Source organism: Cyprinus carpio, chromosome A20 (assembly GCF_018340385.1).
Source record: "Cyprinus carpio isolate SPL01 chromosome A20, ASM1834038v1, whole genome shotgun sequence".
In the NCBI taxonomy this organism is placed as follows: domain Eukaryota; kingdom Metazoa; phylum Chordata; class Actinopteri; order Cypriniformes; family Cyprinidae; genus Cyprinus; species Cyprinus carpio.
The window spans coordinates 12,764,136-13,034,669 of NC_056591.1; the positions used below are offsets into that span (position 1 = coordinate 12,764,136).

The window sequence follows — 270,534 nt, forward strand, 5'->3', positions numbered from 1 at the left end:
CTAAAGTGTACATATTAGTACCTAAAAGATACAAAAGTATACCTTTTGAAAGGTTACCGTCCCAGTGACAGCTTTTGTACCTTTTTTCTGAAAGTGTAGAAAACAACAGCCTAGACAGTCAGCTATAATAACTCCTTTTTTTTGTTCCACAGAATAAAGAAACTTTAGGTGTGTAAATGATGACAAAATGTAATTTTTTTAGGTGAATTATTCCTTGAATTGGAAGACTAACTCCTAAAGTTTTCAGTAGAAACTCACAAACGTGCGGCAGGGGCTTCCTGAGCGAGAGCAAACAGGACTGGAGCTTCGACTCCTGCTTCTCCACTAGAAGAAAACATCAATCCAAACATCATTTCAGTTTCTTTAACAATTTAAATTAAATTCAGTTTATTCCGTTTTATTCAGTTTTAAACTGAATTTTTTAAATTTTTACAATTTAAAATTATATAAATTTTTATATTACTTTATTTATTCAAATTTAAAAATGTAGTAGTTCTTTTACAATAACGCATAAAACATTAAGAAACATTAACAAAAATATCCACAAAAACTACTTTTTTTTTTTTAGATAAGTCTTTTCTTCTTTTCTGTGAGGTATGTCATGACTAGTCTGAATGCTATTTAGATTGATTGTCTCTGAATGGCCTCCACATACCAGAGCTCCACATAACAGTGCAGGCCACACGTGATATGCCACCAGCGGAGCAGTGAACTCAGAGTCAAAACTGTGCCTGTACCTGAGAGGAAGAGAAAGTGTGATAGGTAAGTCATTCATTTACATTTCCGTTTGTCTTTATTTTTTTTAATTTTTTTTTAATTAATAAAAATTTCAGTGTAATACATATCTTTAAAAAAAGGGGAGATAAAAGATGCATCTCAAGACCCTTGATAGGTCTTAATGTGTATATGTGTGTCTAATTTATGAGCTCCACTCACTTAACGTCACTGTAAAGTTCTCCATCTGAGCTGAAAGCCAGGTCCAGTGGTGGGTCCAGAGTTTGCATAGCAAACGCTATTCGACATGCTTCCCTAATGAAGCTGCTGATCAGAACAAAGTCCACCTCTGGAGGAAAAGAGATGTGTGGGTATAAATTCATCACGTTTATGACATCCTGTAGATGGAAATTGAACAATTACAGTGTTGTTATTGCTAACTTAAACTATTAAATAAATTTAAAAAATATGTGGAAAAACTCAGAAACAAAACAAAGTACTAAAATTACTGAAACTAAAACTAAAATAAAATAGATTATTGCTAGATAGAAATATAAAAAAAAATGAAAAAGCATATAACAAAATTACTAAAACTTAAACTAAAATTCAAATGAAAACAGAAAATATAAAAATAAAAGCTAATTCACAAATATTGAGAAATGTTTTAATAGTATATGAATAATACAAAAAATAACATTGGTGCACAGATGATTTCTAAGGAAAATAAAACTGTTAAGAAAATAAGTCCATTCTGATTTTTGAGAATAAGACATAAGAAAATTTATGTTGTGTGTGTTTATTTCAGATTTCAAATTGCACAGCTGCCATAGTTAATCACAGAAAGGTACTAGTGTTTGCAACTATGGTCAAACGTACATTAACGCTGATCAGCACAATATACAGATCCAGATTTCTCACAATGTAATCCACCAATGCATCCTCCAAACTCTCAGGACCAATGGGAGTGGAGGAAAGTGTGTTCCTCACACGTGTTTTAAACTGATGATAGGCAAGCTTAGCAGCCTGAAATGATTCCTGTTGGACAATACAAATTATTATAACACAACCTATAATACAGCATCTTTCCTGCTGTTATAATATAATATAATATAATATAATATAATATAATATAATATAATATAATATAATATAATTTTCTTTAATTTTGGAACAGATTAGGTAACTGTTCAAATTAAGTAACTGCTATATTCTTTAATATGTTCCGAAACTTTAGAAATTAAGCAGCATAACACTATTACTAGCCTACACTAGTGGTTATCATTGAATGGTAATGGATAACCAGAATTATTCTTACCACAACGGCGATGAAAAGGATCCTCTGGACTGTTTCTAGGTCATCAATGTATCTGTGCAGGAGACTCTGTGATTCCAGTCTCTCTGTGGTGTACAGATCTGAGAAACGGGAGATCAGCCGCGTGTGCCGAGAGGAACTGGTGAGCTGTCCGCGTGTAGGAGACTCCCCCTTCACAGGGCTAACGGAGCTACTCCGGTGGGGAAGAGGACTAGGTGAACGGCTCCTGACCAATCTGGAAATGAGTAAAGAGAGTAAGTTAGGCTTACTTAAGTCTCATTTGCACTGAGCAATGAAGTGTTTTCATGTCAAATGTACCTCTCCTGCAGAACAGTTTTTTCAGTGGTGAGAAACGAGATCTCATCTCTTAGAATTCTGACCTGTTTCTCATAGTCATCAAGTACATTCAGCTTTCTCTTATACAGATTAACCTGATCTTGAGCAACTCGCAACCTTACACAAATACACAAAAATGATATTAAATTCTCATACATTTTACTTTCTAGTACACAAATAGTTTCATCCACAAAGAGAAAAACAGACATTTAGACTAAAGTTCGTGATCTCCTACTCAGTCTGCCTTTAGACGTAGTATTTCATCTTCTGTGGCCAACTGGGTGGTTGCAGATTTATTCTTTGTGGAGTCCAGTTCAATATGGGTGTCAGCAAACCTGGAATCAAACAAACAATACAGCTGACTCTGATTTATTTGTATGGAGAATAAAATGTATTAAGAGAACACCTGTGAGAAAAATGATCAAAGATGTTATAAGATGAGGCATAGCAAGGTAGTATTCAACAGCAAAAGCTAAAGCAGTATTTGTGGAAAAAGCCCCCAAACTACAACAATGGGCTGAATAGAATATCATACTTCCCTTTTAGGCTATGTAGCACAAAAAACAATGCCTTTAATTTTTTGACATCGCAATAATGTTTTAATGCTTATAGTGAAAAATAAGTACAAAACAACTCTTTCTGATATTCCATATTTTTTCTATGCAAACTTTGTATTCATGGTTTTGAAATATATTTTTCAAGTGTGTTTTTTTAACAAATATCAGAAATCCATAGTTATAATATGGTGGCCAAGAGAGCTCAAAGCACTGCAAAAATAAATAAATAAATAAATAAATAAATAAATAAATAATAATACACATGCAAACATCTTCATCAATTTGATAACAGGCCCTGCAAATGTTCACAGCACAAGCAAATAAAGAAATGCACTGCAAAAACAGAAAAGTTCTGCAAATTACTCACAACACAAACAAAGAAAGCGTGCTGCAAAAACAGAAAGGCACTGCAAATGCTCACAACACAAACAAATAAAGGAACGCACTGCAAATAGAGGCACAGTGTACTTCGAAAATATTTAAGGGAACCGCAATGATGTACATGGCTGGGACATATTTATCAGTGTTTGCTCTGAAAAGATTTTTTTTTATTTTAACATCCTGATCATAAGATTCCTTAGTTTTTTTTTTTTTTTTTTTTAGATAGATATTATTAGCCTAAATAAGTTGTCAAATACACAATTAATGTAACTGTGAAAGGTTATGTAAGCTGGCTAACTTTTACAACTTACCGTACAAAAACTAACCATAGCGTATGGTTTTACTATTGAAATTAATTAATTGATAAGTACATTTATTATATAAAAAAAGAAAACAAAAAAATGGTTATGCACAAATTAACCAAAGATTTACTACTCTAACCATAGTTTAACCATGGAATATACAAATGGTAATCAATGCGTCAAAAAAAAAAAAAAAACCTTGGTCAATTTTCTTTTTGTTGGGGTAATTTTGTTTGTGTTGTGAGTATTTGCAGCACATTTTTCTATTTGTTTGTGTTGTGAGTATTTTGCGTTTCTGTTTTTACAGCGCGTTTCTTTATTTGCTTGTGTTGTGTACAGTATTTGGTTGTGTTGAGAGTATTTGCAGCACGTGTGCTGTCCAACTGATTAAGATATTTTCTTAATTTGCTGGTGCTTTTTCTATTTGCATGTGTTTTGTGAAGCTGCAGTGTGTTGAGCTCTCTGCCGGTCGCGATACATTTTTTTTTTATTAATTTATATTAAGTATATGTTATGTTTTTTTTTTTTTTTTTTTTAAATGAATGTATTTTTTTACTTAATATTTTAAAGTAATAGTAAAAGAGAAGAAATAGTAAAAGAGAAGAAATAGTAAAAGAGAATGTCAGTCTACTACTGTACATTTCTCTCTCTCTCTCTTTCTCTTTTTAAAGAATTTCAGCCTTTTTTTAGACATTTTTTACTCTAAAACCCACATATCCAAATTACTGAAAACATGCTTAAAAAACGAATTACTCTCTTCTCAAAACATTTTATTTAATTTTCATTTCTTTACGTGTTTTTGAATAAATTAATGATAAATAAAATAAACTACGCACCACTGAACCATATCAGTTAGGCTAGAATTCATGATTACTAATGATGAGAAGATTAGTGTAAATTTCACTACACAAGAAGAGAGTCTAAAGACTCCTTCCATTCAGAAAACACAAGTTTGGCAGGAGCGCACACGTTTGCTCTCAGCCTATCAGAAGTGCCAAATGGACTGACAACGAACGTCCATAGAAACCAAACTCTGCCGCAAAAGCAATGCAATAAAGCAAATATTCCAACTCAGATCTGTTGTTAGATCGAAGCACAATGCAGGGCACTCTTGCCTTGTGTATAATAATTCAGGATGCTTGGCAATTACTCCTGCATACTGTGACCATCAAACAACTGTGTTTTTTGTTTGTTTGGTTTTTTTGCATATTGAGACTCCAGCCACAAAACAGATGCATATAAATAGTACAAATAGGCCTACATGTGGTGGAAAAAGTCCACAGACAGAATCCTGAATCCCGAATTTGTGCACTTGATATAATATACATAACTGACTAAACATACTGTAAAGTCTGTATCTATAGTAAACTAATTGTGGTTGATCACAGCTTGTATTATTGAGGACTTACATGATAGTCTCTGTACCAAGCTTCCAGTTTGTCCTGCAAAACACCATACGGAGATGACTTCACCAGTTTTCGTAAAGTGTCAGCCATAGCTACAGATCTGCTGCTGTAATCCTGCTTTGTATTTATACTGCTAGTGAAGGCCCACCATTCAGCAAAAATATGGACGTGTTTTTAGTTGTAGCAACGGTTTGCTATACTTCTCAGTTTGAGGAAATATGGCTGTATAAGCTCAATGTGAACAGCTGAACCATGCGAGCTGTTTGTTTTAACACAGCCTCTTATTATGTTACTCAGTGTCTCCGTCTGATGTTGAAGCTCAGTTCTCGGTGATGAAATCTCACACTGTTAAGTGGGTGTCAGATGTCAAGTGCAGGAAGATCTTTATTTACATTCTCTGGAAAAACAGGTGTATTGCCTTAATTGACTTTCCATCATTTAACTTTATACCACGTGACTAAGTTAAAAGTCACTGCTATGATCACACTTTAAATGAAAATAAATGATTTTAAGTAATGCATTGTAGTTATTGCATGACTTAACCAGCAACTGTGACCTAGTAAGACAAAGTGGTAACCACTCGTAAACAATAATGCCATAAACGTTAAATAAATGGCATAACCGCAACACAAAACACCCAAATGTACACATAACTGATCACTTTATAAATAAATAAATAAAACAGAGTGTGTTTACGCAGGGAAATGTCACTTTGCTATCAATAATACTTACTTTTTACTCATTAAAAAAAAAAAAAATGCTTTTCATACTTTTCTTGACCTTGACTTTTATTTACTTGGCAGTCTATTGGACAGTCTCAAGCCTCCCTGTTTTCATCCAGAATTTCTTAAATTGTGTTCAAGAAGACGAACGAAGCTTTTACGGGTTTGAAAGGACATGGGGGTAAAGTGATTAATGACAAAATTTTCATTTTGTGGTGGAGTATCCCTTTAGAACCTAAATAACCAAGTCATTCCTTCTACAGCATCGGCCTGTATTTATGGAATATTTAATTTTTTTTTTTAGGATGTACGTGGTGTTGAGAGAGAGAGAGAGAGAGAGAGAGAGAGAGAGAGAGAGAGAGAGAGAGAGAGAGAGAGAGAGAGAGAGAGAGACTCAACATGGCGTCGGAGCAGGTCTGGTTTCAGCGTGAATTATAAATCTGTTTCTCTTTTGCATTGCTTTTCAAACGATTTTGAGCGTTAAAACGAGCGATGTATAATAACTTTAAAATTGAAAAAATGTCAATGGCGATGCCTGTGAATTAATATCGCAGGGTTTCAGTTTGCTGTTGTTATACTGAATATTGATACGTTGGAGCTCTAAAATAAAACCATTCGCTCGTGTTTAGAGGAAAGGGCTGCGTCTCATTTATTTTTAGGCATACAGACACACGAACTCATCTACTGCATTCCTGAAGACAGCAACACTGCTTTCTTTTTTAGACGTCACACTGTAATAGCATGAATGTGTTTATTATTAATTTATTACAAAAGAAGATGTATTTGCTGAAAAAAAAGTGAGAAATTGTGATAGGCTGAGATGTGGTTTTTTTTTTTTTTTTTTTTTTTTTTTTTTTTTGTAGATTCCCAAATTAGACAACTTTATTCTATACCTCCTTAATTTGAAAATCGTTTGTCACTATCTAGTGCTCTATCAAAATTATATATACTACCATACTCTAAAAGATAAGTTTAATTACTGATAATATAAAGTATTATTTGATCCCAAAAGTATTAAAGCATTAAAAACATGCTTAAAACTAACACTGAGTTACGTAATTAAATATAAAATATTAAAATGTAATGAAATATAAAACTTCACTGGTATTTATTTTAAGCATAAATAGCACAAATAGATTTGTTAGAATTTAAATTATAAAAAATGATAAAAAAAGGTATTAGATAAAAGAAATAGTTTAAAACAATGTGACCATTTGTGGTTGTCAATTATTAGTGAACATGTTAAAATGAACTAACAACCGTGGTTATGATGGCCGTTACAGCCTCTGGTGAACTAAGGGTAAGCAGTTCATGGAGCGACTAAATTTAATCCTTGGGAAACAGCTGGTTGCAAGTAATTGGTGAAAAAATACTCCTTTTAAGGTGTGGTTTTGGGGCTACTATAATAATACATTACTGGGGCATAACTGATTAGGTAAGCCCTTAAAATTCAAACTCAGTGCTCTGCAGCTTAGAAGATAGCTTAATATGCAAAGCATTTAATTAATAGCGGATTAATGCAATATTTTAAGGGGTTCTTTGTATGGTAAACCACTGGTGGCATAGATGGAGTGTCTAGTACAAACAGACCATATGTAAACCATCTTATTCACCCTCTTCTTGTCCTTACATCCACAGTAATCCCAAACCATGCCCCAGCTGAGAAATTCCATGAGAGAGAAGTCTATGTGGGTGTATTATCAGTTAATATAAAGAGCGCGAGACAGTAATGTTAAGGCTGGATATGTTCCGATTGAGGAGGAGAAGAACTCCAACAAAAACAGGACTGAGTGTGGTCGGGCAAGGGCATCATTGCCATTGCCATTATCATCCGACTTTTTTTCTGCTTGCAAAACCTCATCAACCTCGATTGTGGAGTTTAGACAACTCGGTGCTTTGTTGTGTCTGTGATACTTAATACGATAGGATATACTCAAAAACTAGCATCAAATAATTTTGGATGCACCTTAATGATCAAAGTGAAAACAAAAGCATAATATCACAAAAGATTTATATTTCAAATAAATGTTGTTTATTGAGCTTTCTATTCATCAGAAAATTCTGAAGAAAAAAAATCAGGTTTTCCACAAAAATATTAACCAGAACAACTGTTTTCAGTATTGATTATAATAAAGATAAAAATTAGAAATTTTCAGATCACTTGAGTTCCATCTCTACTGAATACAGAGACAGTTATTCATTATCTGTGTTTTATAGATAACTCTGGTGATATGGACAGTGATACAGATAGGTCCTGGAGGTTGTGAAAGTATGGAGTTTCATGAGAGTGGACTGCTACGCGTCAAACAGAAGCTGATATGGGCGTGGTCCACCCATTACACAAGAGGCACAGTGGGCGGCAGGAAGGACCAGGACCTTGTCATTACTGGCAACAGTAACCCAGTCAGTCAGCATAGTACCTGACTTTCTTTCAACAAGTCTGTGTGCTCTGAGTGATGAAATGAGAAAGTGTATTGATTCAGGTGTTCTTTGTGTGAGTTACAGGTGGTGTTTTCCAGCAGGGCAACACCAAGCTGAGCGTATAGAGGAAGATAAGACGTCTATCGTCAGCGACTTAGGCATCTCCTTTCCTGACCCTCGCACTCCAACGACTTTCTTCGCACTGACTTTGACCAACCATGAGTTCCACCTGACAAAGGAGGTCAAGGTTCTCTGTGATAAGAAAGCTCCGACGAGAGAGTAAGCAAAAAGTACCTAATTAGTTCCCTGACTCATGGACTTATGATCACTTGAACAACTGAGTACAAAATTGAAAAATTAGAGCGTGCCTAATCCCAGGTGCGAATACCACTTATGGGATGCAAGACAAAGTACTTACATATGAAAGTGTTGTTTGACTTAGTCATGTTATGGAATCATTAACTCTAAGTCTTGTTTGATTAGATCACACATGAGTTTGGGGTTAATGTCTACAGTGAATCCCCCCCCCCCCCAGTGCACAACTGCAATCTTGCAGATCACAAGCAATTCATCAGCTGACCCTCACTATCAAAGGAGATGGTAATGCTATTCTCCATGGCAACGAGGTCGTTTACAATCTTCGGATGGCACAACAGTGGAGTTCAGCATGGGTGCTGGACCTTGCAGATAAGAACGCGTAAGTGAGCTAAATAGTCATTTAAGAAACGTTTCCTCTGCATTGTTTTGTTAGCTTAGCATAGAATAACTTCTTTATCAACAAAATAAAATAAGTACATCTACTCCCAATAATCAATAAGATCCATGTAAGTTTTAGTCAGTTATTAACTTCCAGTCCTTCCAGTGTCACACGATGCTTTCAGAAATCATTATAATATCTGAATTAGTGCGCAGGACTATGGTTCAGCTGATTTACTATCAATGCTGAAAAACAAATTGCACTGCTTGCTGACCCCAAATTTGCCGGTAGCTCTTGTTAGCGTGTGTGTATATATAATGTAAAAGATATAATTACTATAGTGTAATATAAGTTTTTTTTTTTTTCATTTTCCTCGGTGCAGGAAAAGAACCGCATTATTCTAAATGGATCAGTGATGTTCAGAGCCCTACACGAATACCAAACTCCCCTTTATGTGGAAACCTGTACTTCAAGGTAGGGGCTGGAGAGGTAATAACGTGTGAATGTGTTAAGGCAGATGGCACACTGTTGGTTCAGAGTGCCACGGGCAAAATACTCAACATGGGCTGGCCAAAACACCGACCAATCCGTGTTGGTAAGCATCACACTAATGAAAGAGAAAGGAAATCCACTGCGGAAACACACGACACAGGCTTAGTACTGCTTGTGAATATTTTAGTGTGAAAATGCCAAAATTTACACAGAAGGGTAATATATATTTTATATTTTTTTGTTTTGTCTCAGAAAACTGTGACAATGAATTATGTAGTGGTATACACGCAAATACAAAAAAAATACACTACCCTGGCCTAACACTTTACTCATTTCTTTGCTCCCACCCAATAGGACCAGTTCATCTACACTCTCCCGCTGTGCGACGCTTTATTAAGAGGTCGAAGACCACACACACATACCTCTATTGATGATGATCTCGCTTCCCGATTAGAACCATTCTAATCCCGACCCAGCACCAACTAATAGACCATTTGCTGTTATTGGGATGATGAGCTCGTCTTGCATTGTCCTTCGGTTTTAACATCTAGTGATATCTCACGACCTTCTAAGCTACATCCTCGGCCGTCTTTCACTGCATGTTGTGCTGTAGATGATTTGTATCGTAGCAGAGTCTAATTCATGAGTTGCAGTTTTGCTTCACCTGCTTTACTACCCACGATTCCTGGCATTAATAACTAGCAAATGGGGACATAAAAAGACGGGTGTATTGGTTCGACTGATACGACAGTGTTAAACAAATAGTATGTGGTCAATCAACTGTTTGCCATTGTTTCTAACATGCGCAACGTGGGGCTTTAGAAGACCTTTTAAGAAGTGATTGACGTGGCGTGATTTGAATTAAACAGCTTTCCCCAATTCGAGCATTCTCCGAGCGCAAGTGGACTAGAAGTCTGTAAATTATGGTTGTGCAAAAGGATTTTATATACTGTTAAAAATAGCAGGCTATACAAATTAAACTTGACATTTGAATTAAACGTGAAATTACTATATGACCTGGTCAGAGGTGTTTAACTAGTACTATCTGTTGATACAGTAAAAAAGAAAGGAACACTTCTTCTGATACTGTGATATATTTGATTTTACATGAGTGTGCCTTATTGTTTGTGCAAATATAACCTTTGTGACCTGTTTTGTCTTGGTATATGTGTGGTATTTATTGTTGTTTCGGAAACAGTATTATTGTGATGTCCAAACTAATAACAATCTTTTCTTTTCTGAGACTGTCAGATGTGACTTTCTTTTTAACCCTATAATGGATTAATCTGTTTAACCGGAACCCTCTGATCATCTATGTTTTTAGATCTTTTATGGTTTAAGGTCTTTTCAATATTGTCAGAAGGGAAGTCACAAATATTTTGAATGAAGAGGAAAATAAATGGCTTCCATATTGCAGTGTTTTTGTTAATAAATGCAAATGCGGTTTTGATTGAAAACAAAAAAACTGTATTGTGATTGTTGGGACTATTAGATGCATAACATGATCCATCTCAAAAGTAACACATTAAATTAGAGTTGCTAACTATATCATGTGGCAACTGAGTTAAGATATTAATTTACTTGTCAATTATTAATTTTTGCTCAATGATAGTGTCAATTCATTAATGTATCACTGCATATGTATGTAAAAACAGTTTATTCTTATTTATTCAACATTAAATACGATTATTTATTTTATCCTTAAAATGCTTGGGAGGGAACAAACCTGAGTAAGACATTAACTCAGGCAAGTGAGTGATTGTAGAACGATTGTTTTGTGTGTGTGTGTGTGTGTGTGTGTGCGTGTGTGTGCGTGTGTCTGGTGTCATAATGCTTTTCAGACTTTGATCTTAGGGAAGTTGAAGTTAAAGTCAAAGAATTTCTCAGCTGATCTCAGTGTTTTGTTGGTAATTATCCAGAAGTAGACAGAAGTTTGCCTGAGCCGAGTGGAGAATTGCTACCCTAAAAGGTTAGTTTTAAACAAATCTACTATATTTTTTTTCATACAGCTGTGAATTGTATACGTTTTACTTGAATTTTCCCTTTAGCTTAGGCAAGTGAAGGACTAGTGTTTATTAATTTAGACTCTCTTCAGCTGTTTATATGTGTGTGTGTGTGTGTGTGTGTGTGTGTGTGTGTGTGTGTGTGTGTGTGTGTTTATTTTTTTTTTTGGTTTTGTGGTGCAGCGATGGATTTCATGAGAGAAAATTTCTCCGCTTTCATCCTAACAGCTCAGTAAAAAAATATAAAAATGCATGTTGTTTTATCTGTATTGTACCATACAAATGTGAGTATGCCATATTTTGTGTCATCATTACTTTTTCACTTCTCCAATCTGTTAATTTGTTGTTTATATCATTCAGGGCTGACAATAATGTTAGCGTCCAGCTCAGTGCTTGGTGTGGCAGTGTTGCTCCTCCACCTCTGGGGGACACATTCTTTCCCCACCTCTGCCTGTCCTGTTCCCTGCCTGTGCCAGCACGGTCCCCTCCTGAACTGCTCTTCTTTGGGTCTGACTGAGATTCCCACACACATCCCAGCAACTGCGGTTTCCTTGAACTTATCCAATAATGCCTTGCGTTCTCTGGGTTCTCTCAGCTTTGGTCATGTAAAATTGAAGGGGCTTCTGCACCTTTGGGTGGGAATTAATGCTCTGGAGAGCCTGTCTCTGATTTTGAAGAAGGACCGATCAGGCACTAGGACCCGGTCAAGTAGAGAACAGGAATGCACCTCTTGGGCACCTGACCTTCAGTTGCTGTCTGCTGAAAGAAACCATCTAAAACATCTACCAAAGGGTATGTGCCGCAGGAGTATGTATGTGATACACACTTTACCTTACAGCATTAGTAATTTATTCAATACTGTAAAAAAATCCAACTACTAAAAACAATTAAATAATAATTAATGTATATATCAATATTAACAAATGTAGTCAAATTACACTATTCAAAAGTTTGAGGTTGGTGATATTGGTTATATGTTTTGAAAGAAACAAAGAAATTAAATTGTTTTTATGTTTTTTTATTTATTTAAATATAATCTTTTTAATCTGATTTTATTATGTAACATCTGTCAAATTCATAAAAACCCACACACATTCTCCACCCTGTGGTAAATGGCTGTATGATTAGAGGAACTTTGCGTTTGTTTGCGATTGCACATTCTTCCTGTCCATTTAGTCACACGGATCCTCCCTCAGCATGAGGTGAAAAGAAAATCACCTGTTATCTAGCTACAGTACAAGTGTTGGGCGCTGGCATTCCTGTGCCTCATAATGGGCTGTAAAAGGGTAATAATGGTCTAAATACATTCCAGAGAGTGAATTTCATTATGGCCTTGTATTTTTGACCATCCTTCACATAAATGCTAACATTGAGTTCTAGTGTGTCCAAAGGTGTCTTTACAGATGGCTAATGTATAGTACACCATTTGGGACACAACTATAATGTGCTATAGCCTAACTGCTGTAATACAATTTAATCAATCTTCCTTGTCAGTTTGGATTGTAGAAACACCATTTAAATAGACACCAAAAAGCATTTTGATGAAATGTTTAGAGAAATTTAACTGGGGATCTTGTAGTAAGTTCATAGTAAGTTGAGGAAATGAAAGCCAATTCAAGCACTTATCATTCTCTTTTAGATTTTGAATATTGTCTTTTGAGGTCTGTCTTCATTGCTATTCTAACGGGATGGCTAATTATTTAATTTAATTCTGAAATCGTTTTTCAGTGTTGTTGTGAGTTTTGATAGGGGTTTTATTGGTTCTGTGTCTGTCTTGAAACTTATTTTTCCTTTGAAATCCAAAAGGACTTGTTAACAAATTGTTTTTTTAAATTGTGCTCTTAGCCTCAGCAGATCCCAGTCCGGCCAGCCTGTAAGCAATGAATTAGATGGCAGCGCCTCAATGTTTTTCAGCTCTTTGTGATTCAGAGCACAGCCTCAATGCTTCTCTGTGATAAACCCCTGTCCAGCAGACCCCCGTTTTGGCTCAGCAGTCAACACGGTTCTTAAAATAGGCAAGAGAGTTCTCCATCTCTTCTCTGACAGACATACCAGAACCTTTGCAAGCCTTCCACCCTGAATCAACTCAATTCTACATGTGTTCAAAAACCTTTGTGATGTATGGTTTGCATTCATTTAGATTTTTGTAAGTGCCATACTTTGGGTTTAAATATTTAGACAAAAAATATTAACCACTAAGACTAAGAATATTATTTGTTAATAGTGAGAATACTATTACCAACAACTTGACAGTAAAGTCTTGAAGATATTCAAGCAGTGTTGCTGCAAGAACCTCCCTGATCTGAACAAGTGGTGATTCACATGACTATTTAACTGCCCTACTATGCTAGGTTTTTTTCCAGCCACAGATATTGGCACAAACAGGTGTTTGTGTTTTATGGGACTAAGGCAGGCTGTGAAAGGTAAAGCTGAGATTTAAATCTGGGCACAGCCAAAACACTTGATTTGTATAGAACATCCATGAGCTATAATCACTTTTCAGCCATCCACTGTTTTTCTTTTTATTGCATTATATTGCTGTGGATTTTAACTATTACAACAATATTTTACTATTATAAGTCAAAACAACTACAAAATGTCTGACTTTGCTATTTAATGATAAAAATGCAATGCCTGTCAGGGACTCAAAGAATGCATTGATATTTATTAACTAGAAAGTTTGTCAGTGCATGGTTGTTATTCATTGCATTATGTTTACCTTTCCATATTATGAATATAAATTTTGCTTTCAGGGCTAGGCTGCATGAAGTCTCTGCAGATTCTTCAGCTGTCTTATAACCACATATCTAAGATAGGTCTTACCGACCTGGACAACTGCATTAATTTGAAAGAGCTACATCTCCAGCATAACAGCATCATAAGCATTCACCCACATGCTTTTATAGACCTAAAACTGCTGCAGGTAACATCTCATAACTATTTGACTTATTTGAGTTTCACGTTAATACCCAGTCATATAATATTATTCTCTTATCGTAAAGTGAAATAATATTAACATTGTTAAGAACAGTTTTACATGTTTGGGAGTGTGCTCCCCCTATAGTGGCATATAACAAATAGTTTTTTGTTTTTTTCTTTTGACAGACTCTAGTTATTGCATAAACCAACTTATCTAGCCCAGCATGCATTAAAATGTTGAAAACATTTTGATTGACTCACTAATTCCATCCAGGTCCTTGATCTGAGCTATAACATGCTGGTCACCATTCCTGTTCCTGCCTACCAGTCCCTTCGAAACACCTTGGTCGATGTCTCCTTCAACAGATGGAAGCGTGACTGCAACTTGCAGGCCTTGAGAAGATGGATTAGTTTTGATACTGAAATGGGTGATACTTCCTGGCAAGTGGTATGTGCCTCTCCACCACATCATGGTGGAAAAGATCTGCTTCACCTGAAGGATTCGGAGCTTACTTGTCCAACAAATGAATACAGCACATCTGGCCGCTATCATAACATGATTGTGGATGAGGGGATGCAAATATCAATTCCTTGCAGCAATGACAGTCAAGGTGCTACTTCTGCTTACTTGTCTGTATCTGAAGTTATAAAACCAGAGACCAATATACTGAAACAAGACATATTATTCAACATTTTTTATTAATTACTTTCTTTTTTTGCAGTTATGTCACTCTTAAAATCTATATTTAAACAATGTAAATGCTAATGCACATTTAGTGATGAAATTCCCTGTTATTTTTATTCTAGATATCATGCAAGTTCATTGGTGGACTCCACATGGACAAGTCACAGATAATCAACCAAAAATTCTAATTAAGGACATCACAGAGCAGCATGCAGGACTTTATATATGCATTTCAGGTCTTCAAGGGGGAGCACATATCAGTATTTGATCTACATGTCTATAAAAAAGGCAGGGCTCAAGACCACGTAGGGAAGCAGCAACCATGTTGGATAAGCAAGAAAATATGAACACACCAAGGAATGACCCTGTTGTACGGGAAAGGAGCCAGTCAGAATTCATCCTTGCTGTCTGCCTCTCTGTCATCATTACATTTATTGTAGCCTTTATCCTTGGTGTTCTTTTGAGACCACTCTTAGACAAATTATGGAGGAGAATACAATCCAAGAGACGATCTACACCACCACCACCACCACCAACAGCCTCATCCACTGGGCCCCAGCCATATGTGAATGAAGGGTACTGTGATGTAGAAGACCAAGAACGAGAAGTGAGAGTGGGTTCAACAGTTTCATTTGGTGAAATCACAGAAGTGGAAGATCAAGTGCCTTACTACGTTACTGGAGAGAATGATCAAGCAGATGGCTCCTCTGAGAGCAACACAGAAGGTGAGGGACTTTATGAGAATATTGAAAGAAAGAAATACTCAATAGCTGGTGGGAAACAGCAGTCGCTAGAGATGGAGGATCACAGAGGAAGAGCAGACAGCAGTAGTAGCAGCTCACTACAGGAAGGGGAAGTGAATGCTTTAGTTATAAATGGTAAGAAATTGCCACCCTGCTCAAACGAAGACATGGCAAAATCCATGGAATTTGAGCCAATTCCAGATGCAATAGATATCACCCAGTTAAAGAGAAGGGGCAGTTCTTCAACATCATCTCAGTCAAGTCAGGAAGGTAGCTTCTCAAGACAAACTGAAGAAAGTGTTGGCCCTCCTGCTGTCACTATACAGGCAAACAAAAACACAATGGATAGAATTCCAGGATTTAGTACAGAGCCGTTTTCAGAATGGTCAACCAGACTGACAGAACAGAATGTTAATAATTTGGACCCAGAGTTGTGGAATAACAGTGGAGAAAGCTTTTCTTTCACTGATGGCTCTGAAAGGTCAAGTATCCGGGATATCTCCAGCTCTGCTTTAGGACACCCACTGAAGGATGATGAGACATGGAGGCAAAACAAAGTAGAATCACCTTCAGACAAAATAAACCTTGATTCTGAGGTTCTTGTTTTTTGACAAACCTTTTGGTAAAGAACTTCCTGTTGATAATGAGCTCTCTGACATAGAAAGCTCCTCTAATTCAAGTGAAAGTGGTGAAAGTGTAGGTGGACCAAACAATTATGTTGTAAACCCAGAGTTAATGGATGAATCAGACAAAGGGAACTATGCAAACCTGGTCACTTTAAATAGATTTGGCACTCTTGAAGATGTCACTTTAAATGAAAGAATGCCTAGTGCTGATTCTTATAAGACAAGAGACTGTCACTCTGGAGCCTTCAGACATACATTTGACATTTCCTCATGGAGAGAGTGTTGATGAGAGTATGCATATTTATGACTCCCTGAGAAAGAGTGAAGATGTGAACATATCAGACAAATTTGGGATATGTGTAGATGTGGATCTTGATACAGTAGCAAAGGTTAAAAGATATGTTGAATTTAAACAGTTCGAACCTCATTCTGGACCTCAAACTCTGCCATCATTTTCTCTTTCCTCACCAAAAAAACAACAACACCTTATCAGATATGGAGGTGTGAAATCTGAAGCTAACACTGATGCATTCTCTGAACACAACAGATCCTTAACACAAATAGAGGTATCTCCTGATAGAATTCAAAAAGTGAAGAGATACATTCACTTCAAACACCCTGAACCTCATTCCCCAACTCTGCCATCATCACCCTCCTTCACCAAAAAAGATAAGCTAGAAGCAAAAAGTTATAGCTCATCTTCAGATGATGAGCTCAGTGGACAATCTAAACATGCCAATTTAGAAGTATCTCTTATGGAGTTCAAAAGTAAAAAGATAATTTCATTGAACAGCTGGAATCTCTTCCCCAACGTCTGTCCAGTATCAAGACCTTAACTAGCTGCGACCACACTGAGCGAAGCAATAAAAACTTTGCAGCCAAGCACAACACTTAAAGATTCAAGTTCAAAATTGTGAACGAAGACACATGTGTATTAAGCTAGCAATAAAACCACATTCCTCATCTCTGCCATGCCTCCTACCTTCTACCGGAAAGGAAAGTTTTCAGGGAAAAAAAGACCCTAAACGCAATAAAAACAACATTGAATCAATCTTAAAGATGGAAGAAGTTCTGATAAGCCTGCCACATACATGTCCCGCCGGCAGATTAGGTCAAGTATCACCAGACCTGAATAGGAGGATAGGATACTGATACATCCGAGTTCCAGTGAAGAAGACGATAAATTTTCGGAGTAACCAATCAAACTTAGAGATTACAATAGAACCTGGATAGACAAGCCAGATGGATCGCCATCAAACAGATGATAAAAACACAGAAAAAGTCCTAAACATTGACTTTTGATAACTCCTCCAGCAGCACAGATGTATTTGACAAGGAAACATTCCTAAAGGTCTAATGAGATTACGAGCATTAAGGTGCACGACTCGGTTCAACAAACAGGGAAAAATGAAAAAAGGATGAGGGGAATTCCTTCAATCCACAAATTAACACGAAGTAACCAACGGGTTCGGATGTTTAGGAAGAAACCGGAGGTGGTCTCTATTAATAGGCAGCAAAAGGTAACTACGGTTGACCACTAATGAAGACAGTTCTCTTTAGAAACGGTTTATCCATGGGGTTGTATAATTTACCAAAGGTGAACGGATACCTTCAGTTTTCACACTCTGAGTCCAATCATCAAGTCCTATTACCATCCCCTCCACCCCCAACCACTGGCGTCAGTCACGTCTGAATTTATAAGGACAAAATGAGTTCCAAGAGTCCACAGTTCTTCATCTCAGGCTGATGTCAAACAAACACTAAAGATAAAAAAATTTTGTTGGACAAGTGGATGCATCTTATGACAGAATTCCAAAAGTAAAAAAGATATATGAAATTCTCTAAGCACTGAACCTTGTTTCGACAAACAGCTGCCCTTGAAAAAACAAAGTATATCACATGAACTAGTGCCACAACATGAATCAAGAAGATCAAGTACGTCATTGAGCTGATAACAAACTTACAAACCAATGAAAACAATTTCTTCAGGAAGATAGGTGTATCTCCTGAAATATATTCAAAAAGTGAAAAAAGATACATTCACTTCAAGCAGTCCCCACCAGATTCTACCAACTCTGCCATCATCACCGTCCATAACTATGGAAGATGCTATACAGGAAATGAGAATTAGCTCATCATCAGATGATGATCAATTGAATACTGAAGAAGTTGGAGTATCAAAAAGTAAAAAGATTCATCACATTGGAAAACACGTTTGAACCTTCTTCCACAACACTATCAGTATCAGTCCTTTAACTAAAATTGAGGCACAACTGAGGAGTAAAGTAAAGTCTATGCCCCTCACCAGCCACCTCTAACATGTGATGTCAGATCTCTGACGAATGACAGTGATAAGTCTTTGCTAAAACAGATGGTTTGCCAAGGTAAAGCAATATCTTAAGTTTAAGGAAACTGAACACATTCATCACAAAACACATTTCAGTCAACATCTTCACTTTCAACCTTCAGGAGTAGTTTAAACAGGCAAGGTGGAAACTGAATGCTCTGGAGGAAATCGGTTTTCTCTCTTGATAGAGTACCCAAATGTAAAGAGATATATTCAATTTAACAGCTGTATCTCACCTTCAAGTTGTGTGTCACCCACCAATTCAGATACCACTGCAAGTCACAACTAAGGTGAAACTAAAATCTGAATCAAAGAGATCGAGAACTTCTTCTGAGGATGATGTCAAACAAAAATGCCAAAGTAGACAATGTCTTCGGACAAATAGAAACATCTCTTGATAGAATCCCACGAGTTAAGAGATTACATTCAATTCAACACATCCTGAAATTCCAATCTCCAGCTCAGACAAAAACTGGTCTTCATCTGAAGGATCAAATGTATCTACTGGTAGCTAAAAGAAACACGGAGATGGGAGCACTTCATCTGAGGAAGATGTTAGACCCGAAAGAGAATATCACTGAAGAACAGTTGAATATCTTGCCAAAATCCCAAAAGTAAAGAGGTACACTAAGTTCACACAATCTGAACCATATTCCTTGAATCTGTTCATCCTTACTTCCTTAAACAACAGAAAAATCCATGAAGGTGACAGAAAAATGAAATGCAAACAACCAGCCATAGGGAGAGCACTTCATCGGAGGATGATGTTCAGGAAGACGACGGCTCTGGACAAAATAGAAGTGTCTCTTAATTAGAGTGCCAAGAGTTAGAAAAGATACATTCAATTCACACATCCTGAAAAGTAAATCCCCTGTTCAGTCAAAATTTCTGCTGTCTCAGCTCAAAAGACTTGGAAGATTGGAGGGTAGTTCAAGACACAAGGAATCAAGCAACTTCATCTGAGGAAGATGTAACACTAATGCTAAGGAAGACAATGTCTTTGGACAAACTGGGAGCATCTCTTGACAAAAATTCCACAAGGTAAGAGATATATTCAATTCACCAAAGCCTGAACGTGAACCTTTTGTCAGGCAACAACTGCATCTCTCTGCTAAAAGACTTGGACCATCTGGAGTTTTTCAAGAAACCAAGGAAATCAAGGTACTTCATCTGCTGATGCTGTTGAGTCATCTACTCATGATGATGAGATGTGTTTTAAACCCAAAGGTGCATCGTTTGACAAAATCCCAAAAGTTGAAGAGGTTACATTAAGTTCACACAATCTGAACCATATCCTTTGAATCGGTCACCATTTCTTCCTTTAACCCACAGAAAATCCATGAAGGTGACAGAAACCGAACTGAAACAACCAGCCACTAGGGAGAGCACTTCATCAGAGGAGATGTTCAGGAAGATGATGGCTCTGGACAAATAGAATTGTCTCTTAATAGTCGTGCCAAGAGTTAAAAGATACAATTCATTCACCCATCTGATGAAAGTAAATTCCATGTTCAGTCAACATCTGCTGTCTGCAAGCTCAAAGAATTGGAATATTGGGGGTAGTTCAAGGACACAAGGAAATCAAGCACTTCATCTGAAGAAGATGTCACACTAACTGCTAAGGAAGACAAGTGTCTTTGGACCAAACTGGAGCATCTCTTGACAAAATTCCAAAGGTTAAGAGATATATTCAATTCAAAAGCCTGAAAGTGAACCTTTTGTTCAGGCAACAACTGCTCTCTCTGCTAAAAGACTTGGAATATCTGGAGTTTTTCAAGAAACAAGGAAATCAGGTACTCCATCTGATGATGGTGTTGAGTCATCTACTCATGATGATGATGTGTTTAAACAAAAAGCTGCATCTTTTGACAAAATCCCAAAAGTGAAGAGGTACATTAAGTTTACACAATCTGAACCTTCCCAGGGTCTTGCACCATTTCCTCTTCCAAGCACTGTAAAATCTGTAAAGGTGACAGAAACAGGATGCTATTATCGTAGCTGAAAATGAAGCACAACCATTTCCTAAGAAGAATGTTAAGGAAGACAATGTTGTTGGGCAAACAGAAAGCACATCTTGAAAGAATACCAAGAGTAAGAGATATATTCGATTCACACATCAGTCCCCTGAGCAGTCAACAACTTCTCTATCAGCTGAAAGAAGTTGGAATATCTGAGGTCATTTTAGAAGAACGCGAAGATCAAGCACGTCATCTGAGGATGAAGTCAAAACTGACTTGCTAATGAAGACAAATTATGGTAGACATATTGGAGCACCTCTTGACAAAATCCCAAAAGTAAAGAGGTACATTGAATTCAGACAATATGAACCTTGTTCCTCAGCAGAGTCAAAACTTCAGTCATCAAGTGTTGTTAAATCCATAAAGGGGACAGCAACAGAATTAAGGAGATCCAGTACTTCAGTTGAAGATTATGTACAACCAGCTACTTAATGGAAACAAAACAGAATCAATGGCACAGATCACTTCATCTGAAACTCTTGACAGAGTACCAAGAGTTAAGAGATACATTCAATTAACAACTATTAAAAGTCAATATCCTGCTCGGGCACCAACTGCTGTCTTAGATGGGGTATCTGGGGTAGCTCAAGAAACAAAGTATTGAGCATGATTCATCTAAATATGTTAAACCATCTGCTACTAATTATAATATCATTAGAAAAACAGACACAAATTTCTCTCAAGAAACTGGTGTCTCTCTTGATAAAATCCCAAATGTAAAGAGGTACATTGCATTTACAAAGAGTGAACCACCATCTTCAACCAATTTAATAAAAAGAAGATTTAACGCCAACAACAAATACAGACCTAGGAACCACATGGTCCAGTTTATCAACTGAAGTGTCACCTCCTGCCGCAATGAAAAAAAAAAAACGGGGTCTGCATTAATAATGAAGGAGGCAGAATGGACATCTGAGTTAACTTACAAGGATGACATTATTAAAGGAGAGCTTAGGGACAGTTCAGTGGAGCTGACTGGCCTAAAGTCAAAGTTAAGAAAAGTCAAGTTCCTCATCCAGTGACGAACAATCTGTAGGACATGAGGTTGTGGATGTCCAAGATGAGCCACCAGCAGTTTCCACAGAACATCCCCACCTCCCCTAGAACAAGAGGATGCCAGAGAGTATCAATTATTGCAACACAGACAATTATTGCAGCAAAGGAGAAGGGAAATGGATGAGTTCAAAATTGCATCCCTATCCTCCATGCAACAAGGCGGCGACAAGCAAGACAGATCATCAGCAGATTATGGAGGAGTGACACCATTCCAAACAGAACATACTTACAGCATGTCTCTACAAGGACCACATTAACTTCCAGAGGCACAGAAGGAGACAAAGCTCCAGTTTTACGCGGCCTTAAAACCCAGAGTACATCAACACTCAGCTCCAAGTCACCGGTAAACTCAACTCCAAAGTAAGGGAATTTTTTATTTAGCTAAAGAGTTCATTTGGACTCACCAGACACACAATCTTGTACAAATCTGAACTGATACTTTCAAAATCACAACTTTGGAGGTGGGGATTTGCTTTTTACTGAGTATTGTAAATATTGTAATATAATTATGAACATAACCTAAACTTCTTTCAGTATTTCCATAAATAGAAGTTCTGTTCTTTTTGCATTGAAAACAATGTCATGAATGTACTAAGAATGTGTATCGTCAAAGATTATAAAAAACACTGAGTTGATTTTATCAGTCATGATGTGCAGTACTAAGAAAAATCCAAAGGGTATTAACTGCACTCAAAACGCATTATGATCCATTAATGGGACTATAATTTTCTTCCAAAGCTGTCGAATCACTGTTTTTCAGGTAGTCCCTTTCACTAAATCTTGATGGTTTTTTATTGAATACTAGCTTTCCAAGCAAATAGGGAAAAGAGTCTCAGCATGACTCCAGAATAGCTGTTAGTCCTAAGTTTTCCCTGCTTTAAAACATGACATCTAAAACAGATGAAATGACTCCACATTTCGTTAATAAACCCCTTTTATATTGAATGTAGAGAGGTTACAGTGAAAACAAACACATAGACACACACATCCATACATATATACAGTCAGATGAGAATGCTCAGCCCTCTGCATTACATACTCCCCCAACAAAAGCAACAGTCAACCACAGGGAACCTGTCTATCTGTTGAAATAATTATTTTTAAACCACTATTTCCCTCAGGCACAAACGGGTGCAGATTAATGGGATTATGACAAATATCTGTAGACGTTTTTTTAAAAGGATTCTGGCCAGCATGCACAGCATACATAGACTGTTGGCTTCTTAGACGCTGTGTGAGTAACTTGATAAATAATTTATGGTAAGCAACCTTCATCTTTCAGAAAAAGTAGAAAAGAAAAACCTAAAACCGATCAAAAATGTCTTGAAACCAGTAAAAAAAAAAAAGCTTTAATAAAGTTAATAATAATTTTGTCTCTGTATTGTAATTCCTTATAAGATGAACATAACAAAATTAGCAAGTCTGCATGAAATTGCAGATATACTGAAATGCTAATGCTAATGTACAGGGTAGTTTAGCACTTGGTGGAGATGGCGGAGAAGGCAATGCAGAGAAGAACATCTCAACAGATGAGGTTACAAGTGTGTTTAAGCTCTAAATACCATCACACAATCATGTTTTTCATAAAGCGTTAAGACTGCATGACCGCAGATACCCAAATTAAGCACAAAAAGGTCCACTTCTACAAATACCTGTACAAAAAAAAAAAAAAAAAAACAAACGAGCAAAAAACAGTACAAAAAGCAAAAAACTCATTCATTCACGAAGACGGCTCTAATTGCAGAATGCATGCATGCATTTTTTTTTTTTCTTGTTCAGATGACAAGTTAGCTTCACTCCACAGCCATAGACAAAACTCATCAGTTTTACAAACATAACTAGAACGTTAAATAGTTGCTAGGCATTGGTCACTATGGGTTTAAGGTGATCACATTTGACCACAAGATCTGCGTAAGAGGATGTGGGCAAAAGGAGTGTCAGCGTTTAGGGCAGGATACCTGTGTTTATATTTTTGTGGCAATTCATCACAGAAATCAAAAGTGCACTTTAACAGCTTTCTCTCATCCATCACATAGATCCATGTCCTGTCATTTTAACCATGACATGCACAGTATAGTAGTTGCATTGCTAAGGAATCAAATCATATAATCAATGCATTCCACAGTCACTTTAACCTGCTCACACTTTTTAATAAGATGGCCTTATCTAGTCATTGCCTGTGCGAATGCACAATGGTCATGCGAGCCAGGAAAAAAAGATATACGTATAACCCACTGTCTGCTGAGCAGACAACATTCTTGAAGATCTCATAATCAATATCAAGAATGCAAGTGTGATAAGGATACTGATGCAACACCACAGGAAGTACTTAAAGCTCTTGCATGAGGTGTGCTTTATTAAATGGCAACCAAGTGCAGTGAGACTGGTAAAAATAAAAACTTATGGCAAAGGTTGCTATGCATCTGTGGTAACATGCTCTGACTGTCATCATCCTTTAACATAAAAACCATAGTAAACAGTGTTTGGACCACATCAGCAGAGCGACACTGTAAGGTATTTTGATTTTTGACCCATAAAGTCTTAGTAATTAAGTCACTGACCTTCAGTTAAAAAAGTCAAGCAGGTTCTTCCTTTTCCTTTCCTTCCATGCCCTAATTACCTAAACTTCATACAGAATGGGAGATTTTACCTACCCTGCCTAATGGAGAATCCAAATTCATCCTCCTTATAAGAGCCTATCGAAACATTCACAGCAATATGAAACATCACAGTGGGGTGGGAAGGCGGCACCAACACTGGCCGTGTGCTTACCCACAATGCATTGGACGCTATGGGGGGCATTAGGTGGAGTCGGTGAGGTGCTGTTTCTCCAACACACAACCACCAGTGACCCTATGGCCCCGGCTAAAAGGGCGACATACAAACATGTGCAATAATAATTACATTCTATGCAAACACTCACACACTCAAGCCCTCATCGCCAGGGGCCACCATCATCTGTCGCAAACACTTCAGTTTTGAATTGTACTTTGTTTCCTAGATGTTTGTTTCAAAGCCGTTTCTGTCGTCACTGTCATTGTCATTGTCATTGTGATAGTTGGCGATTAGTTTCTAGTTGGTGATGGTGGTAGGCATGGAGAAGCTGTCGCTACGACATCTCTCTGTCTTTATACCACTCCACAAACTCATCCAACAGCACTGGCCCTGAGGAAAAGAGAAAAATTAGTCAAAAGACAAATCTGATGTACTTCCAGCTGGATTGTACAAAGGAATTATGGTTTGTTAAATTGTGGGGTGTTTTTACTCACAGGCCCCGTCCTCATCATAGTTTACTGAGATCAAGATTGATAGTCCTACTGAATTCTAGAACATTGCACCACTGATCTTTATTTATAACCTTATACTTAGATTGCTGTGGAGGGGAAAAAGAGAGGAATAATTTTCAAAAATTTCCCAGACATGAAGTATAAGGCAATATGTACTGATGTGCAAATATCTGAATAAACTACCAGTCAAATATCTGTACTCACTAAATTTGCTTCTTAAAACTTTTTTATTTAAAATGTATGGTGAATTTGATTCTTCAGACAAACACAAAATGGTAGCTATAAAATTGTAGAACTCTCTCAATGCTGCTTAAAAAGCATTCCATGATGCATGAATTTGGCTGAATGTCAAATATATGAGATTTTTTATTAGTTTTACTTTTTTTGTTGTTGCTTTTGTGTTGTTCTAAAACTGTATGACTTTTTTTTTGGTGAACATAAAATAAACATTTTTTTTTGCCCATACAAAGGAAATCATTGGTAACCAAAACAGGTTGGTTCCCAACATTCTTCAAGATATCTTCTTTTATGTTTCACAGAATTAAAAGTTTTGGAAAGAGTGGGGTGAGTAAATTATCACAGAATTTTCATTTTTGAGTCAACTATCCCTTTAGTAATAATGAGTAGTAATAATTAATGTGACGGTGTGTTCAAACATTTGACTGGTCATGTAAAATAATTAAAGTGACACTGGTAGACTGTAATGTTTCAAATATTTACTTCTAGAAACTGGTTAAACACTGGAAACAATGGCCAGATCTTCCCAAGCAGAAGTCCCAGCATGCACTTGGCAGTATTCAAGTCTAAACTCCTCTGATCCTTCTCCTGCAAAGGGGTGGAAACATATTAAAGTTTAAAGAGTTTGAATACAAGTTCACACATCACAATAAAAATACTTAGATGGCAATTATGGTGGTGAAGTTACAATCTGTAAATGACCAATTATTGCCAAGGTACATAAAACCAGGTTGCATCCGCTTCAGAAACTGGTGTACTGCGTTTACTCTAAGCCAGTGGTTCTGAAACTTTTTACGCCAAGTACCACCTCGTGGTTCTGAAACTTTTTACGCCAAGTACCACCCATAATGACCAACATTAAAATACAGTAGTTGTATGCACAGTTAAAAAAATCCTAATAATTATTCCTAATAAGAATATTTGTTATTGTCAACCACTTTAAACACTGTAAATACACAGTTTAAACATTACCACTGCACTGTGCTTACATTCAGGTAAATAAAATTTTTTAATAATTGTCAAATTAAAATATATTGTACCGAAAAGTTAAATAAAAACTGTACTGTACTTAAGTTTAAAAACTGCACTTAAAAAAAAGATTGATGAAATTGAAATTGATGAAATTGTATTGTACTTAACATTTAAGTACAGTAGCCTACAGTTTTTATTTAACTTTTAAGCATGTCCACCAAACCCAGCAAAAAAAATGCCCAGCTGTGAGCACTTGAGAGTGCAGCGGGGGTTTTTTTCTTTTCAGCTGAGATGCTTTGGTTGTTATGTAATGGAATATCTGCTGAAGTAATATGGCAGACGCATCCCGAATTAAATGTTTCTCCAAGCATTATTTTTCATAACAATATTAAGTTAGTCTGGAAATTCCCTCTGGTATAGACATAAATACTCGGACACAAGTCATATTGACTTCTTCATTGTTGTTCAGTCGTAGTACAAGCAGAGTGTGACAGCTGGTCGGTATTAGTAATAACTATAGAATACCCAAGATATGTCACTCATATAAGTTTTGAATGGGGAAAAATTCAACACTCAATATGGCCACTAGGGCTGCACAAATGTGCATGTTAAATCGAATGTGATTGCCATGCGCATCTTGTCAGTAAAGCCAGTTCTGTAATCAGTAGTAAATCTCCAGCACGTGCTTTCAGATGGAGCAGCATTTACTACACAGAGCCGTAGTTGACTGACAAGCTACGCAAAATCGCATTTATAATCGCAGACTATTTAACTGTCACATGTTAAGACATGCAACATATTTCAAATTATTCTAAGCAGTGACAAAGGCTATGTCGATTAGCACTGCATTATTATATGCTTTATTATAATAAAAAATTATAATAAGACAAACTCAGATGAATCATATAATGTCGTAGTTGTGTGTTTATTAGTCACGTTGAATTATTGAAAGTAGATAAATCTTCTGTTTATTCAGTTACCGCTACAGGGACTTCCTGGATTTCTATTGCAAGGCGTATTTGGAGTTTCAGCGCGAGAGCGCCCTCTGGCCTCTCGGATGGAGATTTACTGCTGAGCACAGAACTGTGCTTAACTGAAAGATATGCATGAAAATCGCAGCTTTTGCCTAATCACGATTTATCGCCTTTGCGATTTAATTAGGATTAATTGTGCAGCCCTAATGGCCGCTCTATCGAAGGAAGCCCTGCATTCTGAATACAAGATCCAATCACTAATCGGTAAAGTCAGCACATCACTGCACCTGCCGTTAGAAGTCCTGGTTGTTATAGAAACAGTCAGCGTTCAGAGATGCGCACTTAGGACTGTGCGTGCACACTGGCTGATCTAGCCTGAATAATACGCTTTTTTTAACATGATTTGAGCACAAGAAACAACATTTATGAATCAATTGTTGTCAGATTTCATGGGTGATTACAAATATGAAATTTAATCATAAACTTGTCGTACAGTTTTGGAGAATTTGATGTTTCCCCATTCAAAGAGAAGGAGCATTTCAAAAATGGCCGCTGAGGGAAATAGCTTGCCTTAAAGAGACTTTGGTATTAGTCCCGCCCCTCCTCCACTGTGATTGGTTAGCTGACTAAAAAGTGACAGTGATGAGGACTGTGTTGAACGTTCTTCAACCCTCGGCCCCGAGCGGCGCTAAGTGCTCGGCACATTCATGGCATTTAAAAAAAAAAATGCTCCCCTTTAAAACAACTGAAAAAATTTGCTAGCCTCAGGAAAAAAACACTTTGGTAATGTACAAGATGAGTTCAGACATTAACAATTCTGTTTGATCTAGACAGGATGAATGTCATGTTATCCATTCAAGGTTGCCACAAGCTATTTTATTTGTACTGCTCCTCTTTATCAGCCCTATCGAATGGCTTGAGTAAGAGCTTCACTCAGCAAAGCTCCAGTCGCTTTACAATTCATACCAAGGGAGTGAAAAAAAAAAAAAAACAACTATCTGGACAAGAGATACTTCTGCTGAGCAGACAAAGAGGTGAAACAACCCAAAATAGCACCATCTCTCAGCAGTCTCAAACCCTTGTCTGCTGTAACTGAAAGACTGTGATGTGCCCAGCATGCAGGGAAGAAAAAAAAACACAGAAAGGTTCCAGATGCACAGCCACTGGCCAAACCAAATATAGTGTTGAAGTATTAAAAGAAGACCAGAGCTTGTAAAGTGGATGATGATTAATGTTCATCAATCATCTGTCCTAATGCATATACACACTTACCCTGGCAAAGTCGAAGGCATATCGGTAAATGAGCTTGAAACTGGTGGCATCATTGAGGACAGACCTCAGGTAGTCTAGAGAGTTCCTGAGTTTTTTCAGTAGAGTCACATCTGTGTATGACAGAAAAGGAAAAGTGAAGATTGGGATGAGAATACATGTAGTAGCATGGTAGTAGATGCATTTAAGGTCCATGTTTTGCCAGACATACTGCAATGAGCCCATTCCCTTGAGCCACTCCTGTAAAGTGAAGTAACCCATACTCTGGGCATCAAGCTTCCAGGCCAGTACCAGCATCACTACCTGCGTACAAACATACATTAAAATGTAAAGCTACTAGCAAGATATTTTTAGAGTAAACTATGAAATCATATTAGATCAGTTTATTTTTCGTACATTCTCTGGCTCCACGCCAATGTCTTCACAGAATTTCTCCATCCCTTCCGGTCCAAAAACGTCATCGCACCCTATATACACGACACATTCGAACACAATTTACTATTACATACAGTAGCCCCAAAAAGTAATTAGACACTTAAGCCACAATTAAAAATTGATAAATGTCTTTGCATTACATTAAAAACATGGCATTTATTTTAAAGACATACAGAACAAACTAAATTCAATCAAAACATTTCGCAAAAATGCAAATTTGTTAACTTAGGTTTCAAAATACAGTATGAAGCAATAGGTATACCATTTAAAATAAAAACAAAAAGTCTTGGACACTTTCTAGTTGTCAAACTTTGTGGAACATGTTCATATGTTAATGTGCCAGAGCACTTTGAACTTAATAGGAACTGACTTTACTGTATATATTCACAAAAAAGAATCACTGTGAGACCAATTTGTTAAAAATAACTGAAAAAGTGAAGTTAGTTCTCAGAAAAGCATATTTTTTGCAGATGCCACTTGGTTTGATATTTTATCTCTTTACTTGATATTTTTGTATGCAAAGAAATTCAGATATTTTTAAGTGTGACTTAAGTTTCCAAATAAATGTTAGTATATACTTATAGTCATTCTATTTGCATCTTAACTTCATTTGGAAAGTGTCTGAAGCCACAAGGAATTCTGAATCCAAAAAAAAAATAAAAATCTAGCCTAAAAATAGGTGACATTATTCACTGCCTTCTAGACATTATGACTTACAATTTTGTCCACATACCTGCATATTCATAGAACCATTCTAGACATCTCTTGCTTGAAAAAGTTTCAGCTTCCTGGATTTGCAATGTCTCCTGTTTTCTGTAAACACTGAAATGAATAGACAATGACTAAGTGGAGGCTATTTAAATACACATTAACACACATTTGTATACACATTTAAGCACGAACATGCTACAGCTGATACAAACAAGAAGAGAGACATGCTCTGAGGGCAGAAATCCACCCACATAAAGAGATCTGATGGTGCAATTAACAGATATGTTACAGAATTAACAGAATTAACTTTCTATTGACATTAATATATTATAAAAACATTCCATTCCTTCTGTGCATAAATATAATTTCTTAATTGACATGAATTGACAGACACCTAGTTTATTTGTTAATCAGAGAGTTAGCTAGATGGATGAGTGTGTATGTTTGAGTGAATTAGAGGAAAGTAAACGGACAGATGGAATGGACAGAGATGAAAGGCTGGAGAGATGGATGGATGAATGGAAAGGTGAATGTTTTGAGCATACTTATCCTGCCGGCTCTTCTTAGCAGACAGGTCATCTCCAGCAGTGGGTCTCCTCTTTTTCCTGGGGGGCATGGCTCTGGAGCAGCAGGCTAGAAAAGAGAGGCAGACCCAACACAAACATGATAACCTGATTATCTGATAAAACTAAAGTCTCTTCGAAAATATGAAGGACTCAATACCACTACATAAGTACTCAAGATAAACATGAGATTGGCCAAAACTGTGTGGGTTATGTCCCCTTTAAGATGGCCTGCAAACTCAAAAGATCTCTTATCAAGCTTTAATATTAAAACCTGGAGGAATGTTACTTCTATAATGAAAAAAATATAAGGATTATAGTAAAAATACACAAGCTTCTTAAAAGTCTGCAACCTGTAAGATGTTCACCAATAAGAGGGAAACTGATACATTTTTTCAGGACTGTTTGATGAATAATGCTCAAAAGAACATAATTATTTCATACAGACATCTTTTGTAACGTTATACATGTCTTTATTGTTAATTATGATCAATTTAAGGCATCCTTGCTGAATAAAAGGATTAAAATCTTAAGACTCCAAATTTTAAATGGTTGTGTAAAAGAAAAAAATTATACATCGTGATGCAAGTTTCCAGTATCAAGTACCTTTTAAGTTCTAACTAAAATGTAAAATCAGCAGTAAAAAAAAAAAAAAAAAAAAAAAAAAGAAAATCTCAACAAACATTACATTTTTTTTTTTTTTTTTTATTATGTTTGATATTAGTTGATAAGGTTATGAAGGGATGTAGAAGCATGCAAGGTGAGGTCACTACCTGTACCGTGAGTCTCTGGGCCGACGTCTTCTGTCAGGTTCTATGGTGAAAAAGAAACCGCATTTAACACCCACAATCCCTCTCTCTCACTCTCTCTCTTACTCAAACAACATTCTGCAGCAGAGTAGCAGATATTAGCACCGCACCATAAAAAGAAGAAAGTAAGCACATGTATGTGTGTGATGTAGGTGGCTGATCAGCTTATATTCCTTTAACCTTTACAGATGCTGCCTGTGCTCTTCTCGGGGAGGAAAGTTCTGGAAATAAGTTAATGTAAAGCAAAATTCTGTGTGAATCAGGGTTATCAGGGTAGTTATTTAAATAAATGACTTTGGTCAAAGGTTAATCTATAGTATGTAATAATGCCTTTGAGTGTCCTAATCTCACATATAGCCAAACACTGCTATCCCACAATGCTAATCTACCAAGACAAGCAACACTGGCCAGTACAGCAGCGTCAGCTTTTGCATTAATCTCAATAGAGATTAGAAGGTTTTTATTGTCAAAAGTATTTTACGTCATGATTATGCTATTTTAACACATACAGGGCAGATTTGTCTAAAAATTTGCATAACCCACTTAATCATGGTTGTAAATGATCTATTCTAATGCCTCCTAAAATGTTTTCTCTTTTAAAAGTCATGTTTGAAGAGAGGTTGAATCAAATCAAACAAATGTCCAAGTGCTTTCAAATGAAGTTAGATATAGATGTACTATACATGAAAATGTGCATAAATCCCACCTGTAAAAATGCTCTTGGTTTAAACTATTTAAAGGAGTTCATGTTAAATCTGGAATAAAGCTGATGAATATTTAAGTGCATGCAGACGGAGTACATATTTACCAGCCTGTGCAGGGTGTGGTAGATCTTGTGGATACTGGCCAGTGTGGGACAAATGAGAGTTCAGCTGGAAATCTGTGAGGGACATACAAACATCTGTTACTCCTGGCAGTTATATACGCATCTGGGCTGTACATGGGTTTCTGCGTGTTACTTGTTGTGGTGTGTGTGTGTGTGTATATATATATATATATATATATGTGTGTGTGTGTGTGTGTGTGTTCATACAGTGTCTTCAGTCTACATGTTGAAATTATTGAGGATATGGGAAAGAATCCTCTGCCCCAGTCAGCCTGTAGAGCGACAGAAATATGAGAGGCCATGTGAGATGCTGAAGTGTTTCTAAGGCATAGAGTATGCATTTAACTGCTCTATGTGTCTTCATTATGAATATAGCCGCCTACCAACACTGTCATCCATAATCTTTATATTATCAAGTATGGTTTGGTTTCATCAAGAAAGTAAATGCCAGTGTGGAGGTCATATTTCTCTAGCATGTAAATATCAGGTCATAGTTTATCTTCTGCATCTAGAAAAATGTATGAACGCAAGATTTGGGATTAGATATATTTGAGAATAAATATACACAGAGACCCAAATATAGATTGAAACAGGCTTGCAATGGTATACTTAACTCCAGCTGCACAAAAAGCAATATTCCAGAAACTTGTAACCTAACACTTCAAAAGACGCATTGATTCACTGTATGTGATAATGTGATGAATTTAATTGTTTTCAAAGAAAGTCAGTTATGCCATTTCCTTTTCAGTCGTTAATTTACTTTTAGATCCCCAGATTTTTTTTTTTATTCAGCATATACTTCAAGATAAAACAGTCTAAATATCAAAAAACGATATTCAGATATGAATAGATGTGCATTGTTAAAGGTCAATGGCATCTTTTTAAATGTCCACTAGACCTCAGTGTCTAAGAACTGTGCTTATGCAATGGACATATAAAAATGTATATATTCTAAAGCATAAAAAAACCTATTTGAAGTGTATGGTTCTTATTATCATTCGTTTTAATGAAATTAATAACGTGACGAAGGTGGATCAGGCACCAATGTAAATGTAAATGCTTACTGGTTAAATTTAATATAACTTTTCTTTTATTAAATTAACTCTTTGTATGTTTTGTTTATTTGGTTGTTTTCAAATAATAGAAATAAAACATGCGTTGGTGCATGAAAACTAGGTTAGTATTACGCATTTTTAGAGAAATTAAAGACCGACGTAGCGATGTGAAAAATCACATGCGCGTATGATTTATTTCGCAAACATTATAAACTTCCACGTTCACGCTATTCGGATCTAAAAAAAAAGAACGTATCGGTGCAGGCCTTTCTAAACAAGCGATGGGCGAGCAGACAAGCACCCGAGACAATATTAAATTCAGAGTTGATGAAAGAAATTCAGTTTAAACAGAGTCCGGTATCTAATCCATGACATTATTAAAGCAAACTCGGCATAAAACGAGACTTTGTGACCGTGTGACGCTGTTGTCAGGAATGTCATCGGATATGAAATACCCCAAACATTTAAGAAACAGTATTACTAGCATTCACACCAACACATTTGAAACATTCACATCTTTATACTGACTGCAGTTGGAAATAAGATGTTCTGCCACATAACGTTAGCTCACATATGAGAGCATACGTGCACAACTTGCAACGACTTTTCAAAGTATTTGAAGAGACTGTGGACTTCTGGGAAATGTAGTCCAACGACAATCAACGCCTGCGTTTGCCAATGAAATGGTTCGGCTGAATAAACCACATTTCCCAGAATCCCTCAAATCATAATTTCAATCGGTACTCTCCCCGACTGATGAATGCGACCCAAATGCTGCAAAAAAAGATTTTCTATCTTTGCTCAAAGATATTTTTTCACAACGATATGCAGTTGATCTTTCAGAGGGACGTACAGTAATGCGCCAGATCATACTCGACGTGTTTGCAAGCACTATTTTTTACACAACTGCGTCACAATTTTCACCCCCTGTCATTTTTCCGCAGTTTTGTCGAAAAAAAACTGACCCGTTTAGCTCTAAAACAACAATCTTCCACTTGCTCTTCTGTTGATTTGCATCGCTAGCTCGAGCTGTAATGAGATGTATCCCTTAAGGTTATTTGGGTATTAAAGGTAATTAGTGTATTGTGTAAATAGGATCAGATACCTTGCTCGGATTGCTGTATACACTCAAGCAAAGAAGCTTAAAATGCAGCGTTATTCCTTGCAAGGTTGTTGTCGCTTGCAAGCGCCCAAGACGCCGGAGTAAAAACACAAAGAGAGCAGCTAGCAAGCTCAGAGTCAATCTGATGATTTGTATGCTCGGGTAACGGCTAACGTTACTTCACTCACAAAACGCGTCAATACAGCGAATCATACATCTTAAAAGAAGTCACGGCGACTTGTCAGGGTGCAGGAAGTTCGCAATTGCCATCACAGGTCGACAGAATACGAATAGCAGTGAAAACGCACTATTGTACTTACTTGACGCATCTGAGTGCATCTTTATGACACACAACTGTATTTGTGTGAGTCTGCAGACCGGCCAGTGGGCGGGACATGTCAATATTATACATGCCCACAAATGATTTAGATGGACGAAATGTTCAGTCACCACGCCCACTAGTTTCAATGATTGGTCGAGAGGAGTGTCACGAGTAGCACTGTGTACATCCCGCCTCTAAACCAACGTGATTGGTTGAAACACTTCCATAGCGCTCGCTCTCGACGCACGTGATTGGCCGAGATGTATGACTCCACCCATCAGCTACGATAGTTTCCTCGTGCATAGCAGAAATCCAGCCCACGATGACACGCTATTGGCTCAGCTGTGCACCAACACAGAACCCACTTGGGTTAACAAAACAATGGAGAGAGAATACAGTGAAAAACATTACAGAACGAGGCTGCCTTTGCTTGTCTCTGTGCTACTTTCATCCAAACATTTCTATGAAAAGTTGCAAAAGTAAACTGAAAACATCACAAGTCGCAGGGACCACAATTATGTTAGCCATTGTGTTTAAAAGGGTTGTTCACACCCAAAGAGCATCATCATTTTCTGAACCTAATGTTTGTTTATAATCAGTATTTATCTATTGACAGTAAAAGAAGATGTTGGGCAAACTGGCAGCTTCAGTCACCATTCACTTTCAATGTACTCAGTGGCAATGAATACTATAAAGACAAATGGTGAATCATTCTGCCTAGCATCTCCATTTGTGTGTTATATGCAGTGTATTTCAGTAAAACATACCATGTGCTTCGTGTTACACAAAAGCTCAATACTGACATTGCTGTTATAATACTTAATATTCTACACTGAATTTTGTGTGGGATGCTTCTCAAGTCAGTTCTGTCTTCAAACCATTATCCTACATTTACCAGTGTTTAACATGAATCATTTATGCTGTTTTCTCCTTTTTACCGTTTTTCCTTTCACATGGTTCAAATCAGCTGTGGGTCTAATAAGTTGAGCATGAATTAATACATTGTATGTTCGAATATTTTTTGAGAACAATTTAATTTTACTGAGTCATCCCCAGATATCCTAATTATTAGGTGCCTTCATAAACAATATAGCCATTCAGCATATATTTGTTAGGCTATATATATTGGTTCAGTACGGTACACAGAAAATGTAGGATTTCAGAAAAAAAAAAAACTTTTGAATAAAAAATTTCAGCAAGTGGAAAAAATAATACTTTCCTCTTTAATAGTTTTGAAGAGAATGATTTCAGTAACACAAGTTCAAGTAAGCTATCGAAGTTGTTCCATTTTTTTTTTTGTCACAGAAAGTAAATCATCTGTTGATTTTGACTTTTACTAGAGACCTGAAGGACAGTCTCTGACCTACGCACATGTGCGTCATGTTCTTGGCAGCTGTGAAGTTAACCACTGGCAAATAAGCTTCTGAGCAAATATGGCATATAATCTTGTGGCCTACTTTAATAGAGTTTATACTATTACATAGGCTACATTATGGGTTCCTAATGAAAAGTATAAAATGTAAATTCCCCAAACAGGGTTATGTGTTTATCTCATGCAAATTTTTCAGAGATGATGTATTTGTAAACAGTTTGATGTATAAATAGCTTTAATATACCATAAAAGAAAGAAAATGTTCAGTTGGGCTTTAACTAATATCATGGTGGCCCTTTTCTGACTGAAGTCATTTATAATGGCAGTCTCCTTTATTACCCTACTGATGTTGTGCAAAAGACAACTCTAGTATCTTGCATCTGTACTACACAGAGCTAGTTGTCCATTTTAGTAGGTCTATATCATATGACCACTAGGTATCGCCAGATAGGACTTGCGTGTATGAGCACGTTTGATTTGTGCGATTTTGTATTTATTTAAAATTATATATTTTAAAGCTCTTATCGTTTTTTATTAATAAAATTATAAGACCACTAACTAACCACAGTTCAAGTATGTCGCATTTATTGGAAAATAGTGGAATGTGTGAAATATCCCCATGTAAATACCACATGAATACGTATAGCCTACACGTAAAGCAGGGGGCACAAGTTATTTTATTAGTAGGTGTCGTTATTACAGCTCTATGAAAATGAAAAAAAAAATATGCTTAAGCATAGTTTATTTGGGTTATTTGCAGAAGCCGAGTGAGATAATTTAGTTGTGTATAGCTACAGTTTATAATTCAATAATAGCAATGATCATGTGTGGGGTTTTTTTGTTTGTTTGTTTTAATGTTCCGATCTTGTGAACAAGGGCAGTTGCCATACCCTATAGTCAGCAGGCAGGTGTGCCATAAAATTATCCAAACTTCATATCTCTATTATAATTCGTTATTATTATTTTAAATCAGAGGGTTTTACAAATATTTAACCAATGATAAGTATTAAAAAGAGCTCGTCAGTAAAACCTTGTTTTGCCCTCCACGTGGGCGTCCTGCAAGGGTGTGACGTCACGTGAAAACTATCAATAGATTCATAAGAGAGATCAATGTTTCATCTATGTATTCTTATTTATTTTCATAATTTTTTATAATATATCTATATTATTTCTGTATCCACAATGTCATCCAATGTTGTATTTAATTGTTGAAGTTAATTGTTTTATGCTTGCAATAAAAAATAAAATAAAAAAGAGATAGATCAGTAGGAGGGGCGTTTAAAGTCACGTGTCTAACGCCTGAACGCAGTTTGAGCTCCCAAGATGCATTGCACGCGCAACTTTAAATTGTTATTATCAATTAAGTGCTTATATGCATCTTAAATATTAAGTATGGTAAATGTATTTGTTTATTATAATGATTTGATTCGGTTGATTGTATTTGTAATGGTCACTATGTGTCACCGTCATGGATGTTTGTGTCTCCACTACTCTCATACTGAACCCGAAATACGTTATATCTTATACACTCATGTTTCACCTCAGATCGTATAAATCTTTCGCCTTTTACTAAAGATTTCCGTGGGGAGGAACACAATGAGTATAAACTAATTTTTTGTTGCCCTGCTTATTGTAGGGCTTCTTAAGTGGTAAAAAACAGAATCAACAATTAATTTATGTTGCTTAGTTCTACAAGTTGAGATTTAGATCGCGTCTAATGTGATTTGTAGCATTATCAGAGATTCTTGTTTCCGGTAGCCGGTAACTTGTTAATGTTGGTTACTTAATTATAACACTCTTATTTCTTTATAGATCGTATGCATTTTTATTTTTTTTTTAAGTTTTTCCGTGGAGAGAACCACAAATAATTTTTTTCTATGCTATTTTTCAAAGCGCAGTTTTTTGAAAGACGTATATTTTTTATAAGTAAATGCCTACACTGTCGTGGGTATTTAATAACCCACATGTGAATAGAAGCATTCGAAGAAACAGTCGAGCGACAGAGAAGGACAGCAGTTTGTAAGTGTTTTTGCCTCGTTTTGTCATTAGACTACTGCGTGATCATCGTTGCTAGGGAAACTTTGCTCTAATTACTGTGTGTCTTACCCTGGTAAATACGTGTGAATTGTGGCGTTTGGTTTTGCGTTTGCCTATCGCGGGACTGGACAGTTTCGGTCTGCTAAATAGGGAGGCGTGACAAAAGCCAGTAAGCCGGTAAAAAGTACATAAAGAGCTGTTCTGTAAGCGCTTGTCAGAAGAAACAGTCGAGCGACAGAGAAGGACAGCAGTTTGTAAGTGTTTTTGCCTCGTTTTGTCATTAGACTACTGCGTGATCATCGTTGCTAGGGAAACTTTGCTCTAATTACCTGTGTGTCTTACCCTGGTAAATACGTGTGAATTGTGGCGTTTGGTTTTGCGTTTGCCTATCGCGGGACTGGACAGTTTCGGTCTGCTAAATAGGGAGGCGTGACAAGCTGACTTCAATCACAGGTAATCAGGCAAATATATAAGTGGTAGTTGACACCGCGGCAGCCCTCGTGTGAAGCCTCCTCGTGTGAAGACCGACGAGTGTAAAGGCCATCGACTCTACCTGCGCGACTCCACCGAGCAAGGACACCGACAGGGCGCTTGAGTATTGCTTTTCTCCCCTTCAATTTCTGCACAGCTTGTCCTCACATACTTATTTTGCTCACTTGTAGTCACTATGTGCTTTCAGATCTCTACTGTCACTACTAACACTCGGAGAGGCACGCTATGTACGTCAAAGGAAGGCCTGCCTGACAAATCTAAGGTCTGTCCCTCTGACCTCTACTCCAACGCTCTCTATTCCACTTGGTCTCTGGAACTGCCCAGTCTGCTGTTAACAAAGCAGACTTCATTTCTTCTATTGCTACTCATTCCGCTCTCAGCCTCATGGCACTGACTGAGACCTGGATCAAACCTGAGGACACTGCCACTCCCGCAGCCCTCTCCTCTCATTTCACTTGTTCTCACACCCCTCGTACGACTGGGAGGGGTGGAGGTACTGGTCTCCTTATATCGAAAGATTGGAAATTTGATCTTCTACCACCACCTACAGGAAATGTTTCATTTGAATCACATGCTGTTACTGTAACCCACCCTTTTAAAATCCACTTTGTGGTCATTTATCGTCCCCCAGGTCAATTGGGAAACTTCTTGGAGGAGTTGGACGTGCTGCTATCAAACTATCCTGAAGATGGTACTCCTCTGGTACTGCTTGGCGACTTCAACATCCACCTAGGATAAACCCCAGGCTGCTGACTTCAACACTCTGCTCGCCTCATTTGATCTCAAGCGAGTCTCTACTACAGCGACTCACAAATCGGGCAACCAACTGGACCTCATCTACACGCGCTGTTGCTCAGTGGACAACACTTTAGTTACTCCACTGCACACCTCAGACCACTTCCTCATTACTGCTAATCTAGCACTTACACCTGAAGCGGCACACGCTCCAACGCGGGTCACCTTTCGACGGAACCTACGCTCACTCTCTCCATCTCGCCTATCCTCTGTGGTTGCATCCTCACTTCCTTCACTCTCGCACTTTTCAGCTCTGGACACGAACAGTGCTACGGACACTTTTTGTTCCACTCTGACCTCTTGCTTGGACAACTTTTGCCCACTGTCGTCTAGACCAGCACGCACCACCCCATCTGCCCCTTGGCTGTCCGATGTACTCCGTGAACATCGCTCTAAACTCAGGGCTGCAGAGAGGAAATGGGTTAAATCAAGAAACTCTACCGACCTCAGGGTGTATCAGTCTCTCCTCTCTTCCTTCTCTGCAAACGTCTTCACTGCTAAAGCATCATATTACCACGACAAGATTAACAACTGTTGTGACGCTCGGACACTCTTCAAAACCTTCTCTTCTCTTCTTAATCCGCCTCCACCTCCTCCTCAATCGACTCTTACAGCTGATGACTTTGCAGTTTTCTTCACGAATAAGACAAGAACCATCAGTGACCAATTCTCCACACCGCAGACTGAGGATAACTTCACAACGACTAATGCTCACTCGTTCTCCTCCTTCTCTCCACTCTCAGAGACGGACGTTTCCAAACTTATCCTGTCTAGTCATCCTACTACTTGCCCACTGGATCCGATCCCCACTCACCTCCTTCAAGCGATTTCTTCTTCAGTCATACCTTCACTTACTCACATTATCAACTCCTCTCTTCACTCTGGAACATTTCCCTCAGCATTTAAGCAGGCTCGGGTAAGCCCACTGCTGAAGAAACCATCTCTAAATCCAGCACTTCTAGAAAACTACAGACCGGTATCCCTTCTTCCATTCATTGCAAAGACACTCGAACGAGCTGTGTTCAACCAGCTCTCTATGTTTCTTGTACAGAACAACCTCCTGGACAGCAACCAATCTGGCTTCAAAAGTGGCCACTCAACTGAGACTGCCCTGCTCTCGGTTACTGAAGCCCTGCGACTGGCAAGAGCAGCTTCAAAATCCTCAGTTCTCATTTTGCTGGACTTGTCTGCTGCTTTTGACACTGTTAATCACCAGATTCTCCTGTCCACCCTCAGAAAGATGGGCATCTCTGGAACCGCTCTCCAGTGGCTTAACTCCTACCTTTCTGATAGATCCTTCATGGTGTCTTGGAGGGGTGAAGTTTCTAAGTCACAACAACTTGCTACTGGGGTTCCTCAAGGCTCAGTACTTGGACCGCTTCTCTTCTGCATCTACATGACGTCATTAGGATCTGTCATTCAGAAGCATGGCTTTTCCTATCACTGCTATGCTGATGACACTCAACTCTACTTCTCATTCCATCCAGATGACCCGACGGTAGTTGCTCGCATTTCAGCCTGTCTGAGTGACATTTCTAGCTGGATGAATGACCATCACCTTCAGCTCAACCTTACTAAGACTGAACTGCTGGTGGTTCCAGCTAACCCATCGTTTCATCACAACTTCTCTATACAGCTGGGTTCGTCAACCATAACTCCTTCCAGGACAGCCAGAAACCTAGGAGTTGTGATGGAACATCAGTTAAGCTTCACAGACCATATTGCTACAACGACGCGGTCCTGCAGATTTGCCTTATACAACATTAGGAAGATTAGACCCTTCCTGTCAGAGCAAGCCACCCAACTTCTTGTCCAAGCTCTTGTTCTCTCCAGACTGGACTATTGTAATGCTCTTCTGGCGGGCCTTCCTGCATGTACTATCAAGCCTCTACAACTGATCCAGAATGCAGCAGCGAGGGTTGTCTTCAATGAGCCAAAAACAGCTCATGTGACTCCTCTCCTCATCAGGTTACACTGGCTACCAGTAGCCGCTCGCATCAAATTCAAGGTACTGATGCTTGCCTACAAGACGACCACTGGCACGGCGCCAACATACCTAAACTCACTAGTTCAGTCTTATGCGCCCTCCAGAAGTTTGCGCTCTGAAAGTGAACGACGTCTTGTGGTGCCATCCCAAAGAGGTTCAAAATCACTCTCACGGACTTTTTCCTGGACTGCGCCCAGCTGGTGGAATGACCTGCCGATCTCAATTCGAACAGCTGAGTCTTTACTCATTTTTAAAAAACATCTAAAGACTCATCTTTTTTGCCTGCACTTAACCAACTAATACTAGTACTTATCTTTTCTTTTTCTTGTCTATCATATTCAAAAAAAAAAAAAAAAAAAAAAAAAAACCCTGGCTACGTGTTCTGTACTAGACTAACTGAGACTTGTCATAGCACTTGTATACCGTTGTTGTTCTCTCGTTGATCTGATTGTTTCTACTGTTCTCATTTGTAAGTCGCTTTGGATAAAAGCGGCTGCTAAATGATTAAATGTAAATGTAAATGTATCCCTGGCTGCAGCCTGCAGGTCGCATCGGTGCGGGGCGACATGTTTGTTTCTGTTTGCAGGTCTTTGGAACTGTCATCTTTCATTAGACTCACTGTTTCAAATCCTGCTTTGGTTATTACGGAAATGGGAAGTGTGGTTGCCTCAGAGGATTTTATGATAGCACAGAGGACCATGCTGTTTCGTGTCAGTACTAGAGTATCAGGGCAGAGGGGTGCGTGAGAGGATTTGTGTTTGAACGAAGAGATATAGAGGTTTATTTATTGATGGAAGATTTATAGTGTTTTATTTGTATTATGTGAGGTGTTTGGTGGGAAGATTAATGATTGTGAAGTACTTGTGTCTTTGCATGTTATTCATTTACTAACAATTCTGATGTTGTTAACATAACCCTTTTCATTGTCAATTACATGCATTATGTGCCAGTGTTAGATTGTCAGAGTTATTAATTAATGCTTGACCAAAGAGATGTATAAAAATGCCAACTTGTTCCTCTATCAAAAATAACTGAACAGTTTCAACCAAATAAATAAGTGAAATAATTGTTTCCTGGCGTATTTCTCATTATTCAAACTATTCTGAAGCTATTACAAATCTGAGTTGATGCACCCTTATTTATCTGGAAGTCTATTAATGTTTCCTGTCTTCTCTTCTTCCTCAAGAGGGTCTGGCTGCAGATTGCACTTGCACTCTCAGACTTGCATTCTCAGATGCAGCATTATTTGTATGGAGTTCTATTTATGTTTCTTGTCGTCTTCCTCCCGTAGAAAAAACAAACACTTAATATGCTATTAAGATGCTATTAAAATATCAAATTCAATACAATTTATTAATATAATGAATAATTTATAAAACATGGCAAAACATGCGCAAAACATGGCATAATGTGCCATAATAATAGACTAAGATGATAAAGACCAAACTCAATATGCTCCTCTTCATTATTCTAAAATATGCATAACTAATAGGTATGTACAGGCAAGCAGGTGAGCCCAGAATAAATGCAACACGCAAAGTTTCGCGTGCCATGTAGAATAACTGTCTACAACTCTTTTATATCATTGTCTTTGTCCATTAAGCTAACGTTACATTACGTGTTTTATTTATAATGATTGGAAAATGTTTAACGTTAACGCATAATGCATTGATGCTTTTAATATCACTTAATGCATTTCATAATGCATATATACAGACATATATTTGTTGGTCTGTATATACTTTAAGTCAACAGAAAGACATATAGGCTCCTGAACTGTCTTTATAGTCCATTATTATGCCACATTAAGCGTTTTGCTGTATTGGAGGACAAGTGAAAGTTTGCACATTGTGTTTATGGCCATCTGCTTGCCTTGTAGTAAATTAAATAATAACTATATATTGAATTTGATCTTTTAATTTCACTTTATGTAGGCCTATCTTAATACATTAAGGCATATTAAGTGTTTGTTTTTTTCTACGGGAGGAAATTAAACACTTAACGAGAGACTTTGTGCATCGCATTCATATTCTGCTGTTCTGTGGCCGCGGATTTGCGGGTCTTGTCTTTTTCTTGCAGGACGCTGTACGTTATGGTACTAAATTAGTTTTAATCGTTTAATCACCACAGCATCTTGTCTCCATTGGCAACACGCATGATTTGTGTCGACTGCAAGTGACGTCGCAGGTAGCTGAGAGTGCAAGTTTCTTTTTTCTTGTCTTCAACACCTGGCTACTGTTGTAAAATGTTGAGAGATTCAAACAAAAAGTAATCAATAAATAGAACAAAATGAAAAATAAATAAAGACTGTTAGTGACGTCACTAGCGGAAGCGCAAGTGTCTGAGAATGCAAGTCTGAGAGTGCAAGTCTGAGAATGCAAGTGCAAGTCTGCAGCCAGACCCTTCTGTTCTTCCTGCTGCTTTATAACAAATGTCTTCAAAAAGGCTGTCTTGGATTGGTCAGGCCCTCAACTGCTAAACTTTAAAAGATTCTCTTGGAGTAGTGTTTATAACTTTTAACCTAATCTTCCATGTTTATGATAATGGGAGATCCAGAGTGCTTTAAAGCAGTATGAATGTGGCCAAGGGTGTGTCTAATGGTAGTATTGTCTGATAAAGATCTATCAGAGCAGGCAGTGAATGTTGGACAGAGGTGAGCTCCCTGACATGAGTATGTGTCAAAACAGGAAATCAGCACACTTCAAAACACACAGATCACACTGAAAGGAAATTTTGACATTGGTAAAACATAAGCAATTGAAAGTTAAATCAAATCACATCATTTGAAGACATCTTTTCAGTGTTCATCTTCAGGCTTCGACAGATTATTTTAAGTGTCTTTTAAGTGTGATGAAGTATTATGTCTTTGAAGTGACTGCTACTAAGAACAGAAATAGGTGAAGGGTTCAAATCATTACGTCCACATATTTTTTTAAAACTATTCACATCTTATGAACACAATTCAAACTAAAACACGTAATCCAGTGATTGTTATATAAATTCAAATAGCACAGTGTTCATGTGTTTGTAATTTGCAAGGCAACCATGACATTGGATTTGGGTTGAGGCTACAGGACATTACACTTCCCCCAATGGGAGGTGCATGACACAGCTATTGACGGAGAGGTGGAGCTCTGAGGTAAAAAAAAAAAAAAAAAAACACAAAAAGGGTGTGTATATATTGTTGTAGGAGGAGGAGTATAGGAGAAATATAGAAGAGAGGGGCGCATGTGTGTAAAAGACATGAGTACAGAAGGAAATCAGAGTAAGGGAGGAGAAGGAGTGGTGGACACAAAACCTGGCCAGTCTGGGTGGAAGGTAAGAGTGTTGATAGGTTTGTTTATCTTTCAAAAAGACTGCAGCTAAATATTCATGTAGATGCTTATAATAATGAATTAAAAGATCTTTAACATTAATGTAGGCCTTCACTGAGAGCAGTGTTCTTTGTGTCAAAGCTCAAGTAGTAGCTAAAACTCACGTTTAGTATTTGAATGTTTGTTCAGACCAACGTTTGTGTGCTTGATAGCATGTAGACTGATAGTAACCAGATGTTCACCTCACTTCCTGTGATATCGGGCCTGCATTTGCTGTATGGTCACTAGGTTTACACAGAGCCAGAAAGCTGTAAATTAAGATTTGTAGATTTTAGACACTTAAAGAAATGTGGTCAAAAGTATAGAATATCCTTTGAAACCAGCCAGCGGGTTTCAAAGTATCATGCAATGATTGTTTAACATAGGCAAATAGCTTGATGAATGGGGGCTTCCTGTAACCCAAGCATCTCCATTAAGAGGGGATTTTCCTTTTCTCTGATCTTTTTGTTGTTACAGCAATTCCAGTGCCCCATAGCTGATCCGCACTTTCCTAGGGAAGATATAAAGAAGATATGGAAGGAGTGTCAGTACGAGAGCTTCGTGTATCGAGGTAAAGAAACATAGACTTATTTGCACTTATTTAGGTTCCCTTAGGTTACCCAAAAATGAAAATCCCATAATCATTCTTTCACCCTCATGTTATTCCAAACCTGTATGACTTTCTTTCTTCTGCAGAACACAAAAGAAGATATTTTGAAGAATTTTGGTAGCCAAACTGTTCCACAAAAGTAAAAAAGGGTGAATAAATAATGACATATTTAATTTTTGGGTGAACTACCCCTTTAATGGGGATAGACCATATGTATTACAAAGATTACAAGGAGTAAATTTAACAAGAAAATACCGTTTCAGTCTTTTTACTTAAAAATTTTATGTTTAGGCTAATTAAGTCTATTACTAGCTGTTTCTTAGAAATTGCTAGTAAATTTCACAAAAAAAAAAACAACAAAAAAAAAACCTTTAATCTGATCAGCCCCTCTGGAGTATAGCAGGAATAATTTCTTCTTCCGAATCATTTCTAGAGCCCCAGTAAGTCATATGTGAAACACTGAAGTGTCATCAGAATGCTTCTTGTGTTCTCTGATTGAGAACTGATGTGTTTACATTAGTGGTGACTTCTGGATCTGAATTTACCAAAGCAACCATTTGGTATTCAGATGTTGAATGTTTAGATCTAGATTTGTTGCTTTTTAACCTCTGACCTGTTAATGTCTCCACAGCTCTTCCACTCTCTGCCGGCAGCATGGCTGTGTCTGCTGGCCTCATTTACAGCGGTAAGATTCAGCCTACAAATAATGTAAACAAGCATTCATTCCACAAAGATGTTGGGTTTGAATCATGAGTTCAGGAGTAGTTTGGGTAGCTTTGTTTAAATGTTAACTGAAATGAAGGGTTAGGGTTATATATATGAAAAACAAACTTATTTCAGCTAGTTGACAAGGCAGCATTTTTCATTATTTAGTTTATCTCAGTGTACTAAAATAGCAAAAACTGAAATGAAAATGAATAAAGACTACACAAACATATATAAAGACAAACAAATGTACTAAAACTTTAACAAATTAAGATTTGTTAACAAATTAATAAAAACTAGTTTAAAAAAATTATACTAAAATAACTTTTATTGTAAATTATGCTTTCTGAATGAAACACTTTGTTATAAAAACAGAATGTGTGAGAAACACCATGGAAAAGCAGTGCAGTGGATTGCAAAAATGCGTTCTGTGTGAAAGGCTTCTTTTTTTGATTGACTGTATTGAAAACGTATAATCCAGTTTGCATTTTTTTTAACAGGCGTCTGGAAAAAGTCCAAGCGATTTGGGTATTTCCCTAAACTGCTTTGTAAGTCTCTACTGAATAACAATTTCCCACCTCATATTATTATGCATGTTTTGTGTCATTACTGTACATGGCAACATACAGTTGGAATACAAACCCATCAATCCACTTTCCTTTGCAGTGGCGGGTATTGTGGGTTATGCAGTAGGTAAAGCTTCCTATGTCGGGACCTGCAGAGAGAAGTTCAACAATAAACTGGGACCAGAGTTCGCCAGAGGGTTTAGTCCTCCTGGATTTGGAGCTGGTGGCTCTAAACCTGGACATAAGTAAGTATCATGAGGATTCGTCATAGAGCTTTTTGCAGTAATTTTGTTGTTTGAAATATCTGTTCATTGTTTACTTTATACAGACACTGCATCCATGTGTGTGAAAAGTGCAAGCAAGAAGAAGCACAAGCCACAGCAACAGCGCCTGACGCACCCACTCAGAGCTGAGGTGAAGAAACACAACACACCCAATCACACCCTTATACCTACACACAAGAGATCCAACTCAGTCAACACCTTCACACAAAACCACACCCACCAGCTGCTATTCATTTTACATTCTTCTAAACCACATGCCCGCCAAACACCCTTTACAGGGGCCCGTTCTTCATAATACATCTGAGATTACTTGAAAGATGCAAGATCTTTTTACCGTGATAAATGATCTCTGGTTAATTTGGTTATTCAAACTAATTTGCGGATTTGATTAAAATATCTGGATTAAATTGAGATTACTGCATGTTCTCGTGTTCCTCTTAAAGGGCACATACCACGCTCAGCAATGCAGCGATTGACTGGCAGCAAGACAGACGTTTATAAGGAAACAGCCAAGTGAACAAACTACATAAATCTGTTATAATAGATAAATGAAACTTGCACTTTTTTATTTTATTTATTTATTATTATTTTTGCATGATTCCCAATTATTTATATTCATGATTTCTAGTATTTGTACAGGCATTAATTACATTTTCTTAAGGGTCAAGATCAACTTATCTGCATACTCCCATATATAATATAAACACATATTAATAATAATAAATTATTATTATTTTACAAAATATTGTCTCCGGATTAGTAGGGTACTTTTGTAATAAAGTAGCAGTGGCTGAGACAGATTTTAAATTTCAATTTCACTTAAAAATATGCAATCTAACTAATCATGTTTACATGGAATAAGATGCTCCCGAGCAGGCTTAAGTTTACTGACCTTTTGCTATGACAGCAAGTCCAGGATGAGCTTCGAAGAACCAAATAATCCAAGATCATGCCAAATTGTCAACAAATAAATCAAACTGAGTTTGTGACGTATGAAAAACGGGCCCCAGGTGTTGTTTAGGATAATACAATACTATGTAATCAATGCTAAAGTTAAATCTATTTTTTTTTCTCTGTTGCAGAGTCTTTAGAATCCGCAGGACACCACTCATTACCCCATGTCATTTTTTAAAATAAAAAAATAAATTAATTACAACAGAAGTGTTTAGCTTTTTTTTAAATAATGCAAAACAAAGCCGCTATGGACCTTAAGCCGTACTAACCAGCAGGGGGCGCCAAGACACTACGAGACAAATTAGACAAACTGTACAAGTTATTGAAATGAACTATAGGTGTGTCATATAGACGTAATATTTTAGCACTAAGAGATGTAGTGTTTATATATGAGGTGGATTTGAAGTTCTTATAATGTTACATTCCAATGATATTTGCTCAGCTTTTCTGTTGTTTATAATGTAGAGAAGGGAGTCAAGGTTTCTGTTTAATTTTATGACAGTAAGCAGCTGCCGTTTATCAGAGTAGAATCATAATATTGTACTGCAGAACAAACTCATGCAAATCTGACACTATTTAAAAAAAAATATATATAATTACCTTTACATCAAGAATCAATAAGCAGTGAATGAATTACAGATGTCACAGGCTTTATTTGAAATGTTTAAACATTTAAATGTGTATTTTCATTAAAATAATTTAAAGAGCAAGCATATCTTTGTCTCTTATCTCCAGCTCCGAGAACTGTAATAACTGTAACATCAGTGAATAAAGTCATTATTATAATCATGTGTCCAAGTCTAAACACATTTAACTGTCACTTGTGCACAGCTTTAACATTGTGATGCACTAAACTGTCAGTGGAGATTCACCCTTGATGCTGTTATTACATTTTCTGGGTTTATGTGGAACAGTATCATATCTATTGGTTATTATATAATTTAACAAATCTCAAGCACATCTGACCAGAATTTCATAATTAATAAAAACACTGATAGTTTGTTAAAATTATTTCTTACATCTGCTTAATGCAAGAAATGAAGAGGAGAAACATTTTTTTTAAACCACAAATGTCCCATCAAGAAAAAGGATTTTTGCATTCATTTCGAAAACGGAGTTGTACTCCTTAAAAGTACATTCAGCATTTAATCGCAGCTTTTGGTCTAATCTGGCAGAATGAGTCATGACATCTCTACAGAAGTCACTGCGTTCAGATCTTGAGCTCCTGAAACAGCTGATTCTTCAGGTCAGTCTTACTCTTCCCAGGCATCTCCATACTTGTTCTTTTTAACTGGAGGGGGAAGGAAGAAACTGGTTTACAGATTAAAACATAAAAGGACATTGAAATGATAGAATTCTTATCAACTAGACCAATATTCATACAAATGCAAAATTAAGTCAAGTTTATCAACACTCATGTCAGTTGAAGTGGGAGTATCTACTAGTGGATTTGCCATCATCTACAACAGTGGTTCAAAACTGGACTTGCTTCAGGACCTTGATGTTACATTGGACATCAGCTGGCAACCCAACACAGTACTGTTTCTGAATTGATTCATGGATACTTTGATATTTACAAGTTTAATATTCAAGAAAGATAAACACAACATCTACATTACTTGGCTTTTATAATCATTATAGATCATTACTTATACAGACCTATTAAAATTTTAGGGAAATCAGTTAGTGAAGCTCACCTTCCTTTTTAGCTACTGGCACCACCCTTTGTGGTTTCAGCAGTGTTTCCGCTTTCTGTGTGAGAGTGACCTCATAGTTCTCTCTATTCTTGCTACGCAGGTCCTCATACAACACTGGCTTCTTTTTGGGCACATCCTCATCTGGATAGAGTGGAGCTTTGGGACAAACTACTGGTTAAACATCTACCAACTAAATGACAAATCCTTATTCAATGACAAATGTCCTTTCTCTTCGTCAAACTGTACACATACAATTATACATGTTGTTCTGTGCAAGGGTTGCAGTACCTTGAGAAATATCATCCCTGATGTTAACGGGACCTGAATCACTGAATCCAGAACTAAAAGGAGTGGTGTCGTATGATTGGGAGGGTCTGCTGTAGGTATAGTCACTGGTGTAACTGCTGTAGCTCTCAGGCATAGAACTGCCTTCTGCCGTACGTTGGGATGCAGACTCAGAACCAGACTGTTGAGATTCTGATGGGTTTGAATCCTCAAACTCTGACTGGTTTAGCCTAAAAAAAAAAAAAATAAAAATTAATCACGTGTGTAAGATATTTGTCAAAGTGGATTACTTTAAATGCATGAATGTACTGTATATTTATGTGAAAAGAAACAAATAAAAACAAGAAACACATATATACTATTAGCAATTTTATATTAATAACTATAAAACAAAATATAGAAATTAACATATTTAAAAAAAATTCTGTGAGCACTTGTTCTTACACTGAGGGCGTGTGATGCAGACGTCCCTGTCGTAGTGCCTCTCCTAGTGGGGAGTTCTCCAGTTTCCTAAACTTTTCTTCACAGACTCTCATGTAAGACATTTTCCCACTAATGTATCCAAGCATGCCAGCAACTGCATAAAAAAAAAATCACAAACATTCCAAGATACTTTGAATAGCCCTTAGCATATATCCTTGGTTTTAGTTGTCTTTTATAAAATTAGAGCCATCTGTTGTTCTTGATACTTACATGCAACTTTGGGAAGAGAGCCAAACCGGGGTGATGGTGTAAGGATTCCTAGGGATAAACAATAACATCATAAGATTTCGCATTTTTGAAAAATTAATTTATTCTCCTTTTATGTTTAAACTGTTCTACCTCCAAAATCCAAACCCATAAAACTTGTTCATATTCAGAACTCAAATGAAGAGCATGTACAGTTGAGTTTTGGTTTACCATATTTGATGTGCTCCATGCATGTGCACTGATAAATGTTCATATGTGAACAAGTATCTAAATTATATCTCTTCATCATACAAAATGATTGTGTCCCCTTAGAATATTTAGGTTAAACATCTCTATTCATATAGATTTCAAATTAGGAGTTTGTTGAGGCAAAGGTTGTAGTTAATGGTTTGTTCTGTCAACACTGCACTGGCTCCCTATCAAACATTGTATAGATTTTAAAATCTTGCTTATTACTTATAAAGCCCTGAATGGTTTAGCACCTCAGTATCTGAACGAGCTCTTGTTACATTATAATCCTCCACATCCGCTGCGTTCTCAAAACTCAATTTGACAATACCTAGAATATCAAAGTCAACAGCGGGCGGCAGAGCTTTTCCTATTTAGCGCCTAAACTCTGGAATACCCTACCTAACATTGTTCGGGAGGCAGACACACTCTTGCAGTTTAAATCTAGATTAAAGAACTATCTCTTTAACCTGGCTTACATATAGCACACTAATTCAATTTTTAGGCTGCATTAATTAGGTAAACCGGAACCGGGAACACTTCCCATAACACCCGATGTACTTGCTACATCATTAGAAGAATGGCATCTACGCTAATATTAGTCTGTTTCTCTCTTATTCCGAGGTCACCGTAGCCATCAGATCTAGTACGTATCCAGACCAGATAGTGGATCAGCATCTATAGAGGACCACTACAGCCCTGAAAGACAGCGGAGACCAGGACAACTAGATGAGCCCCAGATACAGATCCCCTGTAAAAACCTTGTCTCAGACGACCACCGGGACAAGACCACAGGAACCAGATGAGTCCTCTGCACAATCTGACTTTGCTGCAGCCTGCAATTGAACTGCTGGTTTCGTCTGGTCAGAGGAGAACTGGCCCCCCGACTGAGCCTGGTTTCTCCAAAGGTTTTTTCTCCATTCTGTCACCGATGTAGTTTTGGTTCCTTGCCGCTGTCGCCTCTGGCTTGCTTAGTTGGGGACACTTAATTTACAGCGATATCGTTGACTTGATTGCAAATGATTGCACAGATATTATTTAAACTGTACTGAGCTGCATGATGACATCACTGAATTCAATGATGAACTGCCTTTAACTGTCAATTTTGCATTATTGACACACTGTTTTCCTAATTAATGTTGTTCAGTTGCTTTGACACAATCTGTTTTGTTTAAAGCGCTATATAAATAAAGGAGACTTGACTTGACTTGTTAATGGTGAGAATTGGACCTTAAAGTAAAGCGCGACCGAACTTTCATTTGTGGTTGAACTACCCTTCTCCATGACTTCTCTACAAATGTTATATTCATTTGTAATTACTGGGTATTGATTTCTAAAATCATTTTACTTTCCAGAGCTCTGAGTAGGCTATATCTAGAAAACATGTGTTCACTATATCCTTAAGATTTTATTATTTTTCCAGTTCTTAAAATTCCCTGATCATTCTAGGTTTTCCATCACAATGGGAAACATGAGTAAACACTTGAAATACAGGACATGAACGTACCTCTTAATACCATTACCTGAGTGGCTGCGATTGCAATGGCAGAAAAAGGCAAGGCTGCAAATAACAAGAGAGCAAACATGTTCACAAGTCTCTTTCTCTTCAGAATCCAGCAAAGACAAAGCATCCTGAGACTGTACCTTGCAAAGTAAATTTAGGGAGAAAAGATGTAGGGCAGAATGACAGCCAAGTGCCAATAAATCATGACAGGTTTCATCATTAATGTAGAGCACTACTCACATCTGTACCAGAAGCTCTCTGAATTGCACTCTCTGAAGACACGCCTCTCTTCTTCATTGGGAATATACGAGGCATTAAAAGGACCCTGAGAAGACAAAACTATACGTGAGTAAACTTTCTAAAAGTTCTCTGTCAGCTAACTATTTGTCCTGTAAACAGAAAACCGCACACACACTTTACTTTTGAAGCACTTGTGCATGAGACAGAGCAGTAAGCGACAGAACCTGTGGTTTATAAACACTGTCAGGTGAATTTATTGCGTACCTTACTGGATCCATGAGCAGCTGGAGTCAATCCAGACGAAGCTTGCGACATGACTCAAGAAGCACAGCGCGGTTACACAGACAATAATGTTTTTGCAGTAGCCATGGGATTACGCGCATTACTGGTCAATAAATCCAGGGACACACTTTATTACACACACACTCTAGTCGACTCTTATTAGCAAACATCACTACCCGGAAGTTTAGGAGTTAAGCCGGAAACACCAATGAAAAGTCTCAAAATATGTGGAAAAATGTCTTATAAGCAGGGGTGCACAAAAGTTTTTCAGTCTGGTTCTCATGAGAGCACCTGGAGATTTGGTTTGGTACTCACATGGCACATAGTGTGACTCAATAAATATAACTATAAAAATAAAATAATTATTAATAGTTATAATAGTTGAATTGCATTTATTTATTTTGTACTTTAATAAAATAATCAGTGTGAATAAACTGAGTATTAAATAAACACTTAAAAATACAATGCTAATATTAACCTTTTTTTTATGAATTTTCATCATTTTCAAACCTAAAATCAGCAAGCTTTTATTTTGGCGGGTTGCCGGCAAGAGTGAAGCGCGTCAGTTAATGAAATGTCAGTTTTGCATTTTGCTCTGAAACCGGTAACGTTAGCCTCGATTTAGATTTTCAGTTTGACAGTTGATCGAAAGTCGATCTAAAACTGTGATTGTACATTAACAGCTGTCAACAGTGAAGGTACGCAAATGAGCGGTCGGAACGCAATTTTTTATGCGCATTACTGCTTATAAGTATTTTAGTTGCTCAATGATCATTTGATGGAGTTTTTTTTTTTTTTTTTTTTTTTTTTTTTGTAAATTCAACACGGAAAATACAAAATATACCAATTGTAATTTCCGTACACATTTGGAATCATGGAATAAATGAAACATTTTATAATCAAAAAAACAAAACCGAAAATGTCAAAATTTAAACGTACGATTTCCTGACTGTTTAATTTGTAACGCATACAAAGTAAGTGATAATAAAACATAAGTTCATACGTCTATTATTCTTATGAATAAAAAAGAGGAAAAAACAGAAGAAAGACTCAATTTTAAAGTGTTCAGACAAACATGGAAACGTACATGTAAATGTATAAGATACTTGATGGATTAACCCATTTACAGCACTTATTAAGATGTCTAAGCTTGTCTAATACCTAGAATAAATGCTAATCGTGTAGTCTAAACTGAGAGCGCAACTAGATTAGATTAGAATTGAGACGATGTTTGTGAAATGATTTGGAGAAGTTTAGAGAAACCATAACTTCGTGTCAATATAAGTATTAATCACTTTTAGTGTATTGTCAATAGCCATTTAATTGCCTCATCTATCGACCGACCTCACAACGAAAAACTAAACCTCATATACAACGAACAGTTAAAGGGATCTGATAAAAAAAAAAAAAAAAAAGTATTGATTTTTCTAGTCAATGTACTTATGCAGGGTACGAACGTGTATTTTGACAAACCGAAGAGATTATCACGGAATCAGAGGCTCTGCACGACATCATGTCCTTTCAGCCAATCCAGTAGCAATGTGTGTCGATTGATGGCTCAATCAGCCAATAGAATGACCCGTTTGTTAAGCGTGTGAATACAGTGCATTCATCGCTGCGAGCGCAGGGCGGGGCTTAGCTCCGCAATCTTGACACCGCGACTCTCCTATCAGGAGAGCGGATCGTCAAAGCCGTTAGCCAGCGCTGCTCCAATCTGATGGACAGGGAGGTGGGAACGTAGTCATTCGTCGAGTTTTTAGGTGTTTTGCGAAAAAAGACCGAGAAGATTAGCTATAGGAGCGTACGTTAGGGGTCAACGGATGTGAAATGTTGTTTTTGTAAAGCTCGAGTCGTTCTTGTCATCTTCTGGAGAGAAGAACCATCGGGTTTTCAGCGCTAGCGCGAGCAGGCTAACTGACGAGGAAAAGCGCAGCTGCTCTAAAAAAAGGTAAGAAGGGCCGAATTCTGTTTGACTAAGCTCACATACCCGACGTGTAATGTAAGACCGAGAGAGCCAGCTCTCACTTTTTACGCTCATCGGTTGTCTTCGCATGATATTATCAGTTGGTAGACAAGTTATGTTATGTTGACCCGCATTTGAAGCGAAGATGAGTAACTTACAGTCAGTGGCTGTGTCACAAAATCTAGTGAGCTGGCTACCTAGACAGCGTTTTTGGACATCATTGCTGAGGGACATGAGTTAAGCAGGCCACATGACACTAAAATCTTAATGCACATGGGACTTTTTATGGAGTTTTGTGAACTAACACGAGACCAATCAGATTTAACCAATCAGAAAAATGGGAGAAATTGTTTTTGGGCAACGTATGAAAGCTGGACTGAAGGGAGAGACTGCTACAAAACTGTATAAAATATCGAAATATCAGTCATAATAAAAAAAATAAAGATTTGCGGTATTAGTATTAGTAACAGGATGCTGCTAGTCTGAGTGTAAAACCCACCAAGTTCATTAACAACTCTTATCTTGATTGAAACCACCAGATTAAGTAAAACAATCTTTTAAATTGCTTTCTCTTTCATTTCCTTTAGTGAAAAAGTGAGAAATTGTACTAAAACACTTTTTAGGTTTTTAGGTGTTGATCTTAAAACATGGTTTTGTTTCAAATCCAGGCCACCTCTTTCCCCTTTATCTTATTCAGCTAATAAAATCTGTCACTTGAAAGGCTCATTGATGTTTATTGCTTGTCCTACGCAAACATGTGCATGAGTCATAAATGATGTTAACGACTCTAGTGTCCCAGCCAGCCTCTCAGCATTTGGTGACAGAGCAGCCTGTTCAGCATTGAGCAGATTAGAGTTCGCACCCCTGGTCTGAGCTCTGAGAAGAGTGTGAACTCATCCTGCTTACCGGCGAGCATGCTTGTCTGTAAACAGTAGTAGGGTTTGGTGAGAGACCGATGCATGGGATTGTTGCACTGGAGTTAAATGCTTGGATCTTTTTCTTTCAGTTAATGCTCCTAAATGTATAGATATAGTAGCATGATATTTTAATGTGAAATCTCTGCATGCTTCAAGTGAAAATAGATGTTTTTTTAAAAGAAAAAACTTTTGCACATAACGTAATTACGTTTTCAATAACAGTAGTAGTGAAATGTCATGATTTTTGATGTCAGTTTTAGAGATCGACCGATATGGGTTTTTCTATAGCCGATGCCGATGCCGATGTTTAGAGGTCAGGGTCAGCCGATGGCCGATTTTTAGGGCCGATATCTTGAAGTTTTCCCCCTCATTTGCATACTAAAATGTCACACTTATAATAAGTGGATGCACAACATTTCTAAACTTATCATCATTTATTGAGCACTGACTTGAACCATCTCTCGAATCTTAATTTTGTGCACTGCACGGTATTACAAATAAAAAAAAAAATATCTAAAGTTAACCAAAAAAATCAATAAACTGACCAAGTATTAAATATATAAAACTGGTAATATATAAAAAAAGTCAATCATTAACATAAAAGTTTTAGAGAATTTATCAGGCAGAATTTTTCAAGTTTGTTGGAACATAAATGTAAACTTAAATATACATTTAAATAAAAGAAATAAAATTTTATAAATAAAAATCAATTAAACTGAAAAATATAAAAGAATAATATATATAAAAAAATAAATAATAGTAGTGCTGCAAACACACTAGAAACCAGCAACATTTGTGTCTGGTATAAATGACACAGAACATCTAAAGTGCATTCTAACTTCAAACTTACATCGCAGTCTGTTGATTATTAAGATTAAGTACAGTCAACCAAACATATAAAAGGTTACACTGGTCAGTTTAAATAGACCGCAGTATACCGGTCCACTCTGCTGTTATGCCAAGGACGTTTTTGCTCATGCGAAGAGGATGATCTTTTCCGTCTAGTTTACATTAGAAAAATTTAAAATATTATAGTTTAACATTCAGATACATTGCGAATATGGAAACATTTGGATATGTGCAGAACGAGACGTGAGCAACAACCTCCAAATACATCTAGCCAAACCCACGCGCGCTCGTCCTCGTCTGACTCTGCACGCACACACCCACTGTCACGATCTAATGCACTGTAAATGCAGGATTTTTTAAAACAAATAGGCCTACCGGAATGCAAAAATTCAAAATCGAACATTTTGCAGAACAGGATCAAATAAAGTACTGGTCATTAATACTCGCATAAAAAGTTTAATGTGAAAAAAGCGGTTCACTGACTTCGCAGCACAGCCACAAGCGCCACAGTTACGTTTGGGATAATTTTATTTTTAATACTATAGTGTCATTTGAAAACATTGCAATTGTGTTTTAAAATACAAAAACGAGCACCACGAAACCATTTAAAGAGGCGCATTCAGCGGTCTCCTTGACGGAAAACAGTCAACAAAGTAAAATGATCTCAAATGTACAGCGCGCTCCCTTCATTTTATGAAATGATCATAATCACATATTAATTTTACAGTCTTGCTACTAGCATTTTATTCAGACTAAAACCCCTTTAATTCGGGTGAGAAAGCTTTTTTTCCGAGTGGCTTTTGCACATAATAATACCTCTGCAGACGCATTTTGCAGTATTAAGCTTATTCATTGATTGTTAATTTAAACGACGATCGATCATGAAAATGATCAAATATTGACATCCCTAAATGCAAATGAGTTCGATGGAAACCTGGCTATTGTCTGCATTAAACCATGCTTCCGAACAAATGTCATTCACCGTTCTGTGCTGTAGTGATGGGATTTATGGGTCTTTGAGGGGATCCGGATCTTCGCGATCCGTTCCTTTCAAAGAGCCGTTCAAAAGAACGGCTCTTTTTAAATATTTAGTCAGTTTTTAAGAAGCCAGCTTGGGGGCATCTCAGTTTATCCTGGAAATAATCACTGGGAGGAATGATGAGGTGAGATTTGTAGTCAAATAACTAAAACTCAGATATCACACACCAATATCTGAGTTTGAATTATTCTGAAATATTGATTATTACCTCATTTGTCATGTGTGGACTATATTCCATAGGGTTGCACAAATTCCTCTGCTTAGACAGTGACATCACTATTTTGGATTTACCTTTAGTACAAAGTGTGTGTGTGTGTGTGTGTGTGTGTGTAAAGCTACGTTGACTTATGTTATTCATACAATACCTACTCACAAATAAACATAAAAAACAAAGCCGGCTGCAATGAATTTTTGTGCAAAAAAGTATATAAAATTAGAATAAATAAAATGGAAATGTCTACATACTACATACTATTACTACTTTAAACTTTCGCAAATAGGACTTTGCGTGCACAACTAATAACTAATATCATCACGCTATAAAGGGTTGGCCTGCGCTGGGTGCGCCCCTCCCCCTATAACTGTTCTGTCTCGCGGAGGAGCTCATTTGTGTGCATCTGTGTGAAACACGCATAGGAAAAAAGAACGACAGAAAGAACGGCTCCCCTCCAGCCGCGACTCAGCTCCCATCGTTCATGTTTATGAGCCGTTCAAAAGAATCGGTTCGTTCGCGAACGTCACAACTCTACTGTGCTGCTCCAGGACAGCTGTCTCTCCGAGCACGGTGCTGTCTGTGAGCGGGGCGGAGTAACGGAGCCCTCAATCACGCTGCAGTGTTTGTGAGAACTGCCACCTACTTCACCTCATTTACAGAGTGAAATTCTGTGACTACCTTTATCTCCCAGGACTGTTGTTGAATCTTCCAAAAGTTTTGGCTTGGGGTCCTTCACATGCGGCAGCAGCACTTTCCACCGCACCAATAACACGGGGCTGCCCGCCGACGTGCCTAAATTTAAATCGGCGCTACTAAACACGGATATCGGCCGATGCCGATATATTAAAAAATGACAAATATCGGCCCGATATATCGGCCGACCGATATATCGGTCGACCTCTAGTCAGTTTGGATACCTCAACTACTAAAATGCTGTAGAAAAAGCTAAGTATATTATATTACAGCATATTACAATGATTTCTGAAGGGTCATGTGACACTGAACACTGGAGTAATGACTGCTGAAAATTGAAAACATTTATTTACGATTATATATAATTGCAATGAAAAAGCTAAGTATATTATAATTTCTAATCGCGATTACAATTACGGATGCCACAATTATGTAATCGTTCGAAGCGGCAATTAATCGTTTAAAAGTCCACTTATGTTATTTTGCATGCTTAAGATACATTTTTTTTCTTTCTACATGTTATCTTAAGGGTTTTCCCCATTATTTTAATTTTAGTTTTAGTATAACATTTGAGGCTTAATACTAAAGAAAAGCACTAAAAGTGTTTTTAGCTTTTTTATTTTTATATAAAAATACGGCATGCAGTTGCATCAAACAATGGTATAAACTTCATTCAATGTAAATTGTGATAATCGTAATTAATAATCGCAATTACAATTTCAAGGGAATAATCGACAATTATGATTTATGTCATAATCGTGCAGCCCTAATTGCAATAATATTTCACAGTATTACTGTTTTTACTATGTTTTTGATCGAATAAATGCAGCCTTGGTGACCATAAGAGAAGTAATATACATAAATAAACAGTCAGAAATTAAAACGAAATTCAGAACAATGAGTGGTTGTTTTTCTTTTCAGTATTGTGCAACCCTACAAGACCAAAAGCACAGATCTGATATAACTGATATATTACCTTCCTTAACATCATATGATTGTCCCCTTTAGCACACATTGAACTGCTTATTTCAGGAACTCTTTCTTATTAATAATTTTTTGCAAGCATCCTAGTGACAATATACTGTGCTATTTGCATTGATAACCTAAGTAAATTACCTTGTTTAAGATGTGTTCTCAGTAATTGCTTCTTTGCTGGAACTAATGCTCCTTGTTAATTAGTCCCTCATAAATGAAAGAGATATACAGTGCAATATAGTCGTAATCCTGTGGGATCATTTTGTGATTTAGGAGGGAGGGGAAAGGAATTAATTGGTTTTCTCCTCCGTCCTAATTTTAATCTAAGTGTGCCTGAGGTTGCAGTGTTTTTACACCCTCTTGAACACCCTCTTCTTGTTTAATACATTATTAAAGGGATAGTTCACGCCAAAATGAAAATTACACCATGATTTACTCGCCCTCAAGCCGTCCTAGGTGTATATCATCCGCCAGAACTGCGTTCTATTGTGAACGCACGTACAGCATTTAGCAGAATCTAGAGATTACTGCTTATAAAGAAAATATGGATATTTAAATATGGATATAATGCATCAATTTGCTTCAGGAGGCCTTTGTTGGGACACGCATCACAGTATGACAAGGGGCGTAACATTTCTGTCACACACTTGAGGGATTCAGCCAATCATAACGCACTGGATAGCTGGCCAATCAGAGCACACTTCGCTTTTCAGACCGATGAGCTTTGTAAAAATCGATGCATTTCAGAGAGCGGGGCATAGACGAGAAACAATAATGTACAGTATGTGGAAAATAATGTTTTTTGTACTTTAAACTGCATAAACACATTTCATTGCACCAAATACACAAAATAATGTTCTTTTTAGCAACATCATATGACTCCTTTATCTGATTTATCCACTGGCCTAGAGCATTGGGACACTAGGTCTGGGTGATATGTAAAAATATTTTATCAATAATATAGTGAGATCTGATTATATCACACCAAGCTGACTCACAGTGACTGTGTTTCCACTGTGTTCATATTACATTTATGTTTGAAATGAATTTCATTTTATGAGGAGAACTGTTGAATAAAATCCAGCAGAACCAGTCAAATTTTAGGTTCATTGTGAAGGTGGACATTCTAATGGTGATTAAGAATAAGTACGTTGATGAATGATGAATGCACATAGGCATGTCTTCTCTTTCTCTTTTTCTTTTGGGTGTTATCGTCTGAATTTTCAACAAGTTTAACGTTTAATTAACCTGCTGTCAAACTATAATGTATTTACTTGTGATGCATGTCCAAAACTAGGGATTTAAATCTAATTTGTTTGTTTTGACCAAAAAAGCGGGAAGCTTTTTTTTTTTTCCTAGATGTCCCCTAGAACAGAATGAAATTTATTTATTTATTTATTCAGAAACAGAATATTAAAAAAAATAATTTATGTATTTTAATTGTGATTTTATTATTGTAGAACAACGCACCCAATAGGCTATTTAACGGAGTTGCCAACACTGGAAACTCTGATAGAACTTAAATCAATAAATATTCAGAAACCAGTGCATTTATACATAGTCTACAATTTAATTTTTTCTATACTGTAGAATTTTTACTAAACTACAGATCGAAATAAAAGAATAGTTAATTTTTTGAAATGAGAGAAATCACTGCGTATTTCGAATTTATACAGAATGCAGTGAATTTTTTTCATCTGCAGAACAAAACAAATAGCCAAAACATTTAATTTGCAATGTTAACTTACAAAAATGAAGATTAATGATATTGGATAGAGAATTTATGTCTTACCACAGCATAAACAGACACATTGCAATCAGCTGTTACAGCAATCAGCAATCCATTTGTCTTATTATTATTATTTTTTTTGTAATATTGTTTATAATTGTGTGCTTACTAACTTTGCTATTGTCACTGGGGCACTTGTGAGATATTGTGGATATATACGATAATATTGTTATATTGCCCAGGTCTATGGGCCACTTTATTGCTGAGCCCTGCTGTATATAAGCTAAAGTTTGCATTGGTTGCTGGTTGAAGTACTGCAGTAGGGGAAACTCTATCAGTGCACACAAGGAAAAGAGTGCATTATTATTGCCCAAGCTGTGGGTTCTGTCTGACCCTGACCAGTCTTCCTGTCTGCCCAACAAAGTGGCATTTTCCCCTATTATTCATCCCAGTGGCTCATGTTCTGATCTCATGCATGCTTGCATGATCTCTGCCGTCTGGTTCTCTGTCCATAGTTAAGACAAGGACAAGGGATTACTTTTACTAATATCAGCATATGAGAGAAAAAACAGATAAAAGCAGACAGAACTGTTTCTCTCCCTAATGCAGTCAGCAGCTGCTGCCAACCTATAATCTGTCTGTCACTCTACATGATTTTTGTTTTTGTGTTGATAATCATAAAAGATCTTGCATAACTCCTTGTGTAAAAGCAAAGTCGCTGTAGTCTAACTGAAAGAAACTAAAAGTTTAATCTTAGTATAGTTTCGGGGTCAAAGGTCAGAGCAATGACCTAGTTGGCTGGTTTATTTCTTCTACCAGCTTTGCCTTAGTGACATGGCATTTTGTTTGTGTATGTGTGCCTGAACATTGGTCTATAAAGGTTTCTTATCAGGTCTTACGGGAAGCAGGAGTTCAGTTTTTTATGTTCTGTGGAGTTCATTTGCATTATCATGCTGTATGGATGACTGTTAACTGATGTTGTAATGTTTGAGCTCAATTCTATCTCCTATAGATATCTATTGATGAATCAAGTGCAATTAAATTTTTTTCCCCCTGAAATTCTGTGATAGGGTGTATTGGTGTATTGGTATTGGGTGTAATGGCTCTGTCTGAGCAGAATATGCCTGTGCTGACAGAGCTGTGACGCAGCAGTTAATGCACAACTCATGCCTAACACTGTCAGATGAGAAGTTGATTTATCTGTTTTTAATATGCCTCTGGTTATATAGCTTTTTAGTTGGATGCCGGGGCCTTTTAGATCAGGTAGAATGTGCGATCTAAGACCCAGTTCGTTTGCTGGCTTCCATGGCTATATTACTCTGTGTTTTCCACCAACTTGCAACCTGGACTGTCATAATAATATTATTGGGTAAACTGTCTTGGACGCAATCACACAGACCAAAACAAAAACAGACATTCCGACACGGGAATGCACATTTTCAACGTAGAAGAACTGGCTGTAACATAGGGGCTGGACAATAATTCAATATCAATATGTATCGCGATATAATTTTTTTTAAATAACGGTGATATGATTTTTAAACATTTCCAATATTTCAATATACATTAGTAGTATTTCCCATACATTAATTTATTTGTTGTGTTTGACTTCGTTGAATAAACATGAGCACTGCACATTTCAAAATCAAAACACGTCGCGGGAGTTTTATAAGAATGTATATCCTAGGGGAACCGACTGTCTTCAGAAAAGTTTCGATGACATTTTCATTTTATCTGATAAAGAAGCGTCATAAGCAGAGCTGCTTTGATTTAAGCCGTTACTAGAGAAACCGCTGGTTCTACCGCTCTCACAGCGCCTCCTGCTGGCAGACAAACAGTTTGCATTGAAGTCCGTCTCCAGCCACATGCTTTTTTTTCTCTGCAGCAACTCGGAGCACTTTTCATACTCTTTATACTGCAAAAGCACATTTGTTTCAATCTATAAGAATAATCGGCTTACAATACCAGTCAAACGTTTTTGAACAGTAATATCTTTAATGTTTTTAAATGTTTTTTTTTTATTTTTGTATAATGTTTTTCTTTTAAAGAATTCTTCTGCTCACCAAGCCTGCTTTTATTTGATCCAAAGTACAGCAAAAAATGTGAAATATTTTTACTATTTAAAATAACTGCTTTATTTTAAAATGTAGTTTATTCCTGAGATCAAAGCTGAATTATCAGCATCATTACTTCAGTCTTCAGTGTCATATGATCCAGAAATCATTATAATATGCCGATTTGCTGATTATCAATATTTAAAACAGTTGAGTACATTTGTTTTTTTTTTTCAGGATTCTTTGATGAAAAGAAAGATACAAAGATCAGCATTTATCTGAAATAAGAAGAAAGATTTTGTTACATTATACACTATTCCATACAAAAGCTTTGAGTCAGTATGATTTCTTTCTTTCCTTTTTTGGAAAGAAATTATGGAAATGTTTATTTAGCAAGGATGCTTTAAATTGATCAAAAGTGATGATAAAGACATTTATAATGTTACAATTTCTATTTCAGATAAATGTTGTTCTTCTGAACTTTCTATTCATCAAATAAACCTGAAAAATTCTACTGAGCTGTTTTCAACAATAATAATAAATTATTTTTGAGCAGCAAATCAGAATATAAGAATGATTTCTGAAGAATCGTGTCTGGAGTAATGATGTTAAAAATATAGCTTTGAAAACACAGGAATAAATTACATTCTAAAATATTTCCAAATATAAAATGGTTATTTTAAATAGTAAAAATATTTCAAAATGTTCTTGCTGTATTTTGGATCAAATAAATGCAGGCTTGGTGAGCAGAAGATAATTTTTTAAAAACATAAAAAATCTTACTGTTTAAAAGCTTTTGACAGGTAGTGTAGGCTATAGTTTGAAGTTAAAGATATTAATATTAGTTAGGTGAGTCTGAGATGATTATTTGACAGTGATTTCAAATGTATTGTTTAAATGAAGGCTAAATACAACAACAACAACAACAACAACAAAAGTTACACATTAACTTATTTGTGCTGTTTTTTTTTTTTCAAAAATATATGGTTTTAAATGAGGTGTCATAGACTTGGCAAATTCATTTTTCATATGTTTGTATGCACAGAGATCTGTTGTGGGCGGCTTTGGTAGTTTTTATGAGGCTTTTTTAATTGTCTTCATGTCGATATCGGAATTATATCGTATCGACCGAAATTATAAAATATATCGTGATAAATTTTGGCCATATCGTCCAGCCCTACTGTAGCATTGTTTACTAGTATGTTTCCTAAACAACTGAAAATGTATTAAAATGCACTTTTAATAAAAATAGTAGTATTGTTTAATAATAATAATAATAATAATAATAAAATGTAAAATAAAAATGTGCCTTCCACTGTTTCCTGCATTCTGAAACAAAGGAAATGCCTATACTTTAGCTGTCTGATCTCACACTGATGTCACACCTCTTGTCAGCTTGTCTTACTCGACACTTTCTGGTCTGTCACCTTTTTGAAACCTGTTTTCATTTGACAGACCCTGCTCTTCTCCATTCTTGTGTGTGTGGACAGGAGTTTGACAGAGAGATTTCCCCTCTAGGCAGTGACCTGCTGTCCAGATCAGTCAGCGGAACTCTTGTCATTATTGCACCACACGCCGTCATCATAGGAATTTGCATGGCCCTATCTCACCTGCTCTCAGACCCTTACAATTAACCACACTGTTTTTGCTACTTTCCTTTTTGTATGAGTATAAAATCTATTGATAAGCTAACCTATATGCCGTTCATGAGTGTCCTGTCCCAAATTATGTACTTGCAGTACTTGTACTTTCAGTGGCTGCCACATGTGTGTCCACAAAGTTTTAGGTTTCAGTTTTAAGTTTGGTGCTTATAAGCAATTGTGGCTTCATGGCAGACTACTGCCCAACAGCCTATGCATCACTGCGTCACCAAAGTGTAGACTTGGAAGAGAACCGCAAAATCTTAGAGTGGCATTTAGCACAAGGAAACATAATGACCATAGCATTACCAAAATGTGAAGTGTAAACTCTGATCACTGATTGGCCAGACAGAATCGTCACTAACTGTGTCATCGAACTTGAGACACAAACACAAAAGAACCGCTAGATTTAAATCAGCACAGCCAGCAAAGGATCGAACGCAGCTGTTTTGAACGAGCGCACCTTTTTTTAACAATCAAAAAGTTTTGTTGTCTGTTTGCGGAAGTACAGACATTACTCTCGCTGATAGCAGAGAAGCGAATGGGGCGACGCAGAATGAATAAGTTTTTTTTTTTTTTTTTAAGGAGTCATGGCAGTAGAGGCGGCAAAACTATAATGACGTGAATAATCCCGCCCACTCTAAAGAGATACTAAACTACAGTGGAAACGCAAACCGTGCCAAGCCGAGCCATACCGTACCGTACTGAGCCATGCCGAGTCGTACCACGCAGTGGGAAAGCGCCATAAGCTCCAACTTCCAAACTGATATATTGTGATTGCGTGTATGTCTGCCTAGTCTAGCTCTCAAATCAATATTTTAAGTGCCCAAAGTAGTCAAAAAGTGTGGATGAGTACAAATCTTTTTTTAGGTGTTCCAACACTGTTGTTGTGTGTGTGTGTGTGTCTGTGTGTTTCTTTTCTTCAGTTTAACTTAACTCTGGACAGTCTGTCTTTCCTTTGTTACTGCTTGGTTTCAGGCTCTGTCCCATGGCCTTTCCAAAGAAAACAAGACCCTCGTTGTCCCATTAAAGTAGCTCTTTATGTCTGTTTGTTCCGTTGGGTTTGTTATCATTCGTAAAGACTGGTGGTCTCACTGACTTAAAAGAAAAGTGTAAGTGTAAATGTAAGTGAAATACATAAATGCTTATGTGTGACAATATTTGGAGGTCTCAGACGTGAAGGGTTTTGTAAAAGTGTGTGTGTGTGTGTGTGTGTATTTAGGGTGTGAGGAGGGTGTGAAAAATTGTTTTGAAGGTGAAGCTTGGTGAGTGTCTAGCTCTTTTTTGTGGCTGTTTTGGTGTAACAGGAAGTTAGATGAACTATTCGTATCTCGCATGTGGCCTAAGAAGAGGAAGATTGGTTGTGAATGTGTGTTGTTGTACTCAGCTGACAGTTGCTACTGCAGGCCGCCTTCTCTGATCATTTGTTTTAGGAAGTATATAAAAGAGTAATAATTTATTCTGATTAAACTTAGGGCGGGGCGATATATAAAAAAAAACAAGAACACAAGTCTGTCTACTGTCTCTGGTTCAAGAGAAGCTCTGTGGCATAAAACTATGTTCCCACTGGCACTAAAAACCCTCTCAGATGGGGAGCTATTTGCTGAAGCACATAGGTATTTCTTTATATACACAGTGGTGTGAAAAATTGTTGGCCCCCTTCCTGATTTCTTACTTTTTTGCTTGTTTGTCACACTTTAATGTTTCAGATCATCAAACAAATTTAAATATTAGTAAAATATAACACAAGTGAACACATCATGCAGTTTTTAATTGAAGGTTTTTATTATTAAGGGAAAGCAAAATCCAAAACTACATGGCCCTGTGTGAAAAAGTGTTTGCCCCCTAAACCTAATAACTGGTTGGGCCACCCTTAGCAGCAAAAACTGCAATCAAGCATTTGTTATAACTTGTAATGAGACGGTTACAGAGCTGTGGAGGAATTTTGGTCCACTCATCTATGCAGAATTGTTGTAATTCACACACATTTTCGAGCATGAACCGCCTTTTTAAGGTCATGCCACAGCATCTCAATAGTATTCAGCTTTGACTAGGCCACTACAAAGTCTTCATTTTGTTTTTCTTCAGCCATTCAGAGGTGGACTTGCTGGTGTGTTTTGGATCACTGTCCTGCTACAGAAACCAAGTTCGCTTCAGCTTGAGGTCATGAACAGATGGCCGGACATTCTCCTTCTGGATTTTTTGGTTATTAACAGAATTCATGGTTCCATTTATCACAGCAAGTCTTCCAGGTCCTGAAGCAGCAAAACAGCCCCAGACCATCACACTACCACCACCATATTTTACTGTTGGTATGATGTTCTTTTTTTGAAATGCGGTGTTACTTTTATGCCAGACGTAAAGGGACACACACCTTCCAAAAAGCTCAACTTTTGTCTCGTCAGTCCACAGAGTATTATCCCAAAAGTCTTGGGGATCATCAAGATGTTTTCTGGCAAAACTGAGATGAGCCTTTGTTCTTTTTGCTCAGCAGAGGTTTTCGTCTTGGAACTCTGCCATGCAGACCGTTTTTGCCCAGTCTCTTTCTTTTTTCAGTGTTTTTGCCCAGTCTCCATGAACGCTGACCTTAACTGAGGCAAGTGAGGCCTGCAGTTCTTTGGATGTTGTTGAGGGGTCTTTTGTGACCTCTTGGATGAGTTGTCGCTGTGCTCTTGGGGTAATTTTGGTCAGCCGGCCACTCCTGGGAAGGTTCTCCACTGTTCCATGTTTTTTCCATTTGTGAATAAAAAAATAAAGCTTTAGAAATGGCTTTATAACCTTTTCCAGACTGATAGATCTCAATTACTTTCTTTCTCATTTGTTTCTGAATTTCTTTGGATTTCGGCATGATGTCTAGCTTTTGAGGATCTTTTGGTCTACTTCACTTTGTCAGGCAGGTCCTATTTAAGAGATTTCTTGATTGCGAACAGGTGTGGCAGTAATCAGGCCTGGGTGTGGCTAGAGGAATTGAACTCAGGTGTGATAAACCACAGTTTTAACAGGGGGGCAAACACTTCTTCACACAGGGCCATGTAGTTTTGGATTTTGTTTTCCCTTAATAATAAAAACCTTCATTTAAAAACTGCATGTTGTGTTTACTTGTGTTATCTTTGACTAATATTTAAATTAGTTTGATGATCTGAAACATTAAACTGTGAAAAACATAATAAGTGGCAAAAAAATAAGAAATCAGGAAGGGGGCCAACACTCTTTCACACCATTGTGTGTGTATATATAGTGCCCTCCATAAGTATTGGAACAGTAAAGACAAAATTGCTTTCTCTGCCGTGGAGTCAAGACATTTGCAAATATGATTAAAAGATGAATATGCAACAAAACTACAGAATGTCACATTTTATTATTAGGTCTTTTGACACATACATGTTTTACCAAATAAAAAGGACAGCACTTTTAGAGTGCATCACACTATTTGATGTGAGCATAAGTATTGGAATGGTTGAATTTATGGCAGATGTAAAAGATTAAAAGCTAATATTTAGTTGCAGATCCCTTGCATGCAATCAGAGCATCGAGTCTGCAACCCATAGACATCACCAGACTCTTGGTCTTATGCTTTGACATGCTTTTCTCCAGCCTTTAATGCAGCCCATTCCAACTGTTGCTTGTTTTGGGGAGTTTCTGTCTTAAGTCTCCTCTTCAGCTGGTGAAATTAATGTTTAATCGGATTTAAATCTGGAGATTGATTTGGGCAATCTAAGACTTTACATTTCTTTGCCCTGATAAAGTCCTTGACTGAACTGGCAGGGTGTTTTGGGTCATTGTCCTGATCGAATATGAAGTGCTTTCTAATGAGTTTGGTGGCATTTTCTTGAATATTGGTAGCCAAGATGATTTTGTACCCTTCCAAATTCATTCTGCTACTGCCATGATACATTAAGTCATCATTAAAATGAAGAGGTCCTGTTCTAGAGACAGCCATGCATGCCCATGCCATGTCACCACCTCCACTAAGCTTTACAGATGAGGTTGTATGATTAGGATCATTTGCAGTTCCCTTTTTTCTCCACACTTTTGCTTTCCAATCACTTAGATAAAGGTAATTCTGCTGCAAATTCTCCTGCGGACTGTAGATTGTCAGAGCATCACCCCAGCTTTCTGGAGGTTGTTGGTGATTTTACTGATGTGTATTTTAGGGTTCATTTTCACAGCTTTTATGATTTGTCTGTCATGAACTACTGTTGTTTTTCTCAGCCAATCAGGTCGTCATTGGTTGCTGATGTCGCCGGTAGTTTCCAAACTCTTGATTTCTCCATGCCCTTTGTTTTTCCTATAGTTCTAATTGACTTCCTCTTCCTCTTTTCTTTTAGCATCCAAATTGCTTGCTTTTCTTTCGGAGCCGGCTTCCTCGTCTTCATCCTGGTTTGTGTGTGTCATCATCGAAAGCAAGACTTAGAATGCAGAAGCAATGGATATAACTGATAAGACACATTCCTTGCTTTTAATATCTGAAGAATTAATGCAACAGGACACAGCTGAACACTTAGAAAGACCTGTGAGGCAACTATTCCAATATTTATGCTCATATCAGATAGGGAGATGAAACTCTAAAAGTGCTGATCTTCTTAGCTGGTAAAACATCTTTGTGTTGTATCACCCAATAATAAAATGTGACAATCTGTAGTTTTCTCTCATATTCATCTTTTAATCATATTAACAGATTTCTTCACTCCACAGCAAACAGAATTTTTTTTCCTTTACTGTTCCAATACTTATGGAGGGCACTGTATGTATGTATGTATATATATGTATATATGTATATATATATATAATATAAATTAATAATAGGCAGTGTCTACAAAATTGGCACTGGATGATGTCTACAGTGAAACATTGCTATGGACGATGACATCGAGGAGAGATAACTGAGGATGATGGCGAATGTTTTGCATATCCTCAGCATCATTGACAAACATCTTGTTTTGTAAAATGTGTGGTAAGTACTGCTGCTCCATAGTATAAACAGAGTATGTGCATTTGCAAATCTCGAAAGTGAAACTAAAAAGCGACCGTGCATTCAAAAGCAGTTTCAATGCCAGGCATAATAGCGGCTCCCTGATGCCCGCAATTATATACAGAATAATTACCCAATGATGTAACTGCGAGTGAAAGTATTGAAATATATATTTTCCTCTCATCTTGTGTTTATTACATTTAGGGGTTCCGTAGTACATGTCATTTTGTTTCCAAACACTGTATTAGGATGTGACAGAATGCAGGGGGGTATGGTGGGGGATTTGGGGCGAGGGATTACGATGTCGGCTCAACATTGCAATGTCTGTCAGCCATTGGCGATGGACTATGGCATCGTCTATTGTAGTGTTGGGCGATATGGTAATTTTTCAAATTGTCATATCGCCAGCCTGTGAGATCGTGAATTCACAATATTATTGTGTGTGTTTGGCGGCAAGAGAGAGACTCTCTGTACTTATCATAGGCTATTTCATAACTATGTGGTGTTTTAAACCATGCGGGCGCGTGAGAGAGAGTCTATGAAAGCACCAATAATCTAAATAATATGCTTTCAAACTTGCTACTGATAAACTAAAGTTAAATATAAAAAACAGCTATTTCATATATATTCGGATACAACAGTCATATATGGCTATTAGGACCGCACGTCCTGTGACGAGTTTGCCGCATCAGAGCAGAGTTATCAGTATGCAGTCAACGGTGAAAATCAAAAGTAGATTTATTTTAAAGTCCAACAGTTTAACACTAAATATTGGACATAAACAAACACGTTAAATATAAAAGTATTTAAAACAGGTAAGTTCATATATTTGCAGTAAAGTTAAATTGAACGGATGCATCAGTCATACAGCGCTGTGGACCGCGCGACACATGATGAGCCCCACGCACCGACACAGAAACAAGAATGAAATGCATTCTAACAAAACTTTGTAGTTTTTGTAGTTTTTGTAGACAATTTTGTAGACACTGCCTATTATCAGTTAGTGAGGGCTCGGTTAAAATATTGCACATATATAGGACAAGTAGTCGACTGCTCAATTACTGCAGGTTTGAGTATCTTTGTGTGGACATTCTCCACAAACTAGATTCGGTAGACAGAGAAAGAGAAAAGCACAACTTGTTCCTTTTGGGTTTGCTGTGTGGTCTGTGTTTGGCTCTTTAGATGTGCTGTGTAAATACGAGCTTTTATCTGCCCCTGTGATTGAGCCGCAGTGTCATTGAGCGCCGCAGGAGTCCTGAGTAGTAATTATAGCTAATGAGACACAGGTAGTCTGCCTAACACTTAACACTACTATAAATAAGACTTTGGCAGCCTGTGTGGTTTTTGTTTTATCTCTGGCGTACCTTTCTGAGCTTGTGTGTAGGGGACAGTGTGCAACTGAGTTTATATAAGCACCGTTTGGACGAATGGATGAATGACTGTGTGGAGGAAAGGATGGCGGGAGGTAATCTGTCCTGCAGTCCTGGCTCAAATTGAGTCAGATTCCACCAGACCTGGTTTACACCCTCAAGCATACATTTTATATGTTCAAGAAGAAAAGGCGTGGATACATAACTTCCATTTTCACATGTCTAGGATTTCTGTACTGTACTTGTCATGTAGTAATGTAAATGTTCATGTTGACATTTGGTCGAGTGAGTTTGTTTCTGATCCCTTGACGCTGATTGAATTATTTTCCTGCTGATTTGCTGCCTAATGAACACTTGCTTCTTTGTTCTTCGTTTTTTTTCTTTCTCAGATTGACGTGACCTGACCCCGCTGGCCTGCCGCTCAGTTTGACACAACCCCCACTCCCCCCAAGCTCTATGGCCCTCGGGTATGTCTGCCTCACCTCTTCTTCTGCTTTTGTCTACTGGCAGTATATTTTGTGTTCTTGGCCCACTATTAACCTTGTCTTTCACATTAAAGGGATATTTCATGCAAAAATAAGAATTGTCATAATTTACTTAGCCTCTTGTCGTTCCAAACCAATAAAACTTTTGACAAAAATTAAGATATTTTTAAATGAAACCATAGAGGTTTCTGTTCCTCCATTCAAAGTCCAGGTAACCAAAACTTAAAGGATCCAAAAAGGTTATAAAGGTGTTTGAAAAGAAATTCATGTGATTTGAGCCAAGCCTTGTGAAGAGATACAATTGCATTAAATGATGAAAACTGTCATTTAGGTTTTTATTACATCCAAACAGTCATCAACATCATGCATCACATGCTAGAGCAAACCTCATTGGTTTATGTGGAGCATGAAAATGGAATGACATGAGGGCAAATGATGGCAATTTTAATTTTTGGGTTAACTATCCCTTTAATTCTACAACTATAAATAACACTAGACGTGAATCCCTATCAATATTTCAAAACTCATGCCAATGTACATGATTCAACAGCAGTATTTGAAACAGGATATGGGGATGGTTCCATGCTGGGAGTTTTTGCGGACAGTGGCTTAAGCAGAATCATGTTGAGTAAAGTCAGATTGCTGGATAATAGTTACATCATATTGCTTTACGGATTGCTTCATCAAAAACACAATCATCTACAGTAAGTCTGTGCAGATGGTCTCGCTGTTGTATTGAAAACAGGAAGAAAATTCCTTTGGGAAGTCTGAATAATAAAAGGACGGTAGCCACAATGCAGTGGTTCTGCGGTCATCATTAGTCAGATGTAGGGCTGGGTGATATGGGCAAAAAAAATATCAAAATAAAAATTTGTGTATTTGTTGTTTTTATATTTGTTTTTCATAATACAGGTTTGTGTTGCTTGACTTTGATGACGTGTATCTTCAGCACAGTTTGCAGTGCAGACTGCAGTATTAATAATATTACATATTTTTGTCTCTTAGAAATGCACATAATCACACATTTAGACTGAAACAACCAGTCTAAAGGCCTGTTCATAGCAAAACGATTGTTAAGTGCAGCCCTCTACATTGTGAGTAAATCACTCGCATATGCGACTAAATCTTCACTCTGTGCGACTAAATGATGTCTAATATTAGCCAATGGCTAATACATTCTCAGATTTTACTTGCCAGTGTGTGAGTCAGAGGCTGTGTAAGTATATTATAATGCTTTACTGACTGATGTAAAGAGTGTACTTTGAGATATTTAAAAATCAAACATATACAGTATTTTATCCCACGAGACGAGACACAAGACTGGGTTCACGAGAACGAGACGAGACAAGATTTTTAGACGTTTTTGAAGAAATCCTCAATGTATATTTACAGTTATCTTTGCATATTGAATCTTTGCATTCCAGATCCAATTCCAGTACAATTAAAATCACTTTGTTGCAAGCGTAAATGGTGTTGGATACCCCTGTAAGACAGATCTACAGAAACTAGAGAGAGTTCTTGTCATCACTGTCGAAACTGTGTGGGATGTTTCTCCATCAGATTAGCCCTGAGTCAGCCAGTGAGGTGAATGAGGTGAGTTTGTTTAGTGTTGAATAAAGACCCTGTGAGAGAACAGTTAGTAACAGCTTCCTGTCAGTTGGCCCGTTATCTGTTGAACGTGTGAAAACCATGTTAGACTAATGATTGACAGTTGTCCTGCATGTGGTTTAACGATGATTGTATTGTATATTGATGTATGTGTGTAATATACATTTCCTAGCTTGAGTAGTTCACTTAATCTGTCGTACATCACTTTCGGGTTAAGGGGATGTACCGGTCTAACAAGTTTGATCCTTGACCTCTTATATGTGTTTCTCACATTCCTGCCTGATGACACCTCAGGCCCCATGGAAAAACAAACTGTGTCAATCAACCCCAAAACCAATAAGACCATGAACAGAGCAGCAGGTGAACAAGAAGAGATGGAGGGGTGTAAATATAAAAAAAAAGGATGGTATGATAATAAGATGACATTTTGTGGCCACTGAAAAAAAACAGCATCCTGTGCAAGACAGGAAACATGAATCAGGAACAATCTGCAATGGCACCGTTTTGAGCAAAAGCCTGTTTCCTAAGAAAAGAGATGGCAAGCAGAGATGCGTGTTTATACAATAGCAGGACTTTATGTGGTGCCTCGCTGGTGTAGATCATAGATCACTGCATCATTCACATTGCCATGCTGCTCTGGCAACTGATCCTGAACCAATCGGTGTCCAGAGAGTCGACACTCTGCAACCTTAAAGCACTGATTCAGGAGCAGTTTTGTCTTCAGCTTACTGTGCAAGCTGGTTTTCCTGTTTTGTCTTTGTGTTTCTGTAAGAGAGCTGTGTTGAGCATTGTTCCTGCTGCTTCCCCTCTGACATTCCTGCACTGATTTGAATCTGGGGGCCTACCACTCTATTGTTTTCCCTCTCCATCATGCTCAGCTGGACTGCAGCCACCCTTAGGGCCGGGTACATGCACATGGGTGCACTGAGACGGCCATCAGTCCTGATGTGAGCCACCATAGGACTTCGCTTTGGATTCTTATTTAAAAGGATTCTCCAGTCAAAAATGTAAATTCTTACATCATTTACTCACCCTCATGCGATCCCAGATCTATGTGACTTTTTTTTTTTTCTGTGGAACACAATGGAGCACTTTAGAAAAATAGTCCATCTCTGGGCAATGCTTCAAAAACCATGCAAAAAGAATATGACAGTAATGAATTAGTGGATGAATCAATGTCTTCTGAAGCGAAATAGTAGGTGTGTTTGAGGAAAAATGCTAATATTTTAAACTGGAAGCCATTGCTTCTGGCTAATTACCATAACATTATGAATATTGGCTATAGACTGTAAAAAAGATGGATGATGCATCTTCACTACACGTTGCACTGTAGAAAAGTTAAGCCAAAATGTCCCAGGTATGGCCTTTGTCAGCTTGCGCTGATGATGTCATTTGGAGCCCAAGTCTACGCGGTAATGATCATGAGCTGAAGTCGTGGTATCTCGCCCAAACTTCCGCAGACCCAACAGCAAGCAAGATGCCACACCCCATTTTTATAGCTTCAAATAACTAACTAAAAGAAAACGAATTAGAAAAACGAACTTTTGAAAATACTTGTTGTAAGTGATGTTAAGCTAAAGTGCTAAAGTAGTTAAAATGACGGAAACCATCTTTGGGAAAATTTTGTTTAAAATGTAATTTTTGTTGTTTCTTTTTTTTTGGCTCACGTCCCATTCGTCTACATGGAGAGAGCGAGATATGTGACCTACTGCAGCCAGCCACCAAGGAGCAATCATAATGTTATGGCTTTACTTCTCAGGCGCCACACTTGATGTCACCATGCTGTGATGTGTGATGTAAGAGCTTTGTGAAACACAGAGGGCCGTCACTTCTCATGCGAGTTTCGAAACGGGCTTACATCATGCTTTATACTTTCTGGCTTAAAAAGTTTAATATATTGGTGTTTTGCTCACACATATCTATTGTTTCACTTCAGAAGACATTTGATTCATCAACTAGTGTCGAACAGATTACAGCCATGCTTGATTTGCTTGGTTTTTTGAGGGTAAAATCTATTTGCAACTCACATAGATGGAATATTTTTCTTAAAAGCTCTGTTTGTGTTCCACAGGAGAAAGAAAGTCACACATCTGGGACAGTGTGAGGATGAGTAATTGATAGGTGAATTCTCATTTTTGATGTGACCTAACTTTACCATGAAGCCCTCCCTTCTATTTTCAGCTTTGTTGTTTCTTTAGTGCACTTCAGTGTACTGAAATTGTGTGTTATCTTGATATCAGATAGACTGGGGTTACCAGCACATGGTGGCTTCAGATCATCTATTGATAGGTGGACCCACATTCATCAGTGTATCTTTTGACTACTCCCTCTGACTTTCTGTCCTCTGTTGTCTTCTCTGCCTCTGTCCCAAATGGTACCATCAGCCATCACAGTCTTCCTGTGCCATTTGGGACTGGGTCGCCATGACTATATCATCACTGCAGATGTATTCCACTCTTTTTTTTATTCAACTTTTTAATTTACACACAGACCTTTGACATGGTCTCTCTTGCAAACAGGAACTTGAGTGTAGTTCAGTGTCACTGTCAAAGGTCCTGCTTTGCATTGTTTCATCATCAAGGTTGCCAGTGTTTTACTGTCATCATCATATATGAGAAGTTTTGTGTTTATGTGTCTGTAGCAGAGGGCGTTATGAATTGAGTTAGAGTTAGTAACTTTTCTTCCACGTCACTTTCTAGGCGTAGATATTTTATCACCTGTTTGGTTTATCACCTGTATATGTATATTACTGTATATGGACATTTTTAACACATTATTTAACACATTTTCAAATTTTTTTGTTGATATCATGTTTAAAAGCATGCTTTGGTGGAAAATACAATTTAAACATATTTGGAATACAATGGCCGAATACAATATTTCAACCTTGGTAGAAGTTCTTTTAATTATTCAATAATATTGAAATGGTTTAGATTATTGTCAATGGTTTGTGATTAATGAGAATAATCATTGTTTTTGTAAAATGTATATATATTAATATTAAAATTCATATTAAAGATTGATATTTTAAAAATCTGCCCCGGAAGATAAAAGTACCCATAGCTGAAGAAACATTGAATTGTGAAAATCTATCCACAGCATTTGATTTTTATTTTGTGCTTTGGAGAGACTTTGTGCAGTAGTACCAGTACCAGTTTCTACTCTTTATCACAAATTATATTCATGCTTATACATAGCATTTGTTAATAAATAAATAAAATAAAATAAGAGCATATTTGTTTCACCTTGTCCTGAGGGTTGTTGGCATTGCCTTTGTCCACCCCTAGAGGGCAGACTTGTAAAGAGATTTGAGCGATGGACGGACACACACACACACACACACACACACACACACACACACACACAGTTGACTCACTCTGAACTTATTCTTGTTCTCATACTACTTAAAGCTTATGTAACACTATTTATTTGTTGGTCACTAGATATCAAAGAGCCTTTTTTGCCATAAATGGGTAACACGATGATAAAAAGACACTAATAGATTATTTTGGGCCATTAATAACAATCTATATGCATATGTTTTGTCTGCTCCCACATTAAAGAACTGAAATGTTACATGGCTTGCCTGACATGTTCACACTGAGCTCAAGGGTGTGAGCATTTCCTGTGAATCATTTGCACACACATTTTCTGTTAGTCACTCTATGTGAGATATGAGTCTTGTGAACGAATAAGGTTATATCAGGCTACAGTAGGAACAGAGAACTTTCTGTATGGTGTTGAGGTCATTTCCTTCTTCTGGACTTTCTGTCTGCCCTCCTGGTGGCGCTGTGGAAGTTTTCTATTTTGACTTGTCCTTCACTCATAACACTGACTCTTCAGAAGAGCTTTTAAAAATACTTATACAGTTTGAACTAATTACAAAATACATGTATTCTACTGTTCAAAAGTATGGGGTTGCTTAAATATAGTAAGTGTGTGTATATGTATGTACGTGTATGTGAATATAACAGTATTATCAGGGTCACTTTTTAAAAAGTTGTAATTGTAAATGTTATTCAAATTATTTTCCATATTAAGTTAGTTTCATTATAACAATGTCCTTTGTTATCAGAAGCAGCCTGCTCATTTGAATATGTTTAGAGTGAGTCAGCAGAAAGGCCTGCCTTATGAAAACTGCTTCCCAATGCAAACATTTCCATTGATTTACCTCAGGAAAACTTATGTTTGTCCAGCCAACTAGAAAGCTCAAATATTTATCTTGTATCACTGTATAAATTTGCCATTGCCAATATGCTTTTTATTTCTCCAGATAGTCTTTAGATGAGTGTGTTTGTGTTTTTACCAGAGTAAAGTTTGATTCATGTGTATGGGTGTGCAGTTATGCAGATCAAACATGCCACATAAACTTGTTCATCCACTGCCCTGCTGTAAACTGGAAGTGAAACCATCAGAGTGTGTGTGTGTGGGCGTGGGACACTTTAACTGTTTGACAGCATGCCTTCTGAGCTATATTTTATTAATTTTTTCCCTCAGTGGACGGGAAATATGTAAGGGAAGTTATAGATAGAATTGTGTAAGAGGGGAATTCGAAGAGCAGCTTTAGTTTTAAACCTGATAAAACTTATCAGAAGGCAACAGCACGCTGAAGACACCATGCCTTCTCACTTTTTGTTATGCCCTCTCCAGCCATCACAGACAGATGAGTCTTCCTCCCTCTCTCCCTCCCTCCCTTCCTTTAGAAAGGAGAAACCTCTGGGCGTGGTTGGTAGCTGCTGTGTTTTGATTGGATGCTCTCCCAGGCATACATTATCACCCGTTGGACACGTCCTTGCTCCGCCCAGATAACGCACTTGAGCTGAAAGGCTCCGCCTACTGTTGTCAAATCATCACATCAAAGTGTTCAGTGCATCCTGCATGAACAGACAGGTAGTGAGGTTGGCCTCTCGCTGTGTGAAAGCTCAAGTGAACTTTAGGTTACGTTTTGCAAAGTGCTCACAGCTGCCCTGTGGCATGTGGAATACAGGCAGGTGGAAGAAAGCAGTGACTGGATCTACAGGTGCTCACTTTTACCTAATTCCAGCATTTGTCATCTTGGATTTACTGCCAACAGCTTCTGCACTACGATAAAAGATCATATCCACTTCGTCTGGGTGCTTGTGTATATAGAGACTTCGAGTTTTAACTGACACGACAAAGAGGAACCTGTGGTGAAGTCCAAGTTTGACAAGCTGTGGTTTTGCTTGGGCGGAGGAGCTGTTCTGCGGTCGTCTGTTCTGTCCAGGCGGCCTGATTCCTCAGAGGTGATGGTGGGTGGCAGGGCTGTAACCGTGCGCCCGCACAGGCGCCTGGAGTGAAAGTGTCTCAGTGCAAACATGGAATTCCTCAAGAGCCTCGTTCCCACGGTCATCTCCGGGGACGGCGGGCTGCCGGCAACAGACGCGGGGGGAGTGTGCCCACGGGAGACCGGCCCTCGCTTGCTGAGGGTGAAGAGGCTGGTTTCACAGGCCAATGAAGAGGAGCAAGATGGATCCAGCCTGACTAACCGGCCGGCTGTCCGTCTTCAACGACATCGTGCCAAAGGTACCGTCAGGAAAGAGGAAGGGATGGGTATTCAAACATTAATTTAACTGTCGCAGAGAGGAATGTTTGATTATGAGGTGTGTGTGCAAGGTGTCGTGTTTGTACCGTTTTTCTTTATAGTTCAGCTGTGATATAAGATGAATCGCAGACAAGAGGGAACAAGTAAATACTTTATGTAAACGAACTGTTTGCAAAGTCTTAAGTTGGTCAACAGTGAAAATTATTCAAATATTTAGAGTAATTATAAAACCAGGAACTTTTGAAGTATTTTATGCAATACAAATGCAATTTATTATTTTTTTATTTTTTTGTGTGTGTCCAGGGAGCAGTATTATCATGAGTGAAATAATATCATCACTCTGACTTTATTGACACTGAATCAGGTTGATATTGTTTTGAAACATGACTACAATGATGTATTTGTCAAAGTGAGTTATAGTTATATCACTATTTCCAACCTTGAGCTATGACAGCAAGACTCAAAATAATGTATTACATATGAAAACACCATATCTCAGAGGTTTTAACATTTATGCTACCATTCAAAGTCAAAGGGGTCATTGAACATTATTACTAGTATTAATAATATTATTTTTACCATCATTAACAAAAAAAGTTTATTTTTTGGCTAGAACACATTAATTTGGTCATAAGTGACAATATTTGTAATAATATGAAAGATTTTTATCAATATGTCACAATATCAAGCACAATTGTTTTCAACATTGATAATAATGTTTCTTGTGCTTCAGCATATAAGAATGATTTCTGAAGGATCATGTGACACTGAAGACTGGAGTAATGGGTGCTTAAATTTCAGCCATTACAGGAATAAATTACATTTGAAAATATATTCAAATATAGACAGAGCTATTTTTAATTGTAGTAATATATCACAACATTACTGTTTTTACTGTATTTTTGATCAAATAAATGCAGCTTTGGTTAGGATTATTGGGATGTTTTCTTATAATTTAATAAGAATATTGGGATGATTTTTTATTTTTTGGTGGTAGTGTGTTTATTCTTTGGATAATTTAAAGGCATTGCTAACTGGAGAAATACAATGCTCTTCTGATCAAAATGTACTCTTAAAGGTTTAGTTCACCCAAAAATGAAAATTAGCCTGCGTTTTACTCACCCTTGAAGCATCCTAGGTGTATATGACTTTCTTCTTTCAGACGAATCCAGTCAGAGTTATATAAAAAAATTTCCTGGCTATTCCAAGCTCTATCATTGCAGTCAGTGGGTGTTTCTGTTGAACAGTCCACAAGACGTCAAATAAAGCATGTGGATCCATAATAAAACGTGCCTCACGCGGCTCCGGGGGGTGAATTAAGGCCTCCTGTAGTGAATCCATACATTTTCATTAGAAAAATATCCATATTTCAAACGTAATAAACACTTTTCTCTCACTTCCGGTGTCTGTCGTACACGGAAGCAGTTCTGGTGGATGACATCGGCGTTGCGAAAAGAAAGTCATATACTAATTTAAATTTTTGGGTGAACTAACCCTTTAAAGTGCCCAGTTTTGTTACAAATGATTTATTGGTGCATATTATTTCAAAGCAATAAGGATTAATCTTTCATCAAATGCTTCCCATGAACCACCTTGCGTCACACATGGACTGCTTTAAATTTTTATCTAATCAATTCCCGATGGATAAAGTCACATCCTAATTTTTCCCATCACATATCCAGTTTGATTTGGAAATCTGTCAGATTATGAAGTGAATTTGTGAATGTTGTTTCATTTGGACTTCGGTATTATGTAGGCCGATGTACTAAAAAAAAGAAAAGAAAAGGTTGACCCCGGGTGCCTGTGTGAAAGTTAAGGAAGTCTTTGTTTTGTGAAGAGAGACTGATTGTTAAGTTGTCCTACGGCTCTGCATTTAATCAGGGAATACAGTGTTTGTTGACACGCTCATAACTGGGCTGCTGGAAGCACATGAATGCATTTGTGACCATAAATGTATTGAAGCTTCAGCAGCGCTTCTCCCTGACAGGGTCATATGGGGATAAATGAGGATCTTTGTGTGTCATTCATGGCTGATCCAACTACGACCACTCTTCTTGGTATGTCAGCTCCTTGGTTACAGGAAAACAGTGTGGGGAGTGTGATGTTGCATAACTGCATGTGACTCTGCATTCAAAATGCAAATTGACCACAATGCATTCAAATATGATGGAAAACACCAGTTCAAACTGGACCAAGAGAGGTTTTTTTCCTGTATCCTTTGAAGGTTGAAGCCTGAGTTTCTCTCAGTATGTGCTGATAAAATTATTGCATGGGTAGTAGTCAGTGTGTGTGTGTGTGTGTGTGTGTGTGTGTGTGTGTTTTTGTAGGTGTTTACATTGCAACCAAACCACACCTCGCTCTTCCCAAATTGATGAGTCTTGAGTGTTCGGGTGAGGATTTGGGTTATAAATGTATCTGCCAGGACACGCTCATTTTCCCAAGTGTGTTTAAATGCTCCATACCAGTCACTCTTATTCCAGTAACTATATTTTTAAGGTACTGCAACTCAGTACCACTTAATCTGTTGAACTGATCAAAATGCAGTAAAAATGTTAAATATTACAACTTTTTTCTGTTTTTGATTATTATTCCTATGATGGTAGAGCTGAATTCTCATCAGCCATGTTTTTGTGGAAACTGAGAATTAGAAAGTTCAAAGGACCAGTATTTATTTAAAATATAAATATTTTATAACATTTTAACTTTATAAATGTTTTACTGTCACTTTTGATCTATTTAATGCATTCTTAATAAATAAAATATTAATTTCTTTAAAATATAAAAATAAAATCAATGACCCTAAAAGTGTATAATATGATATGCACTGTCTGCAAAAGTGGTTTAACATCTACAAAATACAAATAAAGCGATTTAAAATTTAAAGAATTCACAAGTTAAAGGTGCTGTATGTAGGATTGACACAGAGTGGTTGAACTAGGTATTGCTGTCCAAATTCAAAATATTGGGAGGGTTTTTTTTCAACCGGCCCCTCCTCCTCTGACTTGACGCACACGCAGGTTGCCAGATTGAAGACACCAACAGGAACGACCGCACTTGAGATGAATGAAATGAAATAGGCTGTGTTTTCCGCCAACTGGCAGCCTGGGGTGCCAAAATACCATTGGGGTAAACTGGTAGTGGGCGGGTTAAACAAACCAAACCGGAGTGACAATCCGGCCCGGAACGCACATTTTCAAAGGGGGATAACTGACTGTAGCATTGTTTTTCAGATAAACAAGTATGTTAACTTAGCATGTTTCTTAAATATCTGCAAACATATTATAGTATTTTTATGCTGTAGTAGAGTCAAAAACTTACATACAGCACCTTTAAAATGAGTAGTGCACATAAGTTTACATACCCCTCGAAGAAAATGCAAAATGTTCATAATTAAAAAAAAATAAAATAAGAGGGATCATGAAAATTGCATGTTATTTGTTATATATCTTGAATAAGCTATTTCACATAACAGATGTTTTTATATGCTCCACAAGACAAAATAATAACTGAATTTGTAAAGATTACCCTGTTCAAAAGTTTACATATCCTTGAATATTAATACTGTGTGTCATTTCCTGGATGATCCATGACTGATTTTATGTTTTGTAATAGTTCTACCAAATAAAAAATAACGTGATTTTCATGATGCCTCTTATTTTGTGAAAATTATGACCATTTTGCATAATCTTCAAGGGGTATGTAAACTTATGTGCACAACTGTAACTGGTTATTTTTCAGCAAGTTAAAATTTTATTTTGTTATTTTCTTTTTTCTTGATAATCACCGGCACCCCGTCCTAAATCGCCGCCCTTCACCAGGCTCCCGATAGGAGTGGGCGTGGGAGAGAGGAGGGGCGCTGGACGAGTCAGGGCTGGCGGTGTGTGATGGGGCACACCTGAAGGAAATGGAGCCTCATCACTGCCGCTCTTTAAAAGCCCAACGCGCCTCTCCTCGAGAGACCGGTCTCTTTCCCCGTGCATGCACACTGGTGTCCTCGTGGGTCCAGGAAGGGTGCGTTGAGGGACTCCCGCGCCACCAGAGACGTGAGCTGCCGGACCCGCGGGTCCGGTCGAGAACCGCACCCGTCTATACGGCCGTCGTGGGGGCCAGGATGCCAGGCCGTCCATCCCCTGCAAGCGCCGCGGCTAGCGAGGAGGATGAAGCCGCTAGAAGAAGCCGCCGCCCCTCGCGCCCCGGACCGAAGAGGGGAGCGCGTGCGGCCGCCGGACTCCGCCCCTTACCTGGACCCTTCCCTCCGTGAACACTGCCAGACCCCCCCACGAACCCCGCAGCACGACGAGGACACCAGATTCCCTGTTGTTTTGGACACTGTTCCCCTTTTGGGCACTTTATTCCCCCTTGTTTTGGTTTTTTCTGTTAAATAAAAACCTCTCCGAGGCCTGACGCCACGCCCACTGTGTCTGTCGTTTGGCTCGTCCCGTCACAAAATATATAATTGAGTTGCATATAAAATTGAAAGTTTCATTTTGGTTTTTTAAAAAGCTTAAATTTGATGTTTAACAGTGCTTATTGTTTTAATTATGATGCACTCTTTCTGTGGCGCTGCATCAACTGACAAGGCATGTACACGCACAAGTATTTGCAGTTTAATAATGACAACAATATTTAATCAGTCTCTGTCAGGATGAGCTGTTTTGATAATTGGGAATGCTTACAAGTTCTCTGCACAACACAAAGTCTCAATAATTTATAATGAAATCGTTGTTGATTACTTTCATTAACAATTTTATTAAATTAGTTACACAAACAGCTCTCATTTACCGTCACCTATTTAGACAGGGTAAACCTTTCAAAAGTCTTTCAAATTTATCTTATTGTGTTAAGTGTTGGACAATTTTCCTTTGCAGTAACTAGTAATAGATTTGCAAATAATCAACCACCTCTTTGATATTAGACTGTAGTTGAACCTTGAAGCTTTAGAGGCATATTCTCATTAATCGCTTTGATTTGTTTCTAAATGGATATTGAATGAGTCAGCGTTGCAATTTATTTTTCTTTGGTTTGACAGGAACATTTTTCTATTTGGTTGGGTAGTGCCTGTTCCCAGCTCAACCTGTTTTTTCAGCTGGAAGGCAGCTTTACAGACACAATCACATAGACCTGCCTTCTTCAGTGCGTTACATAACTGATGTTCTCTGCTGCTGTTGCTGATATCATTGGTGTTTTGATGGTGCTTCTGTTTATCGTGTTTCTGCTTTAGATGTTGCTGCATGCACATGAGCTGTATGCAGGAGGAGGAAGGATATGGCGTCTCTGCAGTATGTTATGTGTCTAATATTGGTCCCCTCAAAGGTTGCCAGGGCTGCTGATCTGGAATCAGTGATCATAGAGTCAAACAGACACAGTAGCACTCCAGCCACACCCTCTGTCTCTCTCTCTGTTACTGCAGTCATGTGATCAGACTTCACTTCATTAAACTGCAATGGGAGTTTATCTTGGAAAAATGAGTGCTTGTGCATGTGGGGTTTTCTTTCAGGCAGCATGTGATTCATAATCAGGACTAGATGAGCAGAAATGCAAGTTAAGTGAACAGGCCACACATGCAAACGGTTCATAAAGTTGAACACTGTGGTTGACAAAGCTGACAAAAAATAAAATACAGTTCATCAGCAATGAATTGTATTTATCGTCATTTCTTTTTTTTCTTTCACTCTTGCACTCCCTTTTATCACTTTGCTTTTGTTTGTTAGTTCATTGCTGCTTTCTTTCTTTCTTTCATTTTCTCATTCTTTTTCATTTTTTACTTTCCTTTTTGTAAAGACAAGACTTTTCAAATTGGATTAACTTGGTATTACCATGAATATAGCAATCGATGCTGGATTGGCGTTAAGAAAGAAAGAAACAAACAAACAAACTTTCCATTTTTTTATTACTTTGTAATCCCCCCCATTTTTTCATCACATTTTGTTTGCTTTCTCTTTTGTTCGTTCACCCTCTTTTAATTTGGTTGTGCTTTAGTTCCCATTTCTCATTTCTCTCGATTGTTTGTACACTTTACCACTCCGTTCATTCAATTGTTTGTACACTTTACCACTCCGTTCTTGGTTTCATTTGTTTGATCATTGTTTTTTTTTTCTTGTTTCTCTTGTTCTTTGTCTCACATTTTCACATTTCACTTTCCTTTTTTTGATTAGGCTATTTGTTTATTTATTTATTTATTATGTTCAATTTCTTTTTTGTTTTTCATTTTCACATTTTTCTTTGCTTTCTGTTTTGATTTCTTTCGTTCATTTGCCCTCTTCTATTCGGTTTTCATTTTGTTTCTGTTCATTCCTTTTTGCTTCTATTTGTTTGTTTGCTTTTCCCTTCGCTTATTTGCCCACCGTTCACACATTTGTTCTTTTGCCTGCTTTCGTTTGTTCGTTTATTGCTTTTTTCCATTTTCTAGTTTTACTTTTGCTCATTCATACTTTAATTCTTTCGTTCTTTCCTTCAATCCATTCCTTTTGGTCTCACTTGTTGTGTTTGTTTCTCTTTTACTCTTTCACTTGTTCTTTCATTTGTTCATTCTTTTTTCTTTCATTCAGTTTCTCTCTTGTCCTCTTTTACTTCATTTGTTACTTTGTTTGCTCTTTTCTTCTCTCTCATGACTCAGCGTACTGTATTTAGCCGTGTTTTGTCAGTTTTTGGGATGGAGGGTGTTATAGAGAGTTGGTGCTGATGTGTGTGAGTGTCTCTGCTGACTCACAGGTGCGATCAGTGGAAATTTTAGGCTAGCATGCCCACTGTCTCTCTCTCTCTCTCTCTTCAGCACACTAGGTTTCACCGCTTTGCAATAATGTCTCTCTCTGCAGAGTGTGTGTTTGTTGCTTTGGTGCTGACAGGTGCGCTTGTTCCTGGCAAGGTGTGCAGTGTCCTGCAGTCTCTAGCTTGCACTGCTGCTGATACGGTGATTCAGCTGAAATGTCTCAGTGCGGTACAGACTCTTGAACACCAAGCGGTTCATGCTTTGGTAACATAACTGCTAAAATTTCTCACAACTTGTTTTACAGTACTTTGATCACAGGTTTGATTGGATTGGTTTGACCAGAGAGAACAATTTACATCAAGAATACAGCCCATTGATACCATTGACTGTGTGTCAGTACCACACAGCCTCATTTTCATTTGTGTAAAATTAAATTTGGTGTCTGCTGTCTAGGTACTGTACATTGCTCAAATGGACACCATACAATTCATAAACATTTAATTACACAATGTATATTCATAGGCAGGATTACACATAATATGAGATTTGATTTAAACATCCCAACCTTGAATGGTTTATTAAAGGAATTGTACTGTTTGAATTTTTTTTTTTTTTACAGGGAATTGTTTTACCTCTAGTAACCCAAAATAAACTTGTTAAGATCCTTAGCGAAGAAAATGTCTCAGATGTTTATTAGAAGGCAGTAAGTTCAAGTTTGTGCTATAGCTTCTCTGCACAGCAGTTGTCTGGACTTTGCATCATGGTATATGCAGGTTCACACAATAAAACCTCTGTCTGCTAAAAAGCAAATAGTACAACCTCAGATAGAATTACTGTCCGTATTGATCAGCCTCTCTTTCTCTCTATCACTCTCCTTTTTCTTTCCCTCTCCATCATTCACCCTCTATTTGCCTTATTCCTTTTTTGGCTCTCCTTTTCCCAGTCCTGGGTGCTATAATGCACAGAACAGGAAATGCACTCTCACTGTGGCCTCATGGGACTAAAAAGGTCTTCACAGACCGTCTGTCTGTCAGTGTATACCCTGCTCACCAAAAGCACTTACAGTCTGTCTTCTTCTGAAACATCAGCAGTTGATCTCTGAACAGAGTGCTTGTTTCATCTTCCCATCCGGTTTCTGCATTAGATTTGATTGAGGATGAATGTGCTGATCTGGATCAGAATCTGGTTTAGATACGGTCTAGGCTTGGGTTTGATGAGTTGATGTGTTTTTGATCTGGATCAGAATATGTTGTGGTTATTGTACTACCGGAATGGGGTTTGAGTATATTTCTGATTTGTATGAAAATCTGGTTTAACTGACTGTGAAACTGGGATGAGGTTTGAGTGTACTTCCAATCAGAATCTTATTTAGTGATTGTAAACCTGGGATGGGGTTTGAGATGGATCAAAATCTGATGTGTATTAATATCTGGTTTAGATATGGTAAGTCTGGGATGACTTGAGGTGTTTCTGATCTGAATGAGAATATGGTTTAATTACTGAAAACCTGGAATGGTGTTTGATCTGTATCAGAATCTGATCGGGATTAGAATTTATTTTTAGATACTATAATACTAGATATTCGTTTTAGATACTATAAATCTGGGATAGAGTTTGAGTTGATAATGTTTCAATCAAAACATTAATCAAATCTGGTTTAGTTACTATAAGCCTGGAATTTGAGTTGTCTTTCTGATCTGGATCAGAATCAGCTTTAGTTACTGTAAATCTGGGGTATGAATAGTGTGCTTCTGATTTGGATTAGAATCTGATTTATTTATTGTAAAGCTTGAATGGAATTTGTTTCAGTTAAGAATCTGGTTTATCTTAGTTACTGTAAACCATCTTGAATTGTTGTTTTTATGATCTTGTGTTTATGTCCTGTAAGCCTAGAGTTGGATTTGTGTCTGCATGCTTTTGCTGTATATTAAAGTGCTTGGTGACAGTCGCACCCTGTTGACAATAGAGCAGCATTCCTGCAGTGTTGAGCAGGATTCTACTGTTTACCCAAAACTGTGTGTTTGAGAGAGAGAGATGGCAGTCTTTGGCCATCATGTGATTCTGGACTGACTTATTTTACTGGGTGTGGTGCATACACGAACAGCCAGTTTAAAAACCTAACTTACACAAAAGTGACGAGATATACTGCTTTGTTAGTGTAGAGGGATAAAAACAGATAGTATTAGTTGGAAAGAGTTATTACTTAAATGTCATGCAACATTCTTTTTGCATTGCCATGTTATGTCATCATACACCTGTTCTCAGATCAGTGCATGAGAGATAAACAGTGAGCTCACTGTCACAGGAAGTGTTTAAAACTAACATTCCAATCAGTTCAGCACCACAGATTGAAGTTCTAGAAGATTGCGCGGAAACAGAAAACTGAGAACTGACCTTCCAGAATTCTTAAGACTTTGTTGTCTTTTGCTTTCTTACTAATTATAAGGGACCTTTACTCACTTGGCCAGCATATTGGAGTGGCTCAGTTCAGTGTATCCATGAGTGTAACTATAATGTGTTTGTCAGTGCATGTGCATTTGTTTATGTTTGTGTGGGAGTGGAAACTCTGTGCTGTAGTCTCCACAATACGGGCTTTTGTACCGAGTGTTTGTTTACGATGCTGCCTTCTCGCTTTGCATAACTCCAGCAGGGAGGGACAGTCAAGTGATGGAGAGAGAGGTTGAAGGAGACTGATATAAAGAGAGAGGTGGGGGGGGGGGAGAAAGAGAGATTGTGAGTGGTATCAGTGTAATCTGTTTGTGTGCACTCTTTTATCTTGTCTCAAGCCTCTGGTCAGATGATGTCATGGACTGATGTCTTTGTGATCAGAGGTGACAGGGCTTTGGAGACAGAGGACGGTTATTTTTTTAACTGAGTATCGCCAACCACCTTACATTACCCTTACACAATTTGATAGCACAGTTCAGTATAGCTGTATCATAATTGGATCATGACTGAAACTGTGCCGATTGCTGAAAGCACAAGATGTCTTTTTCCATACCTGTGGGATCAGTTTCAGTCTCTCTGCGTGCTGTTTTTTCACCGTTGTCCCATATGGCACGTCATATGAGTGGCTCTGGGAAATGCTGGTTGCAGAGTTTCTGCTTATAGATGACCTGATATGTTGTTGTTGTTGTTGTTATTATTATTATTATTATTATTATTATTATTATTAAATTTGAAGTAGCCCGTTAATGTTTTATAGTTATTATTTTAGTATTAGTATATATTTCTATAAAGGTCTTCACTAATATTTTAAATAAACTTTCTTTTTTATTTCATTTAAATTTGAAAGTATTAGTAATTTAATGTGCTTGTGTTTTTAAAGTGCCCACAATATGCCATTTGAATATTGGCTTTCATGCAGTGTGTGTAGCTGTATGTGAATGTGAACGAACTGCAAAGTTGTAAAGCCAAAAGTGCGCAATTAAATAAAGTTATTGTCTGCCAAAGGAAAGAATTGACTCTGAACAGTGTAAACGAGTCATTAGTATTTCGAATCCCACTTCTGTGACTAGTGCTCGGCCGATAAGTCTTTCAGTGTTGCCGATGTTTTTTAAAATGGATTGACACCATATTGTGCAGTTTTGCTTCCTCTTTAAGACAAGCCACTCAGCACCTGAGACAGTAAAACGTCCAATCGTCATTCACTTTCTAACGTGACGCCACATTGTATTACATACAATAATACTCTGGTGTGCAGCAAAGTCTTGTTCAAACGTACCGTGATACATCAGATCCGCAGCCCAGCGGCAGCTCCAGTGGGGAGATACAGATGTGATGTTATTCTCATACTGTATCTGATTACACATACTATTTTCAACATTAATTTATGTATATTAATTTGCTCATTAATTATGAATGTTAGAAAGGCTGCACTAAACCTTGTTCATTTAAGTGTTACCTCTGTTGTTTACATTTAAATTTTTTAGGTTTTATACTTTTTTGGGGGAGATGTTTCAGCAAGAGAAAAGGAAAGTCTGCACTAAATGTTACCTCAATTGTTTAATTTTTTTAAATTGAGGTTTTAATAAATATTTATGCATAATAAATGTTTTAGTTTCACCATTTTTCTGCATGTCTCTCATTTACTGTAATTACATGTATTATATCGGCCTCATAATGGCCAATCAGCCAGACTGATTTCTTGATATTTCTCAATATCGTCATCGGCCATAAAAAAAAATCTCTTCCATTATATGACTAAGCAGATAAACATCAAATTTTAATTTTTGGGTGAACTATCCCTTTAAAAATGGCATAATAGGGTCGATTTGATATTATTTATTTAATATTATTTACTTTTAGTATACTTTAGTACTTAATAGTAACAACACTTGTTTAATGTAACCAAAACACAGTTAAAGTCTAGTTACATGAATGATAATCAAGGCATAATTTCCATGCTGTTTTCCTAAGGAAGATATATATTCAATTTATCATTTATCATTTTCATTTACATCCACCAATATAACGATAAACAGGAGTATTTCCGTGTGTTTATTTTACACCAGAGCATTTGAATAATAGTATAAAATATAGAAAATGAAACATTTGACATGAAACATGGAGACATTTTATGTAGTGATGCAAAGGAATTGTTGAATGTGTTGAGTTTTGAATTGATTCTTTGAAAAATGTGTCAATCAACTCTTGGTAATTTTTTTAAAGTTAAAATCAGACTATTAAATCATCTCTGTCTTAACACGTGCAAGAGATATAGTCTAATTTAAATTAAACTAAAATGGCCCTATAAAAAGGTAATTAACAGCATTATGATATTCATAGTGCTGCATCATTTTTACTGGCACTAAAATCGTTGCGAGTATATTGTGAAAATCCAGCATATTGCACAGCTTGGGAAGCAGTGTAAAAACAAAGCAGTCAGAAGTATTTGTGAATGAATGATTAGCTGAAGCTATTTGTTTTACATGTTATGTCAGATCAGGGTGTGAGTCAGCTCTGTCTGTCTGATCTCACAATGCTGCTCTCTCGTTCTTCAATTAATAGACCGGGACTGCCGCACCCTCTTCTGCAAGCAGGGCATCGGTTACATCATAGGTCAAGCATCACTCACTCCAGCTGTGTGTATGGATGTCAGTGCGTCAATGTAAATTGCAGGGGCATGACTATTCCAAACAGTCACCCTGCCTGCGTAATTTAAAGGCTTTGAAACTTGGGGAAAATTTCAGTATTTTTTGACAAACTGTTTCCACTTTGGAATGGAACATACGTAGATATGTAGTCTGGATCTGAAACATTCGGCAGCTGCCCAGTCTTTTTGTGATTGAAGGAATTTCCTAAAGCAGGGTTCCCAAATGAGGGTTTGTGAGGGAACTGCAGGGGGGTTCATGAGTTGATGAAAAGTTAATAATTATTTCAGTCAAAAGTAACATTAAAATAAATGAACGGGCCTTGCAATTCACCAAAATAAAACTAAAATAGCAATATATTTCATTAAATCATGATTTAACATGCATTTGGGAACACAATGTGAGCTAGGTGCACTTTATTTAAATTAACATTTGCATAATTTCAAACATTTTCCTGGGCAGATGTTCACAGCATTTAACCTATATTTCACCAAAATAAAAGCTTGAGGATTTGACATGTTAAAAGCTTAAAGGGATACTAAACCCCAAAATGATAATTTTGTCATTAATCACTTACCCCCATGTCATTCCAAACCCGTAAATGCTTCGTTCGTCTTTGGAACACAATTTAAGATATTTTGGATGAAAACTGGCAGGCTTGTGACTGTCCCATAGACTGCCAAGTAAGTTACACTGTCAAGGTCCAGAAAAGTATGAAAGACATCGTCAGAATACTTCATCTGCCATCAGTGGTTCAACCGTAACGTTATGAAGTAACAAGAATACTTTTTGTAAGCGAAGAAAACAAAAATAACGACTTTATTCAATAATTCCTTTGTCAACAGTCTCCTCTGTGTCTGTCCATATCACTGTATGCTGCATATGTTCTTCTGTTCTTCTGCGCATCCTTGTGGCGCGGCTGATACAGAAGAGCATATGCAGCATACGGTGATATAGAGATTGTTGCGTCCGTATATGCTTTTCAGCCAAAGTGTTTGAGTCAGTGATACTTGCATCACCACTGTCTCACACACCTCCTCTAGATTCCAGTCTCTCTCTCTCTCTTTGTCCCTCCCTCTCTGACTTTACAGCAGTTCCTGATGACACATAAGTGTTGGTACAGGAAGTGTGTGTTTTTACAAGCCTCCAAAGAAAAGGATGGAGAAAGAGAGTAGGGAGTGGGAAAGAGCAAGGCGGGAGTCGTAATGACATGTATTTGAAGCGCTGGAGTGGAGCCAGAGCAGGCTAGCAGCGTGCTGATGACATCACCCTCCCCTCCTTCTATTCTGCCATTGAAACAAATGCTCTCTTCACAGAGTGAGAGAGAGAGAAAGGGAGGGAGACAGAGAGAGAGAGTCAGCGCTGTTAAACCATATGGAGTAAATGAGAGCGGCCGTTTATCCACTGCGCTCTAGGACCCATTCTGGACAGGAAGAGTTACGCGAGCGAGGGACCGTTGCTACTCTCTGCTGGGAGTCCATCCTCACCATTCCCTCGTTCACTCAGACGCTCACACTTTCCCAGATCAAAGTTTCCCCCGTGTGGCATTCCGGGCTGGATGGAACGGATGATACTCCCACAAGGAGTCTGAGGAAACAACATAGTCTTGTTTTTATTTATTTTCTTGTCACAGTTCGTCTTGCTTGAGGTGCTTCTACTCTGTTGGATTCTAATGGGCCTTTCAGATCCCTGCAGCTGATCTGAGCGTGTGTGTGGATGAGCACACGTGTATGTCAGTGCGCGTTTAGCAGCATGTGCTTCTTCATAAGCCCAGACAGAGGCTGAAACTTTGCCTGCCTGAGGCAAGACGGGATGTGCGGGTGAGTGCGACGGACGTTTGGAGCACAGAGCCAGCGGGACTGGCTGGAGAAACCAGTGCCTTATTTTTACCCACAGTCCTCTGGTGGCGTCATGCTGAGTCTGCAGGATTCTGTGTTCTTTGAGATCAGCATAAAGTCTCTGCTCAAGTCCTGGAGTGGGAACTGTGAGTAACACGCTGATGAATGCACCATGTGTTTTATTAAGACGAAATGTTTAGCTTTTGCTTATATAGTCCAGGATAGTGCATGTGGTTCCTAAAAAGTGTTGGCTGCAATAGGCCCATGCATACACCCTCTCCTCTGCATAGATGCAGATTAGTGCGACACGATGTTGGTGAATGTTGATGGAATTAGCTTTGGTTATGAGTTGCGTTGTGTGAGCAGAGCACACACTTGACCTAAAGGACGGGTCAACAAACATTTCACAGTGTCAGTGACAAGTTTTGACCCTTTTCAACTCATAACTTGCGCAGTACCACTTGATATGCTCAAGACACCATTCACAGTCTCTCTCTCTGGTCTAAAGGCACTTCTCAGCAGTACAGGTGTGTGTACGACTGCTGACTCTGTGTTCTGCAGTGTGGCTCGGTCATCGTCTCCTGCTCCTCGCCAGGTTCTCCACCTTGTTCTCTGTCCTCTCTTCATCTGATGTCCCTTTTTGAAGGTCTAGGGTTTCACGTGATGATGGTGTGACGGCAAAGGAAGTGGTGTGTAGGATAATGGTGGTATAGAGCCAGTGAAGATTCCGATCAATGAAAGGAAACATTAGAAATCCCAGTGGAGAAAAGAGCAATAGGATCGTAATCATACACGCATACATAGTGATATAGATGCACACACAGGCGTGTAATGTATTTCTTAGGAAAATACTTTGTTTTTGTACCTGTTTTTTATTCTTTTTATTTTTTTTTAAGGATTGGCTGCAGATTTATGGACTTTTTGAGTTTTGATTTGAGATTGTGAGTCTGTGAATATGTGTATTTGGATTATTTTTACACATTAGTTATAGACTAGCCTATTTGAATTATTTTATTTGACTTTATTTTTAAGGTTAGACTTAATTTTTTTCACTTTGAATGTATTACAGTCATTTTCGTTTTATTTATTTTTATCAGAAATTAGACAATTTTTCCACTTATCTGTTATGGAAATGCAGTTCTCAGTGTTGTGTGATTTATATTATTTAATCCTTAAAGACAGTTTTTCATTTAGCATCTCACACAGATGCTTGAGCAATCCATCCTCTTAGTGAGCTTGTGCTTTTTTAAAATGCAGCTGATTCATTTCTGGATGTAGAAGGAGTTTTTGTGGATTATTTTGCTGTGTCAGTGAGCAGGTGTCATGTGCTGAAGGTTCAGCTGCAGTCAAAGACCAATTCTGCATTTCATAGCCAAAAAAATGCCAACATTTTAGCACTTTCGAAACTCACTGCTATGGTTGTCCATTAGCTTTAACATCCATTGTTTTTTGGGGAATTTATCATGTTCGGAGAGATGATTTCACTTGATTGTAGTAGCTCATAGTCACCGTTGACTTGGGTTAAGTGCATCAACAGCTAGTGACGTCCAGCACCGTTGGAGAAATGTCACTTGGAGTTGGCATGCAACAGTAATCTCTTTTGCTTTCGCTCCCTCCAGTCTTGTGTGTTGGTGCCAGTTCCCGTGCATTGGGCCTCTCTGTCCAAACAATGAGGTGCGAGGTCTAGTTTCAAGAGCTGGTGACATCCAACTGAACCAGTGGACTCTTCCACTATTCCCATTGCTCATCTCTGGTTAGAAGTCAGGCCAAAGACATAACTTTATGTCTCCAAATAAGAGCTACATAACCGAGAAAACTGCAGGTAAATTCTGTTGAAAGTGTGGTGTCTGTAGGTCTGCAGAGAGACTTGATCAGAGAGATCGTTGGAATCTGGGCATGTTGAGACACTGCAGAAATAATGTTGACACTTTATTAGAACCATAGCAGATTAATCTCTCCCTTTTTCAAACACACAAACACAGTCCTTTTACACTCCATCATGCATGAAGCAGGTGCAAGCCCACCACAGAGAATTCTGAGAAAGTTTGGTTGAAACTGCTGCATTTTTTTGCAAAATGAATGTGTATGAACAAATTCTTATGGTGCATTTTCAGCAGTTCCACAAGGAGTGCTACTGTAGCTCCAATACCGTACTGGAAGTCATTAATTTCCAATGTAGAGTAGTAATAATTATTTTGTAATTATTACATTATTGTTTAGGGTGATTAATCCTAGAAAACATACTATGTTGTTCTTTCAGATATTTTGAAGGTCATTTGTATTGTGTGGATATATTAGTGAATTCATTATTTATTAATTTTACTATGGTTAATAAGTAGAGGTTGACCGATATATCGGTTTTGCAGATTAATCGCATCGATAGTTGATTGCTGGAACTATTGGCTATCAGCAAAAATCCACGCAGATAGTTTTTCTGGGTTGCGTCTGTTGCTGGAGCGGCTGAAGCTCCGCTGTCATTATACAGTACGAGAGCAAGAGCGGCCTCTAAAGGCGAATCACTGACAACACGTGCTGTTTGTTGTGACACGACACTACGCGCTGAACAGACTGGATACTTAAGATGCACATTTAAAACAAACAACTAAACAATGTGTATACAGTACATTATAGACCATGTTTTCATATCATTACTAAGTGATTGATTTGTTGATTAGATGCTGCATCAGTGGAGAAAGGACAGCAGTATGTTTGCTATCAATGCTGAGAGGACGCGAACATTAGCAGCACCTCAAATGTTTAAAACAATGTGACCAAAACACACACAAGTCTGACGCAAATGCTTAAATTTACGATTGTTACCAACTATTTGCTTTAGTATATATCCAGCTGGTCACATTATTGCATTTAGGGCTGGTCCGGATACCATTTTTTGAGCTTCAAGCTTCGGTAGTAATCAACACCGAATATTCAGGGGGAGGGGGCTGAACATATTCTTCTCTCAACACCGTGTCTACACCGGACGGCGCGCCGTGACAAAATGCAATAGAACCTATTATGCTGTCTACACTGGATGCGGCGTGGCATTGTGGGATAAATTCCCAACAGTAAACTGCTGCTGTGTTCTATTTATGACATACTGACACAAATTTCAAATGATTTTCAATGTTCGCTTTGTCGCGTCCAGTGTAGACCAGTCTATGGTGTAGACAGACTTTGCTGTGATTTAGAGCAGTGATCACCTCCGTTTGTGTTAGGCTTAAACTTTCTGAGTATAATGGAGATGAAGATGTCATTGAGGTTATTTGATCTCCGTGTGTGATCGGCGCTCTTGGTTGGATAGACCGCTTCCACATGACTCTGTCCTGGAAACCATAGCATTTGTGTGTGTGACTCTGCTTGCATCTCACTTACCTAATCAAAGCCCTATTTGGATGGGACTAGTTTCCCTGAGGAGTTTAAGGAAAATTTGAGTTCTGCAGACATTCGACTCCCAGAGACATACTAAATTAGTTTTGAACTGTCTGTTTTTCTTTTGTAATTATTTGGAGTAAGCTACCTACTATTTTATGGTTAATGAAATCACCACATCTTAAATTATTTGTGAAATTATTTGAATTTTGAAAACAAACAAAAAAAAACAATATTGAGTAATGTAAATGGACATTTTCAAGTTTTGCTTTGATCAAAAATGTTTAGTTGGCTACATATTGATCTTGAGCGAACTGCTCTTATGAGTCCATTTATTTTGGCAAAGAATCAGTTGAACCAACAATCTGAAAAATAATAATACATTTGGTCAGAAATAATAAATTGTTTTAAAAAAAATCCTAAAAAAATGTTTATTCATTGATCTGAAATTACTTAGGAGACTTTTTTTTTTTTGGAAGAATGTTTAACCCAAAATCTATCATAATGATTTATTAATAAAATTGGTCTGAAATAATAAATCCTAATCTAGTAATCACTAATGACTCTAAAAGGCATGTAATAAATAAATTGATGAAAGATTGAATCAATTGAATCAATCGATTGAACTGATTCACATTTGCATCCTAATTATTTATGATTGAATTGATTTGAAATGCTAAAAAGAGTTTTGATAAAAAAAAGACTAGATATGTCATAAAGCATGACTCGAAAGTTCTTTAGACACTAATGTTGTCCAAATGGCATTTCTGACATTTTTTGCAGGAAGTGGGAGTGCTAAAGCACACAGTGCTCAGCTGTGTGAGTTCACATGCATTCAAGAAATCATGTCTTGTATAGCTCAGAGTATCAGAATGTCCTAGTGAACAACAAACAGTCTCTGCATTATTGGCCCTGTGTGTGACTCCATTCCATGCACAAATGTGTGCTGTGCTGTCAGTAATGCAGCCCAGTGTGTCAAAAATGATCCAACACATCCACCAGAGGAATGAAGAGAAAGATGAACTTCTTTTTGCTCATCCTTTCTGCATCACTGAGTGGAAAAGTACAAACAATGTTAGAATGCCCGTCAGCAGGCCCGCCAGCCAATCACATGTGGGCCTGGGAACCCTGTTACGTTACCGGCCAATGAAAGCTGGCAGTGTGACGTCATAGGGATGGGGAGGTGTTTGCTAAACAAGAAACAAAGAGTGAGTGTTTGTACATAGACAAACAAACACACAAAAACAGCTCTGGGGGACAGAGTCTCGCGTGTGTCCTTCTCGCTCATCCTCCGAGTGTGTGAATGTTTTGTTTTATTATTGAGATGTGGGAGTTGCTAGGTGTGACCCTCCTTTCTCCTCTGAAAACATTTCACAGGGAATTTTTTATTCATCCTCCTATTATTGTTTGAACTTCTCTCGCCTCATCGTGGTTTCTCCAGCAACCTGTGGGGATGAGGGCAGGGATTTCCTGAGTGGAGTTGACATGTGACACACACACACACACACACACACACACACACACACACACACACACACACAGTTTTTCCAGTCTTTCTGCATTGATGGCTAGATTGAAAAATCTGTTTTGTACATTAATCAATGCAATCTCTATCTGTGCTCAAGAAAAACAGTGTGTCAGTGCACCTATCAGTGCATCTGAATGCTTTAGAATGTCACTATTATGATATAATAGTGATGATGATTTTTGATGTTTCTGTACGGGTTAGGTTTTCCAGAAAAACATCATTGTCTATGGACGGTCCTCATAAAATGCAAAAAAAAAAAAAAACAACATGAGTGTTTGTGTGTTGTTTTTTGGCCTTACTGAAGCCATCAGTCAAATTAAGGAAATGTGTTCACAAAATAAATAGTCCATTTTGATTGCATGTTGACTTTCAAATGTGCTGAGACAACTATAAGCAACCCATTCATAGATGAGTCCAAAGTCTAAAGCCGTGGCTCTGCGGCACTATCAAAAGAGTTTAATTTCTCTGAGTGGTCCAACATAGCAATGTCCAACGGTAATTGTAATAAGATGTTTAGCTGGACGCTGACAAGTTTGTCCCAAATAATGGCAGACAGGAAGTGAGGCTGCATATATTATACCAGGGATGTGGTTTAGTTGGGGAAAGTCAGTTCTGAGTTGCTATTAATTTCTATGAGGAAGTTTGTATGCTTTTTCTTTTGAGAAAGCTCTTGAAAAAGTAATTATCAGCAACTGGATCAATATTGTCTGAGCACTCTGTTAATACATATATTAGCCTCGAATTTGGTAAACCATGACTTTTAACCCTTTAATGAATAACTCTTTGGTGTTTTAATGCCAATAGATTTACATTTTTTTCTTCAGACTTTTCAGAGCAAATGTCAGCTTGAGCACTTACTAAAGTTTATAACCTTTTCATTGTGCATTCAAAATGCTTTGTAAAGCTACATAACTTTCTTTTTTTCTTGACAGCCTCTGTCCCTGTCAGCAACAGCAGTGTGAGTAGGCGAGGAACATCCCCCTCAGCCCCGGGCAGCTGGGAGAAGCGTAGCATCCACCCCGCCACCATGTCCAGTATCACCATCGACCCCGAGCTCAAGCCCGGGGAGTTTGTCATCAAGAGCCTCTTCGCAGAGTTCGCTGTGCTCGCCGAGAAGAAGATTGAGGTGGTCATGGCTGAACCACTGGTGAGTATTGCCCAGAAATTAATAAAGAAAACAGAGCATTTAATGTTAAATATTTTTTTTCTAGCAAATATAAAAATACAGTAATAAAATTTTTTGTGTTGGGTCCAGTGAAATATTAGCAGGTAGGTTAAAATACATTCGAGCAGAAATTCAGCATCTGTCTTCTCACGAAATGAGACATAAATACACAAATAACATCTCCAGAACTGCTCTGAGAGTCACTTCATGAGCATTTTTACCATTTCATTTGAGTAAAACTAGCGTCATAAGATAAACACACAGAAACTTTCACTTTCAAGTACAAAGGTATTCACGGCAACCCGTCAAAATAAAAATCTGTTTTAACTTGAATGCATTGCAGCAGAAATACAGTATATTACTTTTGTTCAGCAGAATGTACATTGTACTACTACTGAAATTATTAAAACTTTATTTTTTTAAGGAATGAACACACAACATTTCTTCCATGTTTTAATTTTAATAGTAAATCCCCTTTGTTTGCAAAAAAAAGTTTCATTTTCAATCATTTAAAGATAAATTAAATTAATGTTTTATATCTTCATTTGATAACCAGATACACAACACATAAATTCTGAGGAAAAAGAAAACATTTCATAAGGCTATTTTAAGAATAAATGTGAATAAATGAAGTTGTTTTTATGCATTCAAATAATTAGACATGCTACAACACAGAATTTGATAACAATAAAACATTTGTTGAAAGAAAATAAAAGATTTCATAGGGCCCTAAACACGTAATTTTTGTCAAACAAACAAATCAATAAACTGATGTGACATTGTATAAATTCTAGGGATGGAACGGTTCGCGGAAATAAATAGAACAGTACGGTACTCCACACACGGTTCGGCACACGCTGGGAATGCAGATTAACTTAACGTATCTGTAATATGGTTTGCTATAAATAACTAGTAAAATAAACAGTGTTCGGCTAATATACTGTATGTTTCTGTTGATGGATGCGCATTCTGGCTTCCCAATACATTACAACAACAGCAATGGAAAAAAAACACAAACCATTCACCAGTCATTTATTCCGTCATCGTGTTTAAAGCGCGCGTGCACAAGTGAGACCTGCAGCACACATTGATATCTGTGTTTAAACTAAACTTGTTTACGCTTTGGCAGTTTAAACATTTAAGAGCCAAAAGACACGAGCTTGCGCGCGCAGTAAGAAGATCTGTGCGTGCGCTCATTCGAAGCGTGTGAACCCGCGCCTTAGAGCGCGCGCAAATATTAAGCTCCCTTTGAAGTATCGTGTTTAAATGGACAAATTCACACAGATGAAAATCACTGTTTATTTTATTTGTATCTTTACTCTGTTGTATTTATTTGTGCTGTTGCTTGTAGTTAGATCATTCTTATTTTCTTTATTTTTATTTGACAATATAGTTTTTGCCTACACATAGCACATACCGTGATACAAACCGAACCGTAAGTTGAACAGTTCCACCGCTAATATGTTCTATAATTTTAATTAATCAGACATGCTTTTTGATTAATAAAATGTAATTGAACCATTAAAAAGGATTCTAGAAAAATTAGAACGGAATTTGGGAAAAAAAAAAAAAACAGATTTTCATCTAAGGTTGTAAGAAAATATTTTGTTTTCTAGAAAGAAAATACGTTGTGTGTAAAAAGTGTTTGTTTCAGCCAGTTAAAGGGTGGGTACATGGTGTGCACATGATCAGGATGGTACCACCTCCGCCTCATTTTGGAAAAACCCTGGATTGTATTATATTTTATATAATGATTTTTTAAAATATTATTTCATTCAAGAAGGATGCATTAGATTGATTAAAATTGACAGTAAAGACATTTCAAATGTAAAAAGATTTCTATATCAAATAAAAGATTAAGATTGGTTTTGTGTTACCTGTTACCTCAGGGATTGAGTTGTAAGGTCAGTTGTGCTTTGAGACCGACCATGTTGATTTATTTCGAGAAAAAGAGAGGCTGTTGTGTGTGTTTTCAAAGTTTGTGGCTGAACAGAACACACACACACACTTCCCCGTGTATTCCCAGAAACAGAAGCAGAGGTTCGGATTCTTGGAATGCTGTTCTGTTGGATTCTTCTCCGAGCCCCTCGTGCTGAAATACACACACTCTCTCTCTCCAGACTTGTCCTTAGACACTTCCTCTCTGTGTTCCCTTCTCTGTCTCCTTGTGTGTTTACTCAGTGGTAGATTGAGCTCTCTCTCAGTTTACTCAGCAAGAGTTTAAACTGGTAATGACTGTATTAAGAGGCTGCAGATAGGAGCTGCTTTATAAAACACTGATCTTCAGCTTTCTGATTTTAAATTTTTCCCTCATAGTAAAGTGTTTGTTCAAATGTAAACCAGATATTAGAGCATTTAAAGTGTCTTTATGCCATTAACCAGGAGTCCTTAAGTCATTTTACAGTCTGTGTTAACCACAAACTTACTGTAAAAATGGACTGAAGAGATTCAGTTCTTCAGGGCCCGAATTTCATGATTCTGAAATCTGGGGTAATTCTTCACTTAAATGACTCGCATTGGGTTATTAATTCACATTATTAATCCAAAGTCATTCACGGTGGTATAACCAGTTCACTTTACAGTTATGCTGATCTGCTTTTTATTCAGATTCATTTTATTTGGATTAAAATTAATTTATAACTGAATATATATTGAATAGTTTTCACTGGTGTATAAATGTACTGGATACGTTTACATTTATGATATATATTTATAAATGAAAGAACGCATTGAAAGTCACTGTCAAACTTATATGATATATATTGAAATATTTTATGAATGCATATAGTAGAAGCATTTATGATGTTACAGAAGATTTCCATTTTTAAATAATTGCTGTTCTTTTGAACTCACTATGCATCAAAGAATACTGAAAAAAGTACGTTTTCACGAAACTGTTTGCTTTAAGTTCATTCTTAAATTTAAATAAAATATGAAAATAAGTATCGTAATTTCAATATCAGTACATCTCTACTTTTTCCTTTTAAACAGTTTTTGATGATCCATATATCATTTATTAATTTACACTGTATGTATCTTTGTTCTTTCAGGAGAAGCCCCTTTCCCGCTCACTGCAAAGAGGAGAAGATGCACAATTTGATCAGGTTAGTATATATGTGTCTTATTTCATAATTTAATAATTAGAAATGCGTGTAGTATATCTCTTTCCCATCCTGCTTTTCGGTCCTCTTCTCTCTTTCTCTCACTCTACATCACTCATTTCTGATTAGCGCAGAACTTTTAACAGCAGAGCTGCAGCAAAATGCTTTGTTTAGCAAAACGCAAAGCAAATGAGACCTCATCCTGCAATGGATCCAGTCAGTGCCATCAGGCTTGTGTGTGAGAAAGAATGAGACAGTGAGAATGTGCTCTGTATGCAGAAAATCACTGCAATTTGTGTCTGTGTGTCTCTACACTTTAGACTGAACAGAGTTTTGGTGTATATTTGTGTGTGTGTGTGTGTGTGTGTGTGTGTGTGTGTGTGTGTGTGTGTGTGTGTGAATATATCAGTTCAGGGTGTTGGAGTGTGTCTGCCAAGTGCCATGACAGTTACATAACTCTCCTTAACCACATACATCATCCTGTCCCAAACACACTTACCTGATTCAGGTCTCGTATACAGTGAGGTCTAAAAGTCTGGGAATCAAAATCAAATTTAAACATGGTTATAAGCAGTTTTGAAATAAACTAAACTTCTTTTTTTTTTTTTTTGTCAAAGTTCTGGGACTTTGAAGCTTTTTTTAAACAAAGAAACATCCTGACTTAAATTGAATAATGTATTCCAGATTTGAAATCACTAATGAAATGAGTGAATTTGTGAGCTTGTGACTCTTTGTACAGAGGGTCAGATGTTCTTTCTTCCATTGAAGCTCAAGATGCTCTGATCATGTTGGAGAACATGATGATCAGGTTTGATGATTTGCTTGTGATGTTCCTTGTTAGCAAGTTCTTTCACATCTGCTAAACAGTGTTGTTTTAGTATTTATATACTATTATAGTATTCAGTTTTCCTTTTTAAATTTTAGTAATTTTATTTAAGCTTGTCATTTTTATTATTAGTTTTTTATTTCTATTTAGCTTTATTTTATTTTAGTTTTAGTTTTAATAATAGTCCAACTTATTTTCAGTTAATTGCCAAGACAACATTTAGATTAAGTTGTTGGAGTATAAGATTTTCATGTAATGTCAATAGTTTATTTAGCTTTATTGCAGTTATTGGAAACCCATTTTTAATTGTTTTAGTTAGTGATAACAACACTGCTGCTAAATGAATAAATGTAAATGTTTGTCACAATGTGAGGAATTTATGCAGCTTGTGTGCAAAAAAAAAAAAAAAAGCAATCCAATATAACAACATTATGAAATTCATCATTATTTTTTTTCATTTTCAACCGTTTCACTCAAATTGTTATGATATAAGATGCAATGAAAAATGTATTAAATTAGAAAATGTAAAATAGAAGAATTTGCATGAATGGTTTCAAGACTTTTGTGTACCCAGTGTACTTCTGAACATCTCACTTTATAACAAGCACACAATCACTCTGTGCGTTAGTCTTTTTTTTTTTTTTTTTTTTTTTTGAACGCTAGCACGCACACACTGATTTGGCTGTTGGATTTGCCTGTTGCCGAGTCTCAAAAATGCATGTTCAGTCAGTGATGTGTTGTGACTGCAAAGAGATCAGCTCTGCTGAATTGCACCACAGTGAACTATACTATCCCTCACACATCTACTCTGCTGCCATAACTGTGTGTGTGTGTGTGTGTTTTTTTTTTTGTTGTGTGGAGGTGTGTATGGATGTTTGGTGCTGGGTTACTGCAGTAAAAGGTTGAGTAACCACTGGAAGTATCATCCTACACCCATCCTGCCCTCACTATAGGACAGATCAATACCTGACTGCACTCAAAATTGCTGCCATCTTTCTTGCTTCCCTTCCGTTGTCTCTCTATTTTCATGCATTTGTGTATTGTTCTCTGTTTAGTTATTTCTCTTCAATTAACTTGACAGTGGTTTTTTACTCATTAGGGTTTACAGACAAAACAAAATGACTTTCAAAATTAGAGGCTGTGCTACAAATAGCCAATATTACAGAGGTGGAGAAAGTTTGTACATTTTAATGAAAGGTTTTTTTTCTCCTTGAAATAACATGAATCATGCACAACAACCCCATCGCCATGTAGTATTTATTATTTCAGTTTATTTATTTATTATTTATTATCGTTCCATGTAATCTGAGTTGAAACAGATTCAGATCTAAAAACATTTCAATTAAATATGACAAGATCAAAAAAAAGTAACATGCATGGATGATTCATTCATTATAAGATCAAAAACATGCATTTTATTCCTTTAATAGATCAATTAATTTATTAATATTTAGTAAATATTTGATTTCACATTGTGTTTAACCCACATGAAGAGTGTGTCACTGAGCTGTATTATTGTGTTTGTGTGTTACAGTTAATAAGCTCTATGAGCTCCATAGCAGAACACTGTTTGCCTTCGCTGTTGCGGACGTTGTTTGACTGGTACAGAAGACAGAGCGGGACAGAAGACGAGTCGTACGAGTACAGACCTCGCTCCAGCACCAAGTCCAAAGGGTGGGCAGACATGCAAATACACATCATCATATGTTGCTCTTTATCTTTTCTTTAGCAAGAGATTCAGCAGATGCATATGCTGTGCCTCTGTCTTGTGACGTTTTATCTGGAGTTTAATAAAATGTGCTTTTATACTAACTTGTGAATCCTGTACTTTTGATCTCTTTCTTTAGAGATGAACAGCATCGGGATAAAGACTACCTACTGGAGCGAAGGGACTTAGCCATAGACTTCATTTTTTGTTTAGTTTCAGTGGAAGTTTTGAAACAGGTGAGGTTTGTGTTTCATTGCTTAGGTGTGGTGTCTCTGAAGTCAGAGTTAGGTGTGTTGTGGCATTAACATGCATAGACTTGCTAACAGTATATCAAGGATCCTGAAGTAAAACAGTGACCCTTACATCAGAGTTGATGTTGATGAAATGGTTTCTGTAGATCCCCCTTCATCCTGTGCCAGACGCCTTGGTACAAGAAGTCCTTAACCTGGCATTCAAGCACTTTAAACACAAAGAGGGGTGAGTATGCATACGCAAACACATTCTTTTCTATGCAAATTCTACAGACGTACCCTGGACAAATGCAAACCTAATGTCAGACACACAAGTGTGTGATTTCTGAAACTACTTAGAATTAAATTGCATCATGTGCATTACATCATTTTCTATGTATATACACTGTTGTTCAAAAGTTTGGGGTAGGTTACCAAGGCTGCATTTATTTAATTAAAAAATACAATAAAACTATTTTGAAATATTATTACAATTTGAAATAGCTGTTTTCTGTTCTAATATTTTGAAATTTAATGTGTTCCTGTGTTCATAAAGCTGAATTTTCAGCTGCAATTACTCCAGTCTTCAGTGTCACATGATCCTTCAGAAATCGCTCTAATAAGATGATTTGCTAATCGAGAAACATTTATAATTATCATCAAAATGCCATTGTGTGGAAACTAGGTTACATTTTTTTTTCAGATTTTTTTTTAATGACTACAAGGTCCAATGGAACAGAATTTATTTGAAATAGGAATCTTTTGTAACATTGTAATTGTTTTTTAATGTCACTGTTGATTGATTTTATGCATTCTTGCTGAATAAAGTATTAATTTCTTTAAAAAATTAAAAAGTTACTGACCCCATACTTATCAGCTGAAATGTAATTTTGTAGTGAATGGACTACAAACCAATATTTTCTTGATTCTGTGTAGAATGGCCTGGCTTACGGATTGTCATGGTGTGTTTGACAGGTACTCAGGCCCCAACACTGGTAATGTGCACATCATCGCTGACCTCTACGCTGAGGTCATTGGAGTACTTGCCCAGTCCAAGTGAGTTCAAATTCATCCCAAAACCACAATGAGCTTACAGTGTACCTTTTGTGGTCTGTTGCACATTTTAAATATTCACTTGACAATGTTAAAAATTATGTACACTCAAAGAATAAGTTCAGTCATATTCAGGTGCATCTTAATAAATTAGAATGTCGTTGAAAAGTTAATTTCAGTAATTCAACTCAAATTGTGAAACTCATGTATTAAATAAATTCAGTGCACACAGACTGAAGTAGTTTAAGTCTTTGGTTCTTTTAATTGTGATGATTTTGGTTCACATAAAAAAAACACCAATTCACTATCTCAACAAATTAGAATATGGTGACATGCCAATCAGCTAATCAACTCAAAACTTTTTGCAAAAACGCAAAATGTTGCCCAGTGGTCCAAAGTCCTCTTTTCAGATGAGAGCAAGTTTTGTATTTCATTTGGAAACCAAGGTCCTAGAGTCTGGAGGAAGGGTGGAGAAGCTCATAGCTCAAGTTGCTTGAAGTCCAGTGTTAAGTTTCCACAGTCTGTGATGATTTGGGGTGCAGTGTGATCTGCTGGTGTTGGTCCATTGTGTTTTTTTGAAAACCAAAGTCACTGCACCCGTTTACCAAGAAATTTTTGAGCCCTTCATGTTTCCTTTTGCTGACCAGCTTTTTGAAGAATCTGATTTGGCACCTGCCCACACTGCCAAAAGCACCAAAAGTTGGTTAAATGACCACGGTGTTGGTATGCTTGACTGGCCAGCAAACTCACCAGATCTTGTCAAGAGGAAAATGAGAAACAAGAGACCAAAAAATGCAGATGAGCTAAAGGTCACTGTCAAAGAAACCTGGGTTTCCATACCACCTCAGCAGTGCCACAAACTGATCACCTCCATGCCACGCCGAATTGAGGCAGGAATTAAAGCAAAAGGAGCCCCTACCAAGTATTGAGTACATGTACAGTAAATGAACATACTTTCCAGAAGGCCAACAATTTTCTAAAATTTTATTTTTTTTGTCTTAGTATTATGTGTTCTAATTTGTTGAGATTATTTGGTGGGTTTTTGTTAAATGTGAGCCAAAATCATTACAATTAAAAGAACCAAAGAGAAACTACTTCAGTCTGTGTGCATTGAATTTATTTAATACACAAGTTTCACAATTTGAGTTTTTCCACGACAATCTAATCTATTGAGATGCACCTGTATGTGGTCTAAAATGTTTTTTTATGGTCTTAGTATTCTATGAAGTATTCTAGCAGAAGTATGAAGTTGATGCTAGCACATCATTTCAGATCAGAGTTAACAAAGCCCTCAAACCCCTCATATTCTGTCAAACTAACTTGCCTAGAGTTAAATACAGATGTTTTGTACAGTCTTCCGACGCTTTTAGTGTCACCTAATTCTCTGCTCACCACACTCTAAGACTCACAGCTACATGAAACTAAGCTATAATGTAATTTAGCCCAGTGCTGTAATAGTCAGGGCCTGAAATTGATTTACCACAGTGCTCAACCTCCCCTCCAGTTCATGATTTCCTGTGCAAAGCCACTTTTGTCCCGAGGCCAGTGTTTAAAGAGGCCGTTTTACATAATATGAAAAAGGCATGATGCGCTGACTCTGTGGTCCCTTGCTTGTTTGGATCAGATGTTTTAACTTTTTACAAAAAATTGTAAATATGGCCCACAGACAGTAACAAGCCAGTCTTTATTCAACCTGTTATGTGACATGTTAAGTTTTGGTTGAAGGCTCCTGCACACATTTGTTGAGCACTTGATAGAAACTTGTTGTGCGAATAGACTAGACACCTAATTCCAAAATTTGAATGAATTTCTCTTTAATTATGTGTTTGTGTGCAGGTTCCAGGCAGTGCGTAAGAAGTTCATCACAGAGCTGAAGGAACTGAGGCTGAAGGAGCAAAGTCCTCATGTGGTGCAGAGCATCATCAGCCTCATCATGGGCATGAAGTTCTTCAGAGTCAAAATGTACCCCGTTGAGGACTTTGAAGCTTCTTTCCAGTTCATGCAGGTCGAGATACATGCAAACACAGACATGTACTGTACATGTAAAGGTTTCTGTCATCATTTACTCAACTGCATGCTGTTCCAAACCTGTAAGACTTTCATTCATCTTCATAGTACAAATGAAGATATTTAAATTGTTGACGCATTAAAAAGTTCATGAAGACATTGTAAAAGATATCCATATGAATTGGGCAGTTTAATCCAAGTCTTCTGATGAGACATGCTAAATTTATGATGAGCAGATAAGGTAAAAATACTGATCAGCATACTTACATATAGCTTATCAAATATGGTCAGCAATAGCTCAAACATGCTTGACTTTCAATGAAGGGTCAGAAAATTTAGTTTGATTATTCTGAGTTAAGCAAAGTTATCCACCTTTTTGAAAGGACAATTTGTTGAAAAAATATAAAGATATATAAATGATAAATAAATGCAGTTAATAATGTTTGCAACATTTTAGGCCCTATTTTGTTCCGTGTTGGTTGAATGTGCCACATCATCACTGTCAATACATTTTGAGTCTCGTCTACTATATTGTCGTTCAGACAGTACTTCTTTTGTTTTATTTGCGAGCTCTCTGTAGTCATGCCTCATAAAACCTCTTGAGTAACAGTCTCAATGTGTTAGCCCTACCTTTGCCAGCAGGACTGTGTGGAGCAATTCCTTTACATTAGCCAGTTATAGGCAGTGAAGTCCTGCACTCAATATGTGCTTCACTTAGCAAGCACTGTAATCCAGAGATTTTTATTGAGCCAATAGCTGCAAAGCAATGCTGTATTTTATTGCAGACCTCATATTTCTAAAACTACCATGTGGGAGTGTGCACTCCTTAAAAAAGGTTTAATACTGGTGCATCCTTTTCAGTTACTAAAACTACATTTATGAGTTTCTCTGAAATGTTTATTGCGCAGATTTGCATGAATTAATTAAATGTTTTGTTTTGTGTGTCTCTGTCGGTGAAGCAGGAATGTGCTCAGTATTTCCTGGAGGTGAAGGACAAAGATATCAAACATGCACTGGCTGGCCTGTTTGTTGAGATCCTCATCCCTGTAGCTGCTGTAAGTACTGCAGAGCTCTCCATTTATTTAAATTAGATAACATCATTCTTATGAGCCAAATTTCACATGCATACTCCAGAAATTTAATGCATTCTGACTAAATTGTCACATTGCTTCATCAACTCTGATTTAAATTAGCGGTATTTCACAATATGGCAACACAGAACATTACACAACTTTCCATTAATTCAAATCAGAATATGTGCTATCTGTAAACACTCTCCAGTCCCTTTGTTTTTCCTTTTGCACCCATAACTGATTTTTAATGTCACAGACATTAAAGCATAATCAGTACTTCGAGAAGTTCATGCTGTGTTTAAACCCTAAAATCGAGCTGGGTTGTGTGTCTGATGGAGTTGAATCAGAGCGACGATAGATCAAAAAAAAACTGCACCTGGTCTTTAAGCAAAATCATCCAACTCTACTCTCTTTTTGTTTTACACCAATCACACACCGATCGCTCTTTGAAACAGTGTGTTTGTATCCAGATCATTTGACAGAGGCTCAGTGACTCTTCTGGAGAGTTCATGATGGTACATGTCTTGTCAAGTGGTTTGAGGTGGAGCTTGTGGAATGAGTTGCTACAGAAACACAATTGAAATGTATTTCATTTTGGCATTGTCAAGATGAATAGATCTGAGTGATTTGTGTGCTGTTGTCGTGATCTCCGAGCGGGTGTAGCTCAGCATGAGGATTCATATGTTTGTGCTTGTGTGCTTTTGGAAGGCGGTGAAGAATGAAGTGAATGTGCCCTGCCTGAGAACTTCGTAGAGATGCTCTACCAGACAACCTTTGACCTCAGCTCAAGAAAGAAGCACTCACTGGTACAGTCCTTTTCTGCTTTGATACATACTTTCCCACAATCTCTGTAGCCTAGATCATTCTGCCACCCAGAAGGCTGACATTTTTTTTGTGGAACACTAAAAGTTTAGCTGATTCTATCTGTGGCCCCTTTTCTATGCAGTTGCAAAGCATTGAAGTTTTAAAAAGTACCATAAACTATCATGAAAGTGGGCCATAAGATTTTTGCATTTGTATTTCAAATCTTTTATTGTCTGCTTTGTCAGTAGTATTGAGTGGTAAATAGTTGTTATTCGCTGTAAATCTGTCCTAGCTCTCCTTGTCATGTGCATGAGAGAAGTTGCAATGTCCGATTTTTGAATCACCATGTTCATTTTTTTCTTGTTTGATATATTTTCAGAGTTTTCTGTGTCTGTCTCTCTCCCCCAGGCATTGTATCCATTGGTCACATGTCTGCTGTGTGTTAGTCAAAAGCAGTTCTTTCTCAATAACTGGCACATCTTCCTTCAGAACTGCCTTTCCCACCTAAAGGTAACGTTTTCTAACAGTGGAATGAATACAGATTGTTTACTTTAGCTTGGTGATATTCTTTGGGAGGGGGGGGACACTAGAGCTGACAGTTTCACAGAGGTTGCACCATAGAAAATGCAGCTTACAAGTAGCTATAAAAAGTAGCTACAAATCCTACATTTCTGTCAAATGTGGTTTGGGCACTGCAAAAACCAAAAAGAATAAAATGTGCTGTTGATGCATACAGATTCTGAAGCCTGGAGCCAGGTTTGGTGATTCAATAAAAATTCATTCTGTTTGTGGGTTGGTTCACATACATAATATTGGAGAAAGGTGTGGTGTTATAGACAACTTCTGAAAAATGCTTCTTGCTTTTGTTGTTCAGTTAATTATACCTGTGTCATCCACTCTTTCTCAGTCATATCTCAAAACCGTGTGTGTCTTGTCCACGTCTCTTTTTCATTGTCGCTGGTTCAAATACAAGGAAGTGATCATTTTTTTGGTTTCCCTTTCCACAATGATTGAGTTTTCCTTCCAATCTATGCAACTTCATCATGTGAATCTTCAGGATTGATCCGTGATGATTTGATTCAGTGGTGGGGATTTTTTTATAAATGAGTAATCAAACTCTATGTAACTCTCTGCAGTACCGATTAAATCCTTTACTCACTTTCCGTTAATCTAGATCAGGAATGGATCAGAATTGGACTGTAGTGTGTGAATGTTATTCCAAATCCACTTTAGGCCACGTCTTACATTTCAGGATCAGAAAAGTTTTCCTCAGTGGTCTGTTAGCCAGTTGAGCCCAGGATTATGGGATTTGTAGTCTCAGTGGTGGATAATTCCTCTCCTAATTGATCCTGGGTCCCATTTACAGTTCTGCTCGTCTGTCTGCTCCCCGTCTGTTCTAACCCTGCTGTAGTTTTGTCTTCCCTGGCCCAACAGACTTTAGTCAGAGTGGAATCCTTGTTATATGTGGCGTCTAATCTGACTACATTCTTCACAATCCATCTCGCTTGTAATCAGCCATTTGCATGCACTAATCCCGCCTCCCATTTTTGTTTTTAATTTTACTTCGTTTTATTTTATTTCAGTCCTGCTGTTTGTCTTCTCACTCATCAGAAACTCTTCATCTTCATCAGCACATCACCTATATGAAGTCAATTAACAAAAATGAGCTTCCTAGAAGTTTTGGTCTAATGGGACATTTTCATTCCTTAAGGAAGTATAGATAAATGTTTGAAATGTGTTGATTCTGTATGGAATCTAACACTGAAATATTAAATCCCATGCCACCTGCTCTTTTGTTTTGCATGTTGTTGTAGCACAAAGCTCTTTTGTTTTGTTTGTAAGTTTGTCTCTTGTTCTTTTTCTAACCTGCATGTCTTCCCCATCACCGTCACCCCCTGTCCTTTGTCATCTTTTTTTGTTTCCCCTGCACGTTTATTGGCTCCAGATGCCGTCAAACACAGCATCCGTAAGCAGATTGAAACCCTGCAGGTGAGTTACCATGGTTACCCACAAGGGAGCTCAGAGGTCATGTAATTGACATGTTCCACATGGGCTTTTTGAGACTCCTGACTCTTTTGGCTGTCCATAGAGGAAACAATGCTAAATAGCTTTATTACTTTCCTGCTGTCCTCAAGAATTCACACCCAGTTCAAGGAGTCATTGATGAAGATAGACTTTATCATTTCTGTGGTCACCATTTAGGGCATCAGGAATCTTTTATCTGAGGCAGTATTAAATCATGCAAAAACTAGCATGCTAAAAAAGTATTTTTATTACTATACATTTCCAAAAATATGTAGGTGAAAATATAGAATAAATTATTATTATTATTATTATTATTATTATTATTATTATTATTTCGTAAAATGTTAATTATTAAAGTGACTTTCTAGCCTAGTGATTTGATTTTATCCCGTAAGGGGACCAGATTCAACTCTTGGCCTAAATATAAATGTTGCAAGCAAATTTGTAGCAAAGTTTGACAGCAATGCACTTCTGGAAAGTTATGGAAATTATGGCTTTATAATTTGACCATCAGTTTGAATGTCCATGATGCTGCAGATCACAGTCTTTCTCTGTAGAAGTTGAAATGTACCTGCAGACTCATTAGGCCAGAGTGGAAAAATATATTGCTTATAATTTAATAAAGAAATGGCATCCTTGCTGATGGAAGAAACTAAGGAGCTCACACTGCACTAGTGCTCCCATACTTACTCTATGTAGTTGATGTTCACAGCAAACCATGCGATCATATCGCCCCCTATGGTGAGTGTTGATCATTACACCCTGCTTAATGCTCTTTACTGTAGTCTGATTAACATTGTGTGAGAGAGAGAAAGAGTTGCAGAAACAGTGAGAGAGACAACTGCTTAGTCTGTGACTCGATTTGAACGAGCCATGATGTGTTAATCACAGATTCATTAGCAGGGTTTTTATGAATCCCTCTTTCATCATCCATTGCTTCTGCTGAACAGCTGATTTATGAGTCATCTCTTTGCATCAATGCAGTTAAAGCAGAAATTACAGCTCTTATTGGCTTGTAAATGGAGCCCAGTGCGTCATATTCCTCCTTAGCTCGTCACGAGCAGCAGGTGAGCTATTGATCACCCATCATGATACAGATGAAGCAGCAGCTCTTTATGAATGAATCTAGCATATTTTCTGGGTTGTTTTTGGAGGTCATTTCGACTCACTTGGGGGTTTTTTAAGACCCTGTTTCTGTAAAGCCACTTTAAAGCAATGGGTTTGTAAAAATCCACAAAAAATTTTTTTTTTTTTTTAACAAAGATTTTTCACTGCCACTTGCCCTTTCACTGGCCCCACTGGTCTCACATAAATCAGCAATAAATACATCACCAGAGTTGCTTTGTTGTTATTAAAGTCCACTACACCCTATAAAAATTACAGTTCCAAAGTTTCTAGTACAGTTTCTAGAGCTCATGTCATGAGTTCTTGTTGTCTGAGTGTTTTTTGTTTCTTTCTTTTTAGAACAAAGATCCCAAAATGTCTCGTGTAGCACTGGAGCTTTACCGGCTGCTCTGGGTTTATATCATCAGGATCAAGTGTGAGAGCAACACAACCACACAGAGGTGGGACATAATCATACAGATTTACAAAAATATGCATACACTAGGAATACATTCACTCAATACTAACCCTATCCACAAACATACCATTATTTGAGAAGGTAAACCTCTCTAAGATGCATACAAATATATGCAAATTGTCAGATTCTTCTTGTTTATATGGGTATATAACATTTCACATTATCTCTTTTCCCTCACAGTCGTCTCCTCAGTATTGTAACAGCACTTTTCCCAAAGGGCTCTCGCAGCGTGGTGCCCAGGGACACACCCCTCAACATCTTTGTTAAGATCATTCAGTTTATTGCTCAGGTAAAAAAAAAACAAACAAACAAACAAACTAAACTCAAAACATATTTAAGAATAGCTCAGGTTCACGTCCAGCCTTCATTTTTTGTCCCAATCCCTATCCACTTTACCACCTACTCTCTATTATTTTATAATAAAGGTAAAATTATCAAAATGAACATTTGGGAGAGTGGTTTTGATTTATTCGCATTGGTTTTCATTGGTTTGTGGCATATTTGTTTTTCCCTCTCTAAAGGAACGGCTGGACTTTGCCATGAAAGAGATCATCTATGACCTGCTGTGTGTTGGCAAGTCCCAAAAGACTTTCACCATTAATCCAGAGGTGTGTGAAGACATTCACATAATCTACCAGCCATTCAAATATTTGAAAGAAACTTATTGTGAAAGAAACTTAAAAAATATTGTGCATAGAAACTAATTATCTGTCTCTGATCTGTCTCTCTGTAAGAGGATGAATATTGGTCTGCGGGCCTTCCTGGTAATAGCTGACAGCTTACAACAGAAGGACGGCGAGCCGCCCATGCCCACTACAGGTGTCATCTTACCCTCAGGCAACACACTGCGAGTCAAAAAGATCTTCCTCAACACCACTCTCACAGACGAGGAAGCCAAGGTCATCGGTATGGACCCTTGCAGTTCCCACACATCTCTCCAAAAAGAACATATTCCTGAGTTCAGCCTTTCCCGACCCTAAAGCATTTGGTTCAAAAAGATTTAATTTTTAACATAATTGTGATTCCTGGAGCATGTGCTGTCCTCATTGAGCTTTCAACATAAACAAAGCTGGGACTTTTCTGCCAAGTACTTTTTTGTGTTTTTAAGTAAGAAAATTGTGTAATTGTGGTCCCTTCCTTTTTAATTTTTATCTGTGTGGACAGTATACTTGAATTTGACTTTATATTTTTAATGGTTTGTTTTGCCTTTCCAGTGAAACACATTACATGCCCATTAGTTCAAATAGTGGTGTATTTATCTGGCCTCATTGTTTAGAGATCGAGGAAATGCCTCTGTATGTAGTCTATTGTAACATTTTTCCATTCTTGTACTAGATTTTGCGTGTGAGCTAAGCTGTTCTTTTTGTTTGTGTGTGTTTGTCTGTGTAGGTATGTCTCTGTATTACCCTCAGGTTAGGAAGGCCCTAGACAACATCCTGAGGCATCTGGATAAAGAGGTGGGACGATCCATGAGCATGACCAACGTTCAGATGTCCAACAAAGAGCCAGAGGACATGATCACGTTAGTTTCTTGAGATTTTATTTTCATAAATATGATATAAGACTTTTGAACTTTTAAAATGGTATGAAAATGGTGTTTATTTGGCTTTAGTTGTGTTTAATATATGTTTGTGTTCTGCTGTAGTGGGGAGCGTAAACCGAAGATTGATCTGTTCCGGACATGTGTAGCTGCTATTCCCAGACTAATCCCAGACGGCATGAGCAGACAGGATCTCATTGAGCTACTGGCCAAGTAATGACCTGTGACCCTCATGTCAACCCTCATTCCTCGCCTCAAGAAAACTCCAGCCATTCTCCAATTCACTAGTTCTGTTGTTAGAGAACAGTTACATTTATTCCCTACTGACCATTCACTTCACTGGATTCGAATTTCATGATTTGATTCTGATTCAGAACCTGTCAAGTTGATTCAGTATTGATTGTTTTTTTTTAATTTTTCAGTTTAAATCAACAGGCCAGTTATCACATTTTAGTTATTACATATTTTCCTGCTACAGTGCATGATTGCTCTTGATTGCTACAGTGCATTGTGAGTTCAACATGGTCCGGGTTCACTTTTTCATGTTTGCATATTTCCAAAATGTTTAGTCTTTATAGTTTTTTTTATATAAAGCTAATTGCCTGTAAAACCACAATTAGGAATGAGGATTTTCAACACAGAGTAACTCAAAGGTCTTCTCATACCAAGTGTTTACTTTAGGGGTATGAGTCAAACACATATATCACACTTATTCAGAAAAGTACCCATAGACTAATATGACTTGCTAATTTCCATGTATTCATGACTTCCTGTACATCAACCACAATCGGAGTCAGACTTCCTGTGAAGTCGTAATCACATGCAGTCAGAACTCGTATGTCACCTTTACCCACATGACCTCTCTGTGGTTCTGGTGACGCATGATGCTGTTATGAAGATGATGATGCATGGTATTTATTTATTGCATTCTGTAAACAATGACTCTTTCTTTTTCCCACCCGTCCAGACTGACCATCAATATGGATGAGGAGCTGCGTGGTCTGGCGTTCACCAGTCTGCAGGCTCTGATGGTGGACTTCCCAGACTGGAGAGAGGATGTGTTGTCTGGTTTTGTGTATTTCATTGCGAGGGAGGTGACTGACATTCACCCCACGCTACTGGACAACGCTGTCAAGATGCTGCTGCAGCTCATCATACAGTGGAGACAGGCAGTACAGAGCAGCAGCCGCAGCCATGATTCACAGGTGCACACACGCAACATAACGTTTTTCTAGAATATAATACAGTGGTTCTTAATCCTGGTCCTGGGAGCCCCCTTATCTGACACACTCAGTCAGGTGTGCTAAATAAGGGAGACATGCAAAATGTGCAGAGGGGGGTCCCCAAGAGCAGGATTAAAAAACACTGTTATGATATGATGTAATATAATATTAATATAATATATCATAACATAACACAACAAAATATTTTGTTTTGTTATTAAATAATTTTTTTTTTTTTTTATATTTTTTTTTTTTTAGCATGCATTATATTGATCAAAAGTGCCAGTAGTAAAGACTTTTATATATTAATAAATGCTGTACTTTTGAACTGATGATTTTAAAAAAAAAAAAAAAAAAAAAACTTGAAAAAAATATATTGCGGTTTTCACAGAATATTAAGCTGCACAACTGTTTTCAACATTGATAATAAGAAATGTTTCTTATTCACCAAATCGGCATGTTCGAATGATTTCTGAATAATGACTGCTGAAAATTCAGTTTTGCCATCACAGCAATATGTTACATTTTAAAATCTATTTAAATAGAATAGTTATCAAATAATTTTATTTATATATTTATTAAAATTGTAATAATATTTCACAATATTAGCGTTTTTACTATATATATTAAAGAAGTCTTACCAACCCCAAACTTTTGAACGGTAGTGTATGTGTTTGATATTTTATATTGTAGTTTATCATACATTTTTAACTTGTATTTTAAAATGATTTTTTAGAGCCCATCTCTCCCTCTGGAGCGATCTCCTCTCTGGACGGTTCTGCATGTGGTGGAGGGTCTGGCTCTGGTCGTGCTGTGCAGCTGTCGACCAGCAACACGCAGACTCGCTGTCAATGTCCTCAAAGAAGTCCGATCACTGCACACGGCCCTCGGCATCGCTAAGGTAACCATCTGCTCTAAATGACTTCCTGTTATTCACCTACATGTGGTGACATTTTGTTTGCACTTCAAATTCATTGCTGTGCCTTGTTTCTCTCTCTCAGGGAGATGAGGAGTTGGCTATAGACGTGATGGACAGATTGAGTGCTTCAGTCCTTGAGAGCTTTATTCACCTTACTGGGGCCGATCAGGTGAGGGAATGCAGAACATTATGTGTTTTTGGATGTTGCTATCCCCTCCAGACTGAAATGGTTAGAAATCTTCTGCCCAAAACCAAAAAGTAAAAATCAAACTATATCAGGGTTATCTTTTTTTTTTGTCCCTTTTCACTGTAGACGAATCTACTGTACTGTCCCAGTGGAATAGACCTTCAGACTCTGGCAGAGTGGAGCTCATCTCCCATCAGCCATCAGTTTGATGTGGTAAGCCCCTCCCACATCTGGGTGTTTGCCCACGTGACTCAAGGTCAGGACCCCTGGGTCATCAGTCTGTCTAGTTACCTGCGGCAAGAACACCTGCCCAAGCACTGCCCCACTGCGCTGAGCTACGCCTGGGTCTTTGCCTCCACACGCCTTCAGCTGCTCTCGCCACAAGTCGACATCAAGTATGTGTTTACATTCAAATGTGTCTCTAGTAGTGTAAAAAAATGTTCTTAGTCTATATTTGCCATTGTTGTCAGATTATGTGACTTTCCTGTGTGACCTTTGACCTTGCAGCAGCCCGATCAATGCTAAGAAGGTGAACAGCATGAGCAGCAGCAGTGACTCATATGTGGGCCTTTGGAGGAACTACCTAATCCTCTGCTGCAGCTCTGCCACCTCTTCCACATCTTCATCCTCATCGGCCCCCGGCTCTGTCCGCTGCTCCCCACCTGAGACGCTGGCATCCACCCCAGACAGCGGATATAGTTACGACTCAAAGGTCGAGGTCATAGCACCCTACCAGCTCTAGTGTCAGATGCAATAATTAGTATAGTTAAATGTGAAATATTTGCACATTGCTTGATTTGGGACACCATATTTGAAATGATTGAAAAGTTTGTGTACATGTGTGTGTCTTTGCAGATCATTAGCATTCCGTCCCCTTCCTCCTTGTTCAAGCATGTGGTTCCCATGATGCGCTCTGAGAGCATGGACATCACTGAGTCTCTCGTTCTGGGGCTTGGCCGGACCAACCCTATTGCCTTCAGGTACGTCTTAAGATCACCTGACAAAGCTCAGAAAAAAAAGTAGAAACAAATCGACAAAATATGCTTTACATGTATAATAAAAATGTTATTGTATTGTGTGTAATTGCATTTTAACCCAGTGGTGTGTCTTACAGAGAGCTATTGGAGGAATTAAACCCCATCATTAAAGAGGCACTTGAGAGAAGGCCAGAGGTGAGTTGACCACAGTTTGACATTTGACCCTGTCAAGGAATCCATGCCTGTGAGGACTCATGGATAAATGTTCCACTAGACCATTCAAATGCAAGCTTTTTGTCCATCTATTCATAATACAGATGCCGGTCTAAACAAATTATTGATCCTTGTGTTTTTTTTTTCTCTGCAGAACATGAAGCGACGCCGGCGTCGTGACATTCTCAGAGTCCAGCTGGTCCGGATTTTTGAGCTGCTGGCCGATTCTGGAGTCATCAGTCAGATGTAAGTCTCACACACTCACAACATGTACACTACTGTTCAAAAGTTTGGGGTCAGTAAATATTAGTGATGGTGAAGTGAAGCGTTCTGAACCCGTTTTCAACACAATTTTATCAGAATTTTTTTTTTTTTTTTTCAAAAAAAGTTCATTACTCAAGCTTTCAACACAGTTTGTTGTGGCCATCTAGTGGTCATAAAAATGAATAACACCTTCCAGAGTTCTGTTCCATTACAGCTGTTAGTTTCACATCTGGTTCTACAACAGATTTTTTGTTTTATTTTATTGTATATAAAAAACGGTCATTGTCAAAGTCATTCATTTGTGTTGTTGTACTGGCACTAAAATAAATGAAACATAAATTCATAAATTAAATCTGCGATCTGTTTATTTTAACTCTGCCTTAGTCCTGTTATTTCATAGGCAAAGTTCATTTGAGCTAAATATTTAATTGCGATATTAAAAAAAAAAAACAATGCTAACACATAAAGTGATATAACGTAAAGGAAACGGTGAAGCAGTTGCGTGGTTTTCAGACGAACGAAGCTTCAAACATCATAAATCACGTGCTTTTGGCAAAACGAATCAAGCTCCGATACAGTGCTTTGATGTGAAATCGGAGCTTCAGTGTCATAACATCACTAGTAAAAATGTATCTCAGTTTCAAAAATATATCAAGCAGCACAAATGTCTTCAACACTGATTGTAATAAGAAATGTTGAGCAGCAAATCAGCATATTAGAATGATTTCTGAAGGATCATGCGACACTGAAGACTGGAATAATCGCTGCTGAAAATTCAGCTTTCCATTACAGGAATAAATTACAATTTAAAATATATTAAAATATAAAACGTTTATTTTAAACTGTGAAAATATTTCACAAATGACAAATTTATTTTGGTCAAATAAATGTAGCCTTGGTGAGCATAAGAGAAGTACTCCACACTCTGATTTGTTTATTTGATTTAAATTTTGTCCAACATGCATCACAGAAGAACTGTTTTGTTTTGTTTTTCTTGAAAGTCATGAACACTTCCATTGCATTTCAGATGTAGTATTATGTTTAACAGTATTCTATTATGATATTAAGATTTTAAGTATATTTGGAAAAAAAAATATCTAACTCCTGTTGCCAAGGCTAATTTCATAGCTAGCAACTTAGGTATCCTAAACAGTAACATGTTTATGTATTGTCTTTGCAGTGCAAGTGGTGGTCTGGACGGGGAGTCTCACTCTCTGAACAGCACTCTGCTGGAATACGTGGATCTCACCCGACAGCTTCTGGAGGCTGAGAACGACAAAGATTCAGACACACTGAGAGACATCCGCTCTCACTTCAGTGCCCTAGTGGCCAACATCATACAGAATGTACCAGGTACACATGCACAGGGCCTTTTCCCAGAAACTCATAGTGTTAAAGTGCCCCTATTATGCCATTTTTAAGGTTCCTAATATTGTTTGGGGAGTCTCCTACAATAAGTTTACACGCATGCAAAGGGATTTGAATTACTGACAACTTGTTTACGCTGTTCAGAGTCGATTCGTTCTTTTTGGAGACAATAACTATTTATCGTGCACTTGAGGCTTTACAGCTTTGCAGATCATTCACATACAGCTACATTAGACAATGTATGAAAGCCAATATTTGAAATGGCATAATAGGGACACTTTAATAGCCGTTAATTCACTAATCTGTAAATTCATTAATCTGTTATTTAACTTCAACTGATCTCATGATTGTCTTTCTGCAGTGCATCAGAGGAGGAGTATATTCCCTCAGCAGTCACTGCGACATAGTTTGTTCATGCTCTTCAGTCATTGGGCTGGACCCTTCAGCATCATGTTCACACCACTGGACCGATACAGCGACCGCAACATGCAGATCAACAGACACCAGTACTGTGCACTGAAGGTACCGTCTCACAAAACACACATTTGCATCTGCCACAGAATTCAGTATCACTATCATAGAGTGAATGTGGAATATGATTCGTGTCTGCACAGGCCATGTCTGCGGTGCTGTGTTGTGGTCCGGTGGCTGATAATGTTGGCCTGTCCTCTGATGGGTATCTGTATAAGTGGCTGGACAATATTCTAGACTCTCAAGACCGCAAGGTAAATGCATTTTACTCATGTGCCCATGTTAGCATTACTAATCAATGAACTTTTATGAACTGTCACATGCATGCATGTTTGTGCTCAGGTGCATCAGTTGGGTTGTGAGGCAGTGATGTTGTTATTGGAGCTGAACCCAGACCAGAGCAATCTGATGTTCTGGGCGGTGGATCGCTGCTACACTGGCTCACGCAGAGTCGCTGCAGGCTGCTTCAGAGCCATCGCCAATGTCTTTCACAACAGGTATGTACTACAACTTTCTTGTGGTAAATGTGACTGAATTTGTGTCGATAATTCAGGTAAAATGAATATTGTGTGTTTGTTGTCTTTTGCAGGGATTACCATTTTGACACCGTGGTTCTGCTGAATCTAATCCTGTTTAAAGCTGCAGACTCTTCCAGAGACATCTATGAGGTCGCCATGCAGCTACTGCAGGTCAGTAGAGATTCTTAAGCTTTTTCTGTCAGAGGACACCAAGAGTGGACAGTTGAGTAAATAAAATCGTATTGGGATCATTTTACGATATGATAACCTCCATAAATATATCATAATGTATGTTTACAGTAAGATAGTATTACTACTAAAGTAGTATATTGATCTCATTTGTATAATTTTATAATTATTATTAAGTCTAGTCACCTTTATTATTTTTATAGCACTTTATACAATACAGATTGTGCAGATTGTTCTGTACAATACAGAAAGCAGCTTTGCCAACAAAAATCAATTCTGCTGCATAGTGGCTCTAAAAAGAGGACAATAGTAAACAGTCAATTTTCAGTTAAAGTCAGTTCATCGTTGATTCAGTGATGTCATCATCAAGCTCAGTTCAGTCTTGTTGATATTATTGCCAAATATTAAGTGTCCCCAACTAAGTCAAAAAGCGACAATGGCAAGAAACCCTAACTCCATTGGTGAAAGAAAGGAGAAAAAAACTTGGGAGAAACCAAGCATTTCTCCTCTGGCCAGGCGAACCAACGTTATTATTATTATTGTTGTATGGAGTCATATTGAATGGTTTCCATAAAACAACTGTGTGAATGTAGCCTGAGATAAATTAAATGAGACTTTTTTTTTTTTTTCTAACTTTAAAAAAAAAAAAAAAAATATATATATATATATTTCTTTATGATTTTCGGTTTAAATCATGTTACCCTGCGCACAAGCATAGCAAACGTGGAGGTCTTAAAAAAAAAAAATTATGAGAAAAATTGCGGAAAAATAAGATTTGTTTCCCAAAATCATTCAGCCTTAAGTAGTAGTATGTTTTATTTTGCAACCTGTCAAATTAACAGAAAATATTTAATTTGGTTGTCATGCATATATCTCCGAATTCCATCATAACTGATAAGCCCAGTTTCCTCACACCTACCTGTGCTTCAGAAAACGTCAGAGTTTAAATTGAAATTAAGTGTGATGAGCACCGTAACCAACAGTTGTACCAAATCATAATGTTTATGCATGTGTTTATATATTAGATCCTGGAGCCCAAACTGTTCCGTTACGCCCATAAACTGGAGATCCAGCGTACTGACGGGGTCTTGACTCCAGCCTCTCCCCTCCCTCACCTGTACTCAGTGTCCTACTACCAGCTCAGTGAAGAACTGGCACGGACCTACCCTGAACTCACCCTTCCTATCTTCTCAGGTACATACACAAACCTGCATAAATATAATGCTTAGTAAATCTAACATTTGGTAATAACTTTTCCCTCCTGCATAAACACTGTTTTTGTAATGAGATTGTGTGTTGTTTTACTCAGAGGTGAGTCAGAGAATCCAGACAGCGCACCCTGGTGGCCGGCAGGTGATGCTGCATTATCTCCTACCCTGGATGAACAATGTGGAGCTGGTGGACTTCAAGCCTTCAACTCAACGTCAAGAGGAACCTTCGTCGATGGAGGAAGAGGAGGACGCCCATGAGAGAGAGATGATGATGGTGAACAGCCGTCGCTGGCTAAGAGGAGAGGGATGGGGTTCACCACATGCCACTACCATGATCCTCAACAACCTCATGTTCATGACTGCAAAGGTAAACACACCAATGCTACATGTCGACTATGTGCAGACTATGGTACAGGTCTGAATATATATATTTAATATATGTGTCTATAGCAGACAATTTTTCTTTAATTTTTCATCTTAGTTTTATTTTATTTTATATAAATATATTGTTTTAACACATTCACCAATAATTATACCCTATTTTCAAGGTGATCATTGCATGAATGTTCATATGGTCTGATTTTACAGTATGGTGATGAATTTGCATGGTCAGAGATTGAGAACGTCTGGACCACTTTAGCTGACAGCTGGCCAAAAAACCTAAAGATCATCCTGCACTTCCTTATCGGCATGTCTGGAGTCAACAGTGAACCAAGTCTCCTGCCTTATGTGAGTGAAACCTGTCCTGGCCAGATACTCAATCCTTGAGCAGAGGGGCTGAACTTGAGACTTCGGCCATGTTACTTAGGGTGTGTTCACACTTGTCATGTTTGGTTTTGATTAAAACGAACTCAGGTGCGATTGCTCTGTTAATGCGGTTCGTTTGAGTAAGTGTGAACTCTGCCATCCGAACCCTGGTGCACACCAACAAGCGGACCGAGGCCACTAAAAAGATGTCTCGGTCTGGTTCCAAACAAACTCTGGTGCGGTTCGAATTAAATATGAACGCAACATGGACCAAATACTTGTAAACAAACCAAAAACAGAAAGTAATGACAAGATGCGACGCTATGCAACCTGATTTGACGATGCGGAGCGAGCGGTGTATCCAAAACAAAGTGAGCAGAGGGCAAACGTGGAGCAACAAGGAGATAGGGTGTATTTTATGAGCTCTTGATGCGACTGTATGTGGTGTGATTTGAATCAAAAGTACACGCAGCAATGAGCGCGCTTAGTCCAGCAGATGGCATTAGGTGTGTTCAACTTGAAGCGGCGCTGAGCAGACCGATCGGTGAATGGGTACTGTGATGTCATACACCAATCTGTCTGCACAGTGCCGCTTTAAGTCGAACACAGCTTTTGTTTGTGGAGTTCGGTGAGTTCCGTCACGAAATCTACGTCATTTAACCTGACCAGTCAGGTTGTGAACGTATCACTATGCCTTTAGCTATCTTTAGGTTCGCTGTCAAAAATGCCACTATGAATGATCAGCAGAACAGGACCAAATATATTGTTTTCTTTTTTGGTCCGAACCTTGAGAACGTACTACAAGTGTGAACACACACTTATTAACTTAGTTTGTTCCATGCTGTTGTTTCTGAATGTGTTTCCTAATATTTTGCAGGTCAAGCGTGTTGTGGTATATCTGGGCAGAGATAAGACGATGCAGCTGCTGGAGGAGTTAATGTATGAGCTGGAGCTAACAGACCCTGTATCCTCAGCTGTCACTCATATGGATAACCCACCTTACTACCGCATTACTTCTTCTTACAAGATCCCTTCTGTTACATCGGGTATATATAAAATTAAACCACTCTGACCACTTGTATTTCTCAATATGACCTTTATACATCATAAGATGAGTAGAAACAATTCAAAAAGCCCCAAAGATTGTAGAAACGTTTCTGATAAATGTGATCCAAGGAAGCAATTACATTTTCACTGTCATTTCTTTGAAATGATTGGCTTTTTCAGGAACAGCGTCTAGTAGTAACACCATGGTACCTGGACATGATGGACAGCATGAGAGCAAAAAAGATTCCAACAGAGGATTGGTAAATTGATTATAGGTTTAGTGATTGTGTTCCATTTAAAAAAAAAAAAAAAAGTTATAACTGAAAATAATTATTTCTGAAAATAAACCAAGAATCATTTATCAGCCATTGCTGACTTGGTTGTTAATTATTTGTTGCTTCCTCAAAAGTACTAGACAAAGTTGTAAAGTATAACCTGAGTGTAATTTTCTGTATCTCTGCACAGTTACACACATTTGGACATCTACACTGGTCTGAACAGTAATCTGAACAGACAGCACCATCGACTGGAGTCCCGTTACAGCAGCAGCTCAGGAGGATCTTATGAGGAGGAGAAGAGTGAGTACATTAACTTCACTGTAATACTGATGATCAGTGCTCCCTTTAACTTCTGACGGTGCTCCAGCTCTGACCAAAAAATACTTAGTCTGAAGGCAGACTCAAAAATGTGTGGATTTAAAAGTAGAATCAGTGCAAAATTCAGTGGGCAGCATTTGCCTTCAAAGGAATAAATTACATTTTAAAATAGAAAATTTTCCTGTATTTTGATCAAATAAACATTTAAAAATATTACAAGTCTCAAACTTTTGAATGGTATTGCATGAACATGTGGTTTCTCTCTGTAGGTGACTCTATGCCTGTCTATGCTAACTGGCGTCTAAAGGTGATGGACCATAACCGGCCAGAGCCCCTCCCATTTCCTCCCACTGGCGGCTGCTGGTCACCACTGGTCGATTACCTGCCTGAGACCACTACTCCTGGAGTCTCCCTGCACAGGTGAAGGACATACTCAGTGTGTCCTAAATTAGAGTCGGTGTTGTTCTCCTTGACCTTTGAGCGCTGACGACACATTGCCATTTCTTTACAGATGTAACATTGCTGTGATCTTGCTGACCGACCTCATTGTAGACCACGGGGTCAAAGTGGAATGGAGCTCATACCTTCACCTGCTACTGCATGCCATCTTTATAGGTAACACATACACAACTGTAGTTTATTAACACATTATCACTGGAATGTTCCACATTGTATGTCCTGCAATGCATATTTGTGCTTGTAGGTTTTGACCACCAGCACCCTGAGGTCTATGAGCACTGCAAGCATTTACTGCTCCACCTGCTGGTCGTCCAGGGCACCAACAGCAGTGTCCAGTCACTAGCATCTGTACTTCTCCGCAACCGTGAGCTGAACGAGCCAAGAGTTCTGACAGTCAAGCCCACTCTTCAGGAGTTCAACCTCACAGGTACTTAAAAGCAAAGATGTTTTGCATGATCTCTCGGTCACAGTGCTTAATTATTATAATAATAATAAGTAATATATTAGAATAATAAATAATTGTGCATTGGTTTGTCTTCCAGGTGTAATAGAGCTGATGCCAGACTACCAGTCTTCTCCAATGACAGACTCTGGCCTGAGCTCCATCTCCACATCCTCTAGCATCAGTCTGGGCAGCTCGGCACTGCCTCACCTCCCCCCTACTCTCCTTAATGAAGTGGACCTGTCTGCAGAGCAGGATGAGAAGGTCAAAAACCTCATTGAGTTCATCAGCTCAAGGTGAGGGGTCTCAGGCCAGTCTGTCAGATTCTCCCTCTGAGTTACTTACTTAGCACTTATCAGAGTGCTGAATATTCCAAACACTTCAAGCAATAACATGCAATCCTGCTTGATAGTTTGGTATGTTCAGGAGTGGTTCTAGCAAAGAAAGAATTGGGTTGCATAGCCTGATGGAAATTCAAAGTTCTCCATGACAATCCGGTAAAATAAATGTTTGCTTTAAGAAATGTATTACTATTGTCTATTGTAAAATGTACCTCTCAAAAGTAATAATAATAATGAATTTATACAAGTATTAAATATAATTACAAGTATTAAAACATTACATTTTATTTATTGTTTTAAGAAAATTTGTAGAGTATACAAGTGCTCCTTATTTGACAAAAAATCCAATTTTTTTTCTTGTAATTTAATATTGACATTTTAACAGATGATTAAATTGTTAAAGTTGAATTAATTCTTTTTATTAGACACCATTTTTGAGGATAAATTGTATTAAACCATAAAACACAGAATCCAGAAAGAAAGAAAAAAACGCATTTAAATGCACAAGTTATGTATATATTGTAATATTTCTGGCCGTGTTACCAAATTACTTTTTGGAGCAATCGACTCCAAGTTGCTTTGGATATAAGTGAATAACACATTTATGAATAAAACATTTAGTTCTTAGACAATATCATGTCCAACTGGAGTCCATGATAGGACATGATTGTTTATCATGTGACTTTCTCATAGTTGTATCTGCATATTAAGATGGGAAGGTAAAAGTATTTTAACATCAAAACACTGACTTTAGATTTAAATCATTTGTTTCTGCAGTTTCGTTACCAAACAATAATGTTGTTCCTTACAAGTTTCCCTGGATACATATTGAATGTACATTTATTTTTGTTAAGTTACTGTATTTTTTCCTCTGCCTGCAGCCATGTCTAACAGGAGAGGGTATTGTTGCTTTGCATGTGTGTGTGTGCTCTCATCTGTGTGAATGTTTGATTCAGAGTGTTTACATACAAAATGGTTGTTCACTGAGAGTTGTGTGAGCCTGCTTTGCCTTTGTTCTATGTTAGACATTTCCTGTTGTGCTACTTGCTCTAATTCTTTCTGATTGGTTGGCTCATAGGAAGCGTGGTCCGCTGTGGAACCACGAAGACGTCTCTCCCAAAAACCCCAACATCAAGAGTGCTGATCAGCTTAGTGTATTCCTCCGTCATGTTGTCAACGTCTTCAAACAGACACCGTCCGGTAAGACACAACATGTGCTAATTTCACTGCACTGTAGTGTGGCCCATACTCTGCATTTGTGCTCTGCATTTAACCCATCCAAGTGCACACACACAGTAGTGAACACACACATACACCCATATTAGTAGACATATTGCTGCGGCACCCGGGGAGCAGTTGGGGGTCCGGTGCCTTGCTAAAGGGTCTCACCTCAGTCGTTGTATTGAGGGTGGAAGAGAGTGCTTGTAATTCACTCCCCCCACCATCAATTTCTGCTGGACCTGAGACTCGAACTTACAACCTTTAGGTTACAAGTCCAACCCTCTAACCATTAGGCCACGACTGCCCCCAACTTCCATATGAAGGAAGAGAATTGAGATGTTTCGGCTATGGTGGTAATGGTTTCTTGTGCTGCATGTTTGATTAGGTTACCAGTTGGAGCAGGAGCTGAGTGAAGTTGCTCTGCAGACAGCTCTGTCTTGCTCATCACGGCATTACGCTGGTCGCTCTTTCCAGATCTTCAGAGCACTGAAGCAGCCACTCACAGCCTCCACACTGTCAGACGTGCTTTCTCGTCTGGTAGAGACTGTGGGAGATCCAGGGGAAGAGGCTCAGGTATGTAGAAATGTCCAACTCTTCCAGAAGTACTGATAAGAAAGCAACAGCAGGGCTCGGCAATAAGGATTTTTTTTTTTTTCCTGATCTGATCGGGCCAGTACTTCTGATTTTTTACTTGCCCTGCCAACATACTTGACCCTAAGTAGTGATATTAGGCAATGTCTCAGGGAAAAAAAACAACAAATATATATATATATATATATATATATATATATATATATATATATATATATATATATATAATATAATAAACATTCTCTTTGTTTTTATTTATATATTTATTTTTCCATATTAATATATTGTTTTTTTAAGTAAGCTTTCTCTCTATTAAATAAATATAATTTTTAATAATTAATTAATTTTTATTTAAATTTAAATATAATGTATTTTTCTAATGAAAAGTTTATTTAAAAAAAAAAATCTTTTCTGACATATTTTTGTGTCATATAAACAAATTAAATAAATATAAAATCCTTGGGTCCTTCCAAGATTCATTCTTACAGTTTTAACAAAACATCATCTACTTTAGTCATTAAGATTTGACTTTATTTTAGTTTTCAATCAGTTCATGTTGGCCCAATCAGACATGTGACATTGCTTTAACCTGGACCAAAACTCCCCCACACTGTTCTTAGGCCTTGCTAAGTGTGGATCTCTAAACAGTTCTAATCAAACATTTGATCCGTCTCTTGCAGGGTTTTGTTATTGAGTTGCTGTTGACGCTAGAGGCTGGGATAGACACTCTGGCTGAAACCATGAAGAACTACGACCTGCTCACTGCACTCTCACAGTAAGATTTGCTCTGCTACAGAAAAAAAATAAAACATTATTTCCCCCTCATATACAGCACATTGTTTTAAACCCATATAACCTTGAGACGCTGTCACCATTTCCTTCATAGGGCCTCCCATGATCCTCTGCAGGGCACCAAGTTTGCTAATAACAGGAAAAGTACCGGTCAGCTGAACCTTGGCAGTGGAAGTTTCTTGCAGGTCCATTACAGCCACGCTCGCAGCAACTCCCTCCGTGCCAGTCTGATGGGTGAACGCTTGGGAGACCGTCGCCGCAGCAACACCCTTGATGTAGCCGACCGGTTGGGTGGCAGCCACGGAAATCTAGCCCGCACACGGAGCTTATCATCATTACGAGAGGATGGTGTCCGTGGCGATGGAGGAAGTGCAGCGGGAGGAGGTGGAACTGGAGGAGGATCTGGTGAGGTGGTGCCACCAACTGACCCCACCAACCTGATGGCAACGGTCTTCTGGATTGCAACGTCACTACTGGAGTCCGATTATGAGTTTGAGTACTTGCTTGCGCTCAGGCTGCTGAACCGACTCCTGGCCCAGATGCCCCTGGAGAAGGCGGACAGTAGGGAGAAGCTGGAAAGAGTGCAGGCCAAACTGAAGTGGTACAACTTCCCCGGCCTCCTGACGCTCTTCCTGAAGGGTTTCACTTCTGCTGCAACGCAGGAGCTCACGATTCACCTCCTCAGTAAACTCATCACTGTGTCCCGTCACACACTCATAGAGACCCCTCACAGCTAGCAGGTGTGCCCATGTACAATATCAGTATCTGTTTCAGTATTGGAGATTTTGATGAGAATTGAGGGTGTTTCCATATATTTATTTTAAATTATCTTCAATTATTTCCTGTCAGGTTTTCCTCTGAATGTCCTGTGCCTGCTGCCGCACCTGGTCCAGCACTTTGACAACCCCACAGGGTTCTGTAAGGAGACTGCTGATCGGATCGCTAAAGTGTGCGCTGAAGAAAAGTCAGCCACACTGGCCAACCTGGCACACATGATGAGCTTGTACTCAACGCACAGTTACTCGCGAGACAGCACCAACTGGATCAACGTGGTGTGTCGCTACTTGCACGACTCCTTCTCTGAAATCACCTTTAACCTGGTCACATACCTAGCTGAGGTGAGATGAATTTGATTGACGAACATCGAGTCATACAGTTGGAAATAAACTATTGAGATATTGTTTAGATGTTAATTAGATTAAAAGTATTTTAGAGTTTTTCAGACAGCAATAAATTTGCCACCCTGATTTGTTTACAAATAATTTCAATGTATTTAGTTGAATCGATCTTGGTGTGAATTTTTGTAATTTTTGGTTTTGATTTTTGTGTATTTTTATATATGTTTTTTAAATGTATAAATATAATGTATGAATGTTTTTAGATATGATCAATTCTTTATTCATTACACTACCGTTCAAAATGCGGTTGGATTTATTTATTTAAGAAGTCTCTTGAGCTCTTCAAGGCTGCATTTATTTGATCAAAATACAGTAAAAACAGTCATATTATATGAAATATTATTACAGGTTAAAATAACTTTTCTATTTTAATATATTTTAAAATGTATTTTATTCCTGTTATGGCAAAGTGGAATTTTCAGCAGCCATTACTCCAGTCTTTATTATCGATGTTGAAAACTGTTGTGCTGCTTAATATTTTTTCAAGATTCTTTGATAATTAGAAAGTTTAAAAGAACACTATTTATTTGAAATTTTGTAAATAAATAAATAAAAATGTCAGTGTCCCTTTTGATCAATTTAATGTTTCCTTGGTGAATAAGTATTAATTTCTGAAAAAAAGAAAAATCTTTCCGAATTTTTTTAATTCCATTGATTATGTATATAAAATGCTTTCATATGTAACTATGTATTATATATTATTATTTGTTATATATTTATCTATTTACACACTTATCATCTGCAACACAATGATGGGGTCTCAAGCTAAACTGTGCTGTCATATAACGTGGTGCTGAAGTATATATACTGTATATGTAATCTCTTCCCCTTTGACCTCCTCTCTTTTAGTTATTGTTGGAGGGGTTGTTGAAGAGTGTGGAGGTGTTTTTTATAGATATTATATAGTGTATTGTGTGTTATTGACCTGTCTGCTGCTCCTGTCAAACAGTTCAACTTGGAAATCATGAAGATCATTGGCAAATATGTACAGGTCTGTGTACAGCTTACTCTTTCTGTAGTCAACAGTCGGAACATCAGTCCCTCCAATTATTTATTTTAGTATGCCTGTCCCATTTTAACAGAATATGAATACAGAGCATTCCATGTGAATTTCTTTACCTGGCTTTTATTGAAGCTTTTCGTCTCGTGGGTCACTCGAGGTTAAATCAAGGGGAGGTATGGTGAAAAATGGCTCAAGTCTTTTGGCGTTTGTTGTGTCTGCATTGCTACAGAGCCTGTACTGGAAGGAGGCCCAGAACATTCTGAAGTTGGTGGTGTCCCGCTCTGCAAGTCTGGTGGTTCCCGATGAGGTGCAGCGCTCCTACAGCACAGAGTCGACCGGCTCCCCGGAGATCGCTTTCACACGCATATTCAACAACTCATCTAAAGAACTGCCAGGAAAAACATTGGACTTCCACTTTGACATCTCAGAGGTACTTGGCCTGCCATCTTCTCTGTCTTCAGCCACTTTTATTTTGTTTATATGTACACTGCTGTTCAAAGGGTTGGGGTCAGTAAGTGTTTTTTTTTTTTTTTTAATGAAATTTTTATCTTTTATTCACCAATGACACATTTGAATTTTCACAATGACTTTTATAATGTTACAAAAGATTTCTGTTTCAAATAAATGCTGTCTTTTTGAACTTTGTTCATAAATGATTGGGGGCAGCTGTGGCCTAACGGTGAGAGATTTGGACTTGTAACCAGAAGGTCGCAGGTTCGAGTCTCGGTGCTGGCAGGAGTTGTAGGTGGGAGGGAGTGAATGAACAGCGCTCTCTTCCACCCTCATTACCCATGGCTGAAGTGCCCTTGAGCAAGGCACTGAACCCCCAGTTGCTCCCCGGGCGCTGGATCTATAGCTGCCCACTGCTCCGGGTGTGTGTTCACGGTGTGTTCACATTCTCACTGCTGTGTGTGTACACTTGGATGGGTTAAATGCAGAGCACCAATTTCGAGTATGGGTCACCATACTTGACAAATGTCACGACTTTCACTTTCACTTTCAAATATGTATCACGTTTCCACTAAACCTTGAAAACATTTATACAAATGTTTCTTTAGCAGCAAATCAGTATATTAGAATGATTTCTGAAGGATCATGTGACTGAAGACTGGAGTAATGATGCTGAAGATTTAGCTTTGTGTCACAGGAATACATTTTATAATATATCAAAATAGAAAACAGCTATTTAAAATTGTAAAAATATTTCACAGTATTACTGTTTTGCTGTAGCCCCAAATTTTTGAAGGCTAATGTAAATCTATTGTAGTTTCAAACCTTTTTTAACTTTGACACTGTTTTTTAACATTTGACCTACAGACACCTATTATAGGTCATAAGTATGGAGACCAGCGAAGTGCAGCAGGGCGTAATGGAAAACCGCAGGTAATTGCCGTGACGAGAAGCACCTCGTCTACTTCCTCTGGCTCCAATTCAAATGGGCTGGTGCCAGTCAGCTGGAAGAGGCCACAGCTCTCACAGGTATTGTCACCTATTTTGAAAATCTTTCAATTCTTAATGAACCAACTGCAGCTTTGATTGCTTTTTTATTGCAACTCTTATTTTAATGGTGATATTGTTATCTGCTTCCAGAGAAGAACCCGGGAGAAACTGATGAATGTCCTATCTCTGTGTGGCCCAGAGTCCGGCCTGCCTAAAAACCCCTCTGTACGTTTTCCTTCTGTATTCATTAAATTATCAGGTTACGTTTTAGCAGTGGCTAATTACACCTCTTTTCTGTAGGTGGTGTTCTCTTCAAATGAGGATTTGGATGCAGGTGACCAACAGACCAGTCTGATCCCTACTGTAGAGGAAGTGACACGGGAGGAGGAAGTGCAAGCAGAGGATGCAGGAAGTGAACAGCAGTTTGGTGTCTTCAAGGACTTTGACTTCCTGGATGTTGAGTTGGAGGATGGAGAGGTGAGCACTAATGCTCTTGGCATGTTGCCTCATCTTTTGATAATTAACAAACAATCCTCAATTTTTTTTTCTTGCAAGCATCTCAGATAGGGATGCAACGATGCCATTTTTTTCACAACCGATCCGATACCAGCACAGTTTATTGTTTTTGTTTTTAAATCAGTGTAGAATTTTATACCTCAATGCATGTTGACCTGATCATCCCTGTTTGTGTTAAACACAATCTACTAAATATAGACAAATTCATTATACATAAAAATATATAATCATATTCTATGACAAAAATACTATTAGAAACAAGGTTAGTGGATAATTCAGCAGCAAAAGTTACTCTAGAAAATCATGAGTGCTCAATCATTTAAAAACATTATTTAGTGGGGACCAAATAAAAGTGAATAAGTGCAGGACTAAATCTGGTAAACTGTTACACATTGCTCTTTGTATTGTTGTAAAATACATTCATGAAAAGCAATTAAATATATTTATGTATAAACATATACTATACAATTAAAAGACGTTTCTTTTAAATGTGTAGCACAGTAATGAGGCAGCAACATATGATAGATAGGACAGAACAAGAAAAGCTATTAATAATCTTTCATTGCGCAAAAGTATTATAATATGAAAGGCTCAAAGATGACTGACAGCCGCAGTGGAGAGAAGAGTTTACAGGAACTTAAATTTAACAACTTGTATATTCATCTGAATCGCACATTAAACTATGGAACGGCTTCAGAACACTTAGAATATAGTGCACGAAAACTTTATGGTGCTTTCATAATTTTTTTGTTTCTTTCGTTGGGCTTAATAATAACAGAATAGTATACGTACAATATCTGATTTGGATTGGTCTTGTCTAACTGATACCCGATCCGGCAGAAAATGGCAGTATTGGAGCCAATACTGATACTGAGTATCAGATCAGAGCATCCCTAATCTCAGAACTGTTTCATGTTTCATCCTTAACAAAGAGAGAGTCTATATGTGTTTGTATTTCTCTGACATCACCTGTGTCCGTTTGTGTGCCTCCACATTATCTCTGTGTTTTAACTCTCCCTAATACTCTTGTTATCTTTTTTCCTCTTTTGCGTCCAGGAGCTTCAGGTAAGTTTTAAGCAGTGTTCAGGGAAACATTTGTGTTTTAATCTATAATTGATTGGCTTCATCATTCAGTTAAAGATATGCCCCTTCAGAAGTTTCACAATATGTAATGTGATTCCTGCTAGCCAATCAAGTGGGTTTGTTTTGATACTTGTGGCTAATGAGTGTCACAAGTACATGGATGGCGCAAATGAGCAATTTAAATGGTCATTGTTGTGGTGTTCTCCGTGTTCACCGACCCCACTGTGCTCTGTGGTTATGCGTATTGTATCGTGTTTTGTATAGTGAATTCATTTAATTTCTTGTCCTTTATTTTTTCTGTAGTTCGCATTGCTTGCAGTTAAAAGTTGATCTGCTTTGCTCTCGTTGACTTTGTCCTGTTTCACCTGCAGGGGGAGAGCATGGACAACTTCAACTGGGGTGTGAGACGCCGCTCTCTGGAAAGCATTGACAAAGGTGACACGCCGTCTCTGCAGGACTGCCAGTATTCCGGCAGCACACCCAGTCTCATCCAGCCGGAGGACACCGATGAGTCATCTGAGGAGGAGGTACTGAGCGCTAGCCAGATTCTCACCCGCTCCAACCTCGTAAGTCCCCTCTCCTCTGGGCCCCCTCGTCACAGGGGGCACCGGCATGGTGTGTCTGTGCGCCAAATTGGGCTTAGACGCTGCCACAGCCTACGTAGACGGGGTTAGACGCTTGCTTTCTGCATAACCCACACTTCCAGTATCTTTAGACAGGTGTCCTCTGTACTTCTCCCTGCCACCCAACCAAGCCAATTATTCATTTTTAGTACTCCAAAACCCTTCTTTGACTCTTAATTCCATTTTGATTCCCTTTTTTTATTTGTTTTGAGTAAGTATGGTGATGGGGACCCATTTTTTCTGTCTTTTTATTAGCCAGAGTAACTTTAATACATTATAGCTGTTTTGCATTCTTCTACTAACTTTGACATAGGTTTTTAGACCCTTGACAGCATGATCTCATTTCGAGGCCCACACAGAATCTGCACATACACACTGCTCAGCAGAGTTCCACAAAATTGAAACATCCATCATTAATACAGTTATCACTGTTCTTGAGTGTTTTGTTGATTTTTTGTATATTTTTGTTTTTTTTTTTTTTGTTTTGTGTAATTTGATAGTACTTTCCACTTAAGGCTGGAATACTCTACACAGCTTCTTAAATCTGAACACATTTTAAAACACTAGGCATTATAAACTTTCCGACATTGTAAATGGTTGAAGATTATGGCTAAAGATTACACACTAACAGACTTTTAAGTTTTTCCGAACACAACAAACTCACACAGAAACGTAACCAAAAAATCTGTATGTCATACAGTGATTTTCTGTGAAATCTGTCAACTCTGACTGACCCAAATCTGCAGACTGCCTCAACAAGCATTGGTTCATCCAGACTGCAAAATGTATATTTTATACCAGACTTTAATTTAACACATTTTAAAATGTTTTTTGCCTTAAAAATCAGAAAATGCCCAGTATTCAGTATATTACTTGTGAGCCTACTTTTTACTTTAACAGCTTCAAATAGTTTTTCTGCATGAATGTTAACTATGCACTATGAACTTAATTTTTCTTTTTCTTTTTTTTTCTCTAACCTCTAATAATTTTTTTTCACCCTTTCGCTTGCTATGGGGCATGAGCTACTAAGCAGAGCTTAAGAAAACTGATCATTTAAACGCTTCTGTGTGAAAGTCATCATCTTTTCCTGTTTTTGTGTCTTTCCTCCTACACTGTTTGAATAAGTCTGAAAGATGTAATGTAATTGGTCTTGCCAGGCTTACGTCATTTATTGGCATGTCGCATGTTGTCATGATACAAGATGATTATGAAATATTATGAAGTGCAGAACTCAGGAACTATTTTCCATTGAACAGCTATAGGTGCATGCAGCATAACACTTAGTTTAGGCAGAGACTTCTACATGCTTCATTATGCTTCATTTTTTTACTAACTATTGATTCACTTTTCCTTTTCATGCAGCTTAATAGTGATTCAGCGACTGATGACGCCATATCCAATCATATGGACTCCCTCCAGCAGTCGCAAGAATCCTCCAGTAGTGTCTTGACTGAAGAGGCCATGCCTACCCCACCGCTGCCCCGCCCAGAAAGCCCCACCCATGAGACCGCCCACTCTGACAGCAATAGCAGCCAGCTGCCTGAGGTGGGATCAATCAGGAGTCTCAATAAATTGTGGTGCACGGGTGCTTTTTAGCCATTTGCTTTTTGCTTTCTTATGGAGTCAACTAGTGCTGTTTTCTAACCTATCAAATTCCCTGTATCATGCAAAAGTGTCAATTTCAAGCTTTTAATGCAGACCTTGCTGCTAAAGTGTTTCCGGAAAGTGTTTTATTTTGAACACTGGGCACTATCTGTTTCCTTTGCCAAAATACTGGCACATGCTCTCTTTTCCTCGCACTGGGTGTTGCTTTATGGGATGCTTGCCATCATTGACAGTAGATAATGATTGACTCCTATGTGGTTGGGGCTTGCTTGCCTGCTTGATGTTTGATTCGGGAAGAGATTATCAAAGACAAACATACACCTCAGGCCTGCTGTGCTAGAACTACCTCAAATTTGGTCCCAGAAAGGTTGAAAAACACAGACGTTAACACACTTTAGGCTCTGACGAAGACCACTCACTTCTATCCATGGACCTGCCATCTCATTGTGAGTATTAGTGAAAACCCACCATTCTACGAGGTTTGGAAGGCTGAATCCCCAAACATGAGTTTCATGTGCATTTTCTTTATTTTGTCCATTTGTGTTACATCATCCCTGACTGTTTTACACTGACTGAGATTATATCTGTAGATATCAATTGATCAGTTTAGACAAGCATATTTATTTGCCAATCATCCAGATAGCATCTGTAACAACTTCCAGAAGCAAGGGGATGAGGTTAAACACACAATGTGGAAAATGAGCAGAAACTCATGTATGTTGAGTTTGTCCTTTTACAACCCTGTTAAAGCAATCATTCACCCAGACATTGGCATTGTTTACTCACCCTCATTTTGGAACACAAATTAAGAAATTTTGAAGAATGTTCATGCTGATTTTTTTCCATAGAATGAAAGCTGTCACCACGTGCTGTCAAGCTCCACAACTACAAAAAAAATATATATATATAATCAAAAGAGTCCATATCATTAATGCATTATATTTCATGTCTTCTGAATCAATATTATAAACAGACTGAAATGTAATCTTAACCAATGGCATTCTGTGTTTTTGACATCAAGTTTGAATATGTGAGAGCTACAGTGGAGGGGAAGCTTTCAATGAGTTAAGACTACATTACTGTTCCTTGCAAAAAGCTGGTGTATGAGAAGACTTTGAATATAGTAAATAAGTGGTTTGTTCCACTTTTATGGAGCTCTTTTGTCTCCTCTTGATCACGTTATGCTTTCATTGAATGGAAAGTGCAGTGTGAAGACTCTTCAAAGTATATTTTGTGTTTCAGTGTCATGCATTTTGAAACAGCATAAGGGTGAATAAGTAGCGACTCATTTTTTGGTGAACTATCCCTTTAAATCGAAGAGCATGCAATGCAGTAGTAATCAAGTAAACAAAAGGCACAGCCCGACTGAGAGGACATTAAAGACTGCTAACAAGCTTTAGCCAGCCATGTTACTAACACTGTAACTTAACTAACTGCGGCTATCTGAATATTTTATTTTTTATTTGGTTGATTTTAAATGATGCAGTTCTATTCTAGAAAAAAAATATTTTTAGGATGTTCCCCCAGGTCAACCTTCATACACACAACCATCCTTTTTCATTTTTTTTCCAGTCACAATGAATCTGTGTGAATGTCCTCTGGTCACAATTCATAGCAGAATACCTCTCCTGTTGATGTTGATGTTAATGAATGAACTTTTGATCAGTACCTGCTCAGTCCAGCCAAGACCAGTTGAGTCCAGTCAAGTCATACCTCAATATCAGCTCAAGGGCATCTCGCCTGTCATTCCTCCAGCTCTTAGCGTAATGAGTCCAGATAAAACCATCGATAGTCTTACTCATCTGCTTGGCCACCACAGCCAAGAACGCCTAAAAGCTTTCTCTAATACCACCTCTATGGCTCCACGCCACCCACCCTTCTTCTCTTAATGCATTAGACTCATAAATAGAACAAAGCAGGAGAAGAAGAAAAAAAGAAACTCAAGTTCGTTCAGTTAGATGTTGTTTTTTTTTTTGTCTCCTTTAAACTATGTTTGAATAATACATGAGTCTGAGATGGAACAGTTTGTTCCTAGAGATGTTTTTACCATCATTTATGCTGTGTGCTGGAATTTAACAAAATGATAACATCCATTATACATCTCAAAGGTCTTGAGATTTAAAGACTTTGTGACACTGAGGTCATGTGACATTGTCAACCATTGCATGGTTGTGTGTGATCTCCAAAAGTTTGAACGTTAAACCACTCATTTGTAAGTAGTGGCCGACTATATAATAGTGGTCGATAATATTGCTAATATTTGGCATTTTTATTTAATCGGCATCATTTTTGTCTAATAAGTGTCGAAAGCCAGACTATTTTTTTTATTCTATATATATATATATATATATATATATATATATATATATATATATATATTTTTTTTTTTTTTTTTATAACAGTGTCAGGAACACAGGATCTCCCGTTTCCCATCTTAATTAGTTTACTGGGGTTTATTTTCAAAATTATTATTAATATAGTACATATAGTACATTTTATGTAAAATAAATTTAATTGCAACATGTTATTTACTATTTTTAAAATTAAATGCAAACGAGAATAAATGGATGGATAACTTACATATCTTGTCTTTATAATGGCAATTGGCCACCTTACTCTAAGATATTAGATATCAGCTATCAAAAAAAAAATCATTGGCTGAACACTAGTTTTAAGCAACTGTTGCTGAAAAGACTTTCATGCTCTCTGTTTTTTTTTTTTTTTTTTTTTTTTTTTTTGTGGTTACATGAAGTAGAAGATAGTAGAACAAGTCATACACTATATATTGAATTACGTGAATATTGGCTTATGCAAGTATCCATTGAGTCTTGATTGTCAGATATGTTATGAGGCTCAGGGTAAAGTGGTTTCCCCATGAGTTTGATTGATTTTTATAGTTAGCTGTTATTTAGCTCAGTGCTTTTATGTGATTTATGAATGGAAATACAGTGGTCCATTTAATTTAGATCCTCTGATGTCACAGGTTTGTTCCTCAGCTGGTCTCATTTGCATTATAAGTCAGTGGTGAAAGATTAGCCCTGTAGCATTATTGATTTTTCCTCTCATAATAGAAGCACAGAATGCGTATAGTAAGGCCGTTGTTAGTGGCTGTGCTTAAGGGTCCCTTGGTGATGTTCACTCTAAGTGTAATGTTCACCACTTAGCCTGAATGTGGTCCAAAAGAAATAGTCCTTTTTATTTCAGTGAAAATAAATACAGTTTCTACAGCAACAGATCTGGAGTTTTGTGCTTACTGCACTCAAAAAGATTCAAAGATTTGTTGTGTATTATTAGAGTATAAAGTATAAAGGTATTTATTGTCCCCCAAAATACATGTTGCCCTCTTTGCCCCAGTCCTGACTGCGCTTTACTGTCATTTTTGCAACTGCAGGATGCGAGTGTAACTGCAACAGATGAATTAAGCAGCAGTGTCAGTGAGGATACAGGGTTTGGAAGTGCCCCTCTTTTACCCTCAGACCACCCTGAGCTTTGTGACTTACCTGACTCCCAGGACCCCACCTACGACCTGGACCCAGCACCCCCTCCGCCACCAGCTGTGGACAGCCCGCCTGGATCCCTTTTTGATGACGAGCCGGTGCTGCCTCCCCCTGTCATAGACTCCACCTTGGACTTCATGTGCGAGGAGGAGACAGTTCTGCCCCTGGCTCTGGACTCGGCCCCTGATTCAGTATGTGAGGAGGACGTGACCCTGGCTCTGAAAGAGCTAGATGATAGATGTGAGGAAGAAGAGGCAGATTTTTTCGGCATGTCCAGGTTGGTCTGTGATTTCTGTAGTAATCATTCAAGGGGTTGAAAGTTGAGTCAGTCATGGCTCTGTTCCTAAACCCTACCTTATTGTCGACTAACAACATAGACAGCTACCTTCAAGGCAGCATCCTAACCAAAGTGCAAAGTGTATTACTTGAATGCCAGGTTACACAACTAGCTCCTCTCACATGAAGCACAACATATGAAATTATCAGTTATGAAATATACAGTCAGTTAAAGGTTGCCCAGATGCCTTTTTATTCCCTATTATGTGTAACAACTTTGGTCAGGAGGGCACATAAGATGCTCTCTAGTTAGGCCGCTCACAATGTTTTGAGTGTGTAGTATAATTAAAATAGTGGAAAAGTTTTTTTTTTTTTTTTTTTTTTTTTAATCTTCCTGACCTAAAACTTTTGAAAGGTAGTGTAAATACCCAAAATATGTATTGTTGTTTTCAAATATACTTCCAAAGTTTAATATCACATGCTTCACATAACCATGATTTTTCAAGTGGACTGCAGATTTATTTTACTTTTGATGTCATAACATAGTACATGGTGTGAGGCAAACCTGTGTGAAGTTATCTTTATTTATATGTAAATAATATAGGGCTTTTCCAAATTTTATTATGTACACATTATTGTCTTTGACTGATCATTGCAGATTAGCATTCACACTGCAAATACGTTGTGGTCATATGCATTTCTGACTTCCTCCAAATGTGATTCGAGTGATCACATCACAAAACATTTTGGACCCCATTTACAGCTGTACATATAGCCGTTCACTTTGGATCTTTAGACTTTTTTTGCTCTGTACTGTACCATTTAATACCATTCAACATTGCTTATCTTCTGCCGTGAATAATAAGGATGAGTTTTATTAATGCTTTGAATGGTGATCTCATACTTGGCAACATCATTGCTCTTGAAGGTCAGCCATCTATACGAGAGCACATCACAAAGTGCCCCCACAAACTCACTTAATTCATTCTTATACACACACTTCCTCTGCAGTGCTATATATCATCCTCTAAGCCCTGATGTGTCCGGCTCTATCATGATCGATTAATAAAAATTATAGGCAGCGATTCAACAAAGGGCTCTAATTCGATTTTTGCACAATGAGGGCCTTTCTGTGCTCTTCCTGGCAACTTTCTATGCCTGAGATCCATTTAGCAGAAAGAGAGCCTGAGTGTGAGAACCGCTCTTGTGCGGCGCAGCAGCAGCAGCGAGTGGGGGAGGGAGTGAGAGGGAAAAACAGAGAACGTCACAAACGCAGCGGGAGAATTTAGGCTAACACGTGAGGTGAAAAGCTCGGAGAGGGAACGGCGAAAAAGAGCACAAAGACAGTGAAGAGAGCAATAAAAGCTTTTAGTGAAGATGAAGGAAATGTCTTCCACGCCTTTCAGCAGCACTGGTCTCAGATTCTTCTATTCGGTCTGCTTCATCAAGCTCTTCGGCCCTACAGGCCTGTAAGTGTGTGTTTGTCTCTGTGTGCTTATGTTGTGTTTCTGTGCATCTGCAGAAGATTTGGACTGTAACAACACTGCAGCACAGGACATCTGCAGAGAGAGAGAGAGAGAGGAGGGAGATCTTGATAGAAAGAACAGCATGTCTCTGTTTACGTTTTTCCTCCTGAATGATGTAATGCTTTGTGTACTCATGTCTCTATGTGTGTTTGAGTCTAGCTCTTTTCTTCTCTGTTCACAGTCAAGATGAGGGTGATGCAGACGGCTTTCCTGAACTCCAGGCCTCACCACCTCCGTCGCCCTTTCTTTCGGCTATTTTGGCAGCATTCCAGCCCGTAGCCTATGACGACGAAGAGGACGCCTGGCGTTGCCATGTCAACCAGATGTTGTCAGACTCAGATGGGTCTTGTGCTGTTTACACCTTCCATGTGTTCTCAAAACTCTTCCAGGTAAAAACGAGATTGTTTGTGAGTGTGTACCTGCATGTTACATGAATATGAATATACAGTTTTTTGCAGATACACTACAGTTCAAAAATCTGTTGTTAGTAAGGTTTTGTTATTACTTTTATTCAGCAAGTATTAATTAAATTGATCAAAAGACATTTATAATGTTACAAAAGATTTCTGATAAATGCTTTTCCTTATCAAAGAATCGTGAAATATTTTTATCATGGTTTCCACAAAAATATTAAGCAGCACAACTGTTTTCATCATTGATAATATAAAAAAAAATATTTCTTAAGCAGCAAATTAGCATATTAGAATGATTTCTAAAGACTGGAGTAATGACTGCTGAAAATTCAGCTCTTCCATCACAAGAATAAATTACATTTTAAATTATATTTGTATAGAAAAGTTTTAATTTTTTAATAAGAGACTTCAACTTTTCAAAAACAATTAATACAAATCTTACCACCCAGAACATTTTTGAAAAGAGGTCTACTTACATTTATAAAAATGGGTTCTTAAACTATGGCCAATTTTGTCTGTATGGACTCTTAAACTTTTAACTGTCATTAGTTTATTTGTCTACTTATAATTTCCAGCAGTGTGTTGACATGCATCACAAGAAAGTACTAGCATGTTTTTTCTTGAACCATCATCAACAAATGTCTTTTCCAACATCTCAAATCCCCATTTTAAGCATTTTTGGAATGAATTGTCAGACTTCACTTTCTAGACATACAACTAATTTAATTGATAGCATTTTATGTATCCTAAACACACTATTTTTTATTTCATAATCAAATTTGTGTAAGTGATATTTACCATAGCTTGTTATTTGACTGATTCATAGCTTGGTGTTTTTCTGCAGTACTGAGTTGATTCTCTCCTGTCTCTTTAGCACATTCAGAGGAAATTTGACTTGATTACCCATTCCTCAGTACGATTCCTCGGTGAGGGGCTGCAACGAATGGGAAACCAGTTCCTCAGCTCTCTAGAGGTCATGACCTCCTGCTCCCAGTGTCCTACAGTCCTACTGGATGCTGAAACTGTGAGTGTACACTTACTTTGCACCTCACATCTGAAAATGAGCTTATTGATAGTTGTGTAGTTACACTTCAGCCCAATCATTTATCTATATGTGTGATAGTGTGCAATAATACAACATGTTGGTATATTTAGTAAACTGTGTGTGTTTTAGCTGGTCTCCTGTGGGCTCTTGGAGACTCTGAAGTTCAGTGTGTTGGAGTTACAAGAGCATCTGGACACTTACAACAGCAAGAGAGAAGCAGCCAAACAGGTGAGATGCTAACTTCAGTTATGTATCCGTGTATAATATTGTGGTGTTGTGTGTTTTTATTTTTTCCAAGTATTTCAAAGCCATATGATGTCTTTGAGTAAGGAACAAATGCAAAATTTAAGTTACTCACTGTAAATCTTTCTTTAAATCTGATGCAATAATGAAAGAATGTCTTTGGTTTCATTAAGGCAGAAGCAGTACACTGATTTTCAGCTATATCCAATTCCTGTGTAGTTTGTTAGTTAAAGTTTAGTCTTTAAACCCATCTTTAAAGGGTGATGTTGAGGATGCAATGGAGGAGAGACAGCAGAGGAGAGTAAGCTGACAGTGCAGGATCATAAAACGTCTCTTTGCAGTTATTGTTAGCTGGTAAATCATATAAGGATGTTGATTTAGCCAGCGTTAGCTTCCGTTAGCACCCATCTAGAATCTACAGCAGCCAATTTCTCTCCATGCACGGTCACTAAGAATAGCCTCACGGAGGCCCTAAATCATTTAGCTGGGCGGACAGGCTCAGGAAGGGGAGTAGAGGGGGCAGATGGGATTGTGGATGACTAGAGGACAGTAATTGGATGAGACACAGGCACTGCCTCTAGAGCATTATGTGCCGACCCCTCTGTGCTTAAACAGACCCTCTTTAATTTGCTAAGTAGCAGACTCTTATTAAATTTACCTCACACACACTCCTATATGCACTATTAGTCTCTCCCTCTATTTCTGTTTCGCATTCTCAGGAACGTCATCTGTCTTTGCTCACGTTCACAACATCAGAAATTTCACTTCACTTCTCTGCCTTTTGGTTAATAGGGTATCTCATTTCTGTTTCTCCTTGCAGTGGTTGGATAACTGCAGAAAGACCTTCGGTGATAAAGACCAGCGACCCAACTCTCAAGCTCAGGTATAAAAAAAAATAAATGCTTCCACACACTCACCTCACTGCATGCTTGTGAACGTTTGTGCTCTAAACAATTCTATTCATCTGAGAAATAAAACCGAATGTAAGAACATCTCTAAGAATGGAAGCAGAGTTGATTCGAGGGCAGCTGATCTTTCTATTACCCATAACCAGGCCCACACAGAATCGGTGCTCCTGAACTCACCACAGATTTCTGCAGAATTCAAATGTCTGTTATTCATTTCGAGTTTTGCACATCCTTTTCATCCACACAACTGAGTAGATTTTCTCCAAAAATGAAAATAGTTTGTCTCTTATGGTAGAGGGTTTACCTTTAATGCTCTCTGTGTCTAACTCTTCTATTCATCTTAGTCTCTGCTGTCCCAGCGAACAGCATCTTTATTTTCTGTGATGTTAAGTGTTTTTGCAATTTTGTGATGCCACAGTTGATATTTCTCTGTCTTACTGAAACTTGCATCTGTCTCGCTCTCTTTTATTTCCCTTTTTTATCTATTTGCATATATTTAGAAATGTAACAAATGTTTGAGTGTACATAATACTGGGGAAAACATATTAAGTCATTTCTCCTCCTAGAAAGCATTGCATGTGACTGCATTTTTTTCTGTCATTGTTAATTATCAACAGACTGCAATATTTCTATCTCTGTTTCTCCTGTGTTTGGTCTTAAGGTGTTATCAGCACACTAATTTTTGGTCTTTCTCTCATTTCCTGTGTTTCCTCTTTTTGTGACCTGCTGTCCTTTTTGCTTAGCAAATGGAAATGCTAGCAGTAAGTGGTTTATCATATTTAAGAGCCTGTCACAATCCTTTCTATTTAGACATGCATACTGAACATTCATCTATACTTCACTGATACATCTGCACAGTCGTTCTCAACCAATCAGAATTCAGAACTACGCCTACATCTGATCTCTTAACACTGCTACAAAAGTGTCTAATTCATGATTATTCATAAATCATCACTACATGCTTCATCATGATGATTATTTAATTGGGATCTGCATACTTACAGTTTTGACCTTGCTTGCTAAATGCTAATTTTCTAATGGGTTACTAGTGTTTTTAATGCTTTTAGAAAGTTTGACACATTATGCATACATTGTGTGATTGGACATCTGAGCGGAGGACGCGAGAGAAAAGTAGCTTTGATTATTTTTGTACTTTTCATTTTTGCATGCTCACCCCTTCATCCATCTGTCCCCTCTGCTCACTCCTGACATATTTTGGATCATGCAATTCAGATCGGACATTTTCCTGAAACATCACTCTTTCAGGGTTTAGTTCTGATAAGGGAATCATAAATGATCCACGTTTTACAAAATGATTCAACCGGGATATAACCTTGCTAACCCTTCTCTCCCTCTCAAAGCCAGGATGTTCATCCATCTGTCTTTCCCTCCATTTGTTCATTCATCTTGCCATCCGTTTATCCGATCATGCTGCTTTGCTGCTGACTGTGCGGATGATTAAAACTAAAGATGTTAAGGTGATGGTGTCATGTCTGTCTGTTTCTGTAGGAGCTGGAGTTGTGTCGACGGCTGTATAAGCTGCATTTCCAGCTCCTGCTGCTCTTTCAGGCCTACTGCAAACTCATCAGCAGAGTGGACACCATCAAGAGAGAGGCAGAGGTTTGTTTCTGCTTGTGTGTTTTGTGCTTTGTTGTCGTTCACACAGGAACCATTTTAAAGGGTTAGTTCACCCATAAATGAAAATAGTCATCATTTACTCACCTTCAAGTTGTTCCAAACCCGTACAACTTCTGTTCTTCTTCAAAACACAAATGAAGATATTTTGAATGAAACCTGAGTTCAACACACATACATAGAAAACATCAAATATGGTAAATGGAAGGATACTTGCTTGTTGTGTAAGAACAAAACTCATTGGTTGTCGTGTCAACCACATACATTTGAGCATCTGGTTAATATATATGATGTGCTGTGTGAATGTGTATATTGATCAATGTTTTTATGTGAATAAAAGCCTCAATTAAATCTCTTCATCGTATAAAGCCATCACGTGTCTTCAGAAGACTTTCGCTGTTGTTTAAGTGTCATTGTCACAACAGATTGTCAGAACTTTAACATGCAGTGTCAAGATATAAATGTATTGATAGAAGATGAAAGATTCAGTTTCATTTTGCAAGAATTTGTGTGAAAAGGCCTGTAAATTAAGCATATGCATAGATTTATGTCATATTAACAAGAAATACAAATCGTATTTGTACTGTTGTGGCTTTTTTTAAGTGCCACAAACAAAAGCTGCATGATAGAATGCACGTATGTACAGAAGACAGTTTGTTTTCTCTCTGGATTTGTGGTAGTTTGTGCTAATGTGTGCCAGTATGGACACACACAAATGTCTGACTGCACATAATGATCTTAGTGCAGTTTAACTTCCTTATGCTCACTGAGAGAGACTGATATGCTTAACACAGACCAGAGCAAAGCCATTCAGCCCAGTGCTCATCAATACTAACTCACTTACACTCTGTAGACTGCACACATACACACACAGAGCTCAGCGATATCTTTTATTTAGAAATCATTTAACAGTCCACATATATTTAGCTTTGGAGAATCCAGTTTTGAGTTAATATGCATTGCCTTAGGAATATCAGTTTCAATTTTCAATCATGTTTATTCTTAATATGATATGACTATGGTGTGCCTTAATGATTTTGTCAACTGATTGCTTGTGTACTGGCACAATGAGTGGTTTAGAGTTGTGAGAATATAGACTGAATGTTGATGCTTGTGTGTTTCTCAGGTGACTAACATGTCAGAGGAGCTGGCCATATTAGAGAGCTGTCTGAAGGAGGCAGAGTCAGTAGGTGATGGACAGGAGGGACTGGGCGAGTTTGAAGTGGACCAGTCAAGCACAGAGACGGCTATCCACTCACTCATCGAGAGCCTTAGAGCACGGGACTTCAGCACAGCCATTGCTCAAGTTAAAGCCTTCAGGTAAGATAACTAGGCGTTGAAGTTGCATTGAAACCGTATCCCAATTAAACGGCTTATCGGACAAAAAAAGTGTAGGTTGGGACTTGGATCATTTGTCAATAATATTGCACAGATAGATTATTTATAATAAACGCTGCAATATTTCATGAAAAAATCAGAGTTGACAGTTTTGATTTCATGGTGTCTTCAATGTCGCAATGAAGCTGAAATATTGTAATGCACATCCGAGTGTAACGGATTATCAAAACACAAAAAAATGTGGGTCTGGACTTGGTTCAGTCCATCAGTTGTTGATTGGAAAGAGGCAAATCTGAATGTGAGCTTTCAGGTGATTCTGAGGAAAGAGGGCGGAGTTTAAGCGACTAAATGAATGGTGAAGTCCAACATACATCACCAGTCAAAGTCTGTTGTTTAACCAGAAGATCGAATTGACATTTGACAACTTTAATAATAAATATAAACATTTATATGTTCTCTCATAACTAGAACTAAGCAAAACTCTTTGAAACTCTTTTTAATAGTTTTTCATCCTAACCAGATGTACACGAAATGTCCAAGATCTCATTCTTCATGGTTTGTATGTTAAACATTAAATATATTCTGATTGGCCAATTTCATGATAGACAGACAAATAGTTAGGATCCATAATGGAATTAAGCATCTTGTTGAACTCCTGTAGATCTCTTCCTGTATCTGTTTACCTCTATAAACCCACCTTCTGTATCTCTTACTTCTCTTCCTTCCCTCAGGTGCCTGTGGCCTAATGACATATTTGGCAGTGAGAGGGATGATGCAGTACAGACGCTGCTGCACATTTACTTCAGGCACCAGACTCTGGGTCAGACAGGCTGTTTGGCTGTGGTGGGCCCCAGCAGGGATCTTTCTCAGGCCAGCACACGCCTCATGGAGCTCAACCTTCAGATCCGTGAAGCTCTCTGCCAGACTCAGATGCACCCCCACACCCACAGACGCACATCTTGTCCCCGACCCCCACGGCCCACATCCAGACCCAAATCGACACGCAAAACACAGTCCTCAGCACTGGACTGTGAGAGCTTCACGATCTCGACTCTCTTCCTCTGGGCCGGCGAGTTTGGAGATTTTCACGTAGACTTCACCTCAAAGGGCTAAAGAATGTGTGGCTGTTAGATACTCAAAACTATTACGCACGTACCATGTTTTCCCGTCCCCCTTTCTCCAGTAGTTTAACTTCTTCAGATGTCAGAAAAAGTACGAAGAACAGGACTGGTCAAGAACCATTAGGAGGGACACTGGGCGATAATGATGCTAAATTTGAAGCTTTTTGGCGGAATGACCTATGACCTCTAGGCGGTGTCTTTTTAGAGTGATCCGCATCCTTCTGCTCCACTATGCACTGGGGCAGAGATGGGATTTGGAGTGTTATTGTGAGAATCAGAGTATCACGATGGATCAGCAAGACTGTCGCATCGCTGATCGCAAAAAGCATGCTTGAAAGAGAAGCCTGCAACAAATATTTTTTTGAGAAATGTATTTTTTAACAGTCTTAGGTTGTAAATGTTAGGATATTTAACATGTAAGCTGGGGGGGCTGCACCCTCAGTATAAAGAGTTTTATCTGTTTAACTTTATTGACCTGCATCGGGGGAGAACTTTCAGCTTTCACTGGGCCGCTCTTAAAAAGCCCTTAATCTATAACCAAAATAAGTAGCTGCCTGTAGGAAACCATAGACTCTTGTGTGTGCGTGTGTGTGAGGACGAGTGCGAGCGTGTGCTTGCGAGTGCGTTTGACATGAACTGATATTTGCACACCCGTTCTCTCTCATACATGCACGTTAACAAACCGAAAGGCACAAGTGAAGTGCAAACTGGCTGCAACTCATGGAAATATCAATAACTTATTTTACTCTGTATATATTTTAGAAAATGTATAGTGTAAAAGCAGTATTTTTCCTTGTACATTTGTGTAATGCACTGTTCAATCAGAGAGAGCTCAGTAGAGGGTAATGACTAATGCAAAAAATAGTGAGTTGAATAGCTTTTGGGATGCAAGTAAGTCACGGGCTGCCCTCCCCTTTATGATAATATGGCACCTTAATCTTCAATATTTTTGCCATATGCATTCCTTGATATCCACTGAGATCTCCATGTTGGCTCAAAGTCCCTCTCTGAGGCCCCGCTGGAGCCACTGCTGAGGGGAAACTGGGGCTAGTGTTTGTCCATGTTGGCTCTGTCTTAACCCTAGACTCAGGGCTGCACTGAGGGTTTTGTGGGCTCTGTGACGTAAGGCACTGCGCTTCGCTTGCCGAACTCCAAGAGACAAACCGCTGTCCTGAAAGCATTAACCGCAAACATGGGGGGAGGACGTTAAATCTGTCGTGGCACATTGAGAAATAAAACATTCACTGTATTCATTCCTCTGGGAGGTCTCTTCTGTTGCTTGTTTGATACATTTTGAATGCTGTTCTTAATTATTTAATGGATATATTATTTACATGGAATAATATAGTTTTTATCTAGAGGTGCATATCCCTTTTTTTTTTTTTTTTCTTCCCATCTCACATTTCTCTCTGGTTTGTCTGTCATCTGATTTATCTGCTTTTCTCTGTACTGTTAAATAAAAACCTGGTTATAAGCAACACTGATTTTTTTTTTTTTTTGTCTGGTTTTTAACAGTCCTCAGTGTTTTATTTTAGATATCCAGTTATTAACCCTATCAGCAGTACATGTTGATTTAATGTGGTGTTCTCTAGCATCACTGGTCTTTTCTATTAAGACCTGTTCACATCAAGTGAAGTAACTAGAACCACACCAATAGATAACTTTTGTTTTTTATAAAGCGTGTGCTACAGTTGTGCCATCTGCCACTTTAAATGCTAGAGCTCTTTAAATTTGTATGGCTTTGTATTGGCTATCATTGAATTCATACAACTGGGGAAAAAAGGTTCTGAAGGTAATTCCAACTCCATAATTCCTCTGCATTATAATTAAAGCTGTGGTGCAGGTATACATGTAAAACTTTGGCACAAATCATTTCTTCTATAGGTTACAACCCCATTTAGTGCATAAACACAAATGACTGGTTTTGTGTTATTTAGAAGCTACAGTGATGCTTAAACTATTGTGGTTAATCACAACCATTTGTCCATTTAAGGCATCCTATAATGTAACCACTGTACATAAACCAAACAACCTGAATCTGACATTGACAATACAAGTTGGAAAAAAATGACTAAATGTTTAATTGATTATAGAATTACATAAATGATCTTTACTAGTTCCAGCAAGAGCAAACCTTAAGTGAACAGACAAAACGAGTCATAGTATGAAGAAAACAGCGTAAACCGTGCAATAATAGTAAAAGTTGCAAGTCAAGGACACCTATAGGGTTAAGACACCCCCCAAATCAAGTTTAACTCATCTTGGTCACATTTACAGACTTGTTTTGCTCTTAATCGGAACAAACATTTGTGATTTGCATTCATAAAGTTAAAACAGATGTCCAATCCTGCTGCTCAACCCCTATTAAACACACCTGAACCAGGTAATCAAGGTCTTACTAGGCATACTAGAAAACTCTATGCAGGAGTGTTGAGGCAAGTTGGAGCTACTGTAGACTGCAGGACAGAGCTTGGACACCCCTGGGTTAAAATAATCAAATCCAGTTTGCTGGATTTATAGGCACAAATGCTTGTAGTCGTGTACAAATCAAGTCAACCATTCAGGTCACCCTGCTGCAGATTAGTTCACAGAAAACAAGATGTGCTTTTAATTGCCATTTTTATTTCAGAATTGGCACCTACAGTTAGTTCAAGTACAAATTAAAGCAAAACAAAAAGAAATAAGACTGTAGTGATCGATGGATTCCCACTGCAGTCTTTGAGCAGCGAGGATGCGGAGACTGAAGCGGACAATCCAGCTGGGCAACCACCAAGCTTGACTGCAACGGACAGGGGTGCTAGATGATGTATTTGAAGCTGAATGTGCTTTCACAGGAGAGACGCTTTCCTTTGCAGCGGCCGCACAGATCCTGTCTGTGAGGTCTTTTGGGGTCCACGTGACGTGATGTTACAGAACACGTACAGCGAGACTTCTTACAAGTCTGAAAATGAAACGTTCTAGTTGTAGTTAATGCAAAAAGGACAGTGAATAAATGGATCTGCAAGTGATCTATTAAAAGACAGCTGCTTGTAAACCATTGACACACCTAGTTTAGTTTATGTTTTGAGACCAAATGTTGTGGCAAATTGAAATTGCACCAGTTTAAATTTGTTTTGTTTTTTTACAGTCAAGTTTGCAGAGGTCCTATAGCCTCAGGGCCTCTGGTTGTGAACTTGTAGGTTTACCTGACAGGTTATGTCCTCAACACGGTATGGGTTGAATGATTTCTGACATGTTCTGCAAAACTGCTTGAAATACACCTTCAAAAGACAAAGTTTGAATCAGTAATAGTTGTGCCAACACTGGAAAGATTTTTATTGGGGGTGGGGGGTTACCTTGTTTGTGCCTTGGACACACCACACATAAGCGCTTTCCCAGCGTAGGTTGCAGTCTTTGCAGTGATAGTAGCCATACTTCTGCTCCAAAAACTGCATTAAAACAAAGTTAATACAATAATAACTTCTGAATAGTTCAAAATGGATTATGAATATTTCAGGAACCCATTTCTCCAACCTGGAACCTCACGCGAGCCTTGAATCTAGCTTCATCTTGTCCGGTTTTCACTGTCTCGTTTCTCTTCTGCTCATCTGTTTCCGTCTGTTTGTTTTCATCTTTCTCGGGACTAAGCGGTTCTTTCGCGCTCTCCTCGCCCTCTTTGCGCTCGTCTTTCTCAGCACTCACCACCTCCCCTGCGCTGTCCACCGTCGCAGGGACCTCGGGCTCCGTGTCCTCCTCCTCTCTGAAGAGGGACACTAGTCTCCTGGACTCGACCGGAGAGTAAACGGCGTGAGTGCGCGGGAACCGGACGCCGCCCCTGATGGGGCTCCCCGGGGTCTGGACCTCCTGTCGCCGCTGGCGAAGGGCATCACGCTTCCGGGCCAGAAGGGTCCGCGGGCCCAGAGAGCACTGGATGGACGCGTCGGTCTTCGGGTTGACCTGGATCCCTACGTCTTTGGTGTTGGCTTTCCTCAGCCGCGGGGTGAGGTTCGGGTTGATCTGAGACAAGATGGATTTAAGCTGCGCCCTGTGGTAATTATCGTAGTAGGTCTCGCCTTCACCGTAGTTGGCGAAGTAAGCTTTCTGTCTCCAGCTCTTGAACTTGGGGTATTTGTAGGAATAAGGGTTGTAAGAAGAGTAAAGATAGTTGTCGACTGTCTCGTTACCAAATGTAGCCATTTTTTCGCTTAGCCGGTTGGGAAAATGCACTGTAAGAGTTTAAGTAGACGAGCGGGACACAAATTGAGGTCAGGTGCCTAATTAACTGCAATTAACAGGATCCCCAAAAACCCGAAAATGTTAGGGGATTTTCAAAAAGGTGATTTCCAGGCTTGGAAAAAAAATCATGGAAATGTAAAGCTTTTTGTGGTTTAAACTGTTTGGGAACGTATGTTACATAGCTGGTTTCTGCTTGGTTGACCTGCCACCGTCAAAAAAACAGTTTAACTAGCTGCTGATCCAAGAAGGTCCATAAGTTTTGACGGTAATCTTAAGTCATGGACCTTTTTATGTTGGGTAATCATTTTTCTGGAAATATTTGTTAGTAGGCGTATTTTAAAAATACTAGGTTACTACTAAATAACTTATTTTACATGACTATAAAATAACTTTTATACCAGTCTGGCAGTGATATTGTATAAAGAAATTATAATATTAAATGCTTGTCATAAACATTTATTTATCTTGCAGGCATGTACAATATTTTCATTTCACTTACAGAGATGGATTGCATATTTGGATATTATCAGATGGAAACTATCACATGATCACTTCTTGTCCAGAATGAACCTTATTTTACATAAAGCCTGTTTTTAATGCCATAGGCTTTTATTCAGTTTTTCAAGATCTGACACTGCCATGCTGTAGCCTTTGGTATTTGTCATATCAAGCAGTGGTAATCCTGTAAAGTCCACTCTTCTTGAAGTAATGAACTCAGAAAACATATTTTCTCCCATGTTTGGAATCAGAAGCATACTGACAGTGGGTGATGGCATCGCCACGGTGTGATGTCATGATATTAGTTTCCATTTTCACAGTCACTTTTGGCACATATTAGTTATAATGCTGTGGATGATTAGTAAGAAATTCAACAGTGAGTGATGGCATGAATAAATCCTAATGTAAATATGCAGGTCCAGTGTCTGTAATAAGTCTTAGTTAGTTGTTTTTGTTCCCTTATACAGGTGTGGGGCTTCCAGCACCATCTTGTGACTCCAACACGATGACATTGGGGTCGCTCACTGTTACCGCACCATACGAAGAATCAAACGGCACGTCTTCTTCCTTCATTCTCTTGTAGGATATGTTTGTATCATCTTCAGCATCCTCCATGAGGTCCTGTTTATGCAATACCTCTTTCCTGTACATGCGGTAAGTCAGAATGAAGATGCCAGCCTCTGCTGCCTGGAAGAGCGCGTACAGCAGAGGAAACATGTACATGCCTCCCATCAGCTGTGGAGGGAACACCAGCTTCAGGATGGCCGTGCAGAGCTGTACGTTCTGACAGCCCGTCTCTAAAGACACAGTCCTCCGACTGTTGGGGGGGAGATCAAAGAGTGTTGCAAGGCCGTATCCTGCAGCAAAGCCAGCCATGGGCATGAGTACGGCCACCAGGTATACGGAGGCAGGGATGGTGGCCAGTAGCTCCGGGCCCAGCATAGTTCCAGTCATGATGAAGAGCATCAGCAGAGTGACCAGGATAGACCACAGAGACACCTGGAGCAGAAACACTGGTAAGTCTTCTAGACAGCCATTACACTGGAGTTTCTCAGCAGATTTTATATACAGTAGGCTATTTTTCTGTTTAGTTACATTACATATATATGTTCTTATATATTCTCAGAAATTCTTATTTTATTTTATGGGTCAAATGGACTTATTCTCACAATATTCTAATTTTATTTTATGAGTCAAATTGACATTATCACAATATTTCTATTTTAATAATAATAATAATAATAATAATAATACATTTTATTTAGTATAGCACCTTTAAAAGGGTATTTTCTCGAAGTTCTTTTCTCAAGCACAGGCAAACAGAACAATCCAAATTAAAACACAACAATACAGAATGACAATCAGTTAAATGCAAGACGGAAATAAAACGTTTTAAGACAAGATTTAAAAATACTTAACGAACATTTATATTTTATTTCATGGCCGTAATGAACATTTTCTCCTAGTATTTTGCTTGTTTTGTTTCGTTTTATGGGTCTGATGTACAAATTCCTCCAATATTTTATGTTATTTTCTGTGTCTAATGCACATTTTTACAACAAATTTATTTTATATTCTGGGTCTTAGGAAAATATTCTCAATTATTAGACACTTTAATTTATGGGTTTAATTGACATTCTAAAAACACTTTTATATTCAGTGTCTTGAAAATATTCTCACTATATTTGTTTATATACTTGATCTAATGGAAATATTCTCACAATATTATGATTTAATTTTCTTTTAAAATTAGCAGTAATTAGCTATGAAGGGTTTTCATTCATGTATGACCTGGGGAGTGAATTCTGAAAGGAGGGAATAGCACAGAGAGGCACATGATGATATACTACTAGAGGAGAAAAGTGCAAGCCATGAGTGACAAATCAGCCCACTTTTATCCACTCCACTTAATGTGCTGCACCCCCATTCCTTTATCACACTCTCCGTCAGCCCTGCCCTCCCCTCCCTTCCCGCATCTCTCTATCTCACAGTCGCACTGTGCCCTTACCAGGCTGTTCTTAGATAAGCTCAACTGAAAGGAGGAACCCATGCGCGCATGTGACGCCACCTCGCCCTGGGCACTTCAGTCTCCTTTTAATGGCCAGAGATGTTGGACATGAAGGCGACAGAAGCAACCCATCACAACCAGTGATATTTCAGAGATGACAGCAGAAATCTAAATCATTTTTTCTTTGTGATGAATCTCCACTTAATGACTCCTCTAAATCAAATCAACTTATTCTGATATTTTAGGTTCCTTTTCCTAGTAGTAAACATGCACTGCTTTGAATGAGGTTTAGACAGATAAGGTTTTTGCATTGTCACCTTGATGATGATTTCAGCCACTCGTGGATAGCGGTATCTAAGCCAGACCCCGAACCCGATGGGAATGAGAGTGCTGCAGAGTGTGAGAATAATCGCACCGAAGGGCAGAAGGTTCACCACGGGCGTGTTGATCCACGCGCGACTGTACATCCACAGACACAGCGGCATGAGAACAAGAGCCAGAATAGTGGATGAGATGGTCATGATGATGCTGGAAAACAAACCCCATCAAAAGAAATGTATTAACAAAGACAGCCAAAAAAGCGACATGTTATTCTGACCTTTCTTTGCTCTATTTCAGTATAATACATTAATGCATATCTTCATGAATGTTGACATTAAGTCAGAATTATATATTTTTATATTTAATTAATATATCTATTGTGTCCATACAATTAGTATTTTTATTATATTTTCAAATCTATGTAATGAGCACAGCATGACAATGTTTTATTTTATATATATATATATATTATATATAAAATATACAGTCAAACCAAAATTTTTTATGTAAATTTTAAAATATCAAAATTTATTAAGGTTTATTCGATATTTTTTATATTATGTTTATTATTTGTTATAGTTTATAAGATTTTAACTGTGTCAGAAAAAATTCATCTTGATAATGTCAGATAACACTTTAAGCAAATCATGGACAGGTCGAAGTGTCTGAATAATTTTTGGTCGCTTTAATAAATTTTTATCAGCTTTACTGGTAGTCCAATGTATGAAGAATGTTTGGGTATAATATGTCACAGTTTGCTTTATTTTGCTATCCACACTTACATAAATGAACTGTAGTCCTGCACCCACTAGTAAAAAATAAAAATAAATTATATCTGGTGTCTGAATAATTTTTGGTTTGACTGTACTTATATATTTATATTATATTATTTTATATATATTTATATTATATTTTATATATATATATATATATATATATATATATATATATATATATATATATATATATTGACTGTATTCAGATGGACGCATCATCACAATATTTTATTCAAATAATTTTTCTAAACAAACAGTAGGATGTAGACATCATCTGACAGCTACCTGAGGTTCATCTCTCCGTTGACCAGCAGTGACAAGATGTTGGAGAGGTTTCCTCCAGGGCAGCAGCCGCACAGCAGCACGGCCATAGCGGCCACATCGTTGAGGGAGAAGGCCAGAGCCAGGAGGAAGGCGATGAGGGGCATGAGGACAAACTGGAACACCACCGCCAGCAGGACTCCTATGGGCTTTCGGATGTGCTCGCCCAGCTGACTGAGCTCCACCGTGCAGCCCAGCCCCAGCATGGTGAAGCACAGGACAAAGCCAACAAACACGTTAATCCCGTGACTCAAGGGTGAATCCCAGAAAGCCACAATCAGGTGCGTGGGCTCTTCGGAGGGCGAGAACGGACCCGCCAGGAGCCCCGCTGGAGCCCCATCAGTCCTGAAGCTGCTGGGCACAAGTGAAAGCGGCTCTTCTGTGGCCCGCAACCCTGCCATGGAAGGACTCTCCGAGAAGCTGACTGGATCCTCTGTGAAGTTCAAAAGTTGCATGAGCGCGGCGGTGGACGCGTCGGTGCTCGGCACGCTATTGGTGGTCTCCATCGCGTCTCCAGGGTACTGGAGCTCTCCAAAGGATCCTTCGGTCTCCTCTGACCGCTGGTGTCCCCTCCCTGAACTGTGGAGGAAGGCGCGCGGTCCCCTAGCGGCGCAGTATCATTGTATGACTCTCAGCAGGGTCTGTGGGACACAAGGCTGTCCGGCGTGGAGCGCTGCGCGCGGTGCCACTGGGAGGGGTTTGGCGCGGAGCGCGCGTCACCAATAGCTATTACAGGCGCCATATGATCCAATTAACTGATCACTAAGACCCATTTCTGGAAGAAAAAAAACTTTGGAATTGTATTGTCCGCGTGAGAGAAATCGTTTTCTGATATATTTAACTAACAACATGCGACGTATCAATTAACTTTTTTTATTCCAACAACCAACACTAATATTTTAGGTTCCTCTGTTAAAAATCAATGAAAAATGGACATGCAGTGTGATAAATTAATTGTTAAAAGTATGCGACAACAGGCTAACTTATGAAAAAGAAAATAACATTAAAAATAGTTTTAAGTTTTAAGCCTTTACCAACCCAGTTTCACCACATACTCAGCCATTTTCTCAATAACACCTTATAGTAACTTCACCAAAATTATTTTTTAACTAATTATTGTTAGCTTGAATAATGCTTAACGTTATCATTATATCCGATTTTGAAATAGATTTCAGATTTGTTATAAAAAATTTTTTTTAAGGAAAATCTCTCCAAGTACAAACACTGCCTAATAATATTTAATAGTGCCTTATAATAGTATCCTATAATAATGCCTATGTCAACTACTCATAAACACTTTTGCCTTATACACACATATATATGCTATTTAAGATTTCATTAAATTATGCTCTGAAATCTCTATTTCAAACAGGATCAAAAACGTTACTACTTTTAAAGAAGGAAAATAAGTTGATCCCTGATGTGCCATGGCTGGCCATTAAAAGCACAATAAACAAATCACTGGGATAACTGTTATATACGGAACCCACTTCCGTAGTTATATGTATTTAACATGATTTTAATTGAAAACTTGTGTCCATTTGGTTAGAACAGTTGTTGTGCAACCTCAACCCCTTTTTGTTCCGAGTACATCTAAAAAAACACACACACACAAAGAAACTCTATGCTAGAAATGAGTCAACAGTTTATGTGAGAAAATCCTTTAAGCTTTACATCTTTTAAAGTCGTGAGGATGAATTCCTGGCTCATGCACGCGCTCGCGATGACGGGGGTCTTCTGTTGCCGTGACGCCCTCTCGTGTCCAACGCGATGCACGTGCCACTTCAGCGCCAAAACAACTGAGGCCGACGCTCGCCTCTCTCTTTTCCCTGGAGACGGTCTCCCAGGCAACACCACCTCCTTAACCATCCAGTTCAGCAACTTGAGCGTACTGACCGCTCAGCACCTGACAGCCGTCCCACTGCTGGAGGAGTTACACCTGCCCCCCAACAAACTGAGCAGTTACCAGCAGATCTTCTGAAGGGCCTTCATTACCTGCACACTATAGACCTCACAGGTGAGTGTGTGTGTATAAAGCACCGTGTCAAAACGTTAAGATTCTCTACATGTATTTTGTAGCTGTATGTGTCCATTTGTGCGGAACCGCTATTGTAAGATAATACCATGAAAATTTACTGTTTTGTGTTTATCTTATTATACTTAAAAAAGAAAAAGAAAAAAGGTCTAAGCTTTCACATAATGTAATTTTTATTACAATATTCAAACAACGAATGTCTTTTGACGCTTTTTAGTGGCGTGACATATCGCTTCAGTTCAAATTGCGCGAAAATCGAAAATAACTTCCTCTTTACAGAACAAAAAAACATTAATGGATATCAGATGGTATGTTGGTAAACAGTACAACTTACAAACATATATTGTTTTTCATATAATGTTTAAACCGCGGTAAAAGACAAAAACAGCTTGTGAACTTTACATTTACCTCAGAAGTCATTCAGTGTCCATCGCTTGTTCTAAATTTAGACAGGAGCATATCGTTAAAATAGTATATTGTTAAATATCTGAAAATTGTTTGGAAGCCATTTTCTCAAAAACAAAAAGCCAAAACTACACCGATGTGATGCAGCAGGTCACATATGTTTGTACTGTTTTTTTCTAACTCTCATCATCCAAATTGTGCTCAGACAATGAACTGCAAGAGATACCTGCACATGTTTTCCATCATGCTCCACTTCTCAACCTGGTATTGAAAGACAACCGCATCTTCAGCATCCACCCTGACTGCTTGCCCAACAACAGCAATATCACTTGGTTGGACTTGTCCGGAAACCATCTTATAAAATTCCCAATGGCCCAACTCCAAAGTCTGAGTCACCTAAAGGTTCTGCACCTCTCGCAGAACAAACTCGAAGAGCTTCCAGTTGGGTGTTTAATTGCTCACCCTGCTCTAGAGAGACTTCATGTAGACCAGAACAAAATCCAGTCCCTGGATGTAAAAGGCTTTTGCTGCTCTGGTAACCTGACTCACATCTTGCTGCAGAAAAATAGATTAGATAGTCTCCCGCCGACTGTATTCCAGGGGCTCAAACGCTTGGAGTACATGGACCTCAGTGACAATAGGCTGCAGTTTCTGCTCTCTGGTACGTTAGATATTAATACCAGTTGGGTGGAGTTGACCTTTAACCCGTGGCATTGTGATGCTAAAAAAGAGTACCTGTGGAGAAAACTGACCATGGAGTCCTTACAATCAGAGCCCAAATGTACTACACCAGAGAATCTGAAAGATTGTGTCATCGCAACACTCACCCGCAAAGAAATGGGCCTGCCAGAGTAAGAGAACTACATGATCTGAAAGATAAGTAGATGAAAGTAAGTGAAAGTTTTTTTATATATATATATATATATATATATATATATATATATATATATATATATATATATATATATATATATAAAAAGGAGGGAATGGAGACTATTAACACTTACTACATTGGATCTTAGAATAATGGATTGCAAATAAAGATTGATTTAATTTTCTTTTTTTTACATTAATTAAAAATTGTAAAGGAACAATTTTGACACAATACAAAATTTTTTTAAACCACATTTTAAAATCTGGAGCTTCCAGCACACATTATAAATCAATAGAAAACTAAAAATTAAATAATGAAACTGACAAACTATAGATAATTCTATGGTAATGATAAATATCTGAACACATCCAGTTTTGAATTTTGACCTAAGAGCTCTTAATACATTAGATTATAAAGACAGACAACTGCAGCCTAAAATCAGTTGCATTCTCACAATTTTCCACAATATGTCTATGATCAATAGTCAAATAGTATAAAATGTTTAAAGTTTACTTTAGCTTTGGCACGTCAATAAATTACAGACAAATAAGTGACAGACCACAAAGCTTTTTTCAACTTTTATTTGAAATGATTCAACGCAGGGGAAACCGAGCATCATGTTTGTGGAGATATAAAAGTCTTTACCAAAAAACAATCCACAAAATATTTATGTCATGTATTCATGACCATTCTAAGCTCAAGCATCCCACTAACTCTATATCTCAGCACACAGAGGCATCTCACCGTTTAATAAATAAGCCTCTTATAAGCGCATAGTATTTGTCATAAATAGCAAGGGGCTTTTATAACATACCTTTGTTACAAAAAAGCAAATATAAATGTTATCAAAGCAATTACAAAAATCAAAACTTGAGCAAGAAATGCAGAGAACCCTGAAGTAAATAATATTGGCAAAAGAAAGCAATTGGCACAAACCATAAAAAAAAAAAAATTGTAGCAATCACATAATTTCATAAATTATAGGCACTCATTTTTAAACAAACTTGTGCAGTCTTAATCGTTTGCTAGTGTGCAGAAAGAGGTCTTCTCCATATGTTCAGGTGGCACTCCCATTCAGTTACCAGTAAGCGCCATTTTAATTCTTGGCCTTTTATCAATTTTTTCACTCTGAGAATAATGACAAATCTTTTTATGACCCTTGCCACCGAGACATTATCACTGGGACATCGATCGATGAACAACATTTGACGATACAACAGTTCACCTTATGAAGTTAGTCTTAGGCATTTATATTCAATGATTTTCCCAATTTCCAATTAGGACATACAAACACAATTCATGAAATTTGACTTTAACTTGTCACTGATCCGAGTCTCTCATGATTGTTTCCTTTTGAAATGAGCAAAAGCATCAATCCTGCTGTGTATCTGAGGGCTCAATCTAAATATGTTTGTTCAAAGACTCTGAAATACGTTCATTATTCAGACACTTAAAATGCTTTGGAAACATAGCTTTGCAATTGAGGTTTAAAGGGATACTCCACCCCAAAATGAAAATTTTGTCATTAATCACTTGCCCTCATGTCGTTCCAAACCCATAAAAGCTCCGTTTGTCCTCGTTGTCCCAGTTTTTCACTTACAAAAAGTGTTCCCGTCGCTTCATATAACCCAGATTGCATGTCTGATCGCAGATGGAGTATTCCGATAACGACTTTCATACCTTTTATGGACCTTGACACTGTTATTTACTTGGCAGTCTATGGGACAGTCACAGGCCTCCTGGTTTTCATCTAAAATATCTTAAATTGTGTTCCAAGGACAAACTGAGCTTTTACGGGTTTGGAACGACATGGGGGTATGTGAGGGTAGTGATTAATGACAAAATTTTCATTTTGGAATGGAGTATCCCTTTAACAATGGCATTCAGAAATAAAAAGCCCAAAAATAAAGATTAGTAAACATACACATATATATTTATAAAGACCAAATACTGTATGAATACTCTTTGAAAGAAATTTTAAATAATGATTTCAAATAAATAGAGGTCACACAGATATGAAAGACATTCTGACAGAATGCAATTGCCATGTGGACACTGTGTCGCCATACAAACCTTTCCTACTTGAGGCAAAAGTTAAGGTCAATTTGTATGTGCTCACAAGGGATCCTCACTAATGTTCTTACAGAGAAAACAAGTTATTCAATGTTCTTCTATAGTGGACTTAGTGGGGATTTGCAAGCAGTATTGTGGATTTGGCGCAATTTGCAGTACAGGTGCTATTTGGTAGTTGAGGGCGAATCCCAGTCAGTTTTTTTTTTTTTTTTTTTTTGTCGTTGTTCTTTGGCATTCTGTGGCGTCCAGTCTGCCTTGCACATTTATCCTGCTGGGATGAGAGTTCTGCAATGTCACCTGAAAGAGGACAGAATCATTTGTTTGGAAGAATGTGTCTCTTTATTTGTGGGGGTTAAAGACGTGTCTCTATAAAGTGCCAGTTTGAACTGAAAGCCCATTTGTGCTGCTGGTTCTGGGTGCGCTCAGTAGCAGCCCTCTCTCCAGCTCTCGTCTCTGATACCGCTGTATGTCCTTGGAGCTGGCAGAGACCTGTTGAGCAAATAATGCACTCAGTATGTACTTCACCAGGTTACGATATGTTTACATTGAGTTGTGAAAATCTGAGAGTACCTGCGCACAGGCTGGACCAGTTTGCTGCGAGGCACTGGCAAACCTCCTCCAGCATTGGCGGCGGGGCGGGGCAGGCCGCTGCGGGGCGGTGCCATAGAGCGTGTGGGCGTGGCTGTGCCTGAACCATGGTTAGACATAACCTTCATGGGCTGACGAAGAGCCAAGGGAGACGGGGCAGCTGGAGTCCGCAATTTACTGGAGGAGGGCACTAAAATAAATGAAAAAAAGAGGGAAGATAGGTGGGAAAGACAGAATTAGGGAAAAGAATAAAAGCAACAGATGGAATGTAAAGGAACTGAAATACTGGATATTTCATAAAAGGTAAAACATAAACTGACTAAAAGACAGAGCTTCTATTCTGTAGTTTATCTTCTATTTAATACATGATACAAGCCAATCATGGGACCACAGTTATGAGTTAATGGTAAATGGATTATAATGACAAACAACAATGAATTAAGATGGATGCAACCTTAAAAACCAAAAGAATGTAATTAGACAACTCTAATTCATTAAGCTACACATTAAACATCACCACAGTTGAATAAACACGCTCCTATGTAACACGCAGAGCACAACACTAGCATTAATGACATTCAACACAAAGCTGATAGAAAATAAAGCACAATAAGAATGGATGGATGGATGGATTTAAAAAGCCTTGATCAACTAGTGTTAACAAACATTTTCAAAAATAAGTTATACAAATGTCCCCTTGTTGCAAAACGGGTAACAGCACAACCACAGTACAAACACAATCTACCATTCACGCACGCTTGCACAACTTAAAATATCACAGCACTGAAAATCTGCATCATCAGTGTATATACTCACTGAAATCTGTTTCCTCTCCAAAGCAACACGAGAGAGGGACTGGGTAAAAGATGGAAAAGAGAGGGTTGGGTTTGTATCCGCTCCAAAAGCTGGCAAATTTCTCAGGACTGTATTTCTTTTTGAAGTTTATGACTGACAAACTTTATTTAATGCAACCAAAGTGCATTAAATAAATAGTTGAGATTAGACAGATGGCTTCACAGACTACTGGAACATTTGGTTAGGTGACAACATTTAAGCAGTTCCATTTAATAAAAAAAAAGTACAAGACGACATGGCACATTTGTACCAGAACTACAGCAACCTACAGCATTACTCACCCTAGAACACTGCAAAGAAACAGCAGCATTCACAATCAGAGGTGAACAAACTATTCTCAAAAGCCACTTCAGATCAATATACAACACAAAAATCAATCCTTTTTTGGGGGGGGGGGAACTCAATGCTTTGACATAACATTTACAATTGAAGATCGACATTCATTGCCTTTTTAAGGCCAATAAATATTAGTGACCAATAACCAATGGACCTGTTTTTAATTAGTTTGACAATAACTAAATTACCATTAGACTACAAACAATAGAAACAATTCGACACTATATAAATATAAATGTTTATCATTAATATTATTTTTTTATCTGTGGGGAAATTATACAATCTCAACTTTCTGCTTGACTGGTTTCACACCAAAGGAGAGCAGAAAAAGTATTTCAGAATTAAAAATCCCATTCACATAACCTTTCCCAAACCTACCAGGTTGGTATGCAATTATATATATATATATATATATATATATATATATATATATATATATATATATATATATATATATATATATATATATATATATATATTTATTTTTAAGATTATAAATAATAAATAAATAAATAAAATAATAATAAAAATTGGGCAATCACTCGAGCTACTTTTTGAACCATAACCCAGACCTCTCTTTTCAAGAAGACCTGGGTGTGATTTGTTATCTGAGGTCAGTAAACAGCTTCCACACAAACCAAACAGTACTCTAACAATGGGTTTATAAAAGTGTCAAAATGCCATAAAATACTTCCAGGACAATCTACTATCCTGACTGAGTCTGGGTGACCTGCTCAGTGCATTACCTCGTAGAGACGTAGGGCTCTGAAGTCTCTCTTTTGGTTTTGGGGAGGAGCGAGCAGGTGTGGAGAGCCTTTGGTGTGACACTGAGATAAGAGACAAGCAGACATTACGTTTTGATTCAGGCTCATCTGAGCTCAGCAGTCCACCTCCACCTGCAGGCACTTAACCTCCAACCAGAGCTGATTCAAAATCAGCTTTAACCAAAAAGTTTAGGTGATGCCAAGGGAAAGACTAGCCAGCTAGGGTCAGGTTTAATTCAAGGCAGAGCCATTCCATGCATGGGTAAGACAGAAGACCACTTCTAAACAGCCACCAGAGGGCACCACAGCCAAGAGAAAAATGAAACCCAGGGTGAGGAACAGGCAGGAGGCAGCACTACGCCAAGAGTGAATCCAACTACATCCAGACAACCAGCACATCAGCCAAAAACAAAGGGTGTGAGGAAGAAACAAAGGCAGAGAGAGAAAGGAAGAGGCAGAGCATGCTGGGCAGGAAGGACAGAAATAAAACCAGACTGTCCATATTACCAAATGAGGGAAAGAAGCCTGAAATACTCACTACATTCAAGTATGTATCACTTAAGCATGCTAATGTCTTTGTGCTGTTTAAGAGATGGCTGTTTATCTATGGTCACTAAAATACAGAATATTATTAACTTTTTAAATAATTGTATACAAGGATTACAGAGTGCCTCCACTCCTGTTTGAGAGTTTCATCAGATTAACTGTTCATTGACAGAGAGACTTCTGGGCCTTACTCGTTGACCTCGCATGGATAAAATGATTCAGTATGCGGTCATGAAATGGCATGATGAGCTGGACATTTTCACTTTTTTGCTGGCTGTCATGTCATGAAATGGTAAATGGGTCAGTTCGTGAATATTTGGTTTACATACCAAAAAAAAAAAAATCAGTTTTAATAAATAATTAGTAATAATTAATACTAATTATTTGGAAAAAATTTTACATACCAAAAAAAAAAAAAATCAGTTTTAATCTTATATATATATATATATATATATATATATATATATATATATATATATATATATATATATATATATATATATATATAACAATACCAGTAATACAAAAAACCTGCCAGTAACTACAAAGATTGAAGTCTTAGAGGCACCTGAAGTCCAACATAAAGTTACGGTCATATTGAATGTTGTTCAGTGAATTTTCAGTTAAAACTGAGTTATCTCAATAAGATTTCACACGTATGCAAATTTCAACTGAGGGTGAAAATTTCCGCATAACGATTTTGCATTGGGTTCAAGTTCACGCAAATTCACTGCAGTGACCAATAGAACGTCTCTTGTTTTGAAAGTGACTTCTGTGTTTTCCATACATCACTACACTATAGACAATAGACTACAGAATCTTTTGTCTGCAACATTTGATGAAAGTTCATGTGACTGCACCTTAATAGTATACTGTTGTATGTGTGGATTTAAAAGAGTCATTCATTTTGGGAATCATTTATACTACACTGGTCATGCTCTATGATTTTTATTTCCTAAAAAAGAACTAACTCATAAGAGACATTCGTTTGGGAATCAGATTTTATTCCTCAGTGTTGGTAACTTTGTGAAGTCAGCATTAGCAACAGAATGCTCATGTTAAAATCAGAGCGGGTTCTGAAAAAGACTCTTAATATATGTGTGCTGGAACATTGTTGTTGTTGCTTATTGCTACTAATGACAACCATTGTGGTAATGACCACTCAAAATTAAATAAACATTTTTAGCACTGGATCATTATGCTTGATAACTGTTATACTATGTTATATACTATGACAGATCAAAACTCCTGCTCAAGAATTGGAGATGCTTCCTTCTGTATGTACATCCCTGCTGAACACTATTTCATAAAGGTACAGTGACTAAATCAGCCATGGCAAAAATAACACCTATATTTTTTCAGTAAGGCTATTAAATGTGATTGCTCACATGGGGGTCATGGCATATGACTACTATAACCTGAAATGTTTTATCCTACAAATAAAATTACAATCTTTAGTGTTCTTGTGCCACATTAAACACTCTTTCAAGATCCATCATCTGAAGATTTCCCGAAAAAATAAAAAAATCACCCCGAATAATAATTTAAACTTTGTTTGAAAGTCAGTCAGGCTTTTAAGAGATAATGTGAGAAGATCAAAGAGCCTCATCCAGCAAGCCAAGACACCGGCAATGCAGTTAAGGGCACAGCATGAATGTGTGTCAGAAGCACAGAATCCAAAACCAAGAAGTGCATAGTCATAAAAAGTCAAATGTTACCATACATCAAGATTTACGAACAGAATAACATTCATGATCAATTTTATATCATAAAATGCAATGAAGTCTTTTTGTGTGGTGAATTTGAGTCAGAGATTGTGTGTTTGCTGGCTGTTAAAAGCTTTACACGTGTGACTTGATGTATGGGTGCATGCATGCTCACTGATGATGTGTCCGGACACTCACTGGCAGACTGACTCTGGTGTCTGGGTGATCCTCCGTTTGGCACTTGCAAGTTTGACTCACAGCTCCTGCTGTTTTTAACTGGCTCTGCAGTCGGTCCAGAGCTGGATCGTGTGAGGTTAGGTAGACTCCGTCTCAGCTTTTCTGCACACACAAACAGAAAGGATGAAGAAAGCCACATTTTAACTGACATTGTTATAAAGAGAAATAGCCCAAGTGAAATGTGACTGGAAGAAGATCTACCTTCATTCTTAATGGTGTTGGTCTGCGTATCGTGGCCTTGCAGAGAGTGGCGGGGCTGCTGAAGGCGGCTGATGATTGGTTGGGGAGATCCGCGGCTGTACTCTAAAGAGCGGGTGGGTGAGCGGGATCGAGGCGAGTTCCTGGGGGAGACGCGGGGTGAGTGCCGAGGGGAGGGGCTGAAGCGGTTGATGGGTGTGTGGTAAGAATGGTGGACTGCCTCCTCATCATCGTCAAGGCTCTGTGCATCCAGCTCCTGGTCACTCAGAGTTCCTCGTCGCAACGACTGACACGATGAACCAGAGCTACGACGTGATGCTGTTGCAGCATATTCTTGCCTTAAACCTAAAAGAGGGAAACAGATATAGATTTGAATTTAAATCTCAATGCCTTTTAGGCATTTTTTATTCACATTTAAGACAATTTATGGTCCGTTTCAGCAGCATGATAACCAAATGTATAACAATAACTTTTCTTAGAGAGATAGAACAGACTAAAAGACAATATCCAACACTTGTTAGAGAAAAGACCACTCACTTTCCTCTTGCATGCGGGCGAGTATCTGCACGTCTGTGACATCATTGAGTTTATAAGTGGTCGATGAACCGACAGAATCTTCGTCCATCTCTGATGTGCTCAACTCACTGTCTACTGATGACTGTGGGCTCACTGCCTGTGTGTTTCTGTCAGCTGATCCACGCTGGTGACCTACACACACACACAACAAAACAAATTAATTACATTAATATATGCCAAAATAAAAATGACATTGTTTCTATATAGTTACTCATAGGAAGTTCTATAAAAAAAAAAAAAAACACTAGACAGGTGTGTGTTTTCTGCTTAAGTCATATTAGTTATGTTAGGAATTAAATACTGGCCTACTACTTACTGCGTACTGAACAGCATATTCAGTGGTAACTTTAACAGAAAATATCCTATCATTCACGATATTTTAAGAGCTGTTAGCCAAACAACGGTGAGAAAAGTGCAGTTTTTAACACAAATATGTTACTTTTCATACCACGTAATGATGTAACATGGTTACTTTCATGATTAGTAACTTGCTACCTATAGAAATAACATTCCCAAACTGCAAATTAATAAACAACTTCAACAGTCTCACACGTTTCCGTCATCTGTGAGTGACATAATGGGGCAGCTGTGGCACTGAACCCCCAGTTGCTCCCCGGGCGCTGGATATAGCTGCCCATTGCTCCAGGTGTGTGTGTGTCTCACTGCTGTGTGTGTGCACTTGGATGGATTAAATGCAGAGCACCAATTCTGAGTATGGGTTACCATACTTGGCAAATGTCACGACTTTCAGTTTTTCACTAATGATTGTTTGAAGTATGTTATATATTCCTCAACTTCTTCTTACTCCATGTTTGGAGTAAAGAGGCCTTTACCTGCACTGCCAGGCAGAACGAGCTGCTTGACGATAGGCACTTTAGATGGAGTGGAGGACGGGGAGTTGAAGCCACTGCTGTAGGGACTGTTTGCCGTGTTTGTGCTGTACGGGCTTCCGTAGCCCACTTGAGGACTATAGGAACTGTTATATAGACTCCTCCGCTTGTTTGCTGCAAAACAAAACAAAACAAAACATAATAAGGGCACTAAAGAACTTCTTGTTGAATGTGAAGTGAAAGCATTTTATGGTCCCTTTCTTATGTTGTTAGTTTAAACAACCAGCATTTATTTAGGAGGAACAAATTTCAGACAGCACCAGCTGTTATCGTTAGGAAATATAAACGGGCCTCTTATATAAATAACAGAAGGTCATATCCCACCCGCCCTCACGTACACATACACAGATGCCATTTTAATGCTGGCATGTTCATGGAGACACATACAATATGGTTTACAGTGTATTAGGCATCTCAGAGAGTCAATTTAAGCATACAGCATGGCCAAGTCTAATAAAGAGCGACATTCTAGGTCCTGGTGGAGTGCAGTTAATCGCATACAATGCAGACTATTCACAGTCTTAAGAATACAAAGACGCATATGTCAGTCATTTAGTGGATGACAACGCCATTAACAACCAGTCAATTCTCTCTCTTACACACAGACTCAGTGTAGGCATTGTAGAGCAATGCAGCACCATGAATATGTAGTTGTCTTTGATTGAGTCATAAGGTCAAACTCAGCTCAGCTGAAGCAGGGAGAATGCATCGCTGCTGAAGCTTCTGGCAACACTGATGGCTAAAGAAGCTGAAGACCATTAGTTAAATATCGGCCAAGAAAGAGACTATACTGTGTCTCTGAAGAGCAGAGCAGAGCATAAAATAGAAGCCATTTCAGCTGCTCTCCCTGTGGATATACTCTCACATGATCGCTCAGCACTCAATCCTCTGTGTGTGTGTGTGTGTGTGTGTTGGTTGGGTTGGAAAATTATTAAATAAAAGACAATAATATTAAATACATTAAATTAAATAACAATAAACAAAATAATTTTAATACTTTTAGACCTTTACATATTTGCTGTGTGACCTTCATTTTTCAAAAAAATGAAATGAATACATAACTGTTAATGTTATATATATTTTTTTTATTGTAATAAATTATACTTTATTTGATAAGTGTTCTAAATATAGTGCAATATTTCTTCATCATAATAATAAATACTTTAGGATAAAAATCCCTCAACTTTGTTTATTTCAAGTTTAAAAACTAAATAAATAAATATGATTTTAATATATAATTTTATAGTAAAATATTGTAGTTTGTTTTAATATATGAAGAAATGGAACAAAGAGACTCTATAAACATTTTTGAGTGTAAAATCATTAAATGAGGGTTTTGAAAAAAGTTTGATCGTTTGAAGATTAAGTTGAACTGCTGAATTTTAGAATCTTTCAAATCAGAGACCCTACTAAAACATCTTTTGAGAAACTAGTCTTTAGGAAACTTAAAGGGAAAATAAAACATTAAAACCAGCTATATTCATGATGTTGCTTAGTTTTATATTGGCAACAATACTGGAAATACTTGATTGCTCAGCCTTTAGCATGCATGTGTGTGTGTGTGTGTGCAGCTGTACACTCAAGAGGTCATTAAATCACATTTCCCCAGACCTCCTATTCTTTCCTGCCCTCTTTGCATGGATCCATCCTCTCTCTGTGTCTCCTGTCTAATGACTTTTTCCCTCTACTCCTGCCATCACTCAGCGTGTGCTTTATTCAGAGAAAACAGCAACGCTCTCCCCACTCACGTTCTAACATATCAAGCAGTGAACTGCATTAACACCACACCATCAGCCACGCTTACACGCATACATGCACAGTGCTTGAGTGCTGGAACATAAAAACATCCACAGAGACACAGGAATGAGCATGCATGCTGAGAATGACTGGTCTTTGATTTGGGCTGGTGTGGATGACCTCTGACCATTGACTGTTCTGTGTTTGTGTGCGTTTGTGTTAAAAATGAAGCCAAGAGCGAGGGCTTCCCTCATTCAGCAGGGACTAAAATAAATGAGGACTGACACAAACTGCTGTAAGCCAATAACACCAGACTATAAGGACATTACAATCAAGGACATTTACCATCAAGAGACAACAAAAAATTTCAGATACAACACTAACTACACGCACAGTAGACATATAAGGTGGAGGATCGATAATGTATTACAACATAGGCACACAAAAGTGTCTAAAATCCATTACCTAAAACTGACTCAAAGTGTGTCATGTGAGAGTTTTTCAGTGTCTTTTAAACAGACAAAAATAGATGTGTCCTTAAAAACTAGCCTGAAACAACCTAGTCTGACAAGTCAGACTTTTGACTACAGGCTTTAAACTGTTGAAGCAGGGTTGGAACTGAAGTCTGCAGGATGGTAGCTCTCCAGGAGCAGGGTTGGAGATCCCTGCTTTAAAGGATAAGGTCACTTCCAGTGTAAAAATTTCCTTATAATTTACTCACCCCCATGTCATCCAAGATTAATTTCTTTCTTTAGTAGAAAAAAGAATTAAGGTTTTTGAGGAAAACATTCCAGAATTTTTCTCCATATAGTAGATTTCAATGGGGATTAAGGGGTTGACGGTCCAAATTCCAGTTTCAATGCAGCTCTACACAATCCCAGCCGAAGAATAAAGGTCTTGTCTAGTGAAATGATCTGTCATTTTCTAAAAAATAAAATAAAAATGTATATACTTTTAACCACAAATGCACTAGTTCTGCGATGCACGTCAATGACTTCACACATTATGTAATCACATTGGAAAGTTCACGCATGGTTAGTTCTTCGTCTGTGTACTCAGAAAGGTAGGGTGAAAACCTCCATCTCATTTTCTCCTCCAACTTCAAAATCGTAATTTTACCTTTTTTTGTTGTAAAGGTTGTTTGACTTTCTTTGCACATTTGCTTTGTAAACACTGGGTCAGTACTTCCACCAACCTTACACGTGACCTTTCCAACATGACTGCGTAATGCGTGAAGTTGAGCTAGTGCAAGACGAGCATCTGTGGTTAAAAAGTATATACATTTTTACTTAAAAAACAAAACAAAAAACTGACAGATCGTTTTGCTAGATAAGACACTTATTCCTCGGTTGAGATCAAGTAGAGCCCTTTAAAGCTGCACTGAAACTGCAGTGTGGTCCTTCAGCTTGTTGTTCCCCATTGAGTTCCATTTTATGGAGAAAAATCCTGCAGTTTTTTCCTCAAAACCTTAATTTCTTTTTAACTGAAGAAAGAAAATTTGACATGAATATCTTGGATGGGATGGGCTGAGTAAATTATCAGGAAATTTTTGTTCTGGAAGTGAACTAATCCTTTTAATCTTGTTGGATTATGTGGGGTGTTTAAATTGTATGGTGATTTTTATTCTGGAAGTGAAATACTTGAAGTCATTCATTTCCAATCGAGAGTAGAACGGATGCTGGGCGATATGTCGAATATTAGTGATATTTCTTTCCTGACGATATAAAATATGTCTATATTATTATTATTTTTCAACTAGTGTTGATTTTACAGTAAACAGTTTGTATATACTTTGTATGTAACAGTTTGTAAGTAACAATAGCTGTTCTAGTCAGATCATGCTGTTTTCATGGAGCCTTTTTTTTTTCTTTTTCAGAAAAAGCTCTGTGTAACTGGCAATAATGGATGGAAGAGACTGTCATGTAAATAGATCAACGTTTTTATGAAATCTGAAACTGATGCTACCATAAACTTTTATCTAGGAAAGCTTCATCTAAGCCAGAACAGAAATACCAAAAGTCTTTTCAGTCTTTCAGAATGTCATTAACTTCATATATGTGGCCAAAGCGAGTCAATGGCCATTACATTCCAGTCCATCAGATGGTTTGGCTCAACCACGCTCTTTCCACCAGAACACCAGCACACCGAGTCCACTGATACTGCATTTGTGTGTCTCCAAGAAAGAGGAGAAGGAGAAATGAGGACAGCTAATCTGTCATATCTCTGGTGACTACATCCATATACTGCAAAAAGACAAGTTAAACCCTACAGATAATTCTGACACTGAAGAGATGCTTCACTAACTGTGCTTTTTATCTTGGCCTGGACTAAGTGGGCAGCAGGGCCCATTACAGGATAAGATGCATGGGCTTAAATGTCTAACGACTGTCTGTCAAGCACATATTGTTCAGCTCAATGGACAGTCCACATGGAAATGAGGCTGTTTATCAGCCCATATGAAAGTTGTTTTTGGGGGCAGAGGGCGGAGAGAAGAGAAAGAGAATATGCCTGAGAGAGTCTGTTTAAGGGGCTGTTTAAGGACAAACACTCAGTGGTAGAGCATTGCGTTAGCAGTGCAAAAGTTTGTGGGTTCAATTCCCAGGGAACACGTTAGGTAAAAAAATGTATAGCCTGAATGCACTGTAAGTCGCTTTGGATAAAAGCATCTGCTAAATGCATAAATGTAAATGTAAAGACGCAGTGAGAAGGAAGAGCTCATGATATCATGATATGAAGAGCCAAAGACGACATGAAAGAAGATGAAGGAGGAAGAGAAAAAGGCTGAATGAATGCAATGATGTTAAAAAGTGTTCAGGATAAGTAAGGCCTGTCAGATCTGTAGAGGAAAAGGGAAACCGTGTAGAAAAAGTTTAATGGATTGCAGGGGCAAGTTGAGGATGTGGCTAGAGAGAAAAGACAGAGAGAGAAAAAATGAATATTGTTTACTCAGGGGAAAGTGAATCTCAGCTCTAACCAGTCATAAGGAGGCTGTAAAGACTGTACTGAACTTGCTGAAGCACAGCATAATGAAGTATATTTTTCATAAGAATGACATCCATGATTACAATCATGTTGACAATCTTTCATTTTTACACATCTGGTAATGTTGACTGCTTTTGTTCAGAATGTATTTGTTAAGCTCAACCTTCAATTGTGTCAAAAAAAATATTTAAAATGATCAAACAATTATTTGTTCATTAGTTTATGTAAAAGATAGATTACTCAGTTACTACAAACTACCAATTTGGTCACAAAATAGCTAGCCCTACTACCACCTACTAAACTGGCAACCGATTCTGGCACTTTTTCTTTTCTTTTTTTTTTACATTAGGGTTAGGCCGATAGACATTGCCATCGTCCATCGCCGATGGCTGATAGACATCACAATTTGTAAGGAATCATTAGTTGTTTTCCCTTTTAAGGATTCACGCTTCGGGCACACCCCCTAACTCCAATCCCAATCCTTTTTATCAAATCTCAGCCTTTCCTTTTGTCCTCATGTCCAGTGAGTTATGTAACCATGGTTATGACTAGAACCTTATGGAACTGTTTGCATTTTTGAGGGAAGTGTAAAGCCCTGGAATGAGTTACCATGGCTAGACAAACAGACTCACCAAACAGCAGACAAGTTTACAGCAGAAGTGCCTAGGCTCCGTTTCAAAACTTAGTGAGCGGCCTAGCTGTCTAATGCCTTTTCACAAAGCTTGCATATAGCTTATCAGAGTGCTGCTGAGTCACACTCTTCAGCCTTCTTGGTTGAATTCATTAATGTATGCAAACATGTCCATCTCTATTTTACTTTCTCACAGACACAGATGCACTTCATGGGGTAACTGGTTCTGAAGAGGGCACAAGAGAGGCATAAAAGAAAGGAACAAGCTATAAGAGAGAGACAAAGCTGACAGGTGTGTCCAACAGGATAGAGATTTGACATGCATTCCACACATCTGCACTGGCTCTCTCTTCACTCTCTTGGCAATGGCTCTAGGGAATTAGCGATGCCTCAGGTAACCTAGAAACCACAATACACACCCTACACACTCAGCATAGGCTGTATGCCTGCTGACAATGAGCTTTACACAGTGGGTTGGTGAATGAGCTTTCTTTTATGGGGAGTGTTTTGATAAATGACTAACAGTGAAGATATAAAATAAATTTAGTGTGCCATTTTTTTCCCACAATAAAAATACTTTCTGAGCGACCTTAAATTTTTGACCTGTAGTGTATTACTATACAGCAATATAAACAAACAGATCCCCCCCTTCTCTTATTTGGGAAATATGACATCATAAAGCATTCAAAGGTTGGCATTGTGCTATTTGCTCTATGATGACACTATGATGAGTCCACTTAAAACAATGACATCATACGCCCATTTGTCTCACACAATGACAAGTGTGATTCACATCTGGCACTGTTCCAAACGTTAATCAAATGCAGCCACTGCAGACTGGATCTTTTAATGGAAAACTCTATCTTTGAACTGGGAGTTCTCTGGAACGATTCCCATGTCACTCAAGGTGACGGTAGAGCGAACTCTATGAGATGAGCCAGTAATGATCTTTGAGAATATCACTCAAAATGACTTTTAAGATCATTTGATCTTTGTCTCTCTCCTCAATGAAGCAATGTAATAAAAGAAAATTATAAGAGTACCTAAATATGTGATGTAACAGTATGTCAGTGGGTGCTGTAAAAGTATCAGTCACACGTCTAGTATGAGCATGGACAGTCAGTCCCCTTCTATAGAGAGCTGCATAATTTAAGGCATGTCACATGGGCATACCTGACTAAAAACAGCAATAGGCTTACTGACTACAAAAAAGACTGAAGTCAAACCTGTCATAACTCTTCGCTACCTATAATTAGAGGAGAGATAGATATGGTACACAGACACAGCCACATGTACAGATAGTCTTCAAAAACAAAGATTTATCCAAGTGAACTGCCAGGCCACATGTTGAAAACACATACACACATGGTGACAGACTGATCTCAGCAAGGAAGTGGGGATGGAAGAGAATCAGAGCCAGAAATGGAGCTCAGTGAACGGGTAGAGGGCAAAAGCAAGAGAAGATAGGAAGAACTGAGATTGAAAAAGAGGAAGTAATGGGTCTGAATAAAATCGACACAGACATATACAGACTAGGATGGCCAAATAGCCTGGACTCAGATTCACATTTTTGAGCCAGAAATAAAATGACAAGCTGTATAATTTCAAGATATTAAAAATTTAAAACCAACTTAATGCAAAAGCATTTAATAAAAAATCTAAACATATAATCAGAAGTGCTAGGTCAGAATAAAGACTTATAATACAACAGTGGAAGATATTAAATGAAATGAAAATGAAGTATGTGTGGTACCTGACATGGTAAGGTCGAGTCTGTGTAAGAGAGAGCGTTTGGCAGACTCCATATCAGGACTGGGGTTATCCAGAGCCTGTCTGCACCACACAATGGGACTCAAGGCTTTCTGCAGAGGACTGTTCAATTTTGCCTCATACAACCTGCAGAAACACAAGCCAGAGGTCAGTCACAAGAAATAAACATGCTCTCATCACATATCTGGCAGCATTTAATCAAGAAACATGAAATGCCTCGATTAACAGAGGTTTTTCCAGCAAAAGCATGTTTTCCCTTTAAATAAAAACTGGCCTACAGGCAAACGAAACAACCCATGAAAAGTTTCTGTAATCCTTAAGGTAAGGTGTAAACTGTACTCTGTAATATTGTGCAGGTAGCTTTGCTTAGTCACTGAGACTTAAATTAATAGGACCACATGAAGGCCTGGTGCAGAACTGTTCAGGTCAGCTGATCAGAAGCTTATTTACTACAGGCTAAATACAGACCATATGAGAACAGATCATGTCATAATATGACAGCTGTAGTGGAGAACATTTATTAATATAGAGGGTGATACTGCCAGTTAGCTTTAGTAAATTAAATCAATTTTAACCCAGGTTTTATGAAAAATAGTTCTGCACATCCCAAAACATGCAAACTTTATTGTTTTAAAAGATTCAATTTAGTGCTGGTTTTAAGTGTTCTGAATTGAAACAACAAATCGAAATGAAACAACAAATCAAGAGAGATGGAAATGAAACAGGAGGGAACAGAATCAACATAAAAGCACTGCATGAGTCTTGTTTTCTGCTGGCCTCATACAGTAGCAGCTGTTGCCCGGGATCACCTGACAGTAACATGTGGGACAAAAAGTTTTTTACAGACACATTAAAGAATGTATTAGAAGTGTTAGGCTCATTCACATTGACAGCAGTTAAATTACTGGAGGTCATCATGTTGCTGTATTGTTGGTTATAGTAGTCCTATTTGACGGCAATATCCAACTGCATCAGGCGATCAATTAAAGTAGTAATAATAGTGTAACATGCATGCTATAAATGTCATAATTTAATGCTTTTTTAGTTAGGAAGTTTTTTTAGTTAAGCTAATCAAGGCTGCATTTATTTGGAAAAATGCAGTAAAAATATTAATATTATAAAATATTATTGTAATGTAAAATAACTGTTTTCAGCAGTCATTACTTCAGTCTTCCGTGTCACATGGTCCTTTAGAAATCATTCTAATATGCTGATCTGGTGCTCGAGACATTTCTTATTATCATAATATTATATTACATAATTACATTTAATATTTTTGTGGAAACTATTATACATTTAAAGGATGCTTTGATGAATCTAAAATTCAAAAGAACAGCATTTATTATTTGAATTTTTTTTTTTTTTGTAAAAATGTAAAAGTCTTTTACTTTGATCAATATAGCGTATCCTTGCCAAATAAAAGTATTAAGTTCTTGTTCTTTTAAATGCTAAAATTTTAAAAAATACCCCAAACATTTGAATGGTAGTATAAGAATATTGGATAGTCAAACTTTGGCACTACACATACTGGACCACATCACTCAAGTCAATTACTGATTTAAAGGGGTCATATGACATTGCTAAAAAGAACATTATTTTGTGTATTTGGTGTAATGCAATGCTTTTATGCAGTTTAAGGTTAAAAAACACATTATTTTCCATATAATGTACATTATTGTTGCTCCTCTATGCCCCGCTTTTCTGAAACACGTAGATTTTTACAAAGTTCATCGTTCTGAAAAAGCCAGCTATCCAGTGCGTAGTGATTGGGCAAATACCTTAAGCGTGTGACGGAAATGTTATACCCCTTTACATACTGTGGTGCTGTCTTAATCTAATTACTGATTATAATGAATTATACTGCACTGTGTAAACATAAAACCATGTCTGCATTTGTGATGTTGGGTTTTGTATAATATAGTGACTACTCTACACTGCTCAAAACTCGCATTTGAATCATCAGTAGCAAATTCTTTAAATATATAAAAAATGTACTTACAGGCTGTGCAAAGTTGGAATTGCCCCACTTTATAGAAACAGCCTTTGTGCCACAGACGCATTGTAGGCTACTGGTTCAGGAAACAGTCCTCACCCTCCATAAAATACACTGCACACATCTGAATATTTGGGTTGAACTGTTCTGGAAAAGTGTTGTAAATACAACTTAACCACTGATTTCTAGTTGTGTCCACTTTTGGAAGGCCAAACAAAGTAGTTTCGCTTTCACAATGAAACACAGCATCTCCACAACATGGCAGCGGCGGCAACAGCGAGAATAAAAGTTAAGCCTTCTTTCTTTGCGTGAACATTTGGGCGGCATTATGCAAATCTTCCCACATTATGATGTAGACATGTGGGGGCATGCTAGAATGAACCGTTTTAGGTAGCAGTGGTTGACACTTAATTTTTATAAAAAAAATATCTCTTTGGATTTGAGACTTTTAGTCTTTGCAACTTTTTACAGATCTTCTTTATGCACCAAGAGCTTGTAACACTCCAAAGAGAAAGGAAAAATTGAAATCGCATCATATGACCCCTTTAATGCTGACACAAACCATTTCGATCAGTCAGACTGGAGTTTAGGCATGGCACAGAACCAGACAGATTTATTTATCAGGACTGATGGCAAAGCAGGATTGCAGTGTTGGTGGCAGAATCTGGCACTTAGAATAATCCCTCACATAGAGACAGAAAACATTTCTCCTAACAAGCCTTTCTCCTGCAATATGACAGAAACTGAGATTATCTCCTGGTATAAATGCATTATTCATACCACAAAAGCACAGAACTGACTTTGAGAGCTGTGCGCTGTCGGCTGCTACATTGATTCAATACAGTTATTACAATAATTATTTTATCTTGTCAACAGATTTGTTAACAGCATGGCTTTAACTCATTTGTGACCTTAAACACCATTAAATCTACAATAAAACAAGCCAAAATCTTATCCTTAAATCATCATGACTAAGATTAAATCATTTACGTATCCTTGCTGTAATCACTTCTGACATGTCTGATTTGACAAGTACACTTTCTATCCTACCAACTATTTGTAAAGAGGTGTTAAGCTCACTGATCTGCTGGACTCCAGCTGTTGCAGGGATTTCCCAGCATTTTGCTGCCACTGAAAGATAGTCAGCCAAACAAGATCGAGGCTCCAGATTACAGCATTCTGAGTCTGTGTAAATAGACCTAAACCACAGAATCTCAAAGACACTGATTAAAGCAAACACAAACAATGGATTACACACGGACATCAATCCACACAAGATCAAAAACTGTTAAGATGAAGCTGTCTGTGACTTGAGGTAACCAGAAAGCAACAGGATAACATTCATCTACACAAGCACTTTGAAAGAGAAATACTTTTATTTACTAAGGATGCATTAAATTGATCTTTAAACAGACACCTATTAGCCTGACTGGACTGTTTATCATCGCAGGTTGTTTCATCACTCCAGGAGGAGCTGCTTGTTTGAACATTTTATTCTTCCACTATTACTCACTCTGTTTGGACCAGCAGACCGCACACATGCTGATCCACACCATCACTCTGGACTGCTGTTTTCATAATGTTTGGTTTCTTGTGCTTGCCTGAGCAAAGTCCAATATAATTTCATCCCATTTTTATTGTCATTATTAGTAGCAGTAACTGTCAATACCATGACATGCATAGATTATTATTTCTCATATGACTGCACATTTTTGGAACAATACTTCTCAGCATTCTATTCATCTCTTGTTTTATTTCCTAAAAAACCTGACTGCACTATTAAAGTTGACGTTATTTGAAACAAATGAGCTAGACACAATGCAGATCATGCAGAAAAGAATGTACATCTGTTGTATCTAATCTGCTCGATCATATCTGAGGCCTTATCTAAGGGACATTTGTATGCAAATACATCATGTTTGTGTGATTCTAATGACATCACTGAAGCATGACACCATGGCTGTTATTCAGCAGATTTATAAAGGCACTGAAATAATATGAAGGGCAGATGAGAAGGACCCACATATCAGAAGCAAAGACAGGCCGTAGTGCGAACTGAATACATGCAGTCAGCAAACTGTTGCTCCTAAATGCTCCTAAGGCACTAATAATTTTAAATAGATGACAGCCGTGTTGCTATCAGTTCATTGAATAAACTAACCCCAGCCCTTAGCCAAAGAGACGTGTGTGCATTAACAATGCATCAAGCGCATTCCTCCAAATACGTGTTATTCTCTGTGGCGTCTGCACGCACCTGTCCAACACATGAAGGGTGTGTGTGTGTGTGTTGTGTGTGTGTGGCAGGTTACTCACCAGCTGTCTTCCTCTTCGTTCAGGCAATCCATGTCCTCCAAATCGAGAATCTCCACCTCGTCCAGCACCGAAGTTTCTCCGTCTTCGATAAAATCCGGCGAATCGTAATAAGACACGAAACTCGTGTTCGAGGTGTCACAACACGCGCTGTCACTGTCATAACCCCCTCCGTAACTGCTGCCGGGATACGACCGTCTGAGACGGGAGATTTCCGAACCCCCTCCGAAACCCCTCGATCCGCCGAACCCCGCCCCAGTGAACCCGGCGAGCCCCGCCGCCGCTCCCGGAGAATCATACTCGGCGCTCACGGGTCTGGTGTTCCCCGACAGTCCACCGGAAGAGAACAGACTGGGACGGCTCCGGAGCTGCTCGTTCTGCTGCTCGAGTTTCTTCACTAAGGCTTGAAGCTTCTGCAACTCCAAGTCCGCGTTTATGTTCGAGTTGATATCCTCCATGGCAAAAGCAACGATATGTCTGCGCGCCGGTTGTGTCCGCTAGGTTTTGTTCAACTACTGTCAAAGTCAGCAAGTTCGCGAGCCTCTGTCGCTAGGTCTTTAAATTTAGCACTGTCAACGCCGCGGCTCGAAAGTTACTAATCTGGTCGTCTTCGTCATCTTCTCCGGGAACTCGTACACACCGTGAGCTCCGTCGCCATCTTTACTGTCTGCCAGTCGCTCGACGTTCACTGGGAAATCTTTGAGAAGCTCGAAGTGAGACGTCATCACGTGACTCAGCGGGAACGAGCACGTTTTGGGAGCGTGTTCTCTATTATAGATCAGTGGGAGCGACCCTTCCCTGGAACCAGGAGCGCGCACTTTAACCCTCTCGATACACACTAAAGTGCTTGTACTTTATTCAGGAACTTACGTATTATTGCGGGGATTTTGTACTTTTCCTGGATACTATTGTAACCAGCTATTTGTAGTTAACTTAATAAATTAAATTTCTAAGGCAAAATATTTATTTTACTCTTTACAATTTTATTTACATTTAAACATCTTACAAAGTCTTTTTTGCAGGTTACTATTAAACATTCCCCATTTAATACATCTTGCGGAGCAAACAAACCAGTCCTCAATTATACTTCAGGCTAAATTTTAATAGCACGGATACCAGTTTCAGTGTTCAGAATCAGAATTATTTTTATTCGCCAGGTGTGTGCAAAAACAGGAATCTGTTGTGTGTGTGTGTGTGTGTGTGTGTGTGTTTTTAAAGGTGCTCCTGGTACATATATACTGTACATACACATCTGACATGAGAACAGAAAAAAAAATTAAATAGTAAGACTTAACAAAAAATAATGTGTATGAATCTGGAACAGTAGATTTATGTACAGATTTGTGCATTATTTTCACAATGGACTCAATGTGATTGTCCCACTCGGTCCTGAGAGATGGTGGTGCTCAGGAACCTGAATGACTCCATTGCAGCCACAGTGCTGTCCATCTCTAATGTGTTGAGCGTGTTCAACTCCAGGTTGCTGTGACTGCACCAGACAGCCAGCTGCTCAACCTCTTGTCTGTAAGCAGACTCGTCCTGGATGAGGCCGATGACTGTAGTGTACAAACTTCAGGAGTTTGACAGAGGGGTCTTTAGAGGTGCATTCATTTGTGTAGAGGGAGAATAGCAGTGGGGAGAGAACACATCCCTGAGGAGCTCCGGTGCTGATGGTGCAGGTGTTGGATGTGAGTTTTCCTAGACTCACTAGCTGCTGCCTGTCAGTCAGGAAGCTGGAGATCCACTGACAGATGGAGGTAGGCACGGAGAGCTGAGTTAGTTTATTCTGAAGGGTGTCTGGGATGATGGTGTTGAGAGCAGAGCTGAAGTCCACAAACAAGATCCTTGCATAAGTTCCTGGTTTGTTCAGATTTTGGAGTAGTGCAATCCCATATTGACTGCATCATCCACAGACCTGTTTGCTCCGTAAGCAAACTGCAGGGGGTCCAGCAAGGGTCCAGTAATGTCCTTCAAGTATGCCAACATGAGCCTCTCAAATGACTTCATGACCACAGACGTTAAAGCAACAGGTCTGTAGTCATTAAGTCCTGTGATGTTTGGTTTCTTGGGTACAGGGATGATGGTGGAACATTTGAAGAAGTTAACTGTATTTGCACAACAAATATTTATTTGAACCTAGTGAAGAGATGCCTCATCAATTACTACAACAGAATATTTGACCCAAAGCTATATTTTGTCCATGTAACTATATTTAAATGCCAAACAAGTGTACAGTTAGCTGCTGGTGAATTCAATTATATAATTACAGAGTGATTCTCAACCAGGGGCCCTCAACAAACTTCCAAGGGAGCCTCAAGATGACTTAAAAATGATTTAAGATGAGACAAAACAAGAATTTTTGGTAAAACAACAAAAAAATATATACAGTATATTTCTTATTTTAATTCACCCCTCCACAACTGTTTGTTTTCTTTGAGGAACCAGGATTCAGACAGTCTTGGAAAACCTAGATATCTGAAAGAGCCTAATTTTAAAATTGGGATTTCTAGACCTTTCTAGAAAAGTCATGTAAATTAATAAAGTCTGGCACAAATGTCTAGCTCCTAGAGTACCTTAAATGTAATGAATTTATTTAATTAATGAATTGATTTATTTATTTACTGTAACTAGTAGTGTTCTTAGTAAAAATAGGGCTAGAGAGCCTTTGAATATTGTTGTGGGCAATGGGGGGGCCTTAGGGTCAAAAAGAGTGAGATGAGAACCACTGCCCTAGAGCCTTAGTCAGAACATAAAGAAAACCGAGACAGGTTGCATTACAATGTTTTTGCATTAAAATTACTGTATAGAAAATATCTATACAGTATCAAGAGCTAAGGAAAAACCTAAGGAATATGTTTAAAGCCTACTTTTTTTCCACAAAAAATATATTTTGTTTTACTTTAAGTTGAAAACAGTACCTGAACACACCACATAAGGTATAGGCTGAACAACTACATCTTTGCATGTTCAAAGTTTGCATCTAATATTTGCATTGGCTGTTTCTGAGATGCATACTAAAATACTCAAGCGTCTTTAGATTTTTGTCTCATTTTTTTCAATGAGACACTGAATTTTTTTGTGTTTAATGGCATTTTATTTCCAGGTGGGCAAGAAAGACTAAGAGAGGTTATTTTCAATGTTTCCAGACACAAGGGCCATCAACTCCCAGCTAATCCAGGACCTCCAGTATAATAGTTAAAAAAATAATTAACTCATAGAAATATTAACAGTAATAGAGAGCAACAGTGCATACTCACTTTTTCAGCAACCTTGGTTCTGGAAGTATGTTTCTTATAGGGATTTTTAAAAAGTCTTTGTAAAAAAGTTATAAGCCATGAACCAAACCTATCAGCCATGAGGTGAATCACATTAAAACTTTGATTTGAAACTAAAATGTAATTGAATATCAGACTAAAAGTCAAAGCTACAAGACTGTGTACTAATTGGTTTAAATAAGGTTAAGAACTACAATCCCCTGAAGCATTACAAATGACAATCAAATTAAAAACAATAGTATGTCTTCTGTTTTTCACAAAAACCATAAGTATTTAGACAATATAGAGAAACTGAGTCTACAAAATTCACAGTACTTCATGGAAGTGGGTAGGCATTAAAATGCTCTGTTGTTATTTTGCTTGTCACGATTCCGACATTTGGTGGAATCATGGGTACTGTAGTTTTTCACCAGGAATTTTGCTGCGGAGCACAATTATTTGAAAAATAAGTAAAAAAAAAAATGGACTGATGGCTTCAACAGAAGCATATACCATCAAATAACAATCCCTATGGAGGAATAGAATGGGACTGTTGCACTCTGTAAAAGTAGTTTTATTTTACATGGAGGCAGCCATGTTTTGGTCACATGACTAGCTGAATACTACTCACTTTATCTCTGTAAAGCTGTCATTGGAAACTTTCAGTCATAGAATATAAATGAATCAAGGTTGACTGTGAATAGCACATTTCTACAGTGCAGTATCTACCCACCCCAGCTGAAAACCCTAAACCTAGGGGAGACACTGATATATTCATTTAAAGTTTTGATCGATATGACCCAAGATTATTATACAGTAAATCCATTTATTTACAAATAAGAATGTGAAATTTTCAACATATAATCGTTATCACAAAATATTTTTAATACAAAAAGAACAAGACCAGAAATAACAGAGGAGTCCATAGTTCAGTTGTGGAGAACATGTTGGATCTCAGGTCAGAGTTCAAAGCGTGTCTGATCCTGCAGTCTCATCCAAAATGTCTCCTGACCCTTGACCTGCCACCTGAGCAACTTCAGCCCCTCCTGCTCCATCTCCACCTTCCCCAGCATCACTCTGATTTGTCATTGTGTCCTCAAGTTTGTCCTGGTCTGAGCTCATTTCCTGTGACTCATCAGCACGCTCTTCCTCCTCCTCTTCCTCCTCTGCATCCATCTCGAACACACGTACATGTCTCAGATTGGCACTGAGCTGATGAGAGAGATAAGAGATTTATTTACCATTAAAGGGATACTCCATCCCAAAATGAAAATTTTGTCATTAATCACTTAACCCCATGTCGTTCCAAACATGTAAAAGCTCCGTTCATATTCAGAACACAATTTAAGATATTTTGGATGAAAACTGGAAGGCCTGTGACTGTCCCATAGACTGCCAAGTAAGTAACAGTGTCAAGGTCCATAAAAGGTATGAAAGTCGCCGTCAGAATACTCCATTTGCCATCAGATCTGCAATCTGGGTTATATGAAGCAACGGGAACACTTTTTGTAAGCAAAGAAAACAAAAAATAACGACTTTATTCAACAATTACTTTGTCAGCAGTCTCCTGCAAAGAAAACAAAAATAACGAGTGGCACGGATGATACAGAAGAGCATACACAGCATACGGTGATATGGAGAGATTGTTGAATAAAGTCGTTATTTTTGTATTTCTGTTACTTTCATACTTTTTCTTTTATGGACCTTGACACTGTTATTTACTTGGCAGTCTATGGGACAGTCACAGGCCTCCCGGTTTTCATGAAAAATATCTTAAATTGTGTTCCGAAGACGCACGGAGCTTTTACGTGTTTGGAATGACATGGGGGTAAGTGATTAATGACAAAATTTTGAAAAAAAAAAAAGAAGCACATAAATGGCAGCAATATTACATTCATTTTCAATAATTCAACAGGTACTGTAATATTATTATTTTTTTTTTTTTTTTTTTTTTTTTATGTATTTATACATCAATCAATATTTTCCTCAAGTTGTAAAGTCTTACCACGCAGGCCACCTTGCGGATCCCATTAACTGCCACAAACTGAGCTTTGAGGTTGTCCATCTCTCTGCTCTGGTTTCCCCAGGCCAAACCCTGGACTGGGATCCCTTCAGTCTGCTGCTCCAGCCTAACACACACCACAACAAATACAAACACATCAAAAGCGTGTTAATTCAGGACATTCAATAGGGGAGAGCCACAATGCCAAACTAAGCTTAACTGTATCACAATCTAGTATATTGCTGTAACAGCTACTGCAATGTATGTATAATGCTACAATTCTTTAAGAAATAATTCAATAAAAAATGAAAGGTCACTGGTGTAAATAAATAGGTATGCTGTACCTAAGTGTAAGGTCCCAGGTGAACTCTTCATCCCAGCTCAAAACAGAGTTTAGATGAAGCTGAGCAAGGACGCGCATCTTATTCTCGTCATCTTCCCGACTTCGCAATACCACTGTTAATGTCTCGTCGTCATAATAAACGGGCATCAAGGCAACTGTAGGAACTGTCACTAATAAACAATTCGTTTTAATCATTCACACATATATCAAAGATTAAATAATGCCAATATTTTCATAGTATGGGATTTTTTACTCCCACTTATGAACTTACGCAGAAGTTGGTGCAGGTGTTTCATCATCTATACTAGAATTGAGAGGAGCGTTGAGGTTTAGGGCCACCAGACCATTGGGGAACCGACCTGAAACACACATACACAAATTCAGTCCGTTTCAGAAACCTTTTAAGAAGCATTTTTGCTGAATGTTAGTTTAGTTAGAGGTGATGGAAAAAATCTAATAATTATATTTTTCTTTGTAATCAAATACAACTAGGAACAGAATAAAAGAGGTGTGTGTACCTGTTGGGGTCTGTTGCTCTCCTCAGAATATAGATTTTAGAGGGTGAGATCTCTGGCATGCAGAACACTACATAATGCATAGCAGCCTTCTTATCATTCCACCTGCATTAAAACGCACTCTTATCATCAACAACAACATACTGTTATCGCCTAATGGACGGCACTGACGAGCACTATAGCCTCAGAATACACCATTACAAAACAGCATTCTTAGCCTAATTATAAGGATATGACTGGTCCACTTACAGTGAAGGCAGCTCAAACAATCTCGGTGCATTTTCAGAGCTATCAAAAACAAAACACAGAAATCATCAGATTATCAACAGTAAGCCCTGGTTCTTTAACTCAAATCAAATCATCAGTTATTTCCTGATAAATCATTAGTAGTACTAAAACCCCAAAATCCAAAAACAGGTGTACTATTAAATGTTTAGGTTGTGTATGGTAAATCACAGACTGAATCTAGAATATGGATTACCTCTCAGGAACAGTGTACAATCGCAAGCACACAGCTTGTGTTACTGAATGCCCAATCACCTCCTGAAAAACACACACAGACGATGTATGATTAGGAGTCAGATGCATTAGTGCTCAGGGAAAGAATGGTCAGCAGGAAGGGTAAAAACAATCCAGATAATGTAGTTAATGCTTCTGATATATATACATGCTGGAGACCGATAATGTTTGTGTTTGTATGTGAGAAAGCAAGTTAGAGCATCTTTTGAAAAAGAGAATGGGATGGACATCAAAAGAGGACAGGATGAATAAGAAAACACTGTAAATTTTTGAGTGGAGGTAATATTTTCATTTACAATCAAGTTTTTTTTACCGTTCTGGCTGGCAGAAATTCATCAACACTGACTAAACTGAGCTCTACTCAACCCGTAATAAAGAGCTGAAAACAGAACACGGCTTAAGTTGTTAGCCATAAATTATAAGGTTTCAAAGCAGAACATGTACAACTGTTGTCCTGGAGTATTAAAGTTGTGTCTAACCCTGTCAGTGTGATTCCATTCACAGAGCTAGAGAGATAGTATTGAAGTTTGTGTGTGTGCTTGTGTGTTTAGAGACTCACGGCTGGTTTCTGTAAGCACAGATCAATGGACCCCTCCATCATTCTCTTGACAAAGTGCAGAGACTTCTGTGGGTACGTGGGGAAGAGCAGCGGACTGTCTGCAAACAAATCAAACATACAAGTCATTCATTTCTCATATTCAATTTTATATTTTTTCGCAAAACAATAAGATGTCTTGTGGTTTAATAATGGACATATAATTTTACCTTTTAGTTGAGTGCTCTGCTTTACAAATGTCACCCACTGGTTGCCCTCCATGTTGGGTGGAGATATCAAGTCTTCATCTTCATCCTTCAAGTACTGCAAAAAACAACGACAGAACAAGTATGTAATGAAATGAGGAAAAGAATTCCCACTAGAATATGTATAAAGGTCCTCACCTGTCCGACACGCTCAACGTTGAAATACTTCCCTTTCCGATCAAACAGCTCCTCATTCTGAAATGGGTATGGAAATGATATGTTTCACCAAATGTTTGTTTAATGTTAAAATAATGTGCTTTTCTTTCACTCACAGCACTGAAATGTTCGGACAGGAAGTCAGCCACAAAAGCCAGATCCTTCTGAGTCATCTGAAACAGAAATATTTTTGTATAAATTCTTAGAAAAGTTACTTTTTATATTTATTATCTATATTTATGATTTATACATTATGTTTAGATTATTTGCTTGACTACATTTCCCACCACCAGCACTTTTCAGCCACACTCTTTTATTCTCTTTATGTCTATTGAATTCTGATTCTGATATCACACCTTGTTAAGTTCAGGAGGAACGTGATCTTCTGACATACGAAGCATTGCTGTGAAAAGCAAAAACTGTTACAACACAATACAAAAACAATATTCATCTTTCTCAAAACCTAATGAGCAGCATTTTAGGCACACTCCTGATATGCAAGCTGATACAAGCTGATAACAGCCACAACATTCCATAACGCATTGCAACAAGCACAACTAGCCTTTGACTTTCTTAAAGTTTTGGCTTTTTTTAAAAGCTAAAGCTCTCAAAAAAACTGCAGCTTACCAACATACAGCCATCTGAAAAAGGCTTTGAAGTTCTTCATACTTTTATCAATAACTCTGGAATCAAGACAATCAGTTGAGAGTTTAATAATGACATATAGAGAACAGACATCCAAGATAAAGTGGGTAGAATAAGATTAAACTCACTGTAAAAGTTCACTGGCCTTCAGGGTAAAAGAGCCCACAGCTACAATGGCATCTAAACCATGAACAAAAGAGAATGCATAAACACTTCATTCTACTTGCTAAAACTGTTTTAAGTTACAGAAAAGTATCCAAAGTTCTGCAATTCCACAATTCAGAACTAAATGCCTCAGATGAATCTGAGCTCAGCTCAACTAAAACTAATACTTGTATCCAAAGTTCTCTTCTACAAATAAAACATTTTTCAAAAACATTAGATAATTTTTTTTTAAGGAAAATTAGAAATGTTGCCTTGGCAACTATTTTTTTTTTTAATTTAAGTTTAAATTAAAACTATAAATAAAACAAAAACTGAAAAATAAATTAAAGTTATATAGAAATAGAAAATGAACAAAAAACTAATAAAAATGACAAAAGTATATAACAAAACTACTAAAACTTAAACTAAACTTAAAATAAAAACTGTAAAAAAAAAAAAAAAATAATTAATTAAAAGCTGATTCAAAAGATTAATAAATACTATAACAGTATATAAATAATACTAAAATATAACACTGGTTTACAAATAGCCAGTCTTATACCCTCAATGGCTGCAGGATCCAGGCCGAGAGGTTGAAACTTCTGCTTCCAGAGTGCCATTCCCTTGACCTCGCTCAGATGATACAGCAGTGCCTCAGAGCCACTGTGTGCACAGCAAACACTCAGTGCACATGCCGATCTGCAACAATCTGGTGCTTGTTAAGACTAGTGAATGATACACACCTCTGCAAGTGACTGATAACAAGTTTCTGGATGCTGGAATAGGAAGAATCAATGGACTGACCCAACATCTTCAAGCCCTGAGCGGATAAACAAACAAATAATGAACGCAGTTGGTAATAGTTGCATGATCACTTACAGTGGGTTAACTAAATGCAGTCAGCCTAATCCAGCTAGATTTACCTTGACTGTGAGTTGATTCATAAGAAGGGCCTGAAGTTCAGGGCTGAAAGAGAAGTTTTTGACTCAGAAATCAGAATATATAAATGAACATTACATAACATTATCAGGTAAGCTAAACAGTTTCCAACCCAGGCTGTGATCTACAAAACCAACAGACACCTCCAAAGCTATTTTCCTGTTTATCCAGATCTTAAACATTCCCACACATACATACACTTTGCACGCCTGTATACTTTTTATTTCTATTACATTCTATGTATATTCTGTAATTCTGACTAGCTATAAATTTAAGAACATATGGTGCCCCCTGCTGGCCATTTAAGGTAAACACAAGCATAAGTAGATTTAATCTTGAAAAAATATGAATTATATTTTTTATGAAAATTTTTTTCTTAATGTTAAAATATGAAATACATTTATATTAAATATTATGTTTTTTTCATGTCATTTTACATACACACACATATACATACACACACACATATATATATACACACACACACACACACACACACACACACATATACATTTTATATATATATTTTGGGTTATTTATAGTCAAATATTATAAGTTAATGTGATTTTACAAACATTACTCATGTGAAATAAATAATTTTGCAAACAGAAACTTTAAGATGTGAGAATAACATTATAGTCAAATATTATAAGTTAATGTAAAATTGCCACTATAATATGTGCTCTTCAAAAACTATCATTTATGTATTGTGCACCTGGCATGGCCCCATAACAGTAGCTCCAGAAACTCATCTTGAACCTGAGTGCTCGTATTCTTTTCCTGTAAAACAACATTATCATTCATTGAGAGCAACCATCAGCTGTCTCTTAGAACTCTAATAAATGACAAACAGAGCCACTTATGATGGCATCAATGGATCACAGTCCATTACTGCACTTGTGTTTAAAGACTAATGAATGCCATCCTGTTTGATGTCTTTTATAGGCTTGTTTGTGATTGCCTCGCATGTGATGAACTCTAACCTGGACAAACTTAGTGAGGCGAAGGTCCATCTGCATAAGAATTTCCTCCCATGCTTCACACATACAGGTAAGAGAGAGACGCAGATACTAAAAAAACAAAGAAAGAGAATGAAAGATACTCTCTGTGCATAAAAAAAGGATGCAGCTTTTATGAGACACCCGTGAAGACTCTCACCTGTAGCAGCGTGGAAATGTGTGTAAACTTGCGTGCCATCTTGGTCAACTCAGGCAAACATGAAGACAGCAGTCCAGTGTCCAGCTGCAACACAGTCACTGTCAACCACTGATATCAACCTCATACATTCCATTCAATGCAGACGTCACATGTAACCTGGCAGTATAAGCTTATGTGTGACTCAACCTGTTTGCACTTTGTTTACTTGCACATCAACCTTCAATAAATAACAGTTACATAAACTTATAGTACTTTTATTATTTGATTATAATTAAATTTGTTCAACTGGTGTTGTTTCAGCACTTTGTGGACTGAAACGTTACATTAGACAGACTCACAAAAGAGAAAGTAACTGAAATACCATCTTGATGTTATTTTGGGGCATAAAGTTCAAAATATGACCAGACATCATAATGGCAAAAAACCCCTCCAAAAACGTAGTGATATTTATTAATTCATGAAATCTAATGTAGTCACAGTCACATGTAAAGGTGTAAGAAAAATTTTATATATTATAACTTTGTCTTCATAGTTACACTACAAGAACTTTAGTGTCATTACATTTAAACTGTTCTTAAAAATAGTGTAAATGTTTTTCGGAACCATATGAAACCAACATGAATACAGAGATTACTTTTTTAACAATCTGGCACGTTTTAAACCCTTTTTTGTTAGTGCTGACAATATCAATGTTTCTTAGTGTTTTCAGACTTTACCTGTATGTAATGTATCTCAGGGTTGTCTTCTGCAGATCTAATCTCTGTAATAACAGAGAGGGGACTTGAGGTCACTAGAGAGCCCAAAGACTACGGCAAGTCCCTGAGATCTGAGAGGAACATGAGTAAATAATATATTACTAACTTTCTGCTTTTACTTTCTATTTTAAAACTTTAATTTACGTAATTTTTATAAATGAAAATGTTATATCTTACTCCACTCAGCGTAGCAATCTTATACAGTCCATATGCATACAGCTCCACAAATCCAGATGGTCCCACCACCAGGATATTGAGCCTGCAAATAAACATCACACATCATCAGTCACAACACAACATCAGAAAAATCTCAAGCTTAACCAAGCAGATCAGTGCATACAACACTGACCTCACTTCCCCCAAAAGGTTTGTGACTTCATCTGATTTCTCTTCACTGCAAAAGAAAAAAATCATAATACAATGGAATTAAGCAGAGCGGACACAAAGTCAAACTGACACATGCCACATGCAGATGACCAATCATAAAGAGTATGACAAAGAAAAAGACAATTAGCATATTAAGCACATAAAATGTCCTCTTACCTAAATATCTTTGATGTGGTGCTGTAGCTGAACACAAACACAGCACAAAGGAAAATGGAAAATTAATAAAAACAATTACAAACTATAAAAACTAAAGAGTGACCAGTATTCTCATTCAGCCATCTGGAAGACAATCAAAAGCTCAGAATCTCACCTCTTAGGTAAAGTGGGTAACTTTGGAAGAAAACGACTGGACTCGTCTTCAGACTCGCTGAATGAGGCCAATGTGCTAGAGAAGAAAAAATAAACCAGATTAATGAAACCAAGTAATCAATAGAGAAAGAAAATAGATCCTCTCTATGTAAAAACTCACACCTGCTGTCATCTTGCACCTCCATCCAGTGCATGCAGGATGCTGGGTATTCAACAGGGAACAGGTGGAGGATTTCTGCTTTCTCTGCATCACACAGCACCACTTGCTTTGTGTCTCCCACACTGAATGCCAGGACTGCAGACAGCAATCATATAACGTGACAATGGTAGCTTGGTAGATACCTCAGTATATGGCTGAAATTTCAAGTTTTGGTTGTGAAATCTGCAATGAATCAGCACCAGCACTTTTTTGACGATGAAATTTGTTCTACATAAGATAATATTGGTGTATTGATTAGAAGCACAAGAAAATATAAAGTTGTATGTACATTTTAGAAAAGAAAAATAATAATAAAACTAATCTATAATACTAAATGGCAGTTTAAAAAAATTTATATTTTGGACGCATCTGATTAATTTGGAGCTGGGCATGTTATAAATCAGAAATTAAATAAAAAGTGGCCATAACATGAATAAATTACATGAATGCTGTATTTATGAGTGAATGAATAAAAGTAAAGTACACTTCCATAAGACTGAAGTGATATGTCTCAATGTTATTTTAGTATTAAAATATATTATAGTTTTTATTAATATTCTTAAAATTAGTTTACAAATATTTATTTCAGTTTTAACTTTATTAGAATGTTGTCATATATATATTATTTTAGTTAACAATGTTAGCAGTTACAATTTTTATGGTTTAGTTAACAATAATAACCCTGATATGTCCAATTATAATGATGCAAATAAGGCAGTGAAATATTATTTGAGTTTACCTTTCCCATCAGGTCTCCAGGCCAGTGAAGTTATCTCTTTTCCGGTGTTCTCATTGGGCAGTAAACTCCACACCCGCTGAAAGTTGGCAAGCCGATGCAGGAGAAGCTGTAATGATAGAATAGTCTAATGAACCTCCATTACAATCCTGTACTGTAGGTAAGGATCTATTGAGAGTCTGGTTTAACAGATGGCAGGTGTGTGTACAGCAATAAAACACCCAACCTCTCCTGAAGTGTTCGCCAGGGCGATCAGATCTCTGTTAGGAGACCAGGCCATGTACAGAATGGGGTTGGGAAGCTGTTTCTCCCCGACCTGGCGAAAAACAGGCATTGTTGAACCCTGCAGAAGGAAAGATGTCTATTAGTACAGACACCATCAGTACTGGTCACATGTAACATAGTCTTACAGAGCATTTATCAGTTTAGGATCACAGACTGCTGAGTGACAGCAGTTTTGATGAACGCAGATTAATCTATAGTAAACTGAAACTTTTCATACACTACAATCGTTTATGACAAAAAATAGTTAGCTATAGCAACTGCTGCTCCTTCAATGCTGCACAACATTAGCTCGTTCTGAAGACTTCACGCACTTACTAGATAAACGACGACAAACAATAAACTCCGCGATTAAGCTCGTCTTCTATATTTCATACGTATAAGAAACTGATTCAAAACATTAATATATTCTTATCAGTAATGTAAATACAATCATGTTCACAAAAATAGCAGAGCGACCAATGATACGTGATTCTAACCGCCACTGAAATGATGACTACGGAAAAACGAATAGGTCAAAATACATTTTAAAAACGCGAAACGACTTTTCTATGAGATGGCAAGGAAGCCTGGCAGCTAGCTTACGTGTTCGGTTTGGTTTAACAGCAAAATAAATATAAAAAAAAAATTAATATAAAGAACGAACATGTAAATAAAAACATCATCATTTTTAAAAGCACCTCGATTTTTAATAATAATTATTATTAATGTAAATGATTCAGATTATGTGCGTCTTCAAATGTGAAATGTTATCTGGCCAGTGGTCTTTTATAAACCGTCTTTATAACTTCTCAAAACACTTTTCACCAGCTAGTTAGCTGATCTAATAATAATCCCCAACACTGGATAAAGCCTAAATGCATCACAGGACATTTCGGCCATTTTTCTGTCATTAACATTTCCTCAATTTCAGCACATATCAAATCATGAATGACAAATAATTTACTATACAAATGATATGTGCGATGGAAATGACCAACACGAAGGTATATAGCCTAATGGTCAAGGACTATAATAGACAGGTCATTTGTGTTGCTAAGCCTAATTTCAGAGCTATATTTTCACACTTGCGTATGTGCGTAATTTGACAAAATTACAGACTGGGAATGACTGGTTACAAGTAATCTTTTTTTCTTTTCTACCCACATCACATATTTATAATTAATGATAGATTTATCAGGCAAAATTATTGGTGGAAATTTACTTAATACATCTGTGTTTTGTTGACAATGCTGAAACTGGGCAGGAGTTCTCCAGTTCCAGTTCTGAGAATGGACAAACTTATTTTCTTAGTTTTAAGTGCAGATACATGTTCACAGACTCATCAGTGTCTTAAGCTGTATGAGTTTATTTCAAACAAACCAGTGAGCATTTTCTTAATTTGGCTGAGTTTAATAATTTTACAACAACTGTTTGGTTGATTGGTTGGTTTGTTTGTTGATTTTATGAATCTGACTGGAAATGTAGTCTTGTTAGCAAAGTTGTTGTTGATGCGGCAATTGTCTTTAAAGAATAAATAATCACTGGTTTACCAGGATAGTGACATCACGTATAATAGCTATAGTTTTGTTTGGATACACTTACTAGCATCTAGTATTAAACTATATAGAAGAACTTAAGGGATGTCTTCTTTGTTCTGAAATAGTCTCTCGGGCCGGCAACACCACGACTGAGGTGCCCTTGAGCAAGGCACCGAACCCCCAACTGCTCCCCGGGCGCCGCAGCATAAATGGCTGCCCACTGCTCCGGGTGTGTGTTCATGGTGTGTGTGTTTACTGCTGTGTGTGTGCACTTTGGATGGGTTAAAATGGAGAGAGCACAAATTCTGAGTGTGGGTCACCATACTTGGCTGTTTGTCATGTCACTTTATTTTACATGTCACTAAGACCCTTCTTGTTTAAGTGGGTAGTTCTTGGCCTAAGTAAGCTACAGTATGGACCAGACCTTTGGTTGTCTAGTCTAAAGTCTGGATACACAAAGCTTTACTCAAAATACAGTTAGTATGCAAATTAGACAATGTTTCCAAGCTTTTTAACATATTCTTAATTTAACATACATACATACATAAAAAATAAACAAACAAACTTTTAATTAAAAAATAAAAATAAAATTACTGTCCCTGGTTCAGAATATTTTCTTAATTGTACATTTGTGAGAGGTGTGAGTGAGTTTTATTTTATTTATTTTCTTATGTTTTTCAATAGGCTTTTTTTAAGGATTTCATACTGAGATGTTCAGTAACACATTTGAAAGCATGGGGTATTCTGCCAATCAGAGACAACACAGGAAGAGATTTTTTCTAGAATAACATTTCACTCACTGGTGTGTCTGACTAAGATTGTAAAGTAATGCTCTGAATCAGTCAGTGGTCTGCATGTTTGTGCTGTGACAGTGTTTTGAGTGATAGATCTTCTTGTTCCTGTCATTGAAGCTCAACTGTAATCAGTGCTTTGATTGTTGAGAGAAACAGGAATAGCTCTGTGCTCTCTGTGTTTATGAGTGAACGTGATAAGTGCCCTGAAATAGACTCCTACTGCACCACTCACGACCACATCTACCGTCCGTCTCGCAGTGGAGTGCCTCTTGTTTTTCCATGATAAGAAAACAATCAACCCCAAATTAAAATTGTGTTATTTACTCATTGTTATGCCATTCCAAATTATTCTATCTATCTATCTATCTGTCTGTCTGTCTGTCTGTCTGTCTGTCTGTCTATCTATCTATCTATCTATCTATCTATGAAGTGGTTGATTGACTGACTAATCAGGCTCATGCAGTTCTTGAGAACTCAGTGACTCAATATAACAGTTAACAGCTCCAGAAATAATACCGGTGAATAACAACTTAAATTTCCATCTTAGTCATCTAGACAGGGTGTCACAAATCCAAAGAATATGAAGCTGCTTATCTTGCTATATCATCAAGTATAGACAGTAAGAAGTGTTAATAGTCTACCACTGTAGCTTTTGAGCTTGTAAACTTTGTGGCAGGACGTTATAGTTTGTTGTGTCCTCATTCCTATATAAAGCACTCTGTTAATAGCAGGGTGTCTTAATGGGATAACAGTGTATGTAGGGAGTGAGCAATTGATATGAGGTTAAATTAAGAATCTTTGGTGACTGACACACATTGGTTCTGAAAGTGTCATGTCTGCGTCCGTAATGGATTCGTAACGGTGAATATTACTATGAAATAATTTACTAGGTGATATGAATCTACTTTTGGGTTCTAACATAAAGTCAAGAGTCAAAACTGGTACTGAATTGAGACTCTGCACATTCATTATGAATATTAAAGGTGCTGTATGTAGGATTGACACAGAGTGGTTGAACTAGCTATTGCAATCCAAATTCAAAATATTGGAGAGGGTTTTTTTCACCCGGCCCCTCCTCCTAACCCTAACGCACAGGCAGGTTGCCAGAATGTCGATGAAGATTGGGATGAATGAAATGAAATACACTGTGTTTTTCTCCAACTGGCAACCCGGGGTCCCGAAATACAATTGGGTAAACAGGCAGTGGGCGGGTTTCACAAACCAAAACAATGCCCTACATTCCGGCCCTGAACGCACATTTTCAAAGCAGAATAACTGACTGTAACACTGTTTTTCAGATGAACAAATATGTTAACTTAGCATGATTCTCTTAATATCTGCAAACATATTATGGTTTTTATGCTTTAGTAGAGTCAAAATCTTACATACAGCACCTTTAAGTTTCATAAAATAAAGATATAACGAGAAGTTAAATAAATTGTGACGCAAATAAATAAAAAGTCAATTGTTTATTTGCTTACCTGTACTGTAAGTGCTTATTAGGTGCCCTGTAGATTTGTATTGTCAGAAAGTGCTTTGGTGGCTTGTTTTGAACCAAACAGTCAAGTGGGTGTCTGCAAAATGCATTTACATGCCTTTGTGGATATGAAAAAGTCTTTGATGTGGTGTGGGCGCATGGATGCTACACACCCCAGAGCTCTCTCTCTCTCACTCACCGTGTCTATCTCTCTCTCTCTCTCTCGCTGTGTAACCTGAGCTAGGGGCCAAATTTAGTGGTGCTCAGTAAGCGGTCAGGGCCTGAGACAGATGGGACAGCAGGCTACTCTGTGGCCACTTAAACCGGCTCACCTCAGAGCACTCGGCAAAACAAGACAAAAGAAACATAGGACAGAGAAAAGACCCACAACTCCCTGAAGAAAGAATCACATCTTTTCTATTTTTCTGGCATAGAGAAGTTCAGAAAAACTGGAACCTTCTGACGGGGACGGACATTTGCAAAAATTGACTTAAGGTAAATGGCTATTTTCGTTTAAATATATATATATATATATATATATATATATATATATATATATATATATATATATATATATATAATGTCATGGTCTTTTGGCTTTTGTCTGTACGTAGAAGATTACATGTGAATGAATAGTCAATGAATAGTCATCGGAGATATATGGTTTCAGCTTTACATTTACTTCACTACTTCATTCAGTTTCATCCACCATCACATTAATACTTCTACACTTTTACAAATGATTCTGATTAAGTGCATTCAACTATTTGTGTCAGAGATGGAAAATCAAGCATGTCAGTCTGTCAGTCTTGGCTTTCACAATTGTTTGGCATATCATGTTCATATTCCGCTATCTATAATTCATCAATTCAAAATAAAGATGCCATAATTTCCACATGAATAATGTAGAAAGCAGCGTGTGTGTGCACTTATGTGTAAAAAAAAAAAAAAAAAAAAGGACTCTTGGTGGGGAGGTGGTTGCTGCTGTGAAATGCAGCCCTTGAGGATTAAAAATAACAACAGCTGGTCTTCAGGACGCCATGATGGGGAGAAACTCACACTGTCACGTCCCTTCAAATGCACACATGCCCGCACACCTTTACATACAACACCTGGTCACTTTACATAAACATTGTGTAAACAAAGTCAGCTATAACAAAACCTGGAGACATTATTATAATACAGCACTACAGGACATCAATTAATAGGCCATAAATAATAAATATACATGTGTAAACAAACATTTGCAGTGGAAATGTAGTCATAAAGTTAGCAGGGTCACATTAATGTGTCTCAGACATGTGAATGGAGCGTTCACACACACCAGCCAATTCCCAGTTCTGCACGCTGAGGGTGCTTTTTCAGAGACCTGATCTGCTGGTTGAAGGGCTTCGGTATGCTGTAGACAATGTCTCATATTAATGTTACACCAGTGTGCAGTATGTCAGACCAAACACTTTCCCTGAATTATGGTTACACAGGTTATTGAGAATACCATCATTCACTGTTGGATTTAAATGTTTTTTGCAAAAGTCATAAAGCAACCTTAAAACCCTTCCTGAAACCTACACAACCTACCATCATACACAAAATACTGCTATATATTTATATACAATGTTTGTTATGTGTTTACATAAAAAATATCTACTTGTAAATAAGTAAGGTCATTATTTTTATTCATATACAATACTGTTCAAAAGTGGCCTGTAAGAATTTTTGATGTTTTTGAAATAACTTTCTTATGCTCACCAAGGCTTTATGATATTGTGAAATATTATTAAAATTTTAAAATAACAGCTTTCTATTTTAATATGTTTAAAAATGTAATTTATTCCTTTGGTGGCAAAGCTGAATTTTCACAAACCATTAATCCAGTGCTGGATGAAGGCACTGGAAAAATAGATATAGACTGATGCAGGGACAGTGTAGAGTAGATGATAGACAGGGGAATAAAAGAGATAAAGTCAGCATGAGTGTTAAATGGCACTCATGCCTTGTTGGGCTTCATGACAAGCCTTTGTTAATGCTGGACAGCTGTGCCCAAAGTATACCAGCCTGAGTCATCATACAACAACTGTCCATGATCAATCTCATATTTTTAGTGCATGAATGTGGCATATATTGCAGATATTGCTTGTCTTTAGGACTATGATTCTGATATTCCTGATCTTTAAAAAAAATTAAAATAAGATGGTCTGCAATTTTTTCTCACCTTTCTCTTTGGTGGTTTGTGAATTGCAGGATGCAGGACGGGAGCTGGAATGACACACTCCCCATCTCTCTGTTATTGAAAGAGGCATGTCCTCCAGGGGGTGTATCTTTGGAGGGGGATGGCGGCATGCTTTCAGTGCCACCTCTTGATGGCGAGGTTTACTTGGACTCAATGGCTGAGCTAGAGAGTGGGGACGGGGACTTTCCAGAACTTTCTGCTTTCCTGAGCCAGGACGAGATCAGCCTCAGTCTGGACCTGGCTCGTGAGGCCATGAGTGACGCAGATGACCCAAATGACCAAGATGAACCCCCCGTTCACACAGAGCACCTGTCCCTTTACTCAGAAACCAAAGACCCCGCTCTCCCAGATTCAGCATCTCAGTCAACTGACGACACATCAAGTAAAGTCACATCCAATCAGAGCATGCCGCTCAGCAGGCCTAACCAGCCCTGCACTACTCTTGAATCACCCGAAAAGTTTGTCTGCCAAAAATCCATCACACCAGTATATAAGCAGGACCGTCCCCGGCTGGTCCACGGAGGCCTAGAGCTCAACGAACGAGCTGCTTCAGCTACTGAGTTCTGCAGCCGAGCTGCTACCTTCATTGAGGAGCTCTCTTCCATCTTTAAAGGTTCCACACGTGTGGATCAGCAAGGTGACGGAGACTCCTCTTCGCCCGACAGTGGCTACTTGTCTCCAAGGAGCCACCGGCTGGCCATGAAGCAGGCTCAGCCTCCTTCATCCTCTTCATATTCCTCTGAGCCCCAGCAGGAAAGTACGCACCAGGGACTAGCTGATGTTGGGTCAGATGAGCATCAGGGCCGAGGGGTAAGTCTAGATGGTCCCATGGCTCCTCCACGCTTCACCCAAAAACTGAAGAGCCAGGAAGTGGCAGAAGGAAGTCCTATTCGCCTTGAATGCAGAGTGACTGGAAACCCCCTTCCACTAGTCAGGTAGGATAACCTGGTTTATGCTACTCAGGTATTACCAGTACCCTTAGCATTGGGTTGTGTTGTTTTTCATTCATTTTTTCATAGGTATTTTTTTTAAAAAAAAGTCTTTGTGAAAGCGTTAAAAGCCATGAACCAAACCAACAAGCTACAAGGTGAATCACAACTTTACAAACTTTGATTTGAAGCAAAAAAGTATTTGGAAATTGGAAAAATGTCAGAATTTCCTGTGTCTACCAAAAGATGGCATTCACAGCAATCAATGGACTGTATTACTGGAGGAGGGAATAGTGAATGAGGATATGGGGGGCGTTTTCGATACAGCCTACAGTACGTCATTTGTAGTACTTCATGAGAGTGGGTGGGTACTAAAATGTTCTTCTGGTGCAAGTTGCTTGTCGCGATTCTCTGACTGTTGAAGAAATCCTACAAACAAAAGCATATTCCATCAGTTAACAACCTTGTAGCTTACAGTAGGTCTGTATAAAGGTTTATAAGTTATTGTTCAAGATCGATTCCCTTAGAGAATATGAATGGGATTTTTACTACCAGACCCCGACTGTCATGATGTCAATTAGTAGGCAAACCCAGAAGGCTAATTTATGTAGTAACTTGTTAGGAACGTTTTAGTACAAAGTGGTTTCAAATTCTTGTTTGTGGTAATTTGTTGTGGTACTGTAATTATTGTGGAAAAAAATGTGGTAATTGTGTGTTATGCAATTTGAACATTTTTTGAAGTAACGTTAACATGAAATACATTTTTTAAAAAGAAAAGGAAATTCTCAGGGGAATCTATATGGCTTGAAAATACCATTCTCTGTCTATTCACAGCTTTGTTGCACTGACAATAACATACTGGGTATAAAATAGAAGAAAACTTAAGGAACTTCTTGTCCTTTTTTATTCATCAAGCCTGTGTAAGGGAGAAACTGTCTGTTCCTGTCAAAGATTACTTGCTATTAGAATAAACTGCATTGTTTACCGTGTGAATGAGATCTTTGACAGTAAGCAAGGCAGTTATGATGCCACTTTTGCATGGTGATTTAGAAATTTGATATTTTTTTCCTGCCAGCACTGGAAAGTTAACAAACAAACAGATGCTATTTTTAGTGATACCACTGCAGTCTTGCTGGTGCGGTTCCAAATTCAGTCCCTCCTGCGAGTGACTCCTCAGTACTATGTAACCTCCACTGATTTCTGCAAATGTTCCAGAGGACAAACACAAAGGGAGTTTATGAATTATTCAATGATTTTCAATGAGAGTCGACTTTTAAATATAATTTTTGTCAGTAATTTTTGAGGTTCTTTTGCAATGTGAATACTGATATATGTTAGTGCTGTATAAAATTAAAGTGACAATGACAATACTTATATTTTGTAGATTCACCATCCAAAACATATAATAAAACAAACATATAAGAGCTTTTGTTTTGACTTCCTTTGGGGAGTTCAAGCGTTAATTAGTGGGATCAGAGTCCTCCCAAACCCCCTATAATTCAGACACTGAACATAACCTTATCAATTTCTCTACTTTCTATAAATTTAAGCTCACTAGGCAACCTTACATTTTTTTTGATGGTCTAAACAATTCAAATATCATACTAGATCAGATACCATTATACCATATTTTCTCCATTTGGGCATTGCAATATTCATTATTGTTTGCCCATATGCTTCCAGAACACACACATTATTCAGATGGTTGCACTGAGAAGAGATCAGGGGAGATCATCTGAGTGAGCATGTTATGTGTGTAAAGATGTTTCGGAGATATTCTTAATGGTGAACTGCTACTTGAGAGGCCTGTTCCACATTGTGTGTGGGCATAGTGTCCAATGTGGAAATTAATGGTGGCAAACAGATCACAGAATGTCTGTGTGGTCCCATTACCCACCTTAAGAGTCATGTTGGTACAGCTGCTGTTTGAGTGGGGATCTTTACATGCATTTAGTAGATGCTTTCATTCCAGTAACTACTGGTGTCTTTGGAGCTCAGTTGCAAAGAGGTTATGAGGTCTGTGAACTCTCCAGCTCTTTTGTTAATCTGCTAGCCCTATTCCTCTCATTACAATTAAAATTGCAACTCAACACCTTTCCTTACTGGTTTTAAAAGGTCAATTTCATTAGAGCTGATCTCTCCACTCCGCTGATAACACTGAGGAAATATTCTTTGAACAACCAGTTGCTATCAGTCAGATGGTTACCTTAATGTGATGCCTATTGACGTTGTTTCTACTCACATGTAAGTCTGTTATTGTTGTTTCCACTGTCCACAATCCCAGTGGACATCCGGCAGTTGAAAAATAAACAGATACAAATACAAGCCTTGTGGAGTGAGCAGCGGCTGAACAGCTTTTTAAATAGAATCTTTAAATGTCGGATATACATTTAGAATTGGAGACCTGCATGAACAAAAGAATGGGATAGAATAGAAACCAATGTTATTTTTTATTTATTTTTTAGCTTAAATGTGTAAATACAATGATTATAATGATGAGTGCACTGTAAGTCACTTTGGATAAAAGTGTCTGCTAAATGCATAAATGTAAATGATGATTATATGTATTCATCTAACAGGGAATGATCTCAGATCTTTGGTTAATGTTCAAGGTTCAAGGCAAGGTTCTCTCAAAGTTATGAACAAACATTCTTCCTATACCGTTAACAGAATGTTCATTCAATGTTATCTGTTTTTTAATAATGTTCTCAAAAGGTTAGAACAAAAATGTATGAATTTATACATCATTAATGGGACTTTTGTTCTAAGCAACTTACTTGGACATTTGTCTAACATTTTTTATATTTTACTCCTTGTTTCAGAATGTTGAGAGAACATTCAAGTCAAGTCAAGTAAACTTTATTTATATAGTGCTTTTAACAATACAGATTGTGTCAAAGCAACTGTACAGCATTAAACAGGAAAATAGTGTATCAATATCGCAAAAATAGTGTATCAATAATGCAAAAAGGGAGTTCATCATTGAATTCAGTGATTTCATCATTCAGCTCTGTTCAGTTTAAATAGTATCTGTGCAATCAAGTCGACGATATCGCTGGAAATTAAGTGTCCCCAACTAAACAAGCCAGAGGCGACAGCAGGTGTGAACCAAAACTCCAACGGTGACAGAATGGAGAAAAAACCTTGGGAGAAACTAGGCCCAGTTCTCATCTGGCCAGACAAAACCAGCAGTTCAATTCCAGGCTGCAGCAGAGTCACATTGTGCAGAGAACTCATCTGGTTCCTGTGGCTGTCTAGGAGACAAGGTCTTCAATGGGGATCTGTCTCTGGGGCTCATCTAGCTGTCCTGATCTCTGTTGACATTCAGGGCTGTAGAGGTCCTCTCTAGGTGCTGATCCACCACCTGGGCTGGTTATGTACTGGATCCGGGTGACTGCAGTGACCATTTAATCTGGATATAGACTAGATCTGATGGCTACAGTGACCTCGGAATAAGAAAGAAACAGACTAATATTAGCATAGATGCCATTCTTCTAACGATGTAGCAAGTACATTGGGTGTTATGGGAGGTGTTCAAGAGCTTGTTCAAATACTGAGGTGCTAAACCATTCAGGGATTTATAAGTAATAAGCAAGATTTTAAAATCTATATGATGTTGAAAAGGGAGCCAGTGCAGTGTTGACAGAACCAGGCTAATATGGTCATACTTCCTGGTTCTAGTAAGAGCTACAGCTGCTGCATTTTGGGCTAGCTGGAGTTTGTTTCTTAAGCGTGCAGAACAACCACCCAATAAAGCATTACAATAATCTAACCTTGAGGTCATGAATGCATGAATTAACATTTCTGCATTTGATATTGAGAGCATAGGTCGTAATTTAGATATATTTTTGAGATGGAAAAATGCAGTTTTGAAAATGCTAGAAATGTGGCTTTCAAAGGAAAGATTGCTATCAAATAGCACACCTAGGTTCCTAATTGATGACAAAGAATTGACAGAGCAGCCATCGAGTCTAAGACAGTGTTCTAGGTTAATACATGCAGAGTTTTTAGGTCCTATAATTAACACATTAACTCAGAATTTAGTAGTAAGAAATTTCTCATCATCCAGTTTTTTATGCGACTATGCATTCCATTAGTTTTTTCAAATTGGTGTTTCGCCGGGTCACGAAGAAATATAGAGCTGAGTATCATCAGCATAACAGTGAAAGCTAACACCTTGTTTCCTGGTGATATCTCCCAAGGGTAACATGTAAAGCGTAAAAAGTAACGGCCCTAGTACTGAGCCTTGAGGTACACCATACTGCACTTGTGATCGATATGATACCTCTTCATTCACTGCTACGAATTGATGGCGGTCAGATAAGTATGATTTGAACCATGCTAATGCACTTCCATTAAACCCAACAAAGTTTTCTAGTCTATTCAAAAGAATGCTGTGTTCAACAGTGTCGAGCGCAGTGCTAAGATCTAATAGCACTAATAGACAGATACAACCAAGATCAGATGATAAGGGCAGGTTGTTGATACAGTCTAAATCCTGACTGGAAATCCTCACAGATACCATTTTCCTCTAAGTAAGAATATAATTGTGAGGATACTACCTTTTCTAGTATCGTGGGCAGAAAAGGGAGATTCGAGATCGGTCTGTAATTAACTCTTTCCCCGCCATTGGCGAGTTATCTCGTCATTTAGAAGATAGTGCTTCCCCGCCATTGACAAGTTTTTACGGCTTTCCGTGTTTTCACTGTTATACACTCGGAGGCACTATTATACATCTTCTGAAAGAGTACAAAACCTCCCGAACAAAAACACACACTCTCATGTAAACAGATGCATATTAAAAATAATGCGATCATCAGCAATAGACAGCATACAGTATAAATGAAAACTGCATAATGTTATAGAGTAAAATGATGATCCAGGAAGTGGTATATGGCTGTGCAAGTTTTGGAGGTGTTGATGGAAGCGATTTACTGGATTTATGCTTTGATAATCTTACTGAATATTATCCAGATGTAGTTTTTGATAAAAATGTTTTCTCACCCTTTTGCTCAAAATTATACATTTTTATGAAACCTACCTGTATTCAAGTGTTGATAAAAAAGAACACTTTAAGCTAGAATAAAACAGACTTTTTTTGTTTAAAAGTAGAGGCTTTGATCTTTATTTTGGTGTATTGCATATTGAAATATTCATACAGTCTAGTTGTGGTTTTTTGAAGAGAGGCTCAATAACAGCCAGTTTGATTGTTTTGGGGACATATCCTACTGACAATGACAAATTAATAATAGTCAGAAGAGGATATATGACTTCTGGAAGCACCTCTTTTAGGAGCTTAGATGGAATGGGATCTAACATACATGTTGTTGGTTTAGATGATTTAACAAGTTTATACAATTCTTCTTCTCCTATAGTTGAGAATGAGTGGAATTGTTCCTCAGAGGATACTTTAGCTGACGGCTGCATGGTTAAAATATGGTTATCTCTAATAGCATCGATTTTGGAAGTACACTCTCAGAAAAAAAGGTACAGAAGCTGTCACTGGGGCAGTACCTTTTCAAAAGGCACACCTTTGTATCTAAACAGTCCATATTGGTACCTTAAATATACATATAAGTACCTAAAGTGTAAATATTAGTACCTAAAAGGTTCAAAAATGTACCTTTTGAAAAGGTACTGACCCAGTGACAGCTTTTATACCTTTTTCTCTGAGAGTGTAAAGTACACTCTTAAGAAAAATGGTTCTAAACAGTACCAGAAAAGGGTTCTTTGGCTTGTAACAATAGCAGAACCCTTTTTAGTGCTAAATAGAACCCTTTTTATAGGGTTCCATAAAGAACCATGCTTTGAAAATGCTATATAGGATCTTAAAGATGTTATAAATAACCTTTTTAATGATAGTTTTTTTTCATTAATATTAGTATATTAACATTTATATCATTATTAATAGTATCTGTATATATTATTTATTAATATTGGTTTTTACTCCTCTATCTGCCTGGTATTACAATATCCTGCAGTGTCTATTAGGGTTTTACATAAAAACAACAACAACGTGTCAATTAGGTACTTTTATTTTTTTAATGACGTGAATTTGTACCAAAAATGACAGTGCTTTAACAAAAGTTATTAGCTGAATGCATTGATAAATGACAATTGACATTGAACATAAATAAATACTTAAAGAAGTAAAACAAAATAGAAACAGAAAATAATAAAAACATAGTCAAGTTCCAGTGAAATTCTGTATTTTCATAATCCTCTATGATGCCTGTCCATCATGTGTATTTTGGTGTGATTGAGTGGCCATTTCTCTCTGCAGATGATGAGGTTGTAGAATGTGACAGCATCTGAAATACACAATTGAGTTCAGAGTTACAATGTGTCTCCTTCCATTTGTTTTTGTAAAAACAAAAAAAAAAGGACCATAAATTAAATATTTTTGTTACTTAGTGGTAAAGAGGAGAGAAGTATCCTTAACTGAACAGGGTTGGTCACACTTACATGTTCTCTTAAACTGAAAAGAGAAAAAGACTGATTTGTAAGAAACCAGTCACAATTTGAAAGTTAAAAATTGTAGACATTTTAAGAATAAAATAATTTACATGCTGAGAGTGTGTTGACAGTCTGTGTAATTTGGATAGCTGAATTCCAGAAAATCTGTAGGCCTAATGAGCCATCTTTTTTTAGAGTGTAGCCTCTGTTAGTAATAAATAAGTAATTATTAAAAAAAGTCTAACAATATGTATTATAAATTCAATGTCTCCGTTATTACTTAGTGGAGAAGAGGAGTATCCTCAGCCAGAGCTGCTTACAATTACATGTGATCAAAAAAGAAGAGAAAAGAACATGTTTGTTTGAAAACCAGATACAATTTTGAAGTTAAATTTGTATTTAAATTTAATAATTTACCTGTTGAGAGTGTGTTGACAGTGTGTAGTTGGATCACTGAACTCCAGAAGCTCAGTAATGAAGTGCTTTGACAGTTACAGATTTGAAAAACAAAAGGGTGGGAATAAAGAACCCTAAACTCTGACACAACCTTTTCAGCATTAAAAGCGTTCTTCAGGATGCTATGGTTCTAAATAGAACTGGTTCTACATGTAAAGAATCTTTAAAGAACCATCTTTTTTTAGAGTGTATTTCATAAAGTCATTACTGCTGTGCTGTTGAGATGTCAAATGTGTGCTGTTGAAATGTCAAAAACCTGTTGATGCTTTATTTTTCGTTAATTTAGCCACTGTATTGAATAGATACCTGGGGTTATGTTTGTTTTCTTCTAAAAGAGATGAAAAGTAATCAGATCTAGCAGTTTTTAATGCTTTTCTGTAGGATAGGGTACTTTTCCACCAAGCAATATGAAATACCTCTAGTTTAGTCTTCCTCCAGCTGAGCTCCAATTTCCGGGCTGCTCTCTTTAGGGTGCGAGTGTGCTCATTATACCACGATGTCAGACTGTTTTCCTTAATCTTCCTTAAAGGGTTAGTTCACCCAAAAATGAAAATTAGGCTGCGTTTTACTCACCCCCTAGGCATCATAGATGTATATGGCTTTTATCTTTCAGACAAATCCAGTCGGAGTTATATTAGAAGAGAGAGTTAAAAGAGAGAGAGAGTCCATAGTTTCTGTTCCATCATCAAGTTGTTCTTGCTTACATGTGATCAAAAAAGAAGAGAAAGAACATGTTTGTTTGAAAACAAGATACAATTTTAAAGTTACATTTGTATTTAAATATAAGAATGAAATAATTTACCTGTTGAGAGAGTGTTGACAGTCTGTAGTTGGATCACTGAACTCCAGAAACTAAGTAATGAAGTGCTTTGACAGTTACAGATTTGAAAAACAAAAGGGTGGGAATAAACTCTGACACAAATTAACCATTTCACCATTAAAAGGGTTCTTCAGGGTGCTGTGGTTCTAAATAGAACTGGTTCTACATGTAAAGAACCTTTAAAGAACTATCTTTTTTTAGAGTGTAGTTCATAAAGTCATTACTGCTGTGCTGCTGAGAAATGTCAAAAACCTGTTGATGCTTTATTGCTAAGGAATGCATAGATTACTAGCTAGACTAGCTTTAATCCAGCTCTAAACAACAAACTAGTCTGGACCAGCATGGTAAGTTAGGCCCCGTCCACACGGAGACGCGTTTCTGTGAATACGCACAAATTTTTTATCGGATAGGCGTTTCGTCCACACGGATCCGGCGTTTTCGTAAGGTGAAACCGCTATTTTTTGAAAAAGTGGATAAATCTGAAAACGCCGCCTTTGCGTTTTTCGTCTGGACGGCTAATCCGTATATTTTCTGAAACGATGATGTCATCAGCCCACGTCTCCCCCCAGTCAGACACCTCTACGTCACGTAACAGCAACAAAAACATGAACAAACACTGAACGATTGTGCTTTTTATTAACTAACATTAACACAGATTAATAAATGTATCGTTCCATGTTCATTTGTGTACCACGCGCAAGGTTTATGAGCATAGTCCAAGTCTTCTTCTCCGTTTTTAGTGTATCTCTGTGGCAGAATTACAGCGCCACATGCTGGTCTGGCATGTATACTACATCATTTTGCGGTTTCGTGTGGACACGGATATTTCTTGAGACGAGGAAAAAAAAGATCGGATTGGAGTAAGCTCCGTCTCCCTGTGGAGTTCCCCTTAGTAAGTTTAGCCTGCTCTTAACAGTTGTTATTACAGAAATGATGTAGATGAACTGAGATTAAAGGTCTTGCAATAATTTAGCCCAGTGTAAAAGCAGGGTCAAATTTTCAAGTTAAAATTTTGAGGTTTATAGTCTGGCTTCAGATGTTTAATGTTCTGTGAGTTTGAGGGCTTAAACACAGAGCTCTGTGTGCTCTGAGCTGTACAACACACATTCTTTTCCACTCCTGCAACAGGAGGTCTGACGTTGAGCTTGAGAGGGGCAACAGTAAATGGGGATTTCTGCCCACGTGGGGTTGCATAATGAAAGGGTACAGAGACACACTTAGACTCCACGGATGTGGTGGTTGCACACTGGAAATGCAAAGCCTCATCCTTCTCCCTCTGCCACTGCAACCGGGCCTCATCCTGTCAATATAAATAGGCCTCCGGCAGGCATGGAGGAGCCAGGCTCTGGAATGCTATCCATGCCATGACTTGACACTTTCAGTATGGCTTTACTTTCTCCACCTTTCTCCACCGTCTTAGGGAATATGTAGTTGTTGCTCCACCTTCTTGTTGTTGGAAAGAGAGAGAGAGAGAGAGAGAGAGAGAGCACATAGAATAGCTCCACATGGAGATATAGCATGTGACCTACCAATTATCTAAGATTGACTGACGGTGTGATTTTCTGCCTCTAGGTGGGAGTGTTGCATCTCAGGTTCGAGTCAGATTTTTGCAAGACCAGATATAGTTTATTAACTTGCACCTCATAGTATACACTACAGAGACCCTTGGTATAAATACTATAGTGAATAGATACAGGTGTTGCATAACCTAGGGTTGTATTTATTTTTATAGTTTGCATGGACAGGCCAGAGGTAGAGAGCGCAGCTTGAGGTTTCTGGAAACATGAGTGAGACTTCTGTTTCCCTGTGGAAAATACTAAATGCCTTTTCACACTAAGGATGATAAAGATATACTGTAGATAAATGTATCTGTCTAAAGAAGACAACTAAAGATAAATCATTCTAATTCTAGGTGAAGAGTGAAGTTCACATCACAATATATGCAGCTGATGAATGATAAAAACATTAACAGCTAATCAGAATCCACTTGATTTTTAAGAGGCAACATAACCACAGCACAAGCTTATAAACAAAATGTTATTATCTGTTGGTGTGGACAGTAATATCTTTATCATTATCGTTATCATTCTTGTAGAAACTTAATAATTGTGAAAGTATAATTGTGAACCATTTTCCAATTTATGATAATATTGATTAGCATTTTTGTCTTGTTTTCCAGTAAACATATTTTAAACAATTATCAGTTTACCTGAGAAGCTAAATTGAATATGAATTTTGAATACATTTTATCTTGTTTTAATGATGTTGTATACTGGATGTCTTAAAATGAGAATACTGATTAATAAAAATTATTTTTTGTTGTCCATGAGGAATTAAGAGAATATAATAGAGTTAGGATAGTCTTTTTGTCAGGTCCATCTCTATGATCTCACAACATAAGATCTCTTTACATGTATTGTTTAAAAATGGAAATTGTGACAGAATAAATAGAGTGCATCTCTAGTAACAGTAGACAGTGGTTTAATATATACACTGAGTACCTGTGTAACTATTGCAGATCATGTCTGCATCAGATACAGTACATGCATATTCTTGTCTCTGACTTTTGATTTGCTTCTTGAAGGGCAAATGGCAATGAATCACACTGAATGGATATTCAATCTATATAACATGAACCATTTTGATAATATAGGACTTACAATAACACCTTTACTCAGTGTACTGTATTATATTACTTTAGAGTCTTCTGGCTGACATAGTCATCAAATGTGAATTTTATGTGCATAATTTATTTATTTGTCGTAGCTCCCAATCATTTTCGTACAGTAATGGGTGTGAAGGCATTCTCACGCACCCTTCTGGAATTAAATTGTGTGTGACAAAACAGCGTCAGTTTTCTTTTGCGTCTGCTGAACCTGTAAAGGACATCATCATCATGCGTCAACTCTGAGTACATCAGAGTTGACTGACAACATTTTGCATCGGTGAGCTAATGCACCTTCTTTTAAGTGCCGTGCATTAAGCATACATCTTTTACTGTGAAACATGAGTGGTCCATGACTGACTGACTGATCCAAACTCTTTGACTGACTGATCCAAAAATTTTCTTTTTTTTTTTGTGACAGTAAGGATAAACAACGAACAGTACAATATAGACCTTATCGGAACATTTCCTTGAGAAAACACTTTTTTTTGCTTTAAGGCTGATGTTTGTGTGGAATCGGCCTTTACTGGAGGTTAGTAAGGCGTGAAAAGACCTGACCAGGATATTGACCCGGTGACATCATCTCTGGTAGAGAGTTTATCTTCCTCATTCACATTCTTTCATTTAAACAATTAGCCCCAATCATTTGCAGGTGTGGAGAGGCAAGGTGTTAGATAAACATTGGCTTTGGCAGGGAGGTAAATAGTGCCCATGTTTATAGAGGTGCCTCTATAGATTTATGCATCTAAGGAATGAATCCCAGAGATCTCTCAGAGTAGAGCATATGTGTTTATTTATGTGTGTGTGTGTGTGTGTGTGTGCAGGTGTGAATCCGCACATTTCGGTGATTCTTTTGTTTGTCTTGTGTGTGTGTGTGTTGGCTTTCAGAGAATTTCGCATCTGTTCCTCAGTATTGTCTTTAGGGCATATGTACAGTCATATGAAATGTTACACAATCGCTTGATTTATCATCATATTAAGACTTAATTCTTCATTTTCATCTCATTTTTTTCATTTCCCAATTTTCCCATAAGCTTCACACAACGCAGCCCATTCTGTTAATTATGGAAAAACTAATCCAAATGATATTCAATGTACCCTAATGTAGCCTGAGATGAACATAGTCAAATTTTAATCTTCTAGTTTATTGAAAAGTTATTAGGTCAGTGTAATTGTGCTTTAGGCCTCTCAGTATGCATTTTAAGGTCATTTACAGTAGGTCAGTGAGGTGTAGGAATATTCTACAATCATGTAACTGTAGAGTTACTGTGGATTGTTCTGAGATGAACATATCTAAAATTCAGCCTTCTAGCTTGCTGGTTATGTATATACTTAATAATATGGTGAAATTTTGCAACATAGAAAGTCCAGAGATGCAATTTTCCTAAAATTTCTAAAAGTTTTCTAAAAATCTCTGTTCAAAAATGTGCACAAACCAAATGACTTTTATAATAAGCAGCTTCCTAAAACACATTTAAAGGTGCTGTATGTAGGATTGACACCGAGTGGTTGAACTAGGTATTGTAGTCCAAATTCAAAATATTGGAGAAGGTTTTTTTCACCCGGCCCCTCCTCCCCAGACTTGACCCACACGCAGGTTGCCAGATTGACGACACAAAAAGGAACGAGCGCACTTGACGATGAATGAAATTAAATACACTGTGTTTTTCTCCAACTGGGTTGCCGCAAGGGGTCCTGGGTTACAATAGGGTAAACTTGCAGTGGGTGGGGTTTCACAAACCAAAACAAAGTCAGAGATTCCGGCCCGTAACGCACATTTTCAAAGGAGAATAACTGACTGTAGCATTGTTTTATAGATAAACAAGTATGTTAACTTAGCATGTTTCTCAAATATCTGCAAACATATTATGATATTTTTATGCTTTAGTAGACTCAAAATCTTACATAGAGCACCTTTAAGAAGGAAGAATAATAGACATACATCATTAATACCAATCCGTGGGTCTCTGAGGGTAAAGAGGGGCCTATCAAATATCTTGCAAAAATAAAAACCATACAAATGTATATTTGAGTTTAGGTGAATATTATTTATGTTCAATTAATTTCTATTTTTAAATTTAAGATTATAAATACAGCCTATTCTGTTATCATAAAACTAATTGTGAATTTCTGTGTAGTTAATAACATTTTTTTTTTTTTTTTTGGAGTCTGGGTTATTGTCAATGGTGTGCATGGCTTTATTTGTCATTCCTGTTATCTAAACTGTTGTTTAACCTTATATTTTGTTACGGATCATAAATGTTTCCAGGCATATCTTTATGTATCACAGGATGTCAACACTGAGAATAAATGTTATCAGCCAAGGTGGCGTGTATGAATGTCAATGACTGCAAGTTTATCTGATGTTAGCAAATAAAATATTGTATGTTTGTGAGAACATTTACACTCCACACTTAGTTTGTGCATTGATTTTTTTTAAAGAACATTATTGTAGGAAATTGTTATGGAAATGGTAAACAAATACAGCTTGTAACAAACACCATGAGTCGCACACAAACATACACACACACAGCAGGATGACAAGGTTCTCATTATAATAAAACTAATTGGAAACAAAGTGATGTGGAAGTTATGTTCACCCATGGGAGCAGCTTCACTGTGAGTGTGTGAGCATGTGTGTGTATTCATTACTTCTCCGGTTAATGGCTCTTTCACATTTTATCACTTGTTTCCCTTGGGCTTGTTCTTTGATGTGGTTGCCAGATCTTAGCAGGAGATCCTCCCTTGTACTTCTAAAAATGCCCCTTACAGTCACTCTCAATAACAAGCTCAGGTTTCCGTGCCAGCATTTCACCCCCTCCTCAAGAGAAAGATTGTGAATGAATATGAATGAATATGAAAGCTCTAAATCTGTTTTCATTTCTAGTAACTCATTGTTATTCTGTTTACTTTAGCTTAGTCTTATAACATTTATATGAGGAGTTGTAGGACTTTTTGCTGTTATATTTAAGCTGAAAACATTTTAATGATGTTTTAATGATGTAAAGATTTTAATGGATGTTTGAGGTCTGTAAGATTTTTTAATGATTTTTTGAAATAAGCCACTTATGCTCACCAAGGCTGCATTTATGTGATCAAAATACAGTAAAAACAGTAATATTGTTAAATAATACTATATAACTTTTAATATACTTTAAAACATAATTTATGTGGTGGCAAAGTTACATTTTCGGCTCTTGTCTTACTCGTATCTTTATGATCCTTCAGATATGCTGATTTTGGTGCTCAAGAGACATTTCTTATTATTATCAATATTGAAAACAGTTGTGCTGGTTAATGTTTTTGTGGAAACCATGATGAAATGTTTTCAGGATTCTTTAAATAATAGAAAAATTAAAGGGCAGCATTTATTTGAAATAGAAATCTTTTGTAACATTATAATTTATGAATGTCTTTACTGTCACTTTTGCTCAATTTAGTGCATCCTTGCTTAATAAAAGTATTAATTTCTTAAAACAAAATCTTACTGACCCCAGACCTTTGAATGGTAGTGTACTGTGTTTGAAGAGCCTTTTGATGGTGTTGTTAAACCTTGAACACCTGGTACTCTCCTTGCTTACATAGTTTCTTCAAATGCTAATGGGACAGAACAGCATAGCAATGCATTATTGGTGTTTATTTGTACAAAATGTACAGGCTTAATTGCCCACTGTTGGAAAATTCCTCAAAAGGAAGTACATCAGAACATACTTTAAGGGGAAGAATCAATGATGCATGTTCTGTCACACAGAGTGAGAGACATAAGCAGAAGCTAGAGGGAGAGAGGGAAGGAAAGAGACCAACAAAAGAGTGAATAAGGATGTTTTTTCCCTGTGCCAACATTCCTGGAATGAACCGCAAGAGGACTTGTCATGCAAATAGAGCATTTTCCAACTAGTGCTGGAATTTAAGAGGGGCCGAAAAAGAGCGAAGGGTGGAGAGAGACGGAGAAGTGAGGATATGTAAGGAAGAATATTGCTTGGGTAAGAAGGTTGAGAGTGAGGAATTCTTGCTCAGAAACATTTTGGTTGGCAGCTAGAAGAACCACAAGTGTGTCACTGTGCTACACTGAACAAATATGCAGGCTTTGCTTTGCTAAAATACAAACTCATCATTGTTAAATAGTTTGAGGTCATAAAGACACCAGTGAAAAGTGGTTATTATTTATAATGTTACAAAAAATATATTTCCAACAATAGCTGTTCTTTTGAACTTTCTATTCATCAAATAATCTGGAAAAATGTATCATGGTTTCCACTAAAACATTAAGCAGCACAACTATTTTCAACATTGATAATTATAATAATAATAATAATAATAATAATGACCAGTATATTAGAGTGATTTCTGAAGGATCATGACACTTCTCAAATTAAAACATTTTCAAATAGAAAACCGTTGTTTTAAAATGCAATAATATTTTACAATTGTATTGTTTTTACTATTTTTTTGTTTTGTTATGATCCAATAAGTGTAGCCTTGATGAGCAAAAGAACCCCACACTTTTGAAAAGTAGTGTATATACATGAAAATAAAGAACTGATAATTCTACTTTAAAAGTGTCTGAGATCTGTGGGAAAACGTCTCTGTCAGGTTTCATACCTGCTCTTGTTTGTTTCACGGTAGCTTGTAATTATGATGTCATCTCATAAACATGAGTCTGAAACTGCAGTGTCTGACTCAAGTGTGTTTGTGTGATACAACAGAAACATATGGATCAGAGATGAGTAGGTGACAAAAAAATCTTCTCTCGAACCCCTTTAGTACTGACCTCTGACCCTGTATCTGTTTTGTGTACTGTATGTTAATGTGCATTATTCGCTATCATGGGCTCTGAGCTTTGAGTGAGGAGTCTCAACACAACTCCATAATGGAAATACTGATTTAAATGTTGGCCTATTATGACTTAACATCGACTTTGTCATAACCCTGTGATGTGTTTTGAACCATGTGATGTGCTTACAATGTTACTGTTAAGGTGACATTTGCGACATTTGCCTTAGACTAACATCTGCACTGAAGACACACACATTTCCTCCATACAGTTACAAATAGTGATTTATTTTAGGGTCAATGACCAACAAAAAAGTTTATTTTTAAACTGCACGTGTCAGATTCTTTGAAATGTATAATTGCATTGTTGGTTTTCATATGGGTTTGAAAAACTTTGCTACTATTTCTACAATGTTAATTATCTATTATTTTAGAAGTCTTACTGACCGTATTTAGCATCTGCAAAGATCTTTCTTCTCTCTTATATAATTTCTTGTTTTATGTTTTTTCCCTGTATGTTTATTTTTTCCATAAACTTGCTTTGTTGATATGCTTTGTATATGTTTACAAGTCTTTAGCTGGTGCAGTCCCAACCAATCATACATTTTAAACAAAGCTTTAGCTGTCTTTTGTGTATGATGATCTTTAGCCTGTCGTTTTACCCCATTCTGCACACAACGGGTAAAGACTGAAGTTTCAGATATGTTTACAAGTCTTTCAGCTGGTGCAGTCCCAACCAATCATTAGCATTACTGTATGACGTAACCCTTAGCAACGGTGTTCCCATGAAGTGCTGTTGTGTTTTGTTTATGCCAAGATGCAGTGCAGTGTATAGCAGCCACCTGGGACTAAAAAAACAATAAAAAGAAAAAGAAACACTTGATTACAGAGAAATACAAACACATAAATTCATTGTTAGATAGCTCATTTGAGAGGACGCATTAACTATAGTTACATGAAAAAGACGATATACTAAATAATGGCCATGGACTACTATTGAGATTGAAATGTTTACCTATATTGTGATTTGTTTTGTCTAATAATTATATTGATATTCTATATTATTTCTATAAAATACTTATATTCTGACTAATGAATATGTATGCTTATTTTCTATCTTTATATTATTTCTGTAATATACATTTTAATATATTTTCAATAGAACACATAAATATTTAGTCAGAATGTAATATAAATAATTATATTCCTTCTTTATATTATATAAATGTAATTGTATATATTAAATCTGACTAATAATTACATCTTTATATTCTGACTAATAAACATAAATATTTATTTACTACCTTATATCATTTATATATATACACACACACACACACACACACACACATATATATATATACTAATGATTATATTAATATATCTTATATATGATATAATATTTTTTATATTTAAATATATATATGTTTTTAATACATATAAAATATATGTATTTGTATTTATATTTTGACTAATGTGTATACTTATTTTCTATCTTTATATTATTTCTATAATATACATATTTATATAATAGTTTGACTAATAAATGTTTATTTATAATTTATTTTATATGCTTTACTATTTGCCTAATTCTTTCTTTATTTTTTATTATTTATATTTAATAAATATTTTATAGAAATGTTTTAGAATGGGTTTATATGGCAGTTTCATTCTCATAATATTATTTTTAAACAAATATAAAAATATACCAATTATTGCTGTAAATCCTCAATTAACTAATCATCAAGTGTACTTTTTACTCTCCCTTTCCTTCCCCTGTGAGACCAATGTCCTGCTGATAGGAGAGAGCAATTAAAGCTCTGTAAGCTGACAGGCAAAATCAGCAGCTTGTGTGCAGAACTGATAAGAGTAAATACTGCAGCAGGAATATTGCATAATAATGATGATAATGATGACAGCAATGATGTCATGAAGACAGTCCTGATAAAACAGCAATATCCAAAGACAGCTGGAATGTAATGCTGCTGGTGTGAGTGAGGCGAAGACGTGGTGAGAGGTCATAGGTCACAATAACAAGGCCGAAAAGCCACCAAAGGTTCCATACTCACAGAGCTGCACGAAACAGCACACACTTGTCAGCTAACTTCACACACTTGCTTACTTCTTGCTCAAGCACACACTCACACGGACGACGTAAAGAACAAGATGGTGTTAACAAGGACTCTGTCACTTTGGCATGCTAAAGTCTGTTTGCTAGCACACACATACGCACATTGACGTCCAAAAATATTCAGCTTTATCTTAGTTGATATTCAGGGCATGTGGAGCATACCATATATGGAATAAAGATGTTCACACACACTTTGCATGTCAGGTGGATTCATGGGGTGTACCGTGATGCTGGGCTTGATATGGCTGTTAGGCCTGAATGTGCCTGAATTCTTGAGTTTGGGCCAAGAGACTGACAGCCTTTGAACCTTAACCTGCTATCAATTATGTAGCTTATACAGTATCTCTCGTATCTGAAATTGTTAGTGTTTTGTGCTTGTGGTGTAATTATATTTTGACGTTTGCATTCAGATTCGTTGGTGTGAAAAGCAGGCGTTTGTGTTTATGACTGGTGTGTGTACTTGTTTGTGTGTGCATGTGGATGCACGCAAGTGTATGTGGGTGTGTGCATGTCTGTGAATGAAAAGCTTTCACCTGGTATTAACATCTGTCTCGGTGATCCGATTGCAAGTGGTAAGCAATAAATACAGGTGTTATGGGGTTCAAAAATGGTTTGTATTATTTACGTTTTCAACTATTAACATGCAAGAACACGTGTGAGTGTTAGTGTTGAGTTAAGTCAGTGGCATTAGAGATCCTCTTCTGATGAAATCTGAAATCAAATCTATTTTACCATTTTATTTGCTTTTTTAAACACAGGTTGGAAATCATGCGATTAATCAAATGTTCTATTGGACTGACAGCTAGATATAAATTTCTGTATATTGCAGTGTCAACTTAACATAAAATTAAACATTTTACATATAATGTTTTACATTTATATTTAAACTCATTGTATGAGAGCTCATTTGAGAGGACAACAAGCACATACACTTTAGCTACAGTTACATGGATTGCAGTTATTTGAATTTTGATTCAAATATGATAATATAGATAATGGCCATGGCTTTTAATATTTAATGTATGCTGTTTTTATGTTATATTTATTTTAAAAATATTTTGTACATTTGAAGGCAAATTTAGCAAAAATTGAATTTTGTACAAAGTATTTCTATAATATGTGTATGAATATTTATTAGCCAGAATAATATAATATAATATACATATTTATGGTATACCCTTATATTTTTTTCTATAATATACATATTAATATTAAGATTGAATTCTGACTAAAAATATTTAATTTCCATCTTTTTATTATTTCTGTAAATATACATATTTACTATATGTCCATAGTTTATACAAGTAAATCATCAAAATTTGGGGTCTGTGGAATCCAAAAAGTTCATACAAGTTTATTTATATTACTTCAGGTCATGCAGAAATATTTTAATGGAATATGTTACCCTGCAGATTGTGACAGGATTACAGTCTGTCTATTTAACTGTCAAAAGACACAGACCTCTTCATTTGTCCAACTCCACATCTGGTCATTCCATCTCTACCTTTCTCTCTCTTCAATCTCTTTATATAAATCTGTGTATCATATCACAGCACTCATTCGTCTTTCTTTCCTCATTTTTCTCTTTATCACATACTCTTATCACATCCCCATCTGTCTCTTTCTAGTTTTAACTGTCCCTTAAGAAAATTCTTTCCACTCTGCTCATAATTCCTCCCTTCTGTCTCTTTCCTCTTTTAATCCTCTTTCTCATCTCCGTCCATCTCTTTGGTTCTGTGGGGTTCGACCGTGAGGCGCCGGAGTTCTGCTGATGATGTCACAGTATCAGGGAGTTGTGTCTCTGAGCATTTGGTTTCGCCTGTTAAACTGACCCTTGTGATATTACCAACTCTATAAATGTCTGCATTAAGGGAGGCAGGGGTCAGGGTCAACTGAATCATTCACTTATATAATGCCTTCGCTCACTGTGCAAGAACTTACTGGAGTCAAAATTAGGCCACAGTTGCACGTGAAAAGCCTGAAAGGGTCTGTATTGGCAGTGGTCTGTTTATGACAGCTGAAGTCATTGAGCATGTACATGAAGATTAATGTATTTTGGCTTTTATCAATGTTTAAAGTGAACCCATTTCACATTGAATGGTATCATGTTTAATAGTGTAACTGTAGATGATTGTACTATTGCTCATTCATGAAACTGAGCTGTTTTTAAAGTATGATGTGTGATCTAATATAAACCCGAGTGCATCTTTTGAAGACAGGCCATTAATATAAAGTTGATTTAGATGTTGAGTGCTCCAAATGCTGGTGAATATCACAGATGGTTTTAGCAGTTTAAGAGACAAGTCCAACACAAACCAGAAACTAAGATTTAAACCCAATTTTGTTAGAGAATTTAAAGGGATAGGTCATACAATAACGAGGAATGTAGACCACAATAGAATATATCAAAAAATGTCACAGTGTTTTTTGTTCACACAGTGTTGTTTCGCACCCCATTGACTTTCATCAAAAACAGTTCTTCAGAACATCTTCTATTATGGTTCACAGAAAGAAAGTTAGATAGGTTTGGAACGACGTCAGGGTAAATGAAGACAGAAAAGAGAAGATTGGGAAGAGCATTATGACTGGGCATACTCTTGACATTTTAAAGAATCACTTGTATCTCACAGTGTGACCTTATGTATTCCAGTGACTTCATATCTCGCAGTGTGACTTCAAATCTTGCAGGTTGACCATACTGCAGTGTGACTTCATATTTTGCAGTGACTTTAAATATCGCAGTCTGAGTTTATATTTCACAGTGAGATTATATCTCATAGTGTGAATTATATCTTGCAGTGTGACCTTATATATTGCAATGACTTTATGTATTGCAATGCCTTAATAAATCACAGTGTGACTTTATATCTTTCAGAGTGACCTTATATCTTGCAGTGTGACATTATGCTTCTCATTCTGACTTTATATTACTTAGTGTGACTATCTTAAAGTGTGACATCATATCTTGCAGTGTGACTTTATATCCCACTGTTTTGTGTTATATCTCAGTGTGACTTTATATTTTGCAGTGTAGCTCACTGTGTGACTTTTATATCTTGCAGTGTGACTTTATAGCTCACATGTGCAAATAAACAAAGCTGTGTGAATCATTCATAGTGGATAACTTCTGGAGCCTGAGAAAGACTCAAACTTATGTTACATATTTGTGAACACGATGGAAAAGCACACATAAGCTATTGTTAGAGAGTGTTCTGGAAGGCTCTGAACCATTTAACAGATACAGTTCAACAGATGTCCAGACACAAAACGAGGCAAAACAAAGCCAGAAAAGTCCTCCTGCATGAGAGATGACATCAGTTGTGTCTCTGTCCTTGAATGGGTCTGTTTAACAGCCGTAAGAAGACCTCCATCAGATTTGGACCTGTATAATTTGTACATTGACTGGAGAGCATGTCAACTTTGTAGCTCATTCGTGCCTTTGGGTATACATTGATTTGTGTTTGTTGGAAGCATTAGCTATTTCAAAAGCCAAATGAAATGAATGTGAGTTTGAGGCAGATGTCAGGTGAGAGTTTTTTGTGACCATGTCTCTCTGCAGTTGATCTAGTTTTATCGCGGGTGTTTTCTTCAGCTTTTAATTTACAAACAAATGAAGTCCTTAATATTTCAAACCCCAACACACAGTACAGGTCAGGGTGAAGGATGACGTTTTGGTCCAACTGTGTGTGCAACACATTAATACAGGATGAGTGAATTGGGAGGGAACTGTAAAATACACAATGTATCTGCTATATAAACTCAAAGAGAAACACAAAGTAATCTTTTTTACCAGCTCAAAATCCAGATAAACCTTTCATCCATTTCATCTGAACTTCAGTGCTGGTCTTTGAACACAGTCTTTGTCTTTCTCAATGTTTGTGTATGTATTTCACCATCATTGACTTCTCTCAATAGATGATGGTTCTCATTAATCCTCATTAATATTTAGAGTGCAATGTTAGAGTGTTTGCTTAAGCATCTTAGTGCATCCGGACAGGACTTAAGTTTGTTTTTCACTTTGTGGTCTTTCCTTGGGGAAATATAAAGGTTGCCATGGTGATTGGAAAGCATTTTGAGATTATACTAAGATGACCTTTGTAAGACCTCTGGGAAGATGGTAAGAATTGTAATAATTTACAATATTGTTTTATTTTTAGGTGCTGTAATGTGTTGTATATGTATATATATTAGGGCTGTCAAATGATTAATCACGATTAATCACATCCAAAATAAAAGTTTTGTTTACATAATATATGTATGTGTACAGGGTATATTTATTATGTATATATAAATACACACACATAAATTATATATTTAGAAAATATTTTACATGTATATACATTTATATATTTATATTCTTATATTTTTATATTATATATAAATATATTTAATATATAACACAAACATATTCTTCACACGGATGTGTATCTTAAATATATACATGCATGTGTGTGTATTTATATATACATAATAAATATACACAGTATACACACATATATTATGTATAAACAAAACTTTTATTTTGAATGTGATTAATCGTGATTAATCATTTGACAGCCCTAATATATTATATATATATATAATATATATATATATCATATATATATATATATATATATATATATATATATATATATATATATATTATAGATTTTTATGTACTCATAAGCATCTTCACACTATCAAAGTCAACTTTAATTTTTAGTACATCACATGGCAAATGGACAAAAATGAAACACTGTTCATTTTTGGACACACTAGATTCTGTTTCTGTGCTGTCTTTGCAGTGTAAAGACAATCATTATATCACACTTTTTTGTGAGTGGATGCACAGAGGATCCAGAGCTTAATGAAAGTCAACAGAGGTTTGGTTCTCTTTGTACTTTTGGTGGCTTGGTTCACACAGAGCTTTACTGTATTTAATTTACTGTACTTTGGGGACAAAATTGTCAAAACATCTCTTAGGTATGAAAACCTGTTTCTGCCTCAGAGGAATTTTTTTTTATTTGCACAACAAAACTTACAGTATGACTATATCTTGCAATTTTGAATTTTCTCGTAACCTACAACTTTGTATCTCAACATGACTTTTCTCTTCAGGCTGTGCCTAAAAAACTGTTTTTGTGCACAAAGGTACCTCCCAATACTGATCTCGGACAAACTTCTAAGAGCAGCATAACGGTTTAATGATCTACAACAAAAAAAGAGAGATCGTTGGTGATAAACTAAAGGGAATATTAAATTACTGCAATACTTACAAACTACTACAAAACATGTGCACACAAACAATCTCCCTTTTTTTTATTTTTTATTTTTAGCTCAACTGTCATGGAAATGAACACACAGGATAGTGAGATATCACAGCCAATGAAGGATACATCTATGGTGCCTTCAAAGATCATTCAGTCTATCCCAGTAGACAGGATTTGAAGCGATCATAGGAAAGTCAACTTCATGGCACAGAAGCAGCCTCTAGTGCAGGGATCTCCAACCCTGCTCCTGGAGAGCTACCGTCCTGCAGACTTCAGTTCCAACCCTGCTCCAACACACCTGTCTGTAATTATCAAGTAGCACTGAACACCTTGATTAGCTGGTGCAGGGTGTTTGATTGGGGTTGGTGCTGAAATATGTCGGATGGTAGCTCTCCAGGAGCAGGGTTGGAGACCACTGCTCTAGTGTGTCCAAAAGTAAACTGTGTTTTATTTTCATCCATTTGCCATGTGATTTTTCAGTCCTAGTTCCATATACTGCCTGCAGAGGCAGCATTTCTCAGCTTTCTATATGAGTATCGTGAGATTTATTTCTTATTTTAAAAAGCTCAAAAGTGATTATTTATTTATTTATTTTAAATTGGCTAAATTGGCTAAATTGTCTTCCATAATTAGATGTCATCATAGGTAATAATTATTCATAAATAAAGCAAAAAAGTTTGTGTTTCCTCTATTTGTATCACGTTGTCCTGTTTCTAAAGGAATGGCTGTGAAACATAAGCACTTCCTTGGTCAGATAAATATTCACAGAGAGGGCACTGTTGAGGTGTGGGACACTGAGTGTGTACAAGCAAATCTTGCAGGAGTGTTTTTAATAAAAAAAAAAAAAAAGTAGTCATGCACAACACACATTTTAATGCTAGACTTCTTTCAAACTATAAAGGTGGGTGTGGATGTGTTTTTTGCATCATTCTGTGTGCTGGTTTACAAATACCTTGATCCACAGATATGAGTATGTGTCTCTTGTTTTGGTGTGTGTGTGTGTGTGTGTGTGTGTGTGTGTGTGTGTGTGTGTGTGTGTGTGTGTGTTTTCTGGGGTGTGTGTACTTTCTAAGCTCTATGCAACAAGATCTATAAAGACCCCACCCAAATGTTCCACCTGTTTATGGACTGAAACACTGAGAGTTACTAACTTTCCATGAAGGTCTGCGAAATGTTACAATCTCAATATGCCACAACACGTTTAATCCTCACCCCAAATAAAGGATTAGCTGTACTGTATACAACACAATTGTGTTATTGTGCAAATATTACATGCCTCTGCCAGTTCCAAAATGTTATCAGTGATAAGATGGCCTGCTTGCATCTGTATCTTGTCTCTCACTGTCCCAGAATGCATAGATGAAACAGGTGAGAGCCATCTGTTTGAATGAGACCAGGTGCTGTTAGCTGTTTTTTTTTTTTTTTTAAACTCAGTGCTGCGTGGGCTCTTCTAAGGTACTATTTCTGTCCGGGTCTGAAGATTATTGAAATGCTGAATAGGTCCCATGCAACTAAATGACACAGTAGTATATAAACATTTGCAAGGTTTTTTTTATTTTTTATGTTTGTTTGTTTTGTTTTGTATATTTTTTTAAGATTCAGGAAATCTAATACCTGAATAAATTGTTCAGCATTTGATTAATTATAATATTAATAATTAAAAAAATTTAACATGACAACATTATTGTAATACAACATTTCTAACTGAGCCTATGCACTGTTTGCAGAGCAGAAACAATCGTTGCAACCTGTTTCATTGTGTTAATGTGTCAATGAGAGAGTGTTGGTAAGGTACCCGCTGGACTGTGACCTGGACAGGCTGGCATGGGCAACAGCAGAGCTGAAGCAGCTAGAAACTGTTTTTTCTGTGTTTGCCTATTGTGTGAGCTTCATAGAGTTCTAGAATAATACCCAGAATACTCTGGGCCTTGCGTATATTCTGACAATAAGACCAACTTAGATGGCATCTTGGGGTCAGTAGGATATTTTAATGCTATTTAAATACATTTTAAAATGTAATTTATTCCTATGTTGGCAAAGTTGAATTTTCAGCATCATTACTCCAGTCTTCAGTGTCACATGATCCTTCAGAAATCATTCTCATATTTTGATTTGATGCTGAAGAAACATTTCTTATCAATGTTGAAAACAGTTGTGCTGTTCCAATTTTTTACTTTTTTTCAGGATTCTTTTACAGGATGCATCGAAAGTTCAAAAGAACTGCATTTATTTATAAAATGACTTTTTTTGTAACGTTATAAATGTCTTTATTACAACTTTTGATAAATTGAATGCATCCTTGCTGAATAAAAGTATTAATTTTCTTTATAATAAACATAAAAACATAAAAAATAAACATAGATTACAAAGTTATTCTGGGTGATATAAATAAAGCTGAAGATAAAGCTAAGAGGCTTTTTATAAACAATAAAAGAAAAATCATGACCTCAATTTGAGACTTATGACCTACATTTTTCAATTTTATCATGTTTTTTTTTTTGCTTTATTGTTAAGGATGTGAATGAGAACTCATGATGAGTCAATTAAATTATGTTCCAAAATGATTGACATGCAATTAATGGCAAGAGCAAACATGTCAAATATAAGCAGCAGAGAATAGCAGGAAAATAATCTGTATCTTAGTCTATTTGAAATATGCTGTTTTCATGTACACAGGAATATCCAAAAGCTGTGAAGAATCAAAAGATCAGTTTTTGGAATAAAGTCTTCATTTTTAATTGCAAAAATGATGTGCATGTAACACATCATCGCCGTATGCTCTTTGTTATGCTGTAGATCAGTGGCATTTAAATGTGGTCAGTGAGACCAACCATACTGTTCCTTTAAGAGATGTCCTCCATTAACCCCTGAAAAGCTGTATACTCAAATTTGAGTTGTTTCTTAATTTCTAAGAAATCTTGAATTCAATTCAAGACCAATTCAAATGGCAGACCGAAGTCAAATAGTTCCTGTGACATGGGTATCTCAAAGGGATACTCCACCCCAAAATGAAAATTTTGTCATTTATCACTTACCCCCATGTTGATCCAAATCTGTAAATGCTTTGTTCATCTTCAGAACTCAGTTTAAGATATTTTGGATGAAAACCGGGAGGATTGTGACTGTCCCATAGACTGCCAAGTAAGTTACACTGTCAAGGTCCAGGAAAGTATGAAAAGCATTTTCAGAATAGTCCACCTGCCATCAGTGGTTCAACCGTAACGTTATTAAGTGACGAGAATACTTTTTGTATGCGAATAAAACAAAAATAATGACTTTATTCAACAATTCGTCTCCTCTGTCTCTCTCCACATCAGCGTAGTGCCATTGTGGAGATTATGAGCTGAACGCTGGCAGCGTACACTCTTCTGTGTCAGCCACTCAGCTGCGCCACAAGGATACGTTTTTCTACATGTATTTATGCTTTGATTAAGATGGGATCCTTGTGGCGTGGCTGACACAGAAGAGCGTACGCTGCCTGCGTTTTATTCGCGTACAAAAAGTATTCTTTTCGCTTCATAAAATTCAGATTGAATCACTGATGGCAGATGGACTATTCTGACAATGCTTTTCATACTTTCCTGGACCATGACACTGTTACTTACTTGGTGACAATATGGGACAGTCTCAAGCCTCCCGGTTTTCATCCAAAATATCTTAAATTGTGTTCTGAAGACGAACGACGGTTTCACGGGTTTGGAACGGCATGGGGGTAAGTGATTAGGTGACAAAATTTTCATTTTGGGGTGGAGTATTCCTTTAATTTGAGGAGATGCAGGGTGAAACCGACATTAGAGATTGAAGTGATTTGCAAAAGAGAGAATGAATAAGAGAAAAATTATGAAAAATAATGAATGAATGGAATGCCATTGAATCTTTATTCCCAGTTACAGCGTCTTTCTCTCTCTCCTCATGTACTCTTGTATTACAGCCTCCTGTTCCCTCCCTCTCTCTCTTTTTCTTCAGCTGTATGTGTGTGTTTCAGTCACAGCTCTACCCACAGTGGCAGAGAGTGTGTACGTGTGTGAGTGATTGAAGGAGCTCTCAGGCTTGTGAAGGCGTTCAAAGGGAGTGTGTGAGCATTTCGTACAGACAAAAACTTCATGTTTAATTGGTATTTTTGGATATACTTTAAGAAGCAAGTGAAGCATAGAGCTCAGGTAAGTTCAACTGAACTTTGAACTCTGAAAAGTTGCTTTACAGATATTAGTTATCCTTTACCTACCTCTGCTTCCATCAGCTTAAAAAACTGCTAGATTTTAGTATCAATTCTGTCAAAAGTTTTGAATTTCATTTCATCCTTAAATTAATTACTAAGCATTTATATTTGATATTTAACATTTTGTAAACAAATTATAAATCGGTTTATCTGATATTCTAAATGATTGCCTTTTGTATGGTTTTTATCTAAGACTGTTTTAGTTATTGACTGTCACATTTATCAGTGAAAATAAAGGTGATTTGTCAAGTTCTCTCTAAACTAAATGTGTTAATAAATGCAATATTATGTGTTGAGCAATGCAATAAATTATTTTGTACTATATGGTCTTACTAGATCTTGATGCAGCAGTTTGTTTGTTTTTTCTTAATTTCTGTCTCTACATTCATATTTTGTGTTATTATTTTTATTATGTTTCTTATTTGTTTTTGCAACTGTAATATGTGTTGTTTTTTCTGTTTATTATTTTACTTGTGAGTGTGTTGAGTTTTTGTCAGACACAGGCTGGTAAATGTCATGGTGTGTGTGTGTGTGTGTGTGTGTTTACAAGTACTTCATAATTCAGCTGCTGCAGATGCATCTATCAGTATTTCTATTTGGGGCATCTCCTGTGGTCTTCTCTCCATTCCTATCTTCTTCCCTGTATTCCCTTCTTGGCCTCTGACCTTTAGCATCTGACCTGTGATGTCAATTGTAACCAGATGCAAAATGACACTCAGAGACTTCAGCAATTGTCATGAACTCGGCTTACACACATGCATACTATAATTTATCTTTACTTTCATTGTAATCTTTGCTCTTCCACAGCATCAGACATGCATGTGACCCCCAACCCGCCCCCACCCTTTCAGTCTCCCAAAGCTGGTCAGTGTTTAATTATGGCTCCAGACATTGTTTCCTGTGTTTCTGAGGTGTTGTCTGGACAGATGTCAGTGACATGAAGCATATTCTTTCAAAACACCTCCAACAGATTCAACAGATCTGGTTGAATTTCAGGTCTGTTGATATGCCAAGTTTAGGGGAAGCCAAATCGGATTATTTCAGGCCTTCATGCATGAAAAGAGAGCAAGTGAAAAAACAGAAAGAGGAAAAAGAAAAGTGGATTTACCCAGAACAATTCAAAAGATGAAGTGCATATGGGGCATATTATACAGAAAGAGATCGTCAAGTCACCTTTATTTATATAGCGCTTTAAACAAAAAAGATTGCGTCAAAGCAACTGAACAACATTAATTAGGAAAACAGTGCATCAATAATAAAAAAACAAACAAACAAAAAAAAAAACAATAGAATCAAAAGATCAATAGAATTTATATATATATATATATATATATATATATATATATATATATTCAATAGAATTCATATATATATAGAAATGTGTGTGTGTGTGTGTGTTTGTAAATTCAATTGATCTCTTTCTGTATAATTCAAGTTTCTAAATTTATAATTTCATATTATTAATCATAATATTATTAATTGCAATTGTAATTTCTGTATAAATGCATTTTCTCCGCCTCTGTAGATCCCTTCTGCTCTGTAAATGAGGCTATAAATATATTTTTATAGATCAAACCAGTTTCTTTTTCAAAAAACATCTTCTATTTTTGAGAATAAATACATATTTTTTTATATTTCTATTTTCATCCATCATTTCATGTTTCTATAGTCATAATTTCATATTTAAAACATCATAAACTTTATGACATGATTTCTGTAATTGTAATTTCTGTATAAATGTCTTTATGTCACTATACTTCTGCACTGTCTATGCTGCTATAAATGTATTTTTGTAGAGGAAAACAAATGTTTCTTGTCAGAAAGCTCCTACTTTTCAGAATAAATCCAATACTGGTTTCCTTGAAAGCCTCAGTAGTGTTTAGCGCTGACCATCAAACTCTTTCATGCTCTGTACTCTTGGGTTTTTTACTTGTTTGACTCCTGCCAGAAGATCAATATGCCCCGGTTTTGAAGGTGGCTTATAATTATCCATGGAAGCAGTGAGTGGCGTTTTCTTATTTCTATTCAGTCCCTTGTGTTTCTCTATGCCTGTGATCACTTCCAGTAGTGCACACACAAGGACAATTTCCATTTCCATTTATCTGATTGTTGTTTGCATGATCGTGAAAGTGTGAGAATGGAGAAGTGTGACTTTTTCTTGTGAGAATAAGGGAGTGAATGAAGGCATATCCACACACACATACTCTGTGACTTGTTGTTATTTGCTGTTGTAGATGGAAAGTTTAAATAGGGAGGCTGTGTAACACTGGCCACATCATGGCCAAACCACAAAAAAGAGGCAGAGAAAGAGTTTGTACCAGTCCCTCTCTTCCTCTCTCACAGACACACACAGTGTTTGGCTGTGATGGACACTAATGAATTGGTTTATATGGTTCAGTAATTACCCATAATGATTGTTCATTAGGTCTGGTTTGTGGATATGACCGACGTGTTACCGTGGCAACACTATAGCAAAACTTGCCATACATTCTATTCCCAATACTTCCACCACCCATAATGTTTTGTGAATGTATATAATTGTGGATGCTTGATGAGACAAATGTACGGTATATCAATAAATGAATAAACTTATACTGAGCTCAATAATAATAATAATAATAATAATAATAATAAAAATAGATAGATAATTGGTTGGTAGTTTGATAGATAGATAGATAGATAGATTGTTTTTTGGTTTATTTATTAGATTAATATATTATGAACAGTTTCGGACCATTTCCTCTTTGCAACTGGTTGATACAGGCTCTTCTAGTGATTGAAACTAACAGGATTTCTCACTTGCATCCACATACCAAAATGACAAACTCCACCACTGCCTGTAAGCCTTTAAACCCAATCCACCCACATCTAATTAGCGTAAAGCGTGCAGTAGAACTCCAGTGGAAAACTAAACTAGGATCCTAAACAGGGATGTCTTGTGTAACACGTTCTGGTGTTTATGGCAAACACATTGCTTGTTTAGTTTCATTTCCGTGACAAGCTGCGTTTTAGCCTGTGGATAGTTTTTCTGAAACGGTTCCTCAGTTATTTAATGGTTTATTGTGATAGTCTGTTTCGTAACAGATGATGGCATCAGAACTAAGCTGGTCTGACTGCTTCAGTGGGTCTTTTCACCTTCTGAGACACGTGTTTGAATTAAAAAACAGCTAGATGCAGCACACCAAGGTCTCGAGACACGCCATCCTAAACGTAGCACGAGATGCTGAAAAGACAGTCAGCTGTTCTCCATTAAAAAGGTTAAATAAATATGGCACATTTGTCATTCCTTTTGCTCTTTCCATGGGACAATGGGGAGAATTCCCTATAGGGCACTGAGGCTGACTGCTCATGAGCTGGTTCTCCAGTCTGTTTGTGAGTTGTGGTCGGAGATGTAGACAGACACAATGAAGTAGTCATGAAGAAATGCAGAAATGCCTTTATTTCAGAACATATGTGGGTGACAAGAGTCCATAAGAGATGGAATTGGGTGATTTTTAGGCAGGTTTAGCATCCATGCAGAAGGCACTAAAGTCAGTCTTTGTCTCAAAGTTTAGATTTGTTTCCGTTCATTGTAAAAAAGAAAAAAGGATTTATTTTACTAAGTAAATGTTAAAATGTTGAGTTGTCGTGACTGCATATTTTTCTTAAGCGTAAGGCTATATATTTTATACTTTATATTTAGAACTATATTGATGAATTCTTATTATTTAAATGCTTATATTATTTATAATTTCATATTTTTAATCAACACATGTTTTCATAGACTTTCATAGCAAAGATTTTCATGACAAAGATTCAGAGCGATGAGCTTGGTAAAAATCAACGCGTTTCAGAAGGTGGGGCATAGAGGAGAAACATCAATGTACAGTATGTGGAAAATAATGTGTTTTTTTAACCTTAAACCGCAGAAACACATTTCATTACACCAAATACACAAAGTAATGTTCTTTTTAGCAGCATCATATGACCCCTTTAAGCAGCGCAACCATAATAATTATTCTATCCCAGTCCATTCTGGAAAAAAAGAGAATGGGACTGAACCCCAAAATCTTTTTATCAGTGTAGGCCAATGCATGTTGTTTCAAAAGCTGCATAGAGATACATTAGTTGCCAGTTTGCAGTTTAGTGAACACACATGTTCAGTATATTGTATGTATAGTGGCGCGTTTGGTCCTGATGGCAATATGTGCTGTGGGTTTGAGTTGTAAGGCAGTTCATCAAAAGTGTTTCATAGCCAGCCGCGGTTCTTGAAATATGCTCACAAAGTGGTAACTCGAGAAAAGAGAGGAGAGAATTAATAATGAAGACAAATGAGGGAATAGCTGTAGACTGTGTGAAGAAGGGGTGAAGACGACAGATGCCCTTAATGCCAGATCTGGGATTAATTTAGCTGTAGTTGCGGTAAATCACACAAGCGCTTTTGCCTTCACACAGGATCTGAAACACATGGATATGATGCTTTAGTCGAGCAATTAGAAGCTTCTCCATCTGAATGTGATCAAGCAGACTGATTTCACCACATAACAAACACAACATGTCTGCCTGTCTCTGTGATTTATGTGACAAATTCCAGCTGCTGGACATACATGACCTGAGCCTCTGTTCACTCTCGTGTTCTTTTTAAATATGGGACGCACTCATTAACCTTTATTCATTCAGCAACTTTCATTTAAGTTAGCAACTTACAAAAAACACAAGCAATTTACCTTAAAATAATACGCATAAAAAACTGTTGCCAGTAAAATAGAAATTCACCTTTACTATCCTTGTACCTTGATTATAATTATTATAAAGTTTGCTGAAAACTATAGCCGTTAGACATACTTTCTAGACAACATGTAATTCCCAGCCTTAGACATGTTCTTGTGCAATCGAATTTTTTGCTGAAAACTATTGATTTTTTTGATGCTTTGTTGAATAAGTGTCACACCTGTCCTGGCACCGTAAAATCAGTCATAACTCTCCCTCTCTAGATAAATGAGCGTTTAGGCCTGCATGAGCTTGTATAGAGGTGGAGAGACAGAAAGATAGATAAATGAGCGTTTTAGGCTTGCACGAGCTTGTATAGAGGTGGAGAGACAGAATTAGGTTTGTATGTGTTTGTATATAGGTGGAGAGACAGAATTATGTCTTTTACCTTTAGGTTCTTATTAATTTTATTTGAATGAATGAGTTATATTTTGTTTGTTTACTTACTTGATTGGGTTGTTTGTTTTTTCTTTGTGTGTTTACTGGTCAAAGAGGATGAGTGATGGATTAGGTGCTGTTGTCCGAGCCATGAATGGCAGAAGGGTGCGAAATGGAGCCGCCAAACCTTGGAATGTCTTGGAATCTTTCCAGGATTCACAAAGGTGTTCTAAAGTGACTCTAACAGTTTCAAACATTTACAAAAACACACAGCAGAGACATTTCAGTTGTAATGTTACAGAGATCCTTCACTTTTATAGCCTTGGAGAAATAATCAATGTTTAGGCATCTGATTTCAAATGGAGCGACCAAAAAGAAGCAGATCTGAACCAGATTCACCCAAAAATGAATATTCTGGTACAATTTACTCACCCTCATGTCATTCCCATAGGACTGTGGTTAATCTTTGAAACTCAAAACACATCCTGAGAGGTTTCTGTCCCTCCATTGAAAGTCCAGTTACCAAAACAGTCTGGATTTTAAAAGATCCAAACCAGCTATAAAGGTGCTGTAAAATTAACCAATATGAATTAAGAAGATTAATCCAAATTTTCTTAAGATATATGAGGTTTGTTCTAGTGTGTGATGCACGCATGTGCTTCTGTTATTGCCATACAGTATATGTTGAGCTGTTTAGATGTCAAAAAAAGGCCTAAATTAAATCTGGTCATCATATAAACGACCATATCTCTTCACAAGAAGATATTATATATGGATACATTTTAACGGTGTCTTTATAACCTCTTTGGAATTTTAAGTTGTTATTAAAATATCTTTATTTGTGTTTCAAAGATTAACCAAAGTCTTTGGAACAACATGAGGGTGAAGGTGAATTTTCATTTTTGGGTGAACTATGCCTTTAATTGCCAAAGGAACTTATTTTGGTAATGAGAATGATGCAGAAAATGGATAAAGCCTCCGACAGCCGGGATGGAATGAAACGAACACAGCAGGCTCAGGAATGTTGGGATTCTTTATAGAAGTCTTAATGATCTCCCAGAGTATTTTAAGATCTGGAGACGAGCTGAATGAACAGCTGTGTGCCTAAAACAGAACTCATTCCAGACAACTTCAGACACATTTTAAAGTGTGTGTGTGTGTGTGACTGTGCGGGTATATGAATGGATGAAAGTGGTCTGGGACACTTGGAGTACAAAGAAAACTTGAATGAATCTCACAGTATGATGTATTATTGGGGAGGGTTTAGCGTCGCTGTGACCCAGACTGTGTGTTCATGTGTGTGTGTCTGTGTTTCCCATAAAAAACACTCACAGGTGCTTGAGACAGGTATACTAGTTTTCATATTCATGCCTCAGGGGGATTAGAACACCGACTGACATCTCAAATAACTGATTTATAGAAACTGCATTTGATGTGTGTGTGGTGAGTAAAGATCCTTCCCTGCAGACTTATGATTCCCAGACCTGTGTGTCACAATGAAGTGTGGTGTCCCCACTTTAGGTGTGTGTTTGATGTGTCATATTCCAGCTGTGCACACACACCAATCTAAACATTCCTTCTCGTCTGAGAATCGCTTAATGTCATGACTAAGCAACAAAACCTGTCAGAGACACACTGATTTACTTTTCTGTGTTCCACTAGTTTAGAGATTCTGCTCAATGTTTTACATTAATTGTCAGGACCTTGCTTGGACAGGACTATTTATTTTGAAAAGCACAGATTAGATGTTCAAAATGGAAATATGTATAGTAATATTTGTTTATTTTATATTTGTTTATTTTCAACATTACAGTACACCATAGTTACATAAACCTGATTCTGCCACAGAATAAAAATATATAAAGTAATTGAGACTTTTTATTTCACAATTCTGGCTTTTTTCTCAGTTCTGAGGAAAAAAAAATCTGATTTGTGAGATATATTTTTTTCTGATATTGATCCCTCCCTCAATTCCGAGTTTAAATTTCACAAATCTCGTAATTCTGACTTTGTTTCACAGAACTGCAGGTTTAAACCTTGAAACTTTGACTTTTTTCTCAGACTTTATTCTGCATACTTCACCTTAAAATCACACACACAAGTGCTTTACAGCTTGACTGCCAGCACAGTATTTAAGCTTTGATGAAACTCTTTTTTTTATTGAAAAAGTAAGTGGTGGGAAACATTAATGCAATGTTGATAAGCTGGGAAATATCACTCTAATGAGGGAAATCTGCTCTCAGTTTCTTTAGAGTTGACTCACCCTTATATGAGAATTTTGGTGGGGAGTTTGAAACACACACAAAGAGACTGTAAGAGAAAACTGATTGCAGCCAACTTAGTGACCAGTGGTTTTACAGTAAACTGGACCTCGGTCCTTCATTTACATTTATTTTGCCTCTTTCTCACACATACTGTACATCACGGTTAGTACTGCTACAGATTTGAGAGTCTTTGTGATTAATAGGTTAATAGTTTCCCCTTGCATTATTTGTGAGATAAATCAATGCATATTTGTATGTTTTAATTACATCAAATTTAATTGAACAATATTTTAGCTAACAATATTTTAATATAATTGGGCACTCCCTTTGATTGACATGCTGTCCTCTCTGTTCCATTGGACAGGTGGTTTTGTGAGGGGCGGGAGCTGCACCACTGCCCTGATATCCAGATCTGTCGTAATGGTGACTTGCACACTCTGGTGATTACTGAAGCATTTGAAGACGACACCGGCAGGTACACCTGCGTAGCTTCCAACGCACTGGGAGCAGACAACACCTCTGCAGAAGTCTATATAGAAGGTGAGGTCATATTTAAATCATTATTTTTCTCAAAGTAATAAAATATCATCATCCTTTATACAAGATAATACATTATCTATACAAGTATTTTCTTTCTGTTTTATGTTTTAAGCATAAGTCTAATAAAATCTAGTGGCAAATGGATAAACGTTTAGAAATAGAAAAATAATGTGTATGATAATGTATAAATATGAAAAATTTATATTTAGCAATGCTCTGCAAAACAATTCAAGTGGAACATAATTACTACCACAAAATAATTACATTATACTAATTAGACAATGTTTAATAGAATTAAGGTGCAGTCACATTATTGAAATTTCAGCTAAATTTCATGGACACTCTCTGTAAAGCTGCTTTATCCTCAAACTATGAGGTGAAGGATCCGTGCATGTTCTTCCTCACTTAACCTTTGACCTCAGCTGACTGCTTAACTGCTATGCATTATCTAATAGCTCCTAATTTACCCAGTGCCATAAAAGTTTCTGTTGCCTAACCTGAAGCACGTGGCAGGTTGTTTGGGTATGAAGTGACCTTAAATAATAGCCAAAGCCGTAAGACTGCTTGTCTTTGAAGGCCAATAATCCATCAAGAATTTACAGCTCAAACAGAGATCACTTTCAAACCAAGCAGATTTCTGTTGGCCAGCGCAGAGCGAAATCTGCACAGTGAATTCTTTCACCTTTACATAAAACTCCTGATCACATGGATTACTATTAAAAATGACTGGATTTCCTCCATGCAGTTTTGCTGAGCAAAGGTAAATGTGACTGCACCTTAGTAGCACCTGATAGCTATCTTTACAAAACACAATAATATTGTTTATCATCAGTGCATGATGCAGATTTGTTGTCTGCCACTTGCTTGCTTTTTAAAGAATGATGGATTCTGATTGTCTGTCATTGTTTTTATCATTCATAAGCTGTAAGTGATGAACTATCATTCCTCTGTGTTGTTATTGTTAAAGTTGTGGTGTCAACTTCCCTATTCTCATATTAGTATGATTGTTAAAACTTTATAGTTATCATTATAGTTATCTCTCTTGGAGTGAACAAGCCTTTAAACAGTAAAAGGAAGGCAACATGCAGTCTAAAACGTTTTAACCAGGAGTTAATGTTTTTCTCTTCCATTTTCTCATTATGTTTCTCATTGTAAAGGCGCTTCTTCCTCAGACTCAGAAGGTGAAGGATCCGTGTCGAAGTCTAGGTCCGGAGCCATGCCACAGTATGTGTGTTTCAGCATGTTGTACCTTACAGGACCTTTAACCCTTTGACCTCAGAACTCAGCTTAACTGGCCCTGACTATATATTATCTAATAGCTCATAATTTACCCTCTGCCATGGAAGTTTGTATTACTCCTCCTGAAGAACATGGCAGATTGTATGATGTGACCTTAAAGAATAGCCAAATCTGTTAGACTGCTTGTCTTTGAAGGGCAATAATCAATCAAGAATTTAGGAATCGTGTTGTCTAATCTTCTTACTTTGTGTGTTCGCGTGAACTCTCTTCAGTTACCTCTGATTCCTTCAGTCATCCGCTTATTTCTCTTTCTGTCATCTCTTGCCTTTACTAACCTATCATTCTTTCCTTACTGTTTACACAAATTATTAAGCGTTTGGCTCTGGTTTCCAGTGACATCATCGCACCAATTTGGGATTACGCTTTCAAAAGTCATTTATAAGGTGCAAACTGCATAGTGAAAATTCAGACAGTGTGGAGTGCATATTACTTCACTCTGTGTGTGTGTGTGTGTAAATTGGTGCATGTTAGAGAGCAATTACCCCACACAGAGATGACTTGGGGCCAGATTTACTAAACAGGCCAAATTAGCCTGAGAGCGCAATTCAAAAACGCACTAATGAGAGTGGAAATTTCTGATTTACTGACGATGCGCATATTAAAGAACACGGATGCAGCCAGATAATTTCCATAATGACAAACACAATCTACCAAGAGCAGCACAAATTAATACATGCTTTTTTGTGGGTGTTAAATAATAGCACAAATACCAGCAATTTGATGAGCGCAGACGTTAGTAAATCATGTTGCATGATTCATTTTAATACACCCCTCCTATAAATTTTGCTTCTGAAAGGGAAACTCCTACAAATGCATATTCAATAAGGTCAGGCGCAAAAATTACTGTTCACACCTTTTCAGCACTAATTCTTTACTGCGCGTCTAGTAAATGCTGACAGTACTATTTTAATGCCGAAAGACGATTTGCAAGCTGTTAGTAAGTCTGGCCCCTAATGTTTTAAAAGTCAGACAAACACTGTTAAGACTTTAAATAAACTTGTATTGGCCATTAGAGGTGGATATACATTTGATATACACTGTAACGTTTTTTAATATGCTCAAATAGGATATCACTCTCACTTTCAGTCTGGCAAAGATCTGCCCATGGGCATCAGAAACATACTGTACATAGGCATCTTTTTCACTAACACTATTGTTTTTAGTATTATTGAGATACTATTATAGTTTTTAATTCATATTTTGAATGTTTTTATTTTTATATTTTCAATTTTAATTTTAGTTAAAACTAGTAATTTTGTTGTTTTGTCTTTTTTTTTTTGTTTATTTTTTTTTTTTTTTTTTTTTTTTATTTGTTTTTTTTTTTTTTATTTTTTTTTTTCTCAAGTTAAACTAAACAATATATTTAATCTAAAAAAAGATAAATGTTGCCTTGGCAACTACTTGAAATAAAATGTTCAAGTTTTTTTCTATTTTATTTTATTTCAGTTAAAATTTATTTAATTTACTTATAAGTAACCAAAATGCTTTTATGGTTTTAGTTTTATCTTCTGAACCCACAATCCAAAGACATGCAGCATAGGTGAAATGAACACTGCATTGTCTGTGTGTGAGCCCTGAGATGGATCGGCCATTCGTTCAGGATGACCTGAGATGCCTGTGGCCAAAAATGCTGAAATAGGCTCCAGCCTCCAGTGACCCAGCAGAGGATAAAGCAGTTTGGAAATGGATGGATGGATGGATGGATAGATAGATGGGTTTTAGTAGTTTTAGTGAAATATAATAACCCTGACCAGCACTGAAACTAATTTTGACCACTGATTTATTCTGAGGCAAAATATAACCCAGCTGTTTCTGTATTTTTGCCCGGTTTGTTATATGTGACCTTAAACTGGGTCACATATAATAAAAATGTAACTTCACTTGAAGAAATTTTAATGGACTGTGACAAAGCAAAAGATTGATTCACTTGTCATTGCTTGAAAAAATGTTTTCAACTTTCAGCCAGGATGACTCAAAATACCCATTTCTTTCACAAGGTCTATTTCTTGGTTCAAATGCACATGAATATTGCAAGATGTGAGAAGTGTTCTTTACTTTATATCTAAATGTTTTTTTGAAGGATGACTTTGTAGTGTTGATGATTTGTTCTCTCAGATCTGAATGAGGTTTGTTTTAGTGTTACTTATATTTTCTCTAAGCACAAAAGAAAACCAGCTCAGTTTCCTTGATGATACACACATCATCGCCAAAGAGCCCAGAGGCCCAACCACATCGCTCCACACTGGTCCAGCCGCTTTCTTCTACACCACAAAGAGTAAGAAATACACACGCAGATTATACCTCCTATTTTGGCACTGAAACTGTATACTATAGAGTGCTTCAGAAATGAGTCCTAAAACCTAGAAAAAAGTTAGTAATAAGTTATCTACTACAATGTCTGAAAGACTCATCAGGAATGACAACAGCAGATGGACTTTCATACTCTCTGGAAAGATCCATTATAAGCACACTTATTGTCTCTCTTTCTCCCTCTCTGTCAGGTCCAGAGTCCAGTTTCTTCACTCTATGCTGGTGATGCTCCTGTTAAAGCACCCCCTACCTTTACTAAGGTAATGACACATCCACACACACACACACACACACACACACACACACACACACACGTGCGCACACACACACAGAGGTTCAGAGTTCAATGCCAAATGCTATGTTTGCTTAGTGTGCTAAATCATTTTCCATCTCCCTAAAGAAAAAAGTTTTTTAACCCCTCCCCCATTATCCCACTCCATCTTTCTTCTGAGAGACTTTAATCTTCCTAATGAGACGATGTGCCTTTTTATAATAGATGGTTTCGTGTCATCATCATAGACCTGAACAAACAAGCACACAAATGAAATGGCTGGATTGTAAAGACATACTTCTTTACTTGAACTTTAAATAAACCTATAACACGTCACGTGTAACCACAAGCATGCTACGCACACTTACACAAAGCTTCAAAGAGAACGAACACAGAATACAAAGCAACTCACACACACATGTATAAACAAACTACTCTTCGCCTTTTTACTTTTATGGGTTGCTAACAGTTTCTCACCTCTATGTCTGTTATGTCTTCAGTGTGAATGTGTGTGTACTTGAGAATGAAAGAGGTGATGAAGAAAGAGCAGAATTAGTGGTTGTACACCTTTTCATCTGTCTGTTCTCCTTCCCTTTGTTTACCTCTCACTCTGTATTTCCAGTGTTAACCTGCGGTTCTCTCGCTCTGTAGATGTTGCAGGATGCGCAGGCATCTGAAGGTCAGGTGGTGGTCCTGGAGTGCCGGGTGAGAGGTAGTCTTCCTCTGCGTGTCCAGTGGTTTCGAGAGGGCCAGGAGATCCAGGAATCCCCTGACTTCCGCATCCTGCAGAAGAGTAAGAGTAACTCAGACAACAATTTAAAGTGGCATTCAGTAGTTCTTTAGCAAGTGTTAGCATCGCTGATCTTCATGTATTTTATTTTGGGATACCACAGTGATGTTATATGCTGGGCTGTCATCTACTGACATTGATTTTTATGTAAATTACACACATACTAGTGCGTTTTAAGGTCAATTCACACTTCACAACAGACGCTGAGAAACCATGACTATCGACAGATTACAATATGTCACTTCTCAGGCATTCCAAGACACAGCAAATGCATGTTTAATCATGTTTAATCTGCAAAAACAAGCACTATCCAATGCCAACAGATGCCTATGGGGATAAAACAGCTTTTTTTCATCCAAATTTGTAAATTTAAATGAAGAGCTCATCCAAAAATGAAAAATTCTTTCAATATTTACTCACCTTGCATGACTTGATTTTTTTTTCTGCGCAAGAGTCATATGGAACACTTTTATAATACTTGTATGGTAAATTTCAATGCTTATTCTGTACTTGAAAACCTCAGCATGACCAGCTTATTCTTTAAAATGCTCCAGGGAGAAAATTAAGTCATCCAGTTTTGGAAAAAAATGAATAAATGTTTGTTTTTGGAATTTTCCTTTTTTGAGTAACTATTCAAACTGTTTAAGAAATTATGTTTGGTTTATTGGTTGACTGATAATTAGTGATTTGCTATGGTGTTTGTGTTTCTCTCTTAATTCCCATATCCCTTTTTCATCAGAGCCAAGATCCGCAGCAGAACCTGGTGAGTTTTTTACTGCAGCTTGCACTTTCCCGTTTCCACTCCTCTTATTCATAATGTACATAAGGATTTATCAAGATAATAATTCTCTGTAATCCCAACATGTGTTACATCATTACTACACAATATGCAGTACAGACTAGATATGACTTGAAAATCTCTGATTAACGGAACAAATGAACTGTACAAACACATGCCAACGCAGCTTATGAGTCACACTTGTGGGTGGCTCACCTTCTTGCTCTTAGGGTAGTAACTTTTGGTGTTTCTCAATCTGCTCAATAGTTCAGTAGGACATATCTGTCTCATTCAAAATCAAATTTGTCCATAGACATTCCCAGATTGCATCATGAAAATCAGTGAGTATTGGCCAGTCACTCAATTCACATATAATAAATGTTGTAAATTCGTCAGAAAAGGAAGTGAAAGCACATTTCATAATGTTTTTTTTTCATTGACGACAAATAATGCATGATAAACAAATGAAGGATTGAGTAATATATAGTATATTTGTTGACGAATACCACCTACATTTTAATATGAGCCTTGTAATTTGTAATGGTGTCACAGGTAATCGAGTTCTCACTGTCTCAATGTTTAGTACTCAAGACCCTTGCTAGTGATCAAAGTGGTGTTCACAATTTACTGAATCACCTCATAGGAAACATGGAAAGGGAATGAGACAGCCTCTGTTTGTGGCAGTAGACTTCTCTCTGCTATTGAATCACCTCTGTAACCATCAATTACCTGTCTAGATTCACCACACCTGTCTGTCTAATTGTCTGTCACCTTTCTACATCCCTTCCTCATTACAGGAAATGTGATTCTCATGTCTCTGGAGAAAGCATTGTTGTATGCTCCATAACAGCAATAGATTATGTTGTAAAACTGGCCAGTTATAGTAGCTTGTCTAGCGAATTAATTTGAATGATTTAAGCCTATGTGTGTGTGTCACCGTGTAATTGATTAAATCTGTTTTTAATCTGGTTTTGCTTATGATGTTGATGATTCAGTAATTGACGGCTCCTGTGATTGGTCTTGCAGAGGAAATCTGTACTTTGGTGATTGCAGAGGCGTTCCCTGAAGACGGAGGTCTATTCTGCTGCACTGCAGCTAACCAGTACGGCTCAGTTAATAGCACTGCACAACTCACTGTCACCCCAGGTGCGTTTACACTGTATCTACAATAACTATATATGAGATCAGAGTTCATGGTAATGTAAATATTAAAGTAGCCTGGTGGTATATTGGTGCACGAGATTCAAATTGAAAGAAACATATTCATGTTGAAAATTTAATGAACAAACAGTGTAATAAATAACAAGTATCTATCTTAATCAAATGTTTGGGGTCAGAGAGATCTTTTAAATGCTTTTGAAAGTCTCTTATGTTCACTAAGACTGCATTTAGAAAACATACATTAAAAACAGCAATACTGGTAAATATTATTACAATCAATCAATCAATTAATCAGTCAGTCAATCAATGATTTTATTCATGTGATGGCTAAGATGAAATTTCAGTCTTCAGTGTGTCATGAATCTTCAGAAATCATTCTAAATGCTGATTTGAATATCAAGAAATTCTTCTTATTAGTAATTTTGCAAAAAGAAATTGTGCATCTTAATCATTTATTGGAACATGTTAAACTTGCTTTACATGATTCTTTGATAAATAGAAAGTAAAAAAAAAAAACAGAAATCAGTTTAATGAATCCTAACTGAATTATTGTATAAATAAATCTTACTAACCCCAGTCTGTTGTACAGTAGTGTATATATAATATTACCAGATTCTTGATGAAGAAAGAAAATTTTTAAAATAAAGACTTGCTTTCAAAGAATATATCTTGTATTAAGCTTATTTTATTTTTCAAGCATAAATCATAAATGATTTAAACAAAATGTAGTGATGTTTACATAATTGTTCTTTACACAAAATGAATTGCCCCTATTTATGCCCAAAGTCCAGTATTCTTTTGAGTGTTAAATGTAATATGACATGAGTTGAAAGAAGGCCAAGGGATAAATAAACCTCTGAAAAGGAAAATGAAGCACAGGAAACAGTCAGTTGATGGTTTCAACATTACAGCATGCTTTCATATTAAGTAGTAAATTTATTAGTGATGTAACACAGGAATCTTAATGATTTCATTTATTTACAAAGCAGTAACTAAAATACCCTTTCCAAAAAAGTCATAGCAACTCCATCAGTGATCTTTTGATGACATTTTATGGGGCCTAATGTGGTACATCTTGAAAACAGGTCAATTGCATGAGGCCAACCAGCCACATCCTGTCCACAACACTCCAGAGCCGGAGTGTTGGGGCGAGGAGAGAGGATACAGTATGAGCTGATAGCTGTATGTGTCACATGGCAAAGACAGGAGAGGGATGAATGTTTACACTGCATGATGGAGTGGGTGTACTTATATTTCCTGGAGTTCTTAAGCCTCAAGTTTACTACAGAGCCATTTAAGTAAATCTGAGACAATCTCAGCCAGATTTCATGTCTGATAAAGATTTGGATTATGTTTTACCTGTGGATTAACTGTTTATCCAGGATTATGGGTAATTATAATACGTTTTCTTCCACTTTAGGTGTGTGTCTGCATTTTGCAATGATTGTTAAAGCATCGTAAAAACTGATTGTTCTACAATGACAAAACTATGAAGTGAAGTGATTTCATGTGTTACTCATATACCCCATATTTCCTTGTTTATTCCACTGAAGTGCATTGTGACATGAGTCATCTGGATTTCATCACCCACTTAACAGGAAAAAGAAATCTGTTCTCACCCTATAATGAACTGTATTATGTCTTCTGTTATCTTGGATTTCTAGTTGCTGAAGAGTTGCCCAGCAACGGCGTATCCGGGGATGATAGTGTGTTTGAGGACAACCAATCGTTCCTGCCTCCCCCTCCTCCTCCAACTGAGATTAGTTGGTTGGAAGTCCCACCAAAAACCCCGCCGAGTGCCGAGGCCTTCCAGATCAATGAGCTGGACGTCTGGCCCAGGGTCACTGCTCTGCCTGTTCAGGTCTCCACTGATAAAGAGCCTCAGGAAAGTCTACCTGACAGACCTCTACAAAATGGTCAGGCCTTAAACAAGCCACCAGATGAGACTCTACCATCACCTTCAAGTGTGAAGGAAACAGCTGAAACTCCGCCTCCATCACCTTCAGCGGTTAAGGCTCCACCTCTCCCCACCAAACCCAAACCTAAACTGTGAGTACTGCAGCTGAATCCTGTACATCATCACAACCTTATATTTATGAAGCCATCAAATCAAGAGTTTTGTAGCTTTTAGCTTTGAATCCATCCATATGTTAGTGCAAGCGTTCACATTTTGCAGATAAACGCATTTCAAATTTACAGTGTTTTTCAGGGAAAATGAACCAAAATGCTGATGACTCATCCTGTACTAGACAGATTTTTATCCAATCAAATGCACTTTAGAATGAGAATGTCCCTCCCACTAACACCACCTGCTACTGCCTAATGGGTGATAAAAAAAAAAAGCTTCCACTAGGCACTGACTTTCAGAGTTTTGTACTGCATTCAATTAAATAAAAGTACACTACCTTTTTTAAAATTTAGGGGTCAAGATATTTAGATTTAGATCAGAAGTGACAGTAAAGACATTTATAATGTTAAGAAACATTTATATTTCAAATTAATACTGTTCTTTTGAACTTTGAACTATTCATCAAATAATCCAGAAAAAAATATATCACATTTTCCACAAAAATAGTAAGCAGTACAACTGATTCAGCATATAAGAATGATTTCTGAAGAATCATGTGACACTGAAGACTGGAGTAAGACTGCTGATAATTCAGCTTTACCACCACAGAAATAAATTACATTTTAAAATATAATATAATAGAAACTCATTTGAAATTGTAATAATATTTTACAATATTAATGTTTTACTGTATTTTAGATCAAATAAATGCAGCCTTGGTGAGCATTAGAGACTTCTTTAAAAAAAAACATTCAAAATCTTACTGAACCCAAACTTTTCAAATGGTGGTGTACTGTGCAGTGTGTCTGTAAGTATGTAGGTGTTTAGTATGAATACAATCCATCATAATGCCACTGATATGAGACTAATGACTTTAGATGGTTTGCTGTTCTCTGCCATTTACAAATTTAATGACTCCTGTTCTGTGGCCTCATGGGATAGTATAATGACCATCTGATGCAGAGTGTGTCATCCAGGTATTTCTTCATGATTATTACACATTCGGACATTTACTTTTTCATACTATATTTATTTGACGTGCAGCTTTCATCATATTAAATAATATGAAAATAGCCACATTTTTATTATACCCTACCAGCATCAAACTAATAAACATACTGTAAGTGAAATAAACACAGACTCAGCTGCCTGCGTATGTCAGTAGGTGGTTTAATGGGAAAGCCCCACTTAGAGAACAAATGCATTCCGTTCCTTTATCACCATGTCAGAGGCCTTGCATTGCTTTTAGGGTCAAGATAAGGTTAAGTACACTGCCCAAGGGCACAACATTAACATGCAGAGCAAACCAGTACCTACATGCCTGCGATTAGTCCCAGTGACTCTCCAAGATGTACTGGTTCTTAGCGCTACAATCGACAAAAAACATTTGCGACAATTCAAAAATTTTTATTTGTCTAAGCTAGTCAGGAAAGATCCATATGTGAGTTTGTCAGAATTCATCTCGTTAAAGTGTTCACCTCGTCTCTGATTCGTCATGTAATATGCATGTAGTGAGAAGAACAGCAATCTGACTACTTTAAAAAACATCCAGTGTGTACCTGGCATTAGTGGTTTGAAACAAACTCAGTCAGTGAGTTGATCAGAGCTGCAATTGAGTTCACAACTCACTAAACCAGTCCATTTTTTTAGTTATTTCTGATTAGTCTGTTTATAGAGTAAAGATAATTACAACATGGTGGTCATATATTCTAAAGAAATAAAAGGTATTTTACAAAAATATTATTGGTCACTCTTTAGCAATGAGGTCAGAGTGGATGATGTTGCACCCAAAGCATCATAGCATTTAACATTTTGAATCAATCGTTTTTGCTTACAGTGAAATAAACGAGAATTGTTACATGAGCTTTTATTCTGACTGTGATCAAAGCATGAAACTGCAGATTCATAAACGTGAATTGCAGCAACATAAAAGCAAAAGTGTCTAAGAGGAACTCTTTGAAAGTGACGTGACATACAGCCAAGTATGGTGACCAATACTCAGAATTCCTGCTCTGAATTTAACCCATCCAAAGTGCACACACACAGCAGTGAATACACACACACCATGAACACACACCCAGGGCAGTGGGCAGCCATTTATGCTGCAGCCCCCTGGGGGTTCGGTGCCTTGCTCAAGGGCACTTCAGTCGTGGTATGCCGCCCCAAGACTTGAGCCTACAACCTTAGGGTTAGGAGTCAAACTCTCTAACCATTAGGCCAATACTTCCCCTTTGTTGATTCTAGGCACAGCCAGTCTCATAAATAAATGTAGTTTAGCTCTGTAATCTTGTCTGGATTATGTGTGGCATTGAAGTTTGTGTGTGTGAATATGACATTAGGCTCTTGTGGTCACATATCTTTACACAGGCCTACTTATTTATTTGAAAAGACTATTTGAGCTGTTTGTCTCCATGGTTATTGACTTATTTCCATTTGATTCAGGTGCCTTTCCTTCTTTAAAACCCTGGAAAAGTAGCATGTGTGTGTTTAGTGGGTGGATGTTGGGAAGAAAGAGAAAATAAAAAGTAAATTGTGTGCATTCTCGTTAGTGTAAACACAATAAATCATTTAAATGGAAAGCTTTACATACAGGGCAACATTTAGTCCTTGTGGTTTTATTTGTGACTTTTCTCCATACATTTCCCCATTCATTCTGTGATTCCAGATCAAATGAGCAAGCAGACGACCTCTCAAATGAAAGGTAAAACAAAGAATAGGTTAATGCGACCTGAGTGTGAATAATGCATATGTGCGCGGGTTTGACGGGCATGTGAATAGCTATGAAAGGAAAATTGTTTCTTGTCATGGATGAGGTCCAAGCTGAGGTTTAAATGGCATGCCGTTTTGTAAAACCCTGTCTTTGCTTGAGCTTCTGCAAGTTATTGCCATAAAAAGCTGCTTCCCCGAAAGATTTTCCACTGTAACGTCACAAATCAACTGCTAGAAACAACACAACAGGGAGAAGGTAGTGAGACTCTCCTCCCCCATCGAAAAAAACACACCACCCCACTGCTTTCTACCAGCAGTAGTCACTGCACCTTGTCATTTGGTTGTAAAAACAGGAATTTTATAATTGTACAATTACCAAGGGGTCATTTCTGCATGCTGTGTGGCAGGTTATCGTTTCTCTGCATCCTCCAGGTACAACCAGACCTGAACCCTGCCTTCTGACCCTCCGATCCCGTTTACACATTCCAGCTGATTTCCTTTGGATATTCCCATAACTTGCTGTTCACATCAGTGCTTTGAATAAAATGATTAAGTGGGAATTTAAGGTCATGTTGTAGCTGCTGACATTTAACTTTTACAGGTCCCCTGTGATCTGAAACATTATTTCAGCATTAGGGTGATTTATTAATTACATCTGTGATTATGTTGTTTGCCGAATTACCGTAGAGCAATTAGAAGACGAGTGGAAAGTATGAGTTTGCAGCTCTGGTCATGTTCTTTGAGTAAACTAGTTAAAGAGTGATAAACTTCACCTGGTGTCATGTTTCAGCGATGGGCTTTGGGCTTTTGCTGGCACAACAGTATTGCTTTGATATGATGCATGTCATGTAAAATAAAAAAATCAATCTTGTGCTGCCTACTAAAATTATTTAATTTGGAGCAATTGCTTGCTTGTAAATATGTTATTCTTTTCTCAGCCATTTCTCCCTTCATATATCTAGTCTATCTTGAGCAGTTTACCCAAAAATGAACAGTTTTACATAGGTTTTTCACCCTCATGTCATTCTGAACCAAACTTCATTTCTTCTGTCCAACACAAAAGGTAAATTTTTGAAACACATTCTGTATAAAAAAAAAATATCTGTGACATTTTGAGATGTGTGATGCACTGTAAAAAATAATCCTGTAAAAATGAGATGTGTGATGCACTGTATAAAATAATAAAAAAAAAAAAAAAAATTCACAATAAAATAATGTATTTAATTAACTGATGTAATGTTAATAAACCAACATACTGAAGTACTTATATCTGTTTTGAACCATTGTGAAAGTAAAGGGTGAAAGTGACGTGACATACAGCCAAATATGGTGACCCATACTCGTAATTTGTGCTCTGCATTTAACCCATCCTAAGTGCACACACACAGCACTGAACACACACACACCGTGAACACACACTCGGAGCAGTAAGCAGCCATTCATGCTGTGGCACCCAGGGAGCAGTTGGGGGTTCTGTGCCTTGCTCAAGGGCACTTCATTCGTGGTATTGAGGGTGGAGAGAGCACTGTATATTCACTCCCCCCACGAGGGACAATTCCCGCCGGCCCGAGACTCGAACTTGTAACCTTTGGACTCTCTAACTATTAGGCCACAACTTCCCTCACTGTAATGCACTGATAACCACCAAAAAAAAACTGGTGTGATGAGAAAGTCACATGATGAACCAAAGCTCAACACAAACATCTTTTCTACAAGCTGAGGATGGCAATACTTATATATAGAAGGTGCACAGAGTCATTCACACAAACACTAAACCCCATCATGGTGACACACATGATACTGAAATAATGCAATAAACATTAATTTAACAACAATAGATGTAAGATTAAACCCTAATGTACAAACGGATAACATCAATTATGAAGCGTCATACAGGGAATTCTGGGAGTGTCAATTTACGTTTTTTCACTGTATTTTATACAATGACTTTCTACTTACAAAAAACATATTTTAAAATGTAATTACATTAAATTACCAAATATAGTATAGAAATTGACTGTTAACCAATTAACGGGTTTTTACTGTAGCATTTTTACAGTCTTTTACTGTTAAAATCACATTCATTTTTTACAGTGTATGGTTGTTGTGAATCAGTGAATAATGATTTAAATTCAGTCTGTTCATCACATAAAGTTATTGTACTGTATGATTTTTGAAAATTTATAATATAGCCCACAAGTTCAATGTTTTTAAAGCTGGAAAGCTTCAGTTCACATTTGTTGTAATTGCATAGAAAAAAAAGATTATTTTGTGTTCCACAGAAGAAATTAATTCAAACAGGTTTTGGAACAATAAGTATATGATGACAGAATTAAAATTTTAACCTTTTTATAATTTGAAGAGATCTCCTACTAAAAAAAAATGTATTTTCACCTAAATTTTAAATTTTTAAGACATTCAGTGCCAAACTAAATGCAAGACCCACAGAAAGATACCAACTCTGCTTACATTCATACAAATTATTTGAATTGATTTATGTTGGTGGGGCTTTAGATGTGCTTGTTCATTTTTCCTGACCAAGTGTTGAGTGAACATCTTTCATTGTTTAACACCTTTGCACTGTTCAGTTTGATTAACATGTTCAAATCTCTTCAAACTTGATCCCTTGTTTGTTCTCCCTGCCTATGATGCAACACCGTGCAGCGATACACTCCATACAGGAAACTGTGCAGTGTGTTTTGGAAAAATTAGTTTGACAGCAGGAGGGCCCTTGTGATATAGACAGTGGCCAATGTCCTTCAGCACAGGAAGGGAAAGAGAGATAGACAGAAACAGAGGTGTGAACGAGCAGGGTAGGGCTTTTTTTTTTTTTTTTTTTTTTTTTTAGTGGTCGTCCAGCCTCCTGCAGGTCATCTCAGAGGAAAGGCTTTGTGGGTCAATTCTGAGGCAAATATGGCATATAAAAATTAAGCTCATAATGAAGGCACATTACTCAATTTGTGACATTTATCTGAACAACTAAATCCCTGTTACAGCTGAGGTTTTTTTTTCAGAGTAGCATCTGTGTAAAGAGAGAGATGGTTTGTGTGCACCTCTGATTTATGAGCTTGGGCTGAAATCACGGGTTTTTATGGGAACATGCTTCACAGTGTGTAAAGTCCATACCACACAGAGACAGAAAGTGAGAAGACTGTCTGCATTATGCTCTGGTGTAAACGTGCTGTCACATAGGTACATTTCAGTATGTATTTTTGTGTGTATGATGAATAAAGATACGCAGCAGGTGGTGTCTGATATCAGCTTGTGCAGGTTGATGAATATGAGTGCCAAACATAGTGAGACATTTCACAAAGCCCCTTTGAATTAAAGCCGGATTATAATAATATTTGTGCTGTAGGTTTGTGTGAGTGTGAGAGTCTTCTGAAAATCTTGTTTGTAGCCTTTTTTTTTCAGTGTATCAAATTAACGTCAATTCTTCTTTCATGAGAACACAGGATATGTTTTTGTAAATGTACTGTCTGTTTGGTCTTGGATTCTATTCTTGGCATCAGCATAGTGGTTATTTGATACCACCACTCACACTCTCTGAAGCAAGCACCTAAAAATGTTCTGATTCCAGTTGGCGAAGACTATATACCACTAGGCGAGATAAGACATGACCAAAGAAAAAAAGTTGGTTGGTGTGCAGAGGTCTCCCAACTTTATATATTATATATATACTCTACCGTTCAAAAGCTTTCTTTTCTTTTCTTTTTTTATTTTGTTTAATGCCAAAAAATGAATGCTTTTATTCAGCAAGGACACATTAAATTGATTTAAAATTACAATTTTACATTGTTTAAAGTTTTTCAAATAAAAATTGTTCTTTTGAAATTTCTATTCATCAAAGAGTCCTGAAAAAGAACTGGAAAATAATATTATTATTAAAAAAAAAACAAAAAACAATGAGAAATGTTACTGGAGCACCAAAACAGCATATTGTTAATGGCTTCTGAAAAAATTCACCTTTGCCATCACAAGAATAAAAATTATTAAATACATTTTAAAATAATTGTTTTCTATTTGAATATGATTTAAATTGCAATAATATTTCACAAAATTGCTGTTTTTACTGTATTTTTTAGTTGAAAAAAATCTCACCCACCCTTAACTTTTGAATCGTAGAATATAAAACAAATATTTTTATCAATAGTTTTATTTTTATTTTTTTTACTAATTTATTGATTATCATTTAATTTTTATAATAACCCCTGATTTTTAATAGCCAGTGATCACCATGACAATATAATGTATTTATATACAATACTTTAATTTATTATTATTATTACTGGTGGAAAGTGCATTCAAAATCCACTCATTTCCAATATTTTCAAAAATAGGCTCATATATTGCTGTTTAAATCAGCTCCTTTTGCTCCAATTATGGAGTTGTTTTGAGAAATGTAAGAAGTATTACTCTTACGTCATGTTATTCTCATGAGATTTGAGATCAAACATAATTTTTTTTGCTAACTTTATTTTTTGTATATCAATGTTTTAGTGACGTATGAAAGGGGTGAGGTGAGGGGTGGGCAGATCCTTTTACATTCTTCCAGGAATTAAAAGCTATTGTCTCCGTGTCAGAACCACCATAATCCTTGCCACTTACTGTGACAAAATAAAAGACCAGTCTGTGATGTATTAAATTCACTATATTGGCTCAGGGGTCATGACCTGATGAGCCAGAAATCCACACCCTACTTCAGACAAACAGACGCAAAAATGTTTCCTAGGAAGCCTTTTTTGAAGTAAATGATGCAATCATTTACCTCCTTATTCATTATGTGTTTATATTTAAATGATTACTCGCCATAACAGACCCCCCCCCCCCTGAGGATTTTTGTTTATTCTGGATTAGTGGCTTGCCATTGGATGGCAAAAGTAGACGAGAGCAAGACAGACAGAGATAAAAGAGTGAGACAGAGTGGATATAACAGATGAGATGAAGGAAGTCGTTTAATCCCGTTGAAGTGCTTGTATGCCTATCTTCATTGCCGACTGCCGTTGCTGCCATACCGCCACCACCGCCTGTGCCCACAAACCTCCACGAGCCACAGTGGGGTTGTTGTCATGGACACTAGAGACAACTGCAGCAAACTGAGGGTTGTTCTCAAACAATCTGGTCACATTTCAGTGAGCTCTCTTATTCTTGACCGCAACCAGCACACAGCTTTCTCTCAAAATGAATGGGGTGTTTTAGTTCAGATGTCGTGCTTGATTTTACAGTGCTGATGGTGGTTATTGTGGTAGTACGATTCCTGTTTTATTCTGATCAAGTATTAATGTTCCAGTGAAGGAGCGTCTAATAGCATGAAAAACCTAACTCAGTGGCATTAGCTCTTGTAGTTTCACCATATCATTTAGGTTCTCAGTCAGTTTTTCAATTTAAATCACCATGGGTTTTTGAAAAACACAGATAACGCTTTAGCACTGAGGTATGCTGAAAAACCATATCCTGTTGCTGAAACCATACTGTTGTGTCTGGTTTTATGTTTTAATCTGGTTGGATTTGTTGATGTGGTGACTCAGCCTGCTTCTCAAAGCTGGTTTGTTTATGAGGTGTTGCTTGTTAAAACCCAAATGGTGTATTAACAACAATCATTTTCTTGCACAGGCCGTTACGTGTGGTTTAGAAGCACATCCAAAGAAAAACAAGCATATAGTGACACTTTATACAAGAAAATTCAATTTAAACACTACAAAAAATGGTTTATTGCAGGCGATTTTGTTGAGTGACACAGCTCCCCAAATGTTTTTTCCTGTCATTTTTGCACCTCTGCAGATAAAAATGCACAAAATAGGTTTTTCTTGGACTTGTGAAGCCTCATTTTTTTATAAATTAACCCAGGAGCTTTTCCACTGTGGACTGCTGACTTTTATTGTTTATTTATTTATAAAATGATACAATTGAGGCTCGTAAAACATAACTGATAGTTAAATTGCTAATTTGGCAAGGTAGGTAATAGCAAGTCGCCTGAAAGTACGTACAGTACCGTTTTAAAAGTTTGAAGTTTGTAAGATTTTTTTATGTTTTAGAAAGAAGTCTTCTTATATGATTATCAAGGCGTCCATTTATTTGATCAAAAAAATACAGTTAAAAAAACTGCAATATTTTGAAATATTATTAAATTATTAATCATTTTATTTAATATGTTTAAAGCATAATTTATTCTTATGATTAAGCAAAGCTGAATTTTTTTCAGCATCATTACTCCAGTCTTCAATGTCACCTTTATGCCCACTCCTTCAGAAATCATTCTAATACTGCTGGATTGCTGCTCCACAGAAAACACTTTCTTATTGTTATCATGAATGGTTAAAAACAGTTTGCTACTTCTTAATATTTTTGCTGAGAAACCCATGTTTTTTTTCAGTATACTTGGATGAATAAAAAGTTTAAATATAAATCTTTTGTAACAGTATTAACTTATTTAGTGTCACTTTTGACCATTTTATTTACATCCTTCAAAAAAACAAGTACTGGTCTGAAAGTAGGTATTGCTGTGATGCTGGGGTTAGATGTGGTTAGTAGGATATATAAAATACCACATTTTAATAACCCCAGAAATGAAAAAAAGGCTAACAACAACTGTCACTCATAGTTAACTTGATAGACAGCTAAAAACTACTTTAGCTTTGTTTTTGAACCTAATTTTCAGCCAGTTTAACTTTAGACCATGATTGAGCAGCACACAAGTGTGAGCCAAGAAGTCCTGACAGATGAAGGACAAACAACACTACTGACATAGTGTGCAGTCCTCTAAATAAAGGAGACAAGGGTGCGATGTGCGGATTGGCTGGGGGATCGGCCGGGCTTGGTGCTGTATTGGCCTAGTGGTGGTTAAAGTGACCACTGGGAATAGAGCAGCTTTCCAAATATGGAAGATAGAGTCCAGAACAGGCCACCATCTCAATAAAAAAAAAAATATTTTAACAGCGAGAGAAAAGAGAAAAAAAGTTCAGTAAGAGAGAAGCAAAAGTGGTTTAGGAGTTAGAAAAAACTAGTCATTTAGAAGTTGTTCAGATGCTGGTTTGGAATGGGAGTTTCAGAATTGCGAGTTCAACATTCATAGAATTAAAAGGCCATATTTTATAGATTGTGATGTAAAACAGAATAGCTCTTTACCGTTAGGAATAGTTCACACCCAACACCAAAGAAAAGTCCCATCCTCCCTTTACTCACCCTCATGTCATTCCAAAACAAAAACTGTATGATATACAAGTCACTGTGGTCCAAAACACCACATCTAGACCTCAACTGCATTCTTCAGTGTATTGGTATTCATAATCCTGTGATTTTTCTGTTTTCACTTTTTCGCGATGGAATCATTATTAAGTGGTATGGGACTGCTCGAGAATGAGGGTTGATATTGTAAATGAGGAGGAGCGGGAGCTGCAACTCTGGGTGTGGTTGACGGTGTGACAGATGGCAAAAATTAAAGTATTGGCGTTGACCCACCCGAATGGTACTGCGCCTCACCCAGAGACCTTAAACCCGGTGCCTTTACCTTCTGGGACACAGTGCCCCCGCGACAGAAATGTTTTGGCATATGAGACATATAGATAGTGTTTGTGAGGAAGAGGCACACTATCTTAATGCACTTAGTCTCACAGTTCTATGGTCACCTCTCGGGGCATTAACTGCACTTGTTGTGCCGATCTATCCAGCTAATTCCGGTTGCTCTATTTACGGTATTATCCTGATGGGCAGCTTGATAGATCCCTGCCCAAAGGTGTCGACTAATTTTTTGTCAGAGGAAAGAAAACTACGTGTAAGGAGGGAGTAGTTGGACTAAGCCCTCTCCAACAATTCCATATCTAGACTAAAAATTTAATTTAGGCACTCCCTCATGGTGCATTTCCCCCCCCCATAACTTTTCTCTTGTTTCTTCAGCATACTGTATATAGTGTTTACTTGTGTTGTAAGGGGGGTTTTGTATGTGTCGGCAGTACGCCTGGATAATTGATTATGAACTGCGCGAGAGCACCAGAGGAGACGAATGTTTGGTTTACGGGGTGACTTCCTCCAGAGGTGCGCGTTGGGGTTCGGGAGCGAGAAGGTGGGATGGGAAAGTCATACAGTATTGGAACAATGAGGGTGATGTAATGATGACAGAGATCATTTTTTTTATTGGGGGCGGGAGTGCGGGACGGACTGAGCATCCTTATAGGTTATATTATCTATACTTTAATAAAATAATTTCAGTCATCTAACGATGTAGTGGTTCCCCCCCTAACTATTATTATCATGTGTGTTTTGAAATACGAGTGCTCAGACGCCAACCTCTCTCGCAATAGTTGTATGTGTACACTACCTATATGGGCTTGGTTGTAGTGAAAAGAGGAAAGACAGGTTGTTACATTCAGTGACTTTCAGTTTCCATTAATTGGGTATTTTTCCTGTTCTTAGTGTTGTTATATTGGATGATAATACGCACACTGGTGGTCTCCATTTCCCCTGATATACCTCCTGTGTGCTTAATACCCTGTCTTGTAAGTTCTTCCTCGTACCGTGATGTTGTAGTATTGTTGTCTCCCGATTGTGAGCTAAGTTTATGTTGAGATGTGCCCTTGTTCCTCCACGATATCCATTAAAAGAAACTCTCTTTGTATATCGTCTTCCTCGGTCAGCGCCTGTTCATTTCACACCAGCTAAACGGTGGCTAACAGACAGTCACGGACCAACAGTTATAGCAGCGTTTTTCATTTTGATTTTTTTTTTCTTTGTTTTCCCCCCGCGTCGGAATGGATATCCCATGCGCAGTCCACTACTCCTGTGCCTGGAGCAACGTGGGACCATTCGCTGGAGAATCATACTAGGACTTTCCTCCAATCTGGCGTGCCGTTATTCCCACTGTCCCCCGACCGCTATCGCTCTCTTTAATTTCTACTACATCGGTCGCCTGAGGATGTGTGGTGGTTAAGGCGTACGCCTACCAGCGAGGGTTATACGCTTGCCCAGAGAGAGGAATTTCGTCCGCTGTTCGGTGGAGTGGGTGCTGGGAGAAAAAATGGGATCCCCATTTACCGCATCTGCACTGCCGAATAGAGTATATTCCCAGCCCCCACTACCCGACACCACCAGAGACCCAGCCAGCCGCCATCCCGCCGCACGGAGCTAGAGCCCACCACAGCCGCATGGATTGCGCCGAGGCCAACCCCACACCGACACGGAGAGCAGGAACTTGAGAGCCATGACCCCTAGAACATCGGTGTGTGCGCCGGCAAACACCGTGCGTCTTTTTGGGATTGATTGTGTGGATTTGATCGAGGGTGTGGAGGATAAGCCCGGCTCCCACACTCCTGTTGACTGATTTGGTCTGTAGCTGATGCACTTTGGTTTCTGGGAAGTATTTAGAGAGGAATTTATGTGGATCCTTCTAGACTGGTACCTTGGGGAGGCAAAATTCCCCGATCCTCTATGTCCCCCCCCGTGTGTTCTCCGCTGGTTCCGGTTCCAGCACTGAGCTCCCTTGATCCGTTTTCCCGCCCCCTCCCAACTTATCCTCGTACGATCCCCGCATTCCTCCTAGACCTTTTAGTTCCGGGTCCTCTCCTCTGCTCTTGCCGCTGGTCTCCGTCCAGACCTTGGACCTCTCTCCTGGGTTCCTCTCCCAACCTCCCTTGCTCCCGCGCCTCCTAAGCAACCTGTCAGTGTCTCCTGTCGCTACCTCTTTCAGCTGGTTCCCCGCACAGCCCCAGCCCTGACCCTCCTGTTATTTCCTCTCCGCTGGTTCCCCGCCCCCGCCCAGCCCTGATCCTCCTGTTTTCTCCGCTGGGTTCCGCGCGCAGCGCCTGACCCCTCCATGATTTCTCCGCCTGGCTTGTCCGCCCAGTCCTGATCCTCCTGTCTTCTCCGCTGGTTCCCCGCCCAGCCCTGACCCTCCTGTTTTCCTGTCTCCGCTGGTTCCGAACAGCCCCTGATCCTCCTGTGTCTTACGACTGGTTCCGTCCAGCCCTGACCTCTCTGTGTAATCCCTCCCATCCCTCCCCTCTCATCTCTCCTCCTAAGACCAGCAGTTTCCTCGACCTCATCTCCGCTGGTGCCAGTCAGTCCGCCCGCAGTCTCCTCCAGCTCCACCTTGGTGTGAATGGATTCCCTGTCTCACGCCATCCAGCCTCCGAGCCCTGGACTCTCTCTCCTCGGTACCTTCGACACCAGCGGGCTCCGCCTTGGCTTTAGCTCCCTCATCTCCGCCGATAGGGCCCGAGCATCCCATCCTGCGCTCCACCGGTCCTTCTTCCTCGTCCCCTCCACTCACCTACCTTGGTCAGTCGCTTCGAGACCATACCGCCGCCTCTGGACTCCTCATTCCTCTGGCTCTCGCCTCCATTGTCACTCCATCCCTGCCGGTCTGTCAGGCTTCACTCCTTCCCTCTGGTTTTTCCGCCTCCATCCCCTCAGTCACTCCACGCTCTGCAGTTGGGTCTTCCAGGTTCCCCGCCTTGGTCACCTGCGCCTTCTGCTCCACCTTGGCCCTCCGCGAGTCCTCGGCTTCCCCTGGCTCTTTTTATATTTGCGGCGCTGCTCTCTGCTCCATCTTTGGGCTCCTTACAGGCGCACACGCGCGCAGGTTTACCATCTTGTGCGGCCCCCTTGGTGTCTTCGTCCGGCTTCCTCCTCCACACATGGCTTCCACTACCGCCGTCGCTCCACCTTGGATCTCCATCCTGGCTCGGGTTCTGGCGCACCATCTGGCTCCGGGCTCCTCCCTGGCCTCCGTCCATCCAGCCATCTCGCACTCGCGCCTCTGGTTCTCTAGCTCCTTGCTCCCTCTTCGCCTGCCCTTCGCCTGCCCCGGCCTGCCCCCACGGCCGCTCCAGACCCCTCACCCCTCCGCTGGTAGTTACTCTGCGGTGGCTGATGGGACGCACCGCACAATTCGGGAGTTTCACGGTGGGCGAAACCTGTCTACCTTCAGTGACGGTCAGTTTCCTTTATTTGGTCTCTTTCCTGTTCTTGTGTTGTTAATTGAGGAATCCCCACCTGTCTCATTTTCTCCTGCATTAACCTCCTTGTGGCCTTAAATACCCTGTCCTGTTTAGTTCTCTATCCCTCTGTCCGTTGATTGTTGTAGTACTGTGTGCTCTTCTCCGATGTGAACCTAAGTTTATGTTTGGATGTTTGCCTTGGTTTCCTGTCCTTCCGTGATCATGAAAAGCAACCCGTTTGGAGTACTTTGTCTTCCTCGTGCGCCTGTCATTTCACAACCCGCTAAACGGTAACAGATATAGATTTAATAACTTTAATATATTGTGATTTGTTTTTTTAAATTGGGTGATGAGCTCTATTGTAGTGATTGGGACTACCAGCCAGATTATCATCTTGCATTTTCGTTAGCTGTGATGAGTCACTCCTGAGGATACCGAGGTAGCACTAAACAGAAGCGTTTCCTCGCTGCCATGCCGTAGGAGCCTGAGCAGACTCGGTGGGGTGCGACTCCAGCTGGACCCTCGGACACACAAAAGCACACACGAGGGCGCCTAGGGAAACACTAGAAGATAACGATACATCTACTTAAAATGATCCATACACCACGCCAGAGCAGAAATGATAAACTGTCATCCCATTTACTTCCCATTAGTATATAAAGGAAGTCAGAATGCGGTTTCACACATACAACAGATAACACAGCCGCAGAATGCAATTGTCGACAAGAACAGAATTAACTACTGACAGGATAAGAGGCTGGGAAAATGTTCCAGATACATTTTTATCTAAGGCAGATGTAGAAATTGGCAGTTCTCTGTGTTTCTACAGTGCTAAGATATACCAGGATTTTATCTGAATAAACATTCTCAGATTAAATACAACTCTTTGAACTATGTTAAACAAAGAGATCTGACTGATGGAATAAAGTCAGCCGTTGTATATGATCATAAGCATTAAAAAACAACATGAATTACAAGTTTAGACATGTTTTTGTTCTTTACTTGTAATTTGAAGTTTTCATATCAAAAATACACCGTGACATTTATGTAAATGTTAATTTTAATCTTCCCAGTGCGTCTGTTCAGTTACATGACTTTAGACGGCTGTTTTTTAAAACAAACGTATATCATTTTTCCAAGTGCGAGAGATGTTATAAGGGTTAGATTTGAAGGTTAATTAAACAGTGGAGGAATAACCCAAGGCCAGCACATGGATTAGGATTGACGTAAGTGGTTTTAATTTCACTCCTTCTGAATGTTTTATATTCTTATTATATATGAACTCTGTCACGTCTTTACAGTGCTGACGATCCAGGTTGCGGCGTCATACAGTGCGAGAGATTTATATTCATATCCCTCCGATTTATTATAAATAAAAATTGTCTCGCGTAACTTTTTTATGTGTGAATATAATATAAGGAATATTTTTTAACGGATATAACTTTTTGCAATGTTTGTTTTCGATTTGATTCCATGCATATAACCCAACCGTAATTTTTTTTATAATTTTTTTTTTTTTTTTTACCTATTATTTCCCTTGTGGGAATATTTGTATTTTTTTTTTTTTTTTTTGGCCTCCATTAAATATTTTACATAAACGCCAATAATCAAATTTTATATTGCAAAATTTGTAAGTAAACTAACCACATTTTTTTTTTTTTATTTTTTTGTATTTTTTTTCCATAATAAGTAAAGAGGTGAAGTGACTATACTTAGTATCCCTTTTTCAGTTTGGATCTGTGAGGCTAAAGAAACGTGGCCGCTTTGTATTTTTTCTTTTTACCAGTGTCCAGTTCATTTTATTAAACTCCGCTAAAAAAACGTCTAATAGCTATAAAAATCATATGGTACAATACATGTTTGCTCAACAAAAGGGGTGTCGACTGTCCATGAAAGCCTACCCCACTCATGGCCACGGATCATAGCAAATAATTGTAAGTAAACTGCACCCTGCTATTGTAATAGTATCTAGTGACACTTGTGCTTACAGTTTGAGTATACGTTGGCCTATTAGTGGATTATATAAACGGAAAAAATATTTCAGCTTGTCATGTTCAAACTGATGAACGTGTAATGACCACAAGACCACAACCATGCCTAGTGTTAATATGTCCCTTAAACTGAGACAAAATACACGATTCTCCTTGATTTATTACAAGACAAACATGCTAGTGTGATGTATGCCCTTTATATCCACAAAAAATTATTTTAGTTCACTAAACCATTATTTTTTTCATTATTTTGTTTGGTTTGTTGGTTTTCCAAAATATTATTTGTTTGCATTTTTGATTAACATCTCCTCAATACTGAAACTCCCCATCCTTTAGGTGGTGTTTGTCTAATGTTTAAAGAGCTGTAAAAACAATAATGATGCCCTAGCTCAAATCATATATATATATATATATATATATATTAGATCATATATATACATATCTATATATATATATATATTATATAATAATTATTTATACCAATAAATACAGGGAATACTTTACACATTATTAAACATGTTATTATTTATTTACCATTTTCATAGCTGAGTCATGGGTATATTTGTATTGTGGAAGTTGTTTGAGTTGCCGGACTTTATTTATTTTGTCAGTGGAGCTGGCATACTGCATGTAAGTGAGTCAGAGCAGCTCACTACAGCGCGGGACGCCGCGGTTCCACTCCAGCGCGGGTCTGAGCGTCACTATAAAGACGAGAGCAGCTGAGGACAGCGCCGCAGTCCCCCTCTCTCTCTCTCATCACACACACACACACACAGACCTGCAAGGAATTAGCTACTTGCGACGGGGAATAAACTTTAACAAGTGAAAAACACGTGTCACAAAAGACTTTTTCTGTTCTTTCATATTTTTAAAGTAACTTTCATGGATGAATGTAAGGTAATTCTTATAAGTAACTTATTTCTCGGTTCATTTATGCAGCTCTGATATATGTGAGAGAACATGTTGAAATGTAAAAACCATTTAAATAAAAACCCAAGCTTAATGGTTAGTTAGTAAGGTGTTTTTTTTTGTATTTTATAGTTTAGGGCAGAATGTTTAATACATGCAACAGAATGTTAATTGGGTAAAAAGCTAATGAATCAAAACTGACAAAAACAGAAAAGAAAAATAAAGAGAGAGAACAATTTGATGTGATGTGTATAGATATCATTATGAGAATAAAAGAAAATAAAAGGATATATATCTGATAGCAAAGTGATATACTTGAAGTACAAAACAATTCGAGACAAGAATTTGACTTTACGTCAATAGGAATAAATAAGAATAAATGTACAGAGATCACAGATGTGCAGAAGTCCTTCGGCAGCAGTAAAATAATTTACGTCATCAACAGTTTTTTTCACAGGGGTTTTGGCAAGAATAAGTAGGTGATTCAAACTCAAAGACCATCCCAAAATATATCTGGAAAAGATGCTTTGTTAGTGGCTTTGGTCTTTTGCACTTGCGTGTCCAGTTATTAAAACTGATGTGTGAGTGGGTTGGCACTGTCACTCCTAGGATGCAATAAACACCATTAATTGATGTTTGCTTAGTGGCGTTTTGGTTCAATAAATGGCCATCTGTACTAACCATTTCATTGCACAGCAGGGATGGTTTGGACTCGACCTCTTTTGTCGTCTCAGGTTTGCCCTTGTTTAGGGTTTATTTCTCTTCTGTTTCGTACCCACCTATATAACTTCATCTTCCACTTTCCCTGCTGGTTAATGACCCCGATTGGATGGTAAGGGGTACGATGTCATGTTGCAGCCAATCCAGAGAGGCGTGCCCTTCAGCTCGGTCATGCGACAATCCAGACATATAAGCACACCTTTATGTGAGAAAGATGAGACTGTGAGTCAAAGAACGGTATTGCCATGAGACAGTCTATGGGGTGAAAAAAACTAAAAAAAAACGTTCTGGTTTGTTTTATGTGCTGTGCATTGCAATAGAGAGAAAACAGATGGGGGGAGGTCTGGAGAGCGAGATGGTTGAAAAGCAAAAGAGAAATAATGGACTGTGCAGGTCAAGACTTTGGCATGAGTACGATACATAGAGATGTGATTGAGGACGAAACAACAGTTAAAGGTTCTGAAAGTAAGAAGTGCTTGTAACTTTTCCTGTAACTGCAATGACTGAAGGTTTCATTCATGTTTATTCAAAGTACGTCTTTCAAAAACAACGTCAAAGGGGCACGTAACTAGTTTCTGCCTGTTGTAACAAGTTTCAGAATGCACAAGATAGTTGCTTCTGAATATTGATTGTTGGTTTGAGTGTCTTCGTCTTTCATATTTTTTGTTATAGCATGGTGGTTAGAATAAACTAACTTTGTTTATTTTTGTTAGTGATATGACTAACTCTGGATCAATAAAGTTTGGTATGGGTGAGAATATAATTTGAAAGTATATTAAGATCTTTGATTTAGTGAACGGATTGCATTTAATTTATCAGATCTGGTAAGGTTTTTAAGACATTTTATAATGCTAACAAAAAGGTTTTAAATAAATAAATGCTGTTGTGCTTTGATTTTTTGTGTTTTCTCTCATGTTTCATTCAAAGCTAGCATGAGGGAATAAAAAATATTCATATCCCCCACGTTTTAATTAACAAAAATTTTACGACGTAATTAAGAAGAAAAAGTGACACTTATTTGACTAGAGTAATGGCTTCTGCAAATTCAGTCTTATTGAAATCACAAAACTAAATTACATTTGAATAAATTATCCAAAATAGACAACTTATATTTCAAATTGTAATAATCATTTCACATTTTTTTAATTGGTATTGTTGATACTGGAAATGCGAGCCTTGAGAAGCAATCACTAAACACACTTTACTGATCCCAAACCTTTAAAAGGCATACTTGTAGATTCTCCCTGCTGTCATCTAAAAAATCAACCTTAAAATACTCTTTAAAAATACTAAATAATGCGAATTAAACCAGTACAATAACAAGGGTAAAAGTAATCTCTGTGTGTGCATTATCTTTCCTTGTCAGCATTTTTCAAATGCAATGGTTGTTATTCGTTTTTTAGAAGCGGTCTATTAATCTTTCAAAACTTTGACACAAATCCAGTGATCATGTTTTCTCTCAAAAGCCAGTCCATGTATCAACTCAATACCTTGTAAAACAGGAACTTTTGTTGTTCAAGACGCACTGACAAAAAACTCCTGTGTTGCATAATGTCCAGCCAATCAGATTAGAGTGCTTGCCAGTTTTGAGAACGTGCTTTCCCCCGGTTTTTGTCCTTTTCAGTCTGCATGGGGGATTATGACGCAGGCAGGCGCGTGGGGGTGGTTCGGAGGGACTGGAGATAGATGTAGACCAGGATAGAGAGCTGGACAGACCCAAGGATCAGAGACAAAGAAGCATGATGACTTGGAGATTTGCAACTGCGTCTGTGTGTGAATTAATGTGCACCGTGCGAAGCGAAGAGAAAAGGGAAAGAGAAATGCATGAAAGTGGAGACGTGTGGGACAGCGTGGAAACGAACACGAGCCTGACGTCTGGGTCTGCCATGGAAATTGTGGACATGGGTCGTGTTCTCTAAGAGTCTGGTGAAGTGAGTTGTCGATATGTCTGTGTTGAGCCACTTGGCTGGGGGGTGGGGGGTAGCCGCCTTGTGAGATCCGAATGTGGGTTCAAACGCGGGGCGGGTGCTACAATAAGCAGGAACCTCGCTCAAAACCAGGGTCGCCCAGGGGGTGCTCTGGTGGGGCTGAGAAGGGCTCGAAAAACGTTGGCATTTTCACATGGGCGTTTTTGTCGTGTGCGTGTGATGCCTGCATTTGCTGGGTCACTCGTATGTCTCTGTGGACCTCTGGTAGAAAAGCTAAGGGCCACAATGTACTGGTAGGAGATTTCTGGAAGTTGTATGGTTCACTGTGAAATCATGGCCTAAGCATTCAATTGATGTTTTTATATGTAAGATTTAATGGAGATTAGAGAAATGTGTTTCCGGTTCAGTTGTTGTGAGTGACAGCACTGTCTATTATCGTTCCAGATTATTAATGGACGGATCATTATGCCGTCTTCTGCTCTGTCTGTATGCTGTTTGATTTAATTAGAACGTGTGTATTGAGCCTCTGTATGGGAATAGGATACAGTGTGTACTAGACCATGCCACAACTGGCTGGGATACTTTTTCTGCTGACACATGAGTCTTCTTATGTAACCTAAGAACCTCAAAACTCGGAGGGTTGTAGGGCTGGACTGGCAATATATTTCAGTTAAAAAGTAAGTGATCGGTTGCTGTTTGAATGGTTGGCATGACTGTGTAAAGGGTTATTTGGATCATGGTTTAAGTGGAACTATAAAAAGTAAAGCTGAAGTCACGAAGCCACATGGTTTTGGGTTGGGGTTATAATTCAGATGTTAATGTGCATTAAAGTGCACTTTAAGAGAGAACGTTTGAAATGGTGAGTCCCTCATTGGATATTATAAGTAGAACCTGGACAAATAAAGAGGCAACATATTAAACTCTGACAGTAATTGTCTCAGTGTAATTTTAAAAGTTATGAATCTGTTTCAGAAGTGCTGTTTTGATGGCTGTAGCAGCTTTTTGGAGAGGTTTAACTGTTGAGTCAGGAACATACCATGCAAACACAGGCCCAAATTCTTTGGCTAAGGAATTGTTAGTGGTCTTGATGAACATACGTAAAATGCATGAACAAACCCCAGGAAAACAGAACTGAGGAAGGAATTGTGTTATTGAGGTACACATTTGTTCAAAAGGTTTGGGTGAGATTTAAAAAAAAAAAAAATGTGTTTTTTATGCTGTGTAATTTATTCCTGTGATCAAAGCTGAATTTTTTAGTCTTCAGTGTCACATGATCCTTCAGAAATCATTCTAATCCATCCGTCCTGCAGGTGTCTCATTGATTGCCATTTTGCTAAATTACTATGTAGTCAGACAGTTTATGAATCATTTATTTCTCCAGAAACTGACATGGAAGCAATCACCTGAATCAATCATATTTCCTCATTGAATAAGTTGGTAAACCAGAACCAATCATCCAGGGGCTGATGATGTAGCGTGATGATGACAGGACAGGTGTGGTTACATATGTTCGGATCGTCAGGTGTGTCTGCTCGGCATTGTGTTTTTAACGTGTGTGTGTGGTGGTTTTTGTCTGCAATATTTTTCTGGAATAATCTCAGTCTCCTTCCCACGTGTTTCTTGATCTCAGTTTGTAATACTCGATTGGATAAACACATTTCACGCTCTAGCGCATTAGTCACTTCTTCAGTTGAATGTTTTGCTGTCTGTGTAATACCACATAGTAAGACAGAAAACACTTGTGTTTGTTTCTGGACCTCATGTTGTAGTCAGCCTGTTTTAGGATAAATCTTTTATTTGACAGCGTGCCGATCCACTTTTAAAAGTCCTAATACAATTATTTATGCATAGTAATAATACAGCAATGATGTACTTCATATAAACTTGTCTGGTGCTCATCGTACACCAATTAACATAATTTTGTGTTTGTCATGGGCTCCTAGATTTTTAGCTCCCTCTTCAAACCTACCCCCAAACCTTTTCTTTACGTATCACAATACATACGAATTGACCTCCATCGCACTGATCACTTTGCTTGCTGCCTCAGGACGCCTGTATCCCAGTAAACATAGTCGAAGGTCCTCTAATTGATCAAATATTTCAACTCAACAGCGGTTCCAGGTCCATACTTGAAGCTCTCTTCCGTGGTGATAGACAGTTGCGGAGTAAAATACAGTAGAACTCTCTCCACTCATGCCCCCACAGCCAAAACAATAGATGCTTAACTTGACTTAAACCTGAATAAATCACTCTTGTATTAGTCTTCAAATCATAGATTAACTCTGACTTTTGTACGTCAATGTAATCACACTATAGAAATATGTTTTACAGAATGTATTTTCAGCTATCAATCATGGAGACCACGGATTTGTAAAACAATTACTTATCAAGGAGTAAGATGTGAAATATTTAGAAAGCATACTGAACAGTAGTACATGTGCCAAGCGAAGAAAAGAGAGATGAAAAGGGGCCTAATAAACAAGGATGAAGAAGATATGCAGTGATCTTATGTTTATTTGTTTTATTTTGCTGAGACTAACTAACCGCCCGGCCCAGATGTTCCTGTTGCAGTGACATTAAATGTACGCGATGCGTATAGAAGCTGATTGGTTGTCTAATTAAACCATAAATCTGCACACTGACCCCGCATCTTTCAGTTATTTTGTAAAGGCCCCTACATTTGTAAACAACTGTTATGAGGTATTTTTTACAGTTTGTTATAGCGGGCACAAATAAGCCACTGTGACAAATGTCACCGACTTCAATCAAAGCTAATGGGCCACATCGTCTGACCAAATGTCACGCGATCGAAAGAAACGACTAAGGTCCATGTCTGCATATGATTCCAGATACAATGCCCTGCACAAAAGAGCCTTCAGAGGAAGATCAAGAACAGAGAAAAGTTGTGTCAAGTGTGTTTTACGTATGTTTTTTGTGACTTATGAAGTGGATTTTCTGACTAAAAGATGTTGTTTAATTTAATTATGGTTCTATTAAATTATTTTTTAAATCCCCCAAGCCTCTGTTTAGATACTATCTGTAATCAGCTTGAGCAGATTTTCTCTGATTCAAAGATGAGTGTGGTTGTGTGTTTTAGTGCAAAGTCAGGCGCTTCTCGTGAGTTTTCCATAAAACAGTAGGAGCTCTTATTTGTGCTAAGTGCATTTATAGACTGTAGTCTAAATTAGACAGGAATGCGTGGAAGTCCTAGGGATATCGCCAAGTGATAATTTTTTTTTTTTTTTTTTTTTTTTTTTGTGTCTGCTTGAGGGCGTCTGCTTCAATCTCCACTAGTAACAAACCTTCGTAATGTTGGCCCAGAAGATTGCGAAATGGGTTACCCTATTGTAACCTTTGACAGAAGGCCTGTGAATGTATTGTGACCGTAGTGCTGCATGCTATCAGTCATAATGGATGCAGAAACCATATGCACCTCTCTCCCATTAGGCATCTCTAAATCACTCAACTATGACCACACTGAAGTCCCTGCCCCCGAATACAAGACAGACGCTCAGCTGGTGAGGAGAGCCTGTAGACTCAAAAAACACAACTGGGAATGTTGGTTGGAACCGTGCCATCATGTGCGGCGATGTGTATGTTTGAGTCACAATTGATCCCATTACTCACCTTCTTGTGTAGACATGCCCCATCATGTTTTATTATTGGTGGAGAACCTATTCTTTAAACTGTACAGTAGACTTGTCTCAAGTCAAAATATACCTTTTGAAAAAGTAGTCAGCTAAACTGTAGGAATAAAAAAAATTCCAAAACTACTTTGAGCTTCCTGAGCGCGGAGCCAATTGTGTTTATTTTTAAATGCACAATTATCAGATGATATAACTTTCAACATATCTTGAATTTAGACATAATACGGTGTTTATTTAATTGACTCGTGAAAAAATTAATCATTAATTACAATAGTTTCCATGATACTTGAACAGAATAACTTAAGCTGCATACTATATATATATACAAAAATTCAATATAAAAATAATTCAATATAAAAAGATCTAAAATGCCACAAAAACAAACATGAAACAAACAAAACTTGGTGATTGATTGTCGGAAATGAAGATTGCACTGTTGTGTTTTTCACCACTACTTGTTCAAGTGCCATGTATTTTCTATTTCCAGACTTGGTGCCTTTTAAGGCAATCTGATTATGTCAGCACCAGCTGACCTTCCTTCATCAACCCAGGTTTATTGGTCAGGAATTCCAGAAATGCAAAAGGAAAAAATAAGTGGAGAAACCTGCAAGAACTATTTTTAGAAAATGGGTGCCTGTGACTGAACATGAAGATATTCCATGAATGCTGGAAACTATTATGTGGGATATTAAGAATCGGAGTGGTATTTTTGGAGAGGCTTGTAACGCCAGACCTCCACCAGCCGCTTTCACTCAGGGGAGGAAGAGAGGAGAAAAGCAAAAGGATGGAGAAAAAGACAGATTAGATTTGCAATTCTTGTTCTTTCTGATGATAAAAAGAGAGGGAAAGCAGAGGGAGACATGATTATGAAATTTAAGTGTGAAGCAATTGAAAGAAAGTGAGGGAGAGAAAGCAAGACCCAAAGACAGAAGGTATAGAAGTGAGAGTCTGGCGCTGGTGCTTCAGAACTCATAAAAGAGCCAAAAAAGGAATAAAAAGCAAAGCAGCACAGGCGGTTGAGTCCAAGAGCCTTTCACCAGCTGCCAAAGTATTCCTGTAAAAGTGCTCTTTTGATGGATACTTGAACATACGGACAAGGGAAAACGGGAAAAGGCAAGGTTTTCGTTGGTCATTTAATTTACTATTATGTGGTCCAAATCAACATTATGCGTTTCACGCAAAAAACGGGTTAAATCATTAATCTTTTCTTTTCTTCAAATGAACCGTTTATTTGATAAACTATGAACTTTAGGTTGTAGCGGTAAGGCTTGGGGAAGTATTACCAACACAACTGAATACCTCCCTTAATCTTTTTCTTGACCCCAACTCCTGTAGGATTTACTCATTGTTCGGCTGGAGGCGAGGGCTTCCACTTCCATTACCACAAAAATGGAGAGGAAGGCCGGAAAACCCATGTAGACTCATCAGTAGCATCTGCGAATAAATTAGATTAAAGGGGGAGTTGTGCATTGGCGCCCTACCACTCCGATCCCCTTGTGAAACACACACATAACGGAAATTACCGCATTTTAATTCAAGGTTTGTGGTGTTTCTTGAAAGACCCCACCCCCCACCCCACCGAAACGGGTTGACCAGCCCCCCCCCCGAATTTTTGACATGCCACTCTTAATAATTGGGCTATATAGGAGAAGACATCCACCCTTGACTTTAACACAAGACCACGTCGCCGAAAGGTTATCCATTGTGTTAAGGTCTCACAAAAAGTGCTCTTAGATGTTTGGGAGAAAAAAAGGCAAGCTGGCCGTTGAGAGTGAGGAGCCTGATGTCTGAAGAAGCAAGAGACACGTCCTTCCAGGGACAACAAGTGTCGTAGGATCGATTTGGAAAACATCACTGTAGGCAGCCAAATTTCTCAGCTTGTAGCAGAGAAAAGGACAATTTGTAATTTCACATGGCATGTGGTTGTTGTGTGTGGGTGGAGTGAAACCTGAGCGCCAAGCCATTTCGACAGATAAACAACACTCTCTCATAGCCCACACCCATATCGCCACAACAAATCACTGAGATCTCCAATCTCATCCTTTTCCATGACGGATTTAACATTGGTGCTGTTTACAGTGTAGTTTAAATCTTTACCCATAGATTAGCAATATCACTCGCCATATTTCAGTGCAGGCTTTGGTTCCTTTCCCAGAAAGAAACTCAGCACAAATAACAAATTAGACATGCGATAACCACAACAAACAACAAAATGGACCATGAAATCATGCCTGCACACAGAAGCTGTAAAGAGCACAGTTGTATATGCATTCATATATGGTCCTTTATAGTAGCATAACCCACACCACTGTAGCGCTCTGGAGTTAATTTCCCTCTGTGTGATGGAGACAATCTATGGTTTTTTTTTTTCCTAGGGAGGATGATCACACTCGCACCCTGCAGAGGGTTCGCATATGACATCACTTGCTGAACATCTGTTGTGTGGCCTTGCCATCCCGGATTTATCAGTAAAGATGGAACTATAGCAAAGCACTACATCATGCAGATTATTCTTTAGAGCTACAATAGTTTAGTTTTATGTTTTGTTTGTTTTTTTCTCTCCTTTTTGCTGGTGTTTTTGTTTATATTAATTGCATGGTAAAACATTCATCTAAAACCAATTAACAGTAATTTTATTTTGCCACTTGTTTTTACATTTTTATTTTTCTTTCTTTTCCTTTTTTGTATATTGAACTTACAGTGTAAAACATGAATTAAATCAAAGTTCTTGAATGCCCAAAACTGTTTGTTTTGAATTAACTTGATAATGTATTTGAACAATCATATTATTTAAATATGGCCTATAGGTTTAAAGCATAAATTTTTTTGGTTATTTAGCACTCATGCAAGCTCGCTATGACCATGTGGCACCAGCCCCAAATCTGCTATAACCATCTTAAAATGGTTGCCTGAAGATGGTTTTCTGGAACAAGTTTCATTATGGGCTCAGCCACCCAACTAGAAAAACACGCCTACTATGGCTAATAAGCTATTGTTGGGTGCCCTCTTGCTAAAAAAAAAAATATAGAGCGATACACAAATTTTCCCATTAAACCCACATTTTATCAAGAAGATTCAGATTAATCAAATGGTGAACATCTTTTTTCTGTCATGGGGTTGTTGGCAGGCACAATGCTGTATTGAGTAATCCGGATTGGAACTCTCAGTTTAATACTTGTGTACACAGTTATATTTAGACAGGTTTAGCTCCCAGCAAACATGCTCTACAAACATTATCTTAAGATTTTGACATTAGTTTCATGTTAATGTTTGTCAGGTTGTGAAGTTATAGTCAGACGGATGCATTATCTGACTTTTGTAGTAAAATGTGCTATAGTTGGGTGATGCTAATAGTCATTTGTTAAATTTTTTTTCCTTGCAGAAACGCGGCACAACTTGAAACAACTTCAGGATCAGATCCTTCTCGAGCAGCAAGCCAACAGCTTTCCCGCTCCTCAGGTCTTAGTCTTCCCCGCCTCCATCTCCACCTCGCCCTTCCCCACCTCCTCCCTCCTTCCAGGAGCTGGAGAGTAGCACCATGCAGACAAGCACACCCTTCAACTACGCCCGGCCCAAGCAGTTCATTGCTGCGCAGAGTCCCACAACAGATGGGGGATCGATTGGATACAGCACGCAGTCCTCGACCTCCTCAAGCTCCAGCCCGCTGTCCCCCACAACGTCCCACAAACCCTTTAGCCGTGTCACACTTCCGCCCTTCCAGCAGCAGCCACTACTGTCCAAAGGAAGCAGCGTGGAGTCTCCTAGCTCGCCTTCTTTCCCGCCACCAACCCCTCCCCCCTTTCTCAGCTCCAGCACTTTAATCCTCTCCTGCTTGGCTTGCCACAAGACTTCCCTCCTCCACCTCCACCACCTCCGCCACCTGTCACGTCGAGCCCCACCCGTCAGACACCTCCTCGCCATTCACGTCCACTCTCCCAATCACCAGCCGGGTTTCTGGGTCTGTGCTCCCAGCCACATCACCTCTCCAGTGAATGCATTGGGGCTGCCCAAGGGCAATGGCACAGTGTGAGTATCCACAATCATCTGTTTAAAATGCACTTCGAAGGTGTGCAGTCACCTGGTTTATAAGTCTGATCTCACGCATCACCATTTCTTGGTCCAAATGCTATATCAGATGCTCAAAAAGCAAACAACAAATGGAAACAAACTTACTACTAAAAAATAATGATCCTAACCTTTATCTCCATACTGTAATCTCAGGTTCCTTGTGTCACAACTTAACAAGCTAATTCTCTATAATAAAGACAAAGCACTTTATTATAATCTCCAATAAAGCACTATCAAGGGCATATAGAGTGAACTCTTGAGCTAATAAGTAATTTGGAGTGCAGCTCTTGCTTTCCAGCTGCAGGAAAACATGTACTGTATGCATTCTTACATGGCATGTTTATGGAGACACCGAGATCAATGGGAGCTGAGGAACCTTGAGGGTAAGGACTGTGTATTATAGAGATTTCCTCTCTCATTCTCAAGCCTACAGAAATGTAAAGCACATAGGTTTAGTTGAGAATGAGTGCTTTTATAGGGATCTGCTCACTTTCATGTAGTTTGAAACCTGTATGACCTTCTTTATTCTATTGAACATCAAAGGATAATTTTTTAATGAGTGTGTGTATATATGTATGTATATGTATGTATATATATGTATATGTATGTATATATATGTATGTATATGTATGTATATATATGTATGTATATATATGTGTATGTATGTGTATATATGTATATATATATATATATATATGTGTATATATATGTGTATATAAAATATAAACATTGTTGACTTGCAAAAAGTTAAGTACTAAAATTACTAAAACTGAAATAAAATCAAAGCGCATAACATAGCCAAATTACTAAAATTAAAACAGAAAATATAAATACAAATCCAAAATATTAATAAATACTATAGTAGTTTATAAGTAATATTAAAATAACCATGGCACAGACAACCTCTGGTCACTGTCCACACTTTCGTTATATGAATGTTGTTCAACATGCATTTGTGATAAACAATGACAATTTTTATTTAAGCTGTTTATTTGAAAGGTATTTAATCTGTGACAGCTCACAATAATGGCCCTGGTAATGCTTCATACAAACATACTCAACCATATCCTAAAACTGCAAATGATGCACATGCAAGCTGAACAAGAGTTTTTCCAGAGACTGATTTGATATTGCTCATGATTTATCATTAGGATCTTCAGTAAATATGGTCTTTCTGATAAAAC

The 270,534-nt window shown here is 37.6% G+C and overlaps 10 protein-coding genes, 1 long non-coding RNA gene, 1 other non-coding gene and 3 pseudogenes across 22 annotated transcripts in view; 8 read left to right on the forward strand and 7 right to left on the reverse strand.

Annotated features, from left to right (window-relative positions):
- The window catches only part of LOC122148918 (mitochondria-eating protein-like), a 12,857-nt gene extending 7,759 nt beyond the window's left edge, over positions 1 to 5,098 (reverse strand). Inside the window, exons 1-8 of the mRNA XM_042777244.1 lie at positions 5,028 to 5,098; positions 2,602 to 2,697; positions 2,345 to 2,479; positions 2,030 to 2,261; positions 1,591 to 1,749; positions 937 to 1,112; positions 656 to 737; positions 252 to 324 (exon numbers count right to left, since the gene is read on the reverse strand). Coding sequence (XP_042633178.1) covers positions 252 to 324; positions 656 to 737; positions 937 to 1,112; positions 1,591 to 1,749; positions 2,030 to 2,261; positions 2,345 to 2,479; positions 2,602 to 2,697; positions 5,028 to 5,098 — 1,024 coding nt within the window. The remainder of the gene's footprint in view (positions 1 to 251; positions 325 to 655; positions 738 to 936; positions 1,113 to 1,590; positions 1,750 to 2,029; positions 2,262 to 2,344; positions 2,480 to 2,601; positions 2,698 to 5,027) is intronic.
- Positions 5,099 to 7,380: 2,282 nt separating this feature from the next.
- LOC122148919 lies at positions 7,381 to 8,842 on the forward strand (annotated as a pseudogene).
- Positions 8,843 to 11,160: 2,318 nt separating this feature from the next.
- On the forward strand, positions 11,161 to 20,098 carry LOC109112989 (leucine-rich repeat-containing protein 24-like). Its single transcript, XM_042777245.1, has 9 exons — positions 11,161 to 11,309; positions 11,704 to 12,135; positions 14,097 to 14,266; positions 14,537 to 14,873; positions 15,070 to 15,207; positions 15,424 to 15,672; positions 19,124 to 19,277; positions 19,564 to 19,704; positions 19,996 to 20,098. The coding sequence occupies exons 2-9, from the start codon at positions 11,715 to 11,717 to the stop codon at positions 20,096 to 20,098; spliced, it is 1,713 nt and encodes a 570-aa protein (XP_042633179.1). The 5' UTR covers positions 11,161 to 11,309; positions 11,704 to 11,714.
- Positions 20,099 to 24,313: 4,215 nt separating this feature from the next.
- LOC109112710 (DCN1-like protein 4) lies at positions 24,314 to 34,365 on the reverse strand. Its single transcript, XM_042777654.1, is given in 14 exon segments — positions 24,314 to 24,902; positions 25,007 to 25,028; positions 25,030 to 25,110; positions 25,745 to 25,849; positions 28,480 to 28,572; positions 28,574 to 28,589; positions 28,688 to 28,779; positions 28,873 to 28,943; positions 29,645 to 29,733; positions 30,168 to 30,255; positions 30,959 to 30,998; positions 31,803 to 31,847; positions 31,849 to 31,874; positions 34,298 to 34,365. Coding segments are annotated over 14 exon segments (843 nt in total). The 5' UTR covers positions 34,317 to 34,365; the 3' UTR covers positions 24,314 to 24,846.
- Positions 34,366 to 37,196: 2,831 nt separating this feature from the next.
- Positions 37,197 to 37,311, forward strand: LOC122149114. Its single transcript, XR_006162862.1, has one exon. It is a non-coding gene; the product is annotated as a U5 spliceosomal RNA (small nuclear RNA).
- Positions 37,312 to 44,174: 6,863 nt separating this feature from the next.
- Positions 44,175 to 47,656, forward strand: LOC109072374 (OCIA domain-containing protein 2-like). Its single transcript, XM_019088628.2, has 7 exons — positions 44,175 to 44,300; positions 44,813 to 44,906; positions 45,577 to 45,630; positions 46,151 to 46,198; positions 46,317 to 46,461; positions 46,545 to 46,630; positions 47,583 to 47,656. Exons 1-6 carry the CDS (start codon positions 44,211 to 44,213, stop codon positions 46,627 to 46,629), a joined length of 516 nt encoding a protein of 171 aa, XP_018944173.2. The 5' UTR covers positions 44,175 to 44,210; the 3' UTR covers position 46,630; positions 47,583 to 47,656.
- A 431-nt stretch (positions 47,657 to 48,087) lies between these two features.
- LOC109072373 (OCIA domain-containing protein 1-like) lies at positions 48,088 to 52,590 on the reverse strand. Of its 4 annotated transcripts, none has more exons than XM_042777656.1 (8): positions 52,363 to 52,587; positions 52,099 to 52,183; positions 51,878 to 51,998; positions 50,130 to 50,177; positions 49,881 to 50,013; positions 49,440 to 49,666; positions 49,152 to 49,307; positions 48,088 to 48,745 (listed from the first exon to the last, which is right to left on the reverse strand). In XM_042777656.1, the coding sequence occupies exons 1-8, from the start codon at positions 52,374 to 52,376 to the stop codon at positions 48,708 to 48,710; spliced, it is 822 nt and encodes a 273-aa protein (XP_042633590.1). In that variant the 5' UTR covers positions 52,377 to 52,587; the 3' UTR covers positions 48,088 to 48,707. The 4 variants fall into 4 exon arrangements, with proteins under 4 accessions (XP_042633590.1, XP_042633592.1, XP_042633589.1 ...); XM_042777658.1 differs by having other exon boundaries at positions 51,862 to 51,915; positions 52,363 to 52,584; XM_042777655.1 differs by lacking the exon at positions 48,088 to 48,745 and adding an exon at positions 48,774 to 48,974 and having other exon boundaries at positions 52,363 to 52,590.
- Positions 52,591 to 77,264: 24,674 nt separating this feature from the next.
- On the forward strand, positions 77,265 to 147,638 carry LOC109112582 (protein furry homolog-like). The gene is given in 65 exon segments (XM_042777660.1): positions 77,265 to 78,432; positions 97,921 to 98,135; positions 101,204 to 101,257; positions 103,615 to 103,754; positions 103,928 to 104,024; positions 104,186 to 104,265; positions 104,994 to 105,074; positions 106,908 to 107,076; positions 108,041 to 108,133; positions 108,860 to 108,890; positions 108,893 to 108,957; positions 109,364 to 109,465; positions 112,445 to 112,545; positions 112,743 to 112,851; positions 113,084 to 113,170; positions 113,297 to 113,468; positions 113,952 to 114,084; positions 114,208 to 114,315; positions 115,070 to 115,307; positions 116,062 to 116,226; positions 116,327 to 116,413; positions 116,558 to 116,826; positions 116,939 to 117,143; positions 117,287 to 117,411; positions 117,546 to 117,603; positions 117,776 to 117,867; positions 119,066 to 119,238; positions 119,615 to 119,775; positions 119,868 to 119,978; positions 120,067 to 120,221; positions 120,314 to 120,413; positions 121,457 to 121,625; positions 121,741 to 122,009; positions 122,231 to 122,371; positions 123,267 to 123,435; positions 123,617 to 123,688; positions 123,892 to 124,014; positions 124,302 to 124,452; positions 124,544 to 124,647; positions 124,736 to 124,918; positions 125,034 to 125,229; positions 126,353 to 126,474; positions 126,881 to 127,068; positions 127,767 to 127,861; positions 127,973 to 128,597; positions 128,600 to 128,618; positions 128,728 to 129,033; positions 129,932 to 130,047; positions 130,289 to 130,489; positions 131,377 to 131,538; positions 131,650 to 131,724; positions 131,800 to 131,976; positions 133,072 to 133,080; positions 133,470 to 133,664; positions 135,084 to 135,266; positions 138,718 to 139,100; positions 140,807 to 141,014; positions 141,913 to 142,062; positions 142,213 to 142,311; positions 143,147 to 143,209; positions 143,978 to 143,995; positions 144,744 to 144,854; positions 145,996 to 146,189; positions 146,939 to 147,150; positions 147,153 to 147,638. Coding segments are annotated over 65 exon segments (9,561 nt in total). The 5' UTR covers positions 77,265 to 78,224; the 3' UTR covers positions 147,242 to 147,638.
- A 2,292-nt stretch (positions 147,639 to 149,930) lies between these two features.
- LOC109112577 (zygote arrest protein 1) lies at positions 149,931 to 151,543 on the reverse strand. Its single transcript, XM_019125465.2, has 4 exons — positions 150,842 to 151,543; positions 150,664 to 150,756; positions 150,514 to 150,588; positions 149,931 to 150,269 (listed from the first exon to the last, which is right to left on the reverse strand). Exons 1-4 carry the CDS (start codon positions 151,502 to 151,504, stop codon positions 150,126 to 150,128), a joined length of 975 nt encoding a protein of 324 aa, XP_018981010.1. The 5' UTR covers positions 151,505 to 151,543; the 3' UTR covers positions 149,931 to 150,125.
- Positions 151,544 to 151,619: 76 nt separating this feature from the next.
- LOC122148965 lies at positions 151,620 to 154,370 on the forward strand. The gene is made up of 3 exons (XR_006162752.1): positions 151,620 to 151,808; positions 152,509 to 153,057; positions 153,992 to 154,370. It is a non-coding gene; the product is annotated as an uncharacterized LOC122148965 (long non-coding RNA).
- Positions 151,979 to 156,109, reverse strand: LOC109112574 (sodium/bile acid cotransporter 4). Its single transcript, XM_019125461.2, has 3 exons — positions 155,432 to 156,109; positions 154,367 to 154,577; positions 151,979 to 153,040 (listed from the first exon to the last, which is right to left on the reverse strand). Exons 1-3 carry the CDS (start codon positions 155,971 to 155,973, stop codon positions 152,501 to 152,503), a joined length of 1,293 nt encoding a protein of 430 aa, XP_018981006.2. The 5' UTR covers positions 155,974 to 156,109; the 3' UTR covers positions 151,979 to 152,500.
- Positions 156,110 to 156,131: 22 nt separating this feature from the next.
- LOC109112578 lies at positions 156,132 to 158,802 on the forward strand (annotated as a pseudogene).
- A 1,938-nt stretch (positions 158,803 to 160,740) lies between these two features.
- On the reverse strand, positions 160,741 to 179,679 carry LOC109112571 (SLAIN motif-containing protein 2-like). 8 transcript variants are annotated; one of them, XM_042777661.1, is made up of 10 exons: positions 178,977 to 179,677; positions 174,654 to 174,796; positions 167,494 to 167,664; positions 166,622 to 166,792; positions 166,088 to 166,429; positions 165,848 to 165,988; positions 163,380 to 163,460; positions 162,259 to 162,297; positions 161,425 to 161,632; positions 160,741 to 161,343 (listed from the first exon to the last, which is right to left on the reverse strand). In XM_042777661.1, exons 1-10 carry the CDS (start codon positions 179,429 to 179,431, stop codon positions 161,277 to 161,279), a joined length of 1,818 nt encoding a protein of 605 aa, XP_042633595.1. In that variant the 5' UTR covers positions 179,432 to 179,677; the 3' UTR covers positions 160,741 to 161,276. The 8 variants fall into 8 exon arrangements, with proteins under 8 accessions (XP_042633595.1, XP_042633600.1, XP_042633598.1 ...); XM_042777666.1 differs by lacking the exon at positions 167,494 to 167,664 and having other exon boundaries at positions 178,977 to 179,679; XM_042777664.1 differs by lacking the exon at positions 163,380 to 163,460 and having other exon boundaries at positions 178,977 to 179,676.
- Positions 179,680 to 183,039: 3,360 nt separating this feature from the next.
- On the reverse strand, positions 183,040 to 192,623 carry LOC109112569 (annotated as a pseudogene).
- Positions 192,624 to 196,184: 3,561 nt separating this feature from the next.
- On the forward strand, positions 196,185 to 246,197 carry LOC109112584 (palladin-like). The gene is made up of 11 exons (XM_042777670.1): positions 196,185 to 196,403; positions 198,150 to 199,073; positions 233,595 to 233,770; positions 234,928 to 234,995; positions 237,228 to 237,344; positions 237,571 to 237,639; positions 238,302 to 238,443; positions 239,180 to 239,203; positions 240,245 to 240,364; positions 242,044 to 242,428; positions 245,113 to 246,197. Exons 2-11 carry the CDS (start codon positions 198,151 to 198,153, stop codon positions 245,150 to 245,152), a joined length of 2,064 nt encoding a protein of 687 aa, XP_042633604.1. The 5' UTR covers positions 196,185 to 196,403; position 198,150; the 3' UTR covers positions 245,153 to 246,197.
- The last annotated feature ends 24,337 nt before the right edge of the window (positions 246,198 to 270,534 follow it).

Excerpts from the sequence above, each read along its gene's own strand:
- LOC109112989 (XM_042777245.1), top strand. The coding sequence starts at position 11,715 with ATGTTAGCGTCCAGCTCAGTGCTTGGTGTGGCAGTGTTGCTCCTCCAC. Across the intron at positions 14,874-15,069 it reads TTGCAGCAATGACAGTCAAG|ATATCATGCAAGTTCATTGG; the intron begins GTGCTACTTCTG and ends TTTTTATTCTAG. Across the intron at positions 15,673-19,123 it reads CTCTGAGAGCAACACAGAAG|CTCAGACAAAAACTGGTCTT; the intron begins GTGAGGGACTTT and ends TCCAATCTCCAG.
- LOC109072374 (XM_019088628.2), top strand. The coding sequence starts at position 44,211 with ATGTGTGTAAAAGACATGAGTACAGAAGGAAATCAGAGTAAGGGAGGA. Across the intron at positions 44,907-45,576 it reads CGAGAGCTTCGTGTATCGAG|CTCTTCCACTCTCTGCCGGC; the intron begins GTAAAGAAACAT and ends ATGTCTCCACAG. Across the intron at positions 46,199-46,316 it reads GTATTTCCCTAAACTGCTTT|TGGCGGGTATTGTGGGTTAT; the intron begins GTAAGTCTCTAC and ends TTTCCTTTGCAG.
- LOC109072373 (XM_042777655.1), bottom strand. Across the intron at positions 49,667-49,880 it reads CTGCATCACACGCCCTCAGT|GCTAAACCAGTCAGAGTTTG; the intron begins GTAAGAACAAGT and ends TTTTTTTTTTAG. Across the intron at positions 48,975-49,151 it reads GCCAGTAGCTAAAAAGGAAG|CTGATGTCCAATGTAACATC; the intron begins GTGAGCTTCACT and ends TTGGGTTGCCAG.
- LOC109112577 (XM_019125465.2), bottom strand. The coding sequence starts at position 151,504 with ATGGCTACATTTGGTAACGAGACAGTCGACAACTATCTTTACTCTTCT. Across the intron at positions 150,589-150,663 it reads GTGTCCAAGGCACAAACAAG|GTGTATTTCAAGCAGTTTTG; the intron begins GTAACCCCCCAC and ends TGTCTTTTGAAG. Across the intron at positions 150,270-150,513 it reads TTGAGGACATAACCTGTCAG|ACTTGTAAGAAGTCTCGCTG; the intron begins GTAAACCTACAA and ends TTTCATTTTCAG.
- LOC109112574 (XM_019125461.2), bottom strand. The coding sequence starts at position 155,973 with ATGGAGACCACCAATAGCGTGCCGAGCACCGACGCGTCCACCGCCGCG. Across the intron at positions 154,578-155,431 it reads AACGGAGAGATGAACCTCAG|CATCATCATGACCATCTCAT; the intron begins GTAGCTGTCAGA and ends TTTGTTTTCCAG. Across the intron at positions 153,041-154,366 it reads TGGCTGAAATCATCATCAAG|GTGTCTCTGTGGTCTATCCT; the intron begins GTGACAATGCAA and ends TTTCTGCTCCAG.
- LOC109112571 (XM_042777661.1), bottom strand. The coding sequence starts at position 179,431 with ATGGAGGATATCAACTCGAACATAAACGCGGACTTGGAGTTGCAGAAG. Across the intron at positions 174,797-178,976 it reads AACGAAGAGGAAGACAGCTG|GTTGTATGAGGCAAAATTGA; the intron begins GTGAGTAACCTG and ends GTGTTTCTGCAG. Across the intron at positions 161,344-161,424 it reads CTGGTCCAGCCTGTGCGCAG|GTCTCTGCCAGCTCCAAGGA; the intron begins GTACTCTCAGAT and ends TTTGCTCAACAG.
- LOC109112584 (XM_042777670.1), top strand. The coding sequence starts at position 198,151 with ATGCAGGACGGGAGCTGGAATGACACACTCCCCATCTCTCTGTTATTG. Across the intron at positions 239,204-240,244 it reads AAGATCCGCAGCAGAACCTG|AGGAAATCTGTACTTTGGTG; the intron begins GTGAGTTTTTTA and ends TTGGTCTTGCAG. Across the intron at positions 240,365-242,043 it reads ACAACTCACTGTCACCCCAG|TTGCTGAAGAGTTGCCCAGC; the intron begins GTGCGTTTACAC and ends TTGGATTTCTAG.